Source organism: Delphinapterus leucas, chromosome 2, assembly GCF_059928025.1.
Source record: "Delphinapterus leucas isolate spDelLeu-1000000601 "Yukka" chromosome 2, BTC_Dleu_Yukka2, whole genome shotgun sequence".
Lineage (NCBI taxonomy): Eukaryota > Metazoa > Chordata > Mammalia > Artiodactyla > Monodontidae > Delphinapterus > Delphinapterus leucas.
Genome location: NC_143130.1, coordinates 99,041,244 through 99,270,365, shown reverse-complemented (window position 1 = coordinate 99,270,365; position 229,122 = coordinate 99,041,244). Strand labels below are relative to the sequence as shown.

General features: G+C 39.5%; 1 long non-coding RNA gene across 1 annotated transcript; it reads right to left on the bottom strand.

Annotated features, from left to right (window-relative positions):
• Positions 1-7,039: 7,039 nt before the first annotated feature.
• Positions 7,040-205,294, bottom strand: LOC111181768 (uncharacterized). Its single transcript, XR_002646593.3, has 3 exons — positions 204,927-205,294; positions 131,693-131,777; positions 7,040-7,987 (listed from the first exon to the last, which is right to left on the bottom strand). It is a non-coding gene; the product is annotated as an uncharacterized LOC111181768 (long non-coding RNA).
• Between the last annotated feature and the right edge of the window lie 23,828 nt (positions 205,295-229,122).

Here is a 229,122-nt window from a genome sequence, read left to right as displayed (position 1 = left end):
CTAAACTGACCTTGGGGGAATAGAGCAGAAAAAGAGTTAGTAGAGTGGAATCATCCCTCTGTCACATTTCTTGAGCCATTACTATGTGTCAGGCACATAGGTTCTGGGTGTGGAGGCTAAGGATGATGAAGAGCTGACCGTCTAGTAAGCAAGACGTAGGCAGACACAGATGGCTGTCCAAAGAGGTATTTCTAGCTGCTTCCTGGCTCACAGTTTTGCAGAGATATTCATTGTGCATGGCTACAGTGGGTGGGGTTGTGATTGGCCATAACGGCTGCCAATTTAGAATGTTCTCTGGCACCTTTTATACACAGAGAACAAAGATGTCTGGAGACACTCTAAATGAGTTTTCAATTTGTGAGCTGCTTGGCATCAGGTTAGAGTAGGTGGCAGATAGAGTTTGGTGCCAGGTCAATAACCTAGATTTATATGCACATATATTTGGAATTTTCTTAGGGATCATTCCTGGGAAGGACATCTACCCTGGGAGAATTATAATGCAGGTGAGCTTAAGTCATTAGATGTCCCATTGTTATCTGTCTTTAAGTTAGCCAGTGAAAATGAAAGAAATGTAGATACACAAAATGCTGGTGTCTGACCCTTCAATAAGAGATTTGGGAAAAAAGGAGGCAGCCTTGAGCACCCCCCAAAAGTGATAAGGACAGTATTCAAACTTACTTGATCTCTCCAACTCTTGGGGTTCACCCAAGGGAAACTTTTTCCAAGGGTCTTTGGAAACAGAACTCATTCTCCCTGTAGTTGCTTCTAAGGAGGAGGTCATTAAGCAAACTTCAATCTCTTAACCTTTTTGGTACTCAACAAATCCTTAGTGAGAAACAAGAATGTACTTTTTGGATGCTCTTTAGTGTGGGGAGGGGACTTACCACAGGCCATGTTTAAAGGAAAAACCTCCTGTTAAGGTTAGGTCTGGTGGTCTCTCCCCTAGAGCTCCTTGCCAATGGGCTTATTTGTAGAGCTACCAAGAAGACCCTCTAGACCCCTAAAGTACTGACCACATGGGCAAGCTAGTCTATTCTGGAACTAAAAGCAGGAACTTTTAAAATAATCCATGTATGTTTGTTTTACCCATTAAATAATTTTGGGATTGTTTTTTGTGGAAGGCAACCATGCTTTCTCACGCAATGCTCTTTGTAAATTTCTACTCCCCTTTAAGCTTCAACTCAAATATCACCTCCTTTGTAAAGCCTTCTCTGACCCAAACCCAGCACTCTTATTTGTTGCTGCATCTTCTCTCTCGGACCCTTTCGGGTGTTCATCACGACAGTGATGACCCTCCATTGCAGTGGTTTGGGATGAGTCTATCTTCTCACTTGACTTGTATCTCCTTTAAGTAAGGCTATCTATTGTACATAGCAGGTGCTCGATAAATTTATGAGGAAAGAAGTATTCATTTTTTGATCTAATAGATGGGCCACGGGGCTGACCCAGTATGGCATTTCTTAATGTTTTTGAGTAGAGAAATATTATAAAGGTAGAGATGGATTTAGATTGTATAGGTTCAGTTATTCACTTGACACCTTCATGATTTTATTGCATCTGTTACCACATACACTATTAATCTTCCTTTCTCTTTAGGTCAACTCATTTCTTTTTCTTGAAAGAAAAAATTTAAGAAAATTTGGAACATGTGTATAACTTGCCATAAATAGAGGAAAAACATCCAAATGCATTGAAATATGAGTGCTTATCTATATGACTAGTGATGAGTGGACCACTCTTTAGGAAACATGGCTCCAGAGCTTTCACGAACCACCATTTTCCTTCCTCTAAAGTATCCTTCCTACTAAGCATGTTGTCAATATTTTGGGTATGTCTCCACTACAGTACTTTACATGGAAGAAGGGAGTAGACATGCTCTCCAGCCTTCCCCCAAACCCCTACAATCATTTCCCTCCCTCAAGCAAGAGTGGGCATGCCACCCAGGATGTTCTGGTGCATAGCCTCAAAGTGGCCCATTATAAATTTCTCTGAAATATTCATTTTTGTCTTAACAGTCATAAACATTTTGTTTCCACACCAAAGTATATATTTGTAATTATATTCATATAAAAATAAATGTTCTTCCAAATATTTGAGTAAATTGATAACCTTGGATACTGTTTATTTGGTGATTTTGAGTATAACCAATTATGTACTACACACTTTGAGAAACATGGTCTTGAGTAAAACACAACATTACATGGTCTTCATCTTAGTACTAAGATGTGGCTTGGTAAGAGATTTCTCATTGAATGACATTGAAACTGAAATCCAAGGAGACTGATATTTGTAGAAAACTCCAGAAAGAATTTATCTACTGATAAACAGTAAGAAGTGAAAAACAGAGGTGGTTATTTAGATCATTCTGGACCAGACTTAAAAATTATTTACTGAAAATTAATTCTGGAGGTAGTTGATAACTAGTTTTTATCTGAATGGCAGAGGCCGAAGAGTCCCTCTCCATTTTATACAAAGATGTTATTTATTCTCATTAGCTTTGGTCACTCTCACCCAGGCCCCAGTGATGGCATACAGTAGGACAGGGTGGGAGTGGTTCTGCGCCATTAAACTATACATTCTTCCCATTGAAAACACCCATAGATTTTGTGAATAGTGCGTCACAGTAGTCAGTGACTATGTAGAGGTTTTCCATTCATCAGTTGACTTCAGTATAACAGCTGGAAGCTCTGATCTAGACTTTTTCTATATGGCTAAACTTACTGAATAATTACTAAGTGTTGCGAGTACATTCTGAATTAGGGCAGAGCTGGGACTTGGAATTTGACTCATAGATGTTTATTTTTTGGCCAATCTGGTTCTCATTTCTAAATTTAGAAAAAGGAAAGAGAAGCTCTTGGCTTTAATTTAGTATTCTGTTTCTGTACTTACTGCTAGTGGAGTTGGCTGGCAGGTTGATTAAACCATCTTCATTTAGCTGGTAGGAGACTTGTAAAACTGCCTAGAAGAATAAGCCCCCCAGGGGAAAGCAAACACTGGATGGGAGTCAGTTTTAATGTTTCAGACTTGGCTTCAAATGAAACTGTCTGCATAGTCATTCTTATTTAACAGGAATTTCAGGGGTTTTAGTAGTTTTAGAGGACAGGATCAAGAAAGCTTTAATTATTTCAATGTAGCATGTCTAATCTTACATCATGGTGTGTGTGTGTGTGTGTGTGTGTGTGTGTGTGTGTGTGTGTGTGTGTGTGTGTGTGTGTGTGTGTGTGTGTGTGTGTGTGTGTGTAAGGGAACTGTTGGCCATTTAGAGTAGTTTTGGTCAGTGGCAGCATTGCTGGCCAAGTCCCAGGGAGTAAGATTTGGTGGTGACTGACCTTTGGGCTGAAGAAAATTAACCCATGTGCTACTTCCTAGTCTTGTTGGCCTCAAAAACCATCAGTGGTTTACCCTCAAAAGCAACTGAAACTGGGCTCCCTCTCTCCCGTGGTGAGGGCTGATTTGTCTACTCCTCATTCGAAGACCAGAGACACCAGTGAGAGATAAAGTCAGGATCTTTGCTCTGACCCTCCATCAGGCCTATGGCCCATTTCTTTAAATCTACAGTTAGATCTTGGGAACCCAAGAACACAGCCACCACTGATCCACTGTCAATCTGCCTTTGAGTAAAAACAGATGCTACACCTATACTGAGTCTTGTTTCTTGGCAATCTTTTATTTGTAATCTTTAGCAAATGCCCACAACTGCCAGAGATGCCTCTCCTTTGCCTCTTCTCCCAGTGGTCTAAGGCAGGTATGAGGGTGAAAAGCTGAAGTCTCTGTAACCCACCCTGTTTTTCAATGAATCCTTTCTCCATCTGGCTCAGGGGAAAGAAGAGGAGCCATATGGGAAACAGCATGCTCTGCCACCCTGTACAAGCCTCCTCAAAAGCCAGAGAGAGGAGTCTGTTGGGATTTGGAATTGGCAGACACTTCTGTATCTCTGACGAGGGGTGGATCAGACAGCTAACAGGAAACTGAACTCCTCCTACAACTGCCTAGAGACAACACATGTCCCTGCTTCTATTCACCCAGGCCTCTGTCAGGCTGCTGCGTGCATCGGGAACGTAGTAGGATGGCTTCTGAGCTCTGCTCCTCGATGGCTGTGTGACCCCTGGCACTCACAGAGGCTCACCTCTCTTAGCCCGTTTCCTCATAAAAGAAGGTGTTGGATAGTTTTCTAAGGACACTTTTAACTCAAATTCTATGATGTGATTAAATTGTGAGACGGGGAAAGGAAAGTTTCCATAGGTGGAGGACCTTGGAATGAAAGTACAAATTTCTAAGGAATGTTCTTCATTTTTACCTTTGATTACATTCGTCACCTCCATCACTTTCTAGAATTTCTACTTCTTTGCTCTGTGAACTTCGGCAAATTGCTTAGCACCTCTACATCTCTGTTACCTCTTCTAGAAGTTGGGAGCAATGACACCACCCATACAGGGTTGTGGATTTGGGTATCTTTATTTTGAGGACTAAGCGCTTATATATTTAAAGTGCCTAGCATGGCGCATGCTCATGGAGGAGTGCTCAATAAACGTGAATTTTCTTCACTTTCCCAACACCATACACAAAAATAAACTCAAAATGGATTAAAGACCTAAATGTAAGACTGGACACTATAAAACTCCTAGAGGAAAACATAGGAAGAACACTCTGACATAAATTGCAGCAATATCTTTTGGGATTCGACTCCTACAGTAATGGAAATAAAAAAAATAAACAAATGGGGCCTAATTAAACTTACAAGCTTTTGCACGGCCAAGGGAACCATAAGCAAAATGAAAAGACAACGTACAGAATGGGAGAAAATATTTGCAAATGATGCGACCGACAAGGGATTCATCTCCAAAACACACAAACAGCTATACAGCTCAATATCAAAAAACCAAACAACTCAATCAAAAAACGGGCAGAAGACCTACATAGACATTTCTCCAAAGAAGACACACAGATGGCCAAAAGGCACATGAAAAGATGCTCAGCATCACCAATTATTAGAGAAATGCAAATCAAAACCACAATGAGGTATCACTTCATACCAGTCAGAATGGCCATCATCAAAAAGTCTACAAAAAATAAATGCTGGAGAGTGTGGAGAAAAGGGAACCCTTCTACACTGTTGGTGGGAATGTAAACTGGTACAGCTATTAAGGAGAAGAGTACGGAGGTTCCTTAAAAAGCTAAAAATAGAGCTACCATATGATCCAGCAATCCCACTCCTGGGCATATATGCAGAGAAAACCATAATTCAAAAATACATGCACCCCAATGTTCATTGCAGCACTATTTACAAAAGCCAAGACATAGAAGCAACCTAAATGTCCACCGACAGATGAATGGATAAAGATGTGGTACATAAATACAATGGAACTTCACTCAGCCATAAAAAAGAATGAAATAATGCCATTTGCAGCAACACGGATGGACCTAGAGATTATCATACTAAGTGAAGTAAGCCAGACAGAGAAAAACAGATATCATGTGATATCGCTTATATGTGGAATCTAAAAAAAAAAATAGATACAAATGAACTAATATACAAAACAGACCCACAGACATAGGAAACAAACTTATGGTTACCAAAGTGAAAAGGTGGGGGGGCAGGGAGGGACAAATTAGGAGTTTACGAGTTTGGGATTAACATATATATACTACTATATATAAAATAAACAACAAGGACCTACTGTATAGCACAGGGAACTCTACTCAATGTTTTGTGATAACCTATAAGGGAAAAGAATCTGATTTATATATATATCACTTTGCTGTATACCTGAAACTAACACAATATTGTAAATCAACTATACTTCAATAATTAAAAAAACAAAGAACATTACTGATGCTCCTCAGAGCAGGAATATATGCCAAAGCAGAGATTCTCTGCATGTTCTTCGTGCTCCCTAAAGCTGTGTAGGTGAGAGAGAGGAAGACACTGCAGACTGGTGCCACTGTGCCCTCTTTGCCATCCGCCCCTCCCAGGGCTCTCCCTACCTCCTGAATCTTATACCCTCCTTCAGAAGCTGGCTCCCTGGTCCCCACTTCTGTGGATGCTTCCCTGGTTACTCTCACCAAAAGAACCTTCTTCCATGTCTGGAGTCCTGTCACCTTTACTCCCTGAGCCTACTTTTCACTTATATTGTGAAATATGTTTTGTATTTCAAATTGCCATTGGTATTTATACATCCTTTTGCTATTAACATTGTACCTTTCTCTGGCCTCTTTAGGCCAGATTTCTTGAGGGCAGGAAGCTTGTGTTTTTACAGCTCCCTAAACACAGCAAATATTCCACTGTGGGCAGAACCCATGGTAAGACATAATTTTACATTTTTCTTCTGTTCCCATAGCAGTGTTGTCTCCTCACATCCTTACTATTCTTAATTAATATTGAATTTTCTCTACAGCCACTCTGCTTCTTTTCATCACAGCATAGATGAGCCTCCTAAATTTGATTTGTGTTACATTTAGAAAGATTATTTTACTTTTCTCTTCTCTTTACATGTAAAAATGAGACCATGAATTTGTTTTCTTTGCCTTCTAGATGTCTCTCTGAGGTCTCAAAGATCTAGTCCCAAACTCTCCTCCAAGACTTTTAAAGGTGGGTAATACACTAGTCTTCCAATAACGAGACCTTTTCTTTAAAATGAATGTCATAAATGTCCTTTCCATACACTGGGCTTCATCAGTGTATTTCAAGTATTCCCGAAAATTGAAAATATGTCTCACAAATCAATTTCCAGTTTGACCTATTCTCCACAGTCAAATCCAAAAGCCTCCCTTAAAAGTTCTGCATTCCTCTGAAGCTAAATGATACAAAAAAAAAAGTCAGAAACACCCTTGCATTTGAATCACCACAGTCTCTCTCTGCTCCTATGGGCTGATTCAGCAGATTGGCTCCTGGTGGAGAGCACTGGTTTCCCAGCTAGTCTATGGCCTATTTAAAACAGACAGAGGCATCTCCAAGGCGGCTTTGTCAAAGGCCAAGGACATTTTTTCAGCATAGACACCAAGCTTCTTGCCACATAAACAAATAGCAGGATTTCACTTTAGCTTCCCCAGGTTTTTGGATTGACAGCAAATGGTAGGAGGGATACGGAAGCCAATAAGGCAGCCCAGGGCAGCTAGAAGCCCAGAAGGAAGACGGGAATTATTGGCTCTGGCTCCGCGCTCAGGGTGAGGCTGTGAGCAAGCCTCAGCCATGAAAGAACATCTGGAAAACCTCTCGGCTGGACTTTCCACCCGTAGACTCAGAGGCTGGATGATGTAGGAGTGAAGAGAATCTGCCTTGGATTCCTTACGTTCAGTGAGCATGTCTCACCTCTAGCTACACAGTGAAATCACCTGTGAGGTTGTTAAAAGCTGCCAGTGTCCGGGCCACACCCCAAACATGGTTGTTTCTGAAAAGACCTCTAGGGGATTCGTACATGCAGCCGGGATGGAGAACCACTGATTGGTGATAGTGAAAAGTCAGATTTTCTTTTGAATATCTTGACTGAGTTGTTTTTCTTTCACTTCTGTAGAAGACTTTTTGGGGTACATTTTAACTGTTTATAACATACACTCTCTATTATTTCCCTAACTCCTATCCTTAGATAGCCCCCCTTCGGGAGTTAAAATAGTGATCTATTTCTATCTATCTACCTACATACACACACACACAAACACACATGTAAATGAAACTTATATATAATCTGTGTAGTTTTCACCAGCAAATGGCTTACCTTGAATTCAATAAACCATCTTTTCTATCTTGAATAGTTCAGGAGTTAGTGGTTACAGTTTGTTGGATTACACACTGGAAACCAAGTGTCATCAGACTTGGGTCTAATCTGAACTCTATTATGTGATTTTGGGTAAGTCTTGTATATTCTTTTTGAGCCACAGTTTCCTTACCTGTGAAATGAGGGAGTCAGAGCAGGTGTCCTCCAAGGTGATTTTCAGCTCTAGTGTCCATTGGTAACATTCGTATTCACTGCTAAACATCATAGAGCAAGACCTACAGAAGAAAAGGAAGCTCTTTTTTCACATATGGCTGGAACTAACCTCTTGCCTAACCTTTAGGAACTGTCTTCATGCCCTGTGGCATTAAGAGAAGATCAAAGCCTACCTTTGAACTTCCTGGATGCTTGTCCCAGTTCTGCCTATAAACTTTCTGGGGAAGACTAATTTTTAAAATTTATCCATATAAAATGAGGAATCTGTCTTTAGAATGCTAGGGCTTTGTCTCCCAGTGTGTGTCCCGTGGAACACTAGTCTCACAAGATAGGCCTTGACAAAAAGGTAATGGAGATCAATAAATTTGAGAAATGAGGCACAATCTAACCCTCCTCTTAGTGATTCATGATACATATTAGTGTTAAAAGTGTTGTACAAGCACTTAGTAAAGAAACCTGCTTAATGCTGTTCAACACAGTTTGCTAAGGAAGTAATCATACTTGTTTAAGCAACCAATTAATATCCCAGGTTCAAGGAACCATGTAGAGAAATGTAGCTTGCTGCTCTGTGGCTTACAAGAAGCCTTGGGTATTCCTATCATCAGTGATATTTTTGATATGGTGACTCCCACCCACCCCATTCTCCTTGGGATGCTGTTGCTACTGAAGTCTACATCACACCTTCTGTGTGTGCCCAGCCTCAAAACCCAAAGCTTATGAACCTCTTTGGTTGGTTGAGCAGATTTGGGGAGGTCATAGATCACCTGGGAAAAAGAATGGAGGGAGATGATGCACTCTATGTAGAATTCACTTGGTAATGCATGGCAGAAGAGAAGAGAGAACTTCCATGGTCCAATATAGCTGAGAAGGCAGGTAGACCAGGGACAGTAAGACCACAGGGAAGGCAAAATTAGTTCCCTTTCTCTGTTAATCATGATCTTTGATTAAACATATTGATATAGACACTTTATTTCGAGGATATAATTTTTCCTCTTTTTGATGGGTTTTTCTTAAAGAATAAGAGTAGGGTAGATCTAGGAGGGATCTTAGAGATCGCTGGGTCCAAATACAGCAAATAGGTGTAATGTATGGTGCCAGCTCTGACTAACAGAGGCTACCTGGAGCACTGTGTGGAGAAGGACATTGGGGCTATATCCTGACTTGACAGATTAAAATTTTGTGCAACTCCTAATGATAACTGCCATTTGTAAGGTGGTGGTACAGTGTCATGTGAGTGGAGTGTTATTTTGTTTTTGTTTTTAATGGCAAGGGTGTCGTGGGTTCTGTGTTGTTTTTTTTTTTTAATAAATTTATTTATTTATTCTTTGGCTGTGTTGGCTCTTCGTTGCTGTGCACGGGCTTTCTCTAGCTGCCGCAAGCGGGGGCTACTCTTCGTTGCAGTGCACGGGCTTCTCATTGTGGTAGCTTCTCTTGTTGCGGAGCACGGGCTCTAGGCACTTGGGCTTCAGTAGTTGTGGTGCGTGGGCTCAGTAGTTGTGGCTCACAGGCTCTCTATGCGAGCCACAACTACTCTCTCTTAACCACTGCGCCACCAGGGAAGTCCCATGAGTGGGGTGTTTGCCATTCCTTGTGACGATGAAGAAATCACTTGCAAAGGGAATATACTTGCCCAAACTCATACCAAATGACCTTTTTTTTGTTTTGTTTTTTTGCCTCCCTTCTCATTTATTGAGCATGAACAACATTCTTGATATTTAACAGGTAAAAGTGTATGGACTATATTCTTTGAGGTTGTCTCAACCCAGTCAATGTATGCATTCATTTGCTAAATATGAATAAATAGTGAGAACAAATTGGGATCAATTATACCCCAATTCAGGCCAGTTGCTTCCACTTATCTTTGCCTTTGTCTATGCAAACATCGCCAGTGTTTGTGACCAAATCTGGGGCACTAAGTCAGTGGTTTGAAAACACTTGGATTTTGTCGCTTTCACGTTTTGAAACCTGGGAAAAGGCTAACACAAACTGGCATTTGGGAGCCAACTGCTCCAGCTTCCCAGAGGCCTCTTAGGCCCGACCTCCAGGTGCTTTCTAGTCCTGACGTGTGCTTTTAGAGAAATATATATAGTAGATGATGGGAGCCTCTAGAGAGGAAGGTGCTTCCGTTCACTACATTTGTGCCCCCAAACACAGACACAAATGTGGCTCTCTGATGGGGGCCAGTACCCCACTTCAGGACCCTGGTTTCTAGCTCCTTGACTTCCGGCTGCTAGTCTTGGGGGATGACTTCACTCACCCCTCTAGTTCTGCTCCAAATATTCCCCCTATCTTCTACCTCTGGACACGCCTCAGCTTCTATCTTCCTCTTTGGCAGATCTTTACCCCAAGATAAAATCTTGAGATCTTATATACAACACACAGAAATGAATTGCCTGCTGAGATCAGGAAAGCTTTCAAATCAGGCCTCCTGTCCAACTACGAAGAACGTGTCCCAAAGAGCCAGTCTCCTTAACTGAGCCCAACGAATATTTTCCTTAAAGATTATCAACATCCAGTTCAGTTGCTCATGAAAACATATGTAGCTCTCTACTCTGCAAACTGATAGAAAGCTGGAATAAGCTCTTTTCCTTTAAAAAAGCTATTCCAATATATGTATATTTATATATTCACAGAAGATAGTCTAGAAGATGATGCACCACACTTTAATTATGGTTCACTTGGAGAATGGGAGTGGGGGAAGGGCTTGAGGTGGGTTTCATTTTCTACTTTATACACATCAGTTTTTTAAAAAATAAGAGCATATTTTCTAATTGGAAAATAAAAATATTAAGCAAATTTAGAAAAATGAAAAAAGGATTCTCAAAATCTTAGAGATGAAGAGAACCCCAAGTTCATTGAGCACTTTGATTCATAAAGCTGGTGTGAATCTTTGTCAAATAATTTTGCATGCATCTGTGTGTGTCTGTGTGTGCGCACGCACTGGTGTAAGGTTGCCAACTGTCCTTTCTTAGAAAGAACTGTTATTTATTCTGAATTATGTCTCTCTTACATTTTTGGCGTTAAAATGTCCTTTGGTTTATGAAATAATAGTAACAGTGAATGATGACTTTTTTATATCCTTAGTTGGTATAATAAATAATTGGAGATTCAATGTGAGTTCTCAAAACTTTAGACACTTATGAGTTTATTATAATTATAGTCTTGAAACTACTCATGTTAGCAAGTTTCCCATTTTATAGATGAGGGCATTGATACTCAGGGATGTTGTGAAGTGCTCGTGATAACTGTTCTCTCAAACATACCACACTCTCAATTTAAAAAAAATTATTCATTATTCACATAATACTTGCTTACTGAGCATATAACATTTATTGGACTAGGTGTTAGGAATAAATATAAATAAAGAGATATATCCTCTTGGAGCTTATAATGTAATATAATGGCTAAAGCAGCATTAGTTTACATACCATGTGTAAATCACTAAAATAATTTTCCTCTTCAGTATATAAATGAGTCTTATAGCATCTTATTTTACACATATCATCATTTCTTTATCTATAGTTTATTACTATTCTTTGCTTTGTCCATAATATTGGCATCTTGTCTTGTAGGCAGAATGAGTGTGTGTGTTCACTGTAAAATATTTAACCAATGTTTAAATATACAGAGAAAGAAGTGAGAGTCTATTTCCATTTCTCACAGCCCTCCAGTACCACTCTGGTCTCTGGAATTAACCACTGTTAATAGTTTTTTGGATATCCTTCCAGAGCATCTTCCTTAGAGTATACACAAAGATTTGAGGTTACTCCTCTCCGTTAAGTAACTTTCCTCATATAATTATCTATTTCTGGTACTGTAAACTTGCTTTATCCCAGTTAGAGTGATCCTATCGTTTCTGAAAACAGGATCATCAACCACCCCTTCACAATTTTGCCTAAATGTAGGTCGTTCTCAACTTAAAAATAAGTTGTGTTCTAAAGGCTTTTGTTTTATAAGCTGATTGGAATGTGTTCGCTCATAAAATGATCTACAAATACGTCTTACACAGTGGTTGCAGCAGCACAAGAAAAAGGTCAATATGGAAAAGAACATTTAAAGACTACATGGGAGACAGACCTTCAAGATGACGGAGGAGTAAGACGTGGAGATCACCTTCCTCCCCACAAATACACCAGAAATACATCTACATGGGAACAACTCCTACAGAACACTTACTGAACGCAGGCAGAAGACCTCAGACCTCCCCAAAGGCAAGAAACTCCCCACGTACCTGGGTGGGGCAAAAGAAAAAGGAAAAAACAGAGACAAAAGAATAGGGACGGGACCTGCACCAGTGGGAGGGAGCTGTGGAGGAAAGGTCTCCACACACTAGGAAGCCCCTTCGCGGGCGGAGACGGGGTGGGGGGGTCCGCGGGCGGGGGGGGGGAAGCTTCAGAGCCACGGAGGAGAGCACAGCAACAGGGGTGCGAAGGGCAAAGCAGAGAGATTCCTGCACAGAGGACTGGTGCCGACCAGCACTCACCAGCCCAAGAGGCTTGTCTACTCACCTGCTGGGGCGGGCGGGGGCTGGGAGCTGAGGCTCAGGCTTCGGAGGTCAGACCCCAAGGAGAGGACTGGGGTTGGCTGCATGAACACAGCCTGAAGGGGCTAGTGCACCACAGCTAGCTGGGAGGGAGTCTGGGAAAAAGTCTGGGCCTGCCTAAGAGGCAAGAGACCATTGTTTACGGTGTGCGAGGAGAAGGGATTCAGAGCACCGCCTAAACGAGCTCCAGAGACGGGCGCAAGACGTGGCTATCAGCGCGGACCCCAGAGACGGGCATGAAATGCTAAGGCTGCTGCTGCAGCCACCAAGAATCCTGTGTGCGAGTACAGGTCACTATCCACACCTCCCCTCCTGGGAGCCTGCGCAGCCCGCCACCCCCAGGGTCCCGGGATCCAGGGACAACTTCCCCGGGAGATCACACGGTGCACCTCAGGCTGTTGCAACGTCATGCTGGGCTCTGCCACCGCAGGCTCACCCCGCACTCTGTACCCCTCCCTCCCCCCGGCCTGAGTGAGCCAGAACCCCCTAATCAGCGTCTCCTTTAACCCCGTCCGGTCTGAGCGAACAACAGACGCCCTCAGGCGACCTACATGCAAGGCTGGGGCAAATCCAAAGCTGAATCCCAGGAGCTGTGCAAACAAAGAGAAAAGGAAATCTCTCCCATCAGCCTCGGGACCAGTGGATTAAATCCCCCAAATCAACTCTATGTACCTGCATCTGTGGAATATCTGAAGAGACAACGAATCATCCCAATACTGAGGCAGTGGACTTTGGGAGCGACTGTAGACTTGGGGTTTGCTTTCTGCATCTAATTTGTTTCTGGTTTTATGTTTATCTTAGTTTAGTATTTAGAGTTTAATATCATTGGTAGATTTATTTATTGATTTGGTTGCTCTCTTCCTTTTTTTTTATCTATATATATATATTTTTCCATCTTCTCTTTTTGTGTGTATGTGTATGCTTCTTTGTGTGATTTTGCCTGTATAGCTTTTGCTTTTACCATTTGCCCTAGGGTTCTGCCCTTTTTTTTTTTTTTAGTATAGTTTTTAGCGCTGGTTATCACTGGTGGATTTGTTTTTTGGTTTGGTTGCTCTCTTCTTTCTTTTTTTTAATAAAGTTTAATTTTTTATTTTTAATAATGTAAAAAATGTTTTATTTTAATAACTTTATTGTATTTTCTTTTTTTCTTAAATTCTTTTTTTCTCCCTTTTCTTCTGAGCTGAGTGGCTGACAGGGTCTTGGTGCTCTGGCCGGGTGTCAGGCCTGAGCCTCTAAGGTGGGAGAGACGAGTTAAAGATATTGGTCCACCAGAGGTCCCCTGGCTCCACGTAACATCAAACAGCAAAAGCTCTCCCAGAGATATCCAACTCAACACTAAGACCCAGCTCCACTCAACGACCAGCAAGCTACAGTGCTGGACACCCTATGCTAAACAACTAGCAAGACAGGAACACAACCCCACCCAATAGCAGAGAGGCTGCCTAAAATCATAATAAGCTCACAGACACCCCAAAACACACCATTGGATGCGGTCCTGGTCACCAGAAAGACAAAACCCAGCCTCATCCACCAGAACACAGGAACCAGCAACCTCCACCAGGAAGCCTACACAACCCAATGAACCAACCTTAGCCACTGGGGACAGACACCAAAAACAATGGGAACTACGAACCTGCAGCCTGCAAAAACGAGACCACAAACACAGTTAAGCAAAATGAGAAATAGAGAAACACACAGCAGATGAAGGAGCAAGGTAAAAGCCCACCAGACCAAACAAATGAAGAGGAAATAGGCAGTCTACCTGAAAAAGAATTCACAGTAATGACAGTAAAGATGATCCAAAATCTCGGAAATAGAATGGAGAAAATACAAGAAACGCTTAACAAGGACCTAGAAGAATTAAAGAGCAAACAAACAACGATGAACAACACAATAAATGAAATTAAAAGTTCTCTAGAAGGAATCAATAGAAGAATAATTGAGGCAGAAGAACAGAAAAGTGACCTGGAATATAAAATAGTGGAAATAACTACTGCAGAGCAGAATAAAGAAAAAAGAATGAAAAGAATTGAGGACAGTCTCAGACCTCTGGGACAACAATAAATGCACCAACATTCGAATTATAGGGGTCCCAGAAGAAGGAGAGAAAAAGAAAGGGACTGAGAAAATATTTGAAGAGATTATAGTTGAAAACTTCCCTAATATGGGAAAGGAAATAGTCAATCAAGTCCAGGAAGCACAGAGAGTCCCATACAGGATAAATCCAAGGAGAAACATGCCAACACACATATAAATCAAACTATCAAAAACTAAATACAAAGAAAAAATATTAAAAGCAGCAAGGGAAAAACAACAAATAACATACAAGGGAATCACCATAAGGTTAACAGCTGATCTTTCAGCAGAAACTCTCCAAGCCAGAAGGGAGTGGCAGGACATATTTAAAGTGATGAAAGGGGAAAACCTACAACCAAGATTAATCTATCCAGCAAGGATCTCATTCAGATTTGACAGAGAAATTAAAAACTTTACAGACAAGCAAAAGCTAAGAGAATTCAGCATCACCAAACCAGCTTTACAACACATGCTAAAGGAACTTCTCTAGGCTGGAAACACAAGAGAAGGAAAAGACCTACAATAACAAACCCAAAACAATTAAGAAAATGGTAATAGGAACATACATATCAAAACCTACCTTAAATGTAAATGGATTAAATGCTCCAACCAAAAGACACAGACTGGCTGAATGGATACAAAAACAAGACCCATATATATGCTGTTTACAAGACCCACTTCAGACCTAGGCACACATACAGACTGAAAGTGAGGGGATGGAAAAAGATATTCCATGCATACAGAAATCAAAAGAAAGCTGGAGTAGCAATTCTCATATCAGACAAAACAGACTTTAAAATAAAGACTAGGGCTTACCTGGTGGTGCAGTGGTTGAGAGTCCGCCTGCCGATGCGGGGGACACGGGTTCGTGCCCCGGTCCAGGAGGATCCCACATGCCGCGGAGCGGCTGGGTCCGTGAGCCGTGGCCACTGGGCCTGCATGTCCAGAGTCTGTGCTCCGCAGCAGGAGAGGCCACGGCAGTGAGAGGCCCGCGTACCACACACACACAAAAAAAGACTATTACAAGAGACAAAGAAGGACACTACAAAATGATCAAGAGATCAATCCAAGAAGAAGATATAACAATTGAAAATATTAATGCACCCAACACAGGAGCACCTCAATACAGAAGGCAAATACTAACAGCCATGAAAGGGGAAATAGACAGTAACACAATCATAGTAGGGGACTTTAACACCCCACTTTCACCAATGGACAGATCATCCCAAATGAAAATAAATAAGGAAACACAAGTTTTAAATGATACATTAAACAAGGTGGACTTAACTGATATTTATAGGACATTCCATTCAAAAACAAAAGAATACACTTTCTTCTCAAGTGCTCATGGAACATTCTCCAGGATAGATCGTATCTTGGGTCACAAATCAATCCTTGGTAAATTTAAGAAAATTGAAATCATATCAAGTATCTTTTCTGACCACAACACTATGAGACTAGAAATCAATTACAGGAAAGAATCCATAAAAAATACAAACACGTGGAGGCTAAACAATACCCTACTAAATAATCAAGAGATCACTGAAGAAATCAAAGAGGAAATCAAAAAATACCTAGAAACAAATGACAATGAAAACACTACAACCCAAAACCTATGGGATGCAGCAAAAGCAGTTCTAAGAGGGAAGTTTATAGCAATACAATCCTACCTCAAGAAACAAGAAACATCTCAAATAAACAACTTAAACTTACACCTAAATCAAGTAGAGAAAGAAGAACAAAAAAACCCCAAAGTTAGCAGAAGGAAAGAAATCATAAAGATCAGATCAGAAACAAATGAAAAAGAAATGAAGGAAACGATAGCAAACATCAATAAAACTAAAAGCTGGTTCTTTGAGAAGATAAACAAAATTGATAAACCAGTAGCCAAACTCATCAAGAAAAAAGGGAGAAGACTCACATCAATAGAATTAGAAATGAAAAAGGAGAAGTAACAACTGACACTACAGAAATCCAAAGGATCATGAGAGATTACTACAAGGAACTATATGTGAAAAAAATGGACAACATTGAAGAAATGGACAAATTCTTAGAAAAGCACAATCTTCTGAGACTGAACCAGGAAGAAATAGAAACTATAAACAGACAAATCACAAGCACTGAAATTGAGACTATGATTAAAAATCTTCCAACAAACAAAAGCCTAGGACCAGATGACTTTACAGGCGAATTCTATAAAATATTTAGAGAAGAGCTAACACCTATCCTTCTCTAACTCTTCCAAAATACAGTGGAGGGAGGAACACATCCCAACTCATTCTACGAGGCCACCATCACCATGATACCCAAACCAGACAAAGATGTCACAAAGAAAGAGAACTACAGGCCAATATCACTGATGAACATAGATGCAAAAATCCTCAACAAAATACTGGCAAAGAGAATCCAACAGCACATCAAAAGTATCATACACCATGATCAAGTGGGGTTTATCCCAGGAATGCAAGGATTCTGCAATACACACAAATCAATCAATGTGATAAACCATATTAACAAACTGAAGGAGAAAAACCATATGAACATCTCAATAGATGCAGAAAAATCTTTCGAGAGAATTCAACACCCATTTGTGATAAAAACCTGTCAGAAAGTTTGCATAGAGGGAACTTTCCTCAACATAATTAAGTCCATATATGACAAACTCACAGCCAACATCGTTCTCAATGGTGAAAAACTGAAACCATTTCCTCTAAGATCAGGAACAAGACAAGGTTGTCCACTCTCACCACTATTATTCAACATAGTTTTGGAAGTTTTAGCCACAGAAATCAGAGAAGAAAAAGAAATAAAAGGAATCCAAATTGGAAAAGAAGAGTTAAAGCTGTCACTGTCTGCAGATGACATGATACTATACATAGAGAATCCTAAAGATACTCCCAGAAAACTACTAGAGCTAATCAATGAATTTGGTAAAGTAGCAGGATACAACATTAATGCACAGAAATCTTTTGCATTCCTATACACTAATGAAAAATCTGAAAGAGAAATTAAGGAAACACTCCCATTTACCATGGCAACAAAAAGAATAAAATACCTAAGAATAAACCTACCTAAGGAGACAAAAGACCTGTGTGCAGAAATGTATAAGACACTGATGAAAGAAATTAAAGATGATACAAACAGATGGAGAGATATACCGTGTTCTTGGATTGGAAGAATCAGCATTGTGAAAATGACTCTACTACCCAAAGCAATCTACAGATTCAGTGCAATCCCTATCAAACTACCAATGGCATTTTTCACAGAACTAGAACAAAAAATTTCACAATTTGTATGGAAACACAAAAGACCCCAAATAGCCAAAGTAATCCTGGGAAAGAATAATGGAGCTGGAGGAATCAGGCTCCCTGACTTCAGACTATACTACAAAGCTACAGTCATGGAGACAGTATGGTACTGATCACAAAAACAGAAATATCGATCAATGGAACAGGATAGAAAGCCAGAGATAAACCCACACACATATGGTCACCTTATTTTTGATAAGGGAGGCAAGAATATACAGTGGAGATAAGACAGTCTCTTCAATAAGTGGTGCTGGGAAAACTGGACAGCTACATGTAAAAGAATGAAATTAGAACACTCCCTAACACCATACACAAAAATAAACTCAAAATGGAGTAAAGACCTAAATTTAAGGCCAGAAACTATCAAACTCTTAGAGGAAAACATAGGCAGAACACTCTATGACATAAATCACAGCCAGATCCTTTTTGACCCACTTCCTGGAGAGATAGAAATAAAAACAAAAATAAACAAATGGGACCTAATGAAACTTAAAAGCTTTTGCTCAGCAAAGGAAACCATAAACAAGACTAAAAGACAACCCTCAGAATGGGAGAAAATATTTGCAAATGAAGCAACTGACAAAGGATTAATCTCCAAAATTTACAGGCAGCTCATGCAGCTCAATATCAAAAAAAAACAAACAACCCAATCCAAAAATGGGCAGAAGACCTAGACATTGCTCCAAAGAAGATATACAGATTGCCAACAAACACATGAAAGGATGCTCAACATCACTAATCATTAGAGAAATGCAAAGCAAAACTACAATGAGGTATCACCTCACACCAGTCAGAATGGCCATCATCGAAAATCTACAAACAATATATGCTGGAGAGGGTGTGGAGAAATGGGAACCCTCTTGCACTATTGGTGGGAATGTAAATTGATACAGCCACTATGGATAACAGGACGGAGGTTCCTTAAAAAACTAAAAACAGAACTACCATACAACCCAGCAATCCCACTACTGGGCATATACCCTGATAAAACCATAATTCAAAAAGGGTCATGTACCACAATGTTCACTGGAGCTCTATTTACAATAGCCCAGACTGGAAGCAACCTAAGTGTCCACTGACGGTGAATGAATAAAGAAGATGTGGCCCATATATACAAAGGAATATTACTCAGCCATAAAAAGAAATGAAATTGAGTTATTTGTAGTGAGGTGGATGGACCTAGAGTCTGTCATACAGAGTAAAGTCAGTCAGAAAGAGGAAAAACAAATACTGTATGCTAACACATATATATGGAATCTAAAAAAAAAAAAAAGTTTCTGAAAAACCTTGGGGCAGGACAGGAATAAAGATGCAGACGTAGAGAAAGGACTTGAGGACACAGGAGGGTTAAGAGTAAGCTGGGACGAAGTGAGAGAGTGGCATGGACATATATACACTACCAAATGTAAAAGAGCTAGTGAGTGGGAAGCAGCTACATAGCACAGGGAGATCAGCTCGGTGCTTTGTATCCACCTAGAGGGGTGGCATAGGGAGGCTGGGAGGGAGACGCAAGAGGGAGATATGCGGATATACGTATATGTATAGCTGATTCACTTTGTTATAAAGCAGAAACTAACATACCATTGTAAAGCAATTATACTCCAATAAAGACGTTAAAAAAATTAATTCCCCCCAAAATACAATAAAATAAAGAGTATTTGCCATGTGTGAAAAGCCCTATTAAGAACTTTGTATTATTTCACTTACTCTTTGAAACATTTTTCTTGGGGTGATTATTATTCCAAATTATATAGATGGAGCACCTGATATTCAAGGTAACTAACTTGCCCATTGTCATGCAGGTTGAAAATGTCAGAGCTGAAAGTCAGATGCCCTCCTAAGCCCATGCACATTCAAGCCCCCAGAAGTCCGTTTAATAGTGGAAAGGTGCACACATAGACATATACTCAGCTGCTGCAAGGCCAGACGCTCTTGTTGCACCATACCTTACTCATATCCCAATCGATGAATCTGTCAGTCCAGGGGAGCTGACTTGTTGGCTTTTGCTGTAGAGATTTTTTTGGCTCCCTAAGCCAGGCAGTAAACATACTACTGATTCAGAAGTCATACTTCTGGCTTCTGATTGGGTTTGTCCAGTGGGAGGCATCAGCAGGAGATTGGTAGGTGTGAGGAAAGAAAATGTCAGGGCACTTAGCTTCCTGGCTCCTTTCCTGTCCCAGCTGCTTTGCAGTGGCTGGATTCCTATACCAAAAGCCACAGCTCCTGCTGGATGGCTTTCTCTACATCTTCCGCTCTCTGTACATTACAGCGAATAATTCCTCCCCTGGTACCTTTGAGCCTAGGGGTGGTAACAGCCTTCTACTCTTACTAGCCAGGTACTTTACCATTTCTTGTCGGTTTAACATAACCTCCCCCACTCTCTTGTAAATGTCCCTTCATTAAACTCTAAATATTCCTTTTGACTCTATCATCTGTTTGCTGTTAGGAACCTGGCTGATCCAGTAAATGAAACAAGGATTTGTTCCTGAAAACAGATCCTCAGAATGGGATTCTGTGATTAGGTTGCTCACATATTTGATGAAGGCAGAGATAATCCCTTTACCAAGGGGAAATGGATATCTTAGTATGTGGTAGAATAACAGTTACTCAAATTGTCAACAGCTGTTGTGTGGGGTGGTGTGCAGGTGAATGGCAGAGATTGTGTGACTGTGGCATGAGGTGTTTTGTCAGGTGATTTAGATTATATAGATCGTGCCATGGGCTGACTACTTATAAAACCCAGATAGATAGCATAAACAGAGAAAACAAATTACTATTAGCCTTGAAAGCCCAACTCAGGGCATAGGTGAAAAGCCGAATAACCTCTTCGGAAGTGTTTAGAGACTCTTTTACCTTTTGTAGCTGCAGGGCAAATAGATCTAACTCAGGATAGTTCTTAAAGAATCTTTTACCTACTATAGCTGCAGGGGAAATATGATTGAAGATCATCTGTGGCTAAACACATGTACTATCTCCATCCACCCTTCCCCCATTAAATAGATTTCTAGGAACTTGCAGCCTGGGGAAAGAGGAGAAGGTGCGCATGCTGAGGCTTCAAATCTACCTGGGAGTGACTCTCAGCTTTGGCAGGAACCACCTATATGGCATTGGGCAAATTGCTTTATCACTGAGAGACAAGTTGCTTTATCAGTAAATGTGCAACACTGCTTGTTCTTGTATAAGGTAAGGCATAAGTGGAAAAAGAGTGGATTCCTGAGATGTAAGATGAGGAACGTTTGAGGCAGATATAGAGAAGATTAAGAAAGGAAGCCTCCCAATTCCCCTGATCTTTCATCACTTAATGAGGAAGCTCCTCCCCCAGCCCCATCTGGGGCAACCAGCTCTCCCCTCTTATCTTAGCAAGCCCCAGTAGGAGAATCAGTGCAGACCTCTAATGTTTTGGAGTGTAACCATGACTCCTTCTGTAGATAACCTAACCCTAACTCTTTAAATAGCTTCTGCCTTGCTACGGGCCCTAGTAGAAACCAAATGCCTGACCACATAAGTTTTCTGTGGCTGCAGTAGCAAATTACCACAAGCTTGTTGCCTTAAAACAATAGAAATTTGTTCTTTCCCTGTTCTGGAGGCTAGAAGTCTGAAATAAGGCATCAGCAGGGCCACGGTCCCTCTAAAGGTTCCAGAACAGAATTCTTCCTTTCCTAGTGCAGCTTCTGTTGTTCCAGGAATTCTTTGGCTTGTAACAGTGTCACTCCAATCTCTCCCTTCATCTTCACATGGCCTTCTCCTCCGTGTCTCCTCCTCTTCTGTCTCTAAGAACACTTGTTATTGGATTTAGGGCACACCCCAGTAATTCAGAATGATCTCATCTCAAAATCCTTAGCTTAATTCTGTCTGCAAAAATGCTTTTTCCAGGGCTTCCCTGGTGGCGCAGTGGTTGAGAGTCCACCTGCCAATGCAGGGGACATGGGTTCGTGCCCCGGTCCGGGAAGATCCCACATGCCGTGGAGTGGCTGGGCCCGTGAGCCATGGCCGCTGAGCCTGCGCATCCAGAGCCTGTGCTCCGCAATGGGAGAGGCCACAACAGTGAGACGCCCGCGTACCACCAAAAAAAAAAAAAAAGGGCTTCAGTATGAGCAAGTGGCTCAGTCTTTCATCACCACTTCTGGTGCATTGCATCTTCTAGCTCAATTCATATCTATAGCCTTATACGGAGTTCCTTATAATCATGTGACTAGGGAAGAAAAGACTTTGGCCTGACTTTATGATATGTGGGCACAAGCCAGAAGCGTGCAGCCACTGCATTCTAGTCCCAGTTAGGGTGGCTCTGCAAGACCACAGTGAAGGGAAATTACTCCAATCAGGAGAGCATTAAACAGTATATTTGGTTGTTAGGTCACCATAAGATGGCTTAAGGTTTGTATCTACATGCGAAGTGACTAAAACTGAACCAGCTTGTCAGACACTTTAGAAGAACATGACAAGGGGAAATGTATGAGGGCAGATTTCTCATAATGGGTACAGAATATTCTTTCACCATGTAAATGCTCACCAGAGAGTATTTCATTGTGGAGAGGCTCTTGATAATCAGGTGGACAAGATGAACTCACCCTGTGACTATCAGTCAGAATATATCTCAGCCAACCTGGTGCTTGTTCAATGGGCCCCTTAAGCACAGTTGCTATGGGAGCAGAGACTGAGGCTCATTAGTGTGGTCTCCCTCATCAAGACTGACCTGGCTACCGCCACTGCTCAGCATCTCACCTCTGTCTCTCCATCTCTCTCACAGCAGAGACCAATGCTGAGCTTCTGAGATAGCATTATTTCCTAGGGGAGCCAACTTATTACCATGTTGTTGGACCCCTTCCATCATGGAGGCAGTGGCCATTTTTCCTCAAAGGAATAGCTATATATTCCAAACAGGTATTTTCTTCCTTGCCCCCATTCTTCTGCCAGCACTACCATTCCTAGACTTACAGGATGCCTTATTTTATCCCTTCACATAATTCACTGAATGGCAAATAGAGTATGGAAATGGATTCTCATCCACTAAGTTCACTACCCCATCATTCATATACTTGTGGAATGAACTACAGACTCAGCTGCAATTACAGAGAGACTGTGAACTGTGCGGTTAGGGTATATGTCTCAAACCAGAGGTCAAAATGTAGTGCCATCTCCCTGACAGCCAGAATTCATGGATCTGGGAATCAAGATGTTGAGGTTCTTCTCACTCTTATACCTAATAATGCGCTTAAAGAATTTTTGATTCTTGTTTCCACCATCTTGGGATTGGTGGTTTTGGAGGTTCTAGTGCCCAAAGGAAGACTGCCTCTGAGAGGGTACCAGCCATGGTTTCACTAAATTGGAAACTGGGACTGACTGGCTTCACATGCTGCTAAACCACCAGGCAAAGATGGGACCACTCTACTGGCCTGGGTGATCAAACTTGCTTGTAAAGGAAAACATGGATTGCTGATACCAGATGGGAGGGACGAGGGCCATGACTGAAGCCAAGAGAATTTACTAGAGCTCCTTTTAGTATTTCTCTACCACCCTGGCCTATGAAAAATTACAGCACCCCAATAAAACAAGACTACCATAAAATCAGATTTTGCATAAATAAGGTTTCATCTTCACCACCAGGTAAAGACTTCATCCAGCCAAGGAACTTATAGAGGGTAAGAGGAATAGGGAAAGGGTAGTAGAAGGAGGAAGCTCTGGTTATCAAATTAGGCCTGAGACCAAGAACAAAAGCAGGGATTACAGAAGCTATGCTTTGTGTCATCCCCCCCAACCCCATGTTTTTTATCCTGTGTTATGGTTATGTTATATGGACAGCACTGATGTTGGCCTACATTTTGTGTTTCCTGTGGAAGTATGAGTGAATTCACAGCACCTCCCAATGATACATCTGTTGATAGGAACTGTGTTTCCTATATTGGGGACACATGCTTTTCAATCAGACAAAGGGAAAAAGTAGATACTGAGGCACAAAAATGTGTTAGATATTCTCCATCTCTCTAGGTCTGTTTTCCACCCTTTTCTACCCAGCTGTATGCATGGAGAGGTTGACCTCCATAAATTGCTTTAACCAGGCTCCCAGGCCCTATGGCTTTTAGTTGCAATGGCAATGGCAGATTAGAGTACTGGGGGAAGGAAAGACCAAGCCGTGCCTTCCTTGGCCCCCTCCTGCCTGGGCCACAGTTTAGTAGTGGCCACCCTCTTCTTTCCAGGACCAGGGATCCTCTTGAGTAGTCCTTTCCCATAGCTATAAGTATAAGGTCTCAGCAAGCCCTCTCTCTCGTCTTGTGTCTTCAGCCTCTAAGTTAAAGGCTCCCAACATCAACCCTTGTTGGTTTCCCCTAACTCTGTCCTCTCTTTAAAAATAGCCCTTTCATGAAACACTCTGGTCACCCATTTGACTGAGCTATCACTTTCTCACCAGGATTCTGACTAGCACAACACCCAAGGCCACACCCTTCTGTTTAGGCTAGGAAATCCCTCCTTCTCCACCCGACACAGCTCATATGCTCATATATCAGGAGTGGTTTATCCATGGTTCTATGTGCATCTGCTGAGAGCAGGACAGATCCAAAGACAGCTTCTCCTCCTTGGGCTATAGTCACTTCCATAACAACCATTACAGGAGGGAAGAGGAATTTCTCTCTCTTTTAGGTTAGGAAATTTTGGCCCCTGCCTCATCGGTGTGCCAAATCCCCTTAACTTGGAAAAGAGTGCATTGTTCATTCTGTTAGCATTATAGTAGCAAAATAAATTTACCATAATATTCTAGGGGTCACAAGGACAATAGTTCATTACTAAGCTACAAGCCTGCTTCATTCATTCATTTACTCAATAACCATTTAGTGAACACTTACTTTGTTCTAGGCTCTGAAAATACAGAACTAGACAAAGACTTTACCATCATGGAGCTTACAACTTTTTTAAAAAGTTGTATTGGAGTACAGTTGCTTTACAATGTTGTTTACACTCTCTTTTGTGTTATGGTTATGTTATACGGACAGCACTGATATTGGCCTACATTTTGTGTTTCCTGTGGAAGTATGAGTGAATTCACAGCACCTCCCAATGATTAGAAAAAAGACAAAAATATAGGTAAGTTACAGTTACACAGCATTTCTCCATAGTTAGTTCAATAGAGTTCAATTCTGAAGTGTGAGTGTGGTCTTTGCAACACTGGCAGGTCTCTTCCCTGAACCACTTTGTGCTTGAAAATTTGTGAAAACCCAACGAGGTTTTGCTAGATTCCTCTCGTTTCCATGTCAAACATCTTGAAGCATCACAATATCAGTCTAACTGTTGCTGCTACAGAATCTGTCCCATGGTCTTTCCTGGGGAAGCCCACATCCCTTGCCCTACTGCTCTAGATATTTCTGCTGGGACAGGTTCTGTTCAGATGCCTGGACTCAGCCTTCCACATCTCAGCTGCTTCTCAACCTACTTCAGCCTCAGTTCAACAGGACTCCCTTCCTCTGAGGCTTCTCTCTAGATTCACTTCATCCTTCCCTCCGGCCCATGCCTTTTTCTTTGTAACCTCAGCTCCCTTCCTCCACTTCTTAGACTACTGTCCTGATGTCTGTCAATCAACTCTGGCCCATCACGCTGCTACCATCAGCCTACCGGGAGTCCTGTTGATGGACAGCTAGATGACATGTCAACAGATCCCTTTTGTAAAATGGAAATTGGAAGAAACCTACAACAGAGTAGGAGAAGGAAAGCTAAGTCATTTATTCCAGATGTACCTTGTTCCCAGTAGGTCTCTGCAATGGTGTTTCCTCCTTATACTGCTTTTTTTTTTTCTTGGCAGTGCAAGGTCAAATTTAAAAATGTGCATGCTGACACTCACAGTTGTGCCACTTCATTTTCGGGGTGGCTGGTGTGTGGTCAGGGTTTTTCATCTCTTTGTAGTTTTGTGTGAAAACTCACTGTGACATGGGGTAGGGGGAATGACCCGTAAGGAAAAATCTCGCTCACACAAGAGAGCTGAAATCAAAGGAATGCTTGAGGCTGTGAAAAACGGCCTCCCGTTTCCTGGCTCCAGGCTGTGAGCACTCAGGCCCTGGAAAAGGTAATCTGGAAAAAGTGAGGTGTGGGGAGGACAGGGATTTTCACATTGCAACAGAGGATATCCATCGTTTCTTTTCAGGTTTAATTGCGCGTGGTGTGCGATTATAAGTGCTCATAAATTGTCTACCCCAGTATTGAATTCAGTCCCCTCCATATATGTCAGCATGAGCTGAGCTGAAGCCAGTGGAATGGGCCAAAATACACTAAAACTACAGCCAGACTGATGACAGAGGGTTTTAAAAGTCAGCTAGAGAGACCTGTGGACCCAGTTATTGGAGTAATAGATTTCTTGTCCTGAGCCTCTACACAGATGTTATTTTTTCCTCTTTGGGGTGGGATATGAAAGGAGAAGGTACTGATGGAGAAACGGACTTTCTTCTCTAGCTGAAAAAGTAGCACTTAGTAACTTAGAAAAGTATTCAGAAATTTTAGTTAAAACCCATCGTGTGGCATTTCATAGGATGTTCCAATTGTCTATTGTAAGATACATATTACTTGTTTTACCCTGTTTTTTTGGAGAATGCAAACATTACTAGAAATGGCATTATTAATTTTCAGTAGATTGAAACAAGTTGATTTCCAACGTCTATAAAATACCAATGAGGGAAAAAAGTACTTTGACCCTCCAAAGGGAAAGTAGAAAAGTGTTATGCAAATATTTCCTACCACTGCCTACCAGCTGCTTTTTACAGGTGTCTGCTTTGATTGATTGATTGAGTTGTATTCAGTAGAGAAATTGTGTTGGATGTTTTCTTTAAATGTGAAGCACTTTTGAGGTTGGGAAGAGTGAAAGAGGTTAAGAAATAACTGCCATTTGAAAGTTGGGCAAATACAAATTAAACAGCTTGGCTACAGCTCAGATGTTCTCTTTAGGCCTCCTATAATGTTTATCGATGATATCCTATTATGCAAAATGTATTGAGTGACAAGTGTCTAAGAAGACTCTTGCAAGGAAATAACCATTTGGGACTTCTGGTGGGTCCAGGGACAAAGATTCTTTAATGAAACATTCCTGACCCTCTGGGCAATGAGCAAATAGGGCAGGTAATTAAAGTCACAACAAGGTGATAAAGTGGCCCTGTTTGGATTCAGTTCAAGGATTCATATATGGGTCTGGAGTGAAGACTCTTGGATGTGAAATTATTTCGTGCCATTTAAAATGTTACTCCACTAAGTACTGAGGAAAATTATCATACTTTTTTTCTAATGGGCAAAAAGGAAGATGTTTTAGAAAAGAATGGAATAGTTGAAACATGAGTCATTTAAGAGAACTGATGCTAAGACCCTTCTCTTTCAGAGTTAACAGGTTTAATCTTGTTAGTGAGAGGGTCCTTCTTGCTTCATCAAGAGCAATGGGACCAGAAGACAAGGCATGGTGAGTCATGGTGGCAACAACAATGAATGCCATGAGATGAGGAAGCTGAGAGCTGCAACCAGGAGATATTAACAGGTACTAAGAAGAGTCTGTAAATCAGTTAGAAGAAGGGAGAAACTGAAGCTTTCAGATATCCCATTAGCAATGTGTCTGGAATAGAGTAGGTGCTCAATAAATGTGTTGAATGAATGAATGTGAAGAAAACTAAGAGCTGGGTGTGAGGAGGAGCCACATCAAAGTATCTAAAGATCTCATCCTGTGGGTTTTGAGGAAGCAGGTGGATTTTTTCAGAAGATGCTAACAAAGATAATACAGAGTCAAATTTCTGGTCTTAGGTTGGGTGTTAATGGTGCCAGTGAGGAAATTAGTCGGTAAGTGTTCTGGGTGGAGTTTCAGGGAAAATAGACCTCAGGCAATAAAGTGGTGCACTGGACTGGCAGGGACTGCGGGTGACTGGGGATAAGGAAGCAGGGTGAGCTCAGCTGCTGAGCCAGCTGCTCCTTGCTCTGCAGAAGCTGTGGCCCAAGAAGGGCTCCAAATGAACTGTCCTTCTAACAGTAGTCAGTCCAAAGCCAGCTGTCTACTTGCCCCAGGCCAAAAACATGCTTGGGCTTATAACACTAGAGAAAAAAGAACTTGTATTTCCAAAGCATGAAGCATTTTTACACTCGTGAAAGTGATTCCCTTGCAGAATAAACTGCTTTAGGACAGTGGTTCTGACATATTAAGAGGAAGAGAATTCTCCTGAATCCCTACGACTGACATCAATTGTTTTTAGGATAATGTTACTTAAATATGTATGTACAAATATAAAACTAGGAACAAACTCTTTATGTTTAAAAAACTTATACAACCAAATTCAATTCCAAATTAAATTCAGACTCATTGAATTTGGCATGCACGTACTTTGTTATGATGTGCTATGTGATGACACAATTTTCCCACTACTTTCCTCTATTTTAGCTCCCAATGCCTTTTGTACAGCGTACTGTGAAGTCATGGGGTCTTTGGCTTGTTTTAATGCATCATTTATGAGTTACATCTACCTCTCTTCTTTTCTTGTTTCATCAGTGGTAATTAATGTACCACATAATATCAGATCAAATCACAATTTATTAAATAACTTAAGACACTAAAGTCTTATTCTATAAAAACATCTTTTAATTACAAATGCCCAATGTAAGTTTTGACTTCCTAATGAATGAAATAATTCAGCATGAGTAAGTATGGTAGTTTTGGGGTAATTAATGCCATTTTGACATTAGGATATCAATTTAACAGCAATCAGATATGCTTATTTGTACATTGAAGGTTAACACTACAACTTAGCTCTTAGCACCAACATGGTCATAAATGTAACTCAGCCATAGGCAATGAATAAGTGGCAGTACACAGTTCCCAGGTGACTGAGAATATGCTAATTTCAATTTTTAAATTTTTACTCAGGATATATTTCAAATATGGATATATTTCAAATATGGTAAAGTATAGAAAATAGTTGAAAGACTTATATGTCCATCAAGTAAATTATAAAGATGGTAATATTTTAAAATAATTAGTTCCTTTAGGTAGTTTTTGGTTATCATTTTATTTAAAAAATTTATATACAGTAAAATACTTTGTTGTATAACTCTATGAGTTTCAACACATGCATAGACTTGTGTAACCACTACTAGAAAAAACCCAGTTTCATCATCCCTCCAGACTCCCTTGTGCTGTCCTTTGTAGTCAAACCTTTCCCCTACCTCTACTAATTTCTTCTCTGCCCTGATGGTTTTGCCTTTTCCAGAATGTCATATACATGGAATCCTACAACAGGCGATCGTTGGAGGCTGACTTCTTTCACTTTATATGATGTATGCTGTGTACATTAATATGCCATTTTCTTTTTAATGCTGAGTGCATTCCATTGTATGGAATAAACTTTTACTCAGTGAAGGACATTTGATTTGTTTTTAATATGTGGCATTTATGAATAATGCTGTGATAAACATTTGTGTACAGGTTTTTTTTTGGGAACAGAGTTCTCATTTCTCTAGCATAAATCCCTAGAAGTAAGATTGCTGGGTCGTATTATAAGTGTACATTTAGCTCCCCAAGAACTACCAAACTGATTTCTACAACGTCTGAACTATTTTGCATTCCCAGTGGCAATGTGTAAGAGTTCTAGCTGTTCCCCTTCCTCACCAGCATCTAGTATGTCAGGTTAAAAATTATTTTAGCCACTCTAATAGGTTATGTAGCCATCTTAGTAGGTATTAGAAGCCATTGCTAGTTTTGAGCAGAGAAATGTCATGATCTGATAAAATTTTTAAGAGGATGTTGTGCTAACACAGACTGTAGGAAGGCAAGTTAGAAGAAAGGAGACCTAATAGAAGGCTACTGAAATAACACAGACAAAGGGAAAGGTGGCTTAGGCCAGGTTAGTAGCCATACAGGGGATGAGAAGTTTTGAGTTTCTTCACTAATTAACTGGATGTGGCATGAGAAAGGAAGAGGGAAGTCAAGGATGATTATAAGATTTGGGGGCTGAGCAATTAGAAAAAATAGAATTGACATTTACTAAAATGTGGATGATAGGAACAGTTTTGGGGGAAAGGTCAGAAACTCAGTCTTGGATATCTTAGTTTGAGATCCCTATTATTCATCCAAGAAGAGATGTCAAGTAGATGGCTGGATATGTGAAACTAGAATTCATGCCTGGGCTAGAGATAGAAATGAGGAAGTTATCAGTCTAAGGTAGTTACAGGCATAAGTCTGGATGAGATCTCCAAGGGAGTCAGGGTAGATAAAAATAAAGAAGTCCAGTGGCTGGGCCCTGAGGAAATCTAACACTTAAAGGGGGGATACAAAAGGGAACCAGCACAGGATTCTGTGCAAAATGTCTTCTCGAGCTTCCCTGGTGACGCAGTGGTTGAGAGTCCGCCTGCTGATGAAGGGGACACGGGTTCGTGCCCCGGTCTGGGAAGATCCCACATGCCGCGGAGCGGCTGGGCCTGTGAGCCATGGCCGCTGAGCCTGCGCGTCCAGAGCCTGTGCTTGGCAACGGGAGAGGCCACAACAGTGAGAGGCCCGCGTACGGCAAAAAAAAAAAAAAAAAAAAAAGTCTTCTCAATAACTAATCAGACCAAAGAATGAAATAATGCCATTTCCAACAACATGGATGGAACTGGAGATTATCAAACTATGTGAAGTAAGTCAGACAGAGAAAGACAAATATCATATGATACTGTTTATATGTGGAATCTAAAAAAAATGATATAAACGAACTTATATACAAAACAGAAACAGACTTAAAAAACAAACTTATGGTTATCAAAGGGGAAAGGTGTGGGGGAGGGATAAAATGGGAGTTTGGGGTTGACATTTACATACTACTATGTTTAAAACAGATAACCAACAAGGACCTACTATACAGCACAGGGAACTCTGCTAAATAATCTTTGTTTCTTTTTTTTTGCGGTACGCGGGCCTCTCACTGTTGTGGCCTCTCCCGTCGCGGAGCACAGGCTCCAGACGCACAGGCTCAGCGGCCATGGCTCACGTGCCCAGCTGCTCCGCGGCATGCGGGATCTTCCCGGACCGGGGCACGAACCCGTGTCCCCTGCATCGGCAGGCGGACTCTCAACCACTGTGTCACCAGGGAAGCCCTCTGCTAAATATTCTGTAATAACCTAAATGGGAAAAGAATTTGAAAAAGAATAGATACATGTACATGTAGAACTGAATCACTTTGCTATACACTTGAAACTAACACAACATTGTTAGTCAATTATACTCCAATATAAAATAAAAATTAAAAAAAAAAGACTAATCAGACCATGGCAGAAACTAAGCATATGATGTGGAAGCCTACCAAGCTCATCCCCACACATTTTAATGCAATAATTAAAATAGTTTGTTAAAAAATAAAACATCTGGAACAAATGTGAAACTGAACGGAATATTGGGACAGCATACGTAAACCAGGAGTGTCCTGGGCAAACTAGAATGTATATTCATTCTGTCTCTGGGAGATCTCTCCATTGTCATGGCTTCAACTACCCTTTATTTGTGGCTGAACTCATTACCTTGACGCCACGTCTCTTGGAACCTGATTTTTCTTCCAGCAGTTATTTCCTGTCTGAGCACATGTTAGTACTATATAACTTATTACTCAAATAAACACCCCATGGACCACCCTAGCCTTCTTCCTTACCTCTTATCTATCACATCCAATCTAATACCACATTTCCTCCATTCCTCTCCCTAAAGAGCACATAAATCCATTTACCCACTTTTCTTCACGTCCATTGCTACCATCTCAGTTCATATACCAGCATCTCTCACCTGGACTACTCCATAGTCTCATAACTCGTCTCCCAGCATCATCCTTACTCCACTGCAAGCTATTCTCCACATTGTGACCAAGATGAGTTTTTAAAAATGCAAATTTAGTCATGTTACTTCCCTACTTAAAACCTGCAAACAGCATCTTACTGTTCTTAAACTAAGTTCCTTATCATAGCCTACTGTGTACTGCTTGATCCAGCTGTCTCTCTCCATTCTAACCTTTCACCAACTTCACCCTCATTTTCCACACTCTAGTTTTTCAACCTTTGTTAGCTCTATGTTTGTATGTGCCCCTCAAATTATGTTGAAACCCTAATCCCCAGTGTAATGATCTTTGGAGATGGGGCCTTTGGGAGGTACTTAGGTCGTGAGTGTAGAGCCCCCAAGATGGGATTAGCTTTCCAACATAGGATACAGGAAGAAGGTGGCCATCTGCAAACCAGGAAGACAGCTCTCACCAGACACTGAATTTGCAGGCACTTTCATCTTGGACTTCCTGGACTCCAGAACTGTGAGAAATAATTTTTTGCTGTTTAAGTCACCCAGTCTAGGGTATTTTGTTATAGCAGCCCAAACTAAGACAGTCCCTAAGACATGCTATATTCTTGCTTCTGTAGGCCACTAATGCTAGGAACACTTTCTCACTCAATGAGTTCTTTGCCACCTAACTCCTGCCTTTCCCTTAAGTCTCATTTAAGAGTCTTACTCTAGAAGTTATCTTCCCAGGCAGGCCCTCCCCAGCTCCTCAGACCCGGATATAACCTGTATTAGGCATTTCAGTGCAGCCTACTTCCCCTTTTTGTAGCGCTTGTCACGTATAGATTGAAAATCTCTAAAGTGCATAACTGTAAGTACCACGAGGACAGGACCATGTCTGTTACTCAGTATCCAGTTTCTGGCTCATACTGTGCTCAATAAATGATTGCTGAATCCGAAAAGACATTGCTTAACTTCATTTCCTGAAGAGTAAACTGAATCTTGACTATCCCCAAAATCTGTCTTAAAAAGTCAATCACTAAAGAACAACAAAATATAAAGTCCTGAACTCTTGTCATGTGCCTCTTGGTGTCATATTGAGTAAGAAGACCTACATACTCAGAGTGTTTGGGGTTTCTCCAGAAGAATCCATGTTTCTTGTTGATTGGATGAGGAATGGTCTTTTTGGTCCTACTTCGGTGAGGTCTCCTACCTTGTGGGCTTGATTTCTATCATTTTTATCTGAGATCTGGGATCAGAGTAGGAGGGACTTTGGGGGTGGCATATCTAATGCATACTCCTGCCTTTAGGCAAGACTCCATTGAACTAATTCAGATTAAAGATTTCTAAATTGTATAGAGTATAAGAAAACATTTTCTAATGCCTCCCCATACAGGAGGTCTATTTTGGTGTACACTTGTCATAAGAGTAGTTTTCCTAACATTTGATCTTAATTTTTCCAGTATGGACCTGAATACATCTTGTCTTGTCTCCAGGAAAAGGGGAAAGTGGTTGGCTCCTTTTCCCTGTGCAAAGACTTCCTAGCCATATGAACAGTTTATAAATCAATGCTTAGCATCTGGAAGGCAAAGTCAGGAAAGCTCCTCTGGGAAATAAGCTCCCTTCCCTAAGATGGGTTTCTACTGAGAAGTCAAGCTCTGTAAGATTAAAAATGCACCACGCTTAGGGAATTTGAAGTCTTCTTTCCATTTGAAAATGCATAAAAACCAACTGCAACCTAAGTCATGTTTCAGCTATGTCCTGGAAGACTGAGAAGTGTTGTTTTCATGGAACATTACTTATTACAGAAAAGATTTTATAGCCATATTATAATTTGTGGTACATAGATGTTTCCTAAAGGCTGTCTGATTTAAGACTGCAATCATGGATGAAACTCTGATATCGTGGTGACTCTCTAGAGCATGAGCTTTATTTCCAAGATGCACAGTCTTCTAATTCTGTTTCCAGAATGATTTCAATGGCTGGTATAGAGTTTTAACTGTAAGGAGGAAGGAAGGAGCAGAGAAAGAGGCATGTAGGGGAGGAAAGGGGAAAGATTTGAAGCCAGATCTATAACTATCTCTGTCTGACTCCTTGTCTCTTTCTCTCTCGAGGCCAATCAACTTCAATAGGCCCCAGACACCCTGAACACAAGGTGGGGCCTAAGCAAAACATTGTCTGTGTCCAGGAAGCTACTAAAATAGCCTCTGTGAGTCCTGTAAAGGGCATTTAGTGAAACACAAAGTAAACAGGCCATGATGAAAGCCTGATGGTGGCTATGCTGATGAAAAGGCCAGAGAGAAAGGAGCAAGTTCAGCCCAATCAAGATTCAGCTCCAAAGGCTGACCTCCTTCTATACAAACCAGCCTGTGGCTCTCTGGGTACTGCAACTTCTCCCAAACCCCTGTGGATGCAGCTGTTGAACCTCTAGGGGCTTCAGCTTCATCAATAAAATGAGGAGACTGGACCAGTGCACCTCTCAACACTAACTCTCTGGGATTCTCATGTACAGGTGGACCCTACATAGAAGAAGTGAAGATAAGAATAAAAATATATGTAATGGAACCATTAGGAGGTGAAATTTCAGCTTTGGTTTTTGGGTTCTATTAGTCACTTAGTCCTTTTTTTACTCAAACTTGAAAACATTAATTGAGAAATTTCCAGTGCTACTTAACTTGCCTAGTATATTGCACCTGCTCTTTGGAGGAGGGTGTAGACTGAAGCAACATGAATTAAGGCCTTCATCTCCTTCCTGCATGACACTGGCACCTACTGTGAGATAACATGTACCCTGGTTTGGGCCACTGGTAGCAGCTGTAACCATAGCCCCAGGTCTAACAGTAATCCACTATGGAGTGTTAGACCTATGTTAATGCTACTAGGTAGAAGCTGGGGACTTTAGAGAACATATACAGAGAAGAGTGTGTAGTATTATTCTCTTTATCTAGCACATCCTTTCTGAATATTTGCATATGCGTGGGTGTACACACAGGCACACATATACCCTCCTCATGTATATACAATCAGATGAGCACGCTTGCCTGCTCAGGCCCATCAGATGCCAGTGGAGAGGAGGTGAACAGGGCACTGGGATGTGAAATGGGAGTGAAGATGTGATGGGAATGCCAAGGGAAAAATATAAATGGGGATGTGTGGCCTCTTGCACTGACACTAGTCTTCTCTGCTTTTGGCATCGCGGGGGCTTTGCCTGGGAAGGCAGGGAGCCCAGCTTTACTCCACTGTCCTTTCTGGTCCCCCTTCTCTGTTGTGAGTCCTCATTTGGCTTGAGACACTGCAATGACTTTACAAAACCCTATGCTGTGCCAGCAAATTCAAGATATGAACGGTTTACATGTAGGCTAGTTATAGGTACACTGTCGAGGTGGAATCCAACTCATTCAATTTGATTCATAAGCCATGCTTCTCAGGACAGACTTCCCCTTTTGTTTGACCCCCTAGGCTCTTTTGGACTGGATAGGTTATACCATGTGAAATCTCGACCCCTAAAAATCAGAAGCCTAAAATAGCAAGCCGTATTTCTTGCTCACACTACACGTCCATTAGGGATTGGCCAAAGGACTGTACATTGTAGCCACTTGGGATCCTGCACACGGAAGCTAAACCAAACAGAGATTTCCATGATTCCAAAGTCAGGCACGTGAGAACACGGTGAACCCTACACTTGCTCTTAAAACTGCTGCCTGGTGATAACACACAGCAGTTCCACTCATGTATCTTTGGCTAAAGCAAGTCACATGCCCAAATCTAATGTTAAAGAAGCAACCATACTCTTCCCCCAGGGTTGGGTAACAGATACCAGTCAAAAGTAGTCCTTTACCACCCTCTCTCAATGCTGGCTCACCTCTCACCCATCCCCACCCCTTCTCTCTGTTCAGAAGCGTCTATAACCTCCAAGTTGGCTGTTCCCCTTTCAAGGTCCTACATCCTGAATTTCTTGAACTTTTTAATTTTGAGCACATTTTGCTTATCCAGATTCCCCAGGAGGCTAGAAATTATTATTTCTAATATTATTGGAGATTATTATAAATTATAATAATTATAAATTATTATTGGAGATTATTATAAATGAAACTTTGGAGATTATTGGAGATTATTATAAATGAAGAGATGATCATAAATGAAACTTTACCTTAACCTTTAATGAACTATTCCCAATTTGACACATGTTAGAAAGTCTGGTAACCTTAGAGTAAATTTTACAGATTTCACTTTGAATGGATGTCACAACGTTGGATCATTCTTACCAAAAAATGCACTCTTGTTACAAGCACAAGAATAAGCTTCTCTAAGGGGTATGTCACCAGTACTCCTGATTAGCTGCATGACCCTGCAAAGACACCTGATGTCTTGGGGAATATTTTCCCATGAGTAGAATAAAGGATGGTACCAGATTTCCAAGAGCCTTCCAGATATACAATTTCTTGATTCTATTATTTCTGTTTATAACCTCCCAGAAAGTGCATTAGTCTCCAGCACGTGCTGGGGATAGTGACAGTTTTACAGGTCAGGGTATGCTCATTACTGAGCATGCTCTATGGTAGGCTCATGCAGAACCGCATGTACAGGTATGGGAAGCATCTGATTCCAGATGCTTGAGTGGAAAGTCAGAAAAGTAAAAACAACTATACAGTCCACACCCACGAGGGAGCTAATGAGTTACCTGTGGAGGAGAAATACACTCACCAGAATTCTTCTGTGTTTGACACAGGTCAGATTATCTTCTTTGTGGACTCCCATCATTAGGACTGAGAGGCAGTGATCAAAATAATTTGATTATAGCATCTTGCTAGTTATATGGCCTAAGTTATGTTTATTCTTCTTTCCTTTGGCATTCCAGACATAACAATGCCAGTGACTATACACAGACTGTTTCTTTGGATCCCTCTCCAAGACCACTGGTTTCCTTTCTAGGACTTTAGACTTGATATACCTTTAAGTAGCAAGAGACTGAATTGGAAGTTGCTTTGGAATCCACTTGTGGATCCTTCAATCAAACAAGTCAGTAACCTCAGTGTGCTTTCATTCACTTATCCACTCATTCAGTCAGCATTCACTGAGCACCTCCTATGTACCACGTTCTGTGCTGGGCACTGAAGACCCAAACACCAAGGAGGCACAGGAGAATAAGCCCTGAACCCAGAGGCCCTCACAGTCTTGTCGGGATATAGAGGAAGAGGGCAAGTTTGTATTAGAGGTGCATGGCCAGTGCTATAGTAAACAGGAGTCAGTGATTGGTTTCCTGAGTCAAAAAAAAAAAAAAAAAAGCTACAGCAGGGAGGGCATGTGTGAGTGGGATCTTCCATTGAGTGGGGTTTTGCCAGGTGGAGAAATTCAAGAAGGGATTCAAGATTCAGGCAGAGGGGGATGGACATATATACACTACCAAATGTAAAACAGATAGCTAGTGGGAAGCAGCCACATAGCACAGGGAGATCAGCTCGGTGCTTTGTGACCACCTAGAGGGGTGGGATAGGGAGGGTGGGAGGGAGATGCAAGAGGGAGGGGATATGGGGATACCTGTATATGTATAGCTGATTCACTTTGTTATAAAGCAGAAACTAACACACCATTGTAGTGCAATTATACTCCAATAAAGATGTTAAAAGAAAAAAAAAAGGTTCAGGCAGAGGGAACAGAATGGGCAAAGGAACAAAAGCGAGTATAGGCAGACCTCTGAGATATTGCAAGTTCAGTTCCAGATCACTGCAATAAAGGGAGTCGCATGAATGTTTTGGTTTTCCAGTGCATATAAAAGTTACATTTACACTATGCTGTAGTCCATTAAGTGTGCAATACCATTATGTCTAAAGAAACAATGTATATACATTAAACAATATAAAACAAAAAGTAATTACAATAGTAACAAAGATCACTGATCACCGTAACAAATATAATAAGGGAAATGTGTGAAATATTGTGAGAATTTCCAAAATGGGAAACAGACATGAAGTGAGCAAATGCTGTTGGAAACATGGTGCCAACAGACTTGCTTGATGCAGGGTTGCCACAAACCTTCAATCTGTCAAAAAAAAAAGAAAAATACATAAAAAACACAATCAAATTGTTGTCAAGTTCATTCACTTATATAAGGCATAAAAAAATGGAAACTTTAGTTTCCCCATGTACAAAATAGGATTTAGAATACCTAACATTACAGGGCCATCCTAAGAATTAACTAAAATAACTGATGTGGAAGAATCTCATGAAGTACCAAAATAATACTAAAAGCAATATGGTAGTAAGACAACGTACAATTCTTATTTCTGACATTTATTCCCTGCCCCAGACCCTAGTTCTATCCTCCCTTTGTGCTCTTCATGACCTTCTAGATTTTTCTCGATACCTGGGCTCATGTTAATTCTAGTACCTGACAGACACCTGAGGCTGGAGTTTACTAACCTGCTGATTGTTAGCACTTTTCATCTTGTGTTCCTGCTGGTCAGTACCAATTGCCTTAAGCATCTAAGGAGAAGACTGAGAATCAGAGCTGCAAGGGCTCAAAGCAGCTACTCAGGAGACTTATTGCCTGCAGAGACGGGAAAATCGGGACCTGCCAAGGCAGCTCACTAGAACCACGTCAGAGGGAAGGTCTTGGTTTTGTGGACAGGCTGAAATCAAACAGGGACAGTCTGACGATAAAGAGGTGAAGAGGGAGAGAGTTTGACTAATTCAAGAGGGAAGCAGGGTGCTGAGTGCCACCTGCAGCTCATTTTTGTGCTTCATCATCCATCACTGTCTCTTTCTCTTTGAAAATATCTCCTGGGGGGAGGTTCCTTGGCAAGAGGGAAGCTAGGCATGCCTCTCATCTTTCCCTTTATCCTCATTCCAGTTGGAAACAAATAACTCAAAGCTGGTTGACTTCCCAGCTGATCCAATTTGTTTCAAACTCCATTTTCAGTCCACTTCATAGGCAGTCTTCCAGGAATGCTAAAATTATTCCGTGGAAACAGTTGGGGGGGTATGGCTTGTGGATAGAGACAGTTGAGGTTACTGTCTTATAACACATCAGCTTGAGAAAGGACCAAGAGGTCAGGTACCCCCCCCCTCTTTTTACATAAGTGGACCCTGAGGCCAGAGTGGGCAGGTGACTTGCCCAGGGTCTCACATCCAGGTGCCCTGCCTTCCTAAGTCTCCCAAAGGAAAAGAGGAGTATAAAAGACCCACTGTATCAGGGAAAGGATTGAGGAGTGACCAAGGCAGCACTGGCTAGCTGGAACTGATCTTGTCAAAGGTTACGCTGGGAGAGTGGGCAAGACAGATTTCTCAGAAATAGAGAAACAAGAGTAAAAACCAAACTGGCACTTGGAGCAAACAAGTCAAAATCAAGAGCCAGTACTAGATGGGGACAAAGTGACACTAAAAACATCTGAGAATTACTTAGGGTCAGCGTGGTGAAAAACAAGTTGTTTTCAAGTTGATAAAATCAAGCAGGAGTTCTATAAAATGAACACAATACCTGGATTCTCTAAAGGTTCCCCACTGTTGGGGAGGCCCCAGGATCTGGCCCAGTCTCTTTGTCCCTTGTTCTTCCTTGACCCAAGCAAATGCAACACAAAGCTCACATTCATGTCTGGTATTCACTATCTCCAGGGCTTTCCTCAGGCTGTTCTCCACCCAGAATGCTGTTTCCTCTCCTAACGCCCTTCTCGGGTCTAACCAAATTCTATGTGTCCTTCTAACAACTCTGGTCACCAATTCCAATGTGTCGGGGGGTTCCCCACACCACCAAGCACCTCTCCCACACCAGGTGTATGTCCTACAATTCAACTCAACTCTGTTATTATCGATGTGGATTTAGCATCAGATCCCACAGGTTAAAGGCTCAGTCCTACAAAACTGACCTCCCCTGTTCCCCACCTACTTCAGACACCAGCACAAATCCAGTTTGTCACCCATGCTTCTGACCAACTGGCCACAATTTGGAGGTTCCAACAGCCTCCTCCTCGGGTTTGACTCAGTTGTTAAAGCAGTTCACAGAACTCAGAGAAACACTGTACTTACTGGATTATCAATGTATCATAAAAGGATGTAACTCAGGAACGGTCAGATGGAAGAGATGCAGAGGGTAAGGTACGTTGGAAGGGGCACAGAGCTTCCGTGTTCTCTAAGCCACCACTCCCCTTGAACTTCCATGTGTTCACCAAACCAGAAGCTCTCTAGACGCTCTACTTTTTTGGGTTTTTATAGAGGCTTCATTACATAGTCATGATTGATTGAATCATTGGCCATTGGCAACTGACTCAACCTCCAACCCCTCTCCCATTCCAAGGAGGTTGGGGGTGGGACTGAAAGTCCAACCCTCCAATCACATAGTTGGTTCTCCTGGCAACCAGCCCCCATCATTAGGCGCTCCAAAAATCACCTCATTAACGTAACAAGAAACACCTTGATCACTCTCACCACAGACAATTCCAAGGATTTCAGGAACTCTGTGCTGGAAAAGGGGTCAAAGACCAAATATGTATTTCTTATTATAAAGCACAATATCACACCTTCAAAGGCCAGTTCAGTGCCCACTGTCTATAGAAAGCCTTATACATGCCAGGCTGATAGCATTCTCTCCCTTTGTGGACCTCTGGTGGCCTGTACCTGTCTCATTCACCATTAGAGTGATCTACGTGCAGGCATTGTAGCATTACCTCCTCCCTCTCTTTGGAAAAGTCCATGAGTAATTCATCTTCAATCCCACACAGGTCTTACCTGTGTGCCTTACATGTAGTAGGTGCTTGGAAAAGTTTTGCCAAAGGAGTGGTCATCTGGAGAGATTACTTCCAATATCATGATGCATCATGATATTGGAAGCATCATACTTGGCTTTGGCTAAATCCTTACTCAGAGCATCTCATGTCCCCAAGTAAAGAGAAACGTTGAGAAGTTGAGAGCATTCATAGGAAAGCCACAGAGATAATAAATAAATTTAAAAGTAGGCTAAAGAAAGTCAATTTAAAGGAGAATAGAACGTGGGACCTTTCCAGAGAAGTGAGGCGCACTCACTGATCTTTTTCCAGCCCCACAGAGAACTTTCACCCAGAGAAGTGACAGCAGCTGCTTTTCATCTCCATCAAGACAGATCAGTAAGAAATTAACCTAAACAGAAGCATCACTGAGGTCACAAACAGGGAAAGTATTTCTGAGAGACAGTGGTTAAACTCTCAGATGAGTTATCAGAGAGATTTGTAGACTTTAGGTCTCCAAAAGACTATTAAAAAACAGATTCTTGTGCGTCGAGGCCAGTTTCGAGGTTCTCTCTGGGATAAATGCCGTGGAATGAACTTGACAATCACCCCCTGTCCTGGCTAGGCGTCTGCCTTACGTGGCTCAGCAGTCAGTTCCAGGCTGGTTCCAGCAGGTGGCGGCCATGAGCAGCGAAAGCCCAGAGGCGTAGGCAGCCAGAAGGGTTGGTTAGTTTAATTAAAGTACAGTTAATTTACAATGTTGTGTTAGTTTCAGATGTACAGCAAAGTGATTCGGTTACACATACATATATAACTATGTATCTATCTGTATCTATTCTTTTTCAGATTCTTTTCCCTTATAGATTATTACAAAATACTGAGTATAGTTCCCTGTGCTATATGGTAGGTCCTTGTTGATTATCTATTTTATATACAGTAGCATGTATATGTTAATCCCAACCTCCTAATTTATCCCTCCCCACCCCCTTCCCCCTTTGGTAACCATAAGTTTGTTTTCTCTGTCTGTGGGTCTATTAGCCAGAATGGTTTGACAAAGCAAGTCTCCCAGGTTTGGGAGCACACAGGGACCCATGCAGGGCATGTAAAAGTCCCACAGGAGAGTCCAGGAAGCCTCCACCAGAGAGACTTTCACTTCCTCCACTCCCGCTCCGTCAGCTTCCTGGCTGTTAAAAGTACACGCGGCAACTTGGAAAACCCTCCCACCAAACAGGGCATTACGGCACAGTCATTTCCAGAAAGTCCCCAGACCCTGTGCTAGGAGAATCACACTCTTTCTGATCTGCTCCTATAAACCCAAACACAGTGAATAACACTGTACCAAAAACAAAGTGAAATGCAACAAAACAAAACACGTTTGGTGGAGAGGGACAATGGCACAGATAATTCAGAACTGCAGTAAATCACTTATATTTGACTTTAAAGATACATGCACGCAAGGTATCTACATGGCTGCTGTGTTCACCAGCCTCCTTCTAAGGAATGCTGCCCTAGGAGCATTGAGTTTGCTTGTGCTGTGTCTTGGGAACTCACAGGCCTGGGGTTGGGGACTCAGCCCTGTGGTGGACTGAGGGCCACCTCTGCCCGTGAATTGATCAGGTCTAATGGCACCTCCCACAGGGAAGCTCCAGATTAAATGAGACGATCGACCAAGCATATCAGATGTTCTCTGGGGAAGTACCTCTGTGTGAACGATCTACCCAGTAAGGCAGTAAGGAGTTGCTGCCAGCCCCCTGAAGAAATAAGGCCTACTTTTTACCTAATCATGGAATTGTTGGGTCTCAGAGTGGCCTAGTCTGCTGAGAAGGCTATCTTTGTGCCCTCACATGGCCTCCTGACTCTACAGCATCTTTCCCTTGCCTGCAGGACCCAAGCGCATCTCTCCACATGACCTGAAGTGTATGATAAACACCACGAGACCCCCCCGGCCCCACCACACTCACCACCGGACAGAGCAGGCTTTCGGTTCTGTTTTAATTTTGTATCCCCTGAAGCAAGAGTTGAGCTCAGAAATCTAGGTGGCTGGCCCTCAAGAAATCAGCGTCAACGGGATGCGACAAGCATGGGCCCCATGGTGCCGGAAGAATTGCTGCACGTCTCATGCTGCTCCTGGGAGGCATGAAGCCAGGCTGAGCTTGAATTCCAGTTCTAGCCTTTGCAAAAGGGACCTCAGGGCTGTAAGGCTCCTTTTCCTCATTTGCAAAACAGGGCTTCTAGTACCTACCTCAGGAGGTTGTATTATTGATAAAATGAGATCATGTATGTAGAGCACTTGGAATAGCTCCTTCCCAGCATAGAAAATGTCAGATAAATGAGACGTAGTGATAGTGACTGATTCTTTGTCTCCTCCACCAGACTCTGCTATCCTATGAACATTTATATCTCTGCCAGTACCAATCCGTGATCAGTCAGCGTGCACTGAATGAACGTGGGAAACAGATGTAGGAAACAAATGAAGAGGACTTCGAGACAAGATCTTTCAGCTAAGTTTGAGTAAAATTTTCTTTTGCTTTTCTGGTTTTCTATATTAACTACTCTGCTCTCTTTGTGCATCATAAAATCACTTTTTCATTGTTGTTGTTGGCTGTTTGTTTGTTTTTTAAATGTCTTCAAGCCCAGTACGTTGTGACATCCTTTAGTTTAGGAATCATAACATCTTGAATTGGTTTATTATCTTACAGTGAGGGCCCACTAGGTTCAATCAACTGATATCTGGTGGCATTATTCCCGCTCAGGGAGAAGATTGACTTAGCTGTCTTTTTTGTAAAAGACAAGGGGTTTTAAACTCTGGGGTTGAACCCAAGAGGTTGACAGGTTAGAAGATGGAGGTGGGAAGATGGAACACAGCCAGGGGTGGATATCCTCCATGTAGTCCCAGCTTTGAAAAGGCAGTGCTTTCTTTGGACTTATTTCAGATGTCAAACACAGCAGGGTTGACATCAATACACAGCAGGCCATGGATTATGGTTGCCTCTAATGACTGTGTTCCACTGTGTTTATTGTTCTGGATGTTAATATATAGAGTAAATGATAGCCCTTTAATTGAAGGTTGGAAATGCCCCATACTAAGGCACTCGGGTGACATCACCATTAACCACTCAAGTGAAACCCAAGACACTTGCTGGCCAGGAAATTACAGCCTTGGAGACCATCTTCCTATTTGTGTATGTGGTACGTATGAGGAAGAGGGGGCCCAGCAGCTGGTTTGCACCTTATCGGCAGTTCTTGATTTTACTGGGAGGAATGCGCCATTATTTGGAAACTAGCAAGAACACATGAGCTCTGTAGGAAATCTCAGCTAGTCAGAACCTTAATGGAACATGGTCCTACAGGATAGGACCCTGGGAGAGGATGGGAGAGGAGAGAGGAATTGGCTGTCTTTCTTTCTTCTTTAGCAATCTGAAGAGGCTCTTCAAAGACTTTTCTCAGTTTATTTGTGGGAACTATTTGTAATGCCTCCATAACTGCACTCCTTATAAGTATTTGGGCTGTAGTGTCTAAGCTGTGAAGAGTCTTGCAAGTTATTGGACCGTGAACTGCTCCTAATTGTTTCTATGGGAAGGTATGTTAGTTTCCTGTTGCGCTGTAACAAACACTACAAACTTGCTGGTTCAAAACAACACAAATGCCTTATCCTACATTTCTGGAGGTCAGAAGTCCAAAATGAATCTCACTGGGCTAAAACTTTACATACTTTCTTGGAGATTCTAGGGGAGAATCTGTTTCCTGGCCTTTTCTAGCTTCCAGAGGCTGCTGCATTCTATGGCTTGGAGCCCCCTTCTAGCAACGGTATCATTCTCATCTCTGCTTCTGTTGTCACATCTCCTTCTCTGACTCTCCTCTTTTGATTATAAAGACCCCTGGGATTGCACTGGATGTTTTCAGGACCCCAACCTGGATGCTTCAGCATAATTTCCCCATCTCTAGGTCAGCTGAGTAGCAAACTCCATCTGCCATCTTAATTCCCCAATACCTTGTAACACAACATATTCGCAGGTTCTGGGGATGAAGACATGGACATCTTTGGGTTGAGGGCATTATTCTGTTCAGCATAGAAGGCGCTAGGTTAGGTAGGGCCCATGGAATTGATATCTAGGCTGGGAGTTAAGGACTATTGATAGGGAAGTGCAACAATGATAAAAGGCTGTTCCATATGTCCCGAGAGCAAAATAATTGGCTAAATCAAGGACATGATAGCTTACTGGCTAAGAACACACGCTTTGGGCTCAGAGAGATCTGGAGTCACGTCTTAACTGTGCTGCTTGCTGGCTGTGGGATTTTAGACGGAGTACTCAGTCATGCTGCTGAGTTTCCATTACTTTAAAATGGAGGCAGTAATATGTACCACATAGGGCAATTGTAAGATTTAAGTGAGATAATACAAATGAAATGTCCAGGGTGGTACCTGGTACTTGTTCAGTAAAGGGTAGTTTCATGTCAGGAAGAGTTCTGGTTCTTTTTCCTCTGAGTCCTTGTGAGGCATGGCAGGGATGGTGAGGGTCTATGGTTTTTCCTCAAATCTAATACCCCAAATTAAGGGTATAAGACTTTTATTTAAAAGGAAGGAGAGCCAACCTGTTACACTGTCTTGGGAGAGAGCTGCTTAATTGAATCCATCTTTATGTAGTATTATTATCACCTGCAGGCACGTGTGTCTGGCACTGTGTTGGATGCTGAGAGGAGACACATCAGGGCCCCTGGTCTCCAGGCTAGTATGTAACCAGTCATGCAGATGCCACAGCCAACAGCTACAGGAGCTCTAAGGGATTGAGACAAGAGAGACAGAAGACAGAGATGACCTGGGCAGGGGCGGTAGGAGGAGGATGCAGAGGAGTTAGGACTTAGGTTGGGCCCTCGAAGGGAGGCAAAGAGTTAGAGAAGCTGGGAAAAGTAGGGAGGGCATTTTAGGCAGCAGGGTTCGGGGAGCAGTGACATAAGCAAAAATGCTAATATAGGAGTTCCATGTTTCAGGGACAGGGCAGATGTCTTAGGTAGATAAGTTGCAGAGGTTCTTATCTTAGGTAGATAAGAATCTGCAGGAGTAGAACAGGGCTAGATTAAAGAGGGCCTCTGTCACTCCCCGGAGACTTAAGCTTCTCTATCTTATTTAACTAGGTATGACACACAGTGGATACCCAGTATCATTTGTTGTTGTTGTTATTGTTTTGTCCTGACCAGAAGTAAGATATTTGGGCCTAATTCTGTGGATAGTGAGAGACCACAGAAATAACAAGGTGAAATATTAAGAGACTAATTAGAACCCTATTTCCAGCATCTATCACAGGAAACGAAGGTTGATGACAGTGAGGATGGAAAGGAAAGACAAGTAAGATTAAACAGAAGTTTCAGACATATTAACGGTAAAATTCAGAAATGATCTGGATGTATCTGCAGAGCCCATGGGCAGGTTTGCAACGTGGTGATTATTTAGCTTGTGGTTGGAACAACTGCATTAACTCCTGCTATCCAAGAAGAAACAGAGTGTCCAAAAGCCTAAGGATGGGTATATCGGTTACCTATTGCTGTGTAACAAACCAACCCATAAATCACTGCCTTAAAACAACCATTTATCTAGCTCATGTTTCTGTGGGTTGGAAATCTGGGCTGGATGGTCTTGGCTGGACTTACTCCTGTATCTGTGGTCAGCTGCCAAGTCAGTCGGGGGCCACTGGCCTGGGATGCCTCAACTTGTCATCTCAGATTTTCTACCCAGTCTCTCATTATCCAACAGTAAAGCCTCGGATTATTTTCATGATGGAGACAGGGTTCCAAAAGAGCTAGCAGAAACACGCAAGGCCCCTAAGCCTAGGCTTAGAACCGGAATGCCAACACTTTCACCTCATTCTATTAGATAAACCAAGTCACATGGCTAAGCCTGAAGTCAAGGAGTAGGGAGATAGATCTCATGGTGCCTCATGCCCCAGAACTGGGAGAGGGAAGAAGAACAGCAGATGGACGCCTCTGGAGTCTGCAGGTGTCTGGGGTGGAGTGGTGGTCCCACTAGGTCTGGTTCTGGCATTAAAGCAGCTGCCAGGGCAAAAGATTCCTGCTAACTGGGGAGCCAGAGTCCAGGAGGATCCAGGATTCTACTCCCCATCCCAGACCCACTCCTCTCCCTGGGTGTTGGCTCTGCAGGTTGGTGAGAAGCAATGTTGCTGAAGGGTAGGAAGAAGGAGAAGCAGGGAGGACGGTGGGGCAGCTGGGGTGGTCAGGGCATTTGGCAGCCTGACAATGAGCTGGATGAGTTCAGCCCAACCCAGGTGGCCCTGGTCTAGGAAGGGGAGTCAGGAACTTGAAGCACAATGCCAGTGTCTCTCAGGTCTGTTTTCTTTCTCCTCTCACTACCACTGATATATCTGAGCCCAAACCCTCAGCCCTGCACATACACCTTCCTTATTTTCCTCCCCAAAGTCTTGAAATGGAACTGCTTAGTGATTGACCAAGGTCAGCTAAACAAGAGATGGGGAAAGTTGTCCATTTTTGTGCATCTTAGATATCATTGACCCTCAGCCAGGAATGGTTCCTTCTATTAACTCTCTGCCCTTGACCACTGCACATGAATCGATTCTTAAATGCATCTTGTATGTTGCACCTCCCTGCCTAGATGCCTAGAACGCTCTCTCTTTTCCTGTCTGTTGGCCCGAATTCTACATATTCTTCAAGTTCCATGGTGCTCAGGATGACTTTCCTACTTATAATTTTTTAAATTTAATTTTTAAAATTTCCCCACTTTTTATTTATTTATTATTTATTTATTTATTTATGGCTGCGCCAGGTCTTAGTTGTGTTGCACAGGCTCCTCTCTAGTTGTGGCATGCCAGCTCCAGAGCACGTGGGCTCAGTAGTTGTGGCACGCGAGCTTAGTTGTCCCACAGCATGTGGGATCCTAGTTCGCCGACCAGGGATCGAGCCCGCGTCCCCTGCATTGGAAGGTGGATTCTTAACCACTGGACCACCAGGGAAGTCCCTCCTACTTATTTTAGATTTCATCATCTTTCCATTCTCTGAATTTCATATGCCTTATTATCTGCACCTACACATGATATATGTGACTTATTGTTACTGACCTTTCTCGTGTTTGGGTCTCATATTCCGTGTGAATCTTATGCTTCCCTATATCTCCGATAGAACTGAGCCCCCTATCTTGCACACAGTAGACTTATTAAGTGTTTGATGTTTATAGTACTTCAAACATCATCATCTCTTCTTTAAATTCACTGTTCATGCTCTTTGTGAACACTAATCATTTTGTGGCTGCCCATCTTCCATTCCAATTTCTGAGTGGTACCTGGATTTCTACTGGGGCTAATTACCTCTCACTCATGGTATATCCTCTTGTTAGTAGGTAATACCAGGTGCCTGCATCCCACTGTGGAATCCAAGATCTTTTCCCTTCTTGCTCATTTCCCAAAGCGGATCTCTGGTGTGTGACCTAATCTTGGCCAAGTAGATGCTCTGCCCCAGGTCTTTGAAACTTGAGTGAGGGATTGGACAACAGAGGAGTGTTTGGAGGCCACTCATGCAGGGTAGGGCCACCACCCCACCCCAATCAGATTGATTCTACTACATGAGGGCTTCTCTTCCTCCTGTCCACTAGGCTTTTGGAGCTTTTGGTTACGATACACTCTCCAGTTGCTCTCCAGTCTCTTGGCAGTCATGTGAGCCCACCAAATCCTTGCAGTGAAGACTCTTCCAAAGTAGCCAGAGGGTCTGAATGTCTATTTTTGTTTATGTTGCTTGAAACGATGGAATCGTAACTAATGCCTAATTTCCAACCCTATCAACACTCTCTTGGAATACTGCAGTAGTCTTCTTATTGGGCTCCTTATCTTCCATTTTAGCCTCCTTCCATAAGTTCTCTACATTCTTTCCAGAGTGTTACACATAAGATAAAAAGTCTGAAGTAAATGCTGACTTATTCTTGCTTATAAGATAAAATTCAAACCGCTAAGCATTTTCTCATGCCCTGTGCCTATGCTCCAGAACTGGGGCAGTGTGGTGCAGTGGAAAGAGCATGGTGTTTGACCCTAGATCTAGGCTTGAATCATGTGACACTGGCCAGTTTGTGAAACCCTTTTCACCATTAGTTTCCTCACACGTAAAATGAAGTAAATGCTATCTGCTGGGTGACCATGAAGATTCAACGGGACGATACGCCTGCAGCTCTGGCAGCTTGTCAGCTTAGCTTCTCAGGAGAGGCTCATTCTTTTCCCTCCACCCTCCCTCCCTAGTTGAGCTTGTTGGTCCCTGATGGATCTTGACAAAGCTTGGATGAGCTTGGATGTCCTGAAGCTCCTTTAGGTTCAAAGGTTGGATGCAACAGTGGAGACTGCTGGTGCTCTGTTTTATGGCGAGATAGCCCTGTGTGTCATTCTAGAAAAATAAGAGGGCCTAGAGGAAGACTCTGGCACGGTATATTGAAGCAAAAGGTTCACATCTGTGATGTGTTAAAAACAGTTCTGATTATGCTGGTGGCAGAACAAGACCCCTTATTATGATGCAGTCAGTCTCTTCGGCAAGTGTTTTTATTTTAAATATGGCTGCAATTCAGAGCCAGGTGCCATGTCTGTTTCACGGTTCTCCGCCTATTCTCAGATAAAAAGTGACAAGATGCACACTCTGTGTAGTGTGTGGAAGTAAACTTCTCCACCAACAGCCATGTCCTCCCACACATGTTCTTTTTTAAAGTCTCCAGATTTGAAATGGTCTATTTGTTACTGCTGCCAAAGATGGAAAGCAATGTGAGCTAATTACATAGGGAGTTTGCCTAACAGAAGGGCTTTTCACTAGCAGCTGAAGGGGGTTGCTTCCCTTTGGCACAGTGACAGCTTGATGGGATTGAAAAAGTACATAGTAGCCGCTAAAAATTTCTAACTTGGACTCACACAAGAAAGAACATAATGAAGAGGGATTGAGACTGCAAGGTAGGGTGGGAATATCTGTGTTGGATGATGTGCTCAGCCAGCTAAATGGATGTCATCTGGACAATATGGACATGTAAATAGCGGAACATACTCACAGAAGCAGTATCACCCTTTGAGATGTCAGGATTCCCAGTGTCAGCTCGATAGGTGAGGGCAGCTTGCACCAGAGTGATCTGCTCTAGCAATGAAGCTGTACATTACCAGCATTACCATCAGCCAGTAGGACATGGTAGCAAAGCAGAGGATGTGGGAGGAGGAGGGTAGTGTTACATCACATGATTGCATGCAGTCAGGGGAGGTTTCTGTACACCAGCAATGTGATGCTTTGTCTTTTGGGCTTTCCTTTCAAGACTTTTTTTTTTTTAAACACCTCTAATCTGAGACCGTGCTGGTTTTCCTAGGAACTGCGTCTGTCTCTTCAACCCCTCTACACCTCCCTTAATTGTTCCCCATCTAAAGAAGCCCTAGATCTCAGTTGTGAAGGGCTCAGAGACACAAGTCCTGACTCCAATGAAGCTCTGTCTGACACCATCACAGCACCACAAGCGCAGAGGAGCCAGGGTCTTTCTAGGGATTTGCCCTCAAGCTGGAAGCCAGCCATCTCAGGGCTGAAAGTCCTTGTTTGTTGAGCTGAAAAGCAGGCGGGGTCATAGTCCTGTCCCCTAGGTGGTCACAGAACAGCTTTGGACCCCAAAATGTCTCAAGTGGAAGTAGTATGCATGCCGACTAAGAAATGCAATTACAGTTTTCCTCTGTCCTTGGGAGCAGGAATCCCATTGTTTAGCCCCATGTGACCTAAACCTCTGAATGCTTTTGGTAGCCACTAATAGCTGTGACTGTTCAGTGGTGGGAAGGCGACGACATGGATTTCCCCTCAGCCAAAGCCTCAGAGGGGCATTCCGGAGGGGAACTGGATGGCTCCAGCGTGAACTTTTTTTCTGCTTACCTATCAGGGATGAGTGAATTGCAGCTTGACACCAGGGGCAGGAGCCTTCATTCCTTTTCTCTACCAGACCTCAGGGAAGGTCTCGAAGCCCCAGATCACTGAGTGTTATTTTATAAGACACAATATAAATGCTCCTCTTTTCAGTTGAAGTGTTGAGGATCGGAAGGGGAGGTGACCACCTCGTTCCTTTGGCTACTAGCCAACTTGGATTAAAGCAACAAAAAAGAAAACAACAACATCAATAGAATTTCCTTTGAGTTGTTCCAAAGTCTGTGTTGCCAGCACAGCATCTGTATACAATGATGATTTTGTTGTCTGTTTGGTAGGATTTGCCCCAATCTGAACACTGGTTCATCCAGTCTCTGTTTTATACACTTACCCCCAGCCAGTGACATACTCCTATAAGTTCATTTGCCTATTAGGGTATCTAGCCTATGGCTGAATTTTACTCTGTGTAGAGATCTGGGTTCTCCATTTTATTAAAAGACGGAAGATGATATAGTGGAAAGGAGGTAGGACTGACCACAGCTTTTGCCCCCAGTTCTGCCACCTAGTGTGTGTGTGTGTGTGTGTGTGTGTGTGTGTATACATAAATATAAAATTTTATATATATATAAAATTCCTATTACACACCTTCGTTGAAAGAATCAGATGAAATAATGCATTGAAAGTGCTTTGTGCACTGAAAAGCCTATACAAGCTTATCACCAACACCACTTCTAAACAACTTGAAGAATACAACTCCTGTTAGTATAGACAGGGCCAGAAGCAGTCCTTAAAGATGGATCTAAATTTTGAAGCAATCAAAAGAATTTGGAAAAGAATAGATACAGGTATAACTGAACCACTTTGCTGTACACCTGAGACTAACACAGCATTGTTAATCAACTGTACTCCAATATAAAATAAAAATTTAAAAAAAAGTGACTCAGCCTTAAATAACCTTTCATATTACTTTTTTTTTTTTTTTTTTTGCGATACGCGGGCCTCTCACTGTTGTGGTCTCTCCCGTTGCAGAGCACAGGCTCCGGACGCGCAGGCTCAGCGGCCATGGCTCACGGGCCCAGCCGCTCTGCGGCATGTGGGATCTTCCCGGACCAGGGCACGAACCCGTGTCCCCTGCATCGGCAGGCGGACCCTCAACCACTGCGCCACCAAGGAAGCCCTCATATTACTTATATTTGAACATTTCTAAGGACTGCAATGGTTGCTTCATTATTAGAAACTCATACAGTAAATCAAAGTGTTCTTGGTGCCAAGTGATAGAGTGACTGGGGAGGTGTTATTTCCTGACAGATTTTCTACTGTCTGCTGAACTCATGTTTTTCTTGGCTTGACTCTTCTCCCGGAATCTCTGTGATTTCCTGTTATTGGGAACTGTGGAAACAGTCTTCTCTTCTGTAAAGTGGGATAATACCTCCTAAGGTTTTTGAAAGGTTTATAATGACTTATTGCCTGTAAAACACTTACGGTAAAACAATGCCCACAATAGATATGTAATAAATATTAGCCATCTCTATTACTGCCATTATTACATTTATTATAATTATCACTAAAATCACTATAATGATTTATTATAATCATTTATTATAATTTGTGAATCACAAATTGCAATGGTCACATTTCTCCCTTTGGCCAGCTATTGAATAAATTAAGTTTCAAGTACTTTTGCAAAGAAGCGTATAAGAGATAACTAAGAAAGTTGATATGATTTTAATTTTAACAGTAGGGTGATTGATCTTTGAATGTTATTCTCCTCCTTTGTAGGAGTGACAAATGCCAGCTCCCTTGTAAGGTGGGAAAGTCCAGATGAAGCAGCAGGTTCATTGTATTCTGCTTCCCAGCCACGTGTTCTTGACAAAAGACTCCAATTCTTTACAATCGCCTCCTTCCAAGTTCAAATGGGGCAGTCCCTTCCCCTGTGGCACCGCAGTGGGGCAGTGGGTACCAGTGCCACCTCTCCTGGGCTATGGTGAATTAACTTCAGGGCACAAGCCAATTCTTGGTTTGTATCGAAACATGACTACAGAGGATAATGGCTAAAATGTATTAAACACTTCCCATTTGCCAGGTACTTCTCTACACACTTGATAAACATTAACTCATTTAATCATCACAAAAACGCTATGAGGTAGGTACAGTTAGCATCCTTTTCCAGAGGAGGACACTGAGGCACCGCAGACAGTAAATGCTAGTTCCAGGATTAAAGCACAGGCATCTTCACTCTTACACATTACACTCTGAAGAAAGGGCTACATCAGAGGACTGTGGAGTGCAGCTCTGGAACACCGCAAAGTTGGGCAGGAAACATGCTTCTTAGGAAATGTGGTAGGTCTACCTGTGCTGAGGTAGAGATAAACAGAGAAAGCCTCTAAGTGTGGACCTGGATCTTCTCTCTAGGTCTTTTGTTGACAGGGTGCAGTTGTTTTGTGTACGAAGCCAGCCCTCATTGCCAGTGGCTGCCATCTTTTATTTCAGGCCATACGTCTGGGTTGGTGGTCAAAATAATGGCAGACAATAACGTATATTCACATGAATTTCTCTTTGCCCCAACTCTGTGAAATAATTCTAATTAGGCAGATTTTCTTACGTGAGGAAAGAGTCTCAGAGAGTGAAGAGACTTGCCTAAGGTTACACAGCTAGCCAGTGGTGTAACTGGGGTCTGAACCCCTGTGTCAAGCTCCTAGCCCTATACCGCAGGGAACAACTCCTAGTCAGCCCTGGGGGCCTGCAAACCAGATTAAAAGAAGGAAAAGCTGTCTCTCAGGTCAGATTAGTATTGACCCTTTTGGTAGAGAGAAAACAGAGAAGGGAGAGATGGGGCTACTGTCACAGGACAGAAGCATGTCGCTAAAAGACACGCTGAGGAAAGCAGTGACCTCTGATGGACCAAGGCCAGCTTGAGCTCCCTGCACATAGTAGGCCTACCTTAACATGCCTCACTTGGCATTTCCTACTGATTTTTTAGGTATCTGTATAAACGTTACTTCCTCAGGAAAGCCTGTTCTTCACTCCTCCTTGCCCCAGGCATACATAGGGTCCAACTTTGCATTCCCAAGCATCCTGTCCTCCGTTTATAGCACTAATTCATTCATTCACTCATTCACAAATATCTACTGAGCCCTCATGTGTCAGCTAACGTTTAGGGGCTGGAAATACACCAGTAAAAAACCAACGTCCTTGCTCTCACAGGGTGAGGTGAAGAAGTGATATGAATAAAGCAGAATAAAGGAGTTGATAGTGACAGTGGTCCTGGAAGGGCTGAGAGTATGAGGGGGTGGACAGCACTGCAGGTGTCTGTGGGAAGATCTTTGCTAGTCTGGAATCAGTCAGCACGAAGGGCTCCATTTGGCAACTTGGGGGACTTTTTCAGATGCTATTGTTATGGTTTAATGAAGCAATTAACACCAAACTTCCTCGGAGGTAGGGGACTTGCTCTCCCCACCCCTCCACTGTGTCCCTGATGCCCAGCGCATCTCTGGGCTGTCGCTGTTCAGTAGCTGAACGAATGAATCTGAGGGATAGGAATAGGAAATGAAGACTGATCTCACTTGATAAGACAAAGCCCAGGGACCGAGCCTTTTCTGGGACTAAGTATCTATAGCTTGGATGCAAAGGCTTTTCTTTTTCTCTTCTTTCTTTTTTCCTTCTTTTCCTTTTCAATTTTTGTACAGACAGAATTTAAAATATAATAAGCAACTATTTTCTACACTTACGAGTCTTTAAGTGTGTGTGATAACATCTATGATTTAGCTCAAATTCATAGACAAGAACCTATAAGTTACTGGCCTTTCAGAAAAGGTTTTTTGAAAGCAGTGTTATTTTGAAATAGCTCAAACTTACAGAAAGGTTGTACAAAGCTTAGTACACGACCTTTTTTCCCCCTAAACCATCTGAGGGAAAATTGTTTTCACACTGTCCTAACATGTTTGCTCTCCAGCTGAGATGACCTGCCCCAGGTGCCACTACGGAGAAGCCCCGTCGCCATGCTCAGACTCTGACACCCTGCTCTGAGCCAGTGTGACTATGTTACTTCTTGACTTAAAACTCTTCAAAGCTCCACACTGCCTATAGAGAAGGTCAAAGCTTTTTGGGCATGACTTACAAAGTCTTCCATGTTCTTTTCCTGCTATGCCCTCCCTACCACACATGTCCTGCAAGTAATGCTGCCTCACTTGTAATTGTTCCCACAGTACAGCCATTTCATGCTTCTGGGATTTATCGTGCTACTTTCACAGTTGGGTGGACCTCTTCCCTCTTTTCTTGCCTGGTGAGCATCCCTTCAAGATTTCAGATCAGTTCTTTTCCTCAGGACACTTTTCTAGAGCTTCTTGGCAGGGGTGAGGTTCCCTGTTTTGTGCTCATACAGTGTCCCCTGCATACTCCCATCATTGCTTTTAATGCATCTCATTCATTCATCAAGTTTACTTTTAAACACCTACTGTGTGCCACACATTGCCCTAAAACCAGATCGTGTCCTTTATGGAGGAGATGTGTGTTAGAAAATATTTACACAAATAAATTCGTAAGTGACAAATGTGAAAAGTGCTATGAAATAGAAACACAGACGAAGCTCAGTGAATGAGGTCAAGGGAGCTTTCTGCTGATGAGATGACACGTAAGCTGTACCTGGAAGGTCAAGCTGGACTTACCCGGGGGAGAGAGAAGGGAAAGAATGGGAAATCCTTGTTTACACACCTGTTGCCTCATGTAGAATATAAGTCACGCGAGGAAGGGTACTGGATATAATTCATGATTGTATCACCGGAAGCTAGTGTGGTACCCAGAACATGTCTCTGCTGAACTGAACAAAGCTGTTGAAGGATTGTCCAAAGCCTGAGGTCTTCTCGGTGAATACCAGAAAGCCTGGCTATTTGAAGCCCCTGTCACAAGGGAGAGGGACTCCCATCCTTTCTTTACTTCCTGTAGCCCTCTTGGGTTTCCTTTATTCAAATTGTGGCTTTTCCTCTCCTTTCTTACTACACTGGATTTCTCAGAAGATCTTCCAAAACTCTTCCCACAATTACCATGGGACAACAGTAAATAGTCTGCAATTTCCAAGGGCTCAGCATCCTTTATTCCTAAAAACAGCGGTATATTGACCTTCTGTCACCCAACTGTGGTGTGATGAAATCTGAGGGCCTCAACTGTGAGTGACGTGCCTTGGAATGCTAGGTTTCAGGAACTGGCCTGAATTTATTTTACTGTCTGTTCATAACAATGGTGAAAGAGGATGGAAACTAGTGTTTCTCCAGGTCAGCTCTACAGCTCAGGCTGGGAGCTATTTGCTCAGAACAGTGAAACTCCCAAATCCCATCCAGAGAAAGGTCCCAATTGTAAGAATTAGCCAGGGAGCTGGTGGGAGGGACGTCTGCCTATCTCAGCTCAGGGTCCTTGTTATTTTTTACTTGCTTCTGAAACTCGGCAGTGGCAATAGTGGGAGTATTTCTCAGGGTTAGCAGAAGAGAAATTTGAAAAGTCCTTCAGTTTATCTTCTTAAGTTGAGAAATGACTGAAGAGAAAAGAATACAGATGTCTATTTTTTTAAATAACGAAGGGGAAATTTATCTTTAACATGATTAAAAGGCTGACAAGTTAAAGTAAGAAAGTGCTTGCTTATTTTTAGGCTGTTTTCAGCTAAAAGTTAATCCATTACTTTTGCCTGGTGCTCAAAGAAAATGTACAACTTGTGATTATCATCCTTGTCATAACTCTCTATGCAGACTTGGACACGGTTTCCTCAACAAGTAAATCAAAATCATCCCTGTTCTTTACACATTTTATCCAACCCAATGTAGTCCTTTCATCTTAGTCCCTAATCTAAAAAAAAGTACCTTAAAAAAAGTAGGTTAAATTTCAAAATTGACCACAGGTCAAGTTGAGAATGAGATGCTCAGAAAAGCATTTGTCTCAGAAGTCCTAAGTAGCTTGCTAACTTGTTCTTTCAGGCTGACAGGAAGCATTTTGGGTTGAAGCCATGGACTGGTACAAAGACTTCTGGAAAAATATACACAATGACCTGTACACTTTGGAAGAACAATAATCGTGTTCTTCCCATAGCGTCTAATCTCAAATTCTTCTAAGAGGAAAAAAGGCATAAGCCTTCTCATTTGGCAATGGCTGGGTCAGTTTTTTGGGGTCAGTTTGATGTTGGAAAACTGCTGCAGATGGTGGATGGGTCACTCTAAAGTGATGAAACCACAACAAAGGTCCAAAATAGTATCGCACTTAAAAATAAGACCCTGTCGATTGAGCTGCCTTCCAGGGTTTCAGTGGTTTGGTTATGTGGATCTCCATTACTTCTCCATGTTGGATACAGCGATACCAGAGACCCTCAGATTAGTAAAATATTTCATGGTAGGAAAAGAAGAAATAAAACAGGTGTTGAAATTACTGAGGCAGAACAGATCCAAACTTTTAAAAATTCACATCAGAGGGAAAACATTGTGACCAATAAAGAAAAAAAGATAGAGCTGGAACTTGTGTTTGGAAAAGGGTGGTACAAATGCACTATTTGGTGTGATGGATAGATTGAAGACATACTCACTCTAAATGAGTCTACTTTGGGGCTTCCCTGGTGGCACAGTGGTTGAGAGTCCACCTGCCGATGAAGGGGACACGGGTTCGTGCCCTGGTCCGGGAAGATCCCACATGCCGTGGAGCGGCTGGGCCCGAGAGCCATGGCCGCTGAGCCTGAGCGTCCGGAGCCTGTGCTCCGCAACGGGAGAGGCCACAACAGTGAGAGGCCCGCGTACCGCAAAAAAAAAAAAAAAAAAAAGAGACTATTTTGAATCTCTTACAAAGTTTCTGTCTATAAAAAAGATGTTTACTGTCATTAACACTTTACTGAATTTAATCTTATATTGATACGTACTGCTTAATTTTTTTCTACGCTCTAAATGATTACAGCAGAAGACAGTGAAAGCAAGTTTTCCACTTTCAGTTTTTAGCTTTGCCACTGAGTGCATGCCTTAATTAACACAATTGTTTTGATCCCTGAACTAGATTCCACATCATTCACCTTTTCCAATAAAATGAGGTAAAAAGAAGGATATATAAACAACTTGAAACTCAATTGCTCATGTTAGGATGGAAAATATCTTATTTAACACTCATTAGGGGAAAAGCAGAGTTTGAATAATGAGCGCGGCTATGATTAATGAGCAGAGAGAATTCCGTTACAGGAACAGGCCCTCTCACACACAAGGCACACTGCCGATGACACTGCCCATCCCTGCCTCCACTGTCTGCCGCCCCAGCCCCTACGCAAATGCACAAACCCCAAGAGCATCCATACATACACACAACTTGTAAGCAAAGCTCACATCAGTTAAATGCCAGATTCTGTTGTGAAAGTTAGCTGGCTGGAGGAATTATGCATCTCTAAGGTACTGGGGAGGGGGAAAGGATGTTGTTAAAAATAAAAGGCAAGATAGAGGCATCATCAGAAGGTGTGAGACCTACAAAGTTATGGATTTCCCAGCCAACTTATGTCACTGCCCAAGGTTTTAAGAAGGGTTCAAGTGGACACTGGTGGCAACTTTATTCTTAATAGGCCAAATCAAACCCGTGGTCTAGGGATCATAGAAAAAAAAGTATGACCACTAGCATACAGCTATGTGCTCAGGAAATTAGGATCCTGATAAACACAGGAACCAAGTGAAATTCCAATCTGCTTATTCTTAGGTCAACATTGTTCTTTTCATTTATTGAGGTTTTCTCTTGCACAGAATTATACAGATGCCACCTATCCCATCTGGGTCAGTGAAGAAACATTGTGAATGTTCAAGTGTTGGCAGAAATGCCAGGGGTAATCACCAGCCTCCTGTTTTTCCTACCACAGGGCTCTTAAACAAGATACCTCTGTGAGTGGATCACACCTGTTGAACTGATTGTTCTATTACGGTGTGGTATCTTTTTTTTTTTTTTGCAGTATGCGGGCCTCTCACTGTTGTGGCCTCTCACTGTTGTGGCCTCCCCAGTTGCAGAGCACAGGCTCCAGACGCGACACGCAGGCTCAGAGGCCATGGCTCACGGGCCTAGCCGCTCCGCGGCACGTGGGATCCTCCCGGACCGGGGCACGAACCCGTGTCCCCTGCGTCGGCAGGCAGACTCTCAACCACTGCGTCACCAGGGAAGCCCCGCGGTGTGGTATCTTTGCAATTCGTACTCTGTGCTCTCATCCCCCTCGTGACCAGTGGTGTGAACATACAGGGCAGCTGGTAACGGGATTCTCCCAGACACTCAGCCTGTGATTACCAAACAGTTAGGCACTAATAGAATGGCCTATAAGAGTGAGCCTAACGTCCTACGAGGCAGGGCCCAGTGAGATTGCTCAGAGAGAAGATTTAGGTTCCACTATATTATTAGAGAATTAAATAGTAGTCATTTGATGACTTCAGAAAGTAATGCAGCAAATTGGACTCTGGTCCTTTGGGTGGTTACTTTCTCATACAGATTAGTCTGCTTTTTCTTGCCATGGATTTATTATTTTAATTGACTTATTTATGAGATTCTTGTTTACCTTATCAATGGCCCCAAGCCAACAGTCTGTTTCATTGGAAGACACTATAAAAGCCAGCAGGGAAACAAGAATGCTTCCTCCTGTCTTTGCACAGGATTGGTGATTGATCTTTCTTTACTCATTTTGTCTTTAATTAACAGCAGGAATCACGAAGTGGCCCAATTTCAAAAGAATTAGCCCAAAAAGCTGGTTCTTTGAGAAGATAAATAAAATTGATAAACCATTAGCCAGACTTTCAAGAAAAAAAGGGAGAAGACTCAAATCAATAGAATTAGAAATGAAAAAGGAGAAGTAACAACTGACACTTTGGATTTCTGCAAATACAAAGGATCATGAGAGATTACTACAGGCAACTATATGCCAATAAAATGGACAACCTGGAAGAAATGGACAAATTCTTAGAAATGCACAACGTTCCGAGACTGAACCAGGAAGAAATAGAAAATATGAACAGACCAATCACAAGCACTGAAGTTGAAACTGTGATTAAAAATCTTCCAACAAACAAAAGCCCAGGACCAGATGGCTTCACAGGCGAGTTCTATCAAACATTTAGAGAAGAGCTAACACCTATCCCTCTCAAACTCTTCAAAAATATAGCAGAGGGAGGAACACTCCCAAACTCATTCTACGAGGCCACCATCACCCTGATACCAAAACCAGACAAAGATGTCACAAAGAAAGAAAACTACAGGCCAATATCACTGATGAACATAGATGCAAAAATCCTCAACAAAATACTAGAAAACAGAATCCAACAGCACAATAAAAGGATCATACACCATGATCAAGTGGGGTTTATCCCAGGAATTCAAGGATTCTTCAATATATGCAAATCAATCAACATGATACACCATATTAACAAATTGAAGGAGAAAAAGCATATGATCATCTCAATAGATGCACAGAAAGCTTTTGAGAAAATTCAACAACCGTTTATGATAAAAACCCACCAGAAAGTAGGCATAGAGGGAACTTTCCTCAACATAATAAAGGCCATATATGACAAACCCACAGCGAACATCATTCTCAACGGTGAAAAAGTGAAACCATTTCCACTAAGATCAGCAACAAGACAAGGTTGCCCACTTTCAGCACTATTATTCAACCTAGTTTTGGAAGTTTTAGCCACAGCAATCAGAGAAGAAAAAGAAATAAAAGGAATCCAAATTGGAAAAGAAGAAGTAAAGCTGTCACTGTTTGCAGATGACATGATACTATACGTAGAGAAACCTAAAGATGCTCCCAGAAAACTACTAGAGCTAATCAGTGAATTTGGTAAAGTAGCAGGATACAAAATTAATGCACAGAAATCTCTTGCATTCCTATACACTAATGATGAAAAATCTGAAAGTGAAATTAAGAAAACACTCCCATTTACCACTGCAACAAAAAGATAAAATACCTAGGAATAAACCTACCTAAGGAGCCAAAGACCTGTATGCAGAAAATTATAAGACACTGATGAAAGAAATTAAAGATGATACAAATAGATGGAGAGATATACCATGTTCTTGGATTGGAAGAATCAACATTGTGAAAATGACTCTACTACCCAAAGCAATCTACAGATTCAGTGCAATCCCTGTCAAACTACCAATGGCATTTTTCACAGAACTAGAACAAAAAATTTCACAATTTGTATGGAAACACAAAAGACCCCGAATAGCCAAAGCAATCTTGAGAACGAAAAACGGAGCTGGAGGAATCAGGCTCCCTGACTTCGGACTATACTACAAAGCTACAGTAATCAAGACAGTATGGTAGTGGCACAAAAACAGAAATATTGATGAATGGAACAGGACAGAAAGCCCAGAGATAAATGCACGCACATATGGTCACCTTATCTTTGATAAAGGAGGCAAGAATATACAGTGGAGAAAAGACAGCCTCTTCAATAAGTGATGCTGGGAAAACTGGACAGCTACATGTAAAAGAATGAAATTAGAACACTCCCTAACACCATACATAAGGCCAGACACCATCAAACTCTTAGAGGAAAACATAGGCAGAACACTCTATGACATAAATCACAGCAAGATCCTTTTTGACCCACCTCCTAGAGGAATGGAAATAAAAACAAAAATAAACAAATGGGACCTAATGAAACTTAAAAGCTTTTGCACAGCAAAGGAAACCATAAAGAAGATGAAAAGACAACCCTCAGAATGGGAGAAAATATTTGCAAATGAAGCAACTGACAAAGGATTAATCTCCAAAATTTACAAGCAGCTCATGCAGCTCAATATCAAAAAAAACCCAACCCAATCCAAATATGGGCAGAAGACCTAAACAGACATTTCTCCAAAGAAGTCATACAGATTGCCAACAAACACATGAAAGGATGCTCAACATCATTAACCATTAGAGAAATGCAAATCAAAACTACAATGAGATATCATCTTACACCGGTCAGAATGGCCATCATCAAAGAATCTACAAACAATAAGTGCTGGAGAGGGTGTGGAGAAAAGGGAACCCTTTTGCACTGTTTGTGGGAATGTAATTTGATACAGCCTCTATGGAGAACAGTATGGAGGTTCCTCAAAAAACTAAAAAAATAGAACTACCATGTGACCCAGCAATCCCACTACTGGGCATATACCCTGAGAAAACCATAATTCAAAAAGACACATACACCCCAATGTTCATTGCAGCACTATTTACAATAGCCACGTCATGGAAGCAACCTAAATGCCCATCGACAGATGAATGGATAAAGAAGATGTGGCACATATATACAATGGAGTATTACTCAGCCATAAAAAGGAACGAAACTGAGTTATTTGTAGTGAGGTGGATGGACCTAGAGACTGTCAGACACAGTGAAGTAAGTCAGAAAGAGAAAAACAAACACTGTACGCTAACACATATATATGGAATCTAAAAAAAAAAAAAGAAGAAAAAAAATGGTCAGAAGAACCTAGGGGGAAGACGGGAATAAAGATGCAGACCTACTAGAGAATGGACTTGAGGATACATGGAGGGGTAAGGGTAAGCTGGGACAAAGTGAGAGAGTGGCATGGACATATATACACTACCAAATGTAAAATAGATAGCTAGTGGGAAGCAGCCGCATAGCACAGGGAGATCAGCTCGGTGCTTTTTGACCACCTAGAGGGGTGGGATAGGGAGGGTAGGAGGGAGGGAGATGCAAGAGGGAAGAGATATGGGTACATATGTATATGTATAACTGATTCACTTTGTTATAAAGCAGAAACTGACACACCATTGTAAAGCAATTATACTACAATAAAGATTAAAAAAAAAAAAAGAATTAGCCCAGCTCTAGCAGAGGGCAACACATATTTGGAGATCTCCTTTACGTCATGAAACGTTTCCTGCTAAACTGGATTCAGTTGACTTGGATGAAAACAAGTTCACAGGGCTTGAAAATTTGGCCAGGAAGCTGTAAACAGTGGGAAGCACCAAGTGGAATGCATGCTTCCAAACTTGGGGGTGTTGGGTTATGTGGCACCAGTGGGGTGAGGGAAGGGTCATGTCCATTTAAAGGAATCGCGGAGGTTCTGGAAGAGGCTGCTGGTGTCATTTACTAATTTCATTGCAAGCACCGCCTTGTGCCAGTACCAGCTAATGCCAAGGAAACATGCAGAGAGGGACTGGAGAGCACGGGACACCACGTAGGTGCTCAGAGGGAATTTGGGCCCCAGCTCGGGCTCCTTCCCAGGGGCAGACATCCACAATGGTGGATAGAGCCTGCTGGAGGAGCGCCAAGGGAAAATGAGGCCACTGGGCAGGCACTTGTCACAGCATTAAAAAGGAACAAAGGGGCCAAGTTTAATGGCATTATTACCCCAGACAGACAGAGTTCGGGCATTCCCCTCCTGAAGAATATGTGCAGCATTTTGGTGGTAACTCCAAAATGGCACCAGAGGACAGAGTTTTGTGGATGATACATTAAAAAAAGAAGCTGTTATAATTGAAAACCAAAAGTTCCATCCCCAAATTGAAAAATATCACCCTGCTCTATTCTTACAGCAAGTGTATAGAGAACCTAGGATGGTGTGAATTCAGAATTTGAGTGATGGAAGGGAAGCATTAGAAAATTAACTGACTGTTCTAAACAATTCTGATGAATGAAAAATGAGAATGGTCTTAATAAGGAGTCTTTTCCATAGGGTCTAACGTAGAGCCTCACACAAAACAGGCATCGACAAATCATTGTATATGGTCAATGTACTTTTTAACAAATAACTGCATGGATAAAAGGCCTCAGTTTGGGGAGGATCTCTCTTTAGGAGCTGGTTTTCTCCCTCCTCTAAAGGGATATATGAGCAAGAGGAATGCAGAATGATGGATATATAGGTTAGTTCATTCATTCATTAACATACATTTATTAAACACCGATTGTATACTTGGCACCATTCTAGTCACTGAAGATAAAGAGATGAACACCAAAAGGTCCCTGACCTGACAGAATATGCATTCTAGTGAGAAAAACAAGTAATTTTAAAAATAGCACATATCTAACATATGTTGGCCAGCTTTAAGGGTTTAGAGAAAAAAGTAAGGCTGAGTCTGGAGATAATGAGTGATTAGCATGGAGAGGCATTTTCATGGGGTGAACAGGAAAGGTGGTGATCAGTTGGGATTAGGATCAGAAGATGACATTTGAGGAAAAAATCAAAATGAGGACATGACCCTGGAGAGATCTGGGGAAACAGTGTTCCCAGCAGAGAAAATATCAAGGTACAGGCCAAGTGGCAGGACAGAGCTTGGCATGTTGCCTGCAAGAGCTCTGGGCTGGCTGAGTGGAGTGTGGGAGGGAGAGAGTGGAGGAGGTGAAGCTGGAGAGGCCAGCTGGGACCGACCCTGCAGAGGCAGGGCTGGCTACAAAATTTAGGAGGCCCAGTACAAAATGCAAATGCAGGGTCCTTTATTTGAAGAGCAGTAAAAAAACCCCAATTTTATAAGTACTAAAATATAAACCTTTTTCCTTTCTTTCACGGTCTTCTCAACCCCTCAAGGTGATTTTATTTGCTATTTATATTCCACTTTCTTGGCTATGGGGATCGTCAGGGGTGACTGCAGACCTTTAGGGGTGCCTGGGGTTGCTGCCCTGCTACTCAGTATGCACAAGGCCCACTGGCTGTAGGGTTCCTTCTCCTGCCAACCATGGGACTACCAATATGCCCTATCCTGGCTGGGGGAGGGGAAGTCAGAAATCAGTCTCCCCTTCCCCTGGAACCACTCCATGGTGGATGGATGGCCCCAAAGTTTGGCAGCTGCTGTTTTGGGACATGCCTGGTACCTGAATAAGGGGTGAGTGAGAGGCTTGCCCCACTGCCCGCCACCCCCATCACCACCTATCATCTGTCAAAGTGCTGTGGATGCTCGCCCAGTCCAGGACTTGCTGGGGGGTGTCGAGGGTCATGGCACAATGCAGGACTCTCACTGGCAAGCCTGACACCTGACCTGGTCATCACCCTGGGTGTAAGGCATCAGCGGTCATGTGTCAGGGGTGGGAGTAGGAGACCAGTGGGGCCTGGGACATCAGGGAATAGGGATTGGGCAGCCAAAACCAATCCTGGGGGGGCAGGGAAGTGATGGGAGGTAGGATTCTGCATGAGTTGAGGCTCCCAGCCCTGAGCACAAGTTCCACTGTCTCACTGATCCTCACTTACAAAATTCAAATTCAAAGATAAAATTATTAATATTTCAAGACATCAGCAGCAGAGCACTGAATCCCAAGTGTAGGACCTAAATAGACATGTCTCCAAAGAAGACAGGCAGATGGCCAAGAGGCACATGAAAAGCTACTCAACATCGCTAATTATTAGAGAAATGCAAATCAAAACTACAATGAGGTATCACCTCACACCAGTTAGAATGGGCATCATCAGAAAATCTACAAACAACAAATGCTGGAGAGGGTGTGGAGAAAAGGGAACCCTCTTGTGCTGTTGGTGGGAATGTAAACTGGTGTAGCCACTATGGAGAACAGTATGGAGGTTCCATAAAAAACTAAGAATAGAGTTACCATATAATCTAGCAATCCCACTCCTGGGCATATATCTGGAGAAAACTATAATTCAAAAAGATACATGCACCCCAATGTTCATTGCAGCACTATTCACAATAGCCAAGGCATGGAAACAACCTAAATGTCCATCAACAGATGAATGGATAAAGAAGATGTGGTACATGAATACGATGGAATATTACTCAGCCATAAAACGGAATGAAATAATGCCATTTGCAGCAACATCGATGGACCTAGAGATTATCATACTAAGTGAAGTCAGAAATAGAAAGACAAATACCATACGATATCACTTACATGTGGAATCTAAAATATGACACAAATGAACTTATCTATGAAACAGAAACAGACTCACAAACAGAGAGAACACACATGTGGTTGCCAAGGTGGGGAGGAGGGTTGGGGGAAGGATGGAGGGGGAGTTTGGGATTAGCAGATGCAAACTAGTATATATAGAATGCATAAATAAAAAGGTCCTACTGTATAGAACAGGGAACTATATTTAATATCCTGTGATAAACCATAATGGAAAAGAAAATAAAAATGAATATATATACTGGATTGGCCAAAAAGTTTGTTTGGTTAGTGAATATGTTGTTCAACAAAGTTCTTGGTGAAAATGAAAAGTGTCTTTTATTTTTACTTAAACCGAGCACACTTTTTGGCCTATTCAGTATATATGTATAACTGACTCTGTTGTACAGCAGAAATTAACACAATATCGTAAATCAACTATATTTTCAATAAAAAAAATCCCAAGTGCAGGACCTGTGTACCACGGTAAAGATTCTGATCTTTATTCTGAATGAGATAGACTGGCTGGGAGTGGGTGGTTGGCAGCAGTGGCAGGAAATATCCCACTAATGTTTTAAAGAGACTGTTCCAGCAGCCCTGTGAAGGAAGAAAGGCACAGAGGGAAACACGGAACAGGAGGCGAGGTGGCTTGATTCCAACAGCACTGCTGGAGGTAGTGAGAGGTAGTCACATTCCAGATGTATTTTGTAGGAAGAGCAACTTTTAGGTTAGTTTTTTTGTTTGTTTGTTTGCGGTACGCGGGCCTCTCACTGTTGTGGCCTCTCCCGTTGCGGAGCACAGGCTCCGGACGCGCAGGCCCAGTGGCCATAGCTCACGGGCCCAGCTGCTCCGCGGCATGTGGGATCTTCCCCGACCGGGGCACGAACCCGTGTCCCCTGCATCGGCAGGCGGACTCCCAACCACTGCGCCACCAGGGAAGCCCCCTTAGGTTAGTTTTAAGGAAACTTTTGGATAAACTGCTAGATTTGGGGGAGTATTTATTATAGACTTGAGGGCAGGAACCACTGATAAATACTTCCATAGGTACAGCCATGATGGAGAATAATCAAATATTTTCCAAACTGAAAACCCTACAAAATAGAGTCATGGTACAAAGAAGACAATTATTTCAAAATAGCAAGTTTAGAATATTTTCTTTATGTTCATTACTAAATAAGTAAGTGATCTTAAGCACTAAGACCAAGTGCTATATGTAAAGCACAACTTCAGGATGAAAGTAGCAAGTAAATTAAAACAAAAAGAAAAATAACCTGATCCCAGTCTCACGGCTCAAGGAGAAAATGTTTTTGGTGTATGTTAACCAGGATGGGTGGTATCCAGTTCTTCAATCTTATGCCAGGATCTCTGAGCACTTGGGCAGGAAATGTGTACTCATTAGTTTGGGTCTGGGGCATCCCAGCCTGAAATTCCAGCTCTGTCCCAGCTATGTCTCTGATCCCTGGTGGAGCTGTTGTTGAGATGCTGATCTTTGCACAAATAGCACCCCAGAATGCTGAGACTATGTCTGTGCCAGCTCCCTGTAGGAGCCTTCTCTTCTGTCTGGTTTTGACTCTTTGCAGGACGTCCTCCTTTCTGTCTCATAATTGCCTCCCCTCACTCCTCACGCTGAAAGGGATCACTTGCGCTTCCATTTTCTGGGACAGGATAATAATCAACTCATATTTTTGAAGGTACTTTCACAAACATGATTTAATTCCCATTAACATTTCCCATTAATGTGAACTCTCCTGACATAATGGGCTATCTTGGTCACTTTTGTTTGGAGGGGGGATGGGGGTGAATATTGGAAGGGGATTCAGTTGCCTTTCTTTTTTTTCTTTTAATTTATTTATTATTTATTTTTGGCTGCATTGGGTCTTCGTTGTTGCACATGGGCTTTCTCTAGTTGCGGCGAGTGGGGGCTACTCTTGTTGTGGAGCATGGGCTCTAGGGGCACGGGCTTCAGTAGTTGTGGCACGCAGGCTCAGCAGTTGTGGCTCGCAGGCTCTAGAGTGCAGGCTCAGTAGTTGTGGCGCACGGGCTTAGTTGCTCCACGGCATGTGGGATCTTCCTGGACCAGGGCTCGAACCCATGTCCCCTGCATTGGCAGGCGGCCAGCTGCCTTTCAAAATCTCACATGGCCAAAGTTATTACATGATAGTTAATGAGAAAAGAGTCAATTTTGTTTTAAAAAGGAAGTGGTAAGAAACACCATCATAGACAAAGTTTGTATGCTTCGGCTTGCTCACCTAAATAATCAGAACTATAGAGTCAAAAATGTGTTCTTCATTTCCAAGTCAAGGATGCTGCTAAGATATAAATGGTGCACTGTGGTGGCAGAGAGACGGTTTCCACTATTTCTTCTCTTTGCAAGAAAATATTTGAGGTGGTACAAGAGGCCAACCATACATTCTGTAGACCTAGATCTGTCAGGTCCTGTACTTGTCATTTTTCAACTTCTCTTCAGGGGGTATAATATAGTTCTGCAAAGGTACTATTTATTTCTTTTCTCAAGTGTTAAATCCCAGGTTTTGTACTTTGGGTCTTTTCAAAACTTGACATTACTGAATTAATATTTCTTTTCCTGGTGCTAGAATAATGAGTGTTAGTGTAGTTTCAACCCACCAGCTTGTTTTCCTTGTGATGCCCCTGAGGAGAGGCGTCGTGGGAGCTGCCCGTGGTCTGTGGTCACAGTCAAAACTGTACAAAGTAGCATATTGTCTGAGTGTGTGGATAAATCCAAACTCAGGACTTTTCCTGTCAGCCTGCAGGGACGTGGTCGGCATCACAGCCTGGTGTCTTTCTGGGGAGCTCAGACTAGTTTCCATGGCAAAGGAGCTGTGTCATTAACTGCTAGGGTGTTCCTATGTTACTAACATTTTCATATATGTAAAAAGCACTGAAGCATTTTGTATTATTTTAAAGGGATTATCCACTGGTTATTTTAGTGTAGAAAAGTCAATATATCTGAAAATAACCATTATGACTTGTGTTATTAATTGAAGATAACTTCTTCTTGCATTAAGAAGATGGATCTCTAATTGCCAAGTATGAAAGGCTCAGAGGGGATTTTGACAATGCAATCTTTCTCAATACATCTTACACTGACATCAGAATAAGATGTCACTGGCTACTGAAGAACAGTCACTTAGGAAGTGGAATCCCACTTCTCCGTCAGCATAAAGAGATTACAGAAGATGATAATCCAATGCAAAATTCTAGAGAAGGTGTTCCCTGTCCTGCTCTTGGGTAGTAGGAGGCTTGGGGATTCTTCCAGAGCCTCTTTGCTGAGATTCCCCTAGCCTCCTACCACAACCATGCTATATTGGCGGGGTACAGGGGAAATATAGGACCTTGTTCACTTTCCCAGGACCCACTCAGGAAGCAAACACAGGTTCTGAATCTGGACTTTCAAACCAGTGTTGTCTTGGGGAGAGGACAGAGCGAAGGCCCCTCTCCCTAGGGACATACTATGTCCAAACACTGCCTCTTCATCTCTTTCCTTCCTGTCCACTCTGAGGAACCCCTATCAAGTCTAGAACAAGAAAGAAAGCTCTTCTATTATCATGCGTTCTTTTTCTTTTTTTAATAGAAGTACAATTTGATTTTATTGTTCGATTTCTTTTTTTTAAACATCTTTATTGGAGTATAATTGCTTTACAATGGTGTGTTAGTTTCTGCTTTATAACAAAGTGAATCAGTTATACATATACATATGTCCCCATATCTCTTCCCTCTTGCATCTCCCTCCCTCCCACCCTCCCTATCCCACCCCTCTAGGTGGTCACAAAGCACTGAGCTGATCTCCCTGTGCTATGCGGCTGCTTCCCACTAGCTATCTATTTTACGTTTGGTAATGTATATATGTCCATGCCACTCTCTCACTTTGTCCCAGCTTACCCTTCCCCCTCCCTGTATCCTCAAGTCCATTCTCTAGTAGGTCTGTGTCTTTATTCCTGTCTTGCCCCTATGTTCTTCATGACCTTTTTTTTTTTATAGATTCCATATATATGTGTTAGCACACGGTATTTGCTTTTCTCTTTCTGACTTACTTCACTCTGTATGACAGACTCTAGATCCATCCACCTCACTACAAATATCTCAATTCCATTTCTTTTTATGGCTGAGTAATATTCCATTGTGTATATGTGCCACATCTTCTTTATCCATTCATCTGTTGATGGACACTTAGGTTGCTTCCATGTCCTGGCTATTGTAAATAGAGCTGCAATGAACATTTTGGTACATGACTCTTTTTGAATTATATCATGCGTTCTTACGAAATCTATTCAATCTGTGTTTTCCGTTGAGTATTTCAAAGCCTATTTTGAAACTTAAAAGCTAAAAGATGACTCTCTTATTCTTCTGAGATCTTACTGACATAGCTGACATCTAAAACAGGGGTGAAAATGATGTAGCAAAAAGAAAATACAGAGAAAGAAGAAAACAGGAAATAGTGTATGATTACCCCATTAGATACACAAGATGCCCACGCACTTCTAGGAGACAGCACCGCAGAATATGTGAACACAACTTGTACCTGTACAGCTAATTACTCACAGCATCATTTCTTCCCATTTGGTCTAATCCCATGTAATTATAGATGTTTTCAGCTCAAAGAGCCTTTAAGGGTTTATCTAGGCCACACTGCTTTTCTTTTCTTTTTCAACAGATAGAAAACTGAAGATATAGAGGATAAGTGTATCATACACATGGTCACACACACACATTTAGAGGCAGAGTCCACAGGAGAAGCCAGGTCCCTACACTTCTCTTAGTGGCTCTTTCACAGAATGGTGCAATTGTGTCTTACAGCACCTCTGCATCTCTCCTCATGGGTTCCTCCCTTGAGAGGGGCTGTAAGGTGGAAGCAAACTGCGACAAAAAACCCCGTGTATGAGGAAAGGTTCTCCACGCCCAGGGGGTGGCCTCAATTAAAGAATGTTTAGGAAAGAGAAAGCCATTGGTTGGGATCAGTTGGAATTTGCTGGAAAAGGACAATCCAGTTAAATTGATAGGACAGTGAGGCTTTGGGCTGCTCTGAGAATCTAGGAAAAGCTACGGATCCTTCCCCAGACAAATGTATCTTTGCACAAAGTTTTGTAGATACATTCAGGTAGTTTTCAGATCCCCTAAAACACACCCCCTGAATCAAGTTTAAGAATCCTACTATAGAGGCAAGATTCTCCTTTGAGGTAGCAGGTAATGCCTAGGAAAACACCAGGAAGGTCACTTTCCCCAGAGAACTACCCTGGGAGTTGTAGGAACAGGAGTAGAAGGGGTTGGTCCAGGGGTCAGCCCAGAGGGTGGGGAGTGGCAACTTTTGGATTTTAAATATTTTAGGAGGGTGAGCTTTGATAAAAAATTGCACTTACCTCTCAATCAAAGTCACCCTTGGAGTGGGGAGGGCTATAATCAGCCCGTTGAGAGCAAGGCTAATAAGGGCTGAAAAAGAGCAATGACTGCAATTAAACAAAGACAATCTTGTTGGCTCCTGGGTTCTACTGGAGCTAAGAAGCTACTTGGGAGGGGGTCCTTTTGGGAGAAGAGAGCTGAAACTCCCTTAACTTGGCAGAAAAGAAGGAGAAACTGCTGATTTCCAAATTCTCTGGTCCTTAGAGACTTCATCCAGTAGTGGCAACAACAATAAAAACAATTAAGAAGCAGGATCTTGGAATTTATATTTCTCATTACTTTGAATCTGAGTTCCCTTAGCAGAGGCTTGGGTGGTGGCTGGGGTCCTATAGTTGGGAAACAATTTCTCTCATTCACTATGTAATCAGTAAATGTTTATTCAGCACCTTTGACATGACAAGCACTATGTTATACGTTGGGAATAAAGGATGCAATGAGGGACATGGCCTCTGACTTCATGAAGCACAAATTCTAGTTAGAGAGGTTGACAAGTGAACTGACCGTTAGTGTGATACAGGGGAACCCCATGGGGAGTCATCCTAACCAAGTTTGTGGAGATACTTCCTGGAGGAAATGGAGACTTGAAGGATGGGTTGAGGTTAAGAGGAGAAGAGGGAGGACCAGAGCATTCCAGGAGGAGGGGACTGCCCATGTGACCAGGCTGGTGCTTTAGAGAAACTGAGTGAAGGTGAGGTGAGGGAGGGAGCCATAAGAGATGAGGTACTACTTGTAGACAGGTTCTGGGCCACAGGGTGAGGCTTTGTAGGATATTCTGAGGTTAGAACTTAAACCCAAGGACAAGAAAGAGCACTGAAAGGTTGGTGGGGAGGGATGACCCAATGCTCCATTCAGCCTGAGATGACAGCACCAGGAAGAGAGAGCTGGACAGATGCCTCATGTTAATATGCTATTTGCCACATACTCATGCCTTTTAGGCTCTTAAGGACAGAAGAAACCAGAACTACTCTGTCCCATGTACCTGTCCAGGCCCACATACAGGTGCATGATACCCTGTGGGTCTGGATATGGACTTGAGAAATGAATCAACTCTCACACATTTTTGTTTCTCATCCTTTTTTATGCATCCCAGTGTTATGCATCTGATGCAACTGAGCATGGTACTGCTACTTGTAGGTTCTTTAGAGACAACGCTTACATCCTACCCCATGGAGGACAAAGAAGCATGGGAGATATAATTGTGGGCTCTTTCTTCTCTTGCCTCATTCATTAACCAACTACCATAAGAAGAGTCTCATCTGATTGGTGAGCTAGAGAAGCAGCGCTGAACATATGTGGCGTCCTCTCTATGGGGAGCCACTTCTTGTCAGGATCCCACTGCTCTGCCCATACGTTTGGAGCTTACCAGGGCATGCTCTGCCTCTGCAGTGGGGAGACCTGTGCTTCAGACTGCAGATTCTACTTACAGGAGACTCAACAAGATCTCATATTCTGTTTGTAGATCAAGCTGTGTTCTAAAATTCAGCTAGCCCAGTAATAAAGCTGATGTTTTAGTTTGCATCCTTCTGATTTGTATCCATCTCTCATTTGGTTCTGAACTGAAGAGGGGAATAAACAAATGTTATCACTTAATCCCTGGAAACCTTAGAAGTGACAGAATCACTGACTTTTCCTTATCCACACTTGGATTGCTGGTTTTTCGTCTTATCTTCACTAATGTCTGGTTGTGACGGAAGACTCATCCTTATGGATCCAATTTACTTATTAACCCTTATGACAGGGCTGTCTATATAGTGGGAGGAATCTGACCCCTCCCCTTCCACACACGCACAACTAGCACTTAATTTCTATCCCTTCCCCCAGGAACAAAATGAGACAACTGGCCAGCTTAGGGATGGGAGCTTGGTGTTGTGGCTTTATGCTCCATCCACAGCATTTGGAGAACTGATGGGGAGAGGTGGGGGGGAAAAGCTGGAGAGCTTTTTTTTTTGTGTGTGTGGTACGCGGGCCTCTCACTGTTGTGGCCTCTCCCATTGTGGAGCACAGGCTCTGGACACGCAGGCTCAGCGGCCATGGCTCACGGGCCCAGCCGCTCCGCGGCATGTGGGATCTTCCCCGACCGGGGCACGAACCCGTGTCCCCTGCATCGGCAGGCGGACTCCCAACCACTGCGCCACCAGGGAAGCCCTGGAGAGCTTTCTTATCCTCCTATGTGTCTAGGGAATTAGTTTTTGGATATTAACCTCATTCCTAGGTCCATCTTATTTTGCCTAACCTTATTTTCCCTTTCTCTTATTTTCTTAGTTATTTAAATTTATTTTATCTTACTTCACTGTATGCATCTTTATAAATTGCTTAAATCGTTTTAGCCACAGGGTAGGGGATAGATAAATAAATAGTATCCTCCCCAAATATTCAAGTCCTTTCAGATCTGCTTGGCCGCACAATCTGCTTTGACACATAGAGTTTTATAATTTAGAAACACTCTGGTTCATGCAATCAATGAAAACATGGCAAAGTCCAACATAAATGATTTTAAAATATTATTTGTATCACTGCCATCCTCTACTAATACTGATTTTTTAGATCTGTTTTTATTTTCAATTTATATTTAAATTAATTCAATAACTTTTAATGGCTACTTTATCTCTGAAACATATTCAGAGACAAGCCTCTACTGATCCGTGAGCCTCAAGGTTCAACCTAATTAGTATCAACCTAATTAGTATTCTCTTCCTAACTATCTCTGGGCGAAATCTAAACACTCCTTGTTAATTGCTTCAGTGCTTCACTGAAGCGTTTCTCTAGATTTTGAAGAATAATGTTAGATAATCATGCTTTGCTTCCGGAAGGGTTGGAGCAAGCAGACTCTTCTGAGTATTTCACTGCTGCAAAAACCAATCAACAGAGTAGTCTGAGAAAGAATGATGGACTTATGGAGGTGGTGGTGGTAGCTCGGATTTCACTGAGGTCAGAAACCTGTATTTCTTCAGAGGCATCATCCGTTCTGCATTTAAAAATCATTCAGGGGGCTTCCCTGGTGGCGCAGTGGTTGAGAGTCCGCCTGCCGATGCTAGGGGACACGGGTTCGTGCACCGGTCGGGGAAGATCCCACATGACGTGGAGCGGCTGGGCCCGTGAGCCATGGCTGCTGAGCCTGCGTGTCCGGAGCCTGTGCTCCGCAACGGGAGAGGCCACAACAGTGAGAGGCCCACGTACCACAAAAAAAAAAAAAAAAATCATTCAGGAAATAATGCCATTTGCAGCAATATGGATGGACCTAGAGATTATCATGCTAAGTAAGTCAGAAAGAGAAAGACAAATACCACATGATATCACTTATATGTGGAATCTGAAATCTGACACAAATGAACTCACTTATGAAACAGAATCAGACCCACAGACAATAGAAAATAAACTTTTGGTTACCCAAGTGGAGAGGGAGGGAGTGAAGGGATAAATTAGGAGTATGGGATTAACAGATACAAACTACTATACATAAAATAGATAAACAACAAGGACCTACTGTATAGCACAGGGAACTATATTCAATATATTATAATAACCTATAATGGAAAAGAATCTGAAAAAGTATATATGTGTGTGTATGTGTGTGTGTATGTATACATATATATAAAACTGAATCACCTTGCTGTACCTACCTGAAACACTGTAAATCAACTATACTTCAATAGAAAAAATCATTCCGTCCCACAGTGATATTTGTTTGAAGCCTATCTCTATCTGTTCTAAAAGGCGTTTTGTGACTTCACCTTTAGCAAGCCTTTGTTCAGTGACTACTGTGTTAGGTGCATCCACATCTCCCAGAGTTCTGGCTCTGGTTCTAGTTCCTTCATAGAGGTTTATAAGGAGGGAAATTCACAGCCTGACTCTATGGTCTGATATTTCAGTTTACTGCTTCTCTAGTCCAATGACCCTGTCTTCTATATGACTGCCTCTTTAGTACCAAATTCACAGTCTCATGTCTCAGTCAACCCACTTTTTAAATTTCTGACTGTATTTTCCTTACAGTCCAGAACACACGAGACTGTGCATTAATTAAATAAGCATTCTGTTCCTTGGTCATTCCCATTTCCATCTTTTTTCTTGCTTACCTTTCTACTACTGCCTGTAAGTGTATGTGTGTGTGGCATGCACATATCTGTGTGCATCTGCTGAGTTGGCAGACTGGCAAGTCCAGTGTGTATTGGGACATAGAAGATACCACTCGGTAATAACAAATTTGGTAGGAAAACTTTCTCTTCCTTAAGATTAAAAGGGAGGAACCGTGCTCCATATTAAAAGGATGGTACATATAATTATCCCAGCTGTAAATAAAAGTCTTCCACCGTGGTTAGGAGAAGAAGTCTCACAGCCCTGGGCCTCCAAAAGAAACAGCTCAGTGGTATCAGATGCCCTTTGTCTTCTGTGTTCAGGGGCCACAGAAACTGAAGCTTGACCTTAGGGGCTCATGGCCATTTCTTCTGTTGACTGTGATCATCTGAACCAATAGTCCAAGACAGTGATTCTCCTATCAGACTGTCACCCAGAAGCAGGGGGCTTCCATTCAAAAGCAAAAGCACCTAGAAGCCATATTCTCTATGACCTTTCCTGCTTCCTTTCAGCCATTGCCGTATCGAGCTATTCCTGAAATGACTCCAAGCGTGACTGCCAATTGTGATTGCATCTCCTCCTGTCTTCAGCTCACACAGTCCCCAGCAGGGGTGTGATGGCGCTGACATCCAATCCTCCACACCTTGGCAATTGCAGGTGTGTAATCTGTCCTCTAGACCTTCATGCCCAGCCTTCACAACACCAGTTCACTTGAGTTGTGGAATTCTGTAGGCAAGGAAAGGATGTGCATCACCAGCTGGTCTTTTTCTGGCAACTGAATTTAAAATAATTATGACCACCTGTTCTGTTCTGGGAACTATGCTGGATGCTGGAGAGACCATATGGAAAGAGTAAGCTATAAGAAAGCCATTCATTCATTCATTCATTTGGCACAAACTTCTTGCCTGTTTACCATGCACCAGACAGTGTTCTAGCTGCTGAAAAATACAGCAGTAAACAAAAAATGTGGTGTCCTCATGGAAATTACATTTCAGTGAGTAAAGAGAGACAAAAAACAATAAATAAGTAAACAAGTAAAAGATATCAGGTTGTGATAGTCTTTGAAATGTGTGGACTTGGGCAGACTATATTCCCAATTACCAAATCAAACACTAATCTGGATGCTGCTGTGAATGTATTTTGTAGATATAATTAAGGTCCATGATCTGTTGATTTTAAGACAGATTATCCTAGAGAATCTGGGCAGGCCTGTTTCAATCAGCTGAAAGGCCTTAAAAGCAGGGCTGAGGCTCCCCTGAGAGAAGAAGAAATTCTTTTGTGGATGGCAATTTTAGCCCCTGTCCTTCCTGTTGACCTGTCCTATAAATACTGGACTTCTTTAGGCAGTCCCCACAGTTGCATAAGCCAATTCCTTGCAGTAAACCCCTTCATATTATTTTCTATTGATTCTGCTTCTCTGGCTGAAACCTGACAGACAAAATTCTATGAAGAAAAATGAAGCAGGAAAGGGAGATAAGCCTGGTTGGGGACATGGATATATAGATAATTAAAATGGAATTTATACCTGCTATCATAGAGTTATGGGTAAAGAACTAGAGTAATACAGTAAAAGTAGTGATTTTACTAGTACAGAAAATTTTGCTTTGGAGAAAGGAGTACAGCTCAAATACTGTGGGATAGTAAGCAGGTTACTTTCTTTTTCTGAAACTTTTTCAATTTTTTGATGTCTAAAATAGTAATGCAACTTCATATGAATATCATGGAAATAAGATAAGACTGTCATACATAAAGCACCTAGCACTATACCTGGCACATAATGAACTCTATTTTCTTTTATTTTTTAAAAAAATGTCCTCCTCACTAATACCAACAGACATATCTGATGTGTAAATCACAGCAATTCAGCATCATCTTGACTTCATATGTTTTCCCATGCACCTGTGGCCAACCCATGCTTGAGGCAGACAAGTAATGAAGCCTGCTCAAGGCATGTACTGTGTTGGCCAAAAAGGTCGTTCAGGTTTTTCCATAACATCTCAAAATCCGAATGAGCTTTTTGGCCAACCCAATAGTTAGTGGGATAATGCAGGTTGATGAGCCAGAGAAGAGAATGAATGGGAATTACATACATATGGATGGAGGAGGATTAGGCTTATGTGCAAAAAAACCAGTCTACTCCATTTTCCCCTATTATCTTAAAACTTTTCCCAACTCTCTATTAAGTCTTCAGAGAAATATCTGGTATATTCTAGTTGCTCTTTAAATATCTTCCAAATACAGTGATGCATCAGTGAATGAGCTCAATTCTTTAAAGGCTTCAACTACAATCTTCTAGTGCATGCCTTCTTATTGTCAAAGAACTTCCGACAGTTGATGGGGAGAAAAGAAATGGAGAGGAATGTTCTGTAGAATATATTTCAAATGGTAGTTTCTGGGTAAGGGAAATTACTGTCATTTTTTTATACACTGGCGGTGAGAAAAAGCATGGGAGAGCAATATTCTGCTAGGAATAGTTCACTTTATTATCTACACTCCTCCTTACTCGGGTTAACTGAACAGGAAAACACATTTCCAGGGTTGTTCTGCTCCTGAGAGAGGTGGTGCAGTACTCATGCCTGTGGTTCATTTGGAATAGGATGAACCTCCAGCCTTCTGGGGGTTCGTGTCTTTCAGGGGTGCCTTAAATCTAAAGCGGCAGGGCTTCCCTGGTGGCGCAGTGGTTGAGAGTCTGCCTGCCGATGCAGGGGACGCGGGTTCGTGCCCCAGTCCGGGAAGATCCCACATGCTGCAGAGCAGCTGGGCCCGTGAGCCATGGCCACTGAGCCTGTGCGTCCGGAGCCTGTGCTTGGCAACGGGAGAGGCCACAGCAGTGAGAGGCCCGTGTACCGCAAAAAATAAATAAAAATCTAAAGCGGCATCTGAGACAACTGTTGCTGCTTCTAGTTCAGCGTTATCACTGGATGGCAAGGGGTTACCTTCCCACACCTCCTTCAACTAAACAAAGGCTAGAATGAATTTTCAGTCCAAGCATTTTTTCCGTGTCTACCACGTACTAACTATAGGTCTAGGTGGTAGAGACCCATCAATGCACAAGTCAGGCACATTCCTGTTTTCATGTTGGTCACTTTAGAAGTGAAATGTCTAAATGGGACACCTAATATTTATTAAGCACTAAGTCTATGCAAGTCCTCTGTCTAGGTAATGGAAGGTGGGGCAGCCCAAAGGGTCACCAGTGATGCTCCTGCAGATGGGAGGAGGGCTTGGAATGGGAAGCTGGACACAAGGGGAAGGAGAGGACACTGCAGTCCAGCTGGTGGTGCCAGTAGAGGCCTGACAGATGTGGTGCGAGTCCCGGACAGACTGGGGTTCACAGCGAAAAGGGGTGGGTGACGGCAAGCCTTTGAGGAGCTAGGGTTTGGATAGAAGATTGAGGCAGACATCAGTCTCGGGGAAACAGGACTCAGGTACCTGCATCAGGTGCCTGAGGAGTTGGACAGATGACTACAACTGTGGGCCTAAATCTAGTGCCTGGTACATAATAAGAGCTCAATAAATATTTACTAAATGAAAAGAAGGACAGAAGGAATGCCATTGACACTTGTATCAGAACCACTGAACCAGAGTTCCTCTCATTAGAGTCAGGATTTCTTCCAGGGCTTTGGGGAGACTTGTGCTCTGAAACAAAAGTCACCTGACCCCGTTGTAGAGACTGGTGAGGTCTGCAGGAAGGCTGCTAGTTTTGCCTGGTGTGCTGTCTGGCCTGCTCTCTGATTTAACACGGATGATCACTGCTACCCTACCTGGATTTACCTGAGTACCACTCCCAGTGAGGTTGGACATTTTGATGGGAGGTCAGGACCATCTGCTATTACTTCTTCTACATCAGGGGTCCCCAACCCCCAACCACTGGGCCAGGGACCGATACTGGTCCTCGGCCTGTTAGGAACCAAGCCGCACAGCAGGAGGTGAGTGGAGGGCGAGCGAGCGGAGCTTCATCTGCCGCTCCCCATCGCTCCCCATTGCTCCCATTACTGCCTGAACCATCCCCCCGCCCCCCCACCCTGTCCATGGAAAAACTGTCTTCCATGAAACCAGTCCCTGGTGCCAAAAAAGGTTGGGGACCACTGTTCTACATTATAATATAACCCCAGATAAACTGGAGAATATTTGGAGGAAGATTTTTGGGTAAAGCTAGAGTCTGCTGGAGCCTCATTCAGGTTCGGTATTGATGGTGCTAATCGGGTCAACTTTTTCTTACCAAATGTCTGTGTCAAAGTTATTACTTCTCCTGCCCACCACTGAGAAATCTATTCAACTTTGCGTGAGGAAAAAACACAGACATACGTATATATAATATACATGTATACCTTATAGATGAATATTACAGATACACATTGTATTTATATTTAGTATTATCAGATTAATATGAGGACCTGACTCTAGAGAGAATCAATGGGAAGAGCATGGTGAGCAGCTGACAGCAAAGGTGAGCTCAGAAGCCAGGGCAGAGACGGTGATCTCTGCCACCATTTACACTGTCCCTTAGTGTGGGGAGCCCCAGGTCAGTGAATATCACACAAAGACAGAAGGAATAAGAAGGTGAACTCTGTACCAGATGGGGGCTGAGAAAGAGGTGCTGGCACTGTCAGGAGTTCCTCACTGGGTAGGCAGTTAGCACGGGCTGGGGTAAAGGGAATAATACCTATGGCAGTCATCCTTAATTGAGGACTTCCTTTGTACCACCCCTGTGCTATAGGCTTTATACACACTATCTCACATTTTCCTCACATAGCCCTGGGAGGTATGCATTATTATCCCCATTTTTCAGATGAGGAAACCGAGGCTCATCAAGATCAGTTAACTGGTCTAAAGAGTCTGCCTGCTATGTGGTATGCACTCCATAAATATTTCTTAAATGAATGAATAAGGCCACACAGCTGGTAAGAGGCAGATCTGGGATTTGTGCTTAGGCTGTCTCAAAGACTGGTCCCTTACTGCTGTTTTTCCTCAAGGATTTTATTTTTACAGACAGCAAGGAGGCTACTGGAGTCATGTTTAGCAGCTCTGTGTCTGAGCAGGGGAATGTCTGTCTTTTCCCTTAAGTAAACCCAGCTGCCAGAATACACTGGTGGAGTTATGTTACCAACCAGGAGTAGCCAGCTGCCTACTGGTTATGTACATGAAGGAATGCTGTTTTGCTCTTTCCCTCCGACTGATACTGAAATTGAAATGGGGAACGACTCCAAGTACAACATATCGTGCAGAGGGATGGGGTACCCTTGTGGGATCACACTGAGAACCTGCCGAGAACACGCTGAAATCATTATTCTGATGGATCAGGAATACTTTCTCACCCAAAGCCAGCAGCCACGTCTGCTGGGCACTCACCACGGTCAGCCTGAGCTGGCTTCTTCCATAGCATGGGCCCACATTAGGAGGCCGAGGGCCACTCCCGCTGGGAAGGCAGGGTCATTTGTACACGTAAGATGAACTTTAGAAAAGTTAAGGGGCAAGGACTCCTGGCTAGAGATGTGCCTTTAAAGACATTCTCCTAAAAGGTCTTCTGTACATGAGCACTGTGACTCTAGAAATAGAAAGCACATACCATGCCCTTCATCCCTAGGCTTAAGGCCACTGTGTGCTCAGAGCCTGGGTGCTTCCTGCATGCTGACAGATCCAGCTGTGAGGGTAAGAATCAATCTTTCAGGGAGATGATGTCCTGCAGTCAGGGCAGTGAGTCAAAATGAAGAGGTAAATCTTTTATGGGTTCCTCCCATTTCCCCTAGAAAGTACATTCTGTGAAAAGAGGGATTGCTTTTTCTGGTTTCAACAGATTGTTGTCCTGGTTTAGAAAATCGGGACCTGAGACTGATGATCCGTTTCTCTGGAGTGAGGCGCAGACAGTCCTGCCTGAAAAGGAACCCTCTCTCTTACACAGGGGATCTGGAAGATGGGGAAAGCAGAGGCTCCCGCTGAGGGGCCTTGGGAAGCCTAAGCAGACAGACAAGAGTTCCAAGTGCCCAAGGGACATCCCAGCAAGGACATAGGACCTGAGAGAACAGGCACTACTCTTTCAAAGATGTACCTGATGGTCTAACTTGGGGCATGTATGGTTTCAAGAGGCACACTGACCATCCGTCTGTCCCTTATGCTCACAGCCAGGGAGTGGGGACCCACAAACTCACAGCAGAGCTCTCCTTGTTTCATCTCAGTCATTTTGTCTGAACTCGTTCTGAGACACTGATCAAGCTTCTTTCAAGGACTGAGAAAATCATCCCCCTACCCCCATACCCTCACAGCGTTCAAATATCTGAAGTTGTGCTTGCTGTCTGCTATCTCCTGGGCCCTCTGGTCTGTATCACCTGCTTGCAGGGCCTTCACGTTCAAATGTCTTTCCAATCTGAATCTCTAGACCAGATCTTGAAATGTCTGCTCCTAAATGTATCACCAACGCCTCAAACTTGATGTGTGCTATTCATGCCCACGGTCTCCCAGAACACACGGTCTCCCATGTTCCCTCCCTCAGTGAATGGTCCCACTTGCCTAGCACTCAAGTCTGAAATGAACCATCCTGGACTTCTCCTTCTCCCTCACTCCCACATCTGGCCAGCCACTAAGGCATGATCAATTTTGACTCATTAATGTCTCCTGAGCTGTCTCCTCATGTCCAATCCTATGACTACTACCTCAGTTCAAGCCCTCATCATTAAAAAAAATTGGGACCTGGACTAGTATAGTAGTTTCCTAGATGGCTCCTCTCCAGTTCTTCCATGTGGCCAGCCAGGATGCGTCTTCTGAATCTCAGACCTCACGGTATTCCTCTGGTTACTGGTCTGCTCTCCTGCATAGCATTTGAAGTCTGTAATGCTCCAAGTCCCCGATTATTTCTCAGATTATTTTCCTGCCTCTCCCCAGTGGGTTCCCATGGCACATACACCTGATCCACCCTACTAACTCTTTTCCCCATGTTGACAAGCTCTCAGACACCTCCATGCCTTTCCAAACTTGGTCCCTTTTCTGTTGGCACAAATCAATTCATTCTTGAGGACTGACCTCATTGATAGCCTTCCTGATTCTTACCTCCAGGCACAAATAAGTGTGTTCTTCTATGAACTGTTTCCAACACCACAACACTTCAGACACCAAATGTGTGGGATTCTTTTCCCATAGCAACCTGTTCTCCACCTCTCCAGACACCAACTGACCATCCTATAAGTCAATTCAATTCTGACACTAACTACCTAGAGTTACTGCAGACCCCACAGGTTAAGGGTTTAGTCCTATAAGACTGCCCCCACTTCAGATGCCAACTGCAAGTTACCAGCCTCCTGTACTTCTGATCAACCAGCTATAAATCAGGAGTTCACATGGCCCCCTCTTTGGGTTTGATAACTTGCTAGAATGGCTCAGAGACTCAGGGATAATTTACCTATTGTTACTGGTTTATTAGAAACGATACAACTTAGGAATAGCCAAATGGAAGAGATGCATAGGGCAAGGTACGGGGAGAGGGCCACAGAGCTCCCATGCCCTCTCTAGGTATGCTCAAGAAATGCGTACTGGGACTTCCCTGGTGGCGCAGTGGTTAAGAATCCGCCTGCCAATGCAGGGCACACGGGTTCGAGCCCTGGTCCGGGAAGATCCCACATGCCATGGAGCAACTAAGCCCGTGCGCCACAACTACTGAGCCTGCGCTCGAGTCCGTGAGCCACAACTACTGAGCCCGCGTACCACAGCTACTGAAGCCTGCGCTCGAGTCCGTGAGCCACAACTACTGAGCCCGCGTACCACAACTACTGAAGCCCACATGCCTAGAGCCTGTGCTCCACAACAAGGAAAAGCCACTGCAATGAGAAGCCTGTGCACCGCAGCGAAGAGTAGCCCCTGCTCACCGCAACTAGAGGAAGCCCGTGCACAGCAACAAAGACCCAATGCAGCCCCCCGCCTCAAAAAAAAAGAGAAAAAAAAAGAAATGCATACTGAATGAGTGCAGGAGTGAAAAAACTCTCTCTACTGGCCAGTTTGAAAAGAGTGCCTTTTTTCTGTTTTACATTTTTGCATTTATCTTGAAAAAACCCTGACCAAATAACACTATGAACTTTCTGACTTTGAAAATCAACGTTTGCTCCTTCCTGCCACTGTTTCTGCTTTAATGCCAACCCTTTGACGTAGTTGCTGGTGAATATGGAATCAGAATCTTTCATAGCTATAGCAGAGCACATACATGCTGAATATTTAGTGACAAAGTTTTCTCTTACAAGAGCAAAGGACCCATGTTTTGAAAAGACATTCATTGGGTTGCCTGCCTCACCCAACAAACCATCTCCCACACCGTTAGCCTACGTTGCAGAAAAGTTCGAAAGACAATACTGCCGGGAGTAAAAGAGTTGGGAAAAACACCAGCCTTCTGTCATATCCACATAGTCTTTATCACAGTAGCTTGTTTTTAGAGATTTCTGGGAAAGAAGATGCTGGAGGGAGGGATGTGCTTAATGGTAAGCATGAAAGGATCCTTTCCTCTGGTGCTATTTGTTGGAAATCTGCAAACTAGTGGGCATTATTACAACCTCGAAACATGGGAAAATTATTTTAAGTATTAAATATCTACAAAGCCACTGCAAAGTGGCTTGTTTACAGGCTGATTATAATAATGGAGGCTTTTGAGAAGGATTGGAACTTCCTGCACTGCAAAAAGCAAAGTAGTAGTACATCTAGGGCCCTGAGGTATGACATGGAGCTGGTGGGGAAGTTATTAAGTTGAGGTGGTCCTTCTTGCCTGAGTCCGTTCTCTTCATAATTCTTTAAGGAGAACCCGAGAGCAGAGATTTTGATTCTTTCTGTGCCTCCGTGAACAAACAAAATTGGGAAAGGGCCCCAGGCCAAGCAGGAGAATACTCAGCAGACATGAACAAAACAATCAATATCCATGGTTGGATTGATCCCACGTGACAGCCATGTAACTGAGCCAAGACAAAAGAAGAAATTGCTCTTCTTTTTTTGCCATTTTTTCCTTTTTTTTTTTTTTTTAAAAAAAAACAAAAAACGACGACGTCTGTAAACTGTCAGAAAACAATCTTCTCTTCTATTTGGTGCCAGCTGCTGCTGCTTCTGTGTTCTTCCATGGCTCCCTCCTATTTTGCTGTTTGTAACTCTTTTCCTAAATGCCTCCTACTCTGTTCATGCTGGGCTCTACTGATGCCCTCACTTACATAAGTCTTGGTAATTTCTGGTCTGAAAACTCCCCTTGAAAAGTGGGGTGTGCCCCCAGCTGCCTGCAGTTATCCAAGAGTCTGCCACAAGGGAACGTTACCTAGTCTGAGAAGACAAAATAAAAAACACTTGGCTCAGGGCTGGATACTGAAGGAAATAGCTGGGCTGGGTGACTCAAAGAGTTTGCATTTTCTAGCCGCTGCTTTCATAACAAAAGCACCATTTTAGCCACCTGAACTTAGCTGACTTCAGTTTGGTATTAAGAAGGCTTATGGGGCTTAAACAGCAATGAAGGGCTCATCTGTGTTTGCTCAGATGACAGAGTAATGTGCACCCTGGTAGATCCAGTCCAGGGTCAACCATTATGTGAAGTAACAGGAAATCATACCCTTACTGAACATCTGCAAACCCAGGTACCCAAACTCGAGAAAGTCACCAGTCAAGTGGCACTATTGTGCCCTGACATTCCTACTTCATTGAAGAATATTATATTTCACATTCTTTTACTCACTAAAACGCCTCAGAATACTCTCCTTTATTTCCCCAGCAGCCATCAACATTGGAATACCTTAGTGCTTTCCAAGTATTCAGCATCTCTGAATCACTTAAACATTTACTGCATTAATAACTTGTGAATTTTAAGCAAATTTTTAAAAATATGAGCATTTACAAATAATAAAAATAATATCTTTAAAATTAAAAAAATAATTGTTCTATTTTATAATCTTTTAACAAGGAATTTTTTTTCCAGCTCAAAGATATATATCTTGAGTCTTAGGTCTTCCTGATGTTTTCAAATGAGTCTTATGGGACGATTTCTCACTGGGTCCTTCAGATCATGGATTGGTAAGGATATCACCCTTCAAAGCTGGAAGGTAGACTGATTCCACCTGAGAAATAGAGGCGATGGATTTGGAATACACTGTTTGCTTGTGTTTGCCCCGGAAATTGCCACCATCTGCTGCAGCATTTGGATGTGGTGTTTAAAAGGTCCAGTTGAGCCATCGAGTATGTTTTCTGAAGAGTGAAAGAAATCTTCAGGCTCTGTGGAAGCGTCATTGTGCAATCAAGTCCTTGCCCTCATGGTTGGCCTTCTTAAGAAATCCCAACTACTTGTCTTCAATCTTAATCCTGACACTTTGGTTTTGAAAGATGGATTTAGATGGTTCATTCTACTAAGTATATTACTGGGATATGTTATTTCTGTACGTTCCTGAAAACAGTATTATTCTTCATTGACGTAATAGTCATGAAGCAATATTTTTATCTCATTCTTCATTTCAAAAATGCATATGAAATAAGGAATGAGATTTCTCCTCAACAGCAGAATATTAAGTGTGGAAAAGGCCAAGTTTATATCTGGCATTCATTTCTTTGAACAATGCTCTCAAAGTGAGTACATTCAGGGCCTGAAAGTTGATAGGATTATTATCCTCACCATTTCTGTCAACACTAAATGAAGATCAGGTGGTTTTTTTCTTGGCCAGTGATTATTCTCTGTGAGTAAACAACATGCAGGCAGATGTCCAGAAGCCACTTCTCTTCTTCAAGTAGCTATATCCTTTCTCATTTACATATCGATATAAATCACATAAAACAAGAGTCAATTAAGCAAAAAAAATTTCCAATTCTGTAGCCCGGTTTTTCAATGATTAAAAATACAGAAATTTGTCAAGCACTTTTCCTTCATATGAGAATCCTATTTAATGCTAAGTGTTAATTCATATTTATCATGTCTGTTTTTTATGTAATTCTAATATACACCAGGAATTAAGTATTTTTCTACAGTGTATGGCGAGGACATTAGGCAACAGGTAATAGAGTCATTTGCAAAAGGGATTTTTTTCAATAGTTCATTCTGATTTATTTCTGAACATATAATAGCCATTATCTTTCTGGCTGGCTTTATACATTTCTTACCAATAGTGTCAGTTCTATTTATTTTTGCTGTCAGGTGTGCAACTGTGAAAGTCATATCTGTACTTTTATTCTCTCCATGCCTTTAGTGAGTAAGTTAATTTTGAAATGGAGAGTATTACTTTATATTTTTTGTTGGAAGAATTCTGTTGATTTTATAGAGAAGTTGTTGTGCTTTATTTGAAAAATGTTACAAAAGCTTTGATGCTTTTATGTCCACTGTATGCCTGAGACTCATGATGAAAAATGCAAATGGGACAAATGGATTCACAAGTCTACTAAAATTAAATGTCTGTAAATTCACTGTCATTTTTCCTGCTCATGCTTCTCTTGCTTGAATGCTTGTCTAAGTCATCACCCTCATAGCTTAATTTTATTAACAGCTTTAATCTTCTATTTACAAAGTCTTATTCACTAATTTATTTTACAAAGTAATTCTAAGATATACTTTTGTTACTTTTCATCACTATCTTTAAACTTCATGTAAATCATTAATCCAAATGTGTGTGGGTGTGAATTGAGGATATAACAACATAATAATGATGTTTAAAAAAAACCCACACACATAAATACTGTGTGTCTACACAAAGACTTATACATGAATGTTTATAGCAGCTTTATTTGAAATAGGCACTGGGAATAATCCAAATGTTCACCAATGTGCTAATGGATAAGCAAATGTAGTTACAACTTAGCAACTACCACTTAGCAACAAAAAAGCACAAACTACTAATACATACAACATGGATAAATCTAAAAATCTTTATGCTGAGTGAAAGAACCTAAACAAGAAAAGAATACATACTGTATGATTCCATATATATGGATCCCTAGAAAATGTGAAGTAACGTATAATGACAGGAAGCAGATCAGTAGTTGCCTGGGTACAGGGGCAGAAGGAGAGATGGACTGCAGAGGGGAACCAGGACACTTTTGGAGGCGATAAAAATAAGATAGGGACAAGGCAACTTGTGTAGTGATGTTTCTTTGCATTCTTTCAGTTACCTGCATCATTTTTTTGTTTGTTTTTTTTTTTTGCTCAGATAGAAATTTGCCCATGAAATTTCCATAACTCTATTTGGTTTTGTTTATGTTTATAGTTTCTTTCCTTTCAAAGGTTATTTTAAAATTTAAGTTCTATTGGTTCAGAATAGCATTTCCTGACATTTTAGTTGACATACTAAATTCCAAAGAATAATTGATTATGTAACAAAAACGTTAAACAATTGTCAAAAGATAAAATTTAGGGTGCACAAGCAAAATTCGATAAACCAATTTCTACTTACTGTGAAAAAATGTTTGATTTGTTTGAGTTCTTTATTACTTTTTCACTGTTTACTGTTTTTTTAATCTTTAAAAATTTTTTAAATTTATTGAAATATAGCTGTCTTACAGTATTATATTAGTTTCAGGAGTACAGCACAGTGATTTGATATTTTTATAGACATACACCATACAAAGTTATTTTAAAATATTGACTATTTTCCCAGTTACATTCCTGTAACTTATTTATTTTATAACTGGCAGTTTATACCTCTTAATTACCTTCACTATTTTGTGCCTTCCCCTAGCCCTCTCCCCTGTGGTAACCAGTAGTTTGTTCTCTGTATCTATGAGTCTGTTTTTGTTTTGTTTTGTTTGTTCATTTGTTTTGTTTTTTGGATTCCACATATAAGTGAAAATATACAGTATTAATTATTCTGACTTATTTCACTAAACAAATGCCCTCCAAGTCCATCCACGCTGTCACAAATGGCAAAAGTTCACTCTTTTTTATGACTGAGTAATATCCCACTGTGTGTGTGTGTGTCTGTGTTTATATATGCATACATACCACATCTTTTTATCCATTCATCAGTCAATGGGCACTTGAGTTATTTCCAAAGCTTGTCTATTGTAAATAATGCTGCCATGAATGTAGGGGTGCATATATCTTTTTGAGTTAGTGTTTTTGTTTTCTTTGGATAATACTCAGTAGTGAAATTGCTGAATTGTATGGTAGGTCTATTTTTAATTATTTGAGGAACCTCCATACTGTTTTCCATAGTGGCTGCACCAATTTACATTCCCACCAACAGTGCACAGGGGTTCCTTTTTCTTCACGTCCTTGCCAACACTTGTGATTTCTTGTCTTTTTAACAACAGCCATTCTGACAGGTGTGAGGTGGTATCTCATTGTGGTTTTGATTTGCATTTCCCTGACAATCAACGATGTTGAGCATCTTTTTTCCTGTGCCTATTGGCCATCTGTATATCCTTTTTGGAAAAATGCCTATTTAGGTCCTCTGACTAGTTTTTAATTGGGTTGTTTATCTTTTTATACTGAGTTGTATGAGTTCTTTATATATTTTTGGATATTAACCCCTTATCAGACATATTGTTTGCAAATATATTCTCCCATTCAGTAGGTTGCCTTTTCAGTTTTTTGATAACTTCCTTTTGTGTGCCAAAGCTTTTTAGTTTGATTAGGTTCCATTTGTTTATTTTTGCTTTTGTTCCCCTTGCCTGAGGAGACAGATCCAAAAACATGTGAGTAAGGGTGCTTTTGGATTCCTAAAGGAATCACATCTTTATCAGAAGTTATATGCAGTGCAATCTCAGAATATCACTTAGCATTGTCTTGGATGGAGACAAAAATGATAATAAATCAGGCAAGGGTCAGTCCAAAAAATATATACCCATTGGTTTTTCTAATAAAGGATGTTTAATATAGGGAATTGAAGGACTGAAAACATGAAGGAGAAACACAGAGGTATCACGGAGGTAGCAATCCCAGGAAACAACCACTACCCTGGGGCTGAGGGAACAAAGGGTAGAGGATATGGTCATTAGGATCTGGAAGCTTGGAGGATGGCCCTGCAGAGACGGAACCCAAACCAGGAGGGGTGCTGCCTGGCTGGCTGGAGCAGGCTTCTTGGGAACTCACAGGAGGGACCCTCAGAGCAGGGAATCGACAGCTGGGGAAGGGGTGCCACTGGCAGATGCTATCACTGGAATGAGCTGAAGCTGGTTCTGGGAGTGAAGAGAAAAACTGGCACTAACTGCTGCTGGGGTGATGCTGACAGGGCCAGCAAGAAAACAGGAAGGAGCAAACCCCTGCAATCCCTTCCCGTCTTCCAGTATATCTCTAGTGCCCCCTATTGACAGACCCTAATGGCAATCCAGTTGGCAAAGCAGAAACGTAGTTTGTAGAGGCCCAGCCCCAGTGTCACAAGGCCAAGAATGAAGGGTGACTTTGGAGTTTAGGGCTGAAGTAGCTTAATAATCAACACATAAAGTAAACATATGTTTGATCCCTTTTTTAAAATCCTAAACACCAACTCATTGCAGCTAAAAGACTCAATGGAAGGCCTGGGCCAGAGAAGTGAGATCCAGTATTGGCAGGTCTAAAAATGCTTCCATTTTGGTAACTGTAAATTAAGGGATCACCCCGTTAGTACCATCAGAAACTCTGTGGAGCCTTGTTTTTTTTGGGGGGGGGTCATGACTGAGTAAGAAGATAGTCTGGGTTCCCAGTTCTTGCGGGCAGTAGCTGGAAAATTCCCTGGAGGCATTTGCACTCGGGACACTGGGAAGAACAGTCCTACAATTGTCTTGGTTCCCCCAGGGAATCCAGAGGGACTTACTTTACATTTCAAGTTCTGAATCATCAAATTCTGCTAAAAAGCCAAGGTAGTCATCACCCATTCTTCCTTCTCTTCCTTTGCACCCCTTCCCTTTCTCATTTCTTATTTCTATTTCTTTTCCTTTTGTTTTTTTTATTCTTCCCCTTTCTCTTTTTTCCACCCCTTTATTCTCTCTCCCATCACTTACTCTTCCTGGGAGGACAGAGTAGTGTGTCTGAAGGAGCATGAACTCCTGCAAGAGGAGGGCCAAGCATTAAATCCTAATTCTGATATTTACTTGCTTTATGATCTCAGGCAAGTTATTTTTAGTTTTCATTTTTTCAAAAATGGAAATGACAACAGCTAGGATATATGTATTTTGTACGATATACATGAAAGAATGTGTATGTAGTGCCTGATAGATAATAGGTGCTTGATAAATATTTGTTTCCATCTCCCCTTTATTTATCAAATGCTCCTTTAAGAGTACCTTTAAAAAACAACTTAATACTTAGCATATGTCCGCTGAGGGCCCTGGGCTAAGCACTTATCTTAGACTCGGGTTGAATTCTTTTCCTGCAATACTGAATTGGTTATTTTAATCCGACCATATTTCACTGAACTCATTCTCTATCTTAATTATTTGGAAACTTAAGAGGTTCAAAATTCAGTGTGTGGCTGTCAGAATTACTGAGCTGGCATAGTTAGACTAAAATAAGGGAAAGTTTACAGGATAAGCGAAGGAAAAGACAGATCTGGACTCCCTTGGCTGGAATCAGCGGCAGGAATCACTAACGATTCAGATGGAAGGGTGAAGCCCTAAACTATCATCTGCTCACATTCTGTGCCAGGATCAGCCTTCAGATACCACTCATCGTCATGTGCACACTTGCCCTGGAGCAGGAAAAGAGCCACCAAGCGCACGGGAGAGTAGAAATAACTTTCTCCTCTGTCCTCAGTGTTAGGACATCTTGCGGGTTATTCACCTTCTAGTCTCTTGGAACTCTTAAATAAAAGTAGTTGCAAAGTTAGCCAGCCAGCAAGCTAACTGTCTTCTGGGCCAAGTAATATTGGAGAATTTATAAGTTGTTTTCTCTCCTATCCACTGAGCGCTGGCCAGGGTGAGCCTAGCCTTGCATCTTGAAACAGGCTTCTCCTCATTGTAGACTAGGTTCAGTTAGCTGTCAGCAACCAAGAGAGCCAGTGGCATCTCCACTGAGGAGAAGAGGTCAGGTTCTGGAGTCCCTCATCTTTCCCCCAAAGGAGTGCAGTGGTACCTTTGGCCATGGCTAAATGAGAGGCCTGAGGTGTTCCATGTATTCTCATGAGCCTCGCAGGCATGATAGAAAGAGACAAGCTCTAGGAACCAAAGGGGAATTTTCTACTTGCGGTATCTTTGTGGTTTCAGAGTCCTGGACTTCAGTGAGGTTTTAGGAAATGCTCATTCTCAAGCTGAGGGGCAATTTATACGTGGGGACATTTCCTGCTGGTGAGGGAAAGGATATCACTTGGAGCTTATTAGCTGGTATGCATAAAAATTAAGTTAAAATATTAGAGGATTTTATTGATTTAAAAAGAAGAAAGAATGAGGTAGAAGATCCAGCATTGGTTCAACTCAATAATACCATTAAAACCCAGGCCCTTTCCATCATTTTGTTCTTCCTTCCTCAGGTGTGTCACCTCATGGTTACAAAATGGCTGGCGCCACATGTCAAGCATCATGTCTTCACATAACTGCCACCATGACAGAAGCTTAAATTCAGACTTATTTGATATTATGCATGCCCCATAGGGAAAGCCATTTGATTCAGGTTCATGGGGGGCATGATTGCTGGGACTATCCCTCTTGTACTTGAGGTATGACAAGATTTATTTCCTGTCAATGCCCTGCCCTCAATCATAATAATATCTAATATTCACGGAGCACTTATTACATTCCAAGCCAAACAATTTTACAATATATGAACATTTTCATCAATCTTCATAACAACTCCATGAGAAAGATAATATTATTGTTATCCTCATTTTACAGATGAAGAAATGAAAGCTTAGAGCTTTTCAAAAGGTGGGTCTCAATCCATTAGTAGACCATGAAATTGACTGAGCCGGCCATGACTAGCATTTATAAAAATATATATAGAGGGACTTCCCTGATGGTACAGTGGTTAAGAATCTGTCTGCCAATGCAGGGGACATGGATTTGAGCCCTGGGCCGGGAAGATCCCACATGCCGCGGAGCAACTAAACCCGTGCGCCACAACTACTGAGCCTGCGCTCTAGGGCCTGCGAGCCACAACTATTGAAGTCCACGCACCTAGAGCCTGCGCTCCACAACAAGAGAAGCCACTGCAATGAGAAGCCCGTGCACTGCAACGAAGAGTAGCCCCTGCTCACCACAACTAGAGAAAGCCCACGTGCAGCAACAAAGACCCAACGCAGCCAAAAATGAAATAAACTTATATAAAAAATATATAGAGAGAATAGAATCAAACAAGTGCTAAGTACTTAGAACAGATCAAAAATAAGTATTGTTTTATTCAACTTTTGTTTCAATTTATATGAATGTGTGTGTATGTTACTGCACTATATTAAATATATTTCTTACTGTAAATTGCAGTTTAGAAACACTTGAAAGCCTATACTCTAGAGAGTTTAAGTAACTTGCCCAAGATCACATGGTAAATTATGAAACTGTAATTTGGATCCGTGCAGTCTGAGACCAGAAGCTGGCCCCCAATCACTCTGCCTTGCTGCCAAGTTAACTTAGAACATGGTGAGCCCAGGATGGGGTGAGTGAAGAGAGGGAAGGGAATGGGTGAGAAGCAGCTGGAGAATGGAGGAAAGGTACTGGACACAGAACTTTCCCGGTTCCTCTTTTACTGAACCCTTGGGTACAAAAGATTTAGTAGGAGAAAGAGCCACTGGTGCTCTCTGGGCAGTCCCCAGTGTGGGGCACCGAGGACTGCGATAGCTAGGGGTCCTGGTTCCCCAGCACAGTCTTGGCTGATGCCAGGCATAATTATTAGTAGCTACCCTTGTATTCATACATCTCTTCTGGTTTAAGCAAAAAATGTATCTGCTTACTCTATCGATGCCACTTATGTTCAGAGTTTTAGGGCCAGAAGGGACCTAAGTCCAAATCCTGAGTGTTTTGGATGAGGAAAGTGAAACCCAAGGAATGAAGTGACAGGCCAAGGTCACCAAGGAAGTGACGGTGGACCTGAACGAGAGCCCAGACCTCTGGCTCTTAGGCCCGTGCTTTCCACTAATGGCACTTGATCCTGACTGTGTGCCTTGCAGAACGTGGTAGATTGCAGGCAGGAATGGTATACGTGTGCCTCTCCCTAGAGGAAACCTTGGAAACCCAGGAGAAGATGTCCCACTTCTTTAGCATCTCCAGAGGGCTTCCAGGTGGGGTGAGACTGTCTCAGGGAACTGAGATTAGAGAGAAAGAGGCTGCATTGCTCCGGGCTTATTTTTCTAAGCACAAGATGAAACTTTCTTCCAGGCAACCTTTTTTTACAAAAATAATTTGAGACTGTTTTCCAGGGCAGAATATACTGTGCAGTCTTTGTGCCCACAGCACCTGTAGGAGGGGGTTGAATTGAAGTTTTGTTCCAGGTCCTGAAAGTTTATGGTCCATTTAGCTGTGCAGCAGAGCTTAATGTTGGCAAACGTTGGTGTTTGTTTTAGTTTCTGAAAGTTGCTAACCATTCTCCCTTTCTTGGAGAGAAGAGCAGGCCTGAGGGGAAAGGCAGGGCCACAAAAGGGACAGGGTGACTGTGGTGGGCAGTGTTTAGGTGTCAAGGCTTAATGGGCCAGTGGACACTTCTGCCTGATGCCGTTAGCAGGACTGTGACTTAGCCTGGAATCCTGGCATGTGGAGCGAGGCCCACGGAGGCTGAGGAACTCAAGGTGTTGTCTGAGACCAAGCGTGGATTTTAATGGACAGCCCCCAGAGCCAAATACACATTCCTGCAGAAAAGAAACATTTGTCCATTTGCTCAGCCCTGCTCTCCTCACTATGTTACTGTCTAAACGAGATCCACCATGTCCTCAATGAATCTGACAGGAGAGAAAGGCAGATGGCCTTAGACAGTCTGGCTAAACTGCTCCCATTGCTGAAGCTCTGACCGTAGTAACTGTGGGCCTCCCCCAGTGATGTGTAAGACCCTGGACAAGAGCTTAATATGAATCACCTGTCCTGTTCTGGGCATCAAGCAGTAAGTGACGTTTCCTTGAGTATGGAGTACCAGCTGGCTTCACTTTGGAATTCTGGAAGCAAACTGCTTGTCAGAAGCACATAAATCTAAGATTTCATAGACACATTACTATAACAGCTATAATAACTATAGCATAGTAGCAAACAATAGTACAGTCACTATAATAATGTGCTGGGGTGAGTCTCATGCTCCCACTCATGTCAATTACTTTGTCTTTCCCTTAATCCCCATTCTCACCAGGGACATCCAGGTGAGAGGTCTGAAAGTTGCTGAAAGTTGCTAACCATTGGTCATCCAGGACCTCAATGCCTCATGCCTAGATTATGGCAAGACTCTCCCATCTCATCTCCTTGCCTCTATTGACTGTTTCTACTCTTTATGCAAATCCACCTTACCCTTGGCTACTGTAGGGCACATTCTTCTCTCTCCTTAAGTGAGTTTTGTTCAGTATGCACACTCCAGCACCCAGTACACAGACGCCCAACTGATATTTGTTTTAAAAAAAAATGAATGCATAACTCAGGTGCTCTAGTGATGAGTTTATACATGTGCAATGCCTCTGTAATTTGTCTCTATAAGGTAGGGAGTGGGGCTCAGGAAAGGAGCTCTAACCCATGAGTCGGAACACTTGGCTTTGAGAGTCAGCTGTACCTCCTTATGCTACTTGTTACACTAAGGGCTTTGCATTCATTAGACTATTTATATTAGAAATAAACTGTGATACAGATATTATTCTCATTCCACTTTAAAGAAGAGTTAACTGAGACATAGTGACTTTAAGGGACCTGCCCACGGCACACAGCTTAAGTTCCCAGACACTGTGGGTCTGAAGCCTGTTTGCTTAACCATTCTGCTAAACTGCCATGTAACCCTGGTCAAATTCATAATCTCTGGACTCAGCCTCCTCCTGCGTAAAATGAGAACCTTGAATTCTGGCAATTCTCTTTAAATCCTGCCCAGCTACTCTGTGACTCTATGCTTCTTGATCCCAAACATCCACAGAAACACACTAGGAAACTGCAGTGAACTGTGACCTGTGCTGAGTTGAGGGTAGGTCAGAGAACTGTAGCATTCCATCGGGAAGTGGCACACATTTGCAGCCAACAGTTGAAATCCAAACTCCCGGCACAGGGCCCACCCTGCCCTCGTTCCTGAGGCACAGTTCCCTGGGGAGTCCATCTGGCCCATTCCTGAATCTTCAACCTCTGGTAACATCCCCATTAGGAATGACAGTAGGCAGGCCCAACTCACTTCTAGATCAGGTGGTTGTTCAGCTATGGGGTGTAATTTAAGGGAAGTAAAGGCCTGTGTGTCCAAGATGGTTGGAAGGCATTGTTAAAACGGCCACGTGTTATAAACTGGGGGTGCTGATGCTGTCTCAAAACTGCATTCATGTGATTCTTCTTCTGTGACTGGCACTTTTTCTCGGTCATCATCTTTGAATTCACTTTTTCTTTGTACACTTTAAATGTTGGATGTGTCCAGGGTGCAGTTCTCAGCGTTTTTCTCTGCAAGGGTAGCCACCTTCATGCTCATAGCCAGACCCGACTTTCTCTTGAAATCTCTATTTGAATTTCTAGACATCACTATTTGCTATGTCTCTGAACCCCTCCCCGCCTCCCCGGCCACCAAGCGCTAGAGTTCAGTATTTCCAAGCTGAACCACCCAGGGGTAGAATATAGAAATAAGTAAAATATTTGTGGAATAAATAAAACCTGAAATATGAACTAATGCATTAGTATAGGTTTAGATGTTCACATGTTCCTTGGGATATTGAACTATTTTAGTTCCTGAGAACAAGGAGCATATTTAATTTATTGTACTTTGGACTCTAATACGGTGCCTGGATGATAGTAGGTGACCAAAAAAATCATGCTGAAATTAACAAACAAAGCAAGGGAAACCCAAGACTTGTAAGTTTTGAGAGGAGGAAATAAGAGGTCCAGATCTTGAAGTGCTGCCTAGAGAAGGAAGACCAACGTGGGATGATGCAATAAGGGACTTGGCTTGTAGGATCAACATGGGGACACTGGACCCCATGATAAAAAGAACAATGGAGGAGGGACCAACTCATAGTAAACAATCAGACTCTGCTTATTTCACTCAATTGGCTAGGGCCATCACAGGCCCTTAAGACAATGCATTTGTCTTGGAGGCTGGAGAGTAATTTATATACTTTGACAAATGTCTAACTCTTGGTACAGATCCAAGGTGATACTTCCATGAAGGCTCAGCCAGTCTCCATAATTTTCTTTTACCTTTTCATACCATCAATTTCTCTGGAGAGCCAATCATTGAGGTGGTCCCAGATGGTTTTTATGGCTTCTCATGTCCTGAGTACTCAGAAGAACAAGCAAGGGCAGCTACCCATGTGAACACTTAGAAATGTTTTTGGAAAATATGTTTTTCCCTCTCATAACTGGTCCTGAGGAGCTGGCAGCTGGCTTGCAGACACACAAGGTGAGATATTCCAACTCTGAAGATAACCAGTTGAGTCAGCTGTGGTGTACTGCATCTGCATCCCCAGATGCGTGAATCAGAAGTCTTTATCCCAGGCAAATATCTCATATCTGAAGAATCAGTTCTCTTGAAAGCAGTGGGATGCTCTGGGACTAGGGTAGGGCAGACTGAGTTCCGGGATCTATGAGTTCTATCACTGCTGCCTTGGACAACTGTCTCAGAGATGCAGCCTCTCCTTTTGGCTTAAATGTATTCCTCCACAAAACAAGTCCTCCCTTTGACAGAAAGTTCCTCCATGAGTAATGAGGCATTCGGAATAGTTAAGAGGGTCCATGTGGTATATGCTGGCAGCAAAAGAAGGAGACAGGCTTTAACTCTAGGCAGATGGTAGGTGGGGCAGTGGGCCCCAGGAGGGCTTAGCTACCAATACTAGAAGCTGGTCAGAATTACAGAGTGGTGGGGCGAGGTGGTGGTAGAGGGAAAGGTGGTCTCTGATTTAGAGGTGGGGCTGGTTGGGTCCTGGGTCTGAGCAGTGGAGGAGACTTTAAGAAGCCAAATAAAAAGCCGGGCTTCCCTGGTGGTGCAGTGGTTGAGAGTCCGCCTGTTGATGCAGGGGACATGGGTTCGTGCCCCGGTCCGAGAAGATCCCACATGCCGCGGAGCGGGTGGGCCCGTGAGCCATGGCCGCTGAGCCTGCGCGTCCGGAGCCTGTGCTCCGCAGCGGGAGAGGCCACAACAGTGAGAGGCCCGCATACCGCAAAAAAAAGAAAGCCATTGGTAAATGTAAAATGGATGGCTAATGGGAAGCAGCCGCATAGCACAGGGAGATCAGCTTGGTGCTTTGTGACCACCGAGAGGGGTGGGATAGGGAGGGTGGGAGGGAGGCTCAAGACGGAGGGGATATGGGGATATATGTATACATGTAGCTGATTCACCTTGTTGTACAGCAGAAACTAACACAACAATGTAAAGCAACTATACTTCAATGAAGATGTGGGAAAAAAAACACCACTGGTTACGGCTAAGCGGTTTAAGTCTAAGCCTTGAGGGATGGCGGAGTTGAGGTTAACTCTTTTCTGCCCTTGCTAGAATTACTGCAGAAACTGCCATGAATTGATGTTCTTTGGTGTGTACTGGGGCTGTCAGCTGTGTCAAGGACATCTCTATGTCTTCTCAGCTGCTACCAAGGTACACCTATATTTCTTTCTCTAACTCTCCTTTGTCTCTAATACATTGCCTTTTGGAACACAAGCTGTTCGATCTTACCAAAAGGAGGGAGAGAAACATTTCTATTGTATCCATGACGCTACTGTAGAATTGTTTCTAACATAAGTTAGAATTATGGCCTATTTCAATTTTTCCTTAATCTCTTGATTCAACTATATGGAACACTGGAACCCAGACACATTATCATATAGAAATGTGTGAAATTTCTGTATAATTTCAGTGAATTCAAATATTTCCCTTTCGATACATTATCCATCTTATTTAGAAAAATATTCTGTATCTCAGTGTCATAAAAATGATCTTTTCGATTTTCCAAAATACATTTAAAAACTTTCTTTTTACATTTAAGTCCTTATGTGGATGTTTTTATGTATGGTATAATGTGGGAAATTAATTTAAATTTTCTTTTCATCTGGATAGCTAGCTGTCTCAGCACTAGTTTTTGAACTGTGTCTTCCTTTCTCCAGTGATCTACTATAAATTAAAAATCCACATACGTCTGTGTTTGGTTTTGAACGTTCTCTTTTATTCTGTTAATCTATGTGTCTATCCCTGGACCAGAACCACATCCTTTTACCTATTATACCATGAAAAATAAATCTTCACTTCTGATAGGGTCTATCCTTTGACTTTTCACCAACAACATATCCTTACAGGGATTTATTTAGCATTACACTGAATTTATACATCAACTTAGAGGTGAACTGACTTCTTTACGATAATGGTTCTTCCTATTCATGGATATGTTATGTCACTCCCTTTACTTAGGTCTTCTCTGATATCATTCAATAAAGTTTTATATTTTTCCGTAAAAATGTATACTTTTGTCAGATTTATTGCAAGGTTATATATATATATATATTGTTTTTGTTTTGCTCAATGGGATCTTATATAAGATCACATTTTCTATCTTTTTGCTGTTAGTGTACAGGAATGCAGTTGACTTTTTTTTTTTTTTTTAAACATTTGGGTTGTTTCCAGTTTTGGGCTATTATGAATAATGCTGCTACGAACATTTGTGTGTAAGTCTTTTTTTTTTTTTAACTGCCATTCTATTTATTTATTTATTTATTTTGGCCGCGTTGGGTCTTCACTGCTGCACACGGGCTTTCTCCAGTTGTGGCGAGCAGGGGCTACCCTTCGTTGCGGTGCGCGGGCTTCTTCTTGCAGTGGCTTCTCTTGCTGCAGAGCACGGGCTCTAGGTGCGTGGGCTTCAGTAGCTGTGGCAATGCAGGCTGAGCAGTTGTAGCTCTCGGGCTCTAGAGCGCAGGATCAGTAGTCGTGGTGCACAGACTTAGTTGCTCCGTGGCATGTGGGATCTTCCCGGACCAGGGCTCAAACCTGTGTCCCCTGCATTGGCAGGAGGATTCTTAACCACTGTGCCACCACGGAAGTCCCGCAATTGACTTATATATTGACGTTGTAATCTATTTTGGGCTTTCTATAGGAATAATCACATAATCTGTAAGTAATGAGAGTTTTGTTTCTTCCCTCTTTATCCTTAGACCTCTTTTTAAAAAACTGCACAAGCTGGGGCCTCCAGTAAATAATCTTTAAATTCATGACCATGAACCTCAGATGGGCTTCAGTACAATTACAGTATATCCCATTTACTCTCCCATTGTCCTAGAAGACTATTTCATACCTTCTTCCCTTCTTAAATCTCCAAGAGTTTCTCCTCTAACTGCATGTTTACCCAACAACATTTTGCCCTAATTCACCAGAAAAAAGCTGAAACACTCAGAAGAGAACTTCCATAGACTCCCAACACCAAATACCCTACCTCCTTGCATCTGTATCCATATATTTTGCTTTCCTTCAGGTTACCACAGAGGATATATTCCTAGGATAAACCCAACTTGATCATGGCACACAGTCCTTTTTATATTTGGATTTGGTTGGCTAATATTTTGTTTAAGAATTTTCCATCTCTGTTCATGAGAAGGATTGGCTTGTCAAATGCTGGCATCAACGTTTTTTAGCTTCATAAAATGAGGAATGGCCCCTCCCCCCTTTTCTATTCTCTGGAAGAATTTAAGGTTGAAATTACTTGTTTATTGAACAGTTGACAGAACTTGCTGGTAAGACCATTTGATGATTTCTTTGGTCAAAAAAATTGTAACTGCTGATTTATTTTTTTAATAGACTATCTTTCTTGAATCAGTTTTGGTGAGATATATTTTTTCTAGAAATTTGTCTATTTCAAGTCAGTTTTCAGATATGTTGTCATAAAATTACTTATAATACTCTTACTATCTTTTAAATATCTATAGCATTTTTAGTTATATCCAATTATCCATTCCTAATATTAATTATTAGTGCTTTTTTCTTTTTTCTTGTTCAATCTTAGTAGAGGCTATTTTCAAGTTAAAGTTCAAAACCATAAAACAAACCAACTTTGGAATTGTTGATCCTCTCTTTTATATGTTTATTTATATTTCATTAATTTCTGCTATAATTTCTTTTTCTACTTTTTCTTATGTGGGTGCTTACCACCACATTAAGTTTTATTTCTTTTTCCCCCAATACATGTACTTAAGACTATAAATTTCTCTTTAAGTGCTGCTTTAGCTGCATCCAACACATTTTGAAGCATAGTATTATATATCATTTAGTTTTGTATTTTATAATTTAAATTATGATACCTACCTTGGCCCAACATGCATGATTACTATTCCCATTTAATCAGGTTTTTAATTTTAATTTTTGTCTTTTTCTAATTTTCTCCAACAATCTTACACATCTTTTATTACTTGCACTTCTAGGTTCCTTAGAGTATTTGTCACTAATTGGATATATTATCTTGATACCATTTTCTAATTGGTGGTAATGAATAGCAATACTGCTGACTTTTTTATTGAACATAATTGACATATGACATTACATTAGTTTCAAGTATCCAACATAATGATTCAGTATTTGTATATATCGTGAAATGATCACCACAATAAATCTACTTAAAAATACTAGTTTAAAAAACTGTTGATTTTTATCTGTTGATATATATCTAGCAATTTTGCTGCATTCTCTTATTACTTGTACTTGTTTGTAGTTGGATTTTCTATGCTCACTATCACAGCATCTGAAAATGGGGCCAGTCTTTTCTGTTCCTTTCTAAATCATATATATCTTTTGTTATTATTGTTATCATTATTTTGGCTTGTCTTCTGCTACAATGGCAATAAAAGTAGTGAAAGGGGCACCTCTATTTTTGCCTGACTGTAGTGGAAATCTTTCCAAAGTTTTACTGGTGTTTAACATCCATTTCACTTTCCTTCAAAAATGTGTGTGTGTGTGTGTGTGTGTGTGTGTGTGTGTGACTTCAGAACCTATAGGACCCCAAATGACCTTTTCCTGGATGCCTTCCATTCTGGATGTGATTTTAGTTTGGATGACTGGATGTGCCTGCATGCATTTAGGGAAAGCATACAGGTTTTCCTTAAAGCTGCAGACAAAAAACAGAATTCCAAGCCGCATCCTGGTGCTAGCACAGACAAAGAATCTGACCTGCAGCCTGAGCCCACCAAGGGTATATTGGTCTTGACTACATTTACTAAAGCCATCTATTTCTCACCCTTCTTAAGCACACTGCCTCTTCCTGAGCTAGGAGAATGCAGGTATCAGCTTACAAGCAGTCATATTCCAAGTTTCCTCTTAGAAAAGTACAAAATAAAGTGAAAAAGGGTGAATGTTTCTCTCTTTATGGTACCAATATTATTGTCCAAATTAATATATTTTCATTGCTTAAAAATAAAATAGATTAGCAAAATGAAGGAAATAAACACTATTGACAACCCTTCCTCCAAGGGACAATCCGCCATTAAACTCCTCATTCTTTTCTGTGTATATTGTTAAATTAATTACACAAGGAGGCCATCAGACTGATGTGGCTCTAATGCTGTGGCAACCTACATACGCGAACTAAAATCTAAGCTTATAAATGCCTCAAGGGTAAGAATTCAAAACACAAAGAACAGCCAATCACAAACAGCCAACTAGTCTTTAAGCAACAGCCAATCAATAATTTTCTTACTTTGCTTTACCTTCTCTTTACAAAAGTCTCTCCCCAGCGTTTGTTGGTGGAGCGCTCTTAACTACTTCCAGTTGGCTGCCACCAGATTCGAATCACTTTTTGTTCAAATAAACTCAAAAATTTTAAATGCTTCAGTTTATCATTTAACAGTTCATGGCATGAACATTTTTCTTAAGTCATCATCTGATTCTTATTGGCCCCATGCCATGCAATCCTCAGGGGTTTTTAATAAGTAGTGTGTCTCAGAGAAGATGCTGCTCAAGTTCAGCATGACTGCTGATAAAGCATCTGGAGGGAAATGGCTGTGTATCTAATTCTTTAGGAGAGACCCCTCAGTACTTTGGACTGCTTGGATTCTCTCTCAGTCATTGATGTCCGAAATCATCTATTATCAAATTGAAACATTTACTAAGAACCATAAAGAGAGATGGAGATACCTGGAGATAAATTCACCTCAAACTTTCCCAGAGCTGGACTTAGATATAAATCATAGAAAACAGTCTCTGTGTGATAACCAAATGAAGAAGATGTGCGTGGAGAGAACAGCCATCTCACCAAATGAGAGTCTAATTCATGTTATATTTCCTCCCCCATTGACAATGGAATAAGTTTACCAACACTTAAAAAGAAATAGCAAAATAATGGGACAGGTCACTTTTTTCCCCATGGGAATGAAAAGGAAATAAAAGTTTTTTCCTTGTATTACATTGCAATGTTGTCACCCCAGGTTCACAATGGGAGCACTCAGAATTTGGTTTTCTTAGACAAAAAAATCTCCCCCAAAGCCTGATGAACTTTAGCTGCAGCTCTGGCCAAGTCCTCAAGGCAAACCACTTTGTTGACTCTGGATGTTTGAGAGATGCCAACATATCAGGCTGAGTTGGCTCCCAGTGAGAATTCTGTCCAAGAATCTGAGTTCTCTGTGACTGAAAAAAATTGTTTTATGAGGAGGATTTTATGTTTATAGACATTCTGTTAACCTGTTCATCATTTATGATGGTGTTAAGGACATGAAGCTTATAGTAGACTGGATCAAGAGTAAATTTTACTGGCACTACTTAGTAGTTATAAAAGCCCTGTGTCTTATTGAGTCTTTTTTGTTTCCTCCCATCTTCTACCCCCAAAAAGTGATATGCATGCTCTGTCGTAGAAAAACTGAGTAAATGGTGGGCTCTGGGTAACAACCATTGTCTTCACAAGCCCAAATGTTCCCTGTTTTCATCTTTCTCTTTTTCATAAAATGGATGATTTGCCTCTTGGAATAATATGTGCAATTCCAATTGTTCTCAAAGTAGAAGATACGTGTCTGTTCCTTCCTTTGTCCAAAATAGGACGGCAGGCCAAATCCTTTTTCATTAGTGTTGAGCTGAATCTTGGATTCTGGTCCATAGTTTCCTTCAGTAAGAAGAGTAGTTCATCATTGACTTCTATGCTAAAGATCAGGAGAGATTCTTGACTTTCTCTCAGGAATGGCTCGTCTATATGGCTTTTTATGCTTCCAACCCCCTTCTCCCACCTCCACTCCCAACCACTTCCTCCCTACTAGTAGTTTTAAGATGAGGCTTATAGAACATAGAGATTTTTAAAATGTTATTCATAACCATACTTAGTTTCAAGAAAACTGTAGAAATGCCTAGAAGAAAGGAAGAGGGTTTTCTGTAGAGTACTAAATGAAAATAATTGGGTAAGAGTCAGATGAATCATTGGAAGATAGAAAACAATACACACCAAACTGCACCCAGGATGTACACTCATGTCATTGGCCACAGAAGAGAAATCTGCTTTCATAGGATGCATTAGTTAGGGTAGGCTAACTGACATATCACACAACCCCAATATTAAAACAACAGACTTAGAACAATAGGAGACTACTTCTCACTCATGAAACTTTTGGGTATTTGGTAGAGAATATCCCAGTTGTAATTCAAGAACCCAGGCTTCTTCTGTCTCTGGATTTCAACCTCTTCTACATCCACAGAGTCTTCTCCATTCCTCTGATAACTGGGGAAAGAACTAGAGGATTGCAGTTGGGAGGGTTTTATCAGCTGTGTCTGTAAGTGGTGCACATCACCTCTGCCAACATTCCACTGGTTAAAATTCCATCACATGGTCACATGTAACTACAAGGGAGGCTGGAAAATACAGTTTACTGTATTTACTGTCCAGGAGGAAAAGGAAATGAGTTTTGATGACACATGGCAGAGGATGAAGATGCTTTTTAGGATAATTGTAGAAAGAGTGTCAATAAGCTCACTATTTAAGCTCCACATCATTAGCACCTACTCCCATTTATTTCTCTTTTAGCTCTTGATTCTGATTCTACACGTCAACCCACTCTTCTAGCTAGGAGTGCATTTAATTCATCTCAGAGAAACATGTGCCTTTCATAGATGGGATTTTCCTTTACAGAGTCCCCAGTATGGCTTATGGAAGATGTCACTGAGATACTTTACTGTCATATTTTGCTGCTAGAGACAGAAAAGCAGCAAAAGACTATTTCAGCTTTTGGTGTACCTATACAGTTTCTTTGATAAGGTGAATATACAGGAAGCAAGTAGAGAATAGCCCATAACAGTAGATGACCAAGGTTTGGGGACTTGATGGTCTTTATGGTGTGGGCCATTCATCTTATCACAACTACAGTGTTCGTACAACTTTGTACAACTTCCTTGTACAAAGATTCCTTGAGGAATCTTTACGTGCTTTTCTTTGAAACATGCCCAGCCCCATGCAAGCTCTTGGCTGTGTGTCAGTGAAATAACTAAGCCATCCTAACCACTTCTTCCTGCCTGCTAAATAAAATGAATTGGATTAACAATCTTGTGGCTGGATTGTGTCCTTACAGCTAAGGAATCAAATCTTTGGCCTCCTCATGAAGACTATAAAGCAGGCAAAAGACTGGTGAAAAACAGAGCTGATTCAGGCCAACCAATTGTGTGTATGTGTGTGCATACACACTTTAATGCACGTGCTTTTTATTTTTTGTCAGGGAGAGGAGTAGAGATTACTATTTTATTCTGGTTTTCAAGTTTCCAAGAAACCCTTACTTTTCACAGGGATTCTCAGACAAACTTTAGGTGAAGAAAAGAAAAATTTAAAATATAAAAGGAATAAAAGAACCTAAAAGACAGACCATTGTCACCTGTCCCCTTCCTGCCCTCACTAAGAAATCCTTCCCTCCCTGAGGGTCAGGAAGGTGACGAATAGGATGACCCTCAAGAACAAATGACTGCCTGCACTGCTGTGGTAACTGTGCCACTGAATGTTGCCCGAGACTCAGGATTCCTCAGGTTTGCCATCGCAAGCAGGTGACTAAAGAGAATTCTTTGGCTTTGCATCGACCTGGCAGAAGCTCTGCTGTTGGAAACTCTCTGAGGAGCTCATGCAGAAAAAGCGTTTTTTCATGATTTACGAGATCCCAAATGCCACCACTAGCAGTAGATGATTAAATTGGGACGTTTGTTTGAACTGCATCAACAGGGTTATATACTACCCTTAGGGCCTCGGGTGGACATTGCATGCCATTGCCATCATCGCTTGGACGTCACCAGCAGGAAATATCAGAAGTCTCCCAAGACAGTCTGTACTCCTGAGCTTTCCAGAGAGGCCCTGGCAGACACGAGAAGTTGGATTTGTCTGGATTGGTACCTGGGCCTGAAGTCTCAAAGCCCAGAGCCCCACCATGATGGAAAAGGGCTGGGTGAGTGCCCTGAGCTACCATTAGTTAGAGCAGAATATCGACGCCTGTCGAGGCAACTGTGACTGCTGCCCCCTCATTGATCACATTAGCCAGGCACTCACTGGTGTTGAGTTGCAAATGTCTGGATTTTGCTTCCCCTGGCAGTAGCTCCTGGGATAGGAGAGAAAACAGCTTATAAATTCTTTAACGATTCTTGGAGCCAAGGGCAGCTTACAGACTGGATTTTCAAGCAATGCTATTTAAAAGGTTCCCGGGGACGTGAAGGTAAATAGCTTGAAAAATAGGGGGAAAGTTATTTCTTTCCTCCTCTGAGAACATTACACAGATTGAATTAACCCCTTGTGAGTTCTTCTTGTGATTATGAGACACAGCAGGGAGCGCTGTGCATGGCCATCCTGATCCGGCTTCCTGTACAGCCCCTACCTTGTCAGTGATGTTGGCCATTCAGTTTCACTGCCGGCTTCTCTTCTGAAGAAACATTTGGAAATCAGACTTTTAAAATTTCCTTCTTTCCTTCATTCCTTCTTATTTTCATCAGTGTATGTCATTGCAGATTCTGAACATTAGCTATGAAACATCCTCAGGGGATGTCTGAGGATGTTTGAAGATAAATGAGCAAAGAGTAATCTCTGAAGATATTTAAGGAGAAGCTGGGTACTCACTCAGAATGAAGATGAAAGCTGTAGTTGGATGGATGGCTGAGTTAATATCCCTTCTAGTTCTAAAATTTTGTTATTTTATTTATGTCTGTTTGAATATTTAGAAACTAGTGCATTGCCTTTTCAGTGGATGTGTAGATAGAGGATTAACTTTGTTGCCCATATTCCCCAGCAGAAGCCTGTTATAAGACTGGATCATTCTTTTATTGGTAGGGTGTCCATATTCCTATATTTTATGAGACAGTTCTGATTTCAAACTTCCTCACTTTTTGTTTTGAGAATCCACTTCTGCTTGACACACGACCTGTTCTGATTTGAGATTTAATGAGTATTGACAATTTACTGAGAGGGGAAAGAGGTGTCAGTGATGAAGAGAGCAAGCCATTATGAACAGAGGCCATGCAAGAGAGATTCGATTTCCTAACATCTTGGACAATGTTGAGTGCCACTGAATTTCAAATACTGCAGACCAAAAAAACCCCTCTTCCTTCAATGTTTTGTGCTTTATGAAAAAAGTTACACATCAAACTAAGTGATGACATGAATTTAACTACTAGTTGCCATTACTTGGGAGTGATTTTTCCAAGTGTCATACCCACACGGTGTAGCAAATTCTCAGGGCAGTTTCCATGGCTGTTGTGGGACCAGCCATGATGCTTGTTTCTGTAGGTGGAGGGATGGTGCTGGAATGAGCAGTAGATCAATGTCCTCTACCTCAACAATCTTTTGTGGCCCTGAGGCTGTGGGAGATTTTATGCTGCTGACCTCACTCTATTCCTAAGGAATTCTTTGATTTCCCCACTTCCATTTATTTATTTATTTATTGTCAACTAAAATCTGGATTTCTCAGTCTAACCTCGGCAATGGCACTTAATAGCAGAAGCCCCTGAAAAGGAAGACATGCCTTTCTCACTGTCCACTCAACAAGCAACTGCCCTTCTTGAGAGATGCGATGCAGTGAGTGAAGTACTGAGGCTCATGGATCAGAAGACTGACCGATATTGCTGAAGAAAACTCATTTTTCAAAACAAATATTTAAAACACATTTATTAGAATAATTCTAATGAACTTACAGATCTTTGGCTACTTTGCTCACAGATCTATCCTAGGCACCTTAGACAATCAACATCTGTGTGTGACTACCAGGCCACGTCTTTAGGAAACACACTGTCTTCTATAGGAGGCAAATGGGGAGGGAGGAAACCTAGTTCAAAAGACTTTGTGGGGGTAAGTTTAAAATGCATTTGAAACACAGAGGAGAAGATGACTGATTCTACCTTGCGAGGGCTGAGGCTGCTCCAGAGAGCAGGTGAAATTGGCAGTGGGTGTTTAAGGACAAGTCCCTTTTCAGGGAGTAGGGACATCACAGGCAGAGAGACCAACAGGAACAACAACAGAGAGGCATGCTGTGTTTCAAAACGGGCTGACTGCAATATGGATTTCCTGAGTCTTCCTTTGTATCATTTGTCCACAACGTCCTATCTTTTTCATCCAACCATCTATTCATTCACACAGTTAACAGGTAATTTTTAAGCATCAACCAGGTGTTAGAAATAATTCTAACCCCTGAGAACACAACAATGTGTAGGTGAAACAGACAAAGTCCCTTCCCTCAGGAGGCTTACATTCTACTGAGGAGAGACAGAAACAGCTAACGAGTAAATGTGACAAGGGGTGATACGAGTTATAAAAAGATAAAATTGGGTAAGGAGATATAGACAAATTGGGGGGCTGTTTTAATCAGGGTGGTCAGGATAGGGCTGTATGTGGTGAAGACATTTCAGCAGAAATCTAAATGAAGTGAGAATATGCAATTTGGGTGTGATTCTGGAGTTTTCCTTTAAATCCTGTAGATGCAGTTCTGTAAGTCTGATAGAAGCATGAAAAGAGAGGGAAACCCTTCGGTGAGGATGTGGTCATTTCTAGGAAAGAGACACCCTTGAGCCTGCAGGCCCAAATTGTGAAATGGAATTACCCACTGAGCTTTGTTAATGTCTCAATAATTGCTCCAGCTGGGGTCTAGCGGCTTGGTGGTGGACTGGGGCTGGGTTCAAGAGGAGGTACACAGACAACTTGGGACAGGTGGAAGGAACCTGCTTCTTTGGTTCCCAAAGAAAAAAACTTATTTTGTAGGACAGGCTACTGCTGAAGCTCTTGGAGAGTATCTACCACTTGCTGAATGACATCCAAATAAGAAGTGGATTTGACATGCTCTTTGGGGACAGAAGTACAGCGCTTTCTACGAAAGTACTCTGGGTGGAGTGATGGTGAATGTCAGCTTGCCTCAGCCTGATCTGTAAAAGAGTAAAAAAGCCTTTGATGGTTGTCTTGCAGGTATTTATAGATTTTTTCTGGCTCTGTTTCCTGTTTCTTCTTGTTGCTGATGAAGTATGCTGTGAAGGGAGCCCTGTTAAACACAGTCAGTGTTTCAACGGGTCTAGAAGCCTGTCGCATATTCAATGTTTTATGACTGAACTTTATTACACTCAAACTTCACAGAGACATTTATGAACCTTATTGCATTCTGACATGAAATAAGCCCAGAAAGGTATTTCTGCTTTTATGGGACTGGAACTTCTCATTGTATGGAACTTTCAAAAAGCTGTTGAATGCCAGAGTTCAAAGTGATTTTGCAAATGTTAACTTCTCTAGGGATCTTTGGGACCTTAAAAAAAATTTGCTGATGACTTCTACATCTTGCATCTAATATATTTTTTTTTCATTTGGAAAACATGTACAGTTGCCTCAGTAAGAGGAATGCGTGGAGTTTGTGGTTCATGCTGTACTCATGCCATGGTAAGAAGAGAGACCCTGTTTATTGCTACAGGAGACATATAAGGAAAATTAAGGGAGGGAAATATCATTTAAGAGATAAACAGTCATGGCTCGCTTGATATTTTTCTAACCCCTCCAAGGACACACATTCCTGAAGTTCTGTGAGTCAAGTTTTAGAATGTCTTTGGAAGATTAACTATTAACTGGCTTGAGTAAGGAGATTTTCTGCAATGTCAACCAACGGAAACATCAGCCTTTCTAAGTCTTGTTCACTTATATTAATTCATTCCATAGTTACTGAATTTTTTGTATCAGACCCTGTTCTAGGTACAGGTCATAATCAGAAGAAAGACATAATTCTCAAAGAGTTTATGGTTCAGTCCCAGATGACTAAGCAAAGACATATGCATCTGATTACCGATGAAAAACTCTAACGGAGTGTGCTGTGTACATAGGATGTTCACACAGGGGAACATCAGCAAAGGCTTCTGGGAGGCAGCAACACCTGAAGTGGGTCTTAAGGATGAGTAAGAGGTAGAGAAACGTTAAGATTGTTACTTGTGCACACCACTAATGTAGGTGGGGGAAGAACACATACTCATTCTGAGAGCAGGAAGAAGAACTCTGAAAGGACCACTTGGAATAGTAGAACTCAGAATGAGGGTCTCCTTCCCAGGCTATCAGCCATGCTAACCTTGGTTCTTAAATACACAATAATCCTATTATGTCACTGTGCCTATTTTTTATCACTCTAAAAGTCTTCATATCTGCATGATGTCTATGGTTTACACATTATTTTCATGTGTATCTAATGGTTTAATTTTTATAACAACCTGGTGAGAATGGTATTACTGTTAGCTATAGATGAAGAAATGAATCAAAGAGACATCAAGTGACCTACTCAAGGTTACATAGTCAGAGCATGGCTTAGCTTGGCCCTTAAAGAGGCCCTTTCAACTCATATTCTGAACTTACCTATTGTATCATAGGACCTTTAACAGTTTACTGTCATTGATTGATTTAATATATATTCATTCAATACTATACATATGTATGTATTTATTCAACACACATTAACTGAACACATACTATATGCTAGGCAGGCATTGTTCTAGGTTCTGGGATATAACTGAACAGATAATTTAAGATTGTGATAGATGCTATACAAATACACATGATGGTATGAGAGTGAGTGGAGATAGGGATGACATTTTAGATGGTTGCTTTTACTTCCCTGGTCCTCCAATATTTATCTAGGATTTATTTCTCTCTGAGTGCTCACATGATGTATGTTGATCAGTGAAAACTTACTAAGCACTTCATGTATAATACACATCATGTGAAACTCTTCCATTATTTGTCAATATACAAGAAATAAAGGGAACTTCTGTTTGTTGAGGGACCAGCGGCATGTGTCGGGCTCTTAGGCAGATACTTTATTAGTCTAAGGGGATGCTGGCAGAGTCCTTCAAGCACAAGGATCCTCTCCCAGCTGATTGTTTTATTTCTTGGAAGGCTCACTGACCACCTTCTTCCTCTCAGAGGCAGGAAACAAATCCCGGGATGACTCTGTTCTTGCTTCTTGAATGTCTTGCTAATAGCCAGCCTTACCAGAGCAACCAGCAAAGATGGCTGACTTACAAAAACATCTTTTCAAGGTTCTTTCTCTGTAGAGCCTAGCTCCTTCCCAAAACTTAAACACTGGTGAAAATACCTTACTATTTATTATTAAATATTTCACTGGGGATGAGGATAAAATGTTCAACAACTAAGGTCTGTCACAACTAAGGTAGTCACACAAGATACTCTCCAAGCATTTTATAGGATCACACTGGTCCCAAAGTATTCACACCATCAGCCTGGAATCACACTGTCTTCCTCTCTAACACACCTGATACACCAATATTAGAGTAAAATCCTGACCACACAACCATGGTCAAGGCTCCTGGAGGAGCGTGACAGTGCCGGGTAGGGGGGTAGGGATGGCTCCCTTGCTCCATCGCAGCATGTCTTCATCCAAACCATCACCATTTATATACAATGGATGCATATGATCACATATACTATCAGGAAGAGAGGGACAGTGGCTAGGTGGTCCCAAGTATTTCTCATGGTTAAATTGTTTATTCAATGTGAGTTAAAACAGCTGACTTATAGACACAAATAACTAGGATAAAGATTTAGGACCACCTGATGGCTGTTTTTTGCCATTCCCCCAAATTGTCATGATAAAGCACGTGGTGAAATAGTTCAAATTGATTTTTTAGAGAAATCCACAGCCACATTTGTGCAAAACAGGAAGTGCCAGGGGTTTTAACCACACAGCCTCTGAATTTACTGCTCTCACACCTTTAGGCAAAGGAAAGAACCTCACAAGCTGCAAAACTGTGGGGCACAAATACCTTTTTTGGGGGTGAAGTGAGGTAGATGGGATCTCGTTCCCGTACCATGGTAGTTAAGAAGCCAAGTTTGAGGGCAAGTTACATTCTGTTGTGGCTATTGTGTTTGGGTACTTTTCCTTGTGGCGGTGGCTGCGTTCTTTGAAGAGAAAACCCACAAGGACGGGTCAGTGATCCAAAGAGTCAGGTGTGTCATGGCCTTTTACTCATTTGCAGTCTCCCAGCCACTGTCATTTTCCAAGTGACTGATCCCACTGGCTTTAATGACCTTGTCCATCACCCAGACCAGTTTAACTTGACAGAACTCTTCAACAAAGCTTGACAATTTAGAGGTTTGGTTAAACATCTGAAATTGTTCGAAACTGACTCCATCGTGGAAAATCCTTATTATTGAAAATCTTCTGGGGTGCACGATCCAGGAGGCAGTGCTGTTCCCCATCGCCTCTGATATGAAGCAGACGGGAGATTTGCTATTCCTGCTAGAGGTCTACAAACTATTCCAAGAATGTTCTGCTTATCTCTGTCGTGAAGTGATACAACTACTGTCCTTGGCTCATGAATCCATCCCACTGCTGTTTGCTATAGCTTTCCTGATGACTTTCTTAGAAAAATAAGAGTCTTAAGAGCACTTTTGGAATGAACTTTCTTGGTTTTGCATTTCACTGAAAAAAGCCAACACTGGTCTATGCTAACACGCTAGTATATTGTGGTGGTAAAGAACTTGGGTATCTGGAAATAACCCTCAGTTTAAATTCAAAATCCCCATATATTAACTGTATGAACTTAGACAAATTTCTTCAACATCCTAAGCCTTGTTTTTGACATTTATGGAATGGGGTTGTTGAGGCATTTATAAACAATTAACGGTAGCTAATTTAAAGGCAAGCCCTCCAGACATTCACGTGTGCTGTGAGAACTAAGGCAGTTGAATCGTTAAATTCAGGGCGTAAACTTGCACCCCATGAGGCAAAAAATGATGTGGGACTGGACACTAGGATAAAGGAGTAATTGAATGGTTTTTTTTGGAAAAAAATGAATATTTTGCAGTTGAAAAAATATTTCAGGACCTACATTGAAACTTCTCGCAGTTGATGTGAGCCAGCTCAGTTGAATGTCTGTTACTGGGGGCTAGACGGTGAGGGGTGCCATACAAAGCTCTTCTGTGTCTGGGTTGAGTGATCGCCATATGATACTCCCAGACATACCTACCCAAGCCACACAACACATTGCCATGCTAAGCACGGAGAGTCTGTATATTTCTCTTTCTTGTTACTACACATTCCATGCCGAATTCACACACAGAATGAGCTTTTGAATGACCTATGTATTGAAAACGGAACCAAGTGAGGCAAGCTTTTAGGGACTCACTTTAATAAGAGAGAGAATGAGAGAGGGAGAGAGGGAGGGAGCGAGTGGGGGGAGGGGAGAGGGAGGGAGAGAGAGACAGACAGACATGAAACCTGAACTATATATTTTTCTCTCCCCTGACCAGCATTCCCAGAAACAGATACTAAGCACCCAGTGCCAGTGACAATGTGCCACATGACAAATGCATTGCCATCCCAAGAACAGATAATGGTGTATGGAGGTATACAAATAAATGGACATATCTGAATTCACACTTAGGACTCATTCAAGTGTACAAATTTGAAGCACGCATGAACTGCTGGAGAAAACTATTTGCTAGTATTGAGGTTTGTAGTGTGAAAGAATCTAATGTTTTATAGAAACTGTTTCTGTAATAAAGGCTTTGTAAATGAAGTAAGATGTCAACTGGAGTTTAAAGGATAGAATCGTTATGATTTGGCAGGAGTGGGGGGAAATGAAGTCCATTGGAGATGCTGACAGAATAAAATCCCCACTAAGGTACTGCTCTGAAGCTGACACAGGTGTGAAGAAAATAGCTCATGTAGATGGCTCCATGGGCAGTTTTGGGGGTAAGGGGCAGAGGTGGTAACTGTGCTGGGAGTGGGCAGAGGGTGGAGGGACATCATGATATGGATCAAAAGCCACAGAGCTAAGAGTGGAAAGGTGTGAGTGTGAAGTGTGGAGCACAAGGAATCTGAGAGGAAAAGGCAGAGTGTGGAAGGGGGGGATTAAATGAACGGGAGGGAGGACTTTATCGTACTTCCCTGGTAGTAAATTTCTTTTTTTTTTTTTTAACATCTTCACTGCAGTATAATTGCTTTACAATGGTGTGTTACTTTCTGCTTTATAACAAAGTAAATCAGATACACATATACATACATCAACATATTTCCTCCCTTTTGCTTCTCCCTCCCATCCTCCCTATCCCACTCCTCTAGGTGGTCACAAAGCACCAAGCTGATCTCTCTGTGCTATGTGGCTGCTTCCCACTAGCTATCTGTTTTACATTTGGTGGTGTATATATGTCCATGCCACTCTCTCACTTGGTCCCAGCTGACCCTTCCCACTCCCCGTGTCCTCAAGTCCATACTCCACATCTATGTCTTTATTCCTGTCCTGCCCCTAGGTTCTTCAGAACCATTTTTTAAAATTCCATATATGTATGTGTTAGCATATGGTGTATGTTTTTCTCTTTCTGACTTACTTCACTCTGTATGACAGACTCTAGGTCCATCCACCTCACTGCAAATAACTCAATTCTGTTTCTTTTTATGGCTGAGTAATATTCCATTGTATATATGTGCCACATCTTCTTCATCCATTCATCTGTTGATGGACACTTAGGTTGCTTCCATGTCCTGGCTATTGTAAATAGAGCTGTAATGAACATTGTGGTACATGATTCTATTTGAGCTATGGCTTTTACAGGGTATATGCCCAGTAGTGGGATTGCTGGGTTGTATGGTAGTTCTATTTTTAGTTCGTTAAGGAACCTCCATAGCTGTTCTCCATAGTGGCAGTATCGATTTACATTCCCACCAACAGTCCAAGAGGGTTCCCTTTTCTCCACACCCTCTCAAGCATTTATTGTTTGTAGATTTTTGATGATGGCCATTCTGCCTGGTGTGAGGTGATACCTCATCGTAGTTTTCATTTGCACTTCTCTAATGATTAGTGATGTTGAGCATCCTTTCATGTGTTTGCTGGCAATCTGTATATATTCTTTGGAGCAATGTCTAGGTCTTCTGCCCATTTTTGGATTGGGTTGTTTGTTTTTTTGACATTGAGGTGCATGAGCTGCTTGTATATTTTGGAGATTAATCCTTTGTCATTTGCTTCGTTTGCAAATATTTTCTCCCATTCTGAGGGTAGTCTTTTCATCTTGTTTCAGTTTTCCTCTGCTGTGCAAAAGCTTTTAAGTTTCATTAGGTACCATTTGTTTATTTTTGTTTTTATTTCTATTTCTCTAGGCGGTAGGTCAAAAAGGATCTTGCTGTGATTTATGTCATAGAGTGTTTTGCCTATGTTTTCCTCTAAGAGTTTGACCGTGCCTGGCCTTACACTTAGATCTTTAATCCATTTTGAGTTTATTTTTGTGTATGGTGTTACGGAGTGTTCTAATTTCATTCTTTTACATGTAGTTGTCCAGCTTTCCCAGCACCACTTATTAAAGAGGCTGTCTTTTCTCCATTCTATATTCTTTCCTCCTTTGCCAAAGATAAGGTGACCATATGCACGTGCGTTTATCTCTGGGATTTCTATCCTGTTCCATTCATCTATATTTCTGTTTTTGTGCCAGTACCATACTGTCTTGATTACTGTAGCTTTCTAGTATAGTCTGAAATCCGGGAGGCTGATTCCTCCAGGTCCATTTTTCTTTCTCAAGATTGCTTTGGCTATTCAGGGTCTTTTGTGTTTCCATAAAAACTGTGAAATTTTTTGCTCTAGTTCTCTGAAAAATGCCATTGGTAGTTTGACAGGGATTGCACTGAATCTGTAGATTGCTTTGGGTAGTAGAGTCATTTTCACAATGTTGATTCTTCCAATCCAAGAACATGGTATACCTCTCCATCTGTCTGTATCATCTTTAATTTCTTTCAACTGTGTCATAGTTTTCCACATACAGGTCTTTTGTCTCCTTAGGTAGGTTTATTCCTAGGTATTTTATTCTTTTTGTTGCAGTGGTAAATGGGAGTGTTCCCTTATTTTCCCTTTCAGATTTTTCATCATTAGTGTATAGGAATGCAAGAGATTTCTGTGCATTAATTTTGTATCCTGCTACTTTACCAAATTCATTGATTAGCTCTAGTAGTTTTCTGGTAGCAACTTTACGATTCTCTACGTATAGTATCATGTCATCTGCAAACAGTGACAGCTTTACTTCTTCTTTTCTGATTTGGATTCTTTTTATTTCTTTCTCTTCTCTGATTGCTATGGCTAAAACTTCCAAAACTATGTTGAATAGCAGAGGTGAGAGTGGGCAACCTTTTCTTGTTCTTGATCTGAGAGGAAATGGTTTGTTTTTCACCATTGAGAATGATGTTGGCTGTGGGTTTGTTATATATGGCCTTTATTATGTTGAGGTAAGTTCTCTCTATGCCTATTTCCTGGAGGGTTTTGATCATAAATAGGTGTTGAAATTTGTCAAAAGCTTTTTCTGCATCTACTGACATGATCATATGGCTTTTCTCCTTCAATTTGTTAATATGGTTTATCACATTGATTGATTTGAGTATACTGAAGAATCTTTGCATTCCTGGGATAAACCCCACTTGATGATGGTGTGCAATCCTTTTAATGTGCTATTGGATTCTGTTTGCTAGTATTTTGTTGAGGATTTTTGCTTCTATGTTCATCAGTGATATTGGTCTGTAGTTTTCTTCTTTGTGACATCTTTGTCTGGTTTTGGTATCAGGGTGATGGTGGCCATGTAGAATGAGTTGGGAAGTGCTCCTCCCTCTGCTATATTTTGGAATAGTTTGAGAAGGATAAGTGTTACCTCTTCTCTAAATGTTTGGTAAAATTGGCCTGTGAAGCCATCTGGTCCTCGGCTTTTGTTTGTTGGAAGATTTTCAATCACAGTCTCAATTTCAGGACTTGTGATTGTTCTGTTTATATTTTCTATTTCTTCCTGGTTCAGTCTCAGAAGGTTGTGCTTTTCTAAGAATCTGTCCATTTCTTCCAGGTTGTCCATTTTATTGGCATATAGTTGCTTGTAGTAATCTCTCACGATCCTTTGTATTTCTGCAGTGTCAGTTGTTACTTCTCCTTTTTCATTTCTAATTCTATTGATGTGAGTCTTCTCCCATTTTTTCTTGATGAGTCTGGCTAATGGTTTATCAATTTTGTTTATATTCTCAAAGAAACAGCTTTTGGTTTTACTGATCTTTGCTATCGTTTCCTTCATTTCTTTTTCATTTGTTTCTGATCTGATCTTTATGATTTCTTTCCTTCTGCTAACTTTGGGGTTTTTTAGTTCTTCTTTGTCTAACTGCTTTACGTGTAAGGTTAGGCTGTTTATTTGAGATGTTTCTTGTTTCTTGAGGTAGGACTGTATTGCTAAAAACTTCCCTCTTAGAACTGCTTTTGCTGCATCCCATAGGTTTTGGGTCATCGTGTTTTCATTGTCATTTGTTTCTAGGTAGTTTTTGATTTCCTCTTTGATTTCTTCAGTGATCTCTTGGTTATTTAGTAGTGTATTGTTTAGCCTCCATGTGTTTGTATTTTTTACATATTTTTTTCCTGTAATCGATATCTAGTATCACAGAATTGTGGTTGGAAAAGATACTTGATATGATTTCAGTTTTCTTAAATTTGCCAAGGCTTGATTTGTGACCCAAGATACGATCTATCCTGGAGAATGTTCCATGAGCACTTGAGAAGAAAGTGGAATCTTCTGTTTTTGGATGGAATGTCTTATAAATATGAATTAAGTCCATCTTGTTTAATGTATCATTTAAAGCTTCTGTTTCCTTATTTATTTTCATTTTGGATGATCTGTCCATTGGTGAAAGTGGGGTGTTAAAGTCCCCTACTATGATTATGTTACTGTCGATTTCCCCTTTCATGGCTGTTAGCATTTGCCTTCTGTACTGAGGTGCTCCTATGTTGGATGCATAAATATTTACAATTGTTCTATCTTCTTCTTGGATTGACCCCTTGATCATTATGTAGTGTCCTTCTTTGTCTAATAGTCTTTTTTTAAAAAATCTATTTTGTCTGATATGAGGATTGCAACTCAAGCTTTCTTTTGATTTCCATTTGCATGGAGTATCTTTTTCCACCCTCTCATTTTCAGTCTGTATGTGTCCCTACGTCTGAAGTGGGTCACTTGTAGACAGCATATATATGGGTCTTGTTTCTGTATCCATTCAGCCAGTCTGTCTTTTGGCTGGAGCATTTAATCCATTTACATTTAAGGTAATTATCGATATGTATGTTCCTATTACCATTTTCTTAATTGTTCTGTGTTTGTTATTATAGGTCTTTTCCTTCTCTTGTGTTTCCTGCCTAGAGAAGTTCCTTTAGCATTTGTTGTAAAGCTGGTTTGGTGGTGTTGAATTCTCTTAGCTTTTGTTTGTCTGTAAGGGTTTTAATTTCTCCATCAAATCTGAATGAGATCCTTGCTGGGTAGAGTAATCTTGGTTGTAGTTTTTCCCCTTTCATCACTTTAAATATGTCCTGCCACTCCCTTCTGTCTTGCAGAGTTTCTGCTGAAAGATCAGCTGTTAACTTTATGGGGATTCCCTTGTATGCTATTTGTTGTTTTTCCCTTGCTGCTTTTAATATTTTTTCTTTGTATTTAATTTTTGATAGTTTGATTAATATGTGTCTTGGTTTGTTTCTCCTTGGGTTTATCCTGTATGGGACTCTGTGCTTCCTGGACTTGACTATTTCCTTTCCCATATTAGGGAAATTTTCAACTATAATCTCTTCAAATATTTTCTCAGTCCCTTTCTTTTTCTCTTCTTCTTCTGGGACCCCTATAGTTCAAATGTTGGTGTGTTTAATGTTGTCCCGGAGGTCTCTGAGGCTGTCCTCAGTTCTTTTCATTCATCTTTCTTTATTCTGCTCTGCCCTGCGGTAGTTATTTCCACTATTTTATCTTCCAGGTCACTTTCTGTTCTTCTGCCTCAGTTATTCTGCTATTGATTCCTTCTTGAGAATTTTTAATTTCATTTATTGTGTTGTTCATCATTGTTTATTTGCTGTTTAGTTCTTCTAGGTCCTTGTTAAACGTTTCTTGTATTTTCTCCATTATATTTCCAAGATTTTGGATCATCTTTACTATCATTACTCTGAATTCCTTTTCAGGTAGACTGCCTATTTCCTCTTCATTTGTTAGATCTGGTAGGTTTTTATCTTGCTCCTTCATCTGCTGTGTGTTTTTATGTCTTCTCATTTTGCTTATCTTACTGTGTTTGGGGTCTCCTTTTTGCATGATGCAGGTTCGTAGTTCCCATTGTTTTTGGTGTCTGCCCCCAGTGGCTAAGGTTGGTTCAGTGGGTTGTATAAGCTTCCTGGTGGAGGGTGCTGGTGCTTGTGTTCTGGTGTCTGAGGCTGGATCTTGCCTTTCTGATGGGCAGGACCCTGTCTGGTGGTGTGTTTTGGGGTGTCTGTGACCTTATTATGATTTTAGGCAGCCTCTCTGCTAATGGGTAGGGCTGTGTTCCTGTCTTGCTACTTGTTTGGCTTAGAGTGCCCGGCACTGTAGCTTGCTGGTCATTGAGTGGAGCTGGGTCTTAGTGTTGAGATGGAGATCTCTGGGACAGCTTTTGCCGTTTGGTATTATGTGGAGCTGGGAGGTCTCTGGTGGACCAGTATCCTGAACTCGGCTCTCCCACCTCAGAGGCACAGGCCTGACACCTGGCTGGAGCACCGAGACCCTGTCAGCTACATGGCCAGATTCGTGGGGAGTTTCTTGCTTTTTGGGAAGTCTGAGGTCTTCTGCCAGCGTTCAGTAGGTGTTCTGTAGGAGTTGTTCCGCATGTAGATGTATTTCTGATGTATTTGTGGGGAGGAAGGTGATCTCCACGTCTCAGTCCTTCGCCATCTTGAAGGTCTCTGGTATAAAATTTGACTGTCAGAATGTAGATGTAATGTAGTTTTCTATTTTTAAATGTAATATTGTAACAGTGAATCAGTCAGAATACTGGCAATAAAAAGATGAACCCTTAAAATGGATAACATAGGAGGGTTTAATGAAGAGACGATGCCCAAAGATTTGGGCAGAGTGCAGGGAAGTCATAGGGGGCCGTGGAGGGCGGGGAGCATTTGCACCTCAGCCTCAAGGGACAAAGGGAGTGGGGAGTCACTAGAACCCCAGTGGGGAGCATCAGGTGGAGGAGACAGGAGCTGTTAACAGGTCATACAGGATACAGAGCAAGTGGAGGTTTGTAGTGTGAAAGAATCTAATGTTTTATAGAAATTGTTTCTGTAATAAAGGCCCATTTCTCGTGAATACAGGGATTCTCTCTGCTTGTGATACTATGTTGATTTCCTCCTTTGTAATCTTTGTAACCGATGATTTGAGATCAGTATGATTAGTGTTTAAGAGCTCAGGCATTAGAATCAGCTAGCCCTGTATGTGAGCCGTGTGTCTCTCACTAACTGTGCAATTGTGGGCAAGGAACTGAATGTTCCCAAATGTTTCAAGAGACAGAGCACATCAATCACTGTCAACTGTTGCTGTGAAACTGGTGTTAGGAAGTAGCTTTAGTCCTAAATTTTCAGTTCTTGGCCTTAACTTGTTCTAGGAAAGGCACATAAACAGGAAAAGCAGCAGCATGTAGCATGGAGTAACAGAGACAGAGACAGACTCACACACACACACATACACACACACACCCTGTCAATGAGTCTTCCCTTGGAGATGAAGAAGCAGAGGAAGAAGAAGTAAAGACCACTCCTGTGTATGTTTTCAGCCTCTCCAGGTGAAAACTGGGATGTATTTGGATGAAGTCAGCATAGCACCTGAGAGGTGATTAACTGAGTATTAGGAAAAGGACCAGTACTTCTTACCATCTGTGTGACTGCTTTATGTACAGTCCCTTCTTTTGCATGCTTTAGGAGTGTCCACTGAAACCACACATCCTGAAATACACCTAATCGTTTTTGCCTTAACTATGGACTGTGAGAAAAAACCACTCAAAAGCAGCAGAAACTTCCAGACTGCCTCTCACTCAGCCAGGGGAGCTTGTCTCAGCAATTTTGACTGAATTCTCTTATTCTTGGTGAATTCTAAAAAGAATAGGGATAGGAAGCAGCTCTCACTGTATCTCAAAATATGTAAACAAGACTGAGACAAACAAGACCCTTTCATTTCAGTTGAGTGTGTGGTGGGAAAGAGGTGGTGGTTTGCAAAAGTGTGGTACTGAAGCCAGACTGATGTGGGTTTAATTGTTGGTTCTGCCGCTGGTTATGTGATGTAGACAGTAGTGAGCTACTCCATCTCACTAAAAATCATAGTTTCCATCAATAAAACTGAGTTGTTTTGAGAATTCAATACAACATTTAAAGTGCTTAGCACGTTATCTGGCACACACCAAGTACTCAATAAATATTGCCCATTATTATGGTTGTAAGTCATCTCCTGTATCAATATCTACTTAAGAAATATTTGCCTTTTTAATTTAGATTTAAAAGTTGTAAAACTTCCCCGTCCCCAATCCCAATACATGTACTGGCATTCTTTCCATGGTTCTGTGATGGTCCCGCCATCCTCCCTTCCAAACTCCTGTTCCCTTTCCTCCTCCCAGATATGCCGCAGGGAGCTGTGGACTCCTCTGAAAAATGGTTTGATGGCCCTATCACCTGCATGCCAAACAGTAAGCAACTGCTATTTGGCTTGGCTGTTTGCTTGACACCAACCGACTGCTAGTGGATGCCTATGCTTTTAAAGAGAAAGATCTCTCCAGACAATAAACTTCCAATTACACATTTGGTGCCTTAAATTTATTAGGCCTGTGGCAATGAACAAAGTGTCTTTGGTACTTGTTTCCAAGAGCAACTATAGTTTAAAAAGAAATAAAATTTCTGTTCATTTTTAATATTTGTTTTTCATTTTACATTTAAGAGAAAAATGCATAAGCCCTCCTTTCCTAAAAAGGCTGTTGCTCCAATTATTACCACTGAGGTTTTTTGCTTTGCCTCCAACTTCCCTAAGTGGTATCAATGGTGTTGACCCCTGACTCTTCTGCTCTGTCCCCAGGAAAACTAATCACAATATATCCAAGCAGACAATGGGGTTTGTTATGTCATCTTTGGGGCAAGTATGTGTTTAATTGCAAAGCAAAATTTCTTTCCTAAGTCTGAGGAATCTTGAGATTTGTTTCCCGTTCTGGATCTATATTCTTCTTTCTTTAGCTCTTCAGTATTTTTTAACTTTTCCGTATCTTTGACTCCATTTCTTTCTCTTTCGTACAGCCTGATCTTTGCTTAACTTCCTAAAATAGAAAAAAAGCCCTTGTTTGTCCCCTTCATCTTTAATGCGGGAAGGAAACAAAAAAAGAATGAAACATGCAAACATCGGTATTGAAAGGAGAGCTGGCCTTGGGGTTAAAGGAGTTGCTGGTCACTCAGGTCCAGCCCTTGGAATAGCATGGGGCTTGGCCTTGGCAAGCTGATAGAGATCAGCCATGCCTGGCGTTCCTGTTGATGTGTGTTTCAGGCAAGGGGGAAGTTTTTATCTCTCCCACTAAAGACCTGTGGCAGGACTCAGATGTTTACTCTGACTTGGGTCTTCAAGGTCTTTCTTCCATACTCTTCTAAGTAATGCGAAACTCAGTCTTTGTCATTACTTTGATTCCCTATTCCTTCTCAGTTCTTTTCTCTCCAGAATCAGACCCTGGTAGTAGAGAAATCTGTCTCCTTCTGTTGGGGTGCCAGAAGACAAGAGTAAATATTGCTCCTTCCCCTCTCTAAAGAGAGAACTTCATTGCCCCGGCACCACCTAACTCTCGAATTCTCCTGGTCTCTATCTCCAAATGCTCCCCTCTTATTCTGGATTTGGAAGATACATACATATTGGTTGTAGAATTGGTTGTAGAAAAGTCTAGGTGGGGATCTTTAGGATGAAAGGTGATGGGAGCACTCTGGCATATTTATTCCCACTCAGAAGCATGAGAGCAGAAATAGAGTCACATTCTTGACCACGGCAGGATGTTCATGTGTTCAGTGAAAACTTCCCTGTCTCCATCATCCCCAAGATAGATAACTTGGTCTGTGTCATCCAGAGTTTCCTTTCTCAGCTCTGTCTCCTTTTCTAGGTGCTCTTCCTGTTCCTCCAATGGAAGTGTTTCCCAAGGACTAAGCTCTCTTGATATATCTCCTGTGGAATCATCTATTCTCAGAATTCTCATATTTTACTTCATTTCATGTGACTTTTTATGTCTGTTATCTCTCACTTTGAATTCCAGTCCCACATTTCCAAATGACTTATGTGTACGTGGACAGTACACTGTCAACAGAAACTCAGCATGTCTAAGGTAGAACTCTTCAATTTTTCCTCATGTTGTCCTCCTCCCACACCCTTCATTTATCAAGGGCACCACCATATTTTTAGGCTTCCAACTTCAAAACTTTAGTCTCTTTCCCTTAACTCCCACTTATCCATTCATTAACTTAATCTTGTATATCATTTCATTAAAATCACTTTCATATATGTTCTTATATTTATTTTTAAAATACCTTTTAAAGACTTTTTTCTTATTTTAAAAGCTATTTTCAGGTATGGTACAGGAACCAACAAAATTGAAAAGTGCAGAAAAGTGCAAAGAAGAAAATGATGTCATCTATGCTTATACCACTCAGAGATAATTGCTATTTATGCATTGTCAGTCTTGGTTTCCATACAGTGTTGATCTATATGTACATATAGTAAAAACAAGGATTCATATTGTATTGTTTGCATTTACTATATTATTAGCAAGAAATTATAAACATTGTTAATGTTACTAAATAATTCTTGTTTGCTGCATGGCTTTCAATCAGGTAGATATATCACAATTTATGTCTGTCTAAAGCTGTGCATTTATTATCATTTCTTTTGCTATCAAAATAATTTCACATGAACCAATAAGACACGCAGCAAAGAACTAACAGACTTTACTACATACAAATGAAAACTGTAATATGGCTAATGACATGAATAAAATTAAAACAAAATGATAAACTGGGATAAAATATAAATAACCTGTATAACAGAAGAGAGACAATAAACCTATAGAGCGTGCCTTCAAATTAGTTTGAAAAAGGCCAACAGTGCAGTATAAAAAGGGAAAACTACTATAGAAGATAACTCAAAAAGAGGAAACAAATGATCAATAAACAAGAAAACAGGATACATGAAAAATGGTGTCTCCTTGTTTTAAATTGCACTAATGCTTTATAACAATTCAAATTAAAAAGTAATATACGTTCGTCTTAAAACATTTAGTTAATACAAAGATGCATGAAAGTTGTATCTGAAATCTAAATAGCCAGAGATGATCACTGCTAATATTTTGTTTGTCTTCTCTATACTTATCTAATAATTAAAACAAGATCCTTTGTTTCTCTTCAAAACCATTCCTTTGACTATTCTAAATATTTTCTGTAGTTATAACTATAGCAACAAAATAGAATATAAAAGAGAAACTTGAAGAGCAGATTTAAAAATTATAAATTAATGATGACTGGAAAAAATAAAGGAGCATTAGTAAAATGACTGTCACATAAAGTAGAGTTTAGGACAAGAAATAAAAGCATTAAACAAAATTTAAAATTATTTTCTTTTGAAAAAGACACAATCTGCATGACATCATCTCTAATATCTAAAATCACTTTCACTTACTTATCCTTATTTGCTTAACTATTTCTCATTACAACTGCTTCTATTTTTAAGATATTTCAATTCATCAAGAGTGATACTAAGCGCACATTTTTCAGAAAAGGTACTTTTTGATGACTCTCTCTTCATCAAGAGTCATACCTTGCTAACCATTCCTTCTTCTCCTTCATATCTTGCTAACCATTCCTTTTTATCCTTCCTAGATTTATCTTCCTCTACCCACCCTTTAAACTTTGGGTTTTTGTACACTCAATCCTAGATTTTGTTCTGTTTCTATTCTATCCTCTCTCCCTGGGTGATGTGAACCACATCTAGTTTATTAACCAGTATATTTTACTTTCAGATTTTCCTATGTGTACAATCATGTTGTCTGTGAATAAAGACAATTTTGTCTTTTCCTTTGCAATTTGTATGCCTTTTATTTATTTTTAACTTGTTGCAGTGGCTAGTAGATACAGTACAATGTTGAATACATGTGATAAGAATGGACATTCTTGCCTTCTTCCTGATCTTAGGGAGTGAAAGCAATTATGTTTTCATCATTACATATAATGATAGCTGCAGATATTTTGTAGATGTTCTTTATCCGGTTGAGAAAGTTCCCTTCTTCTAGTTTATCAGTTTTATTTATTTTTAAAATCACGAATGGTTCTTGAAGTTTGCTTTTTCTCCATATAAGGAGATCTCATATTATTTTTTTCAAGATATTGATATGAAGATATGAACTGATTAATTTTTGAAAACTGAAGTGATCTCACATTCCTGAATAAACTCTACTAATTCATAATATGTTATCTATTTTATATATTGATGGTTTCAATTTGCTGGTATGTTGTTAAGGCTTTTTGTGTCTAAGTTCATGAGGGATACTGATCTACAGTTTATTTTCTTATAATGTCTATAGTTTTGGTATCAGGTAATACTGACCTCAAAAAATGAGCTGAGAGATACTTCCTTTTCTTCTGCTTTCTGAAGCGTTGGTGTAGATATTTTTTTCCCTAAGTGTTTGGTAGAACTCACCAGTGAAGATCTCTGGGCTTTTAGCTATTTTAGTTTTTGTCTGTTTTGATGTACAATATACAGTACATATCTAATATGAGAAGATTTGTTCCTACGATTTCTTTAATAGATATGGGGCTCTTTAGGGTATCTATTTTTTTCCTGATTAAGTTTTATAACTGTTGGTGGAAATGTAAGTTGGTGCAGCCAACTGTGGAAAACAGTATGGAGGTTCCTCAGAAAACTAAAAATGAATTACCAAATGATCCAGCAATCCCATCCCTAGGCATATATCCAGACAAAACTATAATTCAGAAAGATACATGCACCCTAATGTTCATAGCAGCACTATTCACAATAGTCAAGACAGGGAAACAACCTAAATGTCAATCAACAAATGAATGGATAAAGAAGATGTGGTGCATACACACACACACACACACACACACACACACACACACACACAATGGAATACTACTCAGCCATTAAAAAAAAGAAGTAATGCCATTTGCAGCAACATGGATGCAACTAGAGATTATCATACTGAGTGAAGTAACTCAGAAAGAGAAAGACAAATGCCATATGATATCACTTATATGTGGAATCTACAGTATGACACAAATGAACCTATCTATGAAACAGAAACAAAATCATGGACGTAGAGAACAGACTGGTGGTTGTCAAGGGGGAGGAGGTTGGGCAAGGGATGGAGTGGGAGGTTAGGGTTAGCAGATATAAGCTTCTGTGTACAGAATGGATAAACAAGATCCTATGGTATAGCACAGAGGACTATATTCAATATCTTATGGTAAGCCATAATGGAAAAATATATTTTAAAAAATGTATACATATGTATAACTGAATCACTTTGCTGTGCAGCAGTAATTAACACATTATATATCAACTATACTTCAATTTTAAAAAGGTTTATAGTTTGTGCTTTCTAAGATTTTGTCCATTTCATCTAAGTTGTCAAATGTATTGGCATAAACTACTACATAATACTTTCTTATTATCCTTTTAATGTCTTTAAAACCCATGGTGATTCCTCCTGTTTTAATAGCTGATATTGGTAATTTGTGTCTTCTATCATTTTCTTGAACAATCTGACTAGAGCATTTTATCTTTTATCTGAACCAGCTAATTTCACAAATGAGCTATGCTCAAAATTTATTTGACTGTTAAAATGACTTCGAAGGACAGGAAAAGAACACATATTTTAAATGAGGCTTTGTAACAAAAATAACCCAGAAACAAATAATCTCCTTTGCTGAAGAAATATGGCAAATCCACACATATATTTTTGTATACAAATGAATTACTCACAATGGCAAATCTCAGATTCTTCTCACATTAAATCAAAGATAGTATCAATGAAATTGTCACCTCTGAAGTTTCCTATACTTTACCAAAGACACTGTTATTGTGGATCTGGGGTAATAGGAGAGTAATTCAATATCACATTAAACCCAATTCTATTTTATGTTTTAGACTCTGCCTCTCAACTAACTTCATACATTTACAAATTGAATTTTTTCATCTTGAAGTAAAATTGAAGCAAATATGAATTATGCCAATTATAGTCATGCTGGTTAAATAATATGGCGTATAATATTTACCTATAGGATTAGCAAAGATAAAAATATTATAATTCTCAATTTTTGTGAGGATAGGGTAAAACTGGAATTCTTGTATATAATCAAGAAGAACATAAATTGCTACAACCTCTTTGCAAGGAATTTCAAAATAGGTAATAAGAGACTCCATGTTTTTCATACTTTCTAATCAATTCTTTCTTTTCTTGGAAATTATTCTGAGGAAAAAGTTAAATACGTGAAAAAATACAAATATGTTCAGAAATGTTCACAGGTCAGTTATTTAACATTTTAAAAGCTAGACATGATGTCCAATGATTGGGGAAAAAATTTAAGCAAATTTTACTAGGTTGAACCATGTCAAACTGCCATTTTTTGTAGGTTAAAAAGATTAAAGGTCAACAATTTCTCCTAGTAGGAGAAACATATGATGGAATATTAAGGGGCTACTAAATATCACTCATACAGACTGTTTTTAATGATGTGTGCAAATGCTCATACATTGGTACAATATATGGGTTCAAAAATCATATTTTCAGGATGCCTTTGAATATGTATGTGTACAAAGACATACACACACACCTGATGTTAGGGAGTGATCTAATCTCATACCTTTACATGTACCTATCCAGTTTTCCCAGCACCACTTATTGAAGAGGCTGTCTTTTCTCCACTGTATATTCTTGCCTCCTTTATCAAACATAAGGTGACCGTATGTGCGTGGGTTTATCTCTGGGCTTTCTATCCTGTTCCACTGATCTATATTTCTGTTTTTGTGCCAGTACCATACTGTCTTGATTACTGTAGCTTTGTAATATAGTCTGAAGTCAGGGAGCCTGATTCCTCCAGCTCCGTTTTTCGTTCTCAAGATTGCTTTGGCTATTTGGGGTCTGTTATGTTTCCATACAAATTGTGAAATCTTTTGTTCTAGTTCTGTGAAAAATGCCAGTGGCAGGTTGATAGGGATTGCATTGAATCTGTAGATTACTTTGGGTAGTAGAGTCATTTTCACAATGTTGATTCTTCCATTCCAAGAACATGGTATATCTCTCCATCTATTTGTATCATCTTTAATTTCTTTCATCAGTGTCTTATAATTTTCTGCATACAGGTCTTTTGTCTCCTTAGGTAGGTTTATTCCTAGGTATTGTATTCTTTTTGTTGCAGTGGTAAATGGGAGTATTTTCTTAATTTCACTTTCAGATTTTTCATCATTAGTGTATAGGAATGCCAGAGATTTCTGTGCATTAATGTTGTATTCTGCTACTTTACCAAATTCATTGATTAGCTCTAGTAGTTTTCTGGTAGCATCTTTAGGATTCTCTATGTAGAGTATCATGTCATCTGCAAACAAGAAGAAGCTTTATTTCTTTTCTGATTTGGATTCTTTTTATTTCTTTTTCTTCTCTGATTGCTGTGGCTAAAGCTTCCAAAACTATGTTGAATAAGAGTGGTGAGAGTGGGCAACCTTGTCTCGTTCCTGATCTTAGTGGTAATGCTTTCAGTTTTTCACCATTGAGGATGATGTTGGCTGTGGGCTTGTCATATATGGCCTTTATTATGTTGAGGAAAGTTCCCTCTGTGCCTACTTTCTGCAGGGTTTTTATCATCAATGGGTGTTGAATTTTGTCGAAAGCTTTCTGTGCATCTATTGAGATGATCATATGCTTTTTCTCCTTCAATTTGTGTATCTCCTTCAATTATGGTGTATCATGTTGATTGATTTGCGTATATTGAAGAATCCTTGCATTCCTGGAATAAACCCCACTTGATCATGGTGTATGATCCTTTTAATGTGCTGCTGGATTCTGTTTTCTAGTATTTTGTTGAGGATTTTTGCATCTATGTTCATCAGTGATATTGGCCTGTAGTTTTCTTTCTTTGTGACATCTTTGTCTGGTTTTGGTATCAGGGTGATGGTGGCCATGTAGAATGAGTTGGGAAGTGCTCCTCCCTCTGCTATATTTTGGAAGAGTTTGAGAAGGATAAGTGTTACCTCTTCTCTAAATGTTTGGTAAAATTGGCCTGTGAAGCCATCTGGTCCTGGGCTTTTGTTTGTTGGAAGATATTTAATCAGTTTCAATTTCAGTGCCTGTAATTGGTCTGTTCATATTTTGTATTTCTTCCTGGTTCAGTCTCAGCAGGTTGTGCATTTCTAAGAATTTGTCCATTTCTTCCAGGTTGTCCATTTTATTCCATAGAGTTGCTTGTAGTAATCTCTCATGATCTTTTGTATTTCTGCAGTGTCAGTTGTTACTTCTCCTTTTTCATTTCTAATTCTATTGATTTGAGTCTTCTCCCTTTTTTTCTTGATGAGTCTGGCTAATGGTTTATCAATTTTGTTTATCTTCTCAAAGAAACAGCTTTTAGTTTTATTGATCTTTGCTATTGTTTCCTTCATTTCTTTTTCATTTATTTCTGATCTGATCGTTATGATTTCTTTCCTTCTGCTAACTTTGGGGTTTTTTTGTTCTTCTTTCTCTAATTGTTTTAGGTGGAAGGTTAGGTTGTTTATTTGAGATGTTTCCTGTTTCTTAAGGTAGGATTGTATTGCTATAAACTCCCCTCTTAGAACTGCTTTTGCTGCATCCCATAGGGTTTGGATCATGTGTCTCCACTGTCATTTGTTTCTAGGTATTTTTTCATTTCCTCTTTCATTTCTTCAGTGATCACTTGGTTATTAAGTAGTGTGTTGTTTAGCCTCCATGTGTTTGTATTTTTTACAGATCTTTTCCTGTAATTGATATCTAGTCTCATAGTGTTGTGGTCAGAAAAGACACTTGATACGATTTCAATTTTCTTAAATTTACCAAGGCTTGATTTGTGACCCAAGGTATGATCTATCCTGGAGAATGTTCCATGAACACTTGAGAAAAATGTGTATTCTGTTGTTTTTGGATGGAATGTCCTATAAATATCAATTAAGTCCGTCTTGCTTAATGTATCATTTAAAGCTTCTGTTTCCTTATTTATTTTCATTTTGGATGATCTGTCCATTGGCGAAAGTGGGGTGTTAAAGTTCCCTACTATGATTCTGTTACTGTCGATTTCCCCTTTTATGGCTGTTAGTATTTGCCTTATGTATTGTGGTGCTAGATGGTGTTACTTTTGCAACCAGGAACAGGTTATATTAAATAGAAACACAGAAGCTACCATTTTCCCAAGTAAAGCAGAAGTACCTGTCTCATAATCTCCAATCTCAAAGAACTTCCAAAGTTAACTATTCTTGACTTTTTAAAATCAGTTGAAAGGAAAAAGAACAAGTGGGATATATGGAGGGATTTAGTAGTATGTCTGGAAAGGAGGGAATTCATAGATTTCCAGTGATTCGAGGGGACAAACCTCCCTCAGGAAACATTTCGACCTCTGTCTCCCAAGGTGCTAACAGACAGTGAGGTGGAGAACACCATGATGAATGCTACAGATAGTCCTAAGTATGCAAGCTGGGCAGGTTTGTGTTAGGGAACAATCTTCCTACAGTACTTTTTCTAGAAATGTTTATCAAATCACTAAGGTACATTTGGAGAAATGGCTAGCTAAGGTTACTTCCCTCACTTGACAGTCAAAGTGATTACACTGGAAAGCTAGTACCCAACTTTAACTGCTAAGAAAAACGAAACGACAGTAAGGAAGAAAGGCTCACTAAATAAAGAGAGAGAAACAACATCCCTTCCATGTAAAGTATTCCACTGTCAGCCTACTTCTGGTTTGTCTATTCTCTTCTCCCAAATGCTTTGAAAAGAGTCAAGAACTACGTCAACTGTAGGTGATTTATGCCCTTTTATTCAGATATTTTCTTCCTCTACATTTTCTGGGCTCACTCAGGAAAGCCAAAGCCAGCTGTATATGGTGTTTTGACACTTGTGTGCTGCTAATGGCCATAGTCACCATTCCAGTCATTTTAAGATACCTTTTAGGCATTGAGATGTATTTTTAGGAAAACACCATAAAGGATTTGAGTTATTGAATTAAGATTTCTAAAACTTTTATTTAAACAAAACTGCCAAAAATATTTTCAAAACCAAATCTACTTATTTTTGAGCTGGAAACAAATATTTTTGAACCATACAATGCTGGAAGTTTAGAAGAGATTCTAAATAATGCTGAGTTTACAATATGAGAAAAAGCATCCACTTATTTCTTTCAGGGTAGGTGTAAAGTAGGGGCTACCATTGCTGGCTTTTTGGCACATTGAGAACTAATAACAAAGTCTGTTCCTTGAAAGGAGATTTTTTACACTGGTGAGCCTTAGAGAAAAATAATATTTATTTTCAATTTACGTGGCTTAAGTTTTCCTTCCTTTACTTTCAGCCTTTAAACACAGCAAAACAATCATCTCCTCCTGCAATGGGGGCTGGAGCATGTTAGGACAAGGTGTTTGTATTGGACTTAAATATAGCCTTTTCGCTTAGCAGTTTAGAAAGTTATGTAAATGAGTCCAAAGTCATATATTTAGTTCATTCATGGAGCTTCACTCTTCTCCATTACTTTTCTTTGAAGAACACCCCAAAAGGAGTAAAAACCAGACAAATAAAATCTGATGGGAGAAGGAAGTCTTAACAGTCAAAGTTAAAAGCTGTTGCCTTGAGTGTGACCTGGTGGTAGGAAGACCTGTGTGGGCCAGGGACAGCACAAAGGTGCCTGAAGAAGGTTTCGGAAGAGGAGAGATGAACCACCAAGGCAACGGGTAGGAGCATACTGACAGCCTGATATTTGCCTAGGGTGTTTGCTGTGGCTGGATCAGAACAAACCCATTCTAGTTACTAAGTAAACTCAGAGGGTGGCAGGGCAAGGACATCAGCTTGAGATTCAGTTTTGATTTGTTATACAGCAAGATTGTTGGGTGGGAAGACCAGAAATCAAATTCTTATCATGTGACTCAAGTTACTACGACACTTTGGGGAAAAAAAACAGAGTGTGGAATCAACCTCTGAGGTTACAATCACAGTATCATGCTGTCATTCATTTGGCTCTGGGTATACAATACAAAGCATCTGCAACTTAATATTCATTCATTTAGGCCAGAGTTACTCCAGGGTCCTTTTACTATGCCCAGTCCATAAGGAAGGATTATACATGTTTTAAATCTTGTTCAAGAGAGCACATTTTTAACATTGATATTAAAAACAAATATTGTTTGTAATATTAAAAACAAAAAAGGAAACATCCTCTCATTGTCATTTCACAATCCTTGTTCAAGCATCTTAGCAACTTTCATCTCATGAATGTGGGAATGGAAATTATCACGAGAGTGAAAAAGAAGGTACCTTCTGTAGGAAGTTTGCACTCTTCTCTGCTGTCAGATTCCATCTTCTTGGCAATGTACCTGGAGGCTGCTGGGTTCCCTGACTCCTGAATCCCTTTCCTAATCTTTAAGCATGAATTTCTGGCCCAGCAGTGCTCTGTTCTCAAGCCTAATATTGACGTCCAGGTTATGACACTCTCCTTTGAACCCAGCCCTACTGAGACTTGTATACTTCCCTGTATGGGTCAACTGGACACTAAGCTTGCTCCTAACACATCACCAAGCTTCCTAGGAATGATGGGAGTCACCATGGCTCACTGGCTATTTACAGGGCTATGCCGGGAAGACAGAGGTAGTAATGAAGTCATGATGCCTACGAGTCAGTATTCATGTAAACAGAAGTTAATGCCTCCTCCCACTGCCATTCATAATCCTCTTCAACCAGCTAAACAGTCCATGCATACCTCACGATGAGGTGCAGGAGTGAAACAAGAGAAACACAACAGTGTACCTGTCTGAGAAATCTTGCCGCCCATTCAGAGATGTTCTCCTTGGATGTCTTTAATATTATTTTGGTCCGGTGGGCTTCTGGCATCCTGTGACACAAAGCACAAATTCATGAATCAGAGGTGTACAGGTGCTTCCTTGACAGTTTGATTCAGAGAAACTGCATTTGCAGCACTTGTATCAGTAGATCAGAAAAATACCAACAATTTTATAAGTCTTACATATTACCTAGGTGAAGGTAAAACATTATAAGTCACAAGGGTATACAAGTTATCACTGAAAAGACCTAACTAATAGATAAAAAAATTAAGAATGATAGAAATATCTATTCATCAGAGAGAGAAGCATTATTAACCAAATCAAATTTAACTCTAGGTATTCATACCCTCTTCAAAAAAGAACTAACTAGTCACATGATTGTTATACTTGTTCCCATCTCCCAATGAAATATTGTATCTGTGAAGAGACAATAATAGCAATGGTCAATTGAAAAGGAAAGATCTACCTATAACTTAGTAAAACAATTTAAATTTCATAGAAGAGTTAAACAAAGAGACAGAGAAAGAGAAGTGTATAACAATACACTTTTAATGAATTACCTTAAAGCTGCCCTGAGGTGTGGCCAAGGTAGTGGAGCAGGAAGCCCCTGAGCTTATCTCCTCCAACAGGCACAGCAAAATCACAACTATTAATAGAGCAACTATAGGAGAATGACCTGAACACTAGCAGAAAAGATTTTCCGCAACTAAAGATAAAAGAAGGAACCACAACGAGATGGATAGGAGGGGCAGAGACACAGTATAGTCAGGGCCCATACCCCTCAGTATGTGACCCACAAATGGGAGGATAATCACAGTTGCAGAGGTTCTCCCCATAGAGCTAGGAGTCTGAGGTCCACATCGGGCTCCCCAGCTCAGGAGCTCTGCACAGAGCTTCCAGAACGTCTGATTTTGAAGGCCAGTGGGGCTTCAGGAGAGCTGCAGGGCTGTAGGAAACAGAGACTCCACTCTTAAAGAACAGGAACAAAATCTCACACGCTCCAAATCCCAGTACAGAGGCAGTACTTTGAAAGCAGCCTGGATCAGACCCATTGGCTGATATTGGAGAACCTCCCATAGAGGCAGGAGGCAACTGGGATGCCCCCTGGGGACACAGGTACTGTTGGCAGCCCGTTTAGGGAGTTGTCCTATCAAAGGACACTGGTGCTGGCAAGCACCGTTTTAGAGCCCTCTCTCTAGCCTATTAGCACTGGAAGCATGCCCACCCACCAGTGGGCCAGCACCAGTCCTGGGACCCCCTGGCCAGGCAGCCAGCTGCCCTGGGACCCAGCCTCACCTACCAGTGGGCCAGCACCAGTTCTGGGACCTCCCAGGCTGCACAGCCAGCCATGCCAGACCTGGCCTCACCCACCAGTGGGCCAGCAGCCATTGCACAAGGCAGGGCTTGGCAGCCAAATGGGCCAGAAGCCAGCCCTGTCAACCAGTGTACCTGCAGTAGTTGGCCCACCACCCTAGAAAGGCCCATGCATCCCACATAGGAGGCACACCTAAAGCATACAGGTCTGGTGACCAGAGGGGAGCATGATGTTGGGTCACATAAGACATCTCCTACATAAGGCTACTTCCTCAAGCTCGGGAAACATAACCAACATACCTAATACATAGAAAAAAAAAACACAGAGAGTTAGGCAAAACCAAGAGACAGAGGAATATGTTCCAACTGATGGAACAAGACAAAACCTCAGAAAAAGAACTAAACAAAGTAGAGATAAGCAATCTAGTTGATAAAGAGTTTAAGGTAGGGCTTCCCTGGTGGTGCAGTGGTTAAGAACCTGCCTGCCAGTGCAGGGGACACAGGTTCGAGCCCTGGTCTGGGATGATCCCATGTGATGTGGAGCAACAAAGCCGTGCACACAACTACTGAGCCTGCACCCTGGAGCCCTCGAGCCACAACTACTGAGCCCGCATGCCATGGCTACTGAGGCCCATGCACCTAGAGCCCGCGCTCCGCAACAAGAGAGGCCACCACAATGAGAAGCCAGTGCACCGCAACAAAGAGTAGCCCCTGCTCACTGCAACTAGAGAAAGCCCATGCGTAGCAACAAAGACCCAGTGCAGCCAAAAATAATTAATTTAAAAAAATGAGTTTAAGGTAATAATCATAAAGATGTTCCACAAACTTGGGAGAATGAACACTGAGAATTTTATCAGAGAGTGAGAAACCAAAAAATACACTAGAAAGAATCAACAGTAGACTAGATGATACAGAGGAATGGATCAGTGATCTGGAAGACAGAGTAGTGAAAATCACCCAAGCTGAACAGAAAAAAATAATCAAAAAAATGAAAATAGTTTAAGAGACCCCTGGATCAACATCAAGTGTGCTAACATTCACATTATAGGGGTCCCAGAAAGTGATGAGAGAGAAAAAAAAGCAGATAATTTATTTTAAGAAATAATAGCTGAAAACTTCCCTAACCTGGGAAAGGAAACAGACATCCAGGTCCAGGAAGCACAGAGTGCCAAAAGAGATGAACTCAAAGAGGGCCACAAGATACATTATAATTAAAATAGTAAAAATGAAAGATAGAGAATACTAGAAAGCAGCAAGAGGAAAGCAACTAGTTACACACAAGAGAACTTCCATAAGATTCTCAATTGACTTTCAGGTGAAACTAACAGGCCAGAGGGAGTCGCACAATATATTCAAAGTGATGTAAGAAAAAAATCATATAACCAAGAATACTCTACAAAGCAAACATATCATTCAGGTTTGAAGGACAGATAAAGAGTTTTACAGACAAGCAAAATCTAAAAGACATCAGCACCACTAAACCAGCATTCAAGAAATGTTAAAGGGACTTCTCTAAGTGGAAAATTAAAGACCACAACTACAAATACAGAAAATTATGAAAGGAAAAAATCTCATTTGTAAAGACAAACATAAAGTATCAATCACTTATAAAGCTGGTAGGAAGATCAAAAGACAAAAGTAATAAAATAATTCATATCCATGATAAGTAGTTAAGGGATACAAAAAGCAAAAAGATGTAAAATATGATGTAAAAACAGTAAGCATCAGGGAGTGGGGAGAGTAAAGATGCAGGGTTGTTAGGATGTATTTGTGCTTAAGAGATCATCAATTTAAAATAATCATATACATATACAAATACATATACATATATATGTTGTTATATGTGAACTTCCTAATAACTATAAACTGAAAACCTATAAAAGATACATACACAAAAATGAGAAAAAATCCAAGAATAACACTAAAAATAGTCATCAAATCACAGGAAAAGAGACCAAAAGAAGAAAAGAACAAAAAAAAACCTACAAAAACATCAAGAAAACAATTAACAAAATGGCAGTAAGTACATACCTATCAATTATTACTTTAAATGTAAAAGGACTAAATGCTCCTATCAAAAGACATAGGGTGGCTGACTGGATAAAAATTTTAAAAACCCATATATATGCTGCCTACAAGAGACTTATTTCAGACCTAAAGAGACACACAGACTGAAAGTGAGGGGATGGAAAAAGGTATTCCATACAAATGGAAACAAAAAGAAAGCTGAGATAGCGATAAATATATCAGACAAAATAGACTTTAAAACAAACCTGTAACGAGACAAAGAAGAACATTACATAATGATAAAGAGACCAGTCCAACAAGAATATATAACAATTGTAAATATATATGATATGCACCCAACCTAGGAGCACCTAAATACATAAAGCAAATATTAATAGACATAAAGGAAGAAATTGAAAGTAACACAATAATAGTAGGGGACTTTTAACACTCCCCATACATCAATGGACAGATCTTCCAGACAGAAAATCAAAGAGGAAAAACTGGCCTTAAATGATACATTAGACCAGATAGACTTAATATATATCTATAGAACATTCAATCCAAAAGCAGCAGAACACAAATTTTAAGTGCACATGGGACATTCTCCAGGATAGATCACATGCTGGGCCACAAAACAAGTCTCGGTAAATTTAAGAAGATTAAAATCATATCAATCATCTTTTCTGACCACCATGCTATGAGACTAGAAATCAACTACCAAAAAGATGCATAAAACACAAACACGTGGAGGCTAACCATATGTTATTAACCAAGTCACCAAAGAAGTCAAAGAGGAAACTAAAAATATACTTGGAATCAAATGAATGGAAACACAATGTTCCATAATCCATGGTACACAGCAAAAGCAGCTCTAAGAGGGAAGTTTAGAGTGATACAAGCCTACCCCAGGAAACAAGAAAAATCTCAAATAAACAAACTAATCTTACATCTAAAGGAACTAGAAAAAGAACAAAACTGAAAGTTAGTAGAAGGAAAAACATTAATAAAGATCAAAGCATAAATAAGTGAAGTAGAGACTAAAAAGCAATAGAAAAGATCAATGAAACTAAGAACTGGTTCTTTGAAAAGATAAACAGAATTTGATAACCTTTAGGCAGACTCATAAAGAAGAAAGAGAGAGGTCCCAAATTATTAAAATCTGAAATGAAAGAGAAGTTACAACCGACACCACAGAAATACAAAGGATCATAAAATATTACTATGAACAATTATACACCAATAACATGGACAACCTAGAAGAAATGGGTAAATTCCAAGAAACATATACTCTCCCAATATTGAATCAGGAAGAAACAGAAAATATGAACAGGCTGGTTACCAGTAATGAACTTAAATCCATTATTTAAAAAAAAAAAGAAAGAAAACTCCCCAAAAACAAAAGTCCAGGACCATATGGCTTCACAGGAGAATTCTACCACATTTAAAATACAGTTAACATCTATCCTTCTCAAATGATTCCAAAAAAGTGAAGAGGAAGGAACACTTTTGAACTCATCCTCTGAGGCTAGCATCACTCTGATTCCAAAACCAGACAAAGACAGCAAAAAAACAGAAAATTATAGATTAATATCACTAATGAATATAGATGCAAAAATGCTCAACAAAGTATTAGCAAACTAAATTGAACAATATGTTAAAAGCATCATGCACCATAATCAAGTGGGATTTATTCCAGGGATATAAGTATGGTTCAATAGCTGCAAATCAATCAATGTGATATATCACAATAACAAATTGAATAAAGATAATCATGATCATCTCAATAGATGCAGAAAAAGCTTTTGCCAAAATTCAATATCAATTTATGATAAAAATTCTCAACAAAGTGGATATAGAGGGAGCATACTTCAATGTATAAAGGGAGCATACTTCAACATAATAAAGGTCATATATGACAAACCCACAGCCAAGGTCATACTCAGCAGTGAAAAGCTGAAAGCATTTCCTCTAAGATCAGAACAAGATAAGCATGCCCACTCTCACCACTTATATTCAACATAGTATTGGAAATTCTAGCCACAGCAATCAGACAGAAAAAGAAGTAAAAGGAATACAAATTAGAAAGAAGTAAAACAGTCATTGTTTATAGATGGCATGGTGCTACATAGAGAAAATCCTAAAGATGCCACCAAAAAACTATGAGAGCTCATCAGTGAATTCAGTAAGGTTGCAGGATATAAAACTGTTGTACAAAAATCTGTTGCATTTCTATACACTAGCAACAAACTATCAGAAAGTTAAGAAAACAATCTCAGTTACATTTGCATCAAAATGAATAAAACACCTAGTAATAAATCTAACCAAGGAGGTAAAAGACTGATCCTTGGCAAACTTTAAGCATTGATGAAAGAAATTCAAGACAACAAAAACAAATGGAAAGATGTACTGTGTTCATGGATTGGAAGAATACTGTTAAAATGACCATACTCCCTCAAGGCAATCTACAGATTCAACGAAATCCCTGTCAAAATACCAATGGCATTTCTTTCTCACAGAACTAGAATAATTCTAAAATTTATATGAAAACACAAAGACCCTGAATAGCCAGAACAATCGTGAGAAAGAAAACAAAGCTGGAGGTATCAAACTCCCTGATTTCAAACTATACTACAAAGCTACAATAATCAAAACAGTATGGTACTGGCACAAAAACAGACATACAGATCAATGGAAGCAAATAGAGATCCCGGAAATAATCCCATGCTTTATATAATCAATTAATCTATGATAAAGGAGGCAAGACTATGCAGGGAAAAGTGTTATTGGGAAAACTGGACAGTAATATGCAAAAGAATCAAACTGGACTACTTTCTCATACGATATACAAAAATAAATTCAAACTGGATTAAAGACTTAAATGTAAGTGCTGAATCCATAAAACTCCTAGAAGAAAATATAGGCAGCTCACTGTTTGACATCAGTCTTAGCAATATTTTTTTGGATATGTCTCCTCAAGCAAGGGAGACAAAAGCAAAAATAAACAAATGGGACTACATCAAACTAAAAAGCTCTTGCACAGCAAAGGAAACCATCACTAAAACAAAAAGAGTGCCAACTGAATGGGAGAAGATATCTGCAAATGATATGTTTAATAAGAGTTTAATATCCAAAATATACAAAGAACTCATATAACTCAACTTAAAAAAATAAACAACCCAATTAAAAAATGGGCAGAGAGGCTGAATAGTTACTTTTCCAAATAAGACATACAGATGACCAACAGACTCATGAAAAGACACTCAAAATCACTAATCATCAGGGTAATGCAAATCAAAACCACAATGAGATACCACCTCACACTTGTAAAAATGACTATCATCAAAAAGACAACAAAATCATAAGTGTTGCTGAGTATGTGGAGAAAAAGGAACCCTTGTACACTGTTGGTGGGATTGTAAATTGGGGCAGCCACTATGGAAAACAGTATGGAGGTTCCTCAAAAAGTTAAAAATAGAACTGCCATATGATTCAGCACTTTCATTTCTGGGTATTTACTCAAAGAAAATAAAACACTAATTCAGAAAGTTATATGCACTCCAGTGTTCACTGCAGCATTATTTACAACAACCAAGATATGGAGAAAACCTAAGTGTCCATCGATAGATGAATGGATAAAGAAGGTGTGGTGTGTGTATGTATAAACACACACACACACACACATATATAACACAATGGAATATTACTCAACCATTAAAAAGGAAATCTTGCCATTTGTGACAACATAGATGGATCTAGAGGGCATTATGCTAAATGTATTAAGTTAGAGAAAGACAAATACCATATGATCTCACTTATATGTGGAATCCAAAAAAACAAAACAAACAAACCAAAATGAAAACAGACTCATAGATACAGGGAACAAATGGGTGGTTACCAGAAGAGAGGCAGGTAGATGGTGGGGGAAATAGGTGAAGGTGATTATGAGGTAAAAACCTCCAGTTATATAACGAATAAGGCACAGCAATATAATATAAAACATAAGAAATATGGTCAATAATATTGTAATAACTTTGTATGGGGACAGATGGTTACTTGACTGATCATGATGATCATTTCATAATGTACGTAAATGTCAAATCATTCTGGTATATACCTGAAAGTAACATAATATTGTAAGTGAACTATATTTCAATTAAAAATGAAGCAAAATAAATTTGGTAACATTTACAGATTAAAAAAAACTATTCCTTTAAGTTAAATAACAAGCTTTTTTTTTTTTTACCTGACAGCACCGTAATTGCACAATACTGTAAAATACACTTGATTTCACTTTATTTATTAGCTGCATTTCTGAATATTATCAGCAAAGGGAATTTATGTATAATAATTTGAAACAAATATTTGTGTCCATTTTATATGTGTTTTAACTTAGAAAACATAGTCTTACAGAAATTATATCTACCTCAGCATGGATTATAATAAAAATCACACTTAACATTGATTCTGAAAACCTTTCTGAATTGTTCTCCTTGTTGTGTAGGAAAGTACCATAAACTCTGCACAAAGAAAATACTCCACAGTAGATTAAAGCCATAATGCACCAATGCATATTAAAATGTACCACATATATAGTAAATTTCCTCAGACTTCTTATTCCTTTGAAGATGCTTAATTGTGAGGCCATCAGAGTAGTGAGTCCATTCTCTTAGGGACAGAGCAGCACTTGCTCAGTGGACTTTTTTCTCTTCTCTCAAAAAACAAATTTTTGTTTCTACCTGTTGGTTTTAGAAAGTGTTGCTCACCTACTACCAGAGAAATATTTTAAAGTAGCAGCTATAAATCTAAATTAATTCAATATGATTTCTTCTGGAAAGCCAGTTAGAAATGATTTGAAGAAGTTCACCTGGATGTTTACAAAGTGATCTTTTATTTTTGTTTCTTTGTGTACCACTATCAGCGAGAAACACAGCAGACTCTCGGCAATGCAGGCTGGAGCCCCAAAGTCAGAGAAGGGGCAGCCCTGACATTCATATATTTAAATCAAACCACCACTATGAATCATAAGACACAGAAAAACAAAATCATTCTAGAACGATATGTACTCAAGGTAATATATATTTACACATATTTTCTGTGAATGCCTACAAGTATGTGTTTTCTGGAAAACATAAATTTTACCAAGAATTTGGAAAATTATCTCCAATTAGTTGGCACTAAGGAATTTAAGCATTGCATTGGTAATTTAGCTATCTATGATTCCAACCCTGTGACTCTATGTTCTATGAAACCTTCTGAAAAACTAAAAGGTATTTTTAAAGCTCTTATTTGTTTTGTAATTTTGAAAATGCCATCTTAGGACAAAAGACTTCTTGATACAGTCTAGATAAGCAAGAACCTTAATTAATAAAATTATCTTCTGACTATAATATTTCTCATTCTATTCATCCTCATCATTTTGAAAGAATGGACGTCAGCATTTAAAAGACAATGTAAACACCAGAAGTCAGTGAAGTTATTCAGAGAGAACTTCTGGTCACTTCTAAAGATGCAGCAGTTTTTAAAGATTCCATTTAGTCTGCCCGTTAAAAGCAATTTAAAACTTTCTTATTCTTCTTTATGTGGAGTTACAATTTCTGACTAAACACTTTTTTTTTAGTTATTGGGCAGTTTAATCCAAAATACAGCTCCACAGTATGTTTATGAACCACTAGACAGGAATGATATAGTCCAGTTTAGGAAGAAAACATGTATCTAGCCTTTAAAGATTTTATGTCTTTTTTATTAAAAACAATTAAGACAGATTAAAGATTTCACTTATTTTTGTGTACATTTTATACATAATATATATGCATAGATTCAATCCATTAAAAATGTTTGCTACATTACCTCACACTAATTATTAATATTGAAGTACAGATCTTAGATCTTCTCCATGAAGTCTAATGCATAAGCTTTTCCTATGCTTAAAGTGATAAAACGAAAGGAACAACTCAAATAAAATTATCAACTATTCTTTATTCATAATAACTCTATTTTAATATCTTTTTAAATCTTGCAAAAATGGTAAATTAGAAGATAATTAGTTGCACTTGCACCTAGAAGCTGTATTAAGGTAGTGGATTCAAGTTTTCTGATGGAAACTTCTAACCGTAATACCCTAAAACCAAATCAAAACAAACAAAGCAAAACAAAGTGTCCAAAATTTGAAGTTTTCATGTAATCTACTTTCATAACGAAAACATTGGTGGCTAAGGAAAGAAACAGAGAATTCTCATGAGCAGAGCATTATAGCAGAGTGAATGAAGCTCTGCCCTTATTCCTAGAAGCAGTGCTGGCAAGTGAAAAAAACCAATAGGATTCTAATACCCCAGATGTAAGGAAAAGGAAATTCAGTGAATAAGCCTATCCTTTCTCTCTTCTGACTGGACCCACCAAAAATGGTTCCTTGCTGAAAATACATGAAATGGAAAAAGTGGACCAAAAGATGATACTCTCTGATGGAGAAGGAGGGTCCATAGATAAGCACTGAGCTGCACGTATACAAATTAATATTTGGCATAATCAATCTCCGTAGCTATCATCTATCTACCCTTCTAAATTATATATTATACAATATATTTACATATTTTATAATAATATATAATGTAATTATATTAGATATTAATCTTTCTTATATATTTAATATAATTGATAATATCTGTATTATATAATTGATATTACTATATAATGTATATCATACCTTATATACATATCTTAAATATGGGTATGTGTGTATGTATAATATATATAATACATAATATATTTAATTCAGAGAATAATGAACTATTAGAAATGAAGAATAGTAGAAATGAATAATTCAATAGAAGATTTAGGAGATAAAGTTAAGGTAATCCAGAAACTAGAATTTTTTGAAAAGAGTAGAAAATAAGAGGGAAATAATTTAAAAATTAGCGCATTATAAGAATGTGATGTGCCATCTGACTAAAAGGAGTTTCATAAAGAGAAAACAGAGGTGAGGAATTATCAAATGAATAATAAAATACAATTTCCTATAACTGAAGGAGAAAAGTCCATAGATTAAAAGGGCCCAGTAAGTGTTCAGAATAATAAATTAGAAAAAAAAAAAAGACCCACCAGACTGATGACACAGTTATGCTAACATGAGATTCTCTATTTTGTAACCAACCCTCTTTTTGTTTTTTGTAATCCATAGTGAAATAAGTGACAAATCTGACTTGCTATTTTTTCCAATCTTCAAAACTGAACCAAACTTTATGATGTGGGTCAGACTTTATGAATTAGAAGTTAGAAATTTTAGAACACTGGCATAAAAATAATAGTATTTGCACCCAGAGAAATAAAGCACATCAAATAAATAGGTCAGTATCAGAATGGCACAGAATTCTCAAAGCAGCACCAGGAGCTCAAAGAAACGAAAGTAATACCTTCAAAATTTGAAGGGAAATGATTTCTATACCTAGACAAACTGTTAGTCAAATATAAGAAAATGAATACATTTCCAATATAAAAAATCTAAAATACTGACCACCCTATCTATACCTTTTCTCAGGAAGAAGTTCTACTCCACTATTATAAGAGTTAAGGTAAAAGAGATGGACATGCAACCTAAGAGGTCCAATGTAGGCGAAAAGCAAAAGGAACTCCCAATCTCCAAGGTTTGGAGTTGGGTGGGGAAGGAATGAGGATGGAAAGTTCCAGGAGGAGTAGCATAGCCAAACCCAGGTTGATTTCCCCCAGTGAACTCCTAGGATAACAGCTGCCCAGCAGACCCAGAGTCACTATGCCATATAAGAAGAGTTTTAAAGTTCTAACAGAAGTTTGGGAATAAATTAGTAATAGGGCCATAAAAACAAAACTACTAAAATCGAGGCAGCTAATTACTTCAGAGGAGAAAAATTAGCAAAAAAACCCCATAATTACAGTATACTACTTGGCTCAGCTGCAAACAATGAAAGCATAACATTGGTCATAAAATTAGAGGAATGAATATTGGTTTTGTTTTTTAAGTGATTTAACCAAGTAATAATAGCATATTTAAGTTTGGTCAGTGACAGGTTAGTCTTTGGTGGGCTCCATTTTCCTCCATTCATTCAGTGAGATTTGCTTAAACAGAAACATGCATGGCCATGCTGAGAAGTAGAAAACAATATTTTTTATCCTCCTGCCATACCCAATGCCAACTCTTGGGTTTTCTGACTGGCTTGGCTCACCGGCCAGATTTCTTAATTGCAAAAGTGAGTCATTAGGGCTTCCGTGGTGGCGCAGTGGTTGAGAGTCCGCCTGCGGATGCAGGGGACGCGGGTTCGTGCCCCGGTCCGGGAGCATCCCACATGCCGCGGAGCAGCTGGGCCCGTGAGCCATGGCTGCTGAGCCTGCGCGTCCGGAGCCTGTGCTCCGCAACGGGAGAGGCCGCAACAGTGAGAGGCCCGCATACCGAAAAAAAAAAAAAAGTGAGTCATTAAAGTTGAAATTAAAGTAGCTTCTTCATTGTCACAGTTGGACATGGATGCCTGTGGGAAAATCAACCTGGGTTTGGCTGTTACTCCTCCTGGAACTTTCCATCCTCATTCCTTCCTCACCCAACTCCAAACCTTGGTAATCCATGCTGTATTTCTTGCTCTTTTAATTCTAATGCTCTTCTATTTCCTCTCCTTCTTCAAAAACAATGGTCACAAAATGATGTTCAGAGACCATGTTTTGTTTGGCCTGAAAAGGGTTTTAATTTCTTGTAAGCATTAAAAAAAAAGTGGGGGATTCACACAAGAACCCCAATTTCTGTATTTTCTTGAAAAATTGTTAGATCAAACACACTGGTCATCCATTCTGACATGACTGCAATTAGCGAAAGCTGAGTACTGACATGTATATTCTTTCTAATTCACCACAGTTCAACACTCTTTGATGTCTCTTGCCCCCAGCCTATTTAGTTCACTTATGCAATTTCCCATTCTTGCAGGCATTTGGGTTTATAATTCCTGTTCTAAATTCTGGTTTCTGCACTACAACTCTGCTGGCGCAGCTTGCTTAAAGGTTAATAAAGGCTTCTTTTTTGCTACCACTGGTGGCCTTTGGGCAGAAGTCTTCCTTCTTATATTTCCGCGCTGGTTGAAATTAGGGCCACTTAAATGAGATTCCTGTTCTCTGAGAGATAATGTACCTCCTATTATCCCTGGACCATCATCCCATGAACTTCTATGTCAAAGCAGTTCTGGTTGTGCACCCTTTTGCTTGCTACTGAACTTGAGCCAAGAATGTTAATTTTGCCGTCTATAAATGTTTGATTTTGTAGCTCTGTTTAAACAGTGGTTTGTGGCTCTTCCTTGATTTCACTTTGAGTTCCATTAAGGATCTGGACTGTTACCAGTTATGCAGGGATGTGGAGTATGTGACAGAGGAGACACTGAGTTGGTGCTTGGGAGACATGGGTGCCGGTTCTCTCCTTCTCTACTCAGTAGATGCGTGATTTTAAAAATGTCACAATCTTTCTGAGATGTAGAACTAGGGAAAGTAATTTCTTCATGGGTTTAAGGCTTCATAATTTTCAGTGAAATTTTCTGTATGTAATCTCATTTGATGTCTATGTTTTACAAACGGGGAACATTAAGGAAGAAGTGATTTGCCTTGGATCATAGGACTAGTCCATGAATGAGCTAGGACTGGGATCTAGTCTTCTAGTTTCCAGGTAAGTCTTTATTCCACTACACAACAGGGCATTCCCCAAAAGACCCTGCCTTTTTTTGAGGTACACTTTTTACCATTCTCTGTTTCTAAAACTCATGATCTCTTTTGTGTCAGCCTCAATCTATTCCCAAAACAGCATTCACGATCTGAATGGAAAACATTCAGAGGAGAGGGCCTGCACTCATCGAAATTTTGCTCCTTCCATTTTCCATGGTCAATGTCATAGGCTGGACCTTAACAGGGGTCACTCTTTCAACACTGGTTGAACACTGAGTTAATGACACAGGCATACTCTAATCTCTGAATTAATTATATGTAGGGCGAGCACAAAATTCATCATCTAAACCTGTACACTTTGGAGAAAGGAAGTGGCATAATTTTTTACTCTTAACATGTATTAATGGGGATAATCATTCTCACCTAAAGCATTTGCGTAGTGCCTGGCACATAGCAGGTATTTAATAAATGGTAACTTTTAAAAAGAACCTTACCAAATGAGGTGAAAAGAGTTGATAATTTACTAAGAGTATACTCAAGAGTTGTTCCCTTAAAAAGTAGCCCAGAGCAATGGGTTTATGGTGGGGAAAAAATGTTTTATTTCTTGTACTTCATGTGGAATTTGAAGTCTATTAGACTTTCCACCTAGGAGCCAACTGCAAGGGTGAAGAACCTTTGTAGGCAAACTTAGAGGTGAAGATAATTTCTAAGGAGAAAAACTTGGAAGACAAAGAGTCAGGGCCACAGAAACAATCATAAAATCAGGGATATTGGAAATAATATTTTATAACAAAATACTAGAGCTCAGAGATTCTACTTGTTTTTCAGTTTACCTCAAAATATTTGTTATTGTTCAGTTTTATTTTCTGGAGGAAGAGATCAAATTGAGACTATTTTTAAAGCAGTTTGTCCCTATGACTCTCCCAGGGTTAGAAGACAGTGCTCCCAATTTCCAATGCCACATCCCAAGGAACACACAACTTACTTTCTCACTGGTGTTCCATGGGATTATCTGTAATGCCGGGCTGCCTTTGTAGGCTATCCTTTTCCTGGGGAGTGGGCGTGCTGAGAGGCAATCCATCTTATTCCCTTCCTTCCAACATGAGACTTGCCCCTTGATTTCTGAGGTCTGATCGCTAACGTTTCAGCACCAGCTGCAACCCAATCCTTCAGCGAGTACAGCTGAGCTAAATTAATCTAATTTTTTTAGCCTTTGCACCCTAGATATCAATCTCCTGGGCAGTTAGCGCTCTCTGAGCCAGGAATGGATTCCAGAGCCCCTTATCACTGCCCGCTTTGTGCTCCAGCCCCCAAGCTGCAAACAGCCCTGTGGGCACCACAGAGCTGCACAAACATTTGTTCCCACAGCTGACTGGCTTCCTTAGGCCAGTGCACCTAATGAGCTGGCCGTTACCCGTAAATCAAGTCGAGCATACACAGTTCGGGCTTTCATCAGGTGAGCCCCATTCAGCAATGCCTTTGAAGGAGGGGCCCCTGTGGGCTGCAGAGGCTGTGCGCTGCCCAGATAAACACCCCATCTCAAAGATGTTGTTCTGTTTTGCAGACTGGCTTGTCGTTAGTGGGAGGAAGCGTGCTGGGTTGCCAAGTACCAGGAGCGGACTGATGTGCCTTGGGAGCCAAGGAAAAGAAACACACACACATACACACACACACTCCCAAAGATCCCAGCTGGAGACATGAGGAAAACAGAATGCATGAAAGGCTCACATCCCATCCTCTCACCCACGGATGTGCCATCACCAGGCAGTCAGCAGAGATGTGGCACGTGTGGCTTCAATGAGATCTGGCATGAGGACCTCTAGCAGTGCTCTAGACAGCTTGATCGCCAGCCTGGGGACCCTCATCCAGTGCCTTCCCATCCTTTCCTTGCTGAAGCTTTCCCAGTCTCCTCTGCCTGTTTTATGCCTTCTCTGCACTCCTCCTGTAGTTACGGTCTAGAATGTTCCACTAATTAACTTCCAATCAGAAAACAAGACAGAAACAGCATATGATGATTTCTTACGCTTTTGTTTTCTTTACCCATCTAGGGCTAACTATTTTTCACATTGGTTTAGAATCTCTCTCCACTTCGTACTTAGCAAATGCTTAGTAAATTTTATATTGTATTGCTTTTTTCAAAATTCTTTTACAATTACACCATTTTATTCATTCGTTAATAATAATAACATTAAGTAAATACTTACCCAGTACCCAAGATCAGACACTATTCTAGGGGCTTGGGGATACAGTGCTGAACAAGAGTGACAAATACCTGTATTCTATGGAGAGAAGACAGACAATGAGAAAACAAATACAGGATGAAATTTCAGATAGTAATAAGTGCTATAAATACAATTTAAGTGGGAGAGGGGATAAAGAGCGGTGGTAGGGGTGATGGCTGTGGGTGTTTTCAACAAAGCATCAGTCAAGGCCTCTCTGAAGAGATCAAGTTTAAACAGAAGCTTATTTGAAATAAGGAAGCAAGAAACCAGAAGATGTGGGGAAGAGTATCCCAGTCAGAAAAGAATGCAAACGTCCCAAGGTGGGATGAGAAGGTGACTTGAGGGACAGGGGAAAGAGGGAGGCTGAATCACAGGGAGAGGAGCTTAGTGTAGGAGATGGGGTCAGAGAGGTGGGAAGGAGGTATACCTGACATGAGTGCTACGAGGAGGGACTAGGTGTGGTATAGGTCACGTCCAAGTATGAGCATCATACAAGTTATCTCACTTCCTCAGATAAACAACCCCATTATTATCCTCTTTGCAGGCTAGGGCTCAAAGTGGCCAGATGACTTGCTAGGGTTTGCACAGATGCTAAGTGACAGAACCAGGATGTGAAGGCAGAGCTCAATTCTAAACTCCTGCTTTATCCACCATAGCTTCTTTGTTTATACTGTTCCCATTTCTATGACTCCCTCCTAATCAGCTCTAACTCTCAAATGCCACCCACATTTTAAGGCTGCCCATTCCAACTACCATCTCTTCCATAATACATTCATATGGATTCAGATGGATGCAGGGATATCATCCTGCAGGCTGATGCAGGCTTCACCTTGTACCAAATTTCACTGTTATAAAGCAGATTTTCAAAACGAGTGAAAGGAGGCCAGTTTGTTCATACATTAGTTCTGCTCTCATGACTCTGGTGTTACATGGTGGGTGGTGTATTATCCTTCTCTGGATCCCTCATAAGAATTTGAATAGCTGTGTTCTATTTTGTTTTGACTAAGAGAGAAGTCCATGGTTGGGTAAAATTTCACTGAGGAACTGGAGAAAGTCACTGGCCTCACTACTGATTCTCCTGAGAAAAGAGAAGAAATGGATTTTACTGGCCTCTGTTTCACTGCTCCATTAATCACCTTCACTGTCAAATATCATTTCCTTTTGTCAAATTTGCAGGGACTCTCATTAGAGACGCTCATGACAACTCCTTCTTTGTATATATCTCTTATGACCATGAAATCCTCAATAATAATAAACAAGTACATATTTTACTTTCTTGAGATTGTTACCTCTGTGAAGAGACTCATAGAAGTAACACACGTTCACTGGTAAGGAAAAGAACTGCCTGTGTTTCTCTGAAGTGTGCCAGAGCCTGGATGGGTGCATATGACCTTCAGATGTTCTTGCCATGTGCCAATGACACTGAGATGAGAACAGACTGGCAAGTATGGAGGCTGATATGAAGAGATCCAGTGAGTATATGCTGCCTGAATCACTTTATCAGAGGCTGGTATAGATTTGGCTTCTCTTAGTAATCTTCTAGGATTGAAACAGGGAGTACAAGAAATATGTAGGTTACTTATATATTAAAAAAGAAAGCATGAAAAACAGTCTAATAATTATGGAATATGTTTAAGAAACTATTTAACAACTCAGTTCTTAATCAAAAATTACATGAATTGCACTAGTCATAATATGCATAAATGCACAGGCGCACGATTATCATCACTGGAGTCAATGATAAGAAAGATCTGCTGTATGTACCAAGTGTGATACTGAAATAGGGGTGACTTTACTTATCATTGTACCTATTAGATAAAAAGCTCTTTTGGAATTTTAGAGGAAATGCGTGGAAGCACACTTAGCAAAATGTTCTCTCATTACAAAAATTGGCCCCTTGACTGGCTGGAATGTTGTGGAAACCACTGTAGCCCTTGGCTAGAAGCTGAGGTGTCAAGAGGCTTCTGTGACCTGTGATTGTACTCTTCCAAGCCTTGTCCTCCTCCTTGTCAGCACTTCCCTTCCATTCCAATCCTGGATGTTTGCTTGTCCCCTGTAAAGTGATTTTCTTTGCCACAGTCACTGGGTGCCTTCAGACAGAATCACTTTCTGCCACCCTGCCCCCACCCTCATGGGCATGTGGCACTTCTGGAGCCAACCAGCTCCAACAGCTCTTGCTCAGACCTTCTGGGAGCCTGTCAAAGACCATTTGTGACAGGACTTGAGAAAAATAACAAAGCAGCTCTCCCCTCAAACCCTCTGAGGAATGTGAAAACCGGAGTGGGGACACATGGGCTCTTTGTAACCTCAGGCACGCTGTGTCAGCTGCCTTCTCTGGCTGGCGGGGCTAAGTGACAGAACACAATGAAACGCTCAACTGAGCTGCATCGGGCTAGTCAGGACAGAGGATGCATTTTATTAAAGAACGTAACATTGTGCCTCCTGCCAAACTGAGGTAATTTCCTCCCCTTTTCTATACTTCCTAGCATTCTAGATTTATACATTTTAATGGTGTTTGCCAGAGCTCACCTGAAGAAAGCAATTCTCCAATAAAAAACTTAAAGAAATATTTTTTTTCATGGCCTAGACCCATAAAGAATAACTACCATAGGCTTAAAAAATCCCAACCTAATTTTACAACTAATTACTTAAATAAACCAAATAAACAGACCAGTTTTGTCTCACTGAAAAGAAGGCCGTAAGTATATAACCTGTCCTGGAGTTTGATGGATTCAAATTAGAAAATGCCTCCACCCCACCCCATCTTCCCATTGGCCTCACATTTAGGCAATTATTTTGTCTCTGAAACTGAGATGCTTGTGTAGTTTCAAATATGTATGTTTATTCACCAAACAAAAAAAGTGATCCATTTTCAATTACTAGAACTGTTAAGGACGTGTTTAGATAAAGTCACATCTTTCTTGTTAATGAGCCAACACGGACTTTAATTTGTTTCTGGACATTCTCGTAAGACCCAGTAAGAAAACACACTCCTTTCAGGTAAACTGCCTGTCCAAGAACTCAAATAGCCCAAGTGATAACTCTCAACTTTTGGAATGGAGGAGTTAGCATTTCTCCTGGAATTACTTCAGTGGTGCAGTCACTAACTCGTGACTGCAATTATTACAGGAAACAAAGGGACAGGGGAGTTACGTTTATTATATCTATTGTGTATAGAGCCCTTGGATGGGACTTTAACATACGTAATCTCACTTTGTCCTCTTCACACTCAATAAGACTAGCTCAGATGACAGGTTAGGAAACTGAGGCTGAAAGAGATTAAGTAGCTAGTCCCAAATTCCCAAAGCTAAATAAAAAGTGGTCCAATAGGTAGTAATACTATTGTCTCTTTCATCAATCAATTAAAAAAATGTTCAAAATCATGAGTTGTCAGCATGCATTCACTTTGGTAATCCCTGGGACCTAACACATGCGATTCTGTCTCATGAGATATCACAGAGTTTTGAAGTTCATTCCTTTATCCACACATCCTTCAGTGCTATAATTAATGATAAATCTGAATTCTAGTGTGAAGCTGTTTCTATGCTGGTGCGGAAGAGAATGATTCATTCTACACTGGGTAAAAGGTGCTTGTGGTGATGTTAAAAGTAGTGGCCCCAATCTTTCAATGTAAAGATCTCTTCTATTTGTCAAAAGATTTGGCTGGCCCTTTTTTCCATGATAGTACCTATATGATTAACATCGTTTAATTGAGAAAATACATATCCACCATAACATTTGATATAAATTTTTTATTTCAATAACCTCATTCACTGTTAGAAAAACTTTAAGGCATATATAGGATATTACATAGTGCCCAGAAGGAGTCCAGACGTGTGGCCATAATAGCATCCTTGGCCGAAGCACCCATGACAGTGCCCATTGTTCCAAAGACTGAGAAAAAAGGAAAACATGTGGAATAAAGGGGGCACTGCAGATCAGAGAGGAGGAGCTTAAGCAGATAACTGCTTTAAAAAAAAAAAAAAAAGACAAAGGAGACTGGCTTGGCATTGATTTAGAAAAGTTATTTCAGGGAAATATGGATTAAAAAACAAGATCCATCTGTATGCTGCCTACAGGAGGCTCACTTCAGAGCTAAAGACACACACAGACTGAAAGCAAAGGGATGGAAAAAGGTATTTCATGCAAATGGAAACATCAGGAAAACAGGAGTAGCAATACTCATATCAGACAAAACAGACTTTAAAACAAAGGCTATAATGTACAACAAAGACAAAGAAGGGATCAGTATAGAAAGAGGATATTACACTCAAAACATATATGTACCCAGTATATCAATACATCAATAACACCCCTCTTACATCAACAGGAAGATCATTCAGACAGAAAGTTAATAAGGAAACAGTGGTCTTAAATGAAACAATACACCAGATAGACTTCACAGATATCTATAGGACAACAATCCAAAAAGAGCAGAACATACATTCTTTTCAAGTGTACATGCAAAGTTCTTAGCATAGATCACATGTGGGGCCACAAAACAAGTCTCAACAATTTAAGAGATTAGAAATTATATCAATTATTTTTTCCAACCACAACAGTATGAAACTAGAAATCAATTACAGAAAGACAAATGAGAAAAGGGCAAAACTTGGAGACTAAACAATATGCTACTAAAAAACCAATAGGTCAATGAAGAAATCAAAGCAGAAATCAGAAGGTACCTTGAAACAAATGAAAATGGAAACACAACATTCCAAAATCTATGGGATGTAGCAAAAGCAGTTCTAAGAGGGAAATATACAGTGATACAGGCCTACCTCAAGAAACAAGAAAAATATCAAACAACCTAACCTAAACAACCATCTAAAGGAATTAGAAAAAGAAGAACAACAACAACAATAATAAAAAGCCCAAAGTAAGCAGAAGGAAGGAAATAATAAAGATCAGAGAGGAAAGAAATAAACACCAAAAAAGTAATAGTGAAATCAATGAATCCAAATGCTTATTTTTTGAAAAGATAAACAAAATGGATAAATCCTTATCCAGCCTCAACAGGAAGAGAGAGGACCAAATAACAAAATAAGAAATGAAAGAGGAGAAGTAACAATCAATACCACAGAGACACAAAAAAATCATGAGAGAATGATACAAACAGTTACATGCCAACAAATTTGACAACGTAGAAGAAATGGACAATTTTTAGAAACATACAATCTGCCAATCAAATCAGGAAGAAACAGACAGTTTGAACAGACTGATCACAAGTAGTGAAATTGAATTTGTAATTTAAAAATCTCCCAGCAAACAAAACTCCATGACTGATGGCTTCACAGACAAACTCTACCAAACATATAAAGAAGAACTACTATCTGTTCTCCTCAAAGTACTCCAAAAAATTGAAGAAAACAGAATACTCCCAAGGCACTCTATGAAGCCATTATTACCCTAACAACAAAACCAGACAAAGACACTACAAAAAAAAGAAAATGACAGGTCAATAAGTTTGATAAATATAGATGCAAAAATAATCAGCAAAATATTAGCAAACAGAATCCAACACTATATAAAAAGGATCAGACACCATGATAAAGAGGTATTTATTCCAGGGATACAAGTATAGTTCAATATTCTCAAATCAATCAATGTTATATGCCACATTAACAAAAGGAAGGGTAAAAATCACATGATCATTTCAATAAATACAATAAAAGCTTTTTCAACATCCATTCATAATAAAAATTCTCATCAAAGTGGGTATGTAGGGAACACATCTCAACATAATAAAGGCCATCTATGACAAACTTCACACTTGATGGCGAAAAGCTAAAAGCCTTTCCTCTAAATTCAGGAAGAAGACAAGGATGCCCATTCTGGCCACTTCTTTTATACATAGTATTGGAAGTCCTAGTCACAGCAACCAGGCATGAAAAAGAAATAAAAGGCATCCAAATTGGAAGGGGAGAAGTAAATCTGTAACTATTTGCAGATGACATGATACTATACATAGAAAATCCTAAAGTCTCTGCCAAGAAACTTCTAAAACTAATAAATAAATTCAGTGAAACTGCATGATACAGGATTAAATAGAGGAATCTGTTGCTTTTCTATATACTAACAATGAACTATCTGAAAGAGAAAGCAAGAAAACAATCCCATTTGAAATTGCACCAAAAAGAATAAAATACCTAGGAATAAACTCAACCAAGGCAGTGAAAAACCTACATGCTGAAAACTATAAAACTTTGATGAAGGAAACTGAACATGATACAAAAAATAGAAAGATATCCCCTGCTCTCTGATCAGAAGAATTAATATTGTTAAAATGTCCATACTACCCAAAGTAATCTACCAATTTAATGCAATCCCTGTCAAAATACGAATGACATTTTTCACACAACTAGAGCAAATAATCCAAAAATTCATATGGAATCACAAAAGACCCTAAATTGCCAAAGCAATGTTGAGCAAAAAGAACAAAGCTGAAGATATTATGCTCCTTGACTACTGACTATACTACAAAGCTACAGTAATCAAAACAGCATGTTACTGGCACAAGAAACAGACACATAGATCAATGGAACAAAATAGAGAGCCCAGAAATAAACCCACACACTTATGGTAAATTAATCTATGACAGAAAGGGCAAGAATATACAATGGAGAAAATATCATCTCTTCAACAAGTGGTGCTGGGAAAACTGCACAGCTACATATAAAACAATGAAATTAGAACATTTTGCCATGTCATATACTAAAATAAACCCCAAATGGACTAAAGACCTGAATGTAAGATCTGAATCCATAAAACTCCTAAAAGAGAACACAGGCAGAACACCCTTTGACATAAATCACAGCAATATTGTTTTGGGTATGTCTCTTAAAGTGGAAGAAATAAAAGCAAAAATAAACAAATGGGACCTAATTAAATATAAAGTCTTTTGCACAGCAAAGGAAACCACTGACAGAATGAAAAGACAACCCTGAATGGCAGAAAATATTTCCAAAATATATCACCAACAAGGGGTTAATATCCAAAATATATAAACAGTTCATACAACTCAATATCAAAAAAACGAACAACCCAATTAAAAACTGGGCAGAAGACCTGAATAAACATTTTTCAAAGAAGACATACTGACAGCTAACAAGCACATGAAAATATGCTTATCATCTCTAATTATTAGAGAAATGCAAGTCAAAACAACAAGATATCACTTTACACCTGACAGAATGGCTATCAAAATAAACAAAAAAAATGTCTATGAAAAACAAGTGTTGGTGAGGATGTCGAGAAAAGAGAACACTTGTACACTGCTGGTGGGAATGCAAATTGGTTCAGCTACCATGTAAAATAGTATGGAGCTTTCTCAAAAGACAAAAAAAAAACCTACCATATAATCCAGCAATTCCTCTCCTGGGAATATTCAAAGAAGTGAAAACACTAATTCAAAAAGAAACATGCACCCCCACGCCGGAAGCAACTTACATGTCCATCCACAGATGAATGGATAAAGAAGATATGGTATGTATGTGTATACACACACATACATATACAAAAGAACACAATGAAATACTATTCTGACATAAAAAAGAATGAAATTCTGCAATTTGCAACAATGTAGATGGACCTAGAGAGAATTATACTTAATGAAATAAGTCAGACAGAGAATGAAAAATACTGTGTGTTATCATTTTCATGTAGAATCTAAAAAATAAAGAAAACAAATGTATCTAACAAAACAGAAATAGACTCACAGATACAGAACACAAACTAGTACATACCGGTGGTGGGGGTGGAGGCAAGATAGGGATATGAGATTAAGAGATACAAACTACTATATATAATACAGATAAGCAACAAAGATATACTGTACAGCACAGGGAATTATAGCTATTAATTTGTAATAAATTTAAGTGAGTATAATCTATGAAAATAATCACTATTTTGTACATCTGAAACTAATATATTGTAAATCAACTATACTCCAAAACAGAAAAAAGTATAGAGTCTCAGAAACTTGTGGGACAACACCAACATGTCTAACATTCATGTTATCAGAGTTTCAGAAAAAGAGGATAAAGAATGTGGTTCAAAAAAGTATTTTAAAAAATAATGACTGAGGGCTTTCCTGGTGGCGCAGTGGTTGAGAGTCCACCTGCCGATGCAGGGGACACGGGTTCATGCCCCGGTCCGGGAAGATTCCACATGCTGCGGCTGGGACCGTGAGCCATGGCCGCTGAGCCTGCGCGTCCGGAGCCTGTGCTCCGCAACGGGAGAGGCCCCAACAGTGAGAGGCCCACGTACCGCAAAAAAATAAAAAAATAATGACTGAAAACTTTCAAAAATTGGTGAAATATATAGACTTACAGGTTCAAGAAGCTCAGCAAATCTCAAACTGGATAAACTTAAAGAAATACACCCAAGATACATCATAATCAAACAATTAAAAACCAAGACAAAGAAAAAATCTTTGAATTATAAAGTGAAACAGCTATACAACCACAAACCATTTCAAGAAATAGGTTTCTGCTCTTCCAGAACCGATCATATCTTTTCTCACTCACACTTCTTTCTCTTCCCTTAGAGGTTAACACTAACATGATTTTATGATAAAACTTCTTTGCTTCTCTTTGTATCTTTATACATTTACCAAATGTATAAAGTATACATTCCTAGGTTGGTGTATTTTAAATTTTAAATAAATGCAATTATATAGTTAAAAAAAATAAGGCTTAAAAAATATAAAACATTTTGCTGCAGACAACACAGCTGTTGAGTCACAGAGCTGGGATTAAAGCCCAGACCATACAACCTCGAAAGTATTAAACTACCTGGCTTCTGGGAATAATAGTTACTGGGGTTTTGATACTTGGTTTGTTCCAAGCAATGTACACATATTTTCTCTCATTCTTTACCTTATTCTCTTTACATATTTATATGCATATGGCCTGACTTTACATACAACTCCCATTTAATTTTTTGACTTAATTTACCCAGTAAAATGTTCAACTCTCATTTTACTGACAAAGAAATAATTCTTTCCAATCCTCATAAATCTGGCAATGTTGGGGATAAATGACAATATGAGACTACCATTTAGTAGCATAGTATAACAAACTAACACTCCAGTGCTTGTTTTTCTATTCACTTTTCCTTCGCTCTCCTGACATTTCCCACATGGTGGCAAATATAGCTTATCTCACACTGAACCCAGAGGAAGTGTAAGGTAACTGAGTACTGACTTAAAAAAAAATTGACAAAAACATGCTATAGGGATACAAAACATGCATTATATCAAGATGCCATTTTTTAATTTAAATTTAAATTTCTTTCGTATATAGCATGTGTTCTTTCACTGTACTAATAACTAATATACATTAAAAGTAACAATCGAGAATGTTGTTCTGGTACATTTTCCCAAAGATATACACACATACACACACATATACATCTGTATACACATATACAATTTATAATTAAGATATTACATGATAATATAATTCATATATGTTAATAATATATAATATGTATGTTTTGTATACTGTATATTAATAATATGATTTATTATAATATATACTTTTAAATTCAGTATATTTTTTGACAAATATTAGATTATGAACATTTCTTCATGTCTCTGATTTTTTAAGAACTGTGTAAATGACTGAATAACATTTCCTTTTATATAATCATTATTCACTTATTTTCCTATTGCTGAGCATTTAGGCCAGCTCTTTTCTCTTATGTACAATGGAGAGAAAGAAATTTTTTGTCTCTGATTATTTCCTCAGCACAGATTCTCTATTTCCTCATCATAGAGTCTGATAAATAGATCCACTGCGCCAAAAGTTAATAATCATTTTATACCAGAAAATTATTAGAGCTCATCAATGAATTCAGTTAAGTTGCAGGATATAAAATTAATATACAGAAATCTGTTGCATTTCTATACACCAACAACAAACTATCAGAGACAGAAATTAAGGAAATAATCCCATTTACCATTACATCAAAAAGAATAAAGCACCCAGGAATAAACCTACCTAAGGAGGTAAAAGACCTGTACTCAGAAAACTGTAAGACACTGATGAAAGAAATTGAAGACAACACACACAGATGGAAAGATATACCTGTTCTTGGACTGGAAGAATTAGTATTGTTAAAATGATCATACTACCCAAGGCAATCTACAGATTCAATGCAATCCCTATCAAAATACCAATGGCATTTTTTACAGAACCAGAACAAATAATCCTAAAATTTATGTGGAAACACAAAAGAATCCGAATAGCCAAAATAATTTTGAGAAAGAAGAATAGAGCTGGAGGAATCATGCTGAGTTCAGGCTATACTACAAAGCTACAGTAATCAAAACAGCATGTTACTGGCACAACAAACAGACACATAGATCAGTGGAACAGAATAGAGACCCCAGAAGTAAACCTATGCACCTATGGTCAATTATTCTATGACAAAGAAGGCAAGAATATACACTGGAGAAAAGACAGTCTTCAATAAATGGTGCTGGGAAAACTGGACAGCCTCATGTAAAAGAATGAAATTAAAACATTCTCTAGCTCCATATACAAAAATAAACTCAAAATGCATTAAATGCAAGACCTGAAACCACAAAACTCCTAGAGGAAAACACAGGCAGAACACTATTTCACATAAATCATAGCGATATTTTTTTGGATCTGTCTTCTAAAGGAAAGGAAATAAAAGTAAAAATAGACAAATAGGAACTAGTTAGACTTAAAAGCTTTTGCACACAAAAGAAACCACTGACAAAATGAAAAGACAATGTACAGAATAGGAGAAAATATTTGCAAAATATGTGACCAATGATGGGTGTACGAAGATATATAAACAGCTCATACAACTCAACATCAAAAAAAGACAACCTGTTAAACATATATGTATATCCACTCTTTTTTAGATTCTTTTCCCATATAGGTCATTACAGAGTACTGAATATAGTTCCCTGTGCTATACAGTAGGTACTTATTAGTTATCTATTTTATATACAGTAGTATGTGTATGTCAATCCCAATCTCCCATTTATCCCTCCCCCCTTCCCCGTCAGTAACCATGAGATTGTTTTCCACATCTTTAGCTCTATTTCTCTTTTGGAAATAAGTTCATTTGTACTTTGCTGTACAGCAGAAAGTAACACAACATTGTAAATCAACTATAGTCCAATAAAAATTTTTTAAAAACCCAGTTTAAAAATATGCAGAAGACCTGAATAAACATTTTTTCAAAGAAGACATGCAGATGGACAAGAGTCACATGAAAAGATGCTCAATATTGCTAATCATCAGGGAAATGCAAATCAAAACCACAATGAGATATCACCTTACACCTGTTAGAATGGCTATCATCAAAAATAAGACAAATAGAGCCAAAGCAAGAAGAACTAGAATCCCGCAGCCTGTGGAACAAACACCACATTCACAGAAAGACAGACAAGATGAAAAGGCAGAGGGCTATGTACCAGATGAAGGAACAAGACAAAACCCCAGAAAAACAACTAAATGAAATGGAGATAGGCAATCTTCCAGAAAAAGAATTCAGAATAATGACAGTGAAGATGATCCAGGACCTCAGAAAAACAATGGAAGCAAAGATCGAGAAGATGCAAGAAATGATTAACAAAAATCTAGAAGAATTAAAGAACAAACAAACAGAGATGAACAATACAATAACTGAAATGAAAAATACACTAGAAGGAATCAATAGCAGAATTACTGAGGCAGAAGAACAGATATGTGGCCTGGAAGATGGAATGGTGGAATTCACTGCTGTGGAACAGAATAAAGAAAAAACATTGAAAAGAAATGAAGACAGCCAAAGAGACCACTGACACAACATTAAAAGCAACAACATTCACACTATAGGTGTCCCAGAGGGAGAAGAGAGAGAGAAAGGACCTGAGAAAATATGTGAAGAGATTATAGTCAAAAACTTCCCTAACATGGGAAAGGAAATAGCCACCCAAGTCCAGGAAGCGCAGAGAGTCCCATACAGGATAAACCCAAGGAGAAACACACATAGACACAGAGTAATCAAATTGGCAAAGATCAAAGACAAAGAAAGCAGCAAGGGAAAATGACAAATAACATACAAGGGAATCCCCATAAGGTTAACAGCTGATTTCTCAGCAGGAACTCTACAAGACAGAAGGGAGTGGCATGATATACTTAAAGTGAGGAAAGGAAAGAACCTACAACCAAGATTACTCTACCCAGCAAGGATCCCATTCATATTCGATGGAGAAATCAAAAGCTTTAGAGACAAGCAAAAACAAAGAGAAATCAGCACCACCAAACCAGCTCTACAATAAATGCTAAAGGAACTTCTCTAAGTGGGAAACACAAGAGAAGAAAAGGACCTACAAAAACAAACCCAAAACAATTAAGAAAATGGAAATAGGAACATACATATCAATAATTACCTTAAATGTGAATGGATTAAATGCTCCAACCAAAAGACCCAGGCTTGCTGAATGGATACAAAAACAAGACCTGTATATATGCTGTCTACAGGAGATGCACTTCAGACCTAGAGACACATACAGACTGAAAGTGAGGGGATGGAAAAAGATATTCCATGCAAATGGAAATCAAAACAAAGCTGGAGTAGCAATACTCATATCAGGTAAAATAGATTTTAAAATAAAGATTGTTACAAGAGACAAGGAAGGACATTACGTAATGATCAAGGGATCAATCCAAGAAGAACATACAACAATTATAAATATATATGCACCCAACATAGGAGCACCTCAGTACATAAGGCAACTGCTAACAGCTCTAAAAGAGGAAATCAACAGTAACACAATAATAGTGGGGGACTTTAACACCTCACTTACACCAATGGACAGATCATCCAAACAGAAAATTAATAAGGAAACAGAAGCTTTAAATGACACAATAGACCAGATAGATTTAATTGATATTTATAGGACATTCCATCCAAAAACAGCAGATTACACTTTCTTCTCAAGTGCGCATGGAACATTATCCAGGATAGACCACGTCTTGGGCCACAAATCAAGCCTCAGTAAATTTAAGAAAACTGAAATCATATCAAGCATCTTTTCTGACCACAATGCTATGAGATTAGAAATCAGTTACAGGGAAAAAAAGGAAAAAAAAAACACATCGAGGCTAAACAATACGTTACTAAATAAACAAGAGATCACTGAAGAAATCAAAGAGGAAAACAAAAAATACCTAGAGACAAATGACAATGAAAACACGACGATCTGCAACCTATGGGATGCAGCAAAAGGAGTTCTAAGAGGGCAGTTTATAGCTATACAAGCCTACTTCAAGAAACAGGAAAAATATCAAATAAACAATCTAACATTACACCGAAAGGAACTACAGAAAGAAGAACAAACGAAACCCAAAGTTAGCAGAAAGAAATAAATCATAAAGATCAGAGCAGAAATAAATGAAATAGAAACAAAGAAAACAATAGCAAAGATCAATAAAACTAAAAGCTGGTTCTTTGAGAAGATAAACAAAATTGATAAACTATTAGTCAGACTCATCAAGAAAAAGGGAGGACTCAAATCAATAAAATTAGAAATGAAAAAGAAGTTACAACAGACACTAAAGAAATACAAAGCATCCTAAGAGACTACTATAAGCAACTCTCTGCCAATAAAATGGACAACCTGGAAGAAATGGACAAATTCTTGCAAAGGTATAACCTTCCAAGACTGAACCAGGAAGAAATAGAAAATGTGAACAGACCAATCACAAGTAATATAATTTAACTGTGATTAAAAATCTTCCAAGAGGGCTTCCCTGGTGGCGCAGTAGTTGAGAGTCTGCCTGCCGATGCAGGGGACATAGGTTCGTGGCCTGGTCCGGGAAGATCCCACATGCCGCGGTGTGGCTAGGCCCGTGAGGCACGGCCACTGAGCCTGCGTGTCCGGAGCCTGTGCTCCACAACGGGAGAGGCCAAAACAGTGAGGCCCGGGTACCGCGAAAAAAAAAAAAAAAATCTTCCAACAAACAAAAGCCCAGGACCAGATGGCTTCGCAGGTGAATTCCATCAAACATTTAGAGAAGAGCTAACACCCATCCTTCTCAGACTCTTCCAAAAAACTACAGAGGAAGGAAAACTCCCAAACTCGTTCTATGAGGCCATTATCACCCTGATACCAAAACCAGACAAAGATACTACAAAGAAAGAAACTTACAGACCAGTATCACTGATAAATATAGATGCAAAGATCCTCAACAAAATACTAGCAAACAGAATCCAACGACACATTAAAAGGATCATACACCATGATCAAGTGGGATTTATCCCAGGGATGCAAGGATTCTTCAAATACGCAAATCAATCAATGTGATACACCATATTAACAAACTGAAGAATAAAAACCATATGATCATCTCAATAGATGCAGAAAATCTTTTGACAAAATTCAACACCGATTTATGATAAAAAACTCCCCAGAAAGTGGGCATAGAGGGAACCCACTTCTACATAGTAAAGGCCATATACAACAAACCCACAGCAAACATCATTCTCAATGGTGAAAAACTGAAACCATTTCCTATAAGATCAGGAACAAGACAAGGAGGTCCACTCTCACCACTGCTATTCAACATAGTTTTGGAAGTCCTAGCCATGGCAATCAGAGAAGAAAAAAATAACAGAAATACAAATTGGAAAAGAAGAAGTAAAACTGTCAGTGTTTGGAGATGACATGATACTATACATAGTATAGTATCCTAAAGTATACCTAAAGATGCCACCAGAAAACTACTAGAGCTAATCAATGAATTTGGTAAAGTTGCAGGATAGAAAACTAATGCACAGAAATCTTGCATTCCTATATACTAATGATGAACAATCTGAAAGAGAAATTAAGGAAACACTCCCATTTACCACTGCAACAAAAAGAATAAAATACCTAGGAATAAACCTACCTAGAGAGAGAAAAGATCTGTATGCAGAAAACTATAAGACACAATTGAAAGAAATTAAAAATGATACCATCAGATGGAGAGATATACCATGCTTTTGGATTGGAAGAATCAATATTATAAAAATGACTATACTACCCAAAGCAATCTACAATGCAATCCCTATCAAATTACCAATGGCATTTTTTACAGAACTAGAACAAAAAATCTTAAAATTTGTATGGAGACACAAAAGACCCCGAATACCCAAAGCAGTCTTGAGGGTAAAAAATGGAGCTGGAGGAATCAGACTCCCTGACTTCAGACTATACTACAAAGCTACAGTAATGAAGACAATATGCTACTGGCATAAAAACAGAAATATAGATCAATGGAACAGGATAGAAAGCCCAGAGATAAACCCACGCACCTACGGTCAACTAATCTATGACAAAGGAGGCAAGGATATACAATGGAGAAAAGACAGTCTCTTCAATAACTGGTGCTGGGAAAACTGGACAGTTACATGTAAAAGAATGAAATTAGAACACTCCCTAACACCATACACAAAAATAAACTCAAAATGGATTAGTAACCTAAATGTAAGATGGGGCACTATAAAACTCTTAGAGGAAAACATAGGAAGAACACTCTTTGACATAAATCACAGCAAAATATTTTTTGATCCACCTCCTAGAGTAATGGAAATAAAAAGAAAAATAAGCAAATGGGACCTAATGAAGCTTAAAAGCTTTTGCACAGCAAAGGAAACCATAAACAAGATGAAAAGACAACCCTCAGAATGGGAGAAAATATTTGCAAATGAATCATCGGACAAAGGATTAATCTCCAAAATATATAAACTGCTCATGCAGCTCAATATTAAAAAAAAAACAACCCAATCCAAAAATGGGCAGAAGACCTAAATAGACATTTCTCCAAAGAAGACATACAGATAGCCAAGAAGCACATGAAAAGTTGCTCAACATCACTAATTATTAGAAAAATGCAAATCAAAACTACAATGAGGTATCACCTCACACCAGGCAGAATGGGCATCATCAGAAAATCTATAAACAACAAATGCTAGAGAGGGTGTGGAGAAAAGGGAACCCTCCTGCACTGTTGGTGGGAATGTACATTGTTACAGCCACCATGGAGAACAGTATGGAGGTGCTTTAAAAAACTATGACCCAGCAATCCCACTACTGGGCATATATCCTGAGAAAACCATAATCCAAAAAGCCACATGCACCCCAATGTTCACTGCAGCACTATTTACAATAGCCAGGTCATGGAAGCAACCTAAATGCCCATCGACAGACGAATGGATAAAGATGTGGTACATATATACAATAGAATATTACTCAGCCATAAAAAGGAACAAAATTGGGTCATCTGTAGAGACGTGGATGCATCTAGAGACTGTCATACAGAGTGAAGTAAGTCAGAAAGAGAAAAGCAAGTATTGTATGTTAACGCATATATGTGGAACCTAGGAAATGGTACAGACAATCCGGTTTGCAGAGCAGAAACTGAGACACAGATGTAGAGAACAAAAGTATGGACACCAAGGGGGGAAAGCGGCGGGGGGTGGGGGTTGTGGTGTGATGAATTGGGAGATTGGGATTGACTTGTATACACTGATGTGTATAAAATGGATGGCTAATAAGAATAAGTAAATAAATAAATAAAGACAGATAAATGTTGGTGAGGAAACCCTTGTACACTATTGATGGGAATGTAAACTGATGCAGCCACCATGGAAAACAGTTTGGAGTTTTCTCAGAAAACTAAAAATAGAAGTACCATATAACCCAGCAATTCTCCTCCTGGGTATATATCCAATTCAAAAAGATACATGCATACCAATGTTCATAGCAGAATTATTTACAACTGCATAGATATGAAGCAACCTAAGTGTCCATCAACAGATGAATGAATAAAGAAGATGTGGTATGTATGTATGTGTACACACACACACATGCACAATGGAATACTACTCAGCCATAAAAAATGAAATTTTGCTATTTTGCAACAACATGGATGGACTTGGAGGATATTATGCTAAGTGAAATAAGTCAAAGACAAATACTGTACGATATCACTTATATGTGGAATCTAAAAAATACAGCAAACTAGTGAATATAACAAAAAAGGAAAAAGACTCACAGATACAGAAAATGAACTACTGGTTATCAGTCAGGAGATGAAAGGGGGAAGGGGCAATATATGGGTAGGGAATTAAGAGGTACAAAGTATTATACATAAAATGAACAAGCAACAACGATATATTGTACAGCACAGGGATTATGGCCAAATTTTATAATAACTATAAATGGAGTATAACCTTTAAAAATTGTGAATCACTAAATTGTACACCTGTAACTTACATAATATTGTACATCAACTATACTTCAGTAAATAGAAATTCATGTTCTTTGTGACATTTTCTACTGGAATCTAAGTGTCTTATTGATTTGAATTCTCTCTCTCCTCAGTAGATAGGCAGAGTGCTGTTTTAATACATAAATGTGATTTTCACATGGAAAAAAATTCTCCATTTTTCCATGATGATAAAATAGTTGCCTGCAATTTATTTGATTTTCTCATAACATTTTATACAAAAACATCTCATGAATGATGGAGGCCCCAAAGAACAGTACCATGATATAGACTGCTGTTGATAATTTGAGAAATATAATAATAAAATGACAAGTAGCTTAGCCATCTTGAATTCATTCTGAAACAGTCTAAATTAACATTTCCTCCAAATGAATTAATCCCAAATATTTTCTAATATTTCAGCCATTTCTTTAAAAAAATAAATTATAGAACATTTGGAGATAGTTATTTAATGGGAGAACATTACCCTAAGTGTTCTTCTATGCATTTACCCTAAAATTCCAGATGAGCCATTTACCATCTAAGTATGGTGATAAGGAATGTCACCCCCATATTAGTGCCATATTTGGTATATGCCATAAATCTTTCTTACCAATGATGCTGATTATTGTAATTTTGCACCCTGTGTACTTTCCAAGTATAAGTCTCAAGCTTCCATCTACTTTCAGGTATGAGGCCCTGGCAGTGGGACAAGCTGGTTCCATCAGCCTGGGTTACCCATTACTCCCTAGCTCCTTCCCATGTTTATAAGTCTGTCTTTTGCAATGGAGTCTGCTAAGGCATGGACATGGCAGCGTAATATCAATATATGAAATCTCCTTTTAGGCTAACTATCTCCGTTTCTCAGGGATAGCAAGGAATTGAACAAAGACTGGATGGAGGTTTTCGGTATAGAACAAAGGGAGAACCTAAGACGCATCTGGAACAGAATGAAACTAGCAAAATACTGGGAAGTTCCAAACAACAGATTCCACTGCGGGGTCACAGGGCACAGAGGTACAGAAAACAGATCACTTACAGGGAACAGGGAATCATGACTTGGGACTGGCAAACAAAGGAGCTGCTCTTTGTGGGTAGATTAGGGAAGCTCCACGGGGAGGAACTCCCTGAGGCACAGCTCCATGGAGTCTGCTCCATTTTTATAGGGGTTCAGTTTCCACTATGGCTGAACTGGTTAGTAAATATGACAATTGGTTGTGATGGTGACTTTGAGACTGTAAAATACTGAAGTGCTTTTTGGATCATTACAAATATATTACTATAATTTATATTATGACATGTGGAGTTAAGACTATATTTTCATTCTAATTCTTTAAACATACATGGACTCTTGATCACAATATTTGATTGTCTAAAACTCCTTACCAACCATGAGGGATAACAGGTTTTACTGTATCACTTCTGTCTCTTACTTAGATTTTAATCAATCTGAGAGGAAGGGACAGATTTTTCTACTTCCTTTGGTCTCCCAGCAGGCTGCAATTGAAAATGGATTCTTGGAAAAGTTAATCCATCTCTGAAAGGTATTGGAGACCAGCTCACTAAGCAGGGGCTGGCTGGCCCAGTGCTTCAAATCCTGTGAGGACAGACTCGGTCTTGACTTGGTGTACCTTAAACTAAGCATACCTTTGGCACTAGTCTTAGTAACAGTACTTATCAATCAAGGCTTTGTTTAGTTGAGTCAATGATTTGACAGGTTAAATGAATAATTATGGATTGGCTGATCTGGAGCCCATTTCAGGAGCCAAACTTCAACTTGCTAATAGTCCCAGGATCAAGCATCAAACTGCACCCTGATATATGTCTGCAGACAATAAATGATTCCATTATCCTTTGGTTTGGAATGATATATATGATTGATCTTAGTTAACCCTGTGGTGAGAATGTGTTTGATGTCCTCTCATTTGTTTTCCATCTATTTTAGGTATACAAGTTGCTAAGACTCCTCAATCATAGCCTAAATCTTGGTCAATTACATGTTTTCTTTAAAACAAACCCGGCTACAATTTTTAAGAGTTCATTCATCAGACTTTGTGATCCTTTAAAACAATCTCCACTTTACATTAAAAATGCCAGCTTTTTTAAAGCGATAATATTTTTTCAAGAAATACTTCGCTTTTAATATAATGTGTTTGTCTTGACTTTTAAGAGTCAAGGTGACTTTTGATAGTGGATTTGCACCTAAAATATTGAAAATAAAACCAGGCTTATATCGTAGTAAGTAAGGCTTCAGTTGGGAAAAGGGGAGTCCTTTCTGGAGTATCCTTAGCATTCTCATACCTTTTAAACCATCTCCCAAGGAATATGCTTAAGAACCTGCTCATAATATTTCTTTCATTACTTATGAAAATATTTTCATGGAAATTTCACCATATGACATTACACTTGCCTAAAAAATCTTATTTTTGTCTTGTAACATTTCCCTTTCAGACATGAGCATTTCTGGGGAATTATGGTATAGAGAGAAAACTTAGTCTTTTATTTAATAATTAGTATGAACAATTCAGTAGGCAAAAGAAATACTTTGAGGTTAATTTTGAAAGTAGACAGAAAAACCCTACTCACCTTATTATAACTGGAAAATTATACACATGATGGTATTTATGATCTGGGTCTCATTTCAAGTTAAATTAAAATAGGTCATTTGTTCATTCAGCTTATATTTAATGCTGAAGAAAAAATTCTGATATTTTATTAAGCAAAATATTTGTGTTGTCATAATATATGTCTACATGCTGTTAAAATTACTTGAAGTCAAAATTAGTCACTTTTTAAAAAACGTGATATTGAACAGCTAGGGTGATAGACAATATCGAATTCAACACTGTCAAATTCAGACAAAACAAATTCAATAGTCTTACTGAGTTGAAGAAAACATTTCAATTAAAAAATATATATATGGGGTGTGAAATTAACCCAGGCAACAAACAAAGTTATATAAATATATACATATATTTTAAAAAACTGAGGTATAATTGACATATAGTATTACATTATTTTCTGGTATACAACATAATGATTCGATATTTTTATATATTGTAAACTGATCACAACAATAAGTCTAGCTAATTATATACTCTATAAACTTTTAAAAATAAATACTCCAAGATTGCAAAGTAAAGGTTTCCTTATACTTAGAAATTAGAAAATAAAATCTTTTCTAATTACTTATAAAATATTACAACTTAAATGTTAAACTGGTATCAGTTCATTATCCTTTTGATCATTTACAATACTTCCTAGAATCCTTTCCATATTTTCTCAAAACTATAACTAGCTCAGGAGAAAGGGAACTTGATACCAATTACTTCAGGGTAATGTTGTCTAACTAACTTACATAGACTCTAAAGTAGCATAAGGAAAAGTAGAGGGGGCAATATTAAGCATAATCAAAATTTTTACCATAGATTAAACTGAAACAAATGAAATAATGCTGAAATAGCCTTTGAACATTCTTTACTACACAGTTCTGGACTATGGGAAATCCAGTGACATAGAGATCAACCTGGGGCATAGGAGTAAAGGAAAGACATGACGACCTTAGGTACTGAGAGAAGCACAGCATATATTGTTATAAAGTTCTTATATAGGAAACTGTATAATATTACTTAGAGGTAGACTGTGATAAATTAAAGACATATACTATAAACCCTAAGGCAATGGCTAAAATAAGCCAAAACCAAAGAGTTATAGCTAATAAGCCAACAATGGGAAAAAATAGGGAACAAAACCTATGCAACTAACCTAAAAGAACACAGAAAACAACAGCAAGATGATAAATTAAACCCAACCTTATCAATAATCACATTAAATGCAAATGGTTTTAAGACCCCAATTAAAATGCAGAGGTTGTCAGATTGTACTAAAAGAGACAATTATATGCTGCCCATAAGAAACTCATTTTAAATATAAAGACACATAGGTTTAAAGTAAAAGGAGGGAGGAACATCTGCAACTCCTATATATTGCTGGTTAGAATAAGAAATGTTACAGCCACTTCAAAAACAATGCTGCAATTTTTTATAAAGTTAAACATACATCAAGAGGGAGGGGATATGGGGATATATGTATACATATAGCTGATTCACTTTGTTGTACAGCAGAAACTAACACAACATTGTAAAGCAATTATACTCCAATAAAGATTTTTTTTAAAGTTAAATATACAATTACCACATGACACATTAATCACGCCCCTAGGTATTTATCAAGAGAAATAAAAACTCATGTTCACAAAAAATAATAAGTGTATAGCAATTATAGAAAATTATACATAAATGTTGCGAGAAATAAATAAAATGTCCTCTAGCAGAAATGGATAAATGAGCAGTTGTATATCCATATGACAGAATGCTTGCTACTCAGCAGTAAAAAGGTACAAAAGATTGAGAAATGCAAATTAAATCTACAATGGGATGTTACTATATACCTATTAAAACTGCTAAAGTTATAGAATTGTATGTTCACATAGTTGTGAACATTTAAAAATAATATACAGAAAAGCAACTGAATTAAGCAAGAGTTAGCAGGGTTGACGGATATAATTCAAAGTTTAAAAATATCAATTATATTCACATTACCAGTAACCATCAGTGAGAATGTTAAAATTAAAATTTAAAAATGCCATTTACATGAAAAACTATATAGGGAACAGTTCAATAAAGATGTGAGAGACCTCTACACAAACTGATTCTACAATTATATGAAAATTCAAAGAATCAAAAATTTCCAAGACAATCTGAAAGAAGAATAAACTTGGTGGCCTCCACTACCAGAAATCAAGAATTAAAGATAGAGTAATTATAGCAGGTGACATTTTGTGAGGATAGACAAATAGAAGAGAATATAGAATCCAGAAAGAGATTCACACCTGTGGACATTTGATTTATGGCAAGGATGGCACTTCAGAGCAATGGATAAAGAAATGTCCCTTTAATAAATGTGCTAGGTCAATTGGTATCCCATATGAAAAAAATGATACTGTTGGTCAGGAATTAAGGCAGAGTTCATCTGAGAAATTTTTCTGTCCCATGTAGCATCAGCTGGGGTAAATCACCTGTAGTTAGTTGACACACTTCTAAGATGACTCATTCAGCAATATGGAGGGACCTATACATATTTGTTCTTTTTCAGATTCTTTTACATTATAGGTTATCACAAGATATTGAGTATAGTTCCCTGTGCTATACAGTAGGTCCCTGTTGTTTACCTATTTCATATATAGTAGTGTGTATCGGTTAATCCCAAACTCCTAATTTACCCATCCTCCCTTACCCCTCTTGTAACTATAAATTTGTTTTCTATGTCTGAGTCTATTTCTGGTTTGTAAATAAGTTCATTTGTATCATATTTTAAGATTCCACATATAAGTGATACCACTTATGTTTGATATTTATATCAAATATATTTGATATATTTAATATTTGTCTTTGTCTGACTTACTTCACTTAGTATGATAATCTCTAGGTCCATGCTGCTGCAAATGGCAATATTTCATTCATTTTATGGCTGAGCAATATTCCATGGTATATATGTACCACATCTACTTTATCAATCCCTCTGTTGATGGACATTTAGGTTGCTTCCATGTCTTGGCTGTTGTCAATAGTGCTGCAATGAACACTGTGGTGCATGTAACTTTTCAAATTAGAGTTTTCGTCCTTTCTGGATATATTCCCAGGAGTGGAATTGCTGGATCATATGGTAGCTCTATTTTTAGTTTTTTAAGGAACCTTCAAACTGTTCTCCATAGTGGCTGCACCCTTTTATACACCCCCTCTCCAGCATTTATTATTTGTATACTTTTTGATAATAGCCATTCTGCCCAGTGTGAGGTGATAACTCATTGTAGTTTTGATTTGCATTTCTCTAATAATTAGCAATGCTGTGCATCTTTTCATGTGCCTGTTGGCCATCTGTATGTCTTCTTTGGAGAAATGTCTATCCAGGTCTTCTGTCCATTTTTTTTATTGGGTTGTTTGTTTTTTTGACATTGAGCTGCATGAGCTGCCTGTATATTTTGGAGATTAATCCTTTGTCAGTTGCTCCATTTGCAAATATTTTCTCCCATTCTGAGGGTTGTCTTTCCATCTTGTTTATGGTTTCCTTTGCTGTGCAAAAGTTTTAAGTTTAATTAGGTCCATTTATTTATTTTTTATGATGGGTTTTTTAAGCTATAATTTTGTAGCTTATCTGGCTTATTCTCATGGTTAGAGTGACAGTGATAGTCTCATGAATTTATACATTCCAACCATGAGCAGAAATCTTCCCCAAATTCTTAATTTGTTTATGTAATTTCTATGGGTTTTTTTTTTTCTGGTTTGCTCTAGAAGTCTTTACAACCATAAATTCTCTTCAATGTAAAGCTATGAAAGTTTCCTATAATAATTATTATATTCTCAGCATCATTTTTCTTTTATAGTGGATTAGTCAATACAGGTTAGAATGAATGATCACTCTATCAGTGGTTCAGGAGGCTTTCTCTAACACCTTAATTTTACTTGTTCTTTGTATTTATAAAACATACCATATATTTTTTCAAAACTTTAGTTCTACATAGCTATATAACTCATGCTGGTTTGGGGTTTCACTCTGAAATAAAATTAAAATTATTTTTGTAGCTTTACTATGAATCCAGAACCATAGTTTGTCTTTTAAGTCATCCTCTTTTTCATAAGTTGTTTCTCACCTATCTCTTTCTCTTAAGTCTTCATTTACTTATAATCTCACTTATAATCACTATAAAAATTGGAATGCCTACAAAGACAGGGCCTTATAAAATTTAGGATAGGTATAAAGAGTAAGTATATATTTTCATAAAACTTGTTCAGGGGTAGTAAAATATTTGTGGAATATTTCCTAGAGTTTTTAATGCTTCCTGTTCACCAGTGGATATCTATAAAAACCATTTGCATGGCTGACGCATGTCTTAGCATGTGATTACATTTTCTTTTTAAATTATGGTAAGATCAAGGATTGTTTCTACCTATTCTCTCTCCTCCATATTAGTTGAAGAAATTTTGCAGATTGCAGGTGACTTTTGCTACATCATTAAATGTACAATTATACTGCTGTGATTATATTTTTAAATGGAGTTAAGAAAAGAAGGCTTAAAAGAAGTGTGATTCGTCATTTCAAAAGTTAAAGAGTGGTTTATCCCTATAATAATCTTTTTGGAAAGTAACCTACCACAATATAGAAATAGAAATAACTCAGAAATGAACATTCCAGCTTCTTTTCTCTTAACCAACAAAGGGTCCCTCTATATGTGTTAAAGTTTCCAAGTAAGACTTCTCCGTGACCAGCCAAGGAGAGAAAGAGTCATGCCAACATCTGGTTCACTGCTGAAGAAACAACAGAAAACCTCACGTTTTACCTAATGAGTGATGCTGGTGTTTCTACTCTTACTACTACGGATAGTGTTGAAGGACTGAAGGCAGGCCAAGTCCTTGTTCACAGAAGTCTTCTTTCAGAACATAGCTGCTAGCATCTTCCATTACAAGCAGGTGCCAAATGGACAGCATTTTTATTTTGTCCCAAGCTGAATAGGAACTTTTTGGTAAACTTTCCCCTGTGTTGATGTTTGAAGAGAAGTTATGCCTGTGGAAGAATCCAAGGGATGAAAAATTTGTCTTCACTATTTTTTACAATTCTGCTTTTCAGTAAGGACTAATATTTGTGAGAAGCTCTTGCAAATTACTGAATTAATTTTGATGTAAAAGTAGCTATTATAGCCAGTCATACACTTTCGCTAAAAATCTTCTTTCAAGGTAAGAACATGTGTGTGTGTGTGTGTGTGTGTGTGTGTGTGTGTCTGTATGTACATACACAAAGTTGAGAGGTATTGAGTTATGGGGATGGTTGGGATGGTGCAGAGCAGGTAAAAGGAAGAAACAATGGGATACCATAGTTCTTTAGTAGCATTCTACCTGTGTCTAGTATTCATCTCTGTCCCAAATTCTACTGACTTTTCAAGTGCAGCTCAAGATCCACCTCAAACCTAACTCTTTCCTTTCTGCCACTGGCACATGGCCTGATGTCTGAATTCCTGTAACACGTTTACATTCCATACTCAGGTTAGCATTTAGTACATACCACTCAAAATTGTATGGTCTTTTAAAAAAGTGGTTTAAGATTGTACTTTTTGTTTTTCCTCAGATAATCCTAATCTTAGGGGAGTTCTTTGCCTTTTCCCCGCCATGATTCCATGATGAAAAGGGTAAAAAGAAAGACTATATAAACATAGCCAAGCCTGGACCTCGACACATGGGTGTCTCCAGACTAATAATTTGGTTCCATTTCAAAATGAATTTTTAGATATTTATTCAACATTTACTTAAAGGGGTAGGAAGATTCTGATTTCCCATTAACAAAAGATGTATACAGAGATAAATTCATTTGTTGATTCACTTTGCTGCCCAAAGCAGTCAAAAGTCTGAAAAATAAGAGCAGACAAAAGTTTCCTGCTTTCCTATAGCTCTTATTCTCTCTTCTGTTCTTCTGTGATTATCCAAACCAGACAACTTCTTGGCAAGCTCATTAAAGATTTAGATAATGAAGGAAATTCCTCAGTCCTGTGAACAGCCTTGTGCTGTGCAAATGTTTGATCTCAGAGCTTCAGCTGCCAGCTACTGCTGTCTTTTGGCTGACTGCAATTGCATGTGCATGTTGCAAAATTATTCAGTAGAGGCGTGTTCGTGCTAGCGAGGACTCGCTTACATTTCCATCTGAAGCTCTATCGGCTTCAGCTGCATTTGTACAAATTTGCATTTCCATAGTAACATAAAAAGCCACTTGAGAAAATCTAACTTGGCAAGCAACTCATTTCTAATTTATTCCATAGATATTTCAATGCCCCCAAGTCAGTTCTTTAAGCAGCGGTCAAGCTGGCCTACCCCTTAGTCAGATTCTGTACCTACCATTTAGCAACTCTTCTTCCTGGTGACTCTCTTCCTCCCAAAATCAGTCTTTCTGGCTGCTATATTATAAATTTATTTTGCCTTTTAAAAATGTGACTTTTTATTTTCCTCTTAAGTTATGACATATAAGAAGCAAAGAAATTCATTATAAAAAGTATAAGTTAAGGGATCAGATGTAGCAGCACATTCTGAATTAGCCACTCCCTGTGCCTAAGAATCCTGACAAATCTTTAGCTCCCCTGACCTCAATTTTTATCATTTGTAAACTACAGATAATAATATCCTCTTTGCAGAGTTGCTGAGAAGATCAGCAGCAATTAATCTCCCTGATACTCTTTGTCAATGATAGCCAATTTTGTTGCTAACAGGTACTATGATAATTTTAGTTCAGCCTTTGACACACATTGAACTGTATAAAGAGAACCTGAAGTTATTAAAAACTCAAATGGTTTATATTATTTGGAAAATCATGATTTATCTATTAATTCATGTATTCAACAAAAATACACTGGGTTGCATTAGGTGCTAGACATTTTAATTTTTGCCAAAATTTAGCTTTAAAAAAAACATGCAAAAATGTAACATGAGTTTTTGAAACCATGCGTGTATCTGTGTGTGTGCACATCTGTAGGTGTAATATGTGTTCAGGATTGACTGGATGGAAAGATGAAAAGCTGGAAGTAAACATCCCCCTTTTATTAGGCTGACTTTCAAAGGTAACTACTATTAACAGTTTTTTGTTCATTATTCAAATTTTTTCATATGTATCACTTCATTCATTGAATTAATATTTTCTGAGTACCTTTTGTGTACTAACCATTCTTCTAGTTTCTTGGGATGCAGTAAGGAAAAAAAATAAACCAACAAAATCTTTTTTCTCTTCTATCCCCTCCTTGGGATGTGCATGTGTATAAACGTTTGTCCTTTATAAACTGAGGTGTAATTTATATGCAGATGAATGCATGTATCATAAGTTCAGTGAGTTCTGATAAATATATACATCTGTGTATCCCCACAAATGAATCAAGATATGGAATATTACTACCCCAGGAAGTTCCATCATGCTTCTTCCAGTAAATCCTGCTCTAGCCCCACATCACAGGCCACCATCCTCTGAATTCTAATACCAAATCCTTACCTGTTGTAGGGTTTCAAAAAATATGGAATCATACAGTATCTTTTTCATAAAGTATCCTTTACGTCTGGCTTCATTTGCTTAACAAAATGTTTTTCAAATCTGTACATTTTCTTGCATGCATCAGTGGCTCATTACTCTTTATTGCTCCATCATATGAATATACCACAATTTATTTATCCATTTCCTTCTTGATGGATATTTGGATTGTTTTTGGTTTGTGATATGAACAATCATAGACAAGTATTTTTGGCCAACATATGTCTTTGTCCCTGAAGTGAAATTGCTGGTCCAAGGGTATGTATTTTAACTTTATAAGAAACTGCTGGTTTTCCAAAATGTCTGTATCATTTTACACTCCCACTAACAATGTATGAGAAATTCAGTTGCTCCATATCTTCACCAACATTTAGAGCCTCTATTGTGTATGAAGTGATACATAATTTTGGGTTTAATTTGCATTTTCCTGATGATGAATAATTTTGATTACTTTTTCACGTGTTTAGTGGTTATTTTGCACACTCTTTTGTGAAGTGTCTATTCAATTATTATTATTTTTGGTACACGGGCCCCTCACCGCTGCGGCCTCTCCTGCCACGGAGCAACAGGCTCCGGACGCGCAGGCCCAGCGGCCATGGCTCACGGGCCCAGCCGCCCCGCGGCATGTGGGATCTTCCTGGACCGGGGCACGAACCCGCGTCCCCTGCATCGGCAGGCAGACTCCCAACCACCGCGCCACCAGGGAAGCCCCTATTCAATTATTTTGACCACTTTTTAATCAGGTTGTCTTTTCATTATTAAGATGTAAGAGCTCTTTATATTTTCTGGACACAAGTCATTTTTTCTGTTATATGTATTACAAACATTTTCCTCTAGGTTATGGCTTGCCTTTTCATTTTTTAACATTGTCTTCTTATGAGAAGAATTTTTTAATGTTAAGGAAGTATAATTTATCTTGCTTTTATGGTGCTTTTTCTGTCCTGTCTAAAAGGCTTTGACTACTCCAAGTTTGCAAAGATAGATTCCTCTGTGTTCTTCTAGAAGTTTTATTTTTTTTTTTTGCAGTACGCAGGCCTCTCACTGTTGTGGCCTCTCCTGCTCCAGACGCACAGGCTCAGTGGCCATGACTCACAGGCCCAGACACTCCACGGCATGTGGGATCTTCCCAGACCGGGGCACGAACCCATGTCCCCTGCAGCGGCAGGCGGACTCTCAACCACTGCGCCACCAGGGAAGCCCTAGAAGTTTTAGCTTTTATATTTATGTTTATGATCTATCTCAAATTAAGTTTTGACTGTGCTGTGAGATAGAGGTCAAAGTTCATTTTTAAAATACATTATCCAGTTTTCCAGCATGACATTCTGAAGACTTTTCTTTCTCTGAGTTACTTTGGTGCCTTTTTAAAAACAGTGATCATACACTGGTGCTATTTTTAGACTACTGATTTGGTTCCATTAATCTGTATGTCTATACCTTTATGTCAATATCACATTGTCTCAATTATCATAACTTTATAGTACATCTTGCAATCATGTAATGTAAGTCCTCTAACTTTGTTCTTCTTTTTGAAGATTGTTTGGCTAAGTCCTTTCAAATTTGGTATACATTTCAGGATCAGTCTGTCAAAATTTCTTCAAAAAGGCCTGCTGGAATAGTTTTCATTGTAGAGCCCTTAAACACCTTTTGTTAAATTTATTCCAAAATAAGATGTATTTATTGATTCTACTGTAAATGGTATTTTTAATATCTTCTGTCTTTTGGTTATTTATTGCTTACATAAAATACAATTTATTTTTGTATTTTGACTTGTTTCCAATGACTTTGCTAAATTCATTTATTAGGTTTAGGAGTCCTACCATACATTCCTTAGGGCTTTTTATGTACATCACCATGTAATCTGCAAATAAAGACAGTATTCTTTTACTTTCCAATCTTTATGTTAGGTATTTATTTATTTAGCTGATTGTGCTAGCGAGCACCTCCAGCACAAAGTTGAATAGAAATGCTGAGAGTGGACATCCCTGCCCTATTTCCCCTTTTAGGGGGAAAGTATTCAATGCTTCGCTATTAAGTTTGATTTTCTTCTGTAGGCTTTTGAAAAATCGACTTTACTCTATAGAGCACTTTTTGTTTTACAGAAAAATTGAGCAGAAAGTACAGAGAGTTCCTATACGCTCTCCTTCCCGCACTCCCAGTTTCCCCTATTCTTAATATCTTGCACTAGTGCAGTAGATCTGATGTTTATGTTACAATTGATAAATGATTACTGACATATTATTATTAACCAAAGTCCATATTTACATTAGAGTTCACTCTTTCTGTTGTACACTTTATGGATTTTGGCAAACGTATGTCCTGTATCCACCATTATAGTATCATATGGAACAGTTTTACTGCCCTAAAATTCCCTGTGCTCTGCTGTAGGTTTTTTTTTACAGATAACACTTGATCAGGTTGAGAAAGTTTCCTTTATTTTTAGTTTTCTGAAGATTTTTATCGTGAATGGGTGGTTAATTTTGTTAAATCCTTTTTCTGCATTTATAAAAATGACTATGCAGGATATTTTTGGCCTTCATTCTGTTAATATGGTCTATATTGATTGATTCCCAAATGGTAAACCAATATTGCATTCCAGGTAAACCTCACTTGGTCATGATGCATTATGATTTTGATATATTGCTGAATTTAACTTGCTAACATTTTGTTAAGAATTTTTATGATTTATTCATGAGGAATATTTTTCTATCGTTTTTTTTTCTTCTTATGTTTTTCTCTAAATTGGATACTAGTGTAATATTGGCCCATAAAACAAGTTGGGAAATATTTCCTCTTCCATTAGATTCTGAGACTTTCTGTAGAATTGGTATTATGGGTACAAACCAGTTCATAATATTACTTTATCCTTTCAAAATATTTACAATCTCTATGATGTCCCCTCTTTCATATACATACTAAATATTTTCCACTTTGTTATTTTTAACTGTCTTAATACAGTGGAATCTTGCTTGTTTATACAGTCAGACAACCTTTGCCTTTTAATCAGTGTTGACTCTATTTACATTTATGTAATCATTGATATGATTGTGTTTAACTCTACCATTTTGCTATTTTTCTTATTCTTTTGTTTTTCCTCTTTTTCTGTCATCTTTTAATCAAGTATTTATTACTGTTCCATTTTCTTTGTTTTTTTTCAGCTGTCACTGTTTTCATTTTCAGTGGTTGGTCATGCAGTTACATGAATTATCAACTTATAACAGTCTTATTTATTTAGCTAGTTATTTTATACAGCATGTTCTTATTAGTTATCTATTTTATACAAAAGTGTACATATGTCAACCCCAATCTCCCAATTCATCCCACCACTATCCTTCCCCACCCCGCTTTCCCCGCTTGGTGTCCATACATTTGTTCTCTACATCTGTGTCTCTATTTCTGCCTTGCAAACCGGTTCATCTGTACCATTTTTCAAGATTCCAAAAATATGCATTAATATGTTTTTCTCTTTCTGACTTACTTCACTCTGTATGACAGTCTCTAGGTCCAACCACGTCTATACAAATTACCCAATTTCATTCCTTTTTATGGCTGAGTAATATTCCATTGTATATATGTACCACATCTTTATCCATTCATCTGTTGATGGACATTTAGATTGGTTCCATGTCCTGGCTACTGTAAATAGTGCTGCAATGAACATTGTGGTACATGTATCTTTTTGAATTATGGTTTCCTCTGGGTATATGCCCAGTAGTGGGATTGCCGGGTCATACGGTAATTCTATTTTTAGTTTTTTAAGGAACCTCCATACTGCTCTTCATAATGGCTGTATCAATTTACATTCCCACCAACAGTGCAAGAGGGTTCCCTTTTCTGCACACCCTCCCCAGCACTTGTTGTTTGTAGATCTTCTGATGATGCCCATTCTGACTGGTGTAGTTTTGTTTTGCATTGGTTTGCATTTCTCTAATAATTAGTGATGTTGAGCAGCTTTTCATGTGCTTCTTGGCCATCTGTATGTCTTCTTTGGAGAAATGTCTATTTAGGTCTTCTGCCCATTTTTTAATTAGGTTGTTTGTTTTTTTAATATTGAGCTGCATGAGCTGTTTATGTATTTTGGAGATTAATCCTTTGTCCATTGATTCGTTTGCAAATATTCTCTCCCATTCTGAGGGTTGTCTTTTCGTCTTGTTTATAGTTTCCTTTGCTGTGCAAAAGCTTTTAAGTTTCATTAGGTCCCATTTGTTTATTTTTGTTTTTATTTCCATTACTCTAGGAGGTGGGTCAAAAAAGATTTTGCTGTGACTTATGTCAAAGAGTGTTCTTCCTGTGATTTCCTCTAAGAGTTTTATAGTGCCTGGTTATAACCGTCTAATTTAAATTAGAATTTTATCTCTTCACATACAATGTAAGAACCTTAAAACATTTATCCTCTATCCTTTGTGCTTCTTGTCACATGTTTTACTTTTATCTGTGTTAAAACTAAACACCTCATGGTCATTTTTCCCTTTAAACAGTCTTATAAATTAAGATACTAAAGGAAGAAGTCTGTAATATTTTTCCAAATATTTACTATATTTGGCACTCTTCACTTCCTTGCTAATACCTGAGTTCCTTTTAGCATCAGTTATCCTCTAGGCTGAAGACCTTCTTTGAACATTTTTTCTTTGGTAGTGTAGTTATCCTAGTTATGAATGTTGTCATTGTCAGCTATTCTTTATTTGAAAATATCTTTATTTTGCCTTCATTTTTGCAGAATACTTTTGCAGATTGTGAAATTTCAGGTGGAAGGGTTGTTTTTTTACCCCAGCACTTAAAAGATGCCATTCCTATTGTTTTGTAGCTTGCATTGTTTGTGCGGAGTCCGTGTTTATTGTCTTTCCCCTGAATGTGTTGTGTCTTTCTCTCTTGTCTTTAACAATTTTCTCTTGTCTTAAATTTTTATCAATTTAACAATTTTCTCTTGTCTTAGATTTTTATCAATTTAATTATGATGTACCTAGGTGTAGGGTTTTTGTTTTGGTTTTGGTTTTGTCAACGTTTTAAATTTTGTGGGTTGATATGTTAAAATTTGTAAAACTTTTTAGTCATTATTTTTTCAAAAAATTTCTTCTTTTGCGTCAATCTATCACTCCTCTCCTTGGACTCCAGTTACACACATTAGAGGCTGCTCTATACTGTCTCACAAGTCATTGTGTGCCTATATTTTTCAGTCTTTTTTTTCCCCCCTCTGTGCTTTATTTTATAGCTTATATTGAACAATTTTCAAGGACATTGATACTTTTTCCTGGAGTTTCTGATCTTTTATTCAGTTCATGTACGGTATTTCTCATTACAGATATTGTATTTTTTGGTTCTAATAGATTTTTTTTTTGGTATATGTCTTTCTCCTCTTTGCTGAAATGTTCCACCTATTCTCTCATTAGATCTATATTTTCATTTTCTTTCTTTTAAAAAATATTTTTCTCCTAAATTTGACATTTGTATCATCACTGGGCCTTTTCTGTTTACTGTTCTCAGTTCCTGGTTATGGGTCATATTTTCATACTTTTTCACATGTCTAGTAATTTATTTGAATATATATTGAATATTAGGATGCTATATTCTTGAAGTCTTTTTCTTTCTTTCTTTGAATAGTGCTATATTTTATTTTGGAAATTTACTATAATAATAATTATAAAGTAATAATAAAATAATTTATTGGAGGATCAGTTTAATATCAGCAAAGCTTGGTTTGTTGAGCTACTCTAGGACCACCTTTATGCAAAGTTGCAGTAGCCCTATTCCATGGTATGTCCTTTGTAAGGTCTCAACTGAATACACAGGGTATTCATCAAGGTCTCTTCATTCTGGTTGGTCGGAATTCCAACATATCTCAGTATTGTTCAAGCTCCAGAATCTCCATCTAGCTCACAACCCATCAGTAGCTATTATCCCGGAATTTTCACTGGGTATGCATAGCTTAGCATTCAAGGGTAATCTATATCTATATCTATATACCTGTGCCATAGTTGGTACAGTTCCCTGATATAGAAAGCCCTGGTGAATGTGGAGCTCATGTCACATGTTTCCCTCATCTCAAAGATCACAGGCAGCTCTTCACTGTCAAGCTTCAAATTTGTGAACACAGTTGCTTTAAAATGTTTTGTTCATTTTTACAGTGATCTAGGACAGAAAAGGTAAATCCGATGTTCTTTGACCTATTACTTTTACATTATGGTTGGAGATGAAAGTCTTTATAAAGCATTGTAAAAAAATATAAATGATATCTCAAAAGTTTGCTATAAATTATTTTTAAAGCAACACATCTTAGAAATATTTCCACATCCACACATATGGATCTGTCTCATTAAAAAAAAATAGTTGCATTGTATTTCATTGAATGTCTTCATTATATGTTGTCTACATATTCCTGTTAATAGATATTTGTTTAATTTTGCTATTAGAGGCAATGCCGCAATAAAAATTCTTACACATTTGGCATATTTGTATGATGACACCAATAGACTACATTTATGGCAGTAGAGCTGATGGTTCAGAAGTAGAAATATTTGAGATTTTGATAATCACAAAGTACCCTGAAAATGCCATTCTACACTCCTACCAGGAGGAAAGCTTTTGTTTCCAATACCCTCCTCTACACACACATTATATGACAATGTTCTGAAAGAAAAAGAGGTAAAATGATTCATATAATTTGTATCAATGGAAACTTCCCAGTGATACGTCAAACTGATATTTTAAGCTGAATCATTTTTGTGGTTTCCCCAGTATCTACTTTCAATGTCTAAGGCATAGGAATTTAGTGAGCAATTACTGAATAAATGTGAATGGACATAGTGGATTCTTTGCCTTCTTTTAAAAAAGGCAAGTCAGAACATTTACATTATTAGGAAGGCTGAGAAAATAAAGAGCTCTGACACTAAAATGGTTAACAGAAATTAAGAAACACACACCACTGAGAAGAGCAGCTCTGGATGGGGTTCCAAGGAGGAACCGCCAGACCAACTAGCTGAAGTTTTATAAATCTAAACCCTGATCTATATTTAACCACTCTTCCCTGATTATTTACTCCCTTCCACTGCAGTGGTCTGGACTCCTGAGAAGCATGTTTTCACAACTGGCTGGAAATGAAAGATTAGGTGGGTTAGATCAAACACCTCTTCCCTGTGATCAAGGGAAGGAAACTGAGACCTTTTCAAAACATACTCACTAGATTAGCCATACAGTTTGGGACTTGTTCTAGGCGGAGAGCACAACACCTCCTTTATATACTCTCTTATGTCTACTGAGAGCCTTTAAGAAATTAAGTACAGAAATAGAAAAGGAAAAAAAGAAAGTAAAAGAAGACAGACAAGGAGGGTCACAGAATCTAAATAATTTCTGCAAATAACTCTAATACACCTGGAGCCAATGTCCAAGATTGTCCTTTACATCTAGTTACCACAAAATCCAAAAAGATTTATAAGCAGAATTACTTTAAGCAAGTATCAAAGATAAAAATACTCATGGAGAACATAGGAAGAAAAGGTGTGCATCATTTGGCCACATCATCACACTTCTCTGAGTCTTTTAATCCTTCTTTGGTTGACAAAAAATAAGAAGCTATACAGAAGAGGTAGATCTTGAGCTGATTCATGAGGGATGAATAAAATTGGCTAGTTAAAAAGGAAAGGAAGGATATTGCAGGCTGGAAAGAGCAACTCTTTCAGGAGACTCCGCTGTCCTTTACTTCCTCAGAGTTAATATCTCCTTCCTCTGGGCTTCTGTTGTACTGTGTATTTATTTCTACTACGAGGATCTATTTGTTTGCATATGCCTGTACCTCCAATGTTTAACCCTGGGCCAGGCACAGGGGGTCAGTCACTGAACATTTCATAAATAAAGTCATGGAATGGTGAAATGGAAGGGTGTGCTTGGGGAAAGCTATATCTGCTATTGTTTTGGCACAGTACTGGATGGTATGGGGCCAATATTAAGTACTTAGGATGTGTAGGGGTACCCTAAAACATATGATACAATTAATACTACTCAGTGCCCTAAGGCAGAATTATCCTCCAGTTGTTGGCACAATAGGGACTGAGACAGGAAAAACTGGTTTGGGGGAGTCACAGAAGGCTCTGTGGAAAAGGTGGACACCAAATAGACTCAGAAGGATGGATAACTTGTGTGGAAAGAGGGAGGGAAGAAGGTTTGGAAGGACCAGAAGTAAAAAGGTATATGGAGCATGAAGGAGACAGGTAGGAGTGTAGATTGTTGCATGAAACGAGGGATCTCAGGGAATTAAGGGAAATAAGGTGGACAGATGGAGTCTTTCCAAATAGGAAAGACCACAAAGTCAGGCAAAAGCATTTGTACTTAATCCCAAATAATGGAGGAGAGTGACACAATGGCAGAGGTGTTTAAGAATATCTGGTACTAGTACAGCGGTAGCAGCCAAGATATTCTGAGAAACTTGATGTTACAGACTGAGTATTGCTCATTATGGTGTTATTTCTGTGACTAGTATAGTGTTTGACACATAGCACATTTGTAATAAAATTTTAAGTTGTCCTTCTGCCTATAATTTCCCTGTCTGTTGAACAAGGAATGGAAGAGGCTATAGCAGTAACTCAGGCAAAAGGTGACTACAACCATGACTATAGGGTCCCTGTGTAAATGGATAAAAGGGCAAATCTCAATGACATTTCAAAGAAATTAAAAATAGATCCTATTGAAATGGTGGGTGAAGAGTTTCAAAATGCTGTTTGGGTTTCTTGCCTGAAGCAATGATGTATGTAATGGGATGATATGGGAAGGAGGGAGAGAGAGAGAGTTTGGGTGATGGAAACATTGAAATCGGTGGGGCAACCAGACATCCAAGTTTCTTACAGGTGTTAGAAATTTGGAACTGGAACATAAGTCAGAAGTCAAGACTGAAGATTGTTTCAATGAGTAAAAATGGGAAAGGAGAAGAAGAAATAAAGTGAGGCTTCTGAAGAAAGACTTCTATGAAGGTTTTCTAAGAATGTTGAGTAGTGTCTGAGATGTGAGTTAAAGCCTAGAAATACAAGTCACAGAATACAACCAGGACCCTCATTGGAAAAATGTTCTTGTTCCTGTGATTGTTCTACTATTGTGAAGCTTTAATGGCTTATAATGTGTGTTCTACAAGAGTTGGTGGGATAACTGAGGTTAGAAAGGAAGTACATTAAGAAAGGTTCACTGGACTCTCCTTCTTTGGGTTTCCACATAATGGACATTTATTAAAAATAGGAAACTTAGTGGCAATGCTCATAATGCATCATGGGTTTTACTGTCTTTTTTATGCCATTAAAGAGACTTACACATTTCCCTATTGCTTAGGAGACATGTATATTAAGATTCTCTTCAAGGAAACTCATTTTGTGTGGCAATGTATGTAAAGGACAGACTGGAATTTTCTAGATGAAACATTGCAATGTTTTGTGTTCACACCTGCTCTCATGCTGTTTGCTGATTTCCTTGGCTTCCCTACTCACACCTCCAAAACAATGCTTTAGCCCATTTGGAATGTTCCTGAGGGTAGAGAAGATTGATAGCTCTGTTTTCTCTCAAAATCATTTAGCAATTCCAGAAATCTCTACTTCTGAAATGACACAGCACACCTCATCTGGCTTTTCATATAAAAGATACCACAAATACTTCTTATACAACTTCTGGCTGCAGGGGAATGATAAAAATGGTAATTAGCCTTTGCTTTAGACAAAAATAGGATATTTATACATAAGACAGGAAAATATTCAGAAATGTTTGCAAATGTCCATTGCTAACAAGAAAAAGTAATTGAAGATTTCTACAGAGGCGTGGTTTTCAAACATTACTGAGGGTAATCCAAAGAAAGAAGTGCATTTTACATCATGACCCAGATGTAACACACACACACATATACATACACACACCCCACATACAACTAAGACAAAGTTTGAAGAAATAATACTTATCCTTGCTTGCTACCTGGGGGATATATATTTTTAGAATTTTAAAAAATTCTATTCTATTCTATTCTTTTCTTTCCTTTTCTATTCTATTCTATTTTTTCTATCCCATCCCATCCCATCCCATCCCATCCCATCCCATCCCATCCCATCCCATCCCATCCCAGTATAAATAATGCTGGTTGTGACTTACTAAATGATTTTATACCTGAAGGCTGAAAAACATTGCTAAACCATTTTGACGCCCATGTGAGCAAACTTATTTTTCTGAACTTGGAAATATGCTATAATTTTTCATCCTTGGGCACGTTATAGATCATCTTTACATCTCTTCTTCCCAGGTCAGCAATTAGCCTTATTCAGAGAAGAAAGAGGCACTTGGATGGGGGCAGTTCATTCCCACAGCCATCTTCAAGTTGTCACTCACAGCAATGCGTCCTCTCGGTCCTGGATCCTCGCCACCATGGGAAGTTAAGGAGGGGCTCTACCTTGCTACTCCACACAACCCTCACACACATCACAGAACAATGTTCCTATAAAGACTGTGCCGAATGATGGACTGGTGTTTATTTTTCCAGCCACTAAGTCAAATAGCTCCAGTGATTCAAGAAGCAGAGGAATCTAAGAAAGATGGGATGACAGCAGTGGTAGCTCCAGATTTTCTATTAGGAAGAAGTGAGGGTCAGCCATCTGGCTGGACGTTGCCTAGGGGACCTGTCCTAACCTGTCTTTGTAGAACCAGATGACATATTTATCTGAGGAGGCCTGCTGTGTTGAGAGGCTAGGAGGCTAGGTCCTCTCAAGATACCCTATGGCAGAGTCAAGAAACTAAGTGAAGTCTTTGTGGAGAAACAATTCTGAATTAGAATCTTTTTTTCCTTCCAGTTTTATTGAGATACAACTGACATACAGCACTGTGTAAGTTTAAGGTGTACAGCATAGTGATTTGACTTACATACATCAGGAAATGATTATCACAGTGAGTTTAATGAACATGCATCAACTCATATAGACACAAAATTAAACAGAAACAAAAGTTTTTCCTTGTGATGAGAACTCTCAGGATTTACTCTCTTAACAACTTTGATATATAACATAGAGTAGTGTTAATTACATTTATCATGTTGTAAATTACATCTCTAGTACTTATTTTTCTTATAACTGGAAGTCTGCACCTTGTGACTACTTTCATACAAGCCCCCCTGCCACTCCCCACCTTTGGTAATCACAAATCTGATTTCTTTTTCTATGAGTTTGTTTGTTTGTTTTTAAAGTATAGCTGACCTACAACACTACGTTAGTTCCTGTTACACAGTATAGTGATTCGATATTTCTGTGCATTTCAAAATGATCACCACAATAAGTCTAGTTATGATCTGTCACCACACAACGATATCACATAGTTATTGACTGACTCTATTCCAACACTGTACATTTCATACCCATGACTCACTATTTTGCAACTTGACCCTCTTAATCTCCCTCACCAATTTCTTTCTTCCTCTCACCCCCTCCCCTCTGGCAACCTGTTTGTTCTCTGTAACTATGACTCTGTTTCTAAAGAAATGCTTTCTCAGAAAAAAATCACTTGGTTTGCAACATTCTAGCAAAGAGAAATCGCTCAGGGATCTCTTTTAGTGAGTAGATAAAAATGATATAAAAATGTATGATTTCAAAGATTTATATGAAGAGTTAAAAAAAAAGTGAACAGGGCAATTCCACTCCCAGGTATATACCCAAGAGAACAAAAAAAAATATGTCCATACACAAACTTGGACACAATTTTTTGGAGCAGCATTAGTCATAAGAGCCTAAATATATAAACAACCCAAGTGTCCCTCAGATGATGAATAAACAAAATGGGGCATATCCATACAAAGGAATACTATTCATCTATGAAAACAAAGTACTGATATACACTGTAACAGGGATGAACCCTGAGAACACGTTAAGTGGAAGAAGCCAGACATGAAAGGACACTATTGTATGATTCCACCTACATGAAATGTCACGTAGGCAAATCTATAGAGATATAAAGTAGATTAGTGGCTTCTGAGGGACATTGGGGCTAGCTGTTAATGAGTGTGGAGTTTCTTTTTGGGAAAATGGAAAAATTCTGGAATCAGACAGTGCTGGCGGACGCACAACACAGTGATTAGACTAAAATCCGCTGACGTGTACACTTAAAAATGGTGACTTTTATGTTACATGAAGTACCTCTCAATAAAGAAATACTATCGAGGAAAAAAAAGAGGTAAATTCAGTTTATCTACCTTCTGCATTATCACAATGGTTGTTATGTGACAAAGTGTCTCTAAAGAGCTTAAAATGATTTTTTAATGTAGGTTAAATTTATGAAAAATATATTTTTGCAATCTTTAATTTGTCAAACTCTTTTATGTTATACGTATTACCATAAATTCTAAATTAGACAATTTTAAATGTAAATTTTATGGTTGGATACAACTTATCTACTCTAAGCAGTATGTGAGGGTGCTTTTACCATCATCATTTATTGAACAACTGGCCCTTGCATGATACTGTGCTAAGTGCTCAAGAAATAAAAAGGTCACTAAACCTTGATCTCTGGTCTAAAGAGCCATTCAGCTCATCTGGGAGACAGAACATGGCACAGAAGTACCCACTTCAGTAGGAAGACCAAGGGCCATGCCAAGTGGGAGCTCCAATGGTGAACATCACAGGCATTCAGAAGAAGGGGGGATATAAAGCTTCCTGGAGGAGATGGGTCTTTGCATGTAAAAGAGGAAGACATCTGGGCAAAGGAAAGAAGAGCAAAGACTAAGGACAGGAAGGCTGTGGAGAGCTTGCTTAGCACCTGGCTTCTGTGGAGATCAAGGCAATTTCCTCTCACCATCATTTTCTTTCTACCCTCCCACTAGGGTCTGAGAGTATTCATCCTGTTTTAGAGTTAGGACAACAACGAAGGCACTGGGATTTCAAGAAGGGCTCAGTTAAAAGAAAAATAAACTATGGTACGTTGAAGAGTTTTTTGAAAGAAGGATCTGTGGTTTTCCTTGGAAAAGATATTCTCTTGCCTCCCAGGCTCCAGCCAGCTTTTGGTAAGATATGTCACTAAAAGGAAAATTTAATTCGTTTTTAAAGCATCAAATTTTCATTAGAACTTGTCCAAACTGCAATACTATGAAGACAGAGGAGTTTTGGAGCCTGTAGACATCTTTCTTTCCAGTGCAGTGAGGAAGATTGGAGTTCTAAGCAAATTCCAGTCAAAATTAATTTAGGAAGTTAAATAATAATTCAGGAAAATATACGTTTAAGAACATTTCCTGCTTTCTCAAACCATGAAAATGTGAAATGGCATATATCAGAGACGTGAATCCAAATGTAGAAATTAAAAAGTTCTGTGTGCTAGGGTATAGAAGAATGGTGGTTTTACCTTATTTGGTGGCCCCAGTAGAGAATACAACTGGTTTGGGAGCCTGAAAACTAGACGGTTCTCATCCTGTATCTGTTTATCACTTTCTCCTTCACCTAGCCTTAGCACCTGACTGTTAAGCCAACAGTACTTACCTACTATATGTGAGGTATTATTCTGGACACAGAAGGGGGAGAGAGAGATGAGTAAGGCATAGTCCATGATATCAAACTTCTTATTCTACAGATCCACATTTCCCAAAGTTTGCTCCATGAAACAATGCCCTGGAAGTTCGTCAACAAAGAAAAGTTTGATGTCTAAATTAGTTTGGCAAACTCCTAGCTCCCAGAGCCTCCTCTTATTGACTGATAGTAAAAAACGGAAGGAAAGAAAACCTTAACTCAGAACTCCCTGTACACTACCCTCTATTAAGAACCTGGACCTAGTGACCTCTATTAGACACCAAGACAAGTTGCTTTAGTTCAGTGCTGTTCAATAGAACTCTCTGTAGTGTTGGAAATGTTTTATGTCTGTGCCATGCAATATAGTAGCTACTAGCCACACTGCATTGCCATGCAATATGGTAGCTAGTAGTCATAGAGCATCTAAATGTGGCTAGTGCAACTGAGGTATATAATTTTTTTTTTTTGCGATACGTGGGCCTCTCACTGTTGTGGCCTCTCCCGCTGTGGAGCACAGGCTCCGGACGTGCAGGCCCAGCGGCCATGGCTCACGGGCCCAGCCGCTCCGCGGCATGTGGGATCTTCCCAGACCAGGGCACGAACCCGTGTCCCCTGCATCGGCAGGCGGACTCTCAACCACTGCGCCACCAGGGAAGCCCCATAATTTTTAAACTGTATTAATTTTGATGAATTTAAATAGCCACACATGGCCACACATGGCCATATGGTAGCTCAGTGGCTACCATACTGAGCTGTGCAGCTCCATATCATGAAACATAAATGTTTTAAAAATCCTTTTAATGGAAATTTAAAATTTTCAACATTTTGCACAAACAGGGAAGTGACAGACACTTTGGGAGGTTTTGAAAGAGTCGAAAAGATTCTATTTTTACCCTGACTTTTGAAATTCTGCCACCTGAAAATGCTTTTCCAAAATCTTTGTTGATATATTAGCTCTCTAAATCCTGACTAGGACCACTTTTTAATTTCCACATTTAGATCCATCTCAACATTGCACAACTCTTAGGAAGAAATGCACCTCTGCTGCTCCGGGTAATTTGTCTGTCCTGTCTGACCTTCAGGCGTGATGCAGAAACACACAAACCTGAAGATGAAGTTCACATGTGACTGTGTGAAGGTTCCTGGGATTTACTGTCAGATCTAGTCAGCAAAAGACATTGTCAAACAGGTTGATGAAATTCTAAAATATTCATTATCAAAGGTTTCCTTCCTCAAAAGGTTTACTTTTCTTTTTTACATTTATTTTGTTTTTCAATACATGTCTTCTTTATTTTTGTAGTTATGAATAACATTAATCCAATGAAATATTTTCAGGTTAAATGCAATTGGTAGTAATCCTGAGAAGGCTATAAAAATGGCAGCTTTTATTTCTTTATTCCTTTTCTTGTGATACTTGGCTTTTGATGTCTTGAGAGCGCTTCAGAACGCCTCCCAATTCTTCACACATTGGCTTATTTTCAACTTTTTCTGCAGACGTCCGGAGCCCACGACGCCTGCCTCCACAGGCTTCATGCTTCTGTGGCTCCAGCTTCACTTCCTGCTCACAAAGCCTTTCTGTCTGTCCTGGAGATGGACAGGCTCTGGAAGCAGCCCATACCCAGAAAGAGAAGAGCAGTGTCTTCCACGCTGATAACAGCCAAGGCTCCCACCTTCTCCAGTAAAAGTGCCTCAGGAACAGTCGGTTGTATGGCACAGAAGCTGGGTATTTTATGAGTCAATTATCTTGAATAACCTCGGGAGAGAAGCTGTAGATTTTCCCCATTCCACAAATGTAAACAAATTATTAATATAAATTGATAAGAAACCTGCAGCCTTCAATGAAGAAATCCTATGGAAGCCTATGTATTTATCAGATATTATTTTATTTACTCTGTGGTTTAGGTCAATAAGGTCAGCTGTCTTCAGAAATAACACAAACTCTTGCCAGGTTGAATGAGAATTTTTGTTGGGCAACCACAAATGGGAAAGCTGGATTGTCTTCACCAGGTTTAGCTGGTTAGACTCTGGTATGCATGGGCTAAGTAGAGTGTTCCACTGCCTTGATTCTTAGGTTGGATCACATATCGGATCCATATATGAATTCAATCAGATATTACTCCTGATTACTGTTAGCAAACCATTCTCCATTTTCCTCCTAATAAGAATATGTTTACTATTCCATAAATTAAAATCTGGCATTATGGTGGATGGGAGCAGCAGAAACAAAATAGCTCAGTTTAGTTTGGAGTCTGAGTCAGGATTTTCACTCATTAGCTTAATGGATATAAAATCTGGTCTCAGTCCATTAACTACCTGTGTAAGTATGACGGTGGAAAGTAGGACGGCCTATATTGTATGTACTCTGATAAATGTTTGGCTTTATTTAGATAAGCCTTAGCCCTACAAAGTAACTCATGAGGTGAGGTAAGGTAACAAAGGTAACAAAGTAACTCATGAGGTGAAGTGAGGTAAACATGAATTTCAGTGCTGCTAAAGCAACAGGGACCAGCATCATTAGCATTTTCCCAAATCCCTGCTAATCTTTTAGGTAGCAGCTCTCCTGGCTGCTACAGATGATCAGGATTTGGTAGCTATGGATTCTTGTCTTTACATGAACTTAAACCATTTTAGGCCTGCTCCACAGTCGAAATGGTCAATAATTTCTTCTGTATTTCTTTGACTATAAAATCCAGGAACTGGTGTTGGTTGGTACCAGTCTGAAAACACTCATTGTGTTACCCAAATTCCTGGGTAGCCTGCTAAAGGTATACCAGCTGTGAATTTATTTCAACCTTTTATATTTTAGTAATTTTATATATTTACCTCTTACTTTTTAGTGATCATTCATTACTCATGTATTCATCCAATTAGAGGTAACTGCCATGGTCCACAAGAAAGACTGTGGTGGTCTGATCTGACCCAGTGGAAATGGATATGGAGAAAAGTGTTGGGTTGTAAACACATTAGTAGGCCAAATTTGCAGTATTTGTTGTGACTGTCTGTGAGAGTAAAGAAGCAGCTGACTGCAAGGCAACTTGCAGGTTCTGACGTAGGTAACTAACCAGTGGACTAGAAATAGGACTTTCTACAATAGAAACAGGTTTGGGGTTAAAAATGAGGATCTACTTATTTATTTGAGATAGTTGATGTACAATATTATGTAAGTTACAGGTGTACAACATAGTGATTCACAATTTTTAAAGGTTATACCCCTTTTATAGTTATAAAATATTGGCTATACTCCTTGTGTTGTACAACACATCCTTGTAGCTTATTTATTTTATACATAATAGTTTGTATCTCTTAATCCCCTACCCCTATATTGCCCCTTCTCCCTTACCTCTCTCCACTGGTAACGACTAGTTTGTTCTTTATATCTTGAGTCTGTTTCCTTTTTGTTGTTTTATTTTTTAGATTTCTCATGTAAGTGATATAATACAGTATTTGGCTGTGTCTGACTTATTTCACTTAGCACGATACTCTCCACGACCATCCATGTTGCTGAAAGTGGCAAAATCTCATTCTTATTTATGGCTTAGTAGTATTCCACTGTATGTATGTATGTGTGTGTGTGTATATATATATATGTATTTGTGTGTTGTATATGTATTTATGTATATATAGCATCTTCTTTATCCATTCATCTGTTGATGAACACTTAGGTTCCTTCCATATCTTGGCAATTGTAAGTAATTCTGCTATGAACACTGGGCTGTATCTTTTCGAATTAGTGTTTTTAGTTTTTTTTGGATACATACCCAGGAGTGGAGTTGCTGGGTCATATGTTATCTCTTTTAGCTTTTTGAGAAACCACCATAATATTTTCCACAGTGGCTGCACCAATTTACCTTTGCACCAGCCCTTATGAGGGCTCCCTTTCCTCCACATCCTGACATTGGTTGTTAATATTTGTCTTCTTTTTGATGACAGCCATTTTGACAGATGTGAGGTGATAACTCATTGTGGTTTTAATTTGCATTTCTCTAATGATGTTGAGCATCTTTTCATGTGTCTGTTAGCCATCTGTATGTCTTCTTTGGAAAAATGTCTATTCAGGTCTTCTGCCCACTTTTTAATCTGGTTATTTGCTTTTTTGATGTTCAGTTGTGTGAGCTGTTTATATATTTTGGATATCAACCCCTTATCAGTGATATCATCATCTTCAAATATCTTCTCCCATTTAGTAGGTTGTCTTTTCATTTTTTTGATGGTCTCCTTTGCTGTGAAAAAGCTTTTAAGCCTAAATAAGTCCCATTTGTTTATTTTTGTTTTTATTTCCTTTGCTTTAGGAAACGTATCTAAACAATTGCTACAATTTACGTCAAAGAGTGTCCTGACTGTTTTCTTCTCAGAGTTTTATGGTTTCCAGTCTCACATTTAGGTCTTTAATCATGTTATTTTCATATATGGTGTCAGGGAATGTTCTAATTTCATTCTTTTCCATGTAGCTGTCCAGTTTTCCCAGCACCTCTTAATGAAGAGACTGTCTTCTCCCCATCCTTTATTCTTGCCTCCTTTGTCGTAGAATAATTGACCATAAGTGCATGAGTTTATTTATGGGCTCTCTATTCTGTTCCACTGATCTATGTATCTGTTTTTGTGCCAGTACCATGCTGTTTTGATTAGTTAGTCTGAAGTCAGGGAGCGTGACTCCTCCAGCTCTGTTCTTCCTTCTCAAAATTATTTTGGCTCTTCAGGGTCTTTTGTGTTTTCATACAAATTTTAAGATTATTTGTTCTAATTCTGTGAAAAATGTCTTTGGTATTTTGATAAGAGATTGCATTGCATCTGTAGATTGCCTTGGGTAGTATGGTTATTTTAACAATATTAATTCTTACAATCCATGAACACAGTATATCTTTCCATCTGTTTATCTTTCCATCTGTTTCTGTCATCTTCAATTTCTTTCACAGTGTCTTACAGATTTCCAAGTACAGGTCTTTTACCTCCTTAGGTAGGTTTATTCCTAGGTATTTTATTCTTTTTGATATGATTATTAATAGAACTGTTTCCTTAATTTCTCTTTCTGATAGTTCATTGTTAGTGTATAGCAATGCAAAAGATTTCTACATATAATTTTGTATCCTGCAACTTTATCAAATTCATTGATGAGCTCTAGTAGTGTTCTGGTGGTTAAATCTTTAGGATTTTCTATGTATAGTATCATGTCATCTGCAAACAGTGACAGTTTTACTTCTTCCTTTCCAATTTGGATTCCTTTTATTTCTTTTTCTTGTCTGACTGCTGTGGCTAGGACTTCCAATATCATGTTGAATAAAAGTGGCAAGAGTGGGCATCCTTGTTTTGTTGTTGATCTTAGAGGAAATGTTTTCAGCTTTTTACCATTGAGTATAATGTTAGCTATGGAAGGAATTCATCTTTGAACATGTGTTGTAGGAATTACCTTTGAAACATCTGTGTGGGAACATCCAGTGGACCAGTGTCTTTCCAATGTTTTGACCATAGCCCAGATAAAGAAATATGTTTAACATCATAATGCCATGCTCCCACACAAATGAAAAAAAGTTTCATGAAATATAATTATTCAATATAAATTTGAAGTACTCTGATATTCTCTATTCTATTCCATATTTCATTTTTAACATGCTGGTCTCTATTCAGTCAACTGATTTCAAACCCACTAATTTCCAGTTTGGAAAACACTGTAGTACACAGTTTTATTTACTTGTCTATATATAGGAGACATGTCTGGGTTTGAGGTTAGCTATAGATGAGAAATCAGCATATAGGTGGTAAGTGGATCTACAGATGTGGATGAAATGGTCTAGGAAGACAGTGCACAGTGAGAACACCAAAGATCTAATTCTGAGATATGGGGAAATGGCATAAGGAAGACCAGGAGAATGTGCTCTACAGAGGCCAACACAAGAGGTTGTTCTGATGAAAAAGGAAGAATGTTCAAAGCAGTTCAATGCTGCTAAGAGATGGAACTAATCACTGAAAAGTCTCCATTAGATTTAGAGATGACTGGGTCTCTGGTCACCTTTATGAAAGAAATCTCAGGGTATGAAAGGAAAGAAGGAGATTTCTGTAAGTTGAAGGAGTGAGAAGTAAGGAAAGAGAAATCGAGTTATGTATCTCCTTCAAAAAGTTTGTCTTTGAAATAAAAGTGAAATCAGTAGGAAGTGGAAAAGAAAATCAGTGACAGGATAGAAATAGTACTGTACTTTCTCTTATGTGTCATATAACTCTTCATTTCAAGGTCAAGGCAGTTACCTAGGGCCAACTCTAGGATAAATGAATAAATACATATTTGCCTTATACATGCTCTTTTGTGTGGTTGTGTAGTATTTCATTCTGGGTGCGTTTGTATGATTACATATGTAAACTATAAATATATATAAATATTATTTATGTAAATTATATATATATTATACATATATGTGTATATTTATGTATAAGTGTGTATATGTGTTATATATGTGTGTGTGTGTGTGTGTGTGTGTGTGTGTATCCTAGTTTGAAAAGAACACATTTAGGTGGGTATATCAGCAAAGTTTCTAATTTGTTCCTTATGCAGAATCCCCAAGGTGTCCATGGGATACCTTCAACTATCACAGAATGGTAGAACTTTGACTGGAGAATGCCCTAGTAAAAGACATATAATACCATCAAGGGCTGCCAATCTTCCTTCTGGTATAATTCAAAGAATGGGTTGTACGCTTTTTTTCTTCCCCAGTGGCAGAGAAGTATTTCAAGGCTTTATTTGAACATGCCTTGAATTTCAGCTTCAGAAAGCAGAGAGTAAGAGAGTGATTAAATTTCAGCCTCAATATCAATCCAATTATCAACTATGTCAAGACACATAACTGCCCCATATTTGAGTGACTGCCAATGATTAGTAATAACCTACAATCTCCTTGACATTTCTCTCAAAAATATCCTATGGTTTCTAAATTAAAATCTGCCAACCTTAAGAAACATAGGTAAAGGAGATACTATAATAAGTAATAAGGTCTCAGTGGAAAGACAGTTTGCTTTAGAACCCAGTTTCTCAGCCATCTGGGCAGAATAACTATGTTAAAGCCTCTCTTACCGGCCTTTGGTTAAAGATGGAGTATTTATAAATCACTTTGGATTTAAGAACTGTATTGCTTCTAAACTGTAGATTGTTATAAACCATGATCTTCGCTTTGCATTTCTTAATTAAAAGAATGTGAGGGATTTAAGAGAACTAGGTGGCTGCAGCTACTGAAAGTGAACTCTGAATGTTTCCTAATTTCTTCCCTGATTATTCCAAAATATTTATACTTCTTTTTATCTGGAAAGACATTGCATACACAAATAAGAAACTATGTCAGACAATGAGTCTGGTGACTCAACTTACTGGCTTTCCCTGGAAATCCAAGATACTCCTTTTTCAGGACTGGGAACCTAGAGGTGTCACACAGTCAAAAATGCTTCCACCTACTGGTCAAAGTCAGGAATACACGAAGTGTTCCTCTGCCTGAAGTCACTAGTGGAGAAGACAGAATACCCACACTGAGCAGAGCTTGGCGTCAAGGCTCAGATGCTCAAAATAGTGGGTTCTTGCTGATGATGAAGGTAAATTCTCATCAAAAAGCAGCCTATTCAGATAGATCAGCAGTGGAGCAGAGAGGTAAGGTTAGAAATTAAATACCCTGAGGCTCTGCTGTGTATTCTCCTGCCAACCTAGAAACAGGCAATAGGTTGTGACTGCTTCAAAATATTCAGGGGCAAAGTGCTATGCCTCTTGCATTACCAGACTTAGTAGGCTCTGGAAGTCTCAGTCTAAAACCAGTATATGAAATGGCTTAAGAGGTCAATTGACCCTTTTTCTCAATGCTTAGTTGGGTCAGCGGCTCCCTCAGAGTTATTTTAATTCATTCCTGTGGGTGAAAATACGTGACTATTTTCTTTTCCTACAGTCATATGGAGTTAATTTGCCATGGTGAGCAGTTGCCAAACAGGACAGTGGAATTTGTCTCATTCCTGTGGTGACTTTAGATATGAAATGCCAGGCTGCTGGCCTGGGGGAAGGTGCTGTAAGTTGCAAGCACCTTCCCAGCACCCTTTGCTCCCTTTGACAGCCACCCTCCTAGGCTGCGATCTGGTCGAATTAATTCACAGCTGCCAGATATCAGGACTTTATCTGCATTGTTAGCATTCCTCCTACCCTTCAGCCTCTGTTCATTTAATGGTTATCTGATGGGGACTGATATTAGATGAAGAGGAATGCTCAAATCATGCTGGCTTTGGCAAGTGGGAGCTAAAATAGCAGAACTCCAGTTTAGAAGGGAATATTTGCTCACCGATATGAGAGTTTTGCTAGTAGGACTCTGGAATAGGAGGGAAGGTGATTCTAAGAAAATATTCTGGCAAAGGGGACATAGTTCTTTAATGATGCTCCATGTACTTTATTTATTTGGCCACAAGATGAAAAGAAAGCTACAAGAGAAGCAAAGAACAGGTATGATAGGAACATGTTTCTTCATGTTATTTTTGACCATTTTTTAGGCAAACATTCTTTCTTTGTAATCTCACTGTTATACTGAGTTGAACAATTTATTTGCATTGAACTAAGTTGAGAAAGAAGTATTAAGATATTTTAGAAGACAGCTTTCAAGGAGCAGTTCTCTTAAAGGATATATTCTTAAAGCATGTTTCTGAACTCATGGCGTTTCTCTCTTGAATCTCAGGCAGATGAGAGTCTCTGAAAAAAACTGTATGGAAAGGGACAAAGCACGAGGCAGAACATTTTGCAATGAAATAAATGCAGTTATTGTAACTAAAGCTGAACTTTCTTTAAAACGGCATACTGCATGAGCATATCGACTCAAAAGTAGCCTTTTCTGTTTAGGGCCTGCAGCAGACTCACAGGGGAGTAAGCAAGGCAAAAATGAAACCCAGAGGGACGATGAGATTTCCAAGGGCAAGACTGGTGAGCATCCTTCTGGGAGGGGTCAATTTCACCATGACTCAAAATATATTTATATCACACTAAGCTGACAGGGGAAGCGAAGCATTTTGTGTTTCATCCTTTCAGAGAGCATATGACTATGGAAAGGCCTCAAGTACGTTTTCAACTTAAAAACTCAAAATGCACTTGAAATACCCTGACAGTAATAATTAATGCCGATTTTTAAGAAAGTCTAATATCTGTGCTGGGAAAATTGGATACTAACATGCAAAACAACGAAACTGAATTCCTATTTTACACCACTCACAGAAAAACTCGAAATGGATTAAAGACTTAAGTGTAAAACCCGAAGCCATAAAATTCTTAGAAGAAAATACAAGGAAAAGGTTCTGACATTGACCTCGGCAATTATTCTGTCAACATGAAACTCTAAGCGCAAGCGACAAAAGCAAAAATAAACAAGTAGAATTACATCAAATTAACAAGCTTCTGCACGGCAAAAGGAATGATCAACAAAATGAAAAGGCAACCTATGGAATGGGAGGAAATATTTGTAAACCACATATCCAATAAGGGGTAAATTTCCAAAATAAATAAAGAACTCATACAACTCAACAGCAAATCCCCCAAATTATACAAATAAAAAGTAGACAAAGAATGTGAATAAACATTTTTCCAAAGAAGACATACAAACGGCCAAAAGTATATGAAAAGGTGCTCATTATCACTAACATCAGGGAAATGCAAATCAAAACCACAATAAGATATCACCTCACACCTGTCAGAATGGCTATTATCAAAAAGACAACAAATAACAAGTGTTGGCTAGGATGTAGAGAAAAGGGAACCCTTGTGCACCGCTGGTGGGAATGTAAACTGGTGCAGCCACTATGAAAAACAGTACGAAGATTCCTCAAAAAATAAAAAATAGAACTACCATATTATCCAGAAATCCTACTTCTGGGTAGGTATGTGAAAGAAATGAAATCATTATCTTAAAGACTTATCTTCATTAGTATGTTCCTTGCAGCATTATTTACAATTCTTTACAATAGCCAGTACATGGAAACAAACTAAGTGTACATAGACAGATGAATGGCTAAAGAAAATGATGGAATATCATTCAGTGATAAAACAGAGAAATCCTGCCCTTTACAACATGGATAAATCTTGAAGGCATTATGCTAAGTGAAATAAGTCAGGGACTTCCTTGGTGGCGCAGTTGTTAAGAATCCGCCTGCCAATGCAGGGCACACGAGTTTGAACCCTGGTCCAGGAAGATCCCACATGACATGGAGCAACTAAGCCCGTGTGCCACAACTACTGAGCCTGCACTCTAGAGCCCACGAGCCACAACTACTGAGCCTACGTGCCACAACTACTGAAGCCTGTACGCCTAGAGCTCGTGCTCCGCAACAAGAGACGCCACCGCAATGAGAAGCCTGCGCACCGCAACGAAGAGGAGCCCCCACTCGCTGCAACTAGAGAAAGCCTATGCGCAGCAACGAAGACCCAAAGCAGCCAAAAATAAATAAATAAGTCAGACAGAAAGACAAATGCTATATGATCTCACACATATGTGGAAACTAAAAAAACCAAACTCATAGAAACAGACAGCAGACTGGTGATTGCCAAAGGCAGCGGTGAGGAGTTGGGGAAATGGGTGAAGGTGGTCAAAGGGTACAAACTTCCAGGTATAAGATAAATTAGTATTGGGGATGTAATGTACAGCATGGTGACTACAGTTAGCAATACTGTATTGTATATCTGAAAGTTGCTAAGAGGGTGAATCTTTAAAGTTCTAATCACAAGAAAAAGAGCTGTAACTATGTGAAGCGATGGAAGTTAACTAATCTTATTGTGATCATTTTGCAATATATACATATGTCAAATCATTACATCGTACACCTTAAGCTTACACAATGTTATATGTCAATTACATCATTAAAAAGGTGGAAATAAATATATAAATAAAATGAATTTTTTTTGAAAAAAGAAAGAAAATCTAGCACTCGTAACCAAAAAACTGTTAGTTCTTTGAGTGCTTTCAGTGGCTTCTGGGGCCAAACCAAGTGGAAAACTGACACTTCCTAGCTACATGGCAATGTTGCTCAGCCTCCCTGTGCCTCAGTTTCCTCTTTAATAAAATGGTACCACCTCCTGGGGCTACTGTGTGGATTAAAGGTGTTAAAGCATGTAAAGTGATTAGAACAGTGTCTAGAGCATGATAAGAGCTTTGTAAACATTACTCTTTTTGTTTTTTAATATTTTTAAAATTAATTTATATATTCTTTTTTTTTTTGGCTGTGTTGGGTCTTCGTTGCTGCGCGTGGGCTTTCTCTAGTTGAGGCGAGTGGGGTCTACTCTTCATTGCAGTGCGTGGGCTTCTCGCTGCGGTGGCTTCTCTTGTTGCGGAGCATGGCCTCTAGGCGCATGGGCTTCAGTAGTTGTGGCACACGGGCTCAGCAGTTGTGGCTCGTGGGCTCTAGAGCACAGGCTCAGTAGTTGTGGCGCACGGGCTTAGCTGCTCTGCATCATGTGGGATCTACCCAGACCAGGACTTGAACCCGTGTCCCCTGCATTGGCAGGCGGATTCCTAACCACTGCACCACCAGGGAAGGTCTGTAAACATTACTCTTTGTTCCTTGCTGCCTGAGAGTACAAGGAGTTTCAGTTTGGCTCCCAAGGCTACCTGTCCCAGTGTTACTTCTCTGGCTTCCATGTGCTATTCCTTCAGAGCCTCTGCCACTCCTCAAAGCACTTCATATGTACAAAACGTTTCATAGGATAGTGGGGAGAGGGCTGGACCACTCAGTACATGCCATGGCTGATGGCCTCCCTCCTAGCCCTCCACCAACTTAAGTACACAGTTCTCCTCCAGATCAGAAAAAACAGTACCTCTTCCAAAGGGAAGGCCAGTTCTGCATCCCCACTGCCAGCATCAGCCTCTCTTTTTTGACCTTGACTCCCAAAACAAAAGACTGGTCATTTATTTTCTATGGGGAGGGAGATAGTCTTCAGAAAACCATGCATCACCACATTTATTAAAAATTGGAGAACTCAGATATTGGTAAAGCTTCTTTGAGTAGAAGGAAAAATACTTCTCTTTCTTTTCATTCTTCTTTGGGAATGAGGGAAAAGGCACATTAATGTGAGAATAATTTGGCCTGCTAAGTCTGGTCTCCCCCACTAGAAGCTCCTCAAAGGCCTTGATCTTCCTTTTTTCCGCACTTCATATTTATTAAATGAATAGATAAGTAAATGTGAGTAGGGGTTTTACTTGGTGTGAAAATTTATTCTTTCTACTCTCTCACCTTTTCCCTTGGAACATAAAAACAGGCAACTGAATGCTGATAAATGTTTAATAATTAGCTCTCCAAAGAGGTGGGGGAGGCCCTGATTTGTAGCATTTGCCAATTTCTGTGGTGTAAATAAATATTCCCACCAACCATAGGTCATTTCAAGCTACCAACAAGAAGCTCACAAAATTCCTGGTGAGTTAACAATAGGCTCTTGGAAACAGGTACCCACTGGCTCCAGCTCACTACTAAAAATAGGTATTAGATTAATTTAAATTAGAAAATTTAAAAAGGAAAACCTAGTATTATTTAACATGGCTTGAAACTAGAATACAAATCCAAAAGTCACTCTTATTCCAAGATATATAAATACATGTATAAACAAATAAATGGATAGACTTGCAGAAATGAGTTAATGTAGATGGCTGTCCATAAGCCGACCTGCTTGTAAGGTTGGCCATTGGCTGGCAACCAGGAATTGGATTTTGAGAGGGTTCCCCTCATTGCCAGAACTGATAATAGTGGCTCACTGTGCCTAAACCATTTACACAAACTTGGTCTATGGTGAACACCTGTTTTTATTCCAGGAATCTAAAATTTTCATACTTGCTAGGCAGAGCGTGCCTATGTGACTATTCCCCAGTAAAAACCCTAGAGTCTCCAATCAGCTTCCCTGGTAAGTAACATCTCACATGTATTGTCACAACTCATTTCTGGAGGAACTGAGCACATCCTTGTGACTTAGCTGGGAGAGGACCCCTGGAAGCTTGTGCTTGGTTTTTCTATGGACTTCACTCACTGTGTCTTTTCCCTTTGCCAATTTTGCTTTGTATCCTTTCACTGTAATAAATTTTTGCCCTGGGCTTCCCTGGTGGCGTAGTGGTTGAGCGTCCGCCTGCCGATGCAGGGAACACGGGTTCGTGCCCCAATCCGGGAAGATCCCACATGCCGCAGAGTGGCTAGGCCCGTGAGCCATGGCCGCTGAGCCTGCGCGTCTGGAGCCTGTGCTCCGCAACGGGAGAGGCCACAACAGTGAGAGGCCCGCGTACCACAAAAAAAAAAAAAAAAATTTTGCCCTGAATATGACTCTATGCTGAATCCTGCAAATCCTCCCAGTGAATTATAGAACCTGAGGGTGGACCTGGGAACCCGTAACATGGTAGGAAAGTAAATAACTTGATGAGTGCTAGATGCAACTAAGGCCACAATTGTTCGACAGTGCTCAAAAAAAGTCTACAGGGAATCTGTTCTCTTCTCCTCTATACTCCCATAGTGTACTGTATAGGCTTTTGTTATGGCACTTAATACATTACAGTATAAGAACAGGTCCTCTCAGCAATCCCCACTCTCATCTCTACTCCAGGGCAAGGAGCTCCCTGAAGGCAGGGACTATTGCTGTTCTACTCATGTTTGTAATGGGAAATGTAAAGCCCAGCACTTAGTAGAGCACTGGGATTCTCTAAATAAATATATTGTATTCCATGGGGCTGGGAAATTTTGGGGTTGGGGAGGAGTTGACTATGGGGTGAGGGACTACTTAGTCGGAGGGCCAATTTTGAAGCTTTGTTGATGGGGAGACCAAAAGAGATAGCCCTGATAGACTCCAGCCTCTTCTCTACACTGTTTCACTGAATGGGTAACGGGACATCCTGTGTGTTCTTTCTTGTGTTCCCAATGTCTACAGTACCATAGATCCATAAAGGACCTCCAGTGTGCTCACTCTGAATTACCTCCCCAGATGCCTGGCCAACTGTCCCAATTCCCACCTCACACAAGGCAGCAGAATGGACGGGTTGAGGCAGAGACATTGCTAGTTAAAAGGCATTGTAGACGGGGTTCCTTCACTAGGAGATGACTTCAGAGATCAATAAGGAAGACAGAGTCCCTAGCTCTGTGACACACCAGATTTTCCCCTTATTGGCTATTCTATCCCCATGCTTCATTAAAACTGGCATCAAAGCTTTCCAATACTAGTGGGAAGCAGCCACATAGCACAGGGAGATGAGCTCGGGGCTTTGTGACCACGTAGAGGGGGGGTGGGATAGGGAGGGTGGGAGGCAGACGCAAGAGGGAGGAGATATTGGGATATATGTATATGTATATGTATAGATCATTCACTTTGTTATAAAGCAGAAACTAACACACCACTGTAAAGCAATTATACGCCAATAAAGATGTTAAAAAAAAAAAAGAGCTTTCCAATAACATGGAATTGAAAGGTACGTCTTTCATTTTCATTCAGTCAGTCGTACTTGACATTTTACTAGTAGACTGAAAGAATGCAAACCCAAACAGGACAGATGATTGCAACAACGTGAAATCAGGCCTGACATTTTTTTTTCCTCTTAGCTCATGCACAGAAGTATTCACTTCCATTAAGTATAGTTAATAGCAAGGAATAGAGAGGTTAAGCACCCAGGGAGATAATTAATATAAAATGGTATAAAAATTATGGGTTACTCACTGAATTTTTTACTTCCTAATGATGAACAATCATTTCATTTTTTAAATTTTTTTGCTCTGCAGTGGATATAAAATAAGCACAAATTAATTTAGTGGGAGAAAGTTTTATGACCTTTATTATTTGGCCCAAGTTCACAACGATGTCTGAAAAGATTGCCAGTAAATTTCTGTTTAGACTAAGCAGCAAAGGAATCACAACTTAAAGAAAAGTATAGCTGTGTGTTTTCTTTATGGGATTCTTCTCTTGGGCATAAGCATAATATTGTCTATTAATCTATTAACATGCGTAATTAAACCTGCTGTCCATCAGATTAAAACGTGAAACAGCAACTTCTCTGTGGCTTACGTGGAGTACTGACCATATGACAGACTCTGCACTAAAAACCTGGGTATATGTCTTTCTCTGTCTGATTTATTTCGCTTAGCATAATACCCTCAAAGTCCAGTATGACTTTACTCATATGTGGAATACAAAAAATTAATAAAAACAAAAAATAAATACACAAGAACAAAAAATAAATAAACAGCCAAACTGAATAAAAACAAACACATAGATACAGAGAACAAAGTAGTGGTTATCAGAGCAGGAGGGTGAAATGGGTAAAGGATTAACTGTATGGCCACAGATGGAAACTAAATTTTTTGTGGTAAGCACCACTGCAGGGTATACAGAAGTAGAAATATAATGTTGCACACATGAAACTTACATAATGTTATAAATCAATGTTACCTCAATAGAAAAAGTTAAAACTGAAAACATAGGGTACGCAGCGGTTAACAAAGCAGACTTGATCATTGCCCTTGTGCAGCTTACAGTCTTGTGGGAGAAAGAAAGTATGCATATAACAATCAAATAAACATTTAATCACAAGTTACGATATCTTATAAAGGCAGAGGGTGCTAGGAGAGAGAATTTATATTGGGTGGTGAGAAAAGACCTCTCTAAAGGGAAGTACATTTAATCTGAGGCCTCAAGGATAAAACTGAGTCAGCTGGGAACAGCATGTGTCTACTTGTAGGGAAAGACAAGCTGGAGGGGGACAGTTAGGTGGAGTGAACAGTATGCATGTAGGTCTTAGGCAGAAAGACCTTGCTGAGATTAGGAACTGAAACAAAGTCAATATGGCTGGATCACAGTGAAGGAAAGGTGAGTGATGTATGACGTCCACTAGGGTGCCTAGCACAGTTCCATGCGCACACTAGAGCTCAACACATTTTCACTGAAATTAAATAAAGCTTCTAAAAAGTTTTTCTCAGGAGGTTAACTTGGACCCTAAATTTTTATTTCACCCGAAATAGCCATTCTAATGTTTCCAAGAATAGAAACTATTGTGGGGAGGGCACACGGTCCCCAGGGATAGCCAGAGACTAATGTGGAGATCGTAAATTTCATGTAGTGGAAATAAGATACTGCCAGTTAATTGGTCCACTGCATTAACCAACTTAGTTCAGTGGAGTTTAACTGGGGCAGACGGTTTGGAAACAGTTGGTATGGCGGAGTCCGAGGATTTAGAAAAGAACTACAAAGATCTCAGCACTCTTTCTGCCATGGCCTCATCAATAGCTGTGTCCCTCAGTTAAATCCAAAGCAAATGCGGCTAGTAGGGTGGAAAAAACTATTTTTCACTCTGTTAGTATTAGGGTGGACCTAAGTCACTGACATTTTCCTGTCATGTAAACTTTCAAGCAGGAAAGATAAGTCCAATCTCATTTTCAGTGCTGCCAAGGCACTCTGAACTCAGACTGCCTTTCAGCTATAGACAAACTGAAGAATGACTAGACTATAGAGGAAACAAGTAGCACAGAGCATACTGCCACAACTCGTTTCAGATGAAATTGATAACGACGCAGAGGGAAATAAGCAAACTACTGAACTTATTTTAACTCTCTGAGATTGGAGGTACTCCAGTCAAGTATATACAACCAACAAAAATAAATACATAAAAGTCTTTAAAAACCATTAACACAATCTTCGACCCTCTTGGGCATTATTTTATCATCTCGGAGACCCAGCTGAATGAGTTGAATCAATGTAAATTAGAAACATATGAATTAAAATCTCTCAAAATCACCACATGTGATTGAGGTTTTCACAAACTCACGGAAAGGTATCTGGAAATGTTTTCAGAACCCAAGAACCACCAGGCCCATCTCTAAGAAGTGAAGTAATGAAGCCTGTGAACATTATGATATTCCTCATGTTTTAATGTTTAACAAAATAATTCCTGTCATCGCTGCTCACAATATATAAATTATTGGGGATAAGATTAAACACGCTGATTTGAAAATGGTGGAAGGAATTCTAACCTAGAATATTCTAAGTTTCCACGGGAGACGGTAAGTCTGGAAGTCAGAGTGTCATTCCTAACAGAGTTCTCCGGAAAACAGAATTGATTCTAGTTAGTTGAAGCAGAAAATAAATTTGTTAAGGAAATTAGGAAGCTCACCTGTTTCCTTAGACGACTAGCGTCAAACGGAGGTTCTGCAGCTAGAAGGAGAGCCCAGACCACACTCGCAGGGCTGCACTCCGAGGGTCGAGGTATTTTAGCCTCAAGAATCTTTGCCGGAAGCAGTTTCGTCGCACAACTAATTGGCCGTAAGGCAATTTTGCCGTAAAAGATAAACTAACTGACTGACAGTTTGGTTTAACAGTTTGGTTAAATTTATCATGCAATATTAGAAGCTAGAGGGAAAAGAAGAATCAAACTCTTCCTATCTCCCCAAAAGACAGTTATGTCATTCCTGATGAGTATAACTTTCTTGAAAATGGTGAACATTTTTTGCTATTGGATAGTGGAGAACATGATGTAGACAGAATCTGCTTACATAATTTGGTGAAATATAAGGACCGAGCACGTGCTGGAACATTTAAATGTCTGGATATGTACTATCAGTTGTATGCATTATATATATTGATAAAAAATAGCAGCATTCCTCCTCTGTTCATTGAACTTCCAGGGAAATCTCAGAGTAACCATGAATCTACACACATTTTAAATGTATTCAAATATCAATCTTTTTTGTGTTTTTATTTTTCACAATACAATTTTATTAATTTTTCTTGCTTGATTATGTCATATTAAATGTCCCTATTTTATTTGTTTTGTTTTTATCTTTCACTGCAAAATTAGCTGTGTGGCGAAACTGCTTTCAGAGAAACTGCTTGCAGCAAAGACGTTTAAGAGAAAATACCCCACAGGGCTCCAGGGCATTTGCTTCTGCCATTCAGCCCAGAGTTCCAGACTGCAGTGATGATGCTGCTGACTATGACAGAAGTGTTTTAATTCTTTGCACCAAAAGGCAGGCGCCTCTTCTGCCACACTCACTGAAAGATGGATTTTGCATACTCTTTACTTGGGTCAATTACAAATCAAAGACTTCCATGGATGTGTCTGATTGGTCGAACCCAAGCTACCTGCTGTGCCCCTCCTAAAAGGGAATCTAGTGGAGAGAGTTCTGGCTTCTACCTTGGAGAAGAGGGACACCAAGGGGGGAGTTACTGTAATCATAACATGACAAGGGTGTTCTTAAGACTATGGGGGCCTACAACATAGTGGATGTCCTTTACAATTTAGATTGTGCAGTACCTCTTAGTTACCAATGACATTTCATAATCTTGTTTCACTGTGCAACTAATATTTATTACATATATACATATATATGCTTCTTAATTTTCTTCATGGCTATTTTTCTTATTAATTATATTAAAGATTCATTTATTCAACATTTAGTAATCCAACAAATTGTCTACCCTAGCACACAAGTAAAAACCAGAAAACAAGCACCCCTAAAACTGGGGTGGGATGGGATTGAGCCTGCATGAAACATTATGCATTTGTTTTACATGAGTATACTGTAGGCATTCAACTCAGAGTCTATTGATCTTTTATTATTATTTTCTTGAGAATTTATTTTGTGTTTTTTTCCCCCATTTATAGGAAAGTTGCAAGACTCATTCAGTAAATACCCATATATCTTTCACCTAGATTCATCAATCTCTCCTGCTTTGAAGATTCCAAACCAGTTGTTTTTCAGAATGCTCCTCAATTTGAATTTATATGGTTATGTCCTTAAGACTAGATTTAGATTAATGCATTTTGTAGAAATGCTACATAGATGATGATGTACTCTCATTTAGAATTTAGAAATCTTAAAATAAGGCACATTAAATCCGTTTGTGCCTTTACTAAAGTTAAATCACTTGGTTAAGTTAGTAGGCCCTAGATTTTTTTTTTTTTTAATAGGTATCTCTCTCTGTGTGTAATTAAAAAGTGATACTCTGGGACTGTGAAATCTTGCTTCCAGACAATCTTTAGCCAATGAAGTTAGCATCTGTTGATGATTCTTTCCTGAAGAATGATACAGAATGAAGATTTTCATTCTATCATATCTTCTACATTATTACTTGGCATTCTTCAGTAAAAGAGGGTTTTCCCTTCCTGTTCATCACATTCATTCACTCATTCATTTGTTCTTCCTTATAATAAGTGACCTTACTTCATTTTGTTATTCAATGTGTTATATTAATGACAGTTTTCACTTTGATGCTCAAAATTATCCAATTTGGCCAGTAGGAATCACTTTCAAGCTGGTTTCTATGTCATTTTGACACGGCCCCTTTAGATTTTGAGCATTCCCTTAATTTATGGCACAACAAGAAATTTCTATAACACCTAAAGCTTCTCCTGAGCCAAGGCTAGAATCAGCATTTCTCCAAGATTTACTAGTTCCTTTTAGAGAAAAATGAAATGGTGTTTAAATGCCGGGATCTAGATGCTGCTATGCTCATTTCTTTGATTATTACTGCCTCTAGTTCCTTGCAGCTGACAAAGCTGGGAAATATTTATATCTATATCTGTATCTATATATCTTGATACCTTTAATTCAGTCCAACACTATAGGATTTTTCTTTTCCTCCTCTCATTCCATTATTTTGTGTTTTCTCCCTACCCCCCCCCCTTTCTATGCTTCAGCATAGACAAAATAAACTAGTTTCTCCACAGAGGCATATCACAACTCAAGGTTGGGTGGAGAAACTATACCTCTGATGCCACTAGCTCTGCTGCATCATCCCCAGTTGGGTGATCATCTCAGGCTTGTGCCCTCAAAGCCAATCTTAACTCCTCCCCTACTCAGGGTCCTCCATCTGTGATCATTCTTCAGCTTTTCTTGATTTAGTAATTTAGTAATTTAGATGATTTTTCCTGATTCTGGTCCTTATTTCCTCCTGTCTGGACTATGTTAATAGATTTCCATCTTATATTCTTGTCCGCATGCCTTCCTCATTCTAACACATAATTGCCATGTAATTCCACAGGCAAGTTGATTTCATTTAAGTCAGAAATAATCACTTACTTTTCTAAAAGACTTACATTCACACCAAGTTTAGTATTAAAAGTTGTTATTCTACTCTATTCCAACCCCAGCTCCTCTTAGTACATCCTGTGTTTCAGCTAAAATTAACATCTTTCTTCCCATGCACACTTTCTGTTTTTCTTGAGTTTATCTTCTTCTGTCTGGGTTGGCACAATTTAATTTTTAGAAGTATAATTTCCATGCTATTATCCCACTGCTCAGAAATCTTCCTTGACTTCTTATAGCTTAACAAAACCGTTTATCTGTTGAAGTCATATTCACCAAGGTTCACTTCAAATGCAATTCCCTCCCTCTCATTCCAACGAAGTCTTTACTGAAATCCAACTTGTAATTCATTGTGAACTTTACTGAATGTCCTTAGCACTTGTTTTGCATCAAATTTATATAGTACCATATTCTACTCACTTACAGCATATAGAATTAGGTTTTCCAAAATATAACTGTGGTTTAAAATTTTTAAGTTTATTTTTCTCTCATAAAAATTCAGTGAGCAGTGCAGGGCTAGATATGGCAGCTTATCTTCTCAGAGACCTCAGGAATTCATGCTCCTTCCTTGCATGACTCTCATCCTCATGTTATAAGATGGCAGCTATCGCTTCAGTCATTATCTATGAATTCTAGGCAATAGGATGGAGGAAGATACAACAAAATAAGGGAAAAAGAATGCATTCGAGATATATTTTTAAATAAACTCTGTAGAGGTATTATATGCATACAAGAAAATAAAAGCATCCGAAGTTTACAGTTAGCTGAATTCTGACAAAACTCACCAGTAACACAATCAAGATCTAGAAATCTTCTGTCAACCAGAAAGTTCTCTTTTTCTCTTTTGTACTCAAACACCTCGACTCTGGCTCATATTAACAGACTAAATTTAAAAAAACTAAGATCACCTCAATATACATTAAAAATTATTTGATAAAATTCAACACCCTTTTCAATAAAATTCTTATCAAATTAGGAAGAGAAGGGAACTTCCTTAACCTGATAAAGGGCATCTGTGAAAAACCTATAGCTAGCATCATACTTGGCATGTGAGAAAATACTTTCCCCCTACAATCAGGAAAAAGGCAAGGATGTTCACTAACACCACTTTTATTCAACAGTACAATAAAGCAAGAAAAAAAGAAATGAAGGGCAAACAGATTGGAAAGTAAAAAATGGTCTTTATTTGCATACAACACGATCATTTATACAGAAATTCATTTGGAATTTATTTTTAAAAGGTTTTGGACCAATAAGTGAGTTTAGAAGTTAAGATAAAGGTCAATATACAGAAATAAACTATAGCTCTACAAACCATTATCAATCAGAAATTAAAATTATAAATTTTTTGTCATTATTTACTGAGAAAAATTTTATGTACTTTTTTCCACTCCTTTTTTGGGAAAAAAATATCATATATGTTAGATGTTTGAGGTTGTCCCACAGGTCACTGAGTCTCTTCAATTTTTCTTCTTTTTTTTCTCTCTATGCTTCAATTTAGATAGTTTCTATTGCTGTGTCTTCATGTTCACTGATCTTTTCTTCTGAAGCATTAATCTGCTATTATTCTATTAAGCAAAATTTTATTTTAGAAGTATTTTTCATCTCTAGAAGTTCTTTATTATTGACTTATTTCTTTATTATGAACATGTTGTTCTTTAGGAACTATTGATCACATTTATAATAGCTGATTTTAAATTGTTCTCTTTTAATTTCATCAACAATGTCATTTCTCGTTCTGCTAATATTTTCTCCTATTTTGTGGCAACAACTTGCTGTTTTTCTTGCCTAGAAATTTTTTATGAATATCATATTATAAATGTTACAATATTGAGTGTTTCCTATGTTTACTTCCTTTAAAGAGTGTTGAATTAATCTTGTTAGGCAAAGCTTGTATTTTAAAACTTGCTTTTAAGCTTTGTTGGGGTTGGTCTAGAGTAGCCTTTACTCCAAGGCTAATTTGGCCATATTACCAAGCCATGACCTTCTATGTTCTCTTGTTGAATTTCCTGAGGGTTTAATGAGGTTTCTCTGCTCTAGATGGAAGGATTTTTGAATATCTCTCAACCTTGTTCAAGCTCTAGTTGTTGTTCAGCTTATAGCTCCTCAGTAGTTATCCCAGCAATTGCTTTTTCTGGAGTTTCACTGTATACATGCATAATTAAAGGGACATTATGCAGGTTTCTCTGCTCAGATTACTCCTCTTCAGTACTCTGTCCCACGGATTCTGACTGCCTCAGCATCCCCAAAATCCAACTGTCTTTTCAGCTCAGCAAGCTCTCATGTGCTCTGCTTGGGATCTTCCCCCTGGGCCATCTTTTACAGGCAGAAAGAAAGGCTAATCGTAGGTTTCCCCTTTTCTCAGTCATCACAGTCCTGCTCTGCCTATTGTCTCAATGTCTGAAAGAGTTGTTTAATATCTTTTATCTGGTTTTCTAATTGTTTATGGCAAGTAGACTGGTCCTGTACCAGTCAGAGGCAGAAACCAACTAAAGATGGATTTTTAAGAAAGAGTTATTTCTCTCCTTTTTACCATTCATTGGCCAGAGCTCCTTACCTTCAAAGGAGACTGGAAACGTCGCGTTTTTTCTGGGTGGTCATATGGTCAGTGAAAAAATCGGGGAAGAGAGGATTTTGAGTAAGAGTGAGCATCATCTTCCATAATTGTATAGTTGTTAGGTCACTTACCAGTATAGTATCTCCCTGAGTGGAGGGTCAGAGCCTTCCTCATTTCAACAGCCTATGAAGAGCCTGGTGCTCATGCAGGGCTCAGGAAAAATAAAATTAAAAAGAACATAGTCCTGAACACTGAACTCATAATTATCCAAACCACTGAAGAGAAAATTAGGGATGAGAAAAGAAGACAATGTACGCTGGGAGGGGAGAGCCTTGGAGAAAAAGATGTAAATTGTCTTGGAGCTCCAAATGAATTAACCTATAGATTATTTTAAAACTCAGTTGAGGAGTTGGAGACTACAGAAACCTTGTTGCTCCCCTCACCCCAAATGTCCTTTTCCTGTCACCCATATCACTTCTTTCAAAGTTCAGATCATAAGCCAGAAAGAGAAAGACAAATACCATATGATATCACTTATATGTGGAATCTAAAATTTGATACAAATGAACTTATTTACAAAGCAGAAACAGACTCACAGATATAGAAAACAAACTTATGATTACCAAAGGGGAAAAGGAGTGGGGGAAGGATAAATTAGGAATTTGGGATTAGCAGATACAAACTACTATATATAAAATAAATAAATAATGAGGTCCTACTGTATATAGCACAGGGAACTATATTCAATATCCCATAATAAACCATAATGGAAAAGAATATATCTATATCTATATCTGTGTGTATATATATCTATATATCTATATATATCTGAACCACTTTGCTGTACACCAGAAAACTGACACAACATTGTAAATCAACTATACTTCAATTAAAAAAAGAATCAACAGAAAAACAAAAACAAACAACAAAAAAACATAAGCAAGCTACTAAATGAAGACTTTTCTGACTATCCAGCCTACAGCAAATAACTCTTTTATGGCATAATTTGTGTCAAGTTCTTAAAGTATTTGATTATTCATATAGTTTATTTCTACCCTCAAGAAGGTGGAATCAATTTGAAGTGGCAAAATAAATAAAAAATTGTATTTTATTTCTGTTACTTTGTTGCTTTCCTCATAGTGCCTGCCACAGTGAGCACAGAATATGTTAAATAAGAACACTGTTCCTTGATCATGTGTCCAATATCTGGCTGGGAGTTGTTTGATGGTCAGTTAAGACTTCAAAAAGAACAAGCATGTGACATCACTTGTCTTCTGACTACTGGGGGTGATGGGGCTGCTTTCTTGGAGAGGCAGTCTTGGACTACTTTTTTCGAAGCAGGCAAACACACAATATCACTACAACCCTTCCTTGTTTTATTTTTTCCCTTAACCTATCACCAGAAAACATATAATATAAGCATTTCTTTTCTTTTCTTTTTTTTTTTGTTGCAGTATGTGGGCCTCTCACTGTTGTGGCCTCTCCCGTTGCGGAGCACAGGCTCCGGATGTGCAGCCTCAGCGGCCATGGCTCACGGGGCCCAGCCGCTCCACGGCATGTGGGATCTTCCCGGACCGGTGCACGAACCCGTGTCCCCTGCATCGGCAGGCGGACTCTCAACCACTGCGCCACCAGGGAAGCCCGCATTTATTTTCTTTATTGACTATCTCTTTTTTCATTCAGATAAGTGCTGGAATTTTTGCTCTTTTTTTGCCACGCTATATTCCTAGTGCATAAACATTTGTGGAATGAAAGAATGGAAGAAGATAACGAAAGAAGTTAAGTGAGAGGATAACATGGAAGAAATGGAGATGAGATGTGAAAGTGTGGTGGGACATTGCCTACCCTCTAAGTGACAAAGAGGGTTATATCTGATGATGAGAGGATTTGGGTAGCTCTTTAAGGGTCATGTAAAAGAGATGGTGAAATATGAAGGGGTAGGTGAAAGAGTTTTTCTCTATCCTCTTTGAATAATTCAGCCAATTCATATTTTGAGTTTGTAGGAGAATCTTTTAATAGTCCACGTGGAAAACGAGCAAATCACAGAAAATTTTATGATGAAGTAAGACAAGAACGGATTTGTAATTCAAAACTAACACAGGAAAACAGAAATGCATGCTGTAATTTTTATTTAGTTTCCAATCAATAAATATAGTTGCCTTTTACATATAAACTGAACTTTTAGTTGCCACGAGTCCTATAAAAACAATATTTTTAATGACTGGTTCCTGCCCCTGTTTTTTCCTGCCTCATGATTTGAAAATGGGTGTTTTATTTTCTTCTCCTTTTCACATTTAACCTGGAATCCCTTCTCCATTCCCTGGCCTCCATTTCAGCATCAAGGGGCTTATTATTGCAAAGTTAAAAAGCCATAAACAAGGGAAGTTCATAAAGCAAACTGCAACAGAAGAGCAGCTATCATCTTACCATCATAACCACTCTGAATTGCTGGGTGGCACCAGAAAGCTCACTGGCACATTAGCATATGGCAGTGGGAACCTGGTAATTTGGATAGATTAAAAGTTGGTATGGAATTGCCATTAGGCTTTCATCCAGTCCTGGCATGTGTGTGTGTGTGTGTGTGTGTGTGTGTTGTGTGGTGTGCAAGGGCAGGAAAAGGGAAGGAAGTAAGAGAAGAGGAGAAGAGAGAAGCATGGTAAATCAATCCTAGGCTCTGCTAAGTTCATGTTTTAGTTATAAATGACGTGGAGGGGTCACGGCTCCACCTCTGTGACTTTTCTCTTTCTGTGGTTCTCAGTATTTTGTTGGCAGCTCCCTTTTCCTGAAACCCACCAAACTGATCAGTTAACTGGCTTTCCCCACTCTACTTCTTTATAAAAGGAGTATAAAAATCCCAGCGGAAAGAGTGAGATTCAAACTCCACTATGCATACAGCTTTCAAATATCCAAAGACAAGAAAAGAATGAGCAAAGGAGAAGTGGTGGTTGGAGTCAGGGGGAAAGAGGTGTCAAAGAGGTGGTAGACCTTTTCTTCATTGTGACTTTGATGTAGACGTGTGCCCTGCATGCTTTGGGTTTAATATGAGAATCTTAGCATGTAACAATACCCTTAGAGTGTGTGATTATCTAGGGCAAGATGTCAACCAATCTGACTACATTGAACTGCTCCTTGAAGAAGGCACGGGTTGACAGTGTCAGAAAACATGGTAACCAACTTTCTCTTAACAGAGTCCTCAGCTGTAGGCTCAGATTAGGTGTCTGAGCTTGTAGTCAGGCCTCAGGGCAACTGAACTCATTTACCCATCTGAATGTTGTCTGTGAAATCAAAAGCTGAAATTTATAGAGCTCCGTGAGCTGAAAATTATAGGGCACTGTGCCACACAGGAGACTTAGTTTCACGTTTATTTTGGGATTTGCAATTTCAAATTTAGTGAAGAATAAAAGATTCTTTACAAGATCATAGTGATTTGTTCCTTTCACACTCTTGGTGACAAATTTCTCATGGTTGGCAAATCCATTAACCCTTTGTGACTTAGATACAGAAACCTATGAACCAGATGGAAGGGGTGTTAACAACAACATACACCCAACCAGCAACTCCCAACACAAAGAGGCAGGGATATTTCATCTTTGCAAGGAGTACGTGAAGGTCCACAAGCAAAGAGCCCTAGATTGCATAAACTCAATGGCTTTCCTCCTACCTGCCTCATGTCCCTGGGATAGGGTAGAGAAGGGACATTTTTTTTCTTGGTCCCTTCTGACCTCAGCTGTGGAAGCCTCTGATGTCTTTTCCTGGCCTATTTCCTCTTCCATCTGGGCCTATCACTGCATTTTTGCATGCCACTTCAATGACTCCATCGTGCCTGCAATAACACTCAACCACTTCTCTCCATTACTTCCCTTGTATTTGAAAACAAGAAAGAGCTCAACCTTATCTGGGCTTGGGCAATACAAACATTTTAGCACGGCAAATGAATTATCTAAATGTGTTAGGAGATATTTTACTTCCTAGCTAAATGTTAAGGATTGTACCACATGGAAGTGAAATGTGCATGGCCAGGGAGGTTAGGAAAACAACCCCAAAGGACAGGGTGACAGAAGGGAGGGTGGTGGTGGTTACCATCCACAAGGCACTGGCTCTAGGTGATACCTGCTATGCTCTGCCATCCACATGGGGCTCCAGGAGAAAGGAGATCCTTTAGATAGCCTTAGCAACCATGCTCTCTGTCCTCAAGATCATTGAGGATGAGTAAGAGTTTATCTAACCCCGAGTCCTAATGATGAACCCATCAGACATATTCTAAACTGCAATGGGTTATGCCATTTGCACTAACAAACGTAAGCCTTGGTGTCCATCCACGCTGATAAAATAAGAAAGATTATCTTTTCCTTTTTTCCTCTTGCCCTGCTTCTCCTCTGCTTCCTCTCAGGGCTATCCCTCTCACAACCCGCTCTATGCACTTCATGGGCTGCTGGAAGGATTGGGAGCAGGGAGCGATAATGAGAGTAACAGCAGCTACTGCCTTTTACTGTGTACATTTTGTGTGCTAGACACTAATATTTCCACTTCAATCTTCAAACGTGCTTGGGATGAGAGCATGTTGTCTTCACCTACCCATAAGAAAATCAAGAATGAGAAGAGTTAAGAAACTACCAAGAAAATAAAGTTAGCAGTGGTGGGCACCTCTAAAGGCCATGCCTTTACTAACTAAGCTACATTACGTCTTTTCATTCGTAAAGCATTATATAGATGGTTGGCATTGGTTACAGTTCTTAAGCCCTTTGCAACCCTAACCCTGTAGTTGTAAATTTTCCTTGATGCCCTACGATATACCTGAGCCAGGATGTTTAGGAAAGACACCTGATAGGTTAGATGACAGGCCATTCATAGATCCCCTTTGACAGGGACCTATGAATCTCTTCCTTTAGCTCCCCTGACTTCCAAATTTCCAGTGGGATTTAAAGAGAAAAGGCTGAATAACACTTGTTAATTCTCCTGTTCACACTTTCTGGTGTCTCAATCTCTCTGATGGCAAGTATCTTGGCTCAAATAGTAATAAATAAATTTTATATATAGGACAGAGTTTACAAAGGTCTTTCACATCCACATTTCAACTTCCATCCAACTTGCAAGATAATAATTATTATGTCAATTTTACAAATGAGAAAATTAATCTGCTCAAGGGTCAATAAGTTGTATCCCAAAAGTCTAAGTATTTTCCAATTATAAACATCTCCCATAATTAGGGTGGCTTATATGCCCCAGTTTGCCTGGTTGCACCAGCATAATTCTTTCTCAAAAGTGTCCTAGTTTGAGGGATAAGTTATACTATAAACCTATCCTGAAGCATAGAATTAAATCAGAATTTCACTTGCAACTAGCAAATTTTGATAACATGGTGAGTTATACCTTGGGCCATAAGGGATACAGTGTGCTTCTCTTGCATAAGAGTAATTCCTTAAGCAAGGTGGATATTTGGGGCACCAATAACTTTTTAAAAACTCTTTCCACCTGTAAGTGAAAGCTTCCCTAGGTCAACCACTCAATGTTTCTTTCTCAGCCTCAGCTGTACCTTAGAATCACTTGGTGAGCCTTTTAAAATCAGGGCTGCCTCAGTTCCACCCAGGACCAGTTAATCCAGGACTTCAGGGGTGAAGCCTGGGAAATGGCATTTTCCAAAAATTCTCCAGACAGAGCTTTTGACAGGACAGCCAGAAGTGATGATTGGCGCATGTGAACAAACACAAGTACAATGGTGAAATATGTCAGACCCATGGGGAGGGCACCACAAGAGAGATCAGAGTCAGGAGGGGGATGCTGTCAAGGAGGGGAAAAGAAAGATATCGTTGGCTACCTTTTCTATGTTATGAAACTTGTATATGTTTATCTTGACTTAATGAAGTGCTGTTGTTAAAAAAGTACTTTGTTTTGTTGAATAGGTATTGTCTGGTCTTCAATTTCAATACTTGTCTGTCTCCCACTTTATTTAGATCTGTTGCAACCTCTTATTTACTATATATGTGTGTTGGGGAGTTACAATGGGGCAGGATTATTTAGAAGGAATTGTGTATGAAAGTAAAGCTTATATCTATTAGCATCATGTCTTCCAAGGGATAAAACCTTTTATTATTTTACTTATTTCAGAATATGCTCACTGAGAAAAGAGAAAGACACTCCCATTGTGCAGAGAAAGACATGGGGTCACAGAGAGGTTAGGGCTGAGCCGTGGGTCAGGCAGTGAGTCAATCGAGACCCTGAATTAGCAGTCAAATTTTCTAAGCATTTATCTAATGCTATGTGAAAATTCAGGCATGACGAAAAAGAAGTTTCGCTATTTTCCCGATTCACATGAGTATTTTTAAAGCAGAGTATTATTAGGCCTATCTTATGGTTATTTATTGCAATAAATGTTTATTTTCCTTTGAAATGCGCTAAATCATATCCTAATGTTTTTGCTATAATTTTTCGATCAAAAGAAAATAACATTTCAGTTGATGTAATTTCAATATGCTGGGGGCTCAGTCTCCTGTTTCAGGCCCGGTCCAGAACCGGTGCCTGGAGATGCAAGAGGCCAGGCCAGGGACTTGTTCTTTCTTGGTGAAGATCACTACAGTGTAGAATGGCTGAATTCTTTACTGACAACTCCAACTAACTTAAATTCTTTCCTTTAGTTTTTTTTTTGTGTGTAAATAATATTTAGTCCATCCTAAGATTCTCTTCCAAGAGGTCATTTCTCAGCATTTCCCCACGCTGTAACCCTCTCCAAACTCCAATTTTAAGTCTAATTCTTCAGTCTCTCCTCCTTCTTCCCTGATGATTTGCCCTCATTTTCTCTGGGGAAAGAAGGACACATAGAAATGAGTAAGGAACTTTAAATACTATATACCCAGTAGATGCTTTACCCCAAATCCTAACTGACTATACCAGCCACTGGTGGGTTTAGGAGAAGGGAGGGAGACACAATATGTCCAGGCAGGAACTTCTACTGGTCTTCAATCAGTTATGGTTAAGAGTGGAGAAAATAAGTGAGGAATAGGGCTCTTGGGTTCCTTCTTTCATGGCACTGATTATTCAGATACATGTAAAGCATTAAGTTCAGGGCCATTCCTTAGACCCAGAATCTGGGGTCTCAGCCTATATAAAATAATAATGTATAATATTATTTCAAGCAGGGGTAGGAAAATAGCCCTCAGAATTTTGTTCCCTCAGACTGCCAAACCAGCAGAAATAAAAATTAAATCTAGAGAGGGTCTTTAATAGCCACAATTCCTGCCCATGTTTCTCTCTAGGAATCTTTAGTGGTCTCACACTGGATAGCAGAAGAGATAATTCCACCTTAGATATCCATCACAGAGATCTTGCCATGCTACTGGAAATAAGTCCCGAACTGCTTGAGAGCAGATCTAAGTCACTGAAAGTTCCAAATGGTATAAGAAGTCTGGGAAAATCAGACCAGGTGCTGATATCCTCATGAAATTGAACATAACCTCAAAAATTATTGGACATAAAATAATGTTGGTTTAAAAAATGGGAAATGGGGGCTTCCCTGGTGGCGCAGTGGTTGAGAATCCGCCTGCCGATGCAGGGGACACGGGTTCATGCCCCGGTCCGGGAAGATCCCACATGCTGTGGAGCGGCTAGGCCCGTGAGCCATGGCCGCTGAGCCTGCGCGTCCGGAGCCTGTGCTCCGCAATGGGAGAGGTCACAACAGTGAGAGGCCCGCGTACCACAAAAAAAATAAATGGTAAATGGAAGTAGGGTGGGGATTGGAGTCTGGGAAGTAAAAGGAAGTAATTGTAAAGTTTGCTGTGAAATATTCCCTGGTCCTCCTGGTAAATCCAGATGGGTGTCCTGAAGGAGGAGGGCTAGATGAGTATTTTTGAGCTACCTTTCAAATCATAAGGATGATCTTTAAGTGAACAAGAAATGAAAGACTCTAGACCTGAGAATAACTTAGGAAGTATGCAGAAGTGAAAGAGCAGAGAGCCATCGGCATACCAGTTTTAAGGTGATGGAGATTTATTCTTCTTCACATGTGTACCTGTCTCCTTTATAAGCCTCTCAAGGGCTGCGACTGACTGTTCACCTTTATGCTTGACACATAATAGAAGTTTAATAAACAGTTGTTTAATAAAGAAATACACGATTAGACAAATGGGTGAGGGTATGAATGAAGTCATAAATGGAGGCGTTTACTATAAGTAGCCTTACGAGCAGCCTTGGCCATGAGTTTAGGACTGTTGTTTGTGACCTCTCAGCTTCCTCTGCCCAACCGTTCAGCTCACGATGACGTTTCAGGGCGTTCTGCCACGAGCAGATGATGCTTGCCTGTGGTCTTCTGAAGGAAGACTGCAGTGAACAGCTATACTGACTTTAAATTTAGCAGCATCGGGCAAGAATAGAAATGTTCTAATCCTGCCTCCTCCGACGGAATGTGAATTGTGGTCAGAGTAATATGCTTTTGCCTCCTGTGATTTAGATCAAATTTCATAGGCCAGACAGGGCGTAGGGAGCCAGGCTGCAGCAGCCGTTCTCCCTGGTAAACAGTGTCACACCTCTGTTGGATGGCCCAGGGCACCACGTGTGCCCTGGCGTTAGAGATGCCTCGCCAGGGCTTGTCTGCTCTCCCTGCCTTGTTTCTCTGCCCAGTGTTCATGTGGCGCTTGGCTTCCTATTCGTAGAACTGGGCAGAGCAGTGATGGGCAGGTGTGAGAGGCGTGCACACATGTGCCCAGAGAAGGCTGCCCCAGAAAAATACACGCAGGGCCTGGATGTGACTCAGAGTTTTATGTCTCCACTTCTCATGAGAAAAAAGTTCACTAGCTCTAAAACTTCCCCTGGGCAGGGCTGAGTTGGCCTACCAGGGCAATACTATCTGGTGGGCCATTCTATCTCTATAAAGCAGACTGGGGAAGATGTCGGAATGGCTTGTCTGTAGGCAGAAGCCAGCAGGAAAATCTGCCTTCTTTCATCGGCCACTAAGGAAATAGTTGATACTGGATTGAACACTGTTATGTCTCTGCCACCATATGGGCTCAACATCTTGGCTTTGAAACAGATGGGTCATTTCACCTGTTGTGCTTCAGTCATAGAATTCTATGTCAAACGAGGGAGTAAAGGGTTTTTATATTCAGAGAAACATATCGTGGATTTTTCAGTCTTCCAGAGGGCTCTCCTCCAATTTCACCTTCCCACTTACCTTGACAGCACTATTTAAGGATATGATAACTGGCTAATTAAATGCCTTTTAGGAACAAGAATTAGTATATAGACCTAGAAAAATACATTTCAGAAGAAAGGAGAAAAGAAAGCAAATGGGAATTTTAAGAGGGAGCAAAAATAAAATTTAACTGACCTATATCAGTTTTGTTGAACTGAGACTATGCATGTCAAGGAATGCTGACAAGAATAAGATAAGGATTCTTCACTGATTTCCTTTTTATCCATGTAACAATCCATATCAGGGGAAAAAACACCTCAATTTTCTAAGTCACAGATATTCAGCCTATGAAAATATTAAGATCTTATCAAAGTTTAGCTGAGGTTCATCAAGGAAAACAAAGAGCCATCCCCCACTTAGGTTCTCTTGATGGTACACTTAGCAGTAGCTTAACATATTGAGTCTAAAATTGCCTCACCAAAAATTCTATTCTTGACTGTATTATTAACAAACATGTGCTGAGAATATTCATCCGATGACCAGATTAATTCAGACAGTGGGGAAGTTAATGCCCAGACTCTATACACAATATTTAAAGTAAGAGTCACATCATATGTTAGCTTTCTCTTTCGTGCTCAGTCCTTGAATCTTCTGATTTATTATTAAATTAGGCTAATCCTTTATTAATTATCTTTAGTTGGTAAGACTTCTTAGTTTGCAAATTTAAAATACTTTGATTTAACTAACTGAATAAGCATTTAAAAACTAGCTCTCGTAATTGATCATGGGCACTGAATTGTTCCTTCTCTTTATTTTTTCTTTGAGTTCCTTTTCCTTATCGAATGTTTTTCCTCCAAACAGGTGGATTTTTTGGTTGTTGTTGATGTTTTTCTCTTTAAATACTCTGTGAGGCTTATTTTCTAATACTTTCTAAGTCTGACTATCTCTCATATTGGTAAACTACATATAGTAGATGAGATATATGATATCTGCTAATAACTTTCTGTTCTACTGTTCAGTGAAAAAATTGTACTTGTTTTAATCAAGAATTATCCCACAGTTAGAGCTCTCAGAAAGCAATTTGTTTACTGCAGAATAAGACATGTGGTTTGTACTATCAGCAAAACATTCTAAGTGGTTTGTGGTACCGGTGAAAAAATAACAGAGCCCTTTTTTCAAAGGCCTTCAGAACTTTTTTTTAATTAAAATTTTTTTTTACTGAAGTATACTTGATTTACAATATCATGTTAGTTTCAAGTGTAGGGCACAGAGGCCTTCGGAACTTTAACATCTCATGTGATCAGTTAAACTCTTAAATGTGAATCTGGAAGATCAGATGCATTGACCTCTTGGCTGTTGTACATTGGGCTGTTATAAAGAGCCTTGCCACCCAAACAGAATCTTATTTTCTCTGTCAGTAAGAACAGTCACTGCAGCCACTCCCTATGGCAAGCCCTGAGGAAACTCAGGATGTGAAAACAGGGGATACTGGCCCCAGATAGGCTAAGGTGCATATCAAAGGAATGATTACAGTGAGCCTAGACTCTTGCATCTTCCCATATATAGAAAAGTTCTAAATCGAGATATCTGGCTTTCCTTTAATTAACAATAATCTTTTTACGCATAGACTACCTGCCCATTGTTGTAAAACTTCTATATAACCTGGCTCCCCACTTCGCCTTCTCAGAGCAGTTCACTCAGGGTTACTTGAGATGCTGCCTCCCGGGCTTGAAGTCCTAAAAGTTCCCACTGAATAAAATATAACCCTCAAGTGCATGCTTCTGTGTGATTCTGCCTGTATAGCTTTGCTTTTACCATTTGTCCTAGGGTTCTCTCCATCCATATTCATTTTTTTCTTTACTTTTAAAAATTTTTTTCTTAATAATTATATTAATAACTTTATTTTATTTTATCTTCTTTCTTTCTATTTTTTCTCCCCTTTATTCTGAGCTGTGTGGATGAAAAGCTCTTGGTGCTCCAGCCAGGTATCAGGGCTGTGTCTCTGAGGTGGGAGAGCCAACTTCAGGACACTGGTCCAACAAGAGACCTCCCACTCCCAGCTCCACATAATATCAAATGGCGAAAATCTCCCAGATATCTCCATCTCAACACCAAGACCTAGCTTCACTCAACAACCAGCAAGCTACAGTGCTGAACGCTCTATGCCAAACAACTAGCAAGACAGGAACACAACCCCATCCACTAGCACAGAGGCTGCCTAAAATCATAATAATGCCACAGACACCCCACAACACACTACCAGACGTGGACCTGCCCACCAGAAAGACAAGATCCAGCCTCATGCACCAGAACACAGGCACTAGTCCCCTTCACCAGGAAGCCTACACAACCCACTGAACCAACCTTAGCCACTGGGGACAGATGCCAAAAACAACGGGAACTACAAACCTGCACCATGCAAAAAGGAGACCCCAAACACAGTAAGAAAAGCAAAATGAGAACAGAGAAACACACAGCAGATGGAGGAGCAAGGCAAAAACCCACCAGACCTAAAAAATGAAGAGGAAATAGGCAGTCTACCTGAAAAAGAATTCAGAATAATGATAGTAAAGATGATCCAAAATCTTGGAAATAGAATAGAGAAAATACAAGAAATGTTTAACAAGGACCTAGAAGAACTAAAGAGCAAACAAACAATGATGAACAACACAATAAATGAAATTAAAAATTCTCAAGGGTTCAATAGCAGAATAACTGAGGCAGAAGAACGGATAAATGACCTGAAAGACAAAATAGTGGAAATAACTACTGCAGAGCAGAATAAAGAAAAAAGAATGAAAAGAACTGTGGACAGTCTCAGAGACCTCTGGGACAACATTAAATGTACCAGCATTCAAATTACAGGGGTCCCAGAAGAAGAATAGAAAAAGAAAGGGACTGAGAAAATATTTGAAGAGATTATAGTTTAAAACTTCCCTAATATGGGAAAGGAAATAGTTAATCAAATCCAGGAAGCACAGAGAGTTCCACACAGGATAAATCCAAGGAGAAACACGCCAAGACACATATTAATCGAACTTTCACAAATTAAATACAAAGAAAAAATATTAAAAGCAGCAAGGGAAAAACAACAAATAACATGCAAGGGAACCCCCATAAGGTTAATGGGTGATCTTTCAGCAGAAACTCTGCAAGCCAGAAGGGAGTGGCAGGACATATTTAAAGTGATGAAAGGGAAAAACCTACAACCAAGATTACTCTACCCAGCAAGGATCTCAATCAGATTTGTCGGAGAAATTAAAATCTTTACAGTCAAGCAAAAGCTAAAAGAATTCAGCACCACCAAACCAGCTTTACAACAAATGCTAAAGGAACTTCTCTAGGCAGGAATCAAAAGAGAAGGAAAAGACCTACAATAACAAACCCAAAACAATTAAGAAAATGGGAATAGGAACATACATATCGATAATTACCTTAAATGTAGCTGGATTAAATGCCTCAAGCAAAAGACATAGACTGGCTGAATGGATACAAAAACAAGACCCATATATATGCTGTCTACAAGAGACCCACTTAGGACCTAGGCACACATACAGACTGAAAGTGAGGGGATGGAAAAACATATTCCATGCAAATAGAAATCAAAAGAAAGCTGGAGTAGCAATCCTCTTATCAGACAAAATAGACTTTAAAAAAAACACTATCAGAAGAGACAAAAAAGGCCACTACATAATGATCAAGGGATCAATCCAAGAAGAAGATATAACAAATATAAATATTTATGCACCCAAAATAGGAGCACCTCAATACATAAGGCAAATACTAACAGCCATAAAAGGGGAAATCAACAGTACACAATCATAGTAGGGGACTTTAACACCCCACTTTCACCAATGGACAGATCATCCAAAATGAAAATAAATAAGGAAACACAAGTTTTAAATGACATATTAAACACAATGGACTTAATTGATATTTATAGGATTTTCCATCCAAAAACAACAAAATACACATTCTTCTCAAGTGCTCATGGAACATTCTCCAGGATGGATCATATCTTGGGTCACAAATCAAGCCTTGGTAAATTTAAGAAAATTGAAATCATATCAAGTATCTTTTTGGACCACAACGCTAGGAGACTAGATATCAATTACAGGAAAAAATCTGGAAAAAATACAAACACATGGAGGCTAAACAACACACTACTTAATCACCAAGAGATTACTGAAGAAATCAAAGAGGAAATCAAAACATACCTAGAAACAAATGACAATGAAAACACGACAAGCCAAAAGCTATGGGATGCAGCAAAAGCAGTTCTAAGAGGGAAGTTTTTAGCACTTCAATCCTACCTTAAGAAACATCTCAAATAAACAACCTAAGCTTACACCTAAAGCAATTAGAGAAAGAACAAAATAACCCCAAAGTTAGCAGAAGGAAAGAAATCATAAAGATCAGATCAGAAAAAAATCAAAAAGAAATGAAGGAAACAATATCAAAGATCAATAAAACTAAAAGCTGGTCTTTGAGTAGATAAACAAAATTAATAAACCATTAGCCAGACTCATCAAGAAAAAAAGAAGAGTCAAATAAATAGGGTTAGAAATGAAAATGGAGAAGTAACAATTGACACTGCAGAAATACAAAGGATCATGAAAGATTACTGCAAGCAATTCTATGCCAATAAAATGGACAACCTGGAAGAAATGGACAAATTCTTAAATGCACAACCATCTGAGACTGAACCAGGAAGAAATAGAAAATATGAACAGACCAATCACAAGCACTGAAATTGAAACTGTGATTAAAAATCTTCCAACAAACAAAAGCCCAGGACCAGATGGCTTCACAGGTGAATTCTATCAAACATTTACAGAAGAGCTAACACCTATCCTTCTCAAACTCTTCCAAAGTATAGCAGAGGGAGGAAAACTCCCAAACTCATTATACGAGGCCACCATTACCCTGATACCAAAACCAGACAGAGATGTCACAAAAAGAGAAAACTACAGGCCAAAATCACTGATGAACATAGATACAAAAATCCTCAACAAAATACTAGCAAACAGAATCCAAAAGCACATTAAAAGGATCATACACCATGATCAAGTGGGGTTTATCCCAGGAATGCAAGGATTCTTCAATATACGCAAATCAATCAATGTGATACATCATATTAACAAATTGAAGAAAAAAAAAATATGATCATCTCAACAGATGCAGAGAAAGCTTTGACAAAATTCAACTCCAATTTATGATAAAAACCCACCAGAAAGTAGGCATAGAGGGAACTGTCCTCAACATAACTAAGACCATATATGACAAACCCACAGCCAACATCGGCCTCAATGGTGAAAAACTGAAACCATTTCCACTAAGATCAGGAACAAGACAAGGTTGCCCACTCTCACCACTCTTATTCAACATAGTTTTGGAAGTTTTAGCCACAGCAATCAGAGAAGAAAAAGAAATAAAAGGAATCCAAATCGGAAAAGAAGAAATAAAGCTGTAACTGTTTGCAGATGACATGATAATTTACATAGGGAATCATAAAGATGCTACCTGAAAACTGCTAGAGCTAATCAATGAATTTGGTAATGTAGCAGGATACAAAATTAATGCACAGAAATATCTTGCATTCCTATACACTAATGATGAAAAATCTGAAAGAGAAATTAAGAAAACACTCCCATTTACCATTGCAACAAAAAGAATAAAATATCTAGGAATAAGCCGACCTAAGGACACAAAAGACCTGTATGCAGAAAATTATTAAGACACTGATGAAAGAAATTAAAGATGATACAAATAGATGGAGAGATATACCATGTTCTTCGACTGGAAGAATCAACATTGTGAAAATGATTCTACTACCCAAAGCAATCTACAAATTCAATGCAATCCCTATCAAACTACCACTGCCATTTTTCACAGAACTAGAACAAAAACTTTCACAATTTGTATGGAAACACATAAGACCCCAAATAGCCAAAGCAATCTTGAGAAAGAAAAACGGAGCTGGAGGAATCAGGCTCCCGGACTTCAGACTATACTACAAAGCTACAGTAATCAAGACAGTATGGTACTGGCACAAAAACAGAAATATAGATCAATGGAACAGTATAGAAAGCCCAGAGATAAACCCACGCACATATGGTCACCTTATCTTTGATAAAGGAGGCAAGAATATACAGTGGAGAAAAGACAGCCTCTTCAATAAGTGGTGCTGGGAAAACTGGACAGCTACACATAAAAGAATGAAATTAGAACACTCCCTAACACCATACACAAAAATAAACTGAAAATGGATTGAAGACCTAAATGTAAGGCCAGACACTATCAAACTCTTAGAGGAAAACATAGGCAGAACACTCTATGACATCAATCATAGCCAGATCCTTTTTGACCCACCTCCTGGAGGAATGGAAATAAAAACAAAGCTAAAGAAATGCGACCTGATGAAACTTAAAAGCTTTTGCACAGCAAAGGAAACCATAAACAAGATGAAAACAGAACCCTCAGAATGGGAGAAAATATTTGCAAATGAAGCAACTGACCAAGGATTAATTTCCAAAATTTACAAGCAGCTCATGCAGCTCAATATCAAAAAAAACAAACAACCCAATTCAAAAATGGGCAGAAGGCCTAAACAGACATTTCTCCGAAGTAGATATACAGATTGCCAACAAACACATGAAAGAATGCTCAACATCGTTAATCATTAGAGAAATGCAAATCAAAACTACAATGAGATATCATCTCACACCGGTCAGAATGGCCATCATCATAAAATCTAGAAACAATAAATGCTGGAGAGGGTGTGGAGAAAAGGAACCCTCTTGCACTATTGGTGGGAATGTAAATTGATACAGCCACTGTGGAGAACAGTATGGAGGTTCCTTAAAAAACTAAAAGTAGAACTACCATACGACCCAGCAGTCCCACTACTGGGCACATACCTTGAGAAAACCATAATTCAAAAAGGGTCATGTACCAAAACGTTCACTGCAGCTCTACTTACAATAGTCAGGACATGATAGCAACCTAAGTGTCCATCAACAGATGAATGGATAAAGAAGACGTGACACATATATACAATGGAATATTACTCAGCCATAAAATGAAACGAAATTAAGTTATTTGTAGTGAGGTGGATGGACCTAGAGTCTGTCATACAGAGTGAAGTAGGCCAGAAAGAGAAAGACAAATACTGTATGCTAACACATATATATGGAATCTAAGAAAGAAACAAAAAAAGTTGGTCATGAAGAGCCTAGGGGCAAGACGGGAATAAAGACACAGACCTACTAGAGAATGGACTTGAGGATATGGGGAGGGGGAAGGGTAAGCTGTGACAAAGTGAGAGAGTAGCATGGACATATATACACTACCAAACGTAAAACAGATAGCTAGTGGGAAGCAGCCGCATAGCACAGGGAGATCAGCTCGGTGCTTTGTGACCACCTAGAGGAGTGGGATAGGGAGGGTAGGAAGGAGACGCAAGAGGGAGGAGATATGGGGATATATGTATATGTATAACTGATTCACTTTGTAATAAAGCAGAAACTAACACACCATTGTAAAGCACTTATACTCCAATAAAATGTTAAAAAAACAAATAACAAAAAAACATAACCCTCAAAAAAAAAAACAGTCAAAATACTTCCATGACTGTGTGTGTCATTAACAGAAGCTTTTCAGATGTCTAATGAGAGAGTCAGAAGCATATTCTCTCTGGATTACCCTGCACTAACCCCACACACTAGATTATATTGTAAGGACATGTGGTTTGGGTTAAGTATGGGAATTACTCTTAGAATCAATTCCAAGTGCTGCTTATTGACTTGGATCTATATGGCTGATTTAATGCAATCCATGATCATTCTAATGTGGCAGATATAAACACTCCTGGAAGAAGCTCACATTATTAGAGTTATGTACTATATAGGCAAGTCTGAGGTTCACAGCAGTCAGGAGATACTTAAGATGACAGATATTGATGCCTGAGGTCACTCTAGTGTCATCAGGGTTTGTAAAATCATCAGCTTTATCATACTTTGAAAACAGGTTTAAGGAGATATACACACACACACACACACACACGTACGTCTTGTAGGTATCCACTAAAGAAAAACAGACCAAGGCCAATGAAATTAATCCATCGTCATCCTGTTGGCTAGCCCTACCTGCTACAGAAGCTGAGATTCTTTTCCTCAGCTGGGCTGCCAATGGGTTTAAGCCCCAGGAGATCTATGACTGCACCATGATTCACTGACTCTACAGAAGACAGACTGTCTCCTTCATCTCTGCCCTGAGGCTTCAGCTCAGGATCTTGGTCTCTCTTCCCTCTTAGCAAAGACAAAAGGGCAACTATAAGCATGAGGAGTCAGATAAAAACAGCAAGTTTTAACATTAGCATCAAACTTAAACAAAGACTCGTTAAGAATTTCAATATTTGAACTAAAGATTTGAAAAAAGAAAGCAGGCAGGAGAAGGCACATAAGCAAAGGAGAATGTTTCCAAATAGAGGTTATAGGGTTTATTTTAATGAGACCTCAATGATCTTCCGGAAATTTAATAGGAAACTTTATTCTAATTGGTTTAATTGAGCTATGTTTGAGAAGTCTTGAAACTGGGAATTAATGAACAGGAAAATAAAATCTACTCAAAACTTTGGAACTTATGAAATTATTTTTCTAGTTACAGGAAAATAACCGTTTTGAATAATATGTAAAAGAATTTGGGGAATCTTTTTGTCTTGCTGTGTTCCTTTTTAAGGCATCCTGCTTATCCCCAGGAGAAGAGGCTGGTGAGCTTCTTTATTGTGGACATTAAAAGTTTTTACTTACTATGTGTGAAAAATAAGGAATGGTCTCTATTCTCTCAAGAGCTTATCAGGGAGATAGACCTATAGAAATAAAGGAGCGAAAGGAAGAAATGTGAGTATTAGTGGGGGTCAAAGCAGGGGTGGGAAGGAGGGCTCTAGGTAATTTTATCTAAAAGCTATTTACCAACGATCAGCTTTCCAAATGACAATACCACTCAGTTTACTTTTCTTCTATTTCCTTGTGGTAAGTCAGGTTTATTTTACCTTCCTAATTGACGCTTAAGGAATATTGCTCTAGTCTCTGTTCCCAGATCTATGTTACAGTTGAATACTGAAGGGTGGAGAGAGGGGGCAAATTGAGTGGCATACGAAGATATATTAATAAGCATAAAGTTTTGAATATGAATAATTTATATTAATCTTCATTAATTTGTTCAGTTTTAAAGAGAAATATATTCATAAGAATTTTCATATTCAAGAACATGATTTCCAGAAATATATTCTTACTGAGTATATCATATCTGTTAAATAAATATTGGTCCAAGGGAACCATGATACAAATTAGGCTAATCAGAGTTCTTCCCTGGGAACAACTGAAGGTCAACAGCCCAGGGCTGTGGAGTTCAGAGAACAGATTTGGCAATGACGAAAGCTGTCTTGCTTCTCTGTCTATAGACTAAAGCAGAATAGGAATAGGCAGAAATGGATGAGGTATTGCCATTCAGGCCGCTATAACAGAATACCATAGACAGAGGAGCTTATAAGCAATAGAAATTTATTCCTCACAGTTTTGGAAGCTGGGAAGTGCAAAATCAA